At 40.5% G+C, this 288,358-nt stretch overlaps 4 protein-coding genes across 13 annotated transcripts; 2 read left to right on the forward strand and 2 right to left on the reverse strand.

The window, feature by feature from the left end:
• Positions 1 to 19,424: 19,424 nt before the first annotated feature.
• Positions 19,425 to 63,492, reverse strand: TMTC3 (transmembrane O-mannosyltransferase targeting cadherins 3). Its single transcript, XM_074941934.1, has 15 exons — positions 63,336 to 63,492; positions 56,168 to 56,304; positions 54,365 to 54,581; positions 51,731 to 51,949; positions 48,051 to 48,150; positions 47,114 to 47,229; positions 42,705 to 42,877; positions 40,695 to 40,947; positions 34,452 to 34,600; positions 29,992 to 30,112; positions 28,272 to 28,383; positions 25,369 to 25,472; positions 24,367 to 24,536; positions 23,527 to 23,753; positions 19,425 to 21,583 (listed from the first exon to the last, which is right to left on the reverse strand). Exons 3-15 carry the CDS (start codon positions 54,551 to 54,553, stop codon positions 20,766 to 20,768), a joined length of 2,751 nt encoding a protein of 916 aa, XP_074798035.1. The 5' UTR covers positions 54,554 to 54,581; positions 56,168 to 56,304; positions 63,336 to 63,492; the 3' UTR covers positions 19,425 to 20,765.
• Positions 63,493 to 63,700: 208 nt separating this feature from the next.
• On the forward strand, positions 63,701 to 175,124 carry CEP290 (centrosomal protein 290). 8 transcript variants are annotated; one of them, XM_074941925.1, is made up of 55 exons: positions 63,701 to 63,858; positions 72,810 to 72,933; positions 73,074 to 73,151; positions 77,572 to 77,641; positions 77,933 to 77,979; positions 79,113 to 79,256; positions 89,595 to 89,648; positions 91,532 to 91,684; positions 91,930 to 92,112; positions 92,550 to 92,639; positions 92,727 to 92,849; positions 93,951 to 94,074; positions 95,753 to 95,925; positions 97,545 to 97,707; positions 98,443 to 98,543; positions 98,625 to 98,712; positions 99,284 to 99,396; positions 110,029 to 110,121; positions 110,442 to 110,526; positions 111,566 to 111,708; positions 112,477 to 112,641; positions 113,859 to 114,008; positions 115,828 to 115,943; positions 119,346 to 119,448; positions 130,774 to 131,004; positions 132,137 to 132,310; positions 135,166 to 135,277; positions 137,293 to 137,498; positions 139,036 to 139,187; positions 140,645 to 140,756; positions 141,150 to 141,605; positions 143,726 to 143,890; positions 144,200 to 144,307; positions 144,399 to 144,533; positions 144,776 to 145,042; positions 146,315 to 146,422; positions 147,493 to 147,692; positions 148,656 to 148,869; positions 149,474 to 149,611; positions 150,324 to 150,545; positions 152,208 to 152,321; positions 154,857 to 155,002; positions 157,912 to 158,067; positions 158,563 to 158,686; positions 160,536 to 161,192; positions 162,695 to 162,829; positions 163,920 to 164,006; positions 165,499 to 165,663; positions 166,202 to 166,324; positions 166,790 to 166,962; positions 168,054 to 168,195; positions 171,559 to 171,632; positions 171,769 to 171,872; positions 173,192 to 173,280; positions 174,208 to 175,119. In XM_074941925.1, exons 2-55 carry the CDS (start codon positions 72,832 to 72,834, stop codon positions 174,394 to 174,396), a joined length of 8,139 nt encoding a protein of 2,712 aa, XP_074798026.1. In that variant the 5' UTR covers positions 63,701 to 63,858; positions 72,810 to 72,831; the 3' UTR covers positions 174,397 to 175,119. The 8 variants fall into 8 exon arrangements, with proteins under 8 accessions (XP_074798026.1, XP_074798028.1, XP_074798027.1 ...); XM_074941927.1 differs by lacking the exon at positions 152,208 to 152,321 and having other exon boundaries at positions 174,208 to 175,124; XM_074941926.1 differs by lacking the exon at positions 110,029 to 110,121 and having other exon boundaries at positions 174,208 to 175,117.
• On the reverse strand, positions 173,774 to 191,509 carry RLIG1 (RNA 5'-phosphate and 3'-OH ligase 1). Its single transcript, XM_074941938.1, has 7 exons — positions 191,282 to 191,509; positions 187,594 to 187,711; positions 186,727 to 186,822; positions 183,018 to 183,134; positions 181,713 to 181,910; positions 177,454 to 177,623; positions 173,774 to 175,951 (listed from the first exon to the last, which is right to left on the reverse strand). The coding sequence occupies exons 1-7, from the start codon at positions 191,369 to 191,371 to the stop codon at positions 175,763 to 175,765; spliced, it is 978 nt and encodes a 325-aa protein (XP_074798039.1). The 5' UTR covers positions 191,372 to 191,509; the 3' UTR covers positions 173,774 to 175,762.
• On the forward strand, positions 191,321 to 219,253 carry C1H12orf50 (chromosome 1 C12orf50 homolog). 3 transcript variants are annotated; one of them, XM_074941935.1, is made up of 13 exons: positions 191,321 to 191,534; positions 195,866 to 196,029; positions 198,288 to 198,407; positions 199,457 to 199,580; positions 205,512 to 205,670; positions 208,913 to 208,990; positions 209,080 to 209,193; positions 211,872 to 211,982; positions 213,630 to 213,737; positions 215,350 to 215,457; positions 215,746 to 215,949; positions 217,611 to 217,703; positions 217,781 to 218,279. In XM_074941935.1, the coding sequence occupies exons 3-13, from the start codon at positions 198,396 to 198,398 to the stop codon at positions 217,819 to 217,821; spliced, it is 1,152 nt and encodes a 383-aa protein (XP_074798036.1). In that variant the 5' UTR covers positions 191,321 to 191,534; positions 195,866 to 196,029; positions 198,288 to 198,395; the 3' UTR covers positions 217,822 to 218,279. The 3 variants fall into 3 exon arrangements, with proteins under 3 accessions (XP_074798036.1, XP_074798038.1, XP_074798037.1); XM_074941937.1 differs by having other exon boundaries at positions 215,842 to 215,949; XM_074941936.1 differs by lacking the exon at positions 217,781 to 218,279 and adding an exon at positions 219,040 to 219,253 and having other exon boundaries at positions 191,322 to 191,534.
• Positions 219,254 to 288,358: the final 69,105 nt, after the last annotated feature.

Here is a 288,358-nt window from a genome sequence, read left to right on the forward strand (position 1 = left end):
GTGGGACCTTGGCAAAGGCTTTCTGAAAGTCCATGTACACTATAACCACTGGATTACCCTTCTCCATGTGTTGTTTTTTTTTTGACTCCCCTCAATGAATTCTAATAGATTGGTGAGACATGATTTCCATTTACAAAAGCCATGTTGGCTCTTTCCCAACATATTATGTTCATCTGTGCATCTGATAATTCTGTTCTTTACTATAGTTTCAATCAATTTGCCTGGTATTGAAGTTAGGCTTACTGTCCTGTAATTGCCAGGATCACCTCTGGAGCTTTTTTAAAAAAACACTGATGTTACATTAGCTATCTGCCAGTCACCTGATACAGAAGCTAATTTAAGTGATAAGTTACATACTACAGTTAGTAGTTCTGCAATTTCATATTTGAGTTCGTTCCGAACACTTGGGTGAATATTATCTTGCCCTGGTTACTTATGACCGTTTATCAGTTTGTTCCAAAACTTCCTCTACTGACACCTCAATATAGGACAGTTCCTCAGATTTGTCTCCTAAAAAGAATGGCTCAGGTAGGGGAATCTCCCTCACACACTCTGCAGCAAAGACAGAGGCAAATAATTCATTAGCTTCTCCCCAATAGCCTTGTGTTCCTTTAGTACTGTGAACATCCAGTGACCAGACTGATTGTTTGGCAGGTGGAATGCATCTGATGTACTTTAAAAAAATTTCTGTTAGTTGTGTGTCTTTTGCTAGTTGCTCTTCAAATTCTTTGTTGGCCTGTCTAATTATATATTTATACTTGAATTTCCAGAGTTTATGCTCCTTTCTATCTTCCTCAGCACCTCCAAAGCCCAGATACAGTGGGGTTGAAGCAGCAGTGGCAGCAAGGCAGGAGCCACAGACTACCTGGGCTGCAGGGCCTACAAGGGCCAGGTGCAGAGCAGTAAGGGCAGGTGGGGTGCTGACATGGAGCCAGATGGGTTGCTGCACTTGTGCACAAAGCCCCAGCAGTGCTCCCAATGCCACTAGGAGCAGCCTTGAGGCACTCAGCCCATGAGTTGTAGCTGCGATCTTACCCACACCGGAGCAAGGAGTGGCTGTGGGGCAGGAGCAGTTCTCTGGCAGCACAACTAAGGGGTCACTTTCTGCTCCTCGGAGTCCTGGCTAACAGCCTCCCTCTCCCTCACGCAGCCTCATCAGCCTCATCCCCTGCTGCTGCTAACCACTCTGACTCTCACAATGAGAGACTGTTTTAGAGCCAATTTTTTGAGGAGTAATAAAACACAGATTGAAGTCTCTTGGTGCCTAAAACATACCACCTACAATTATTTTAGACAGATATATAATAGGATATGAGAAGGTCACAGGGAAGAAGGACAGGACTAGATGAAATCTGTGTGTTTTCTTGTTATAGCAAACTTGAATTGATTGCTAGAAATGTCAATCTTGGCTCTGTATACCTGGAAAAAAAAGCAGTGAAAGGCTTTTGCATAAAGACTTCAAACATACTTGTTTACCAATTGCTATGTTGCTTATATGCCAACATGTTATATATGAACTGCTGTATGGTAAGACAAGGTGGCCCATTCAAAATGACACAGGCAATTCAGAGGTTCAGGGGGTTGGAATTGTGTTTTACCAAACTAGACTACTTTTAAGCTTTGTCAGACACCTCCATATTATTTCTTCTATCATGCAGCTATCACTGAGATATTCATTAATCACACTGGTCCCATGGTGCTTGACAGATCCTCTTTATTCAATAAAACAGTTCCCAACTATCTCTTCTTCTGCAGAGCCCACCCCCAGCCTTCCTGTCTATGAAGCTAAACAACCTATAGGTAAGTTCCCAATACCTCCATCACCACCATAATGAAACAATGCATCAGGAAATTATGTTGCAGAAACAGACATTTCAGGGGGAAAGAGGGCAGCGCTAAGGTTGCAGTCCATGGTCTGTTATATAGTATTGGTAACTGGAAGGTGTATGCTTGTGAATGGAAAAATAAAGCATATGTACTGTTAGGTGGCTTAACTTTTCATTTCCTTGCTTTTGTGAATTTGTATCAGGTATCTTTATGTAATTATCCTAACTGTCTTCAAATGAAGATTTTTGCATATGAGTTTGAATAGCCGCCAATCTTTAGAAAGAAACAAATTAGTATGTATTTCCAAATATCCTGCAAACTTAATGAAACTGCTGCTTATGAGGAAAATTATAGGCAAGAAGGGAAAACTATTGTCTGCATATTATCAGGATACTTATGCTATGTATCAAAGTGGTAGTCATGTAAGGACTCCTCATTTATGCTATCGATATACAATTTTTAATATTACAGTAGTACCTAGAGGCCTCAATCAGGTTTTGGGCACCATTCTGCTGGATGCTATTGTGACAGAACATATCCTGTGTTCATATGCTATGCATTATTTTAATAATCTTTGAACAAAGTATGGCTTGTAAGGTATCATTTGAAAACTCATCCTTTGCTGATCAGTATCATCCTGATAAAATGTGTGTGGCAACATTGTATGTGAAGTTATAAGATCCCACTGTATGTTGTTACTAGCACATGTTCCAAACTGAGGTTGAAAAACAGGTCTGTCTTAAACAAAGGAATATGTGCTCTGCTTAATTTACATTTAAGTAATAAACAGAGTTATCAAGCAGGAAGGGGGAAAAAAAGGAAAGAAACAGCTGAGAAAAAAGCTGCAGGGAACATCCTTCTACATAGCCTTTTACCACCTGCTACCTAGCTGGAAATATTATTCAAGAGGAGGACTAAAACTATAAAAAGGAGGGACAAACACCCCAAGGCTCCCTCCACCCACACACTGCCTATCATGTTCACTGTGCCTGAAGCAACAAAGGAAGCATTTGTTGACTCTGGGAGAAGCTTGGCCAGTAAGGCTGCTGAAAGCATGTGGGGAGAAAACAAATTATATTAAATTCAAAGCAAAGTTAAGTTAGGCATCAGTTGTATTTTATTTTAATTTTTCTTGTGCCTCTCTGACTTTTATGCTTCATTACTTGTACTCAATTAAAATCTCTTTGTAATTATTAAATGTGTTTTATCTAATCCAGCAAGTTTAAATTCAAGTGTCTGAGAAACTCTATTTGGAGTGAGAAGTTGTATGCATAGCATATTATTTCTATTAAAGAAATAATGGACTTAATATAACTTGTATTGCCCAGGAGAGAGCTGGGCAATACAGGACATACATTTTGGGGGAAAAATAAAACTAAGACAGGGGTATGTATAACCCAGGCTGGTGAGAGCCAGAATAAAACCCAAGTGTGGCTGGCAGGCTGCCGTTGTACACAGACACTTAGGCCTGGTCTACAGCACGTGGTTATTTTGGAATTAGCTGAGTTACCTCAAAATAAAACTGGTTCTGTCCACACGACCAAACCAGTTTTTTCGATTTAAAGGGCTCTTTACTCAGATTTCTGTACTCCACCTCAGCAAGTGGAGTAGCGCTAAAATTGAGATTGTAGTTTTGGGTTACAGGTACTATGGACACAATTCGACGATATTGGCCTCCGGGAGCTATCCCAGAATGCTCCCTTGTGACTGCTCTGGACAACACTCTGAACTCTGATGCACTAGTCAGGTAGGCAGTAAAAGCCCTGGGAACTTTTGAATTTCCTGTTTGCATGGTCACCTGTGCTGATGGTGACCAGAGTCCACCATCTCAAGAGACCACGCAGTCCCAGATTCGCAGACAAACTCCAGCATGGTCCGAACGGGAGGTGCTGGATCTCATTGCATGTTGGGGAGATGAATCTCTTATGGCAGAACTACATTCCAAAAAAAGGAACACAAATACGTACGCTAAAGTCTCCAGGGCCATGACGGAAAGAGGCTACTCCAGGGACACAGAACAGTGTCGTACAAAAATCAAGGAGCTCAGGCAAGCGTACCAGAAAGCCAGGGAGGCGAACGGGTGCTCTGGGTCACAGCCCCATATATGCCACTTCTATCGTGAGCTGTATGCAATTATGGGGGGTTGATGACACCACTACCCCACCACTGTCCGTGGACACCTGCAAGGGGGGAGTAGCACGGAGCGAGGAGGATGAGTTTTTGGAGGATGAAGAGGAGGACAGTGCACAGGCGGCAAGTGGGGAATCTGTTTCCCCCCCCCCCCCCCAGCCAGGAACTATTCTTAATGCTGGAGCCAATAGCCTCCTCCTACTCCCAAGGCATGCTCCCAGACCATGACCCTAGAGAAGGCACCTCTGGTGAGTGAGAGCTTGATTGGAGCCATGCGGTGGGGGGAAACCCCAGCCACGCTGGGCTGTTCACATTTAGTTTAAAGGGCTCATCCCTGCTCAGAGCCTCATTGGAGCCCTGCTGTGGGTGGGGGGAGGGTGTTGTGTGAAGCGATCATCCCAGAGAGCCAGCAGGCTGCCTGCAAGCTGAATTCTGTTGCCTGGCCGCGTGTGATGGCTTACTCACACCAAAGTGGCAGGCACTTCAGTATAAGAGGCAAAATGAGACCTTGTACAGAAAGAACATGTGCTGTGTACTAAGAATTGCCTGTTTCACTGAGAGAGTGTCCCCTTTGTTCTCTAAAATGTATCTTTTAAAATACTACCCTCCTTTTTTTTCTCCTCCTGCAGCAGGTGCAAATGTTTCAATGCGGCCCCTATCTACTCCGTCCCAGAGGCTGGTCCAGATTAGAAGGCAGAAAAAACGAACTTAGGTCGACATGTTTGCCGAGCTCATGTAGTCCTCCCGCACTGATAGGGCCCAGTTGAATGCGTGGAGGCAAACAATTGCGGAGTTGCATAAAGTGTTACATGAATACGAAGAGAGGAGGGACATGCGCGATGAGAGCAGGCAGGATGCTATGGTCAAGCTCATGGGGGAACAAACTGACATGCTCTGCTGTACAGTGGATCTAATGTGGGAAAGGCAGCAAGACCATAGACTGCCGCTGCAGCCCCTAAATAACTGCTCTCCCTCCTCCCCAAGTTCCATAGCCTCCTCACCCAGATGCCCAAGAACACATGTGGGGGGGGGGGGAAGAAAGAGGGCTACGGGGACCTACACAGTCAACCCCAGAGGACTGCACAAGCAGCAGAAAGCTGGCATATCCTAAATTTTGATTTTGTTTCTGGACTTGTCCTTCCCTCCTCCTCCACCCCCCTAACCAAATACCCCCACTCCCCAGTCTAGGGTCTGATTTCTCTCAATGTTTTGTGCAACAAATAATAAAGAATGGTTTTTAAACAATTGTGACTTTATTTCCTTTCATATATATAGGGGGTGGGTAACTTTAAGAGAAACAAATAACTCTCACACCGTACCCTGGCCAGTCATGAAACTGGCTTTCAAAGCTTCTCTGATGTGCGGCACACCCTGCTGCGCTCTTCTAATTGCCCTGTTGTCTGGCTGTGCGAAACTGGCTGCCAGGTGACTTGCCTCAACCTCCCACCCCACCATAAAGGTCTCTCTTCCCCCCCCCCCCCCCTTACTCTCACAGATGTTGTGGAGCACACAACAAGCATCAATTACAATTGGAATATTGGTTGTGCTGAGATCTGAGTCAGTAAACTGCACCAGTGTGCTTTCAAACGTCCAAACGCACATTCTACCACCATCCTGCACTTGCTCAGCCTATAGTTAAACTGCTCCTTACTACTGTCCAGGGTGCCTGTGTACGGCTTCATGAGCCATGGCATTAAGGGATAGGCTGGGTCCCCGAGGATAACAGTAATTTTCTGGTCTAGGAAGTAAATTCCTTCCTGCAGCTCTTCAAAACAGACCAGAGTTGCTGAAGATGCGAGCGTCATGCACCTTTCCCGGCCATCCCACGTTGATGTCGATGAAACGTCCCTTGTGATCCACCAGTGCTTGCAGCACCATGGAAAAGTACCCCTTGCAGTTTATGTACTGGCCGCGCTGGTGTTCCAGGGCCAAGATAGGGATATGCGTTCTATTGCCCTGCCACAGTTAGGGAACCCCAGCGCATTAAAGCCATCCACAATGGTCTGCACATTTCCCAGAGTCACTACCCTTGATAGCAGCTGGTCAAGGATTGTGTTGGCTACTTGCAGCACAGCAGCCCCCACAGTAGATTTCCCCACTCCAAGCTGATTCCCGACTGACCGGTAGCTGTCGGGCGTTGCAAGCTTCCACAGGGCTATGGCCACTTGCTTCTCAACTGTGAGGGCTGCTCTCATTTTGGTGTTTTTGTGCTTCAGGGCAGGGGACAGCAAGTCACAAAGTTCCATGAAAGTGGCCCTACGCATACGAAAGTTTCTCAGCCACTGGGAATAATCCCATACCTGCAACACTATGTGGTCCCACCAGTCTGTGCTTGTTTCCAGGGCCCAGAATCAGAATTCCACAGCATGAACCTGGCCCAGCAGCACCGTGATCTCCCAATCGCCACATGCCATGCTGTCTGTGTCCATGTCCTCATCACTATAGTAATCGTGCTGTCGTCGCTTCCTCGCCCGGTTTTGCAGGTACTGCACATACTGCTGGATAATGCCCAAGGTATTTACAATGGTCAAAACTGCAGTGGCGCCTGCACGGGTAATCCTGGAAAAAGGGCACGAAATGTAGGAGAGCAAAGTGGCAGCGGAAGCTGTGCTGTTTGGTTCACGGTAGCCAAACAAAGGCTGAAAATGGTTGTCTTCTGTGGCTTTCACGGAGGTGGGAGCCCAGGACAGACAAACATGGGGAAGCTCGGAAGCGTGGCAATAGCGGGAGAGCAGAGTTCGTGGCGGAAGCGGTGCTGTTCAGTTCAAGATGGCCAAGCAGAGTTGAGTTGGAGAGGTGGATTCATAGTAGCAGGAGAGCAGCAGTGCACCGTCTGCTGAAAGCAGTATGGCATCTGCACGCCAAAAAGGCGTGAAATGATTGTCTGCCATAGCTTTCTGACAACACACACCCAGAAAACACCCGCAAGAATGTTTTTGCCCCACCATGCACTGGGAGCTTAACCCAGAATTCCAGTGGGTGATGGGGACTACAGGAACTGTGGGATAGCTACCCACAGTGCACTGCTCCGACATTCGATGCTAGCCTTGGTACTGTGGACACTATCTGCTGAATTCACGTGCTTTAGTGGGGACACAGAAGACCGAATGTATAAAATAGCTTCTTAAAATTTGAATAGAATAATTTCAAAATAATTTTGTACTGTAGACATACCCTGAGCGTGTGGTTTGCAGGCTGGAAAGCTGTTTGTGAATGGTCCAAGTGAGAGCTACTTCAGTAAGGCATGGTAAGACACCCCAGGTTGCAGGGCAGGAGTGACACAGCTATTCTTTAGTCTGGATGGTATCCTGGTATGTCACAGCCATACATACATTGAAGCATTATTTTGATTTCCTTCTAATTTAGAATGTCTTCTGCACTGTCTTGCTGTCTGAGCATACTGTCAGAACTTTAATAAAAATTAAATATAACAACTTGTTTTAGCATGAACATAACATGTTGATATGCCAGTCTGGTACTAAAAATTTAGAAGTTGAATCACACCTGACATTTCAAATACAAGGAGTACTTGTGGAACCTTAGAGACTAACAAATTTATTTGAGCATAAGCTTTCATGAGCTACAGCTCGCTTCATCGGATGCATACAGTGGAAAATACAGTGGGGAGATTTATATACACAGAGAACGTGAAACAATGGATGTTACCATACACACTGTAATGAGAGTGATCAGGTAAGGCTGAGCTATTACTAGCAGGAGAGCCGGGGTGGGGAGCGAGGGGCGATGGACTTTTTGTAGTGATAATCAAGGTGGGCCATTTCCAGCAGTTGACAAGAACGTTTGAGGAACAGTGGGGGGTGGGGTGGGAAATAGACCTGGGGAAATAGTTTTACTTTGTGTAATGACCCATCCACTCCCAGTCTCTATTCAAGCCTAAGTTAATTGTATCCAGTTTGCAAATTAATTCCAATTCAGCAGTCTCTCGTTGGAGTCTGTTTTTGAAGTCTTTTTGTTTTCATATTGCGACCTTTAGGTCTGAGATCGAGTGACCAGAGAGATTGAAGTGTTCTCCGACTGGTTTATGAATGTTATAATTCTTGACGTCTGATTTGTGTCCATTTGGACAGTCTCTATGTAAAAGAATAAATGGACACAAATCAGACATCAAGAATGTTCTTGGTGTATATAAAGCTCCCCACTGTATTTTCCACTGAATGCATCTGATGAAGTGAGCTATAGCTCACGAAAGCCTATGCTCAAATAAATTTGTTGGTCTAAGGTGCCACAAGTCCTCCTTTTCTTTTTGTGAATACAGACTAACACGGCTGCTACTCTGAAACATTTCAAATACAGTGAATTTTGTTTGCAGGAAAAATTCAACATATGAGAAAAAATGATAAATTATAATTAGTTTTACATATGGTCCTTTTTACAATCCACTTGATTAAAATTAACGATAAAAATGGATTGTGCAAGTTACATTCCCCAGATCAACAATAAAATGTGTTCAGAATCAAGAAGAGAAATGGTCATTAGGGGAAAACAAAATTTGGAGACGTATTAGTGTGAGCCTTCCAAAAATGTGCTCGCTAAATATAAGAAAGAAGCCTTGGAATCTCTCTAGAGAACCTTATTTTATTTTTATCTGTACACTCTCTAATTTCAATGCTACAGCTATTGCTCTATCTCGGAACTGGTTTCACTCGATTTTACCAATGATGGCAACATCTGATACATTCAGATGGAGATAATTAAAATAAACTATTTCAATAAAAAAGTGCCAACATTTAATATATTCTAGCATGGCGACAACCCACAGATTGTGATTTACCACATGGGAAACATTATATTCTTTGAGTGGTGTTTGCATATCATTACACTCTACTTGGATGGCTCTATACAAGTAATAGATTTGTTTGACACCAAAGTGTATTTTTATTTTACAGGTGAGTCAAGGTTCCTTCCCCACTCTGAACTCTAGGGTACAGATGTGGTGACCTGCATGAAAATCCCCTAAGCTTATTTTTACCAGCTTAGGTTAAAACTTCCCCAAGGTACAAAACTATTTTACCTTTTGTCCTTGGACTTCATTGCTGCCACCACCAAGCATCTAACAGATATATAAACAGGGAAAGAGCCCGCTTGGAAATGTCTTTCCCCCCAAAATCTACACACAAGCTGGGGAAGGCTTGATAAAAATCCTCACCAATTTGCATAGGTGACCACAGACCCAAACCTTGGATCTTAAGAACAATGAAAAAAGCAATCAGGTTCTTAAAAGAAGAATTTTAATAGAAGTAAAAGAATCACCTCTGTAAAATGAGGATGGTAAATACCTTACAGGGTAATCAGATTCAAAAAATAGAGAATCCCTCTAGGCAAAACCTTAAGTTACAAAAAGACACAAAAACAGGAATCTCCATTCCATTCAGCACAGCTATTTTATCAGCCATTTAAACAAAACAGAATCTAACGCATATCTAGCTAGATTACTCACTAAGTTCTAAGACTCCGTTCCTTTTCTGTTCCCGGCAAAAGCGTCACACAGACAGAGAGAGCCTTTGTTTCTCCCCCCCCTCCAGCTTTGAAAGTATCTTGTCTCCCCATTGGTCATTTTGGTCAGGTGCCAGCGAGGTTATCCTAGCTTCTTAACCCTTCACAGGTGAAAGGGTTTTTCCTCTGGCCAGGAGGGATTTTAAAGGTGTTTACCCTTCCCTTTATATTTATGACAAGGTGTGTGTGGGGGGGAGACAGGCTCCTGGGATCCCCCTGGGGTCCCACTGTCCTTTGTGTACCCCCTCCTATGCCCCAGTCATCAGTTTTTTTCAGGGGGAGGAGCTCTCTGCAGGCCGCTGCCCATAGGCTAGGGTTTCGCTCTTCTTTCTCTCCTTCCTTTGCAAGATGGGGGAAGATCTAGCTTCACAATGAGTATCCTGGTAGCTTTTATTATATAACAAAATTTACACTTTGTTGTGAATCAGTGGATATAATGAAACAGAAGCATCAGACACTGAAATCATCAAGGCACAGGCACAACTTCTGGGGGTTGACATTTCCCTTATCCACTTTCAATCAGGAGGAATACTTCTCCACACTCTAACTTTAAGACTGCGATGGAGAGGCAGGAAAGGCATTGTCAGTTTAAGCTAGCAGGTGGAGACAGAGGGAAGAGCCTAGCTTTCCTCCTGATGGCTACCCTCCTAGGAAGTCAGAAAAAAGTACCCTCCACCACAGGCCTAAAACATATGGGAGGAAGCAGAGAACACCCACCCACTGCTCCTTACCTTCCTCCCAGACTCCCAATGGAGGTGTGGAGCGAGGAAGGTACTGTTGGAAGGGGGATGGGCACCCTTTTGGGGGAGACTGCACTCAAGGGGAGCGGAGTCACAGAACATGGAAGGGAGGACAGTGGAGGGATTTGAGGGGGGGTGTCACAGAACAGTAGGGAAGACAGAATACTCAGGGACAAGTAGGTGCATAAAACATGGGAGTGTAGCACATGGAGGGCACCATGGTTACAAAGAGAAGGAGGAGATGAGGACACATCAGTGTTGACTGGGGGAGACACTGGCAAAACACAGGACTATACGCATACACATATGCACTGCAGGCCAATATAGGCATAGTCATACACACACCCACACCCCTGATATTAATATAGAACATGATACCATTTGGAGCTTTGCTGGATCATATTAAAGAAGTTCTGTATTAAAATCACAAATGAGTTTGATTCCCCATAGTTTAAATTCCAGGGTATTACTATTTAAGAGGTCTCTTGGTTTTTCGTACTGTTTCTCTCCCTCTCTGTGTGAAACTTGCAAGCTGCTAATTGTGTTAGTACGTTCTAAGACAGAATCTGTTCTCAAAGCAATTCTTTGTAACAACAACTACTCACACAGAGAGAGACTCAAAGCAATACTCTATAACAGAAACAGCACCCAGAGACTCACCACCCTTTTGTTGTATTTATCTTGCTTTGTTAACAATTGTGATTAAAATAGAGATAGAGGATGTACGTGGATGGATGCTTGGTGTGGCTAACAACTGAATGATCAGGGAGGTGCCAGCCTAAGAATCCAGTGTCCATCGGCTGAAGAAGGCGTCAAGTGGAAACAATCAGAGGACCCCCGGAGAGCAGACCGGAATCTACCCAACAGCCTCAAGGATGGGAGAACCAAAGGACAAGATAACATCTGGCAGCATGGAGCCGTCAGAAATGTGCTATCTGATTGATTCAACAACAGCATGATGAAGCAATTCCCATAGACTGGCCTAGGAAGAAATTCCTATAAAAAATTGACTCTAGAAAGTGAGAACTTTGGGGGGTCTGATTCTGCAAACCAATTTCCAGGAGCATCAGATGAGCATCTGACAAGGCCCTGCTCCCTCCTCATGTCCAGGCCACCTGGCCAGTGGCTTGGCATGAGCAACTCTAAGGCTGGTAACTATGATCACAACCTTGCAGAACCTGTGTGTGTGTGTGTGTGTGAATAAATATGAAATTGAATGGAATGTTATAGCTATAACTAACTGCTTACTATGATTCTTTCTGTATTCACAATAAATGTGGCATTTTGCCTTTTCCCCTTTAATAAGATCCTGCAGGTTTTTATTTTATTGGTATAACAGCTTTTGGGAAGAGGAGATTGAGCTCATGTGTGAAACCATCTCCTTGTTCTCCCCTCAATTTCTGAACCAAGATGTACTCCACTGACCGCTTCCTACCCCCATCCCCCACAATTTTTTAACTTGATTGCTTCTGTACACCTACGGGCTTAAGTATGCAAATGCATAACTAAGTGCAGTTGTGCACATAGTTATGTATTTGCATACATGCGAGTATTCGTTGATGATGGTCTTGCCTAAGGCCCCACTCATCCATTCATGCTGATGTGATTGCAGGATTAAGGTTTAAATGTGTTACTGCTCTGCAGAGAAAACTATCCTGAGTTCCTGCAAAAGAGAAATTTGCCCTATCGATTGCAGTACATGGAACAGTATGGCAACCCTGCTGATTTTGACTCTAGTGATTTTGGGGTGCTTTTTAACCTGTGTCATGATAACAAATTTTCCCTTATTCAAAATGGCCTCCATCTCCTATTACTGTCAATTACATTGAAGCCAGCAAGATGGCTGCCGTTTCCCTTCAGTCTAAGCTCCCCCAGCCTAGTGAGATAGTAGGGGATGGTGCTTAAAAAACCTTTAGCTGCCCAGAGGCAATACTGATTGTGAGTCACAGGATATTGGTGTCTGCGGAAGGAGCTGTCACCCCCACCCCCATCTCAACAAATAGGAGACTATATATTACAAAAAGCTTTTAAACACTGTCATTTACTTTCTTCCTTCTCCTTTTTCCATGTCCCCCTTATTTCCCTACTGGTTCACTGTCCTCCTTAGAATAACCTTGATGTGAAAATGTGCTACTACCATAGAAACAAGAGAAAGGAAAAACCAGGGAAAACAAAACAGGGGCTAAACATACTTAATAGACCATAACACTCAGGTACAGTATGGCCAGGGCTGCAGCTGCTTGCCCCTCCCAAAGTTAAAGGGCCACAAATGAGCATGCTGGGGAGAACCTCATATAAGTGGTTCAACCCAGAGGAGTTTAATAGTAATCAGGCACTTCTTGAGTAAATGGGGTTTAAAGTTTAATTACTTTCCTAATGACAGTAGAGCTGGGTGGAAAGCATCCAAAGGATTTTAGAGCTGATGCCCAGTATATTTGAGAAAGCTGTATTCTCTTTTTCCCCTTGTTATTAGGTAACTCAAACAAAACAGCTGTTTTCTGCACTTTAAGTGTGTTCCTCATTGCATAGATGGGAGTGGTTTACATTGTTCCTAGTAGAAAGATCACAGTCCGGCTCTGCCAATATTATGCTCACAATGTCAACAAGCAAGCTATTTTAATTCAAGGGAAAAGAGGCTGCAAGGAGGGAAGAGGGTGAGGTGGCAAACATACATAAGAAAAATAAGGGGATTGAGAAGAGAACATGGGAGGAACTAGAAAACTGATGGAAAGAACAAATGGTCTTTAAACCTTCAATAGAATAAAAAAAATTGGTCAGTAGTTAGCCTGTTCTGTGGTTTGTAGAATTTTATTTTTTAATTTAAAAAGGAGTATTTAGGGAAAATGTGCAATGCATCACTAGAAATGAGGAAAAATTGAACATAATGCAAGACATGGGAATGTGTCAATTTGTCAATAAAATAAAATGAAGCAGAGAAAATGAAGCAAAAATGCTTTTGCATTTGTTTCAGATTAATTCACTCCAGTGTTTTTTATGCCTGTTTAGCATTTATGTTCCATGAATATTACACCAAATTGATTTATCAGGAGCGTTCATGGAAACAGCAAATGCTAAGAAATTATAAGAAATATCCATGGGGGAAAAGGTGTGGGTGCTCTGAGAGAAAGCTCCCCTCCGCCCCTACTCTCACTCCTCCTCCTCCCCTGAGCATGCTGCATCCTCGCTCCTCCGCTTACTTCCCTGCACTTCCCGTCACCAAACAGCTGTTTGGTGGCGTAGCAACTACAGGAGGGAGAGGGAGGAGTAGGAAAGTGGTGCGCTCAGGGGAGGAGGCAGGGAAGAGACGGGGACGGGGCGGGAATTTGGGGAAGGAATCAGAATAGGGGCAGGGACTTTGGGGAAGAGGTTGGAATGGGGACAGGGCAGAGGCGGCACAGGGTTGGAGGGGTGTCAGGCACCCACTGGCGGAAGCAGAAGTCAGCACCTATGATGGACAGTGAATCTAACATTTAAAAATGTGAATAGTTGCACAGGAACCCTGATTTTAAGTACTATGTTAGGGAACAGAAATGCATTGTGTAATATGTATCCCATTAAAGCTCACTAATAGGTCTCATCTTTCAAGTCTGAATACCTACAACAAAGTACCTACTATTAGGATAATGACTCTCAATAATCCATTCTGCCTCTCATGTGCTTTTGCATGGCATCTGCATTTCCTACCCTTTTATTTTTACATGGCAGCTTTCTTCTTCTCCATTTCATTTGTGTATTTAAAAAAAAGTTATTCTGTGAACATGCTAAATGTTTGAACAGTGTACTGAACAAAAATCATTGCATGCTTGCTTTAGAAAAAATAGAAAAGGGCTGTATTCAATGTCTTCTTTTGTACTTGTTTTTTTATCAATTGTTTACTTTTGTAGAATAATTGAGATTTTTTTCTGTTTTATATCACGTTTAAACAAAGCAGTAATTGTGTGCCTTTCATTTCCCTGGAATTCAATAATGCTTGGCAGTTTATTTCTTATACTTTTGCTTCCTTCATTCCCTCAATCCCCAACTCTTTCCTTCATTATCTGCAAATGAGAGGGTAAACACTTAAACAATTCCAGGGAAGTCTTTAAAAGCCACCAGAACTGGCACAGGCAGATGTGTCTTTTGATATTCTTAGCCCTGATAAACAGAAATGCACCCACGCACTAAAAACGGGAAGTATGCAAATAAAGAAAAGGAGTTGGCATAAAACCACTAAACATACAACTCCTCCCCCCTATTTATTACCCCTGAATTTGGTTTGGGCTGGGGAAAAATGACAAAGACAAGTAGCAGTCAATAGTCAACATGCAAAGAAACTCCCTTTCAGTAAACATAGTCAACTGTCACAGTAGACCTCCTAATTCTTCGGAAGCTGTGCATTTTCTCCTCTTCAAATTTTTTTGATGAGAATAATCTTGTGCAACAAAATTATAGGACTCTGCTTACAATTGCAATTCAAATAAAGGTGAGAATGTATTTCAAAATCAAAATTGTTACTACTCTTTTTGTATAAAGTATCCTGTAATTCTTGCACTTACTTCCCCACCTACCCCTATTGTTTGTGGATGAATGAACATATAATTAAAAGTACACAGCTAACATAATTTAAAAAGGTAACACCCTAGAACTGAACATACTGGCACATAGGAACCAAAAATGCATGTTGAGTAACTGTGGCTAATATGATCAGCTTGCATTATTTTAATACTCAGATAAATTGATTTTAGCTGATATTTTTCTAACTCAGTACAAAAATGCGAATTCTGGGTAGATAACAGAGGCCATTATCTATAATGCGGAAAATTACAAAAGCTTTCCACAACTGTTTGGAGAGAACACCAGTATACATGAGACTGGTGACATTTCACCACTGTAAGGGTCTGTCTATTGTGACAAGATAGACAATGTTAGTGTGGTGGGTCCTGCACTTTTCTTGGAAGGGGGTTAAGATGCCACCCCTTGCCCCTGCTCTTGAGGCATGGAGGGTCCCACTAGTAGCCTAGGAAGGTGGTAGAGGAGGGAAGCGGGGGAGGGGTCTGGGCTTGGATTTGCTCCTCACTCTGAGCCCCAGCCCCTCTCAACCCCTGGGGTTCTTACCCTTTTTCCCCCTGGGTGGGGTACCTTCAGTCCTTCAAGGCTGAGGAAGGAAGTCTCCCTCCACTGCTGGGGCAGGGTCTCCCTGGTTTTTCAAAACACACCTCCAAGCTCCAGTCCTCTCTCCTTCCTCTTCCTCCCTGACCATCTGACGCAGGGGGGTTTATTAGGTTCCTGACAGGGCCTTAATTTACTACAGGTGCTCCAATTAACCTGTGGCCACCCTCCCTAGTCTCCAGAAAACCATGCCTTAGCCTAGGGCTTATATATTTCCCCTCTAACACTCTCCCACTGCTCCCTGGCCCTCCTGTATCACACTAAGCATAAAAAATGTACCACTCTAACTATGCTGGTATAATTAAAGCAGTGCAATTCATCTAGTGTAGATGCAGTTACATAAAGGTGCTTATATCACACCTTTATACAGGTATGACTGCATAAACACTAGAGTTTTACCAGTGTAACTATATTGGTAAGAAAAAATTACACCCCTAGTTATAACTGTACACAATCTCTGTGCAGACCTGCCCTTAGTTAAGCCTTCTTTTCAACAGGTTGAGCTAACATTATGGTAAAATCCGGTCTGGTTGAAGGAGCCTTGTCTACACTAGGGCTTGCACTGATTCTAACATTGGTTTCAGATAACTGGTGGGAATGTTTTTGTAAATTTCTTCAGCGTAGATAAGGGTAGCTATGCTGCTCTAGAATAATTACAAAACACCCAGGGCACAACTTATTAATAACTATGTAATCCTTGAAGGATAGGGTAAAAAAAGGCATCCTCTGGAAGAAATCTTTAAGGGCTGCAGCCCAGGAGCTCGGGCTAAGGGGGGGATCCGCAGGCCTGCATATGGCCCTCTGATTCTTTTCATCCAGCCCGTGGCAAGTCTCCACACTGTGGGCTGGACACTGGTCCACGAGCCTCAGCGCCTCCCCACCAGGGCTGGAGCCGCGAGTGCTGGCTCACTGTTGTGCCCCTACAGCCCCTAGGCGAGGGGCATTCAGGGAATCTCAGCACTCTGCCCCCGTCCCCACCCCCAGCTCCCATTGGCCAGGTGCTGCGGCCAATGGGAGCTGCGGGGGTGGTGCCTGCAGTCATGGGCTGCGTGCACTGCACAGAGTGGCCTGGCACCTCTGTCTGGGGACCAGACATGCCGGCCACCTCGGGGAGCAGAGCAATATGGAGCCGGAACAGGCAGGTATCCTGCCGCAGCCCTGCTGCGTTGCCAAGCAGGAGCCAACTGAGGTAAGCACCTCCCGACCGGAGCCCTCTCCTGCACCTAAACTCCCGCCCAGATCCTGCACCTCAACCCTCTGTCCCAGCCGAGCCCCTTCCTGCACTCCAAACCTCCTGATGTACCCCAGCCTCATCCTCACCCCCTGCCCCAGCCCTAAGCCCACTCCAAACTCCCCGGGGCCCCACCAAATCTAATAGTCCCGGGCCTGCAGGAGAATTATTTTAGCCCTGCCCCTGGGGTGTCTGAACTCTGATTGTCATGGACGGTCAGGCAGAATTACTTTTCTGATGTGCCTATGAGTGATGTTGGGCAGATAGAACATATCCTAACTTTGGGTTTAATGAAAGGAGTACCTGTGGCACCTTAGAGACTAACCAATTTATTTGAGAATAAGCTTTCGTGAGCTATAGCTCACTTCATTGGATGCATTCAGTGGATGCTTTTGTCGGCAACAGAAAAGGAATGGAGTCTTAGAACTTAGTAAGTAATCTAGCTAGATATGCGTTAAATTCTGATTTCTTTAAATGGCTGAGAAAATAAGCTGTGCTGAATGGAATGGAGATTCCTGTCTTTGTGTCTTTTTGTAACGTAAGGTTTTGCCTAGAGGGATTCTCTATGTTTTGAATCTGATTACCCTGTAAGGTATTTACCATCCTGATTTTACAGAGGTGATTCTTTTACTTTTTCTTCAATTAAAATTCTTCTTTTAAGAAACTGAATGCTTTTTCATTGTTCTTAAGATCCAAGGGTTTGGATCTGTGGTCACCTATGCGAATTGGTGAGGATTTTTATCAAACCTTCCCCAGGAATGGGGGTGTAAGATTTGGGAGGATTTTGGGGGGGGGGGGGGGAAGACGTTTCCAAACAGGCTCTTTCCAAATTATATCCCTGTTAGACATTTGGTGGTGGCAGCGATAAGTCCAAGGGCAAAAGGTAAAATAGTTTTTACCTTGGGGAATTTTTAACCTAAGCTGGTAAAAGCAAGCTTAGGAGGTTTTCATGTAGGTCCCCACATCTGTAACCTAGAGTTCAGAGTGGGGAAGGAATCTTGACAGTGAGCTGTAGCTCACGAAAGCTTATGCTCAAATAAATTTGTTAGTCTCTAAGGTGCCACAAGTACTCCTTTTCTTTTTGCGAATACAGACTAACACGGCTGCTACTCTGAAACCTTTGGGTTTAATGTTTCTTTGTCTCAGGCTTGTATTGGCTGAGCTGTTTGTAAAGTGAATAGGGAAAGGGCAGACAACCCTCAAGTCAGTACCCACAAGAAGTTCCATATCACCAGCCAGTTCCCATAACTGTGTCAGTTAGAAAGAGAATAAAACAGTGATTCTCAAACTAAGATCAGCAGACTATTTGTGATCCACAGAGCACTTGATAGTGGTGTGCAGAGGGCTGGCTGTTCACATGGTGCTGCTTTCCTTGTCTCTAAGCTTGTTAAATCACATTTAAAAAACAAATATGACTACTTTCCAGATTATTACTTTTCCAAGTAAACAATTGCTGTAGCACCAAAGAGGCATCTGAGACCCACCCAAAAACATTTGAGAGCCCTCCAGGAGAGGATGAATGAGTATGCCAGACTAATTTTGAGATTAACACATAATTGTCCTGATACAGCAAAATTTCTGCTTCTGTTGTTTGAGGCAGAAGTCAGCCCAGTAACAGAAAGGATCTTGACTGTGCAGGTGACTTACTAAGATCCTAACCAGAAGCTAAAGAACCTGATCTGAAGACTAACTAAAATGCCAGGAAGCAGACCGGCTACTGATAGGTTCACACTAAAATTCCTCTCCTCCTAAAAGGCTTTAGTGAAAAAGTTTCTCATGTAGCGAATATATACATAACATTAAATTTTATACATCAACTGGCCTATAAAAGTTATTTTCCTGCTGCAAATGTGGTGCAATATAGTTACACTGGATAAGGCAGTCATGGCCCAGATCATCTCCTCCCATGGAAAATCCCATGAGAACAGGGAGAAAGCATAAGGGAAGAAGGCTGAGGTTTCCACACCCCTCTCTCCCAAGCCTGGAAAATCCCTGAGGACCCATGGAAAGCCTGGGTGAGCTGCAGAGGAGCCCTGTATTTGTATACCCGCCGTGGCTTGGTTAGAGCTGTGATCCTTTCCTTAGCTGTGGGATTACAAGGAGGAGGGAGATAAAACCATTTGTGGAAAAGATAATGCAACCCATAGTATCTTTTTCACCAAATTTCCATGGAGCCAGATGGAAGATATGTATACTTTGACCCCTCCCCACACTGATCTCTCTCATCTCCCTATAGCATCAACCCTGGACTTCAAGGAGAAGCCTCCACAAGGTCTTTTTTGGGTGAGGAAGGAGAATATAGTGGTATAGACAGTGCAGTGGAGGCACCAGAGTGCCTTTAACTATGTACAGAAGGAGGACGTTCAGGGTCGCCTTTGTGATCTTATCTAGAGTCCACCATCTAAATGTGAATATTAATTTCTTCCTGAATTGTTTTCCTTCCTTGTTTGAAATGAAAGGCTAAAATAACATGTTAATAAAATAAGAGATGATTTGCCAAACTAAATATTTAGGATATATATATTTTTTAATTCAGCCTGTAAAATTACTGATTTTGCTTTCACTGATTTAGTTTTAATTAAGTCAGACATGTTAGATCTATGCTACTTGAAACTAAGCTAATAGGAGGACTCCTAATCAGATTTTTTAAAAGCTATTTTTGTTGGTTATTGTTGAGCTCACTCTAATGTGAATATAATTTGAAATAAATAAGGAGACTCTGCATAAGAAACAAGACTTCAGTATCAATTAAAATGTTATTGAATTAAACTGTGATTCTCATGATTCTTTTCATGTTTCATATCTACAGTAAAGCAAGACAAATAGGCAATTTTAGGTAATCAACGGTATATTTAAACAAAAACATATGCATAACCACAAGGATAAAAACAATGTTGAAATTATCAAACAAAATGTTTCATGTGAGAAATTACATTTGTGCATTGTGACAGACATGTTAGCGGAAACTTTTTAGAAATTCAGTAGTCAAAATAAATATTTAATAAAAAAAATCATGCTTACTCGGTGACAAAATATCAAACAATAAAGGAGTTTGGTGCTTGGAAGTAAATCAGAAGGTACATTTCCTTATGTTAAACAGTGCTGAAATTAGTGGCTTAATTATTATAACTGCCATAAAGAGTAGGTAAATCATTTTTATAATTAGTTTAATGTTGACAGTCACAAGACTAAAATACTGTTCGATGAATGCAAATAATAAAGCCAGTTTACTATACATAATGAATAATTTATTACACCATGGAATCAATTGATAAAAATGCTCCATGGACCACTGCACAGCATACTAGTTACTGAGATGCATTTGTCAGTGTCCAGTGAAATTAGGAGCAAATGAACCAACCCCCCCCAAAGGTTTGATGTACAATGATTTTTTACAACTTGGTGACTGGTAGTAAAGAAAGATGCATATGCATTTTTTTCAAAAGGAAAAACCACAGTAAAATGTCATGAGAGCACCACAGGATTTCTATTTATCAGTTAGATAAAACAGTACAAATTATTTTTATAGTAAATGAAGAACAATTAAAACATTATTGTGTCATCCCATATTTAGAAAACAGTTGCATTTATTATTTTAGAGTGTTGTTGCATCAGTGTATATTGTTTGAAAAAAATTACCTTAAAAATACCACTGGTGACAGTGCGTGTTGTTTATTCTTTGTTAAGCTCTGGAACACTAGTAATGCAAATAAAAGTTTACTGCATAGTGAAGATCTAGAAAGATTTCAATGGCTGACATACTGAAATTTAGAAAAAGTTAATAAAAATAGAATCATACAGAATCAAGCTGCAATGTATCTGGGTTACCCCATTAACTCTCCATTCAGATTTTTTTATGCTTCCTTGAGAATACTGTTACAGGGTCTCTCTGGCCACCAGTATTTTAGTGTTAGAGTGCCATTCTTCACCATTAGAAGATCCATGTTTTCTTCTCATACTCAACCCCCAACTCAAAAAAACACTTGATTAAATGTTACAGGTTTCTCGACAGATTATACTCTGTGTTGTAAAGCAGCCCTCTTCTGCTTGTTAAATGATATGCTGTCAATATTCTTTCCACTTTCAAAGCACCAGTCTAATTTCCAGTTTGATCAAACATTATGCAATAATTAAAAGTTGAGTCCTCCTCCTGCTCTATTGTGACATGATAAAGGCTATTCACCATTTAAAATCCGTTCGATCTCTTCTAGTCTTTTCAAAGCAGCAACTCTTTTTTTTTCAATGTCTTTGATTTCTTTTGTAGATTTTTTTTTAGTCTCTTTGTCTGTGTTATTTTTGCCTGTTCGTTTCTTGCTATTTGACTGTCCTTTGTTAATGTTACTATTCAATGTCTGGGTGGTTTTCTGTTCATTTTTTACTTCTTTCAAGTTTTCAAATGGAATTTTTTTTTCCCCCACAGCTGCAGTCCCATCTGCTGGAAATGTTGACTGTTCTGCAGCACCGAGCAATGAAATTTTACTTCTGACTATATTTAAATGCCGTTGAATATATTCCTCATGCGGTGCTAATGCTAATGTCTCAACAAGACATTTTTCTGCTTTTATTAAGTCTCGTTCCTCAAAATAAACTACACAAAGATTATGTTTTCCTTGTACATTGTTAGGATCCATTTCCAGGATTTTTTCAAAACACTTTTTAGCTCCACTTATATCTTTCTTTTGGTTCATTAAGATGTCTCCCTTTAAAATCAGACCTTTGGTATGATCAGGATAATATCTCAGTAACTCTTCCAGGACTGGCAAAGCCATCAGCTCTTTTGCAGTCTGAGAATAAAGCAGTGCCAAATTAAACAAAGCGCTTCGGAAGCCTGGTTGTAACCTTATGGCTTTCTTCATCCAAGACTCTGCTTCAGCATCTCTTTTGTCATCCATCGCCAGCATACCCAAGTTGAAGTAGCCATTTGCATCTTGTGCTTCCTCTTTCACATAACTTAACAGCCTTTTCTTGGCTTCAGGTCTAAGTGTAGGGTCACCTAAAGTGACAGAAAATATATTACACATATTTTTGCAAACATTTTCAGAATAGCCCTGAAAAATGTTAACATAACCCCTAAACTAAAAAGTAACATTCTTTAATATCATATATGCTTAGCATTAAATAAAGTTGCAGAAATGGCGGGGTCTCAAATGCTACTTTATATCTTTGAAGGCTATAAAAGATATAAACATATCATAGTGCTCTTCCCTGTTGAAGAAGAAGATTTAGTTTTGATATGATAGATCCAAATAATGGGATCTCTAGAAGTCTGAGAAGATGTGAGCAAACAGAATGAGGAGAAAAGGTCAATTCAGACAAATAGCTCTTGCAAAGGCAATCAGAGTGAAAGGACCTCATTTTACTGTTAAAGAATAGATTTTAAGGCTGGGAGGGACAATTAGATCATCATGTCTGACCTCAAAGCCAAGCTAAAATATCTTCCAACAGCATATCAAATCCAAGATCATAGAATCTTCCACAATTACAGACAGCCCATGTAATCTATTTTACACCTTTTAAAGTTCTTGTGTTTCAAATTTTGTCAGGTATGATTTTTGCTTAAATACTGGAGCACACACTGCAAAGAGGTTGCCGTCTGATCAGGTTATGGTGAAAACTAACTAACAGCTCATTGCACCGTTTTACGACACTCCACTACATATATTTTAGCATGGGATTTTGCTCAACTTTATGTAGAATACACACTATGCCTATTAAGAGGCAGTTCACTCTTCTTTTCTCCGCAGTAAAAAGTAAATTTGTAACTAGTTACTTTTGCCACATAATCTTAGTAACTGCCAATGTGCATATACAGGGTTTATGTAACCATACTTTTCAAAAACTTCTACTAGAAATTAAGCAAAATAAGTGAACACTGATGTAGATTTACATTAGCCACTGACATTACAAGGCAACATATAGAAAGAGGCAGGTATTCTTTAACATCAGCTTTAAAGCCCAATGAAGTCAATGGAAACTTTTAGTCAGTGAAGAATAGATAAATGTATGTGAAATAGTTGTCAACATTTACAAGCATTTTGGGAAACTGGTTAGAGACAAGGATTTTATGTATGCTCTATACCAGGGGTGGCCAAACTGTGGCTAGTGAGCCACATGCAGCTCTTTTACAGTCAAAGTGCAGCTCCCGGAGCTCACCACGTCCCCCACATGCCTAATAGACTGGCAGGGAGGGGAGCTCGTGGCTTCTGGGAGGCCCATGGGGAAGAAGCCTCAAGCCACACCACCCTGCTGCAGGCAGAAGCCAAAAGCCCCAGCAGGTGAGTCCTACAGGGGCTGAAGCCCTGAGCCCTGGCAGGTGCGCTTGCCTCTTGAGGTTATGAAAATCATCATATGTGGCTCAGAGGGTCAATAAACTTGGCCACCCCTGCTCTATATGCATAAGAAGGTACCTTAAAAATAAGAAAAATAATGCAGACTTAAAAACAAGCACAAACATCAGATGGGTTACATGCAGAAGTAAAACCCTGGTAAAACTAAAGAAGTTTCATAGGGTCTAGAAAAGCCTAGAGGGGCAATGATGAGAGGAAATTGCAGTTCTTGAGAAAAACAGAATGTGACTGTTTTCTAAAGATGACAAGTCAGACATCATTAGAAGCTTAATCAGTGTGTGTGTAAATCATAGAATCATAGAATATCAGGGTTGGAAGGGACCTCAGGAGGTCATCTAGTCCAACCTCCTGCTCAAAGCAGGACCAATCCCCAATTTTTGCCACAGATCCCTAAATGGCCCCCTCAAGGATTAAACTCACAACCCTGGGTTTAGCAGGCCAATGCTCAAACCACTGATCTATCCCTCCCCCAAGGAAGGGTTAAATGGTGTCTGGGACCCTTAAACAACACCCACACCACCAAGTACCTGCCCCCACCTTCTCTCCCAAATACAAATATAGAGTAGATATTTTAGGCAAACCAACATACCAGATTCTTGCATGAGTAGCGCAGAATTGAACAATGCCAGTTTATGTTTAGGATTAAGTTCTAACGCCCGGTTGAAGTTCTTCAGGGCTTCTGTTGGATCTTTTAGTTCAATGTAAACAATTGCCAAGTTGTACCACAGGTCTGCATTGGTTCTGTCCAATTCCAGGGCTCTAAGATAAGCTTCCTTCGCTTTCACAGGCTTATTCATTTTTAAAAGTAATTCACCCCTGTCGAGGAACCAAATTTCTGTTTAACTTTCATGCCAAAGAAACATACACATATATTTTACAATAAAAAGTTATTAACAGTTTGTTTCCCTAAATTTGAGGGCTGTGGTGCAGAAGTAAAGAAAACTTTAAATAATCAGATCATTTTATATGAAATCCTATTAAGACCTAGTCAGGCGGCTTTAAAAAGGCCGCACTGCAGACACAGGAATTTAGGGCAGAGCTTGCTGTACTGTCCATTTGAACAGGCCGTAGTTTGGAGCCCCAACCCCAGAGGATATGAAAAGAAGGTTGTGAGTAAGCATTCTTTAAAGCAGGATGGTTTATACTGACATATGAAATTACAACGTAGAACAAGCTTGGAGGCAAATTACCAGTAGTAGAAGTTCATAAACTGGGAACGAATTATGATATTTGACTACAACCAACAAAACTGTATCTTGTTTTCAAATGTAAACTGACAGATTTTTTCCCCCTATTCTTAAATAAACAGTTCAAAACTAATTCCCTTATAGAGTAAATAAATTAAGTTGTTTATTGGCGTTCTGTAATATTAAACAAAACTTTAGTATATTTTGAAGAATAAACAATCTCCCCAAATCAACAAAAATACCTGCTAATGTAAGCCTGTTTGAAATCTGGCCTCATACTAATTGCTTGTCGATACAACTGATCTGCTTCTTCAAGACGAGATTCGTTTGCCCGAATCAAGTTTGCAAGATTTATATAAACATTTAGATGGTTAGGAGCAACTCGTGCTGCGTATTTTTTACCTGGGATAATCTGGCCAAAAAAAAATAAAATAAATAAATAAAAAATAAACCAGTGGAAAGCTAAAAACAAAAATCAGAAAGAACGCATATAGTTAAATGCATGAAGCTGCTTTCCAAACTTCTTTTATCATCGTCAAGATAACATAGGATATATAACAACTTGAACTTACAATGCCATGTTAGCACTGATAATATACATTCTAAAACATCATAAATCCCTTCCCTTCAAAAAAAACAGGAGAGTGCAATTTGATATGGCAAGAAGCTTATTTAAAAAAAAAAAAAAAGCCATACCTCGGGACTCCTACCATGGCGCTGGGCACCGAGCTCGGGGCTTCTTCCGCCAGTGGCTCCTGGGGTTGGGGGCTTCCGCTCCTGCCGGCTGCAGTCAGGGTAGCCCAGGCTCAGGGCCTCTCCCCTACCCCAGTCAAGGCAGCCCGGGACTGGGACTTCCAGCCCCCAGCCGGGGCTCAGGGCAGTCTGGGCTTGAGGCTTCAGCCCTGCAGCTGAAGTCGGGGCTCAGCGCACCCAGGCTCGGGGCTTCTTCCCCTAGGGCTCCTGCTGGGGCTCGGGGTGACCCAGTTAGGGCTTCTTCCCTGGGGCTTCTTCTGAGTTTGAGACCCCCCACAGTTACAACACCCTGAAATTTCAGATGTAAACATCTGAAATTGGCCAATTTTAAATCCCTCTGGTTGTGAAATTGACCAGAATAGGCCGTGAATTTGGTAGGGCCCTACTCACGCTAGCTGGGTATGCAGCATCAGTACTCTACAGACCATCATAACTGTAGACATACCTAGAAAGATTTGAAAGGATGGTAGTTAAAAAACATTACTACTTACCTGTGGCATCAGTGATTTAGCAATCATGTATGATTCTTCCGCTTCTTTGGTTTTGTTTAAATTTTTATAAGTTCTTCCTACATTCATGTGGGCACCAATATCATCTTAAAAAAAAATTTGATATACCATGTCTCATATAAGTAAGTGTCTTTAAAAATCTATGCCTCATGAATATTAAATATTAATGCCCCCATTATAAACGTAAGCCAAAGGAATATTAAGGAGTCATTGATGCCTGCTGGAAAAGTGATAAAATATTCTAAATGAATTGGATTTTGGTTACACTTCTTGTGGATCTTCCCCTTTCTCCTTTTATTAAAGAAGGAATTTTTTATTGAAATACATCTGATGGCTGAAGAGTTCTAACTTTTCCTGACACTTCTCACCTGAAATCACAGTTCTGTTTGTGACAATAAAAGAAAAGTCTTCACAATAATTAACTGTGGGTGAACCAAAATGGTGTACAAGCCTCTGCACAGGGACAAGTTACACTGCATAAGAATTATATAAAAATTATGACTTTAGGTTAAGAGTAAGCAGGAGATAAAAATTAAGAGGTTCTCTTTTATAAAGACATGGATATTGTGACAAAACGGCTGATGTTGGTACGGTAGGTCCCGTGCTTTTCTTGGCAGAGGGGCTAGGACGCCACCCCTTGACCCTGTTCTTGGGGTACCCAGGAGCCCACTAGTTGTCTGGACAGGTGGTAGAGGAGGGAAGTGGGGGAGAGGTCTGGGTTTGCTCCTCACTCTGAGCCTCAGCCCCTCTCAACCCCTGTGGGTTTCTTACCCTCTTCCACCTTGGGCAGGGTTACCCTCAGTCCTTGATGCTGGGGAAGGGTTTCCCTTCCTCCAGTTCTCTGGTCTTTCAATTCTCAGCAACACACCTCCAAACTCCAGTCCTCTCTCCGTCCTCGCTACACACTGTCTGCCTGAAGCAGGGGTTTTTTATTAGGTTCCTAACAGGGCCTTAAATTGGCTACAGGTGCTCCAATGAACCTGTAGTAATCTTCCCTAGAGTACAGAGAACCATGCCTTAATTAGCCTAGAGTTTATATATCTCCCCTCTCCCACTGTTCCTTTGCCCTGCTGTATCACAATATACAAAAGAAAAAGTAACACAGGAAAACATTATAAGCAGAATTGTGTCAAGGTTATTTATTCATAAGAACTCAGTAGATCCCTTTTAGGGTTTTCAAACTCGGTAAAAATCGATTCTTGGCTAAAGCACTCAATGTTCAGAAGCTGATGTTAGAACACTGAACAAGATTGTTCTAAGCATACTTTCTACATCATCCCATACATTTTGATTCCATATGTGAGAACATTATCTAGGAAAGAATCTGAGGTGAACGACTGCAGTACTTTCTACGTGGCTATCCAGCAGATCAGTTCAAGTAGAATTGACAAGAGGATGACAAATCGGCTCACATGGATCGATGTTTTTATATGACTTTCTAGTGAGAGACTTTTCAAAGACCAGATTATAAGCATTTTTACAAAGTTCTTTTACAGACGAAGGCAGACCTTACGTGCTCGTCTTGAATCAAACAAAATACCCTTTGGGCTTAAAGCACTGACATCCCAAAACAGAACCCAATGGAGCTTTTTATGTCTTCTTTACAGAATAAGGCAGAGGAAGTAATCAAATAAACCCTACATGATGGAGAAGACAAAGTCTGATTCTGATAAGAGCAGCAAATGGATCTGAATACTAACCACCTCACTAAAATACAAAACCACTCTTCAAAGTTACCTTTCAAGAAGCCAGGAATGACTTCCAATTCTCTTTAGAAAATTTCTGTTTTCCTTTCTTTTGGCTAAATTTACACAGTTATTTGAACATATTAATCTCAGATATCTTTATTGACAAAGGAAGTGAGTGCAATCTATAACAGTTTTGTGACCCCATAGTTTAATACACAGCACTTAAAAGGTTAATTCATAATTGAGTAATGGCAAGATGAAACATCAAAGCAAAACAATTATTTCTAAAGCTTTTTGAAAACAGTAATAGTACTAGCGGTTTGAAGTCATTTTGAGACTACAAAACCACAAACAAACCACTAAAACAGAAAGAGTGTGGCATACAAAAGCTAAATGATCATAAGGGTTTTTGGTTAGCAATTTTTCTCTCACCATGGCAGCTTAAGTGCAAAGAACCTTGGGTGACAATAATCCTTTTTCACTCTCTCCCCTTTGTTTTTAAACAGCTAATACCCTGTTAACAGCTGTAACTGCATCGAAAAAAAATAATCAAAACACCCAACCATACAATTAATTATAATGCACTCCAAAACCACAACTCCTACATAATAAAACATGTACTGTGCATTGTATAGAATGTCAAAAAGCACACCAAATTTTGTGTGTAGTGCTCCACAAATATGACATGCATGTTAAACTGTAAGTTATTTACTTTTTCCTTTCAGATAGGTTTGAAAACTAAAAAAATATAACTGTATTACCTGCATCCTTTGTGTCAATACAGTATTAACAATACATAAAGTATAAGGAATATTTATTTAGTATTAATATTGCATATGTACTTGAAGCTTCATTAACCTCTGTTACAACTTAGACTGTATTCCTTTTAAGAGATTAAAAACCCTGCATTTCTGTAGATCCACAAAACTTCACTCAGAAAAGTTTACAATAAGATAATATTTTGTCCACATTTCTTACAGAGAATAATCTCGCTATAGTCAACCCACTAAATATATTACATGATTTAAAGTTCACTTACGGAAACAAACATAATTAATGCAGAAGTAATTTCTTGAAAGAGTGCACTTAGAATAGACTACAAAAAGAGAGATTCCCTTAAAGTATCAAATTATTAAGAAGAAATCATCAACACCACTGAAGGCACCTGAGTAAATGCAACTCATCGATAACTTTTACCTGGTTGCACTTGTGTGGCCTGTATGAAGAATTTCAAAGCTCTTTCAAAGTTCTTTTCATTTTCTAGAGCATGACCCACATTATTCCACAGTTTGGCATTGTTCTTATTTACCTGAATATGGAAGGCATACAGATATTAAATTTCAAGTATATATCACTTAGAGTGCTTTTAACTATTAGAGTGCTTTTAACTATACTGAATACATTTAAAGAAGCAAAGCAAATAATTTAGAAAGTTACATAAATTCCATGAAACTACTATGTAAAAAGAATATCAAATCACAGATTGGGAGAATTACAGCAAGTAAAGTAAACTTGTTGCCCAGGAATCTGTTTTATTTACCAGGCTCTGTCAAATTCAATCCTTATAAAAGTCCCAAACCCATCCAATCTGTATTACAATTCTTAAAGGGAAATGGGCATCCAAGAGTAAACAGACTCCTCCATCTCACCTTTAATTCAAAGATGGCTTATTTTTGGGGCTCACATTTTTCAGAGATTTGGTCCTCAATAGAATAAATGCATCTGTGGGTTCATCCAAATGATCAACCATGCTCTACAACACCTTCAAATGTGTGCTTATTGTGCTTACTCACAATCAAGAAAAAGCCCCAATACCTTATTTTTTTTTGCACATTAATTCCAATGTGAGATGACACACTGGTTTTAAAACATTCTCAGAAGCAATTATTTGGGCATAAGGATTGCCATGATGTAACATAACTTGTAAACCAAACACTGCAATTCTCCAATATTATCTTGCTCAGCTGCACTTAGAATTTTGAAGAAACTGGCTAAAAGGTCTCACTGCACAGTAAGTAGTGGGGGGCCATTGTCTGGCTTGCTGGAAAATGGTGTGTGACCTTTTAAGGACTAGAGAGCCAGGGAATGATTTTCTGCTGCAGCTGCACACCAGGCCAGTGTTGGGACACTGACCCATCCTAACTCCAGGTGACCGAAAGAGAGGGGGAATTACATAGGTCCATGCCAGGGCAGGAAAAGCCCTGTTTTACCTGGACCAGGCAGAGCAGCGCCCACCCTTGCTCCAACATAAGTGGTGAAATATGGGGGTTTGTCACAATCCACTGTGGGCACTGCACTAGTTGTTACTTTATTTAAGGGTTGGGAAGGAATTTTTCACTCACCACCAGATTGGCCAAAGAGAACGGTTTTTTATTTCCACCTCCCCCACAGCAGGTTCATGGGAGCTTAATTGGGGCAAACATGAAATGAGAGTTAGGCTATGATATTGCAACTAATTATGTAAATGTGGGGTGGATGTCCAGTGCAGGTACTCCATATGGAATGGATAGTGATCAGAAATGGCAAAGGATTTAAACATAGTCATCTTTAAAGGAGCAGAAATACGGGGGGAGGGTTGTGGCTCCTATGACTGGAATGGCAGGGACCCAATCCCCTCTTCTTTATAGCCCTCCCCCCTTAAACCTCATTTGAGGTGGGGGATGGCAAGGTCCGATCAGCAGGTTGGCTGAGGACCAGGATGGGTAAGGGGGAGGGCTGATGGAAGCCCACCGGGTATATTTATTGAAACAATTATGGAATTACCAGAACTGAACATTTTTATCTGCCGGGTACTCCCAGACATTTAAGCATAAAACTGCGGCTTAATTAAACCACATCTAGCGTCTCCTGTCCTTCCAGTGCAGCCAATGATCCATTATCTACTTGCCCTACGCCACTTTGAAACATAATACTGTACCTTTAAAGCTGACATAAATAAGGTGTATTCTGATTCCCAATCCCAGTTTCTGTGCAGTGTTTTTAAGGCATGAGTGAATAGCACTACAGACAGACAAACCAAGGACAGCTTTCTCAGCACACTGTTAAACAAAAAAACCAAAACCAAATTAAAACCAGAGGTGTAAAAATACTGGACCACTACACTATTTCAATATTATGCTAAGGGGGATATTTTACCTCCTTCCAGAGAGTAGGTATAATTGTTACTCATTGGTGAGTTAAAGCAAGAAAAGGGAACATTTTGCAATTGATATTGTAATTTATTCCAACTGAACACTAGCAACTAATTTAAACTCTGAACTTTGAGGAACAGAATATTTAGCCTCAAACTTTTGTTATTTACTGTATCAATTATAATGTCACAATGTCCATTTGATAAATAAGTTTATTACAATAATCCACAACACTTTTCTAAAACTAAAATAAGAACGTGGGAGGTCCTTACATATGACAAACTCAAAAGTCCAATTCAAAATTAAGGCAATGAATGGGATCCTGAAGTCAAATGAAAAAGTTATTTAAGTATTTTAAAAAGCAGATATTGAGAATGCCTACTAGGTGATCTATTCAATCATCTTTGTCTAATACAGGACCATCCTATACAAGCTTTTTACTGCACAATTTCTCTAACTTTTACATAGTTTGGACATCATCTTAGTGGAGAGGTTGTCTCCTGGACCAACTTATCTATTCACAATCCCATAACAGCCTGTGGCCACTACAATTTCTTAAACGGAAGGAAGTTTTAATGTATTTTTAGCTCTTTTTAAATCAGTTTTAAAAACTGAAAATAATGAGGAAAATTCAGCATTAGGTGACCAGCCTGTTCCTCAATACAACTTCATCAACAAGGATGTATTTTGACGTTCTAAGGCCCGTGTCATACAGGACGCCAGATTAGATGACCACAGTGGTCACTTTTGGCCTGAAATGATGAAACTTCTTTTTCTAGAGTTTATTTTCTATCCAGACTGGGTGTTTTGGGGGGTGCTACTTGATTTATCTGAGACAGATATAGAAAATATGGTAGCAGCCTGATCATTTGGACCCCAAATCCTAATCCATCCACTGGGAAAAAACTAGTAAGGACACAGTAACCTTCTGGTAAATACATTTAAAAATTGTTTGGTTTTAAGAAAGCTTTAAAATGCTTCTCTTATGCAACTGTGTAAATGTAAACAACTTGCAGTGGCTCGTTGTCAATTGTTTCTTATATTGTATGTTCTATAATAATTGTTCCCTGTGTGCTGTATTTTTGGAATAAGAGTGAGGGACTACTGCTTCCCTAGGGGGCATCATGAAAACAAACGTCTCTTTTATACTACAGTAGCATTTAAAATGTTTTAGATATTGTGCAGACCTATGAGGAAGACAGGCCAGAAAAACTATGGCAATTGGCACATGCCTTATTTATATAATCAATCCTTGCCCCTTTACCAAGACATCATTAGTTCTCTTTTCAAAAAGAGAACTAATGCTATTCCCACACCTTTCTGAGACAATGGGGCCTCTCTCTTTACGCAAGACCCTCTAGGTGCCTGTGCGAATGGTCCAGGGACACCTGAGACCTTCCTATGAACATAGTGTCCAGGGGGCAGGGGAAAGGCTCTGCAGATGGCAGGTATCAGACAGCAGGAAATCTCATGTCCATTTATAGGGCATTTGCTCTCATATCACTGTAGTCCTAGGGCTGTGAAAGTGAGACTGGGAGTTTGTGCAATGTCTCCTATAGGGTGGCCCTGTACACAGAAGCTGCCACTGTCCATCCTTAGCTCTGCATCTCATAAAACTAAATCAGTAATCAACATTTTTAAATATACAGCAAACAAATATATTTTATATGTACATTATATAAACTATGCAGTTCAATATACACAGGTGACAATATTTGTCCTTTAAATAAAGTATAAGTCAAGTTTGAACATATTCTCCTTAGAACAAATTCTTAATTTACATTGCTTTGTGCGTAATCTTTAGAAAGTGTATAGCAATGCTAAGGAAAACAAAATTAAACATTTGTGTTTCTTTGATCTAAAAACAGATGGGACTAATTATTAGGCTTAGAAAGGCTAGGTCTACTTAGCAGCAACATTAGCATGTAACTTGAAATAAAGAATTTTGCACTGCAATAGAAAATATTTGGTTTCAAAGAAACTTTTTATTTTTTAAAAAATTTTATTAAAGAAAAAGACAATTATTGACACTAACACCCTTTGGAAAAAGGTAAATCACAGAGAATATAAAAATCATGAAGAAATGCTCAGTAGTGAACCATACACTCAGTTGAAAGCACCCCTCAGGTTACAAGATGAAAGCCTACCTGCACTGTAAATTCTGCTATCACCTGAAAGACACTCCCAATTTGCTTTTTACCAATACATTATAGAAACTTAATTACACAAGTCAAATCCTTCGAGCTTACAATTTGTGGATCAGGAGAAAGAGGGAGGTAAGGACTACCTTCCTTTCTTAACATTTGATTCAGTTTCCAAATTCAATCTCAAAACAAATTTTAACCCAATTATTCTACACTTAAACAACTGTAAAATATCTTTTCAATTCATATGTGCAAAGGCACAAAGAATTAGAAATATTAAAAGCTAATAAAGTGCTCAGGATAAAGGATTGTGAATTAATCAGGGAAATATCAAAGAAACCCAAATACTCTTCTGTGAAGGTGGTGATATGAATTCCACGATTGCTTCACAATATTTGAACCTGTAATTAAGTGATGCAATGGGATTAAGTACATTAGCCTTTCATATTAGCATATGTACAGTGCAGACACTTTAAAAGCAAGACACTACCACAAGGCAGAACAACATTTTGAAAGCACCTGTGATAATGGTATGGGATCTATGTTCATCCTACACATAAACCAACAAAAGTAGCTTCTTTTACCTCCAAGTTTTAGTTCAAGAAGTATATTTAAAACAAAAGTAATTTTAAAATTACATACAGGCCCTTAATCTGAGACAGTTTTCAAGATGTCATTGGTTCCTCTGACTGGTGATCATTTTTTAATAGAAAAAAAAGACAGATTTCAACATAAGCAGGTGAGTAAATATGTTTCTCCCTATTCAAAATTTGTTTTCAAACAAAAGACTCATTACCACCTAAAAATAGCAGAAAGGTTGAATTTCACGGCTCTCTCATTGCAAGAATCTACAAGAGCCAAATGAACACCACATTTTAAAGCAATGACATTATAGGTCCAAATAACATTTTGAATACTAGTTAAAATTACTGCACCGCATCTTAAGCGGGGAGGGCCGGGGTACATGGTCTGGCTTGGTGGGGAAGTGGCAAGGATGTTGCTGTAGCTGCAGAGCAGATCAGTGTGAGGATCCTAACTTGTCTCTGCCCCCGGTGACCAGAAGATGGGGGAGAGTACATAGGCAGAAGCTGGGTGGGGGAAGCCCTCTGGACCAACCGAAGCAGCACCCACCCTTGAAAGTGGTGAAATACTAGGTTTGGTCATGATCCACTGTGAGTTCCCACGATAGGTGCTGCTTTCTCAGGGGGCTGGGAAGGAATTTCCTCCTCACTGCCAGACTGACTGAGGCAAAGTAATGGGTTCGGGGGGGGGGGGGGGGGGGAAGAGGAAAGGGAAGCTTATTTGGGGTAAGCAAGGAACAGGCATTAGTCTATGAGGTTGCAACTCAATTCTGTGGGGTGGATGTCCAGTGCAGATACTCCATAGGCAAAGGATACAGTGATCAGATAGTTTGGTAAAGGATTTAAAAAAGGCATTTGTTAAAAGGCTAGAAATAGGGAGGGTTTGGGCTCCTATAACTGGTACAGCAGGGCACCAAACCCCCCATTATAGCCCCACCTAAACCCTTGTTCCAGGGAATAGGGGGATGGCTGGCTGGGGACCAGGATGGAAAAGGTGGGGAGACTGACAGAAGCCCCCTGGTAGATACTGAAATGATCATGGAGTTACCTACGCTGTACACTTTTATCTGCCAGGTACTCCCAGACAGTTAATAATGAAGTTGTGGCCTAATTAAACCACTCCTGTCCTTCTAGTACAGCCTGACAATATATTTGAGGACCTCCTCCCAAGTCCCTTGTGGACATCTGTTCGCATCACGAAACTGCCAAAAATTAATCCTCACTGGCAGTCCTTGTTCAAGAGGCAACCTGGACTAGAATAACTGATATAACATACAAAGACAGAAACACAGCTGGTTAGAGCTCTTTAGGAGAAACTTGCAGAGCCACTTATCTACCTTTATTTTATAATGAACAAAGAGATTAATATGCAGTAATACTTAACATTTATATAGCACTTACATCAGACAATCTCAAAGCACTTTACAGATATTAATTAATTGTGCCTGGTTTCTGTCTACTATCTTTATTCATAGAATTACATACACCCTCCCCCCCAAAACCCTCTATTTTTTGACCTACCTTTTGTTTGATAATCTTTTCCACCCATGTGCTACTAAAATGCAGAATCCCATGCTAGGGACATACAACACTCGTTCTGCTACTACAAACCCAACAGGAAAAAAGAGGTTCGATGCAGGAATGAATGGCAACACTATTAAACAGAGTGCCTAGAAAACAAAAGCAAACATGAACTAGTAATCAAAACTAGAGTTACAAATTGTGCCTGCCACCTGAACAAATAGAAAAATAATAAAAAAAATTAAACAATCCTTATGAAAGACTAAGACGACTAAGTACACTTAACAAATCAAGTGTAATTTCTACATTACACTAAGAATGGATCTTTTTCACATGGGAGGTAATTTTTAGTCTACAAAGAGAAAGAACCCATTTTTGCTTAGTTACCTATGAAGCTTTACCAATTAACTTATTTGGTTGCCTACAAGCTGGAAGTGGGAAAAAAGATCCACCTGCTAACATTTCTTTAAAACAACGGTTCTCATAATGCATTAAAAACAATAGGAAAACAGCAAGAACAACTTTATACCATCATGTTAAAGAACTTCCCACTGATTTCAATGAGGAATTCTGCATACAAAAAGTGACATGAGATGGTCCTAGGTTCTAAATCACCATGTTTCAGTAACATGAAAGTCAGAATTTTCAACATTATGACTCTTACAACTATTCTTTTTTGCCCCTTATCCATGTAGATTACTTGTGTGCTGTTAAACTTGTGCATTAGTACAACATACGAACATCAGAACCACAAATGAATTTCTTAATTTGCCTTGAACTTATTTGCCAATGGTTTGAAATAAGATTTAATTTTATCTTTCTTATACATTACACAAAACTGAATTGTATAATGTAACAGCTCTATCAGAGAAGTTCTAGAATCCAGTTCCATCGGTTTCTGAACCATAATATGGCCCTTTGAATCCATCCCAGACGCTTTTGTCATATTTAAAGGAAGAGAATGAAACTCTTCCAAAGACACTTTAATGGTACTTTCAAACTTGATTTAGATCCAGTTATGTTTGGATTCATATTCAAACATGTGGCTAGTTGAATTCCTATCATCAATAGGAATGTGAAATTATTGTGAACATTTCTTGTCCATTTTAAAATATTTCCCTCACAACTCTTACCCACATGTTGTTCACTCCAAAACTATCAGTACAAAATGTATGTGTTGGTTTTAAAAGTATTTTTAATCCAGTATATTTAAGAAGACATTTGACATTCTAATAAAAAGGCAAGTTTTGGAAATTGCAATTTGATTTAAAAGCATTTTAACCAATGTACATCTTTTACAATTACACATGGAGTGTATGCATGCCAAATATCTCCAAAATAGTGCATGTTCATTCCATAAAAATGGTTTTGTTATTGAAACAAAGACCAATTGCATTTGTATTTGCTACAGCTCACAACTATATAGTGGACCCAAAACCAGAAACTGGCAAAGTCATCATTCAGACTATGAAGGAGTTTAGACAAGCCTGCTCATAGTCCTGAGCCACCCTAGGGCTGTTTCTGCACTAAATTTTTTTTTTGGTCAATTTTTCCCACTGCACAGTGGTAGCTCTACAAATGAGAACATAAGTGTAGACTGGCTGCTGGTATTTTTGCCTTTGAATCATACTCCTCCTCCCAGAGAAGTGATAGTATAAAAAGCCCTCAACCAAGCTACACTAGCACTCCCTGCATTGCTAATGCTGGTGGAGCTACTTTGCAGTAACTTATCAGAAAGCTCAATGTAGACAAGGCCTAAATTAACTTTATGTTGATTACACTGTTAGGGACACTCAAGAGCTAAATCCATTAAATGATTTCATGAAGCACTGAAAAAAATTGATTTAACTAAATTTGCTTACATTTTCCCATTTTTCTTGGGGCTTTTTGGATGTATAAATCTCTCAAGTGAAGCCAACTGGCTGGAAATCTTCAATAATCTACTTATGTGACAGTTCAGTAAATTTACAAGCCCATATTGAAAAAGAGAGGTATTTTATAAACCTGACCGAACATGAATACTGAATTTCAAATACTCTGACATTTGCAGTAAGATGAAGAAATATAGCTTCATATAGGAAATAAGTTATGCTGCCATAGATATATATTTAACTCTCATACTGTAATAGATATATCTTTAACAAACAGCCATATAACCTGAATTTCCCTTTTATGCTATAAAATAAACGTTGCCATATTTATGGCCACTTAACCACTAGCAGCTAGTAGTTTTATTGCAGTAACCTATATCTGAACTTAAAAAATTGTTTTGCTCTAAAATTATAATTCCTAATATTAAGCCTAACTGACTTTTTCATGTTTATTTTTGTAATCTGTTGAAAAAATTTTAGAAGTATAAAATAAATATATAAGTAAAGCATTGGGGTAAAGTAAAGTAATTCCAAGTAAAGCAATTTATTTGGAAAAAGGCAAGAGAGTTACTTGTGTATAGAGTTTAGTAAGAGATACATAATGTTATTAATACACTTTTCTTTGCAAGTCTATTATGGCACAGTCCTGGTCCCTTTTTCAAGTAATTCCCTTACTAGAAGAGTGAACCAACTCTCCAAAGATGTGGTGGTAGGAAATAATATTGTCAGATATTACTACTCATTGGGAACTGAGAGGAGAAAGTGGACAATTTCCTTTAAAAAAGGTGTGTACTCTTTTTTGAAGATAGTTTAGGTACCAATTCATAGTCATGGGCAACGTGAAGTTGGGAACCGTTGCTTTAGTGGTGCTGGACATGAGAACTGTCACTGGTCCCCTGTATAACAGTGACTTTTTGGTAATGGCCCTGGATGGAATTGTGTAGTAGTTTTTTTTAATGTAAAGAGTCTAGGGAAAAAATGATGCTCAGAGTTAACGTGGTCAGAAATTACTACAAGAACTGCACTAACAAGGAGAACAGGGTAAGAATACAAGGCGGGGATGCAATCACTAATTATCAAGTCTCATTGATATTAAGAGCTATTTAAATGCCCTAACTGTTCACCAATTGTGTTCAATAGCAGTATAAATTGAACTGTGTTCAGTTTTCTTAAATACTTGTAATATTTGGGATCTGTTTAAGGAGATCTTTCATACTGAGTTAATAAAAAGCTGTGACACCAACTTTACTGTGTGTTTTCTATAGTATACTAATTAAATCTGTTTAAGGCAGCTGGAATTGGATGTACATACTGCCGCACCTTCTATAATTGCTGTCAGGCACTTCAGAAAGAAGGATTTTGAACAACAGTCTGCTACCTGAAGTCAACAGCTTGAGTTACTAGTTAAAAGTCAAAAGGAAATTTGGAACAAGAAAAACCAAAATGACTTGAAAGGTGCTAAGCTTTATTACAGAGATAACACCCAGTTGTACGTACTGACATGGACTCTGGAGAGCTATTTCCAAGAACAAGATTTTCAGACTGCTTATGTCAAGCAAAAATGGCAGCTTTCTTTTAAGATGTTGTTCTATTCTGAAAATGGTCTGTAAAATGGCATTGCGGGATTCCACATTTAATATGGTATATGTAAAATGAGCACAGTTAATGTCTGTTTAGAATTCGCCACCCAACTGCCAGACTTGCAAACTCCACCTGAGATCCAACTGATAAGGTGGGTTCTTTTCTTATCATCATCATCTGTAGACCAAAATATGCCCTCAGTGCCAGCAGTGACACCTCACTCCCTGCAGCGTGCTTGCTCAAGTGTAACTCATTGAGTGTTAGTAAATAAATCTCATCAGGATTTTCAAAGGTGCCTAAAGGAGGTAGGAACCCAAATTTCAGTGGGATCTGGACACCTAATTTCTTTAGGTTCCTCTGTTGGTGATGTACAAGAAGGAAAAAAAAATCTAGCCTGCTCTCTCAACTGCTGTAGTTCTGAAGTGCTGACAGGAGTAACAAGCAGTAAACTTATTTTTGTCACTAAACCAAATGGATATTAGTGAACACACATGGAGCTAATCCATTAAGTAATTAGGTGTCACATTCACAGGGACTTATGGAGCAGAACTGCATTTTAAAATAATCAATCTAATACCAAGTTGTGGGATGAAGAAAAAATTGTTGCTTAACCATATACTGTAACCTGTTTTTCCAGTCCATATCAATTTCACAGGGAAAGTACATTAAAATCAGATATAATCATTTAATTAAAATCTGTTAGTAGATACAGCAGTGATGAACACATGGAAACACCTAAGATGAATATATCAGCATAAGCTTTTTAGAGCATAAAGTGCCACCTTAACTACAGCTCTCTTTGGTTACTGAGAGATGTAACTAAACTAAAGGTGAGAAAAAAAGTTCTGTCAAAAAACTAAGAGGGGAAAAGCTCACCTAATTCAATGGAAGTTGCTATAGCCATTCGCTTACTACTACAAAGTACTCATCTTGGAAAATTTAACGCTAAATCATAAATTAAAAATATCTCTGTCATCAGAATATCTTGAATTACAGATTATAAATACTTTGGTTTAATTAGGAGATCAAAACAGATAAGGAGGGAAATAGAAACCCAGCTAAACTTGAACCAGAGTCAATAGGGTTTTCTGGCAGTTTTCAATACCAGGAGCTGTGATAGCATTTTCTGTCTTGATGCAGGGAACAATAATATCTGCAGTTAGGCCTGATGGCTTAACTACTTATTCTACACCAAAGCACGCAGTATACCCAATTAGAAAGTGGCTTTGGGACCCTATTTTAACTCCTATCTTGTGGATGGTAGATTAACAAACACTATATAAGCAACGTGTTGTAAAAATGGAGAGGTAAAAAATTAGTTAAAAATAAAGAGGTACACAAAAAGTCATAACACCAAATTTTCTTCATAGACAATAGATGGGGCCCCATCGATGGACAATGAGGACACAGTCTACACTTTTTACCAGAACAAGTATGTGAGTCAAAGGCATGATTTTTTGCCGATACACTTATGCTGGTAAAAGACCAAGTGTGGGCACGCTTCTACAGGTATAAGATACTATATAGCTTATTTTGCATTGCGGAATCAGAAAGAGCTATATAGGTATCAACACTTTTATACCAGTATAAAACTGTGTTCAAAACTGGTGTGTAAGTGAAAGACGGTGTCTGCCATTTTAACTATGCTGGATAAATTAAAGCAACAAAACTTTTAATTGCAGAAAACACCTTATATCCATTGGCTAAGAACAGGTATCACTTGGAAGTCACTGAGTTTTTATTTCAAAATGAGCCAATTAGTGAAAAGAATTTCAGTTTTTGTGGATTACTTTAGAAAAAGATTTCTAATCACAATTAAGATATCTCAACAGCAACTGTCTTATACCTTTATCAGGCAGCATTTATAGCTTACCTAGTTTATTTAGATAATAAGTACTACCAGATGGTGAAAAAAGATTTCACCTACAAAATTAGCTGTGATACAGATGCATAATTATACTGTATAGATTTTTATACATCAGTACAAAGTAGATGTACATTGCAAATAGTCTCACTGGACAAAGAGTGGGTTTACCCATTTTACTTACTGACTGTTGTGTGATGTTTCTTAATAGGGTAAAGATCTAGGAGGAAAAGAAAGTTGCATGGTAGCAGCTATTTTGATCAAGGTTTGAAAATGGAATATTCTAGAAGACATAAGTCAATGTTTCTTCATGTTTGCCGGACCACCTACATCGCGCCTACAAGGAATTCACTGTACTAATATCCCTAAAGACAGCAGATTAGAAGCAGTTTTCTGACCTACAGTGTTGTTTACATGTTACAGTACTTGAGAGGATAATTGTATCTAATTTATATAGTAATGCATCCCCATTTTCTGGTAAACTAGGTTCCAGACACTTAGATTTCATGCCAAAGAATCAGTATCAAACAGCTAAAAGGATTTTAAAAAACATGTGTATGCAGCTGTGCTACATGAGGAGATTTGCAGTGAACATTCTATTATAAAAAGAGATGTTTCAATCAGTGAAGCAGACATTTTAAACACTCGAAATAAAAAGGCCTCTTTAAAATAAGCTAGTACTATTTAACTGACTATTTGTGGTGAAAATTCTATTAATCCTTTTTCTCTCTGAACTTGATTATTTTCTCTGGCACTATGGAGTCTCAATGTTCAAGATTCCTTATCAGGAAAAGCCCTTTTATTGCTTAAAAATGATGCTGAAGTTGATGTAAGGAAGAGCTAAGGGAATCTCAGGAGTTTTTCACTACTTTCAGCATAGACCACTTCATTGTAACCAAAAGGACTAAAAACATGCATCATTCCTACCATCAATACAGTCTTGGAGGAATCCCCAGGGTATCGGAGACTGAAGACAATCAAAGATCCCAAAAAGCAAAAAAATGTAATGGTGGCAATATTTCTTATATCTAGGAAAGACTCCACAAGTGGAATAGTTCCCATTGTCCAATCACAGCATAGCTCTGAGGGATTTAGAAGAAGCCAAGCATTTACAGGGAGGAGGTAGTTGAAAGTCAGCTGCCTTGCAGGAGATGGACTTACAGCAGCTGGGTTATCAAACCTAAGTAAGAAGAGAAGAAAAAGAAAAGGACCTTTTAGTTGAAAAAAAGTTACAGCTTAGACCCCACACTGCAACGCAGTCACTTTGCACCACACCACAGCCAGATGCTGGACCTAAACCATCGCTTATGTAGGGGAGTCCTGCAGCAGGATAAAGATGGATTAGGAACTCCCAAGCCATCTTATCTTTGTTGCATTTATAATGTGCATGGCTAGGGAAAGGAGAATTGGCTGGGGCTTCCGTAATCACTTGCCATATCAGCTCCTTACGACCACTGGCAGATGGCATAAGTTAGAGTAGGCCAGAGTATGCTCTAAGTTTCTTCAGAGGGCTGGGATGTGACACAACTAGCTTAGCACACAGACTACTTTTAAAACCCTTGTTGTGAGCAGTCTTTGGCCATAATTAAGTATTTAGGCCTAATTTCTTAGGGGAAATGCTCGTAGACTACATTTACATATCACTCACAAGAATGACACAAAATTCCAAATTTATGAATAGTAAGAGCAATGAAATTAATAGTAAAGGGTATGTGTCTTCCAAAGCCTGGCCACAATAAAGAACCAATATCTTGAAGAATGGAGTCTACAGAATGAGAGACAAGTATCTCAAGTTTCACTAAACAGCATAGTCTTTCATTATTTTACTCCATTATTTTGTTTTGACTGCAGCAGTACATGTAGTTTTGAATTATATTTCTATTCAAACTGAAATGTTAGTACATAGACGAACATGTTTACAAGAGAAAAACTCAAGTTTGCAGTCTAAAATACAGGCAAATTAGTGTAAAATAAAAAAGTGGAGGCTGATATGTTTGAAGCAGTGATAGCTGGCTAGATTTATAAATATGTACTTACACAATATTATATATCTAGACTAAAACACAACCAGCTAACACTGCGTCAAATGTGTTAGCTTTCATCCTAATGGGACTTTTCAGTCACATTATGATAACGCACCCTTTTTGTCCATCAAGATGGGACCAACGTGCTTAACTCTGAACATGTGAGTAATCCTATTGAGGTTAAAGTTAAGCATGTGGGCTAAGCACTTGGAGGATCGGGTCTGATCCGATATACAAAGATGCAGCCTAAACAGTGAAAATTAGATTTTAAATATTTTAGCTTCAATCATTTAATTTTTCAGATTACTTCATATTGAGTTCTCAAACGAAATCACAGCTTCCATTACCTTATTCTTTTAATAAATGTATTACTAAAAATAGTTTCTCATCTAAACATGAAATAATTTATCTTTTTCTAGCTATTTTAGATGATACAGGAGGCTTTATACATTCCAAGTATTGATGCTTGATAATCAGAAATGCAGCTGAAGAGTGGTATTAGAATTGAAGGACTGCAGTTTTACTTACTGTAAAAACTAAATTATTCGTGTGCGAGGTTTATTATACACACATTGCTACTATATATAGTGAAAATGCTTCATTAATGAAGGCTTTCACCTTCTGCCTACAAGTTTGAATATACTAGTGCCCAAATGTTCTTACCATTCAATGAGTGCTCACTGGCCACTGCTATTATACTGGTGCTTAACAACTGCAGTTATTGCTGTAACATAACAGGTTGATTTATCACATATATATAAGACTGTATGAGAATTCTAAGATAATAATAAAGTAAGTTAAATCTAAAGTATTTTCTAGCCTTTTTAATTGTGACTTAATGAGGCCAGTTTGATTTATTACTATCTTTTAAAATAAAACAAACTTTCCTATTAAATCAGTTTTTGTTTTTTACCTTGTAAACACTGGAAGCTGAGACTGAATGACCTGGACTCTGACTACAACAAGGAGCAGTGTACTGAACATCAGAACAATAAGCTTTAACAGTGTTTGGAGCATAGAATAAGGAATACTGCATTTCCCTCGGAGAATCTGCATGGCGGCATCGAACAGCATAGGCAAAGTATACTAGAAAACAGAACATGATTTATGTTATCAGACAGTGCAGTCTTGTTTAATCACCATTCACTATACTTTACCAATATGAACTTTATTCTAGTGGGACTGTCAGTGCCTGCTAAAGTTAAGGTTGCCTACCTGGGTCCAGTAACTAACAACTTTTTAAAGCTTTAATATTTTTAACAAAAGCATCCAAGTGTTTTTCACACGGTTTGTCTTTGCCCAAAGTAATTTTTTGTTTTTTTTTTAAATAAACAAGAGCAAAAATATTTCATATGTTTTTTGTATACAAAACTGTGTATGGGGGGAGGAGGGGAAGGGAGAAACACTTTCCTCCATTATGAAAAAAGTCTTGCACATTTTCTGAACAGCACTAAAGCCAAACGGCTTGTAATATGACACAGAACTAGCCCTCATAGAGGCTAACTTAACTAGGCCTCACTGAGGCTAACAACTAACTGTACTGAAGACGCATGGAACAGGACATTCCACAGGTGTCTAGTCAGTTTCAGATTATGGAGTTAAAAAAACAACAACACTTACTAGTTTTTGTCAAGACAGAAAAGCTTTTAAGTTCTAAAGGAATGAAATTCCTTTTTGTTTTCTCTTAAAAAAAATCAATCCCCAAAGTCAAAAAAATATCAAAGTTAAGGTATCATGTGCAACCTTAAATCTGCATGGCATACATATGCATGAAGACAGCCATATTACATGATCACACCATTTTCAAACACAATTTTTATGACAATTGTAGATACATCTTATTTTTTTGTTCTTTTACATTAACACTATTTTCACTGTCATAATGGTCCCATACATTTTTATTGAAAAACTTTTTAAATAAGGAGTTTTCCTCTCTTTATGGAATTTATTTTATTAATTTTACCAGTAGCTATGCACTATGACTATACATTTTCTTTTCAAACAGCAGCTAGCTTTCTTTAGCTGCAATTCAAGGGCTTAGGCAATTAACTATTGTGACAAAGTTCCTCCTCTGCCTTGGTGGGTCCTGCGCTTACTGGCGGATTTGCTCGCCTCAGAGATTCACAGCAGCCCTCAGTTTGGCCACTTTTGCTAGTGGCTCAAACATGCCGTTCACTCAGCTAACCTCATCACTGGCCAGCATGTGGAAAGGGAGGAGAACAATCCCCGCAGTCTCTGCTGACCCACCTAGTGGGTGAGGGGACAGGCCAGGGACCTTCCCCTCTGGTGGGACCCACAGTCTAGGTCATCTCCTCTTTTATCCAATAGGGAGTTGGTGGGATGGGGAAACCCGGGCCCGCCCTCTACTCCGGGTTCCAACCCAGAGCCCTATGGATCACAGCTGTCTATGGCGTTTCCTGTAACAGCTGCGTGACAGCTACAATTCCCTGGGCTACTTCCCCATGGCCTCTTCCCAACATCTTCTTTATCCTCACCGCAGGACCTTCCTCCTGATGATGCTTATACTCCCTAGTCCTCCAACAGTATGCCTTCTCATTCTCAACTCCTTGTGCGCCTTTTGCTCCCAGCTCCTCACACGCACCTCACTAAGTTAAGGACTGAAGTGAGGTCCTTTTTAAACCAGATGCCCTGATTAGCCTGCCTGTCCTAATTGATTCTAGTAGCTTCTTAACTGGCTCCAGGTGTCCTAATTAGCCTGCCTACCATAATTGGTTCCAGCAACTTCCTGATTGTTCTGGAACAGCCCATTATCTTACTCAGGGGAAAGGGACCTGCTTAATCTGGGGCTAATGTATCTACCTTTGATCACCCTTCTGTAGCCATCTGGCCTGACCCTGTCACACTATACAACTTAGCAATGTATTCAGATGGCCCACATATGTCAATAAATTCTCACTAATATACTGTTGCATAAACAGATACAAAGTAAACTCTGTTTATTGTATATTTTTCATATAAATAATTTCAATGAACTCAGGCATAAAATAGTATGCTCCAAGATGCTTCATTAAGGTACACGATTATAGAAAAAAAATCAGTATATTCAATTTTATTATTTAAAAGGACTATTATTGTTATAATCTGGATTATAACTAGACTATTGTAACACATGTGCAAGTGGACAGAATTAAGGCTCTGTGAGCATTCCCTTACTTTGAGTGTAAGATTTTTGTACTGGGTTTCAATAAAAACTTATAGACTGTGAAAAAATATACTGCTTCTTTAAGGGACAGTCGTAGACAGCTTGATATATAATTAAGAAGGCCCTGCCCCTACGGCTAGGCTGTTTAAACAGGAACAGAAAATTGAATAGGACAGAAGGCAGTAGAAGCCAGGCTGAGTTCAGTTTCTCTCTCAGGATCTAGGAGATCAGCCCAACCAAACTCAACCAATCTTTGTTTTGTGGATTTTAATATAGGGAGCTAGCTCTGATCCAGGCCCTGAGGTGATGACCTTATGAACTGTGTAATGTAATTGCTTCTGTCCTCAAACCTTATTAAAAGGGGACGTGCTGTTTCGTTATGGTGTTTGCGTGTCCTGGCCCTGGGCTGTTAAAGTGAATCTACTGCTGTCCCAGATGGGGAAATTAAGCTGGAGCACATCTGCAGCGCCACACTGGGCTCCAACAGGACATATGAGGATGACCCATGACTTTGCAATGACAAAATAATGAAAATACAATAGATTCTGCTTATTAACAACCCCTTGGTTGCCAACAAAAAGTTGCAATTATCTAGCAGTTACCAATAAATGAAGGCAGGTTTGTGGAGATCTGCCCAGTAATGAAGCACTGCAAGGTGCCTTCCCTAGCTGGAGCCCTGCAAACCTGTCTGGGGCAAGGCAGCAGCAGGAAGGGGGTCTGCAGCCTGGCACTTTCCACAAGGAGGGGAGGCTATGGGCCAGCTAGTGCAGGATAGCAGTGGGGAGAGGTACCATACAGCTCTGAGCCTCAAGTGCCCTGTAAAAGCCCTGGCATCCAGGTTGCAGGCCCACCTTCCCTGCTCCCGCCTTGCCCACTGCCTCCTCACCCAGTCAGCAACCCCAGGACCCTGGCAGGGCTTCTGCTTTGGGCAGGGATGTGGGTGCCCCAGCCTATTACCTCCTGTGTGATCCCTGCGGGCAAGCAAGTTGGCAGGGTTGCAGCCAAGGAAGGAAGTGCTAGGATGTACGTTCCCTGGCTGCAACCCCACAAACCTGCCTGAGGGCAGGGACTTTCTTTCAAATAGAGTTTTCAAAAAGCATGCCATTGCCAATATCTGAAACCCATTAACCTATATTAACATTAATGTCAATGGCATGAGATGGGTTCCTGGAAAAATGCCATTAAAGAAGAAGTTGTTAATATCAGGTTTGCTATTAAGTGTCATCCACTGTATAAAGAAATGCTACTGAATTAGTTTAGAAATTCCAGACCAAAATTTCAAAGGCAGGGGCAAGTCAAAAGACACATGCATAAACTGCACATACAAAATGCACATGCAAATTTTTGCAGACACAAAGTTGAAAACGTAGCCTTGAATGCATGTGAGTGACAATTTATTTTTATTTTGGCTAAATATTGTTGCAGTTTTGGCGCATAACTTCTAAAAATAAAATTTCTTAAAATGCGTAATTATACATATTTAAACTATACAAAGTATACTACTGAAAGATACGTTAAGAAAAACACATTTTAATTGCTAGGAATATCACTCTCTCTTGACAAAGGAAAGTTAATATTAAATTACGGACACGTCAAATTTTAACTCTCAGAGGGTAAAATGAAACCCTACCTTTTAATATATATTTTATTTAGAAACTGACTTTAGAGAGTCTTTACAGAATGATGAGATTTCACAAAAATCTAAATGCTAATTGATTCAAATGTGATACTCCAGAACACTTGGCAGTTCATTAACATCTGATGGAAAGCACCTTCTCTAATTTCATGTAAAGAAATTAAAAGGAAAATTAATTTTTATGTACCCTACACTTTAACCACATTATATACATAATTCTGGCCTTTGCAAGCGTCAGTCTGTACTCAAATTAAAGAGACGTCAAATTTTAATTTATTTCCATTTTTGCTAATATCTTTGTCTGCATATCTATTAACAAAAGTTCTTTTGTATTTACATGATACAGTGAGGGGGTACATATGAATTTTTTTTTTCCAGTTCACAAAAGTACAGTTTGCTTCAGCAGACAAAATACTCAGCACACAAGTATGTGATGGTTATTTAAAACTCTGTTACAAAAATACTGCAGATCTGCTTGACAAAGGAAATAGTTAAAATGGAAATTTTTACAACAATAACTTACACCTTGAGCTATAAATACTTCATAGACACAGCATATCCCCACCACTGTTATTCCTTGTTCTTTGCACAATGTTGCAACGGCTACTAGACACACTGTCACTGCAATTGGAGTCCACACTGCAACGTAAAAAGACAGACATTATAAAAACACACTATTTTACAGGACACCCATGTGAACAACATAATTTGACTAATTAAAGTTAACTATCTACAGTTTTCACTTGCCAGTATTTCAACAAGATCCCTATTAGGTTGCAGTTTACCTACACATTTACCACCTGTTCTGTCTTTGCCTCACTTTACATTAAAGTACCTTATCAGTTTCTCTGTCATCTCTTTGAAGCTGAAATGTGTGAAAAAGAAAAGAGGTGTGAAGACTTATATAAATATTCCAAATAGGAAAAAGAAAAGAAAATAATTACCAGCTTTTCAAAATTTCTTTTCATATCTGTATATCTAAGCCAATCGTTTTCAACTTGTGATCTGTGAACCCCCCTGCCTAAGATTTCCAAAAGGGTCTGCACCTCCATTTGAAATTTTTTTAGGGGACCACAAATGAAAAAAGGTTGAAAATCATTGATTCTTAACTCCTAAGTTCTACTTCCAAATCTGTTACTGATTTCAGAGAGTCAATTAGCCTATGTACTCCAGTACACTCTCCTCTATAAAAATGAATGTAATAGTAACCCTTTTTACTAGAGAGTTGTATGGTTTAGTTAATGACTGTAAAGCACTCAGAAGTCCTTAGATGAAAGGCATTTTATAGTACAAAGTATTATTTATGTTATTACCAAGGCATCATCAGTCTGAATTAAGGATGACTTATTTTAAGACTAACTGGTTAACCGGAATATTTATGTTTATATTTTACTTCCTGAAACCAATATAGTAAAATAAAAAAAAAAAAAAGTTATGTATATATGATGTTAGATATTTACCTATGGTATTGTCTGGCCCTTTAGATTTGGTGTATGACAAAAAAGCAGCTAGAAAAAATATAGATGATAAAAGCTCTGCTCTGCCAACCACTCCAGTTACCTGATGGGGGCAAAAAAGTTAACACTGTTAACCTCTGAACAGAATTAGGTCTTGAAAATTGCTCATATTACAGAAATTAGAAGCCAGAGACAGAACTAAACAAGAAAAAAAAAAATAGGGCCTGAATCTTCGTCAGGTATATAAGTGCAACTCCTGTTGAGTTCACTAAGAACTGCACCCATATATCTGAGATCAGACTGCGGCTTAACTACTTCCACCATTTCTGATAATTACATATACAGTCCTCAAGTGCCCTCATGTGGTAAATGTCTGGAATTACTCATGTACCATCTAATTAAATTACTTCAATATTTACCATGAATAACCCTCGCAAAGAACATACAATATGATTTCAGCGGGAGTTAATTGTGCCGCATGAGGGTAGCATGACCTTACCCTAAATTTATTGGTACTGTAATTTTATAGTATAACTTTAAAACAACAGGGTACAGACATCTCCTCTGTACATTGCAGAAGGGTATGTAAATAGGCAAGATAAAGGAACAATGTATCACATCAGCAACGAAATAAAGTGATAAAATGATAGAGTGACTTGGTCAAGTCATGAACCACTAATAGAAACTATTAGCTAAACAGAACTAACATAAGTAGCTGCTTCTGTAAAGATGAGAGGTAAGTCAATCCTTACATTAATTAATAAAAGGACGGAGAAAAGAAAATGAACTACTTACTGGTAATTCTTTTTCTCAAAGATATGTCTCTCTGAATTGCCACTCTTTGGTTTGTGCTTGTGTGATGAAGCGGGAATTTTTCTTAACATTCTGTATGCATTTCGTGTGTGCCTCAGTTTTCCTTAAGTGCTAAATGGTTAACTAGGTGGTGGTAAAAGGTGGTTTATTCTTTGTACCAACCCAGGTGGGATTGACACCTGGCTGTCTGGGGTTCCATGCCCATGATGAACCCAAAAGATAATGGCCCAGACATTGGCCTAGAACAAAAGACCTGAGATTGTTGATCCCCTCTCTGCAGGAAGCCAGTCAGTTCTGGCCAGCGGGAGAACAAAGAGCTAAGAAGGATAACCAGGTTACCTGTTTTTGTCCGGGAATGAGAACAAAGAACGGAGGAGGTGCCCTTGAGTATAGTGTGGACTACTGGAAGCAGGAGACACGCTTCTGGACTGGGGCAAGGAGGCGGCTCTGGAAGGTCAGGACTGAGCCAGACGGACTGTGTTGTAACTTTCTATCTATCTTCGATGCTACCTAAGAACTTTCTACGCTGTGTTCCAGACATCTAATAAACTCTTCTGCTTTGATAATGCTGTCTGAGAGTCATTCCAGTCTAAGGAAGTTGGGGGATACATTGCTCCCTTTGGGTGTGCAGAAGGCTCCAGGGTTTGATCCCAGGAGGTGATGAAGCCAAGGGGCTTACCCCAGTGAGTGTGTGACCCTGTAGGGGGTTAACATTCTAAATGAGTCCTCTCAAGGACTGTTCCAGAGCCGTGCGAGATCCATGTGGATCCATGACAGCTTGGAAGCACAAGACCGGACAAGAACTCCCAGGACTTTAAATTTTTGGAAGTTTGAGATACTTAAGATTGCATGTTTTCAAAGGAAAGTATGTTGACTCAAAAAACAATTAAAAATAAGGTAAAAATATTCTAAATATTTTCTTCAAATTCTGAGGGGGAAAGTTGTGTGGTGATGCAGAGATATCTGTATGTTTAGAGAACAAGAATTATAAATGGGTATTATTTTCCCCAAACGTATGCTTCCCACCCTTGGGCACTAAAGCTAAAGATACATCTCTAAAATAAGAAATAAAGATTAACAAGAGAAAAATCAAATCTAACCATGCCTTAAAAGGTAAAAAACAGGAATATCTTTCATATATACCAAAAAGAGAAACTAACTCCTTTACAATGCAAAAAGTTGTGGAGGACTAAGATATATTCAGAAAATTTTCAAAAGTGGGCAATTTAAAGAGAATTCCTGACACAAATACAATTCTTCGGATTAGGAGTGTGTGGGGAGCAGGTCTGTGAACAATGTCATCCTGGATGGAAACCCAATCTATGCAAAGATGCACTTGGAAATATGTACAGAAAATACCATGTAGCTGCTTTACAAATCTCTGGGATAGAAACAGATCTGATGCTAGCTAACCAGAGCTGCTCCGTTCCAAAAAGAATTGAGTTGTGACATTACCAAGCTACCAGCCTGGCTGGCTCAAGCAGTAAAAATACAATCAAAAAGCCCTGTAGACAATGTATTCTTGGCAATAACGAAGTTTATTGTTTTGGTGTCAAACAAGACAGATAGATTGTGAGTCTGAAAGACACTCAATGTCAGAAACAGAAGTAGTCCAATGATGGACAATGAATGTGGCAGGGAAAATACTTCCATAATGATTAAAAGAAGACACGATGGAGATATAAGAAAATAATGAACAGTATAAAGTGACTCCACTGGATACACCAAATTAGAGAACAATGGAGCAACCAATGAAATCGAAAGCAATCATTCAAATCTGAAACGAGGAAATAGTTTTTATAAAACGCATAAATAACCTGTGAAACTCTCTGCCACAAGATATCCCAGAAATCAAGAGATCAGTAGGAGGCAAAAAGAGGATAATAAATTGATTCTGATAACATCCACAGATTACACGAGAGAACGCAAATAACAAGGAGGTATAAATCCTTAACCTTCCAGGCATAACCAACCTCAGTCTGAGGTTAGGAAAAATATCTTGTATGGCCAGGGTATACCATGTCTACTATGGAAATTCTTGCATCTCTCTCAAGTTTCCAGTACTGGACACTGTCAAAGACAGGACACTGGACTAGATGGACCACAAGTCTAATCTAGTATGACAGCCACCATGTTCCTAAGGGCTTTACTGTATGTTCCAGATATAAAACAGATATTTTCACATCAAACTTGTAGAAAAAGGCCTTATTCTGATGGCTGTACAGTAATGAAAAAAGGTTGGCAGGATGATTGGTGTAATTGGAGTGGAACTCCATTACCACTTTCAGAAGGGACTTAAAGTGTGACCACAGCAATACCTAAATCCTTGTAGAACTTAGTGTAAAATGAATTATTAGCTAGAGCCAGAAGTTCACTCATTACGTGAGCTAAGTTAACTGCCTCCAGGAAAAGCTTCCACAACTTTGTTTAAAAATAAAAATAAAAACAAAACAAAAAAAAAACAAACAACCAGGATCTGGATCATCCTTGACTTTTGTGCTATGATTGACAATTATTTCTAATTGTGTTGAATTATTAGTTTTGCAATGCAGCTACTTGTCCACTATGAATTGGATTGAGATCACAAAAGCAATTGAACGTGAAACAGAAAATTGTGGCTTTACTGAATTGGGATAGATTTAAACTGTGGAACTTTTTTTGCACAATAGCAAAAGCCTTATCAAATCCTCACTGTTAAAATGCGTTTTACTTTATGATAGTTTTTCTTACACCTCAGCAGTATAAATACTTTTAGAAGCTACAATATACTAACACACACACACACACACACACCATATACACATATGAAATTAAACGGAGCCAAACATTTTAATAAATGAATGAAAAATGCCCTTCTCAGGTTTACCTACCGCTTCAGTGTGTATTGGGTGCACTGCAAATAGCAAGGATGCAATTACACTGCTCCTGTTGTCCAGAAAAAGCTTACAGACCTTGAGGAAGACTATGCAAACCACCGCATGAAAAACCAGATTTAGGAGGTGATAAGAAACGGCATTTAACTCACTGAACAGGTAGTTTAAACGAAATGTGAGGACAGTAAGAGGTCGATATGACTTATGACTCCTCTCCTACAGGGAAATAAATAAACAATAATAATCATCAGCTTACACTTATACAGGGCCTTTAACCCCAAAACAATTTCAACTATACACAAGTATTTTTTCCATTACTGCAGTGCATCTACCTAAGATGAACACACCAGTTGGTTAACAGTGCAGAGCAGCACTACACAGCAGTTAAGAACAGAAAGTAGAGACTGACATCCATTTAAAATTCCAGGGAGAATTAAGGAGAACAGGAAAAATGGTAAGATAGGAAAAATGTAAAGAGTTAATTGTGACCATTTCCCCAGCTTCCAAATGGGTTTTGTATGTTTTCAAGTATACTGTCTGATACACTACTTACTGTAGCTGCTGCTCTACTAGATAAAGCACTAATAAAAATGGCCAAAAATATAAAAATAAAATTCAACTACTTTAAATAGATGTATTAGTTTGATATATGAGCAAAGTTTGTATCTATCTACGTTCTTATCTGGCCCTCATGAGCACACTTCTGAATTATATAATGTGTACTCAAAGCTAGTTTAACCAGAAAAATGAGAACAAAATGTGTATCGTATTACGCATTATCATCCACGCTATTTATACCATTCCAGTCTGGCATGTCTTAAAAATACAAATTTTTTTAAATAAGAAGTATTTGAGATTAAACGAGTAGGATAGTTTCACAAAGATTATTAATCTGTTTAATTGATAACTAAATTTTATAATTTAGACATTCTGAACATAAAGTTTGGTGAGAACTCTCTCTAGATTACTGGGAGTTAGTAGTGTTGCCACATGTCATTATAAAGATAATTTTTCTTAGATATGAAATGAGTTTGTGCATTGACATAAGACTGTGAAGTCACAATAAGTAGGATATTAATATAACTCTTCCTTGAAAGGTACCTCAATTGCTATTAATATAGGCACTAGAAATTATAAATGCATCTACAGTATTATATACTAACACTGCCAGCTAGTAAGAAAGTCCCAAATCCTATCTCATGGCTATATAGTCAGAGGACCGTTTCTTAAAACGATAAAATATCACAGCCACAAAAAGATATTTTAAAATATATGGAAGTGTTTCCAAACTACTTTTATGGCATTTTATTTTATTTTTGTGATACTAAACCTTAGGAAGTTATCAAACTGAGAAAAATAAATAATATTCATCAACAAATACATGGATTGTACTGACATTTCTTAAATTGTTGGGTGATCTGTAAAACTAAACAACATAGGTAAACATTTGATGTATCTGAAATTTTGTTTTACTTCAGGGTACAGTCATTATGAACTGTAAAATAATGAGACTGTATCAGAGGTAATTAAACCAATAATGAGAGTAGATTTGTTTACTAGTAAAGCACATTCCTAATGGTTGAAGTGTTGTAATAGTTCTTTGGGTTTCTTTCAAACTGAAAAAAATTCAATATTCAACTGTTAGTCTTTAATTGTAATGTAAACCTAAAAAATTTATTTGCGCATAAGCTTTCGTGAGCTACAGCTCACTTCATCGCATGCATCCGATGAAGTGAGCTGTAGTTCACGAAAGCTTATGCTCATATAAATTTGTTAGTCTCTAAGGTGCCACAAATACTCCTTTTCTTTTTGCAAATACAGACCAACACGGCTGCTACCCTGAAACATTACAATTAAATAGAGCTTGGCAGTTTTGTATATGTGAGACCATTTACTTTTCAGCAGTTGGATTATAGCTGTGAATATATACATGCATATTTTATTTAATCTCTGTATTTCTACTAAGGTCTCAGAATGTCTAACATCAGACCTGAGGATATAACAGACCGTGTACAGAGGCTTTCCTAGGTACTTATATGCCCCCCCAACCCCACCCCGCCCATTGTAGTAGCTGAGTGCCTCCAAAACATTAATGAATTTCTTATGTAAGATAGGGAAATATTTGGAAGTGAGGCACAGAGGGTGAAATGCTGGCCCCAACGAAGTCAAAAGGAATTTTGCCAGGATTTCACCTAGGGAGATGAAGCGATTTGCCCAAGGTAAAGCTGATAGCAGAGCTGAGAACTCATCTCTCCCAAGTACCAGGCAACTGCATGAACTACAAGACCATCTTTTCTTCCAGTTTCTATAGAATGGTCTACTATTAGGGTTTTTTGTTGTTATTGTTTTTAATTCTTCAGTAGTGTTCAGATACTACAAGTTCTAATATAAAAATAAGACTGGATGGACAAAAGCATGGTATGTGATACAGGACTAGTTTATATTTTGTAGCAATACACTGTTGATTAACCGAACGAGTTTATAAAACAAACAGGTTAGAAATGGGTATTATTTACCAACTATGAAACAAACTATTCTGTAAAAATGAAATGATAAAGGAGAACATAAGAAGTGGAACTTTGAAGAACTTACAGTATTTCTGAGACTAAATATATCTTATGGCCAATTTACCTCAGACATAGGAGTCCCCCAGAAGTCATTCTGAAACAGATTTTTTAAAGGAGTAGAAGGATGCAAGTCTTTATTGTCCAGAATTGCTGAAACATCATCAAAAACAAAGCCACAGAAGAGACTGTTCCAGTAACAGGCTGCCACCACACCTATTATTAGTGCTATTTCCTTCAGGCTAACATCAGCCATCTTCTCCGCAAGCTTTCATGGATTAAATCTGGAAAAATGGACAGAACCATGAACACACATTTTATTGATTTCAATTTTAGTTTATTTCAACTTCAGTTGTTGAACGTAGATTTAGAACAATCCATATTAGAAAGGTATAAGCACTAAAAAACTAAATTCATTCAAAACTAAATTTATACACACGAGTTCACAGTAATAAATTTAAGCTTAAAACTGAGGTTTTCAAAACAAATTTTACAAAACCTAACATTAAGAATAATGTTGTGACTAAACTTTCTCCCCTTAATGAAGGCTTACATCCAAACAAACCTCTCTCCTGCTGTGTTTCATTTACTTATTTCAATTTATAAAAAACTCAGAAGTGGCCATCACATACCATAAGCCTTGCTGCCAGAGACACTTGTAGTCAGAGCACTGCCCTATGAATGGTATAGATTAGGGCTATCAATTAATCACAGTTAATGCATTCAATTAATACGGAGTTACCCTAATAGCAAAATAAATTAAATTTTAAAAAAATCATGATTAATCGCAATATTAATTGCACTGTTAAACAACAAGACTACCAATTTAAATTTATTATAACTATTTTTAGATGTTTTTCTACTTTTTCGAATATATTGATTTCAATTACAAAGTGTACAGTGCTCATTTTATATTATTTTTATTACAAATATTTGCACAGTAAAAAAAAGATAAAATAAATAGTACTCTTCAATTCACCTCAAACAGTCCTACTTCTTGTTCAGCCAATTGCTAAGACAATCAAGTTTGTTTACATTTCCGGGAGATAATGCTGCCTGTTTTTTTATTTACGTCACCTGAAAGTGAGAACAGGTATTCGCATGGCACTGTTGTAGCCAGCATTGCAAGGTATTTATGTGCCAGATATGCTAAACATTCATATGCCCCTTCATGCTTCGACTTGTAGACTCTAAAGTTTTACACTGTTTTGTTTTTGAGTGCAGTTATGTACAAAATATATAATAATTTGACATTTGTAAGTTGAACTTTCATAATAAAGAGAATGCATTACAGTACCTGTATGAGGTGAACTGAAAAATACTATTTATTTTATCTTGTTTACAGTGCAAATATTTGTAATTTAAAAATAGTAATATAAAGTGAGCACTGTACACTTTGTACTGTGTTGTAACTGAAATCTATATATTTCAAAATGTAAAAAACATCCAAAATATATATAAATGATAATAGAATACCAATTTAAATGTAACAGTGTGATTCAAACTGTGATTAATCAGGATTTTTTTATCTCATGATTGAGATTTCTTTTAATTATTTGACAGCTCTAGTATAAATAACAGAACCATAAAACTCCAGTGCTCTCAAATCCTAATCACAAATAAGAGGACACTCGCAGCATACAGCGTTACCCTAAATGGCACAGACTGTACTGTTAATGTTTTTGCAGAATTTTAAAACTGCATTTTTAATATAATTTTTTGTGGAAAACAGCTACTAAAAAGAAAACTAAATCATATAAACCCAACCTTCTGGAATATACAGAAAACATTCTATAGAAAACTTAAGTGCTTCAGTTAAGTACCTTAGATGCTCAACAACAAGAAAGTAATGATAAGAAGTTTAACTTACTGTTGAAGTGAACGCTTTGTCTATCTGCATTCTCAGTAGAAAGTTCATGAAGAGGTGAACTTAATATTTTTTTCTAATTATGCAAACTGTGTTGGCGTTACTCCTGATCACACTTACAGCATGCTTATGGGAATTTTCTATAAAGATGAAAAACGATATTCAGAGAAAATACTAAAACTGAACCCCCTCTTTCATTTTTATCTTCCAAAGTTGTCTGGTAAACTCATCAAGCACTAGAAACAGTCATTAAATTGCTATGCAATAGTCTAAGAATACTGTGAAATAATTATTTTATTAACATTGATGTGACCTGTAAGTTGGAGAAAGAAATGGCTCGTGAATTAGGGAACAGACAATGGCAGCCAGACCCTAGGGGTCTTGGAGAGTAAATAGGAAGCTTAGACCTACCATAATCCTAATGTGGAACATGGTGTGACCCTAGGAACACCTCAGTGCCAACTGGCAAAGGGTCCACTGTTCTCTAGCAGCAACTCCTTTCAGGCCTGATAAACTCATTTCACCTAACACATTGCTTTCATAGTATTTATGCAAAAAAGGTCATGTGTGGTCTCTAATAAAATCTCATGTTGTACTGGTCATCATAATCATTTCAAGATGTATGTTCAATTGACATTTAAGGAGCTGTTTATACGTACTGAAAATGTGTGTATCCCAGAGCCTGTATCCCAGACAGGGCTGACAAACAGATTTTGGCCAGACAAGGGATGTATATTCACTCATCTGCCTTGGTCGACATGGAAAATAAATGTTATCAGCCAACACAATGGAAGACTCTCTCTCTCTCCCCCCTTGCTGGACGGAGAGGACAAAAGCAGGGGGGCATAATAAGGTGACTCTCAAGCCACAGAACTCCAAGCAAGTGTGTCAGATGGTTAGACACCTGGTAAACTAGACATGTGCATAGTCTGTTTTAGTGTTTTAATATTTGAGTTATCTTAAAAGGTTTTTTCCTAAATAAATAATACTTTGTTTTAAAGAGGTTGTTTGGTCCCTGGTTACCACTAACCGTTACTCCTGGAAGGAGCAAAACTTCAAGTACTGAAGATAAGTCAGGTGTGATCAAATCATTACGATTCATCACAGGGGACTGAAGCCCAGGTCTGGTCTGAGGGCAAGAGAATTCCATGATTCCACTGCTAGATAGAGGTGATGGCTGGGGGCCCAGGGCCTAAGGGAGTATGCATTTGAAGAGACCATGAGATATAAGATGTGCTATTAGCCCGGTAGCTTTGAGAAGAATCAGTCAGAAGAAACTGAAATCAAGAAAGTGAGAGTTGGAAGGGGTTTTCTTTACAAATAGCACAGAAGACTTTTTCAGTACTCCAAGTGTAGAGTAATAGAGCAATTCAACTATCGCAGGGATCCTCTCCTCAAATTTAAAAATACCTTTGTAATTAAAAAAAGAGAATAAGTCACTGAATTTTAAAAAATAAATGTGTCAAATATAATTGAACATCACTTACAGAAAGTTCTTTTAAGGAGAAGTTAAGGCTGGTGCAGAAGAGGGGTCTTCTGCTTCCCAGTACCCTTTTGGAATATTGCACTTCACAATCCCAAACTCAAATGTCAGAAAACCAGGAAAGGCTCAGTTAAGGTGGCCAAGATTGTTATTGTTAGGGTTGTGGAGGAACATGAACCATAAGCTTCAAAAACCAAAACCAAAAAACCCCCAGGAAATGCTCGTTGCATGCTCGTTGCTATGAGTGAGCAGAGCCTAGAGGGGTTTTACTGTTCACTAGCAAAACTGTGTAGAAGGCATCCCAGGCTGGAGAACTAAGGAGACACAGCAGTTCAGGTTGCACATTGGGGAATGTCACACAAACATAGCACTTGAGCGAGTGCCTGCACTCGGCCAAGTTCACTGGGGATAGTTCTTTACACAGAAGGCTTTGCCCAACATTGATCCCTGGCTCCCCATCTCACTCTATGTTTCCTTGAGCCTTGCCCTCCTTCCCTTACACAGCAAAAATCCAAAGTGGCCATCCCACTTACCCCAACCCAGTTCCAATCCTCCCAATGTTACTGGAACTCCTAATATACCTTTGAGTCCTGATCCCTCTTACCATTCATTTCTCCTTGCACAGCTCCTGGTTGTTTTGTACCTTTACTATTACCATAGTTATCTGCATATTACCTCTGTGAGGGAGGAAAATATCATGGTGTCCATTTTAGAGAAGGGAGATTATGGCCAAATTTAGAGGTCACCTCTGAAAATCCTGATTTATGTGATTTGCCCACCATCACATAGGATGTCTGTTGCAGCGCACAGGAGAAAACCGATTTCTAAGCTCCAGTCCATCTCCTCAACTTCAGTATCATCCCTTTTCCCTGCAGTTCCTTCTCTCATTCACAATACAGAAATATCATTATGTACAATTATTTGTTAGGCAAACATGTGTGTGTCTCACAGATCTTTGTAAAGGCAATGTAACTAAGGGTATGTCTACACTGAAATAAAAGACCCACAGCACAGCTGTGGCTGGCCCAGGTCAGCTAACTCAGGCTTGCGGGGCTCCAGCAATGGGGGTAAAAACTACCATGTCGACGTTCCCTTAGTGGATGAGTAGGTTCTGCTATCTGAAGAACCTGGATTATGTTTCTGGCTCTGTGAGAAGTTACCCTGTAAAACCTTTGTCAGGCCAAAGCCATTTGACTTTTTTGGTGAATTAAGGAGAGCATGCGAAGATTTATAAACTGAAAACTGGCTGCAACTTTACATGGGCAAGACAGAAATTACAATACGCTGAATTATACTGACTCACCTCAGCATTAGGGACCTTTAAATCCACACCACAATCTTCTACCCCTGGAGCTAACACACCTTCCAAATACGTTGCAAAACTTTTTGCAAGACATCATTAGAACGCTGGGAATCAGGATCCCCGGGTTCTATTCCTAATTCGGTAAAGGAACTGTAGTCTAGTGCCGGGGTTCTCAAACTTCATTGCTCCGCGATCCCTTTCTGACAAGAAACATTGCTACAGGACCCCAGGAAGGGGGGACCAAGGGGAGAAAGAGAGCCAAAGCCACAATATCCCAGGCTGGGAGGCCAAAGCAGAAGCCCTCGGGCTTGGGCCCCAGACCCCAGCAAGTCTAAGCCAGCCCTGATGATCCCATTAAAATGGGGTCATGACCCACACAGTTTGAGAATCGCTGATCTAGTCGTTAGGGAAGCTGTTACTGACAGACTAAGTAAGCACTGAGATTTGATACAGTCATTTCAAAAGCCAGGGTGGCTGAATGCGGAAGACTTGAGTCTTATACCTTAAAGACCTAGGGTCTATTCACTGCATGAGCCACAGAAAGCTGACGCAATCTCAGTTATCTTACTGGTAAGACAGGTGGGATATGATAGTTGTCTATCCGAAGCAGAGAATATGGGGTATTAACCAATAATAAGAATCATGAGAAGCACCGAAATATTGCCCGTTAAAGAGGAGACTTTAGTTCATGGCCTTCTGGCTCTCACCCAGGTTACTTTCCCCTAATTAGTGGGAATTTTGTGTGCAAGGGATCTCAATTACCTCCATGTACAGTGCTGGCATTTTATGCTAGAACAACGTTCTGGCATATTACTCTAGAAACAGAAATAAAGTTGAACAACATTTTTATTTATAAGGTTTCACAAATTGTTTGTAGTGAACACCAGATCTCAGTGGGGCAAGCCAGTGATACAATTTCATGTGGTTGTTGCCCACAGATTTTTTTTCCCCTCATACCAACAAAAATGGTTAAGAAAATTGAATTTAGAAAAACAGGCCATAAGGGGAATAAGGAGTAGACTTTTGAGAGTAACCAGGAACCCCTAGACCAAGCAGCCCTAAATATAAAACCATAAACTCTAGCCTGAATTTGCATGTCAGTTTTCAAGATGATCTGACTACCTGTGTGGAGAAGTTAGAAAATTCATGTTTAGACAGAAATGCTGTTGTAACTTGAAGTATGGTACAGCTATTCACTGTTCCATAATTAGCAATCCTGTGGGAAGCAAGCTCTCTGCAACATCATTCCTATCATGGAATCTTGCAGGAAAAAAAGAATTGGGCTTATATTGATCAGACAGACCTCTCATTAATTGAGAGTCAATTTTATACAACTGGAAGTGGACTGAATTTTCCTCTTCTACTAGTTGTGTAACATTTACTACTTTTTTCACACAATAACTATTTTACACATGTATATTATACACCTTTGGTTATTCCATATTCAAATAGTAGAAGGGAAATACGTTTACATTGTGTAAGTCTTGTATACAGTGTATAAGTCTTGTATAGCATGTATTTTATATTATTCCCAGAATACTGCTCTAATAAATCTTTTCAAGTTCTGTGTAAAGATGGTAAAGTAATTCCAACACAGAAGAAGTGCATTAAGAACAGTTCATGATGCAACACCACATGCACTTTTACATAGATGAATTACAGTTTGATTCACTTAGCTTTTTTCAAAACTGTGTGGAAACCTGACAAGAATAGGTTTCCATTGAAATTCCTCAGACACTAGGACTGTGAAGTAAGCTGTAGCAAGTTTTTGTGCTACAGTTCTAACTCCTGAAAAATATTACATATAATTTACATCTACTCAATATTTCTGAGGGTTCAGATATATTCCAATTTTCTTTCTCTCTTTCTTTCAGAAGCTCTCAACTGAAAACATTAATAACAAACAGTTAGTAACTTTAATTCTTTTCAAAAGAAGCAGAGCTCTTGTAAGCCTTTGGCTTCAACAGCCTGTGGCTACAAGTTCCACAAGTTTAATTATATCTTGTGTTTACTGGTTTTAAATTTGGCATTTTTAATTTCATTGACTGTCCCACTTTTCATTGTATTATGAGACATGGAGAACAGAAGCTTCCAGTCCAACTTCTTTGTACCATTCATTATTTTGTATACTTTATCTTATTCCTTCTTGTTTAGCTCCTTTCTAAGGTAATCAGTCCCAGTCTTTTCAATCTCTTGTGAAAGTTTTTTCCATCCTTCTGATAGTTTCTTTGCCTTTCTTCAAACCCTCAATCTACAACATTCTTTTTGAAACTGGGGGACCAGTAATGCAGTTTACTAGATGAGGCCACATATAGATTTACGTAATGGGATATTTGCTGTAGTATTCTCCATTCTGTTCCTTATATAATAAAAGCTGTGTTATCAGGCCCCATACCAACCAGAAAGTGCTATAAACCAGAATTTCTAATCTTCATTGAAAGTCGGTTTATAGTTCGGTTCGCGGCGGGGGAGGAAGGGGGGTGTTTAAATTTTTGTTCAGAATTTTTAGGCACAGAATTCCCACAGGAGTAGATAGTTGACTCAGAACACTCTAGGGCATATGAACAGTTTAATATTTCTTTTCAATATGCATTATTTTGCATTTACCTATATACAATGTCATTTGCAATCATCATGCCAACTCACTTAGCTTGGTTAAGTCACTGTGAAGTTTGTTACAGTCTTCTCTGGATTTCTGTATAGTCACTCCTGCTTTCCCAACCCTGCTAAATAAGACTGAGTATACATCTAAAAATTAGATTTACATAGCTATATCCCTTGAGTTTGTGAAAAATTGTGCACTACAGTGGCACAGCTGCCGTGCTGTAGCTGTGCTGCCATAGCGGTGGTACTGTAGACATGGCCTAAGCATTGCTTTTATTTAAACTGGGATTAGTTACCTGCAACTGGATGCCTAGAAAAAAGTTAAAGTGACCCCTGAGAAAGCTATATTAGAATTTGAGCACTCCCTCAAGGATGAAAGGGGTTACAATAGGGCTGAGGCATGTATGCACATAGGGAGAGTCAAATATCCTAAAACGTGCCAGGCTTGGTTGAGCATCAAAATGCAACAGTACATACAAAGAAGAACATGGAAAAACGAACAGCCACTTCCAAAGAAGAACACATGGCAGGAACAGTAATGAGAAAAAACAAGCTCAGCTTTCAGAGCTGTATGCTACTGGGTTTTTTGTTGTTGCTGAATCACAGAATATCAGGGTTGGAAGGGACCTCAGGAGGTCATCTAGTCCAACCCACTGCTCAAAGCAGGACCAATCCCCAACTAAATCATCCCAGCCAGGGCTTTGTCAAGCCTGACCTTAAAAACTTCTAAGGAAGGAGATTCTACCACCTCCCTAGGTAACGCATTCCAGTGTTTCCCCACCCTCCTACTGAAAAAGTGTTTTCAAATATCCAACCTAAACCTCCCGCACTGCAACTTGAGACCATTACTCCTCATTCTGTCATCTGCTACCACTGAGAACAGTCTAGATCCATCCTCTTTGGAAGCCCCTTTCAGACAGTTGAAAGCAGCTATCAAATCCCCCCTCATTCTTCTCTTCCGCAGACTAAACAATCCCAGTTCGCTCAGTTCCCAGAATATCCTCAAATTTTCTATACCTTACTTGGATTGAGTTAGGGGAGCCCCGCTGTGCCAGGCACTGCACAAACACAAGACAAAAAGAAAAGGAGTACTTGTGGCACCTTAGAGACTAACCAATTTATTTGAGCATAAGCTTTCGTGAGCTACAGCTCACTTCATCGAATGCATCCGATGAAGTGAGCTGTAGCTCACGAAAGCTTATGCCTAAATAAATTGGTTAGTCTCTAAGGTGCCACAAGTACTCCTTTTCTTTTTGCGAATACAGACTAACACGGCTGCTACTCTGAAACCAAACACAAGACACTGGTCCCTGCCCCAAGGAGCCCCCAGTCACAGCAGGCCAGCTATATGCCGACAGTAACACTGCAATGCAGCCTCTCCCGGGGGCAGAGCAGCGGAGAGAGATCGTTAGGGGGCCGGGGCAAACCCCTGCTCTGCAGGCTGGGAGGGGTGTACGGCTGAAGCAGGCCTGAAAGGACCCGCCCCCGTGGTGGTCCAGGGGCCTCGCAGCCGACGCTGAGGCAAGACTCAGGGAAGGGGCAGCTCCGAGGCTGGGCCCGCCCCGCTGCCCATCGCGAGGCGGCAAGGGGCGCGCAGGAGCCGGGACAGGGCAGCGGGATCACGTCGCGGCTCGGAGGGGGGAGGGCAGCGGAGTAGCCCCGCCCCGGCGGAGGAGCGCGGGCGGCATCACCCACCCCGTCGTGTCCCCTCCGCCCCACTCGCCTGGGGGAGGCCCCAGCCCGGCCGCCCGCATCGCCCCACCCTTCCAGCGCTCCCCTACCTGGCGCCCGGGGGTAACGCTCTCTCCCTGCTGCAAACGCCCATAACTCGTTCCGCGGCTATCGAGCCCCTGCTGGGGATACCCGGGACGCTCCCTTCTGCGCTACGCAAGCGTAGAGCCACCGCCGGCCCGAAGGATGCCGGGAGCTGTCCCTCCAGACTACAGGTCCCAGCGTGCCGGCTGGCTTGAGGTAGCCTAGGGCACTAGGACCTGAAGTCTCGGCGAGGCCGGAAGGCATGCTGGGAAATGTAGTCTTGGATTTAGGCTTGGCGGATTCCCCTTGCACAAAGAGCGATCTTCTGTGCCATGGAGAGCCGTCCTTGTTTTTTGTGGCGTGTTGCATGGCGGGAGTGATAGTCTCCGCTGTGCACGCTGGGGCTTGTAGGCTCGCGGGAGTTTTGGTTCGACAAACGTCGACGCTTATCCGAGTCCCGCCCTGCGCAGGCTGAGCGCAGCCGCGGAGCGATGTTTGATGGTGTCGCCTAGCAGCAGCCGTTGCCTCCGGTAGCTTCAACGGAGACGGGTGAGGGCAGGAGGGCGCGGCGGTGGGGGAGGAGGGGAGCTGCCGGGCAGGGGGGAGGCCGTCGGTGGGCCTGGAGGGCAGTTGGGGTGGTAGCGGCGGCCCCCGTCTTCTCCCCACGTCCCGCCTCCACGGGGCCCATGCTCGGGGCGCGTTATCCGGGCACTTGCGAGGGGGCCGCGCCGCAGCCTCCCGCTGGCAGCGCCTTGCGCGCCTGAGGAGCCTGGCTGTGGCCCGGTGGGAGAGCGCAGCTGCCTCCCTGCAGAGCGCGGCCACGCGCCGTGGGGGGGCCTGGGCCCGCGTGGGCAGGAGCACGGCTCTTGCTGGTGGAGGCCGTGTGCGAGCGGAGACTGCGGTGCGCGCCCGGCACACGCTGATGGGGAAGATCCACAGCCATGGTCGCGGGGCCGGTGGCGTGTGAGGGAACCATGGGGTGCGTGTCAAGCCTTTAAAAACGTTCCTGGCAAAGAGAAAGGATGTGAAGCCATCGTGTCGCTAATTGCGATGGTGTGATGCTCCCCTGGGTACCCAGGGTCACCGCCACCTGTCCTGAGCATGAGGAAGCCTTGACTGTGCCAGCTCCTCTCTTAGCCTAGTGCAGACCCTATGCTTTGCTTTCCACAGGTTAGAGATAGGCACACTCCAGCCCCGGAGCCCTCTGAGCATCTCCTAGAGTGTCCAGCCCCAGGTCCACTGGGCACTTGCATTATTTGCAGATTCACTGCTTGCAAAGAAGCAGTACATTTCAGTTTACTGGTTACTTTACATCACTCCACTTAACGCTCATCACTTATAGTTATGTTTAGAGTGAAAACAAAAGTTGATTTATCTAAGTATAGAGAATCCAGGGATAGCAAGTTAAAGTATCAGAAACAAAGGGTTACATATAAAATAAAATCATAACACACATTCTAGGGTTTAGTTTTAATTAACGAGATACTCTCATGCCTAATAAAATATTGTTCACCGGCACTTTCCAGCCAGGTGGGCTGTGATCCCTTTTTCATGAGAGATGACACACTGTCTGCTTGGTGTGAAGGTATGCTTCACTCTCGGCTGTGCCCCCACAATCCACTGTCTTTACTTGAAAACGGGATCCCTTCCTGCTGTTTGTTTATTTGTGAAATCTACAAGAATAAATTTTCAGAATTTTTCCACTGGTATCACCGTCACTATGCAAATAAACCACCGCCATTATAAAGTGGACAGTATACAATAGTGGTTCTCAGCCCGTGGGCCGCTTGTGGCCCAATCAGCACACATCTACGGCCCATGTGACATCCTCAGGGCCGTATAGATAGCATACATATTTTGTGGATGTGGCCCACATAACACATAGAGAGCTGTATATTCAGCCCACAAAGGTACATAGGTTGAGAACCACTGGTATACAATGACCAGACAGCGACGTAAGCATCTGTTATCCCTGCCTGCAAAGAACCTGTCTGTGGCGTGTCACCTTCTGGTGATCTGCCTTACCTTAAGAACATAATTTACAATATAGATGGATAATTTTTGAAATATTAGCCAGATATACATTTGGCAAGGATTATGATGACTAGTGTGATACTGGCTGTTGGTAGAGAGCTCACATGCCACCCTTTGGTGAACTATTATGCATATATCTAACCCAGCAAATCCCTGTAAAAGTATCTGCACCCCCTGTGCCCTCTGCCAGTTGGCACCCAGAGGTTCCTAGGTCACAGATGGTGCCATTAATAGAACTTGCTTATCCATTCGTCACACTTCACTTAAAGTATTGGACTATATAAACTATAATGTGTTATATTCAAGTCATATTGGATTGAACTACATCTCAACCATGCTCCAATTTCAGACAGCTACAAGGTAATGTAGTTCATCACTCTGGCTGGCTGAGATGAAAAAAATTAAGAGTTGTGTGTCATCAGCATACTGATGGCATCACAAGCCATATCTCCTAATATACCCGCTCAATGATCCTATACATATTGTACACTGAAGAAGAGGGGTAACTAAATGGAGCCCTGTATGAGATGACTTTTAGGGAAGAGGAGCCATTTGAGAACCCCAAGTCATGTAAAATCAGCCCCATCTACTGCCGCATAGGTCCGCAGGCAAGTTGGTCAACAACAGCTCACAATCATTAGTATACAAAGCGGCAGATAAATCTAATAATATCAGCATGGACCCACGAGCTTCATCCATTGTGATAAAGAGATCATCTACAAATACAACCAGCACAGCATGTTCTAGAAAGTGGAGGAAGCAAGTGTTGGTTTTTTTGACTGTGCCATCGTCAATAAACTGATACTTTATAGCATTATTTGGTTTACTGCACCCAAAAGTGTCCTTTGCATTTTCAGAACATATAGAAGACCCAGTCAGTGCTCCTAAGAATTTACAGTTTAAAGTCCCAATCCTATAATTGGATTAATAGAGTCATTCATGCAAACACAGAGGTCTTTCCACTTGACCAATTGCAAGATTGATGCCTATATAAAAGACAGGAGTTAACAAGTGGTTATAAGAAAAACAAAACAGTTGGGAAGGTAAAAGTAGGATAAGAGTTACAACAAGATCATGTAGTTGCTTGAATAATTTTGTTTCGGAGTAGCAGCCGTGTTAGTCTGTATTCGCAAAAAGAAAAGGAGTACTTGTGGCACCTTAGAGACTAACAAATTTATTTGAGCATAAGCTTACGTGGGCTACAGCTCACTTCATCGGATGCATTCAGTGGAAAATACAGTGGGGAGATTTATATACATAGAGAACATGAAACAATGGGTGTTATCATACACACTGTAACAAGAAAAAAGAAAAGGAGTACTTGTGGCACCTTAGAGACTAACCAGTTTATTTGAGCATGAGCTTTCGTGAGCTACAGCTCACTTCATCGGATGCATAGCATATCGTGGAAACTGCAGAAGACATTATATACACACAGAGACCATGAAACAAAACTTCCTCCCACCCCACTCGCCTGCTGGTAACAGCTTATCTAAAGTGACCATCAAGTAGGGCCATTTCCAGCACAAATCCAGGTTTTCTCACCCTTCCCCCCCCCCCCCACACACACACATACAAACTCACTCTCCTGCTGGTAATAGCCCATCCCTCTTTGAAACCTCTCTTTATAATGTGCATGATAATCAAGGTGGGTCATTTCCAGCACTAATCCAGGTTTTCTCACCCCCCCCCCCGCATTATAAAGAGAGGTTTCAAAGAGGGATGGGCTATTACCAGCAGGAGAGTGAGTTTGTATGTGTGTGTGTGTGTGCGGGGGGGGGGGGAAGGGTGAGAAAACCTGGATTTGTGCTGGAAATGGCCCTACTTGATGGTCACTTTAGATAAGCTGTTACCAGCAGGCGAGTGGGGTGGGAGGAAGTTTTGTTTCATGGTCTCTGTGTGTATATAATGTCTTCTGCAGTTTCCACGATATGCTATGCATCCGATGAAGTGAGCTGTAGCTCACAAAAGCTCATGCTCAAATAAACTGGTTAGTCTCTAAGGTGCCACAAGTACTCCTTTTCTTTTTTCTTTTTACGAATACAGACTAACACGGCTGTTACTCTGAAAACTGTAACAAGAGTGATAACTTAAGGTGAGCTATTACCAGCAGGAGAGTGGGGGGTGGGGGTGGGGGGGGAACCTTTTGTAGTGATAATCAAGGTGGGCCATTTCCAGCAGTTGACAAGAACGTCTGAGGAACGGGTGGGTGGGTGGGGGGGGGGGGGGGGAATAAACATGGGGAAATAGTTTTACTTTGTGTAATGACCCATCCACTCCCAGTCTCTATTCAAGCCTAAGTTAATTGTATCCAGTTTGCAAATTAATTCCAATTCAGCAGTCTCTCAGTGGAGTCTGTTTTTGAAGTTTTTTTGTTGAAGAATTGCAACTTTTAGGTCTGTATTCGAGTGACCAAAGAGATTGAAGTGTTCTCCAACTGGTTTATGAATGTTATAATTCTTGACGTCTGATTTGTGTCCATTTATTCTTTTACGTAGAGACTGTCCAGTTTGACCAATGTACATGGCAGAGCGGCATTGCTGGCACATGATGTCATATATCACATTGGTGGATGTGCTGGTGAAGGAGCCTGCTGGAAATGGCCCACCTTGATTATCACTACAAAAGGTTTCCCCCCCCCCCCCCCCCCCCGCTCTCCTGCTGGTAATAGGTCACCTGAAGTGATCACTCTCTTTTTACAGTGTATATGGTAACACCCATTGTTTCATGTTCTCTATGTATATAAATGTCCCCACTGTACTTTCCACTGAATGCATCCGATGAAGTGAGCTGTAGCTCACGAAAGCTTATGCTCACATAAATTTGTTAGTCTCTAAGATGCCACAAATACTCCTTTTCTTTTTGAAGAATTTTGAGTCTCAATACATTATTTAGGGTATTATTGCTTAATAAATATATTCATGTGTCTCATTGCTTATAAAATATATTCATTGTTTTAACAAAGCTTTTAATAACAATTGTAACCATTCCGCCATGCGGAGTTGGCAGTGACAAGGCCGGGTTCAACATCTAGGTGTTCCTTTTTCACAATACCACAAGAACCAGAGCCCCGACCCCAGTAACCTGGGACAAATTATATACCACTCGCTGGATGCCTCAGAGAGGCAATACTTCCCCTCTTGCAAGCACTGAGTCTGGCACAGAAAATAATTTTTATAATAAAAAGGGGAAAAGTAACCTAGCTTTACCTTGGGAAAATGTTGCAGGCAGGTGTGACAGGTTTGGTCACAGAGATCCCCTTGGGACTGTCACCTGATGTGCTGAAATTACCTCTGAGCCTGTTTTCCCTGCCAGCTTGGGACTCCAGAACCCTGTCTTGTTGAGCCAGACCCGCCAGCCTGCTGCAACACAGACCCAGGGTCTGGACCACGCCCCCAGAGCTACAGGCTTTAAGTGAAAACAGCTCAGCAGGTTACCTGTCCCAGCACCCAGACACCCAGTTCCCAGTTGGATCCAACCCCCAAATAAATCCGTTTTACTCTGTATAAAGCTTATACAGGGTAAATTTGTAAATTGTTCACCCTCTGTATCACTGATAGAGATGCACAGCTGTTTACTCCCCCAGGTATTAATCACTTACTCTGGGTTTATTAATAAACAAAAGTGATTTTATTAAGTATAAAAAAGTAGGATTTAAATGGTTTCAAGTAATAACAGCCAGAACAAAGTAAGTCACAAAGCAAAATAAAGCAAAAACACGCAAGTCTAAGCCTAATACATTAAGAAACTGATTACAGGTAATATCTCAGAGATGTTCCAATAAACTTCTTTCACAGACTAGAATTCTTCCTAGTCTGGGCCCAATCCTTTCCCCGGTACAGTCCTTGTTAGTTCCAGCAGACATCTCAGGTGGTAAGCAGGGGTTTTCTCATAACTGGCATCCCCTTGTGTCCTGCTCCACCCCCTTTTATAGCTTTGGCACAAGGCAGGAATCTTTTGTCTGTGCTTGTCCCTACCCCTACCTCATCAATGGAAAAATACAAGGGTTAAGATGGATTCCAGGGTCATGTGACATGGTTACATGTCACTGTAAAACCCCTAGTCTCCATTCTTCCTGGGTTGGCCCACATGTACACAGGAAGGTTTGCATGTAAATAAACCATTTACAACCAATTGACTAGGTCAGTGGGAGCCATCAAGATTCTAAACTACCATTAATGGCCCACACTTTGCATAATTATAATAGGGCCTCAGAGTTATACTTCATATTTTTAGCTTCAGATACAAGAATGATACATGCATACAAATAGGAGGAATATATTCAGTAGGTTATAACCTTTGTTATGATACTTTACAAGAGACCTTTTGGTTAAAGAATATTCCAGCTACATCATATTTACACTCATAAGCATATTTCCATAAAAGATATGGAGTGCAACGTCACAGCAGAATTCATAGCATCATGACCAACACACTCATCCCAGAGTCTGTTGGGCAGTGTTTTTGCCTCAGGTTCTTAAGTCCAACAATCAAAAGTTCCTTTAACATACTCCTCCTTTCTCCCTCCACCATATCCCACTCTCAGTTGTTCTCCTTGCTCCTACCCCTCGCTTAGCGAGCACAGTTCAGCTGAGGGTGAAACCCTCAATCAGGGCATGCCAAGCACAGTTCTGCTCCCACAAACCAAGGATAACAACACTTTATTAGCCCTGCACCCAATTACAAAGTGACTTGCAATCCAACACCCACCAAAAGTGATCATTTGGGCAAAGCAGCTCCATCATGCTGTGCACCTAGGCCAAATGGGAATGTCTACGCAAACAAGGTCAGTTGCGGAAATCTTCTTCTCTAGTTCATCACTAGATGTCAGGGTAGAATTCAGACTCTGCTTACAGGGTCAAACATAAAATTGGTATCGTGAAATGAAGTAGCCTATAGGTTTGTATAAATGGGATTTGAGATGCCGAAGTCATTGGCTAACTAAGGATGAGGAAGAACAAGAGGTGTGTGGAAGAATAGTGAAGGACTGGTTGCACGGCAGAATTCTAGAGTGGGGCTGTTGGAAGATAATTCTGTGCTTATATTCTTGGATGTGTCCTTGCTGTGGAAGGGATAGTAAAACCCTCATTCATTTGTCTGTCTGTGGAAGTGGGCCTGTGGTTCCATTTCAGTACTACTTATTGATGTCTCATGGCCCATGTTTTCATGATGCCAATAGCCTATTTGCCTAATCTGCAGTCTCAGCCTCTTCTTCTCCTTGGTCATCTGCTACTCTGACACATCATCTTCTCCTTCTGTTTAGAATATATTTTCCCTCTTTTCGCCTAATTAACTGGACAGGACTAGCATTTCAAAAGATCACTGAATTTCTTCTGCATGGCATACTGCAGCTGTGTCTCCCTGTCATCCAGGAGAAGCAGAAGATCAGAAATATATGCATAATGCATGTGTAGTGTCATCCCTGGAAAATGATTGATTGCATAGAATATATATTTTCCAGAACACTTAGAAACAGAGAAACTGACTCTATAACAGTGGTGCGCAACCCGCGGCCCATATTTGTTTACATTGACTGTCTGCAGGCATGACTGCCCGTAGCTCTCAGTGGCCGCGGTTCGCTGTTCCCGGCCAATGGGAGCTGTGGGACGTGGCGCGGGCCACAAGGATGTGGTGGCCGCCGCTTCTCGCAGCTCCCATTGGTCGGGAATGGTGAACTGCAGCTACTGGGAGCTGCGGACGGGGTGCCTGCAGACGGTCAATGTAAACAAACTGTTGCATGGCCCGCCAGCATATTACCCTAACGGGCTGCGTGTGGGCCGCAGGTTGTCCACCACTGCTGTAGAATGTTATGGTAAATATATTTTCCCACAATTCCTACATTTTTCTTTTTTATGACATATTATGCATTTGGGCTATTAAAGACTTTTTAATACTGGCCAATATACAAAATCAAGTAATGTAGAGCAGTAATTAATATATCTCTTTTTCCTCTCTTCAGGTACTTTTGCTCAGTGTCTAAGGATTCCCCAATAAAACTGGATTTAGACTTGTAAAAATGATATAACTGAGATAATAGATGTGAAGTACAGAGAGCTGGCAGGTCACTTACATTTTCACTGGAGGCTAGGAAAGGATGATTTGCCTCATAACTTAATTGCACAACTGGAGGAGAAAAGTTTTCATGTAGTCATCACAGACAATTCTAGGAATGCTTTGAGGAAGACAGTGGCAGCTGAGGTTGTGTGGCTGTGGAGTATAAAAAGGGAGGTTAAGTTGGTGAAACTCTAGACTGGGCTGAGGTAATGCAGAGCAAGTTGTGCCAGTTCCCAGAAGTATGCATGAGATTCTGACAGGCTCAGGTGTGGGGAGTATGAGAGCTAAAAAGACATCACAAGTCCTCTCTTTTTGAAGGCTGGGGCACATAGGAGAAGTTGGATGTTGGAGGGCAGGTCTACACTACAGGGCGAAGTTGACCTAAGTTATGCAACTCTGGCTATGTGAATAAAGTAACTGGAGTTCACATATCTTAGGTTGACTTATTGCGGTGTCTGCACCATGCTAGGTTGACAGAAGACACTCTCCTGTTGACTTACCTTATGCTTTTTGTTCCGGTGGAGTATCAGAGTTGATGGGAGAGCGAATGGTGGTCGATTTAGCTGGTCTTCACTAGACCTGGTGAAATGACCCCTGGGGGATCGACAGCCACATGTCAATCCCCTGTAAGTGGAGATCAGCCCTGAGAGGGTGATTGTCATGCACAAAATATCTGTCCCAATTCCGTATGTTAGTTCACAGCAATGGACTAAATATACTGACAGTTCTGGGGGTTTTTTTGTTTTGTTTTTTACTGCATTGTTGCCATCCTTCTAACTTAGGGCAATAAATAGATTTAAAAAAAATGCTTGTTCTGTGTTTAAATTTATCAGGGCCTAACTGCTGTTTTGGGGCTATTGTCAGCGCATGGTAGGAACAGCCACGGTGAATGTAGTAATCCACAAACTCAGACCCCCTTATGGAGATAGTACAGACATTTCTCACCATGTCCAATACAATGGCAAGCCACTGTGACACATAGTTATAGACAGGAGAGAAGCTCCATATAGATGGACTTACTGTTTCACATTCTTATTACCCTCACAATAGACTGGCCAGCTTTCAGATTAACTACTGGATTTTATGGATACAGGCACAGTAAGCGAAAAGATGAGGGTCGTAGCCAGCACAAGAATTTTGCTGCCTTACAGAAATGGATGCTGGATAATCAGATGTTCGCAGTACAGTTGTTGGGTGTTATATAAGAGATTTTCTGTTGCCACAGGCAGATTTACCTTCTGGAATATCTGCTTCAAAGATCGCAGTGTGTTCACTGAGAAACACAATGTACTGCATTATGAGATTGGTGGATGGTTCTTAGCATCAGTCTCTGCCATTCACATGGTTGCTTTTGACAATCATAGCTACAAGTTCATAAATAGTACTGATGTTTGATTATTTTGTTGTTACAGGAAAAACTATTTTAAATTCAAGATGCCACCCAATTTAGATTGGAAGAAGCTTATGAGAATTGATGCTGACGATCTGCCTCGTCAAGAAGAACTGGCAGATAGTTTGCTGGTGACTGTATCCAAGGTACTTTAAGTGAACTTTAACAGTTTTATTATTCATCTTTAATTAACCTGAACTGGTATAGTACGTGGTATAATAATAATTAAGTGTGTTTATTTAATTTTCTTGATGTTTAACTAAACCATATTCTCGTCTGTATTTAGGTTGAAGGAAATGACTTAAAAGATGAAAATCTTGAACATGTGGTACATCTTTTTAAAATTACACAGTCACTAATGAAGGTTTGTATTAATCTTATTTTTTAAAACAACATGACTTTTTAAAATGCATTCATGTATTTATTTTTAGATAAAAGTATTTGTTTCCATTTTCAAGTGGAAGCTCAGGGCTTAGTTCTTTTTTCATACATCTTCACACATGTAACTCCCAGGTGTACTGGAAGACACACATACTTTGTTGCTTTACATAAGTGCTTCTGGGAGTTATATGTGTGTATGATGAATGTAAAAACAGATTGCGTAATTAAAAGAGCCTGCTTTTCCAGATAGAGAAATACAAACACAAATCTCAAACAATTTTTAGGTGCTGTAAAATATCTTAAAAATTGTTTTTCTGTAACATTTGTGGCACATAAAAATACATGATGATGTGGTGCCAGTTTGATTGGTACTAGTTTGGAATAACCTTCAAAACTTGAGTGTCAGCACTACTCATTAGGAAGGTGGTGTGAGGTTGAAAGGGATAGTTTTAAATTGTTGGATGCCAGGTAATTTTGTTTGAAAAATTACTAACAATATTTAGTTTAGAGAAACAAGGAATTGTAGGCGAGCTCTTACTAATTGTTTCTCTTATTGTCAGTTCCGGGGTCTGGCTCCCCCTTATGTAGTCACAGAGGTTCTTTTTCATACCTTACAGGACACCATGATCAAGACCAAGCAAAATAATCACAATTGTTAATCATGGCTATTTTACTATTAAAGAAAGATTTAAAAAAATGAACCAAACTGCACAAATGACTGAACACAAATGATAAACTGGTTACTTCTGTTACAATCTTTTTTGCATGTCTCTCTGTGGAAAGCTATTAACACCCTTGAGTGTGAGCCATCTCAGGGGGCAGGGGCGCTTTTCTCTTGGTAAGCTAAGACCAAAGTATATTATTTCCCAAATTATTGTGAATTAAGTTTTAGCATCTTATTAGATACTTAAAACAGTTCACCTGAACAAAATAATTTGTTAAAGGAAGTGAAGCCTGTTAATTATTAATAACCTAAACAGTTTGTAGTTGGGTAAAGTAAGCAATCTTAGCTAAATCCTATGAAATTGAAGAAGATATTTAAATTAGTTACTCAGAAGAAGCCATTTAAGGATCTGTCTTAAAACAGGCCACTTATGAAAATTAAGAATTTTAGATCCAGTTGCATCCCACTATTTCTCCGTTTATCCTCTCCAGAAATACAGAGTCTAACCACTTGGTGATTAACTTGGTGTTAGCACTGGTTTACACTATGAACTTATGTTGGTATAGCTACATCTCTCAGGGATGGAAAATTCACGCCCCTGAGCAATGCAGATGTACAGACTGAACTCCCGGTGTAGAAAGTGCTATGTCGATGGGACAGTTTCTCTCATCAACATAGCTACTGCCTCTCGGGGAGGTGGAGTATGTAAGACGACAGGAGAAGCTCTCCTGTCGATGTAGTTAACATCTTCATTAAGCTGTACGTATAGACAACCCCTATGTTTTCTAAGTTACAACAGTATTTCAACAAAATCAGTACAAAAGTTTTAAATCTAATCACTTACCAGTGTATTTAGTGAACTTGCTCTCACCAATCCATGTTGAAGTCTTCGGGAGATCTTCCTTGAGTTGGTTTCTTCTTGAGTCGTCTTTGTTTTTCTTATCTGTCTGTAGCAACTTACTTATGGAGAGCTGTGTCTGAACAGGGTGACAGAGGGGGTGTGAGATGGAGGCTCACTTCAGAGTTTCTATACCCTTCTTCCTATTTTCGTGAAATTATAGAGAACATACCTCTTTCAGGTTTGTTTAGTTTCAGAGTTGGCTGCTTACCCTTTCATTGACTTCATTCCCTCAGGACTGGCTTAGGTGACACTCTTCAACTCCTGACAGTGCAGTCTGTTTAATGTCCTTTAATTGTCTTGTGGCAGGAAAGCATCAGATAATTTTTCAAAGCTAGTTTCTTTTTATTCGTCCATTCTCTGAGATAGTCTTTCAGTTTTATGAAAGTTTGACAGGAAATGAAAGTCTGTTTTCAAAAAGTCCAAATATTCTTGTTTCTTATATGAGAGTTTTGGGTTCTTAAAAGTCTTTTAAAATTAAATAACTTTGAGAAAGTCTTTAGCTTAAGTTGTTGATTCTATGTGACAGTTTTTATAATGATGGATTTTCTTGTCTTCCTGAGTTGGTTGAGGGTTTGCTTGTGCACTGCCAGTAATTAATTTATTATCCATTAGTATAAACATTGTTTACATAAATGGCTTCTTACTCTAGTTTGCAAGATCATTTGATTCCATGTTGGGACATAAAACATTTTATCATTTACATAGTGTGACCGAGGTCCCGGGGGGCCGAGCTGAGGTTACTCAATTAGGGCAAACTGCAAAGAATGGGGCAGACAATCCCCAAAGCTGGTGGTTATTCCAATACTTAGATCCACCAAGCTAGCCACAAAACAGCTTCTATAATATCTTGCTGGTTACGCAGAAGCCAAAATGCTAGCTCCCTTAAAAGCAACCCAGTCTTCGGGCTCTCTCCCAGACAGTCAAGTTCTACCAATCCCAAAGGATCGGACACGTTACCTCTCAGGTTAATGAATATTCCAGAATTTACCCAAATACATGCTTACAGCTAATTCTTATTAACTAAACTAAAATGTATTAATAAAGAAAAGAGAGTGTTGGTTAAAAGGACATTATATATACAGACGTGAGTACAGTTCTGAGATCAGTTTCATAGTAGAGATTGGTTTCAGAGTAGCAGCCGTGTTAGTCTGTATCCGCAAAAAGAACAGGAGTACTTGTGTCTCTAAGGTGCCACAAGTACTCCTGTTCTTTTTATAGTAGAGATTGGGAGCTTTGGAGCTGCAAAGAGTTCTTTCCGAGTTAGTCCATAGGTTATAATCCAATGTTCATATCCAGGATGATCCAGGTGGGACTGGAGATCTCAGTCTTACGACTCAAGCTTCCCCTGAATAAAGCTTAAGGAGATCTGAGATAAAAAGGATCAGGACCCAAGAGTCCTGTATACAGTTCCAGGCCTTCTTTTGACAGCACGGAGTCCTCAGGTGACCAATAGGCAATCATCACAACTTTGAAATAGACCTATTTCCTAAGCATCACCTGTAATTAGATACACGGATTAACATAAGGCAATTGCCTGTCTTCCACCATTCACAGGTGATCTGCTATATACTTAAAAGAGAAATCGATACAGTGATATTACTATATTCACAGTTCATTTAAATGTTAAGATCTCCTTTTGATCTCTCAATTCACAGAATACAACATAGACAGGAACCGTCTGATTACATTGTTAACTTCTAACAAGATATAGGTAAACATAGACTACTACAATTACTGTCTTCCAGTTCTTTAACAATAGAAGTTTACATTTCAAAGCTGTAGTCTATCTAACATTGCTTTGTTAGCTACGTGTAAGGAATAGCCGTAATTACCACTTACATACTTTCCTAATATGTCTTTAAAGGTAGAATTTACCCTGATAGTTACTTAACCCTTTCTGGCCCAGCGTCACACATTGCACATGACATTAGGAGCTGTATTAGGCGCTTTGCATTTACCTGACATATTTGCAACTATCCATTTCACAAAGGTGTTTTTCATTTCAACATTTTAAGAAATAAACAAAAGTTTAAAACATCTCCAGCTGCACATGTTATTCTATAAAGTTTTTAAGAACACAGGTAGGTTTTCTTGCAAGAGGGTGGGGGTTATTAGAGCTCACTGTACGTAGATTTATTGCTCTGATAATATACCCTACATTCGTTTTTACAGTTAGCCCTCTACTTAAAACATTATTTTACGTGGTCTGTGCTCTTGAGGTACGATTGATGTTGGGAGAGAGAAACACAAATCTTATGGAATTTCTTAGAGTAGTTTTAACATTTTGAAACATAACTAACTAAACATATGTATTCTTATATTTTCAAGCACCCTGGGTATAACATTCTTGTAGCTATATCTTAATATTCAGTAATGGTGCAGACAAGTTTGTAACAACTTTAAAATTATTTTATAATTTATTATTGTCATTTTTTGCATCAATATTGAGGTATCTCCCTCCATCCCAAAACCATGCTTATGAAATCTTTATATCACACTATTTATATTCTATCATAGATGTATTGAAAATGGCAGTGCCAACCAGGTTACAAAGTCTGTTTTTTGTAGGGACCTTTTCTATAGTTTTCAGGGTGTGTGCTTTTGAGTACGTAAGGTTTCTTTATTGTTAGTATAATTCCTGTGAAAAAATACCTAGTGTGGCCTAGTGGACAGAGCACCTGCCGGTGCTTGGAGGGTATCTGGTTCTATACCTGACTCGACCACTGGTTTGAATGATATTCCATTAGTTCTAGAATGAGATTTTGTGGAGATTATCACCATCTCATAAATTCGTCTAAAGGTAAATCTTTTTTCTTACTATGTATATTTTTTTGCTAGATGAAAGCCCAAGAGGTAGAACTGGCTTTAGAAGAAGTTGAAAAAGCTGGGGAGGAGCAAGCCAAATTTGGTGAGTAACTCTTCTGAATAAACATTTAAAAAAAAATAGCTATGCACAAAGTGACTTATTACCTGCGGGTCTATAACTAATAAAACATTAGGCTTAAATAATAACTATGGGTGGAATCCTGTCCACATTGAAAGCAATGGCAAAATTTCCATTTATTTCAATGGGGACAGGATTTCATCCCGATATTGGTAAATGGGAATAAAGATTGCTGCTGTTACTGTAGTTCTCATAAGTATTTCCTTTGCTTAGAGGTTTTGGATAACCCAGTATGTCCTATTTTTATTTCAACAGAAAATCAATTAAAAGCAAAGGTTCTGAAACTAGAAAATGAATTAGAGGTATGTTTGTTTTTAAACTAAATTAGTTTCTAGAGCTCCAATGGTATTTATTCTCTGTGGACTTGGGAAGCGGCATGGGCCTGCTCTAACCTATAATCCTGTAGACCCTTCAGTCTACTCCCTGGATTCAGCTCATGTCTGAGTTCTTTAGTCGATGTGGGATAGAGAGTACCAAGGGGAAGCCTCTGTTGGAAAGAATTCAGGCCTCCTCTTCTGTGTACAGGCAGAAGCAAAGCTAGCAAAAATCATGGGTCTCATATACCTCCTGGAAGCTGGCTCTATTAACCTTTATCCACACTGGAGACTGACTGCAGGTTGTGACAAATGACACATTTTTATATTATCTCTTAGTATCAGACTTCCAAATCCTATTATTTCTTACCCCAACTGTGCCTCCATGATACATTGAGGAAATAAAGCTCCCTATCCACCCTACAGGGAGGGTGGGCAGGACAGCCGAAGAAGCAAGAGACTTTTGTAGACGGAAAAAATTTAAATTTTTAAGAGAGGGGAGTATGAGAGCCAACTGGATACCAATCCTCCTCCCAACTGGCCAGTGGGATGGAACAAACCCAAAGAGGGAGAGGGGCCTGACTCCAACCTGTGCTTTCCTCTCTCCTATCCCCCTGGGAGTGGCAAATCCCCTGTTTAGGTTCAACTACACACACACACACACACAGACACACACACTCACTCTCTCTCTCTCATTGCCGATTCTTTAGGCTTTGGCTCAGACACTTAGGCCTCAGTGAGGGTAAATGCCTTTGACATGCCTGAAGAAATTTGTTTCACAAATAAAAACAGTGCCCACTGCTGAAAGAGATGTATTTGACATGTATGGATGTTAATTTCAGTATTAATTTGGAATATGCACCAAGTACATGTCGGCAGAGCCCTGTGTACGTATGGAGATCTCTAGGGAGATCTTTATTTTAATAACTCTGAAGATTTGTGCTCAAGTAATTTTTGTTGTTACTAAAACATTAGATGGAAACATCACCCATTATCTTACTTTTTTTAAACTGTTTGCAAACATTGTTACTTCCATGCAAATAAATCTGTCTAACTAGCTGTCCTACATTTTTAATTTGAAGAAAAAATGTACATTTGTTAGCTTTTAACATTCTTATAAGATGGCGCAGCGAGCTGTTGGTGGTCGTGATACTCGGTTTTTGCGTGATGAGATCCGTCGGCTGGAAAAGCAATTGGAACAAAAAGACAGAGAATTAACAGATATGGAAAAGGAGCTAGAAAAAGAGAAGAAAGTTAATGAACAGGTAAGAAATATTTCTTAATAAAGAAAATCTTATTTCTTAATAAAGAAATAAGAAGGTTACACAGCTTCTCCCTGAATTCATTACTCACGGGCTAATGAATCCCCCCACCTGGAATTCGGAACGGGTCCAATGTTGTTGCTGGAATTTCCAGGCCTAAGCTCCATCCTTCAGCTCCGGCCACCAGATTTTTGCCTCCACAATTTGGCAGTTCAGTTTATTCCAACCATTTGTGTAGAAATCTTTACTTTTTAAGAGGATAAATTATGCCCTGCCTGTTCTCAGCCAGCCAACCCTGGCACTACTAGGATATGGGGCTCAGTCAAACCGGCATGTCTGGTACCCACCTTGTGACTCTAACACAGAAAAGCCCAATCAGGAGCATTTTGGGTGAGAGTCTAAGGACAAGAAAAAGCTACCCAGCCAGCTCAGGGGCTGAGTCCCTCAAGAGACCTGGACTGAAGGGGGAAAAATCCTGAAAAGATAGAGTGCACCTCCCTCAGATACAGAAGTGGGTCTTCAACCCCCGGGGAAAGAAGCAGGCTCTTATTCAGTTCCCTTTTCTCCCACTATGAATTGAGAGAATTTCAACAATACTCAGAGTAGGTCCTGCAAACTGCAGAGACTCCAGATGCAAAAAGGCAAAAGCAATTGTGTCCTTCCCAAGGCAGTGATTCATATTTTTCATGAACAAGTGTGGTGAAAATCAGGGGTTGAACCTCTTCTCCTTTGCCTTCCTCTGCGAGAGTGTTTGCGAGGCTTTTCACATACACAGAGGCTCTCACAGTGCTCTGTATCTTGTCACTGCTCCTCTCTCACCCTGCAGCATGTCTGGGCCTGCAGGGAAGCTTGTTCCTGTGCAGCCCTACCACAGGCTGCAGCCTAATGAGAATTGTGGGTGTCTGGCTTTCAGCCCAAGGACCATTGCAGAGCCAGGAAAAGGAGCACAGATTTCAGGCAGTTTAGGAATGGGAATTGTGCCTTCTGATCATCCACCATAAACCCTTGCTCTGCCCAGGAAAGGGGCACAGACTCTGAGCGGCAGAGATGGGCCTGCCTTTCTCTTCCCACCCCTCACCTGCTCCAGAGACTGGCTCCATATTAGGAGCACTTCAGACAGTCAGACTAGAACAGAGGCACAGGAGGATTGCATTCACCATGAACTGCAACTTCGTGGGATTACAGAAGGATAAGTGAGAAATGCCTCCCACTGTTCAAAACTATCCTGATTTAGTGAGTAAAGCCCTGATTCGTATAGAGTCGCTCTTAGAATACTTACTTGACTGCGAGCCAGCATGGGGGGAGTAATCAGGCAGCTTTTCAGGTATGTCTATGGAGCCTGTAGCAGCAAGCCTCCCAACCTGGGTCCACAGCCTTAGGCTTGCGCTACTACACTAGAATAGGTGTCTAGACAGCGCTTTATAGTTGTGACTCGGGCTATAGCTTGGGCTCCCTAGGCTTCAGAGCCCAGGCTTCAGCCCAAGCTGCAACATCTCTACAGCTATTTTTAGTGTGGTAGTGCAAGCCTGAGTCTGGGAGGCTCGCTACTGCGGGTTGTGTAGACTTGCCCTGAGGCTCCTGGGACATCCAGCAAGCTACTTCCACATTCAAGTTATGTGTACAGTACCATTCCTCGGTTGTGTGGTCCCTGTGCCAGGATGAATAGTGAACTACCTTCCCCCGGTAAATGGCTAGGGAATTAAGTACCACAAGTACATCACAGACAAACTAAACAAAATCTGCAGGACTTTTTCGGACTTATGTCAGTGGCTTTCAAATAACTCATTAATATTAATAAAATATTTCCCTTTCAACCATTATTAGATATATATTTTCCCATCGATGCCTCCTTTGAAGGCATCATAAAATCCAAATGAGGACACCTGATTAAACCAAATGTGAAACTAAAATATTTATATAAAACATAGAAATTTCATAAATTTGCGGAGCCTAAGGTTGGTGCAACCATAGCTTTGCTAGTCAACAACCTAGTCAGAAGGGGACTTCTTCCAAAAGACCCCATAGACCAGGGGATTTTCAAACTGGGGGTTGTGACCCCTCATGGGGTTACGAGGTTATTACATGCGGGTTTTGAGCTCTCAGATCCGTGAGTGGTGTGGCTCAGGCTGTCAGCCCTGCCATTTGCAGGGCTGACAGCCCAAGCCCTGTCATGCACAGGGCTCACAGCCCAGCTCCACCGCCTGCCCCACTTTGCCTCCAGCCCTGCTCTGCCTCCAAAGAAAGGACACCAAAATAGAAGTTCGCTCAGGGCGCCATTTTCCCCAAGGCTGGCCCTGGGATTGAGACAACATTAGAGGGCTTAATTATTCAGTGGCTGAAAAGCTGCATTAAACCACAGACGAATCAGAACACTGAGATAGGCACCAAAAAAAAAAAAATTATAATTTAAGTCAGACACACAGACACACATTTTCTCCTGAAAATAATAGCCACGTCTACTGCTAAAACAAGTATGTTCAGCCTCAACTTGATGAAATTACTGATGTTACTAACTGCGTTCCTACGATATGTTAATGCTTTGGATGTTAAAGATGAATTCTTATTCTGTGAACAACTTGAAACAACCACACCAGCACAGGGCATTTTCAATAAGGTGAATGCCTTTTTCGAAAGCAGTGGCAATAAGTAGAAAAATCTTTCGTTAGTCTATGTACTGATGCTGCTCTAGCCATGGTGGGTGTGTGGTCTGGCTTTCAGCAGAAGGTAAAGTGCGTGTCACCTAATGTGATTGTCACTCGTGGAATCCATTGTCAAGTCCTAGCTGCAAAGACATTGCTAATGTGCTTTAATGCTATGGTGGATGTTGTATGCTTTGAATAGTCATCTTTTTCAAGAGCTTTGCAAGGAAATGGGTGGTGAATACGAAGTTCTGCTTTTCCACACTCAAGTCGGGTGGCTTTCTAGAGGACGAGCATTAAAGCACACTTTTATACTTCATGAAGAGATGGAGGAGTTTTTCCTGCAAAAAGAGAAACAAGAGCTGAACAAAATGTTCAGTGACAAGAAATGGCTTCTCTGCTTAGCATACCTAGTCAATATCTTCGGTAGTCTTAATGACCCTCAATCTGTCACCTCAGGGAAAATGTTCAATGTTAATAGACCTGACTAATAAAATCAGAGCCTTCCAGATAAAGTTGGATCTGTGGCGCAGTAATTTGGACACAGACAGATATGGCATGTTTCTCACACTTTCCTCATTCAGCGAGGAGGAGGAAGTCAATGTTGATAGCGCTCTCAAGTCAGTTATTACTGAACATCTGAAAGCCCTTCACGAAGAGTTCTCACACTACTTCCCAGTGCTACCAGAAGCACTTCATTCCCTGGTGAAGAACCCTTTCAGTGTGATGGCTGAGCAGTTATTTACTGAGGATATTCATGCACAGGAACAGTTTATCGACATGATCAATTATGACGAAATGAAACCAAAATTCACAGCTGCCTCCAAACCAGTTCTGATGTTCAGTTGCAAGTGAATACTCACTGGTGTCTGAAATGGTCTGGAGAGCCCTTCTGCCATTTCCCACTATCTATGAATGCGAGAGTGGATTCTGCAGCCTTCTCACAATAAAGACAAAATCCCGAAACCAATCTGATATAAAGGACAACATCAGATGTGCCTTTTCTAACACAACGCCAAGAATAAAACTTCTTGTGTCAAATAAACAGCATCCTCCATCTCACTGATTTTCTTTCTGCTTATGATGATGCTTATGCTTAAGGTGATTAATTGCTGTTAAGTATTAAAATGAAATTCTACTTAATAGTAACTTAAAAATAACTTCAGTTCTTCTAACAATAATTCAGTAAAAATGGGTTTTAGTCTTAATTTAAAAGCAGTGAGAAACGATTTCAATATTCATTTAAAACAATGGGGTTATAAATTTAGAATTCAAGATAGTGTTAAATCTATTAAGTGTTTTTAATTTAAGGGGGAGGGCCGCACTCAGAGGCTCTCTGTGTTAAAGGGGTCTCCAATACAAAAAGTTTGAGAACCAGTGCTATAAACCATAAGAGTGATGACACAGTGCACATCAATTTCAAAACCCTCAGCTATCGCCTTTCAGACCAAAGGTTTTTCATATACTTTGCAAGGAAAGTCTACTCTATGGCAAATGAATGGCCCATGGACTTGGGGTATGATTCTTGCTTGGAGTGAGACGTCTTGGTTCTGTCTTGATCAAGCCCTTGATATGATTTGTGTCAAGCAATGGGTTTTAACTTGGTGATCAAAAGGAAGCCATGTTACATCCACAAATCGCCATCATTTATCCTAACTGGCTATCTTATGAATGCAAACTTACAGGTGAGGAGCTAGTGGCGGGAAACAGAGAAATTATCAGATGAGGTTGCAAAGAGACCTCAACACTCACTGTCAAAGCCAGCATAGCAATCTGTTGTTTGCTACCAACCCAAAGGGCATCCAAGAAGGGGCTATTACCATGGAAGAGAGAAAAATACAGAGCAGAAGTTTCCAAGGAAACTGACGGGATCCATGGGGTGCAGCCTGGGACTGTGGGACCACTGTGACCCCTTAACTCTCCAGCCTGAGCGGTCTCTCACAATGGTTTGCTAGTGACAAGCAGAAAACCCTTCCAGATGCTGTTATCACTCAGCATAATCGCACGTGGAGCCCCACATCCAGCTAGATTGCATGAATGCTCCCAGAGCCACTCATGAATCACACAGAGAAAGGTACCAGCCAAATCCTCTGAGCTCCCAGCTTTGTACCTCAGGAGTATACTGTCTTGCACTGCTCAAGGCCCTTTATAGAGCAATGCAAATTTATTAATTGATTCACCTCTTCATCAATAGAAAGTGGATATACACCAGTCTCTGTGACCTAAGCAGATTTGCTAAGCACTTCAGGCAAACTCACTGGTAAAGATAAACAGTAAAACAAGTTTATTGATTACAAAAGATAGATTTTAAGCATCTGAGTTGAGAGTCCTGTCCAGAGCGGTCACAGTGGAGCACTCTGGGATAGCTCCTGGAGGCCAATACTGTCTAATTGCATCCACAGTACCCCAAATTCGACCCAGCAAAGCCGATTTCAGCGCTAATCCCCTTGTCGGGGGTGGAGGAAGGAAATCAATTTTAAGAGCCCTTTAAGTCGAAAAAAAGGGCTTCGTCGTGTGGACGGGTGCAGGGTTAAACCGATTTAATGCTGCTAAATTCGACCTCAACTCCTAGTGTAGACCAGGGCTAAGTCCATGTGCTTGGAGAAAACCAGACATGCCTGGACTTATGGGCATTGCTGAGTCACCAGTCAAGGTTGAGCAATTCCCCTGGTGTGGCCTTGTGCAAGTGAGTCATTGAATTGTAACCCTTGCAGGACAATGGCTATTGATGGTTGTTTGACACCCGCCTGGGCGTTGGTTAGCTCCCTTGTCCTTGTCTCTGGGGATCTAATATCTGGACGATTCCCCAACTCTCAGCATATTTTAGTGAGAATCATACAACACATTCTCCTAACTTCATATGCATTAATGATGTACATATTTAGATGGAACAGTGGGTTTTAGCAGATCATAACCTTTCCCCTGATACCTCACATGGCCTGGTTTATATGCAATATCACAATTATATACAGATGAGGAATATGGTGGTTACAGGGTGCTCCCCCGAGGTATAGAGTGTCACAGAAACCTAGAGAAGTTTTCCTCCAAAGCAACAAAATTTTCAGCATGACTGTAATAGAGTCCTTGGTGGGTTAGGTGGCCTAGCGGTTAGAGCACATGGTGCCCCCTCCCTCCCAGTCTTTCAGTCCTGGTCCTCCTTTACTCAGAGGTGCAGTGAGGGGTACACGTGACTCGGAGTTCTTCCTGTAGTGGGGGGCAGTGCTAGGGGGGCTCTGACCCAGGGCTGTAGAAGGGTCAACAGTATCTGGGCCCCAAAGTTGCCCCCTGAGTTTACTCTCCCTTGGTTGCTTCCTAGTGCTGCTTTTCTCTCACAGCTTTCAGTCCCAGATAACCGAATTGTCAGTGCCAACCGGCTCAGCATATAGTCTCACTTCCCTCAGGGAGGCTTCTCTGGTGACCTTGACAGGAGCCTTCAGGATAGGTGTGTCCTTCTCCCCTCTTCTGAGCTGGGTTGCTCCCTTTTCAACCTTTTCTGCAGTTGGAGCATGCTCTGCAGGGTTGGAAGGGCGGGGCTACCTGGGCCCAATGCTGTCCTTTAACCCCTTCCGACCCAGTATGGGGTTTGTATACGCCATCACAATGACAAAGACATAAAGTGTTTGTTTACAAGAGATAACAATTCCTGTGCAAGACTCTTCTTTCTGAGCTGTCCTCTGTACCCAGAATCTTAAGTGGTGAAAGTAGTCACAGCAAGGCACAGATGACATGTTACACACCTGTACCCATGCATAGATAACATGCCAATCAGTACCCTGTCCAGAGAAATGGACCCTTTCATAAATGAACAGCTGCTGAAAAGGATTCATAGCCACCAGTTCTTCATAATCAAGATCTTTTGATCCCAATGCAGAGAATTTGTCACCAAGGTGTCAAAAAGAGACGTCTTTGGCTGTAATTTTACCATAATGGTAAAGACTTGCAAAGATCTAAAACTTCATTGCATCAATCACTTCTTGAGAGATCATGAATAGCCATATATCTCTAATGGCTAGGATTGCTGGTGCCATGCACTAGCTTCATCCCATGAGTGGGTTTTCTCAAAATATACCTGCTAAAAATCCTTCTGAGGACATAGAATGATGCACTTGATGCAATGTAAATTAGGTGTCATTCTCAGATGATATCCAAATACTCCTTTGTGGGCAGCTAAGTGTGACAGATATAGAAATTTCCTGCAATATCCTTGAAAGACGTTATGGTATTAGATGTATGTATTATTGTGGGCAAGAGACTGTATATAATTTCATGGGGTAGGGTAACCACAGCTTCTCCAGGAACTGAGAACAGGGTGGAGTGGTTGGGCAAATTCACTCAGATTGCGACATTTCCAGAGAAGTACCACCACCTAGCGAAGCTTGCATGTACTAGTTCAAACTGGATTCTCCAGAGACCAACAGACAAAAAAGGACTTCTGAAAAAATAACCTGAGTTTAAACTGACTTAGCGCTTTCTTTCTGATTAATCAAATGGATAGGACCTTTTGCTCAAGGGCCCCCAATCCTTTCTGGGAAGAGTTAGAAGGACTGTGGCTTACTGAGGCCCCAAAAGACTGATGAGTGACTGCTTGTAAGTTTTTAGCATGCATAGATGAACTTTTAATATTTTTAATATCTCTAATGCTTTCACCTTAAGAATAAATGTGCTTGCTTATAAAAGGCTGTGTTGTAACTTATGACTCCTGGCAATCACATGTTCCATAAGCCTTCAGAGAGATAGAAAAGCACAGACACTGGCCTGTTTAGGCAGCCTACCTTGCTGGGGATATCACAGTGTAGGCAGGAAACTGTGTCCTGGACAAAATCCTGCCCACGATGGAGAGAGACATGAGTCTCCAACCAAGAGAGGTGACAGCTGAGAAGCCAAGAGCCTAGAGTGGGTGCCCTCGAGCAACCATGGGGGAGAGAATAGAGGTGCAGTTTTCCTGAACTGTGACAGTAAGTGCAAATAACATGTGGAAAGCCAACCCAGTTTTCAATCTAGATCTTCGCATATTTACTATGGAAGCAAGCATAAAAGATTTCCAAAATCTAATAGTACACAACCTTTTAGTTCATTTCGACACCTCTGTCCGGGTGTATCTTAAAAAATACATCACATACATGGCCCTAGGAGTTTGTACCAGCCGTCCATCAAGTCCCCTGTACTGTCTATGGTGCAACCAGTACCAGCTGCATTAGTAGAAGATGCAAGAAACTACATAGTGGGCAATTATGGTACTCTCGGAAGTCTCCTCCTACTTTCCGTAAGGGGTTTGCTTATGTTTGAGGCATGAGTGTTTATATCACTTCCAAAACTAGGCGTAACAAAAGGTCAAAGCTTCTCTATGGTAATGGAAATAATATCCTGGGTAGAGAAGAATCTGCTACCTTTCCAGAGAGTTCACCTAAAAGATACAGAAAAGAAGAAAAGGGAGAGTTTTGGTCCTCCTTCTAGTGCTCCAGCTCTAGTGCTCTAGTGGCCCAGAAGAAACTTTAGACATGCCAGACAGCCAACAACCCCATATTGTACCTGCAGAAAACACCAGACCTCTTGAAGCAGGGACTCCTCCTTTAAGATTGGGAACATCTGCATTTAACAGCCTGGGTATCAGAAGAGAAGTGTAGTTCAGCATGGATTTTCCATTCATTCTAATACAGTTTGGTATCCAGACAGAACTCAATCACAATAATTAATTGATCTGGTCAAATTTAAGTTTCTGGTGTGAGGGGAAACAGAAAGCTCTTTGGGGTAGTGTTTGCACTGTGCTCAGCGCAGTGGGGCCCTTACCACTAGATGTGATGCAAATAATAATCCCAAAGTTCTGGTGATTTTAGCTTTACTAGAGTTTCTCCAGGAGGTTTGGTTGGAGTCCTACTTAGAGACGTGGATACCAGCCATACCAGCATTTTGTAAACTCCATCTTAGCATCAGGTGCCAAGTTTAATCACAGTGACAAATTAGACATACCTTGCCTGGTCTTTCTTATCACCATTGCCTCTGAAGGCAACTTTTGGAATTAGTTCCCATATCCATACAAGAACTTTGTCATAAGGAAAAGGTTATTTTTATAGCTCCAGAAACTTTTCTGTTCAAGGTAAGTTCCTCTTGCCATGATTCCTGGGAAATAGTTCTTCCATCATTTTGTATGAACCCTTGGAAGCTTGTGGAACAAATGGGCGTTCCTGGAGCTCTAAAGGTATAGCTCCAGCATATGGAGTACGTATACCAACTGTAGTTGGTTCATCTTATTCTATCCAAAATGCCAAGACCCTTGAGGTTGCTGCAGGCAAGATGTAAAAATCCTGCATCAGTTGTTAGGCATATGGGAAACTGTTCGTAGAAGTCCCTAAAGGCACTGGGGGAAAGTGTATGAGCCTCATCTCAGGAAGATTTACAAAGTAAGTTTTCTTTCCTCTGCAGCCTTTGGTAGGAAGATGCGACTGCTTTGGTTCCCACACAGCTCCTTAGTTTATAAAGCTCTTGCTTTGTGTGTGGGGGTTCTTCCTTTCCTGCATATTATTCTACTATAATAATTAAACTGCTTCTCCTTTCCCTCTCTACTACTGGGATTCACTGCTTGCTACTTCCCATGAGTAATAAATGAGGAGAGAAGCTGTGCAACAGAATGAGAAATTTCTTACCTGATAATTTTCTTTCAGTTAGCAGCTTCTCTCTGAATTTCATCCAATTTAGTAGTCTGGTAATTCACCAGAATATAACTGAAAATTTTCTCTAAAGGAAGATTTAGACATATATTGTCTTAAGGGTATAGTTGCCTTAAAGCTAATAATTGTTTGCTGGAATGTTTCTGTGACGGTGCAAGAACTCTTCTGGTGGCCTGAGCTGAAGGGTGAAGCTTAGCCCTCAAGTCTCCTGCAACAACATTGGACCACCTGTGAATTCCCCAGGTGGCAGAATTAATTAGTCCATGAGTGATTAATTTGGAGAGAAGCTGCTAATAGAAAGAAAATGATCAGGTAAGAAATTTCTCAATTCAACATCTCTAAAACTATCATAAGATTCTAATGCATACTTTACTAGAAGAGCATTCTGAGAATGGTCTTTGAAGTGAAATGTGTGGACCACAGCACACATTGTTCTTGTTTATTTGTGTGTATGAAGTTTTATTTTTTGTAATAGATGGTGACAACAGATGAACTGGAGTGGAATCACTTGCATTATCTCTTGGTTTTCCGATTGTCATACACTTTTATATTGTTATCTTAACAAAGCTTTATTTGAGAGCCTGCATGAAGTAGGGGAACATGAATGGTGTGGGGTTTGAGAACTCCTCAGTTCTAATATTAGTTTTGTCACTGATTCACTTTGTGACCTTTAATCTGTGTGTCTGTTTCTCCATATCTAAAATGGAATAATAGTATCACCTATCTTACAGGGCTGCTGTGATGGTTAAAGTATTTATGGTGCTTTAAAACTGTAAAAGCACTATATATATGATACATTTAATTGTAGAAAATCAAATTGAGTTTTAGATGGCCTTTAGTCCTTATGTATGTAGTTGACTGGTTTGTGCCAGCACTACTTATTCTCCTGAGGAATTCTAAACTTAAGACCAAATGAAGTACCTCCCATTGTCTTCTCCAGTATGTACCCAAGGGTAGAACTTGGCTCTGAGATTCCATAACATATGACAGTTAAGCTATTTAAAATATATATAAAGACATTATTCTTGTCATTCTAGCTTGCTCTTCGAAATGAGGATGCAGAAAATGAAAACAGCAAGTTAAGAAGAGAGGTTAGTACAAAAGTGTTTCATACAATACCTATGGAATTAATGGACTGACTTAGTTTATTTCATATATGTTTCTCTTTAATTTTTGACGCAACAGTCTAATTTTATTTTGGCACATTTATCAAGTACTGGAACTAGGGAAACGTTAAGTTCTAAGTAACCAGATTTTAAGACTCTCCTTTAAAAGAAGTACATGTTTGGTGAAACTTGGCTCTTCGAGGGTAGGAATTGCACCTGTCTTTGAATTTGCATAGCCCATAACACAATGGGGCCATTATTTTGACTGAGCCTCTGAGGTCTACTGTAATAAAAATATGAAATAATAAAAACCTTTTTTTAGAGTCATAATATAAAATAATTTAAATTTAAATATACTGCATTACTTTAGATGTGTTACGAATTATACTTGATAGGACACGCACACAACTGCTGCGAATTATACCTGGTAGGACACGCGCACAAATGCTACGAATTGCACCTGGTAGGACACGCACACAAATGCTACGGATTACAACTGGTAGGTCACGCACAGTTCGAATCTAGGCTGAGGCACATAAACAAAGTCCACAACTGCAGAGTTCCCAAAAAATACTAAGTTTATTACGCTCGAGCGTGGTGCCCCCCTGCTAGCCAGGAGGGGACCCCGAATACAGATTATACAAAGGTTATATACTTTTTAGCAAAGCATGTTGCCCTCGTGCATTGGAAACCTTAGCCAATAAACAAACCCTTTTTTTATTTACCACCTATTTCTGCTTGGTGCATTCCTTGTGCTAAACCAGTATATTAATTACATAGCATGGTCTTAAAGCCATGCATTAGTAACTTTTATTATCAGGATGGGAGGCCTCACATCAAAGGCCAGGAGATAGGGAGTTAGGGACCGACAAAAAAACAGATACTGGGAGTCAAGGCAGGCTGGAGACAAGGAAGAGGATTTTCACAGGAATGCAGAAGACACACTCCTCATGGTGCATGATGTGCTTGCTTTTAGATAATGGTGGGCCCCAAACCAAAATGGAGCCACATGTGCTAACTTTTCCTTAACAGATGCCAAAATGAAGTAAAATAATGGTTAGGCTGATCTCTCAGGATGGATTATTTAGTGATACTCGTAAGGTATTTTAGGCAACTGGACACTTTTGTTTTCTTGTTTGTGGGAACTTTTGCAGTTTTTCCCTTCTCTTTTTCTAACATTCATCCATCAGTTAGGTTCTCTTTCAGGCCACAGCTACCAAGATGCACTTCTTCCAACACTGCCATTGCTGCACTGCTCCTTTCTCATGTCATTGGTTGTAGTATTCTATATTCCTGTTGACTGGCTGTGTGAAATGTCACTTGGCTGCCTTTTAGAGCAAGTTTTAAAGGACATTCAAAAGAATCTTACAAACCTTTTTAGTTTCTTCTATTTTTTCTATCTGCTGAGAAATTTCCAGATCGTGAACTTTCAGTGAGTTTGAAACTTTGAAAACTAATTTTTCCCTACCTTGTCAAAACTGATGAGTTTCACCTATTTAAGTTTAGAAGCTATGTGCTTGGTAGTCTCTTAATTTCTAATATATAGTTCCATTATTCTTTGTTAATGTATATAAGAGATGCATTTTTAAAAATTTTCTCTTTTTGCTTAAGTCTTATTTTTTTTAAATGTGTTATTTCTAATTCTGTGTTGCTTTTCATCTCCTTTCTTCTTACTTTGTTCTGTCCTTTTTAATTTGGAGAAAAAACGAATAAAGAAAAAGGTGAGGATCTAAGGTATTCAAAAGCATACTGTAGGAATTTGAATGAGCTTTTACTGTCCTAAATGTGTGTGGTAGCTTTCTGGAAAAATAGGATTTTCAACCTCTAATTTTTACTAATTCTTTATTGTGGGGCTTCTTTGTATGCAGAATGAACAACTTCGCCAGGATGTAATTGACTACCAGAGACAAATAGATTCACAAAAGGAAATGCATATGTCACGTAGAGGAGATGAGTCTGATTACAGATCTCAATTATCCAAAAAGAACTTTGAGCTTGTCCAATATCTGGATGAAATTCAGGTAGTGTTTATGGATGCTTAATCAATTTAGTACAATGATAATGATATCAATTTATTGTCATTTGGCATAACCTTTCAGTGCCTAACAGACTGGGCTGGATTTCAAGTGGTCATCTAGAGTGTATCCCATTACTAATCCCCTAAACCTTCCAGACCTTACATTTAGTACAACAGTTATATAGTGATACAAGATTTGAAGTACCAAACCGTATATTTTTAAAAGTAACTTTTTCTTTAACTTTGTAGAGTTTGACTGAAACTAATGAGAAATTAGAAGCTCAAAACCAGGAAATGAGGAAGAACTTGGAAGAATCAGTGCAGGAAATGGAGAAGATGACTGATGAGTATAACAAAATGAAACTTATTGTGCAGCAGTCTGATATTGTTATGGACCAATTAAGAAAGGAAAATGAACAGTATAAGTTTCAGGTAATAAATGGCTTGTCCATTATTGAAGGGTATGTAATTTTCTGGACAATGCTGCATAGTGGCGATTTGCCTTAAACCTAAGACACAATATTTTTAATGTTTTAAAAATGCAGCTTTCCTTCTAGCAGAGAAAAAATGTTCAGCTTATTTTATTCAACTCCAAATAAGAAAAAATGCTACTTTCTTTAATAAAACAAAACAAAAAAATGGTTCTTGACTAGAGAGCCTACTTGAAACCCAGCACAAATGTTGAGAACTTGATTATAAATCATAGAAAAAAAGCTTCATATAAAATGTTAACATTCCTCTAACTGTATTACAAGTTTGTATCACTGCTATAGCATTAATGTAATAAGTGTATTTACAGGGGTGTGTGTGAGTGTATAATATAATATAATGTGTAAATTTTTATGGAATTAATCAATGTCAATTTACAGACCCAGGAACTAACAGACCAACTTAAAGCAAAAAATGAAGAAGATGATCCCCTCATAGCAGCTGTAAATGCAAAAGTTGAAGAATGGAAGGTACTTTATAGTAGTTTCTGATTGCATGTTACGTTTAGGAATTATTGTAGGTGTCTCTCCTTATTATGTTGCTTATGTTCCTTGCAGAGAATCTTGGCTTCTAAAGATGATGAAATCATAGAATATCAGCAAATGTTGTTTAACTTGAGAGAGAAACTGAAAATGGCCCAACTTGATGCAGACAAAAACAACGTTATGGCACTCCAGCAGGTACAGTCTATGCAAAAGTGCATGTGTCATAACCTCTGTTTTAAATAACTGCCTGTACAGTCCATGTGTCAAACACTATGTCATTGGGCAGTTGAGCGTCTGTTTCAGATCTATGCAAAGTTTTACCTCCTTTCAAGTGTCCCTCATTTTAGTCCCAACATTATTCATGTTCCACACAAATTTGGTGTCCTTTCACTTTTGCTGTAGAAAATTATTGACATTAGAAATAAGGAATTGTAAAACCATATGCAACTGTGTCAATCTCTTACCTTTCAGCTGAAATATGGCTGGTTTGATTTCTGCCAAAGACTGAACTTTTGTTTCTGCAAAGTTTTTATCAAATCAGTTCAGCTGTTGTTTTTGAGACTTTCCTGTTATACAATCTTTCTGTGACTTCTTTTGAACTGTTCTCCTTTCACTCAGCATAGAGAAATACATTATACTCTGTATGCAGTTTCCGAAGCTGCACATGCATGCACAGAATCTGTAGAATAGTGGCATGCTTTTAAGAGCTCACATTGCACATATACAACTAGATGGTACAAAGTACATTTTTATTTTTTAAACCTCTAACTTTGAGAAATCCCAACCAAATTTTCACTAAACCTCTGAAACACACATGCAACCAGGAACAGAGGAATTGCCCTACAGGCCAGCGGTCTGTCTAGTCCAGAATCCTGTCTCTGTCAGTAGCCAGGACCAGATGCTTATGAGGAATTTGCAAGAAAGACCTCAATCTTGCCAACATGCAGATGCTTAACTTTGGTTGGTCCACTGAAGTTGATATATATCTCAAAACAGCTTAATAAATATGTATTTAAAAGGTATTGCTTTAAGTACTATTTTTACAAGCTTGTATTCATTGTATATTTTACTTTTGACTATTTTTCTTTTATTTTTACTGCTTTGCGTTTATATACCCAACTACTAGATAATATCTGAACTTTATGTTGTAAGTATTACTGTTTCTTTCTCTCAGATTTTTTTTGTATTAATTGTTCTACATCTCTTCATTTTCTTTCTGTTCAAAGTAGTAAGTTACTCTGTGTTAGTAGTTTGTTAAATGTTAATTACTTTTCTAACATAATTGCATTTTTGTAGGGAGTGGAAGAACGAGACAGTCAGATCAGGTTGCTCACTGAGCAAGTTGAACAATATACAAAAGAAATGGAAAAAAATGCATTGATTATTGAGGATTTGAAAAATGAACTCCAAAAAGATAAAGGTAAGTTGGAATTTTTATTTAAAGATATATGTTGTCAACTTGTAATGAGCATTTTTTAAAACTTTACATTGTTTTTGGTATTTTTAAAGATTATGAATGAAATTTATTCTCTTACTGATTCACTATTTCCATTTGACAAACATTGGGGACTGACTTTCAGTGTGTGGGTGTGATCAAATTAATTGTTTATAGTTATTGAAGTATCTAGTATTAACGTCTGTTTTATAAATACTTGTCATATTTCTTCAAGTTCTATAGACTTATGTAAGTTTTACTCAGAAATATACAGTTACATCTTCTCTTGCATAGTTATATATACAAACAGTAATACATTGCCTATATACCAATTTTAAAAGTAGATCATTTCACTGTGACTCTGTGAAAAATTACCTTTAAAAAGAGTAAGTTAAATTCAAATACAAACTGGAGTAAGAGAACATTTATTAGACCTCCAGAAGCAAAGAAATGAAGCTGGGCTCTGATTCTGCATAGATTTAGGCCTTATTTATCTTCATAGGGAAGTTATAAGGGTATAAGGCAGGGGTGGCCAACCTGAGAAGGAGCCAGAACTTACCAATGTACATTGCCAAAGAGCCACAGTAATACATCAGCAGCCCCCCATCAGCTCTTCCCCCTGCTCCCAGCACCTCCCACCGACCGGCAGCCCCACTGATCAGTGCCTACGCCTCCCTCCTCACACTTTCCGATCAGCTGTTTCGTGGCATGCAGGAGGTTCTGGGACGGGGCGGGGGAAAGGGGAGGAGCAAGGGCACGGCAGGCTCAGGGGATGGGCCGGGAAGGGGTGGAGTGGGGGCAGGGCCTGTGGCAGGGCCAGGGGTTGAGCAGTGAGTACCCCCTGGCACATTGGAAAGTTGGTACCTGTAGCTCCAGCACCGGAGTCGGTGCCTATACAAGGAGCCGCATATTAACTTCTGAAGAGCTCACCCCTGGTATAAGGTGTGAATTTAAACTGCTATAACTTTACTGGTATAATACCCCTTGTGGACAGTTATTCTGGTATAAAATGCCTCTTTCTGGTTTAATTTATGTCTCTTTGGAATCAGTTTAAGAAGAGATGGGGAAAAAAATTATTTTTCTGGAATAAGAGTTTTTATGTAGAGGAGTTATACCAGTATAAATGTAATAGTTTTACTACATTAGTATAATTATACCACTATAATTAGATACATTTCCCATGTAGTCAAGCCCTTACATGTATGCTTATCTTAATTTACTGTGAGCACTTCCTTTGGCTTCAATGGAAGTAATCCGAATGCATAAGATTAAACAGATACATAAGTCTTTGCAGGATCAGGTCCTTAGTATATAAAGTCTTGATACTGTAAAGTCTTACACATCTGAAATGAGTGTTGTGCCATTGAACTCAAATGGAATGCTGTTTTCCATTATATGAACTAACTTCACATAAGTTGCCGTAGTGGTTGCTTGCAAAAATAAAAAGGCCATAATATAAACTAGTGTAAAACTATTTATTTCAGAATGAAGTTAAAAGATTTGTGAAAACCAAAACTCAAATACAAAATAATAATTTACTTGAGGCAACTTTTCTAGATTTCAATCCAAGCAAAGTGAAAGCACTCAGTTACCTCATATCAGAAATAGCTTAATGTTCTTAATCATTCAAAATATAACAGCAAAATTTTGCTTTTCTTTCAAGGTTTCTCATCTCTTGCTCAGCAGAATCGTATTAGAGAAATACAGGAAAAATTACAACTGCTGGAACATAGAACTAAAGAGGCTGAGAGAGTGGCAGAATTAGCAGAGTCTGATGCTAGGGAAAAGGACAAAGAACTCATTGAGGCTCTGAAGCAAATGAGAGTCTATGAAACGGTACACAGTTTGTTTGATAAAGTGGAAAGAGCAGTTTTTGACTATATCTTCAACAGATTGTTTTGTTTGTTTGTTTGTTTGCAGTTTTTCCATTTACTATGTCCTAGCTGAAAAATAAAACAAAAACAAATGTCAAATGAACAACTTCCCATGTTGTTTTTTCTCTCATTCTTATGCATTCCTTGATCTTGTTGTAAATGGTAGGTGAGCGAATTGAGTCTTGAGTTAGCCATATTTGGCAAGGTAAATGAAGCATCTATTTGAGCATCCAGAATAGTTGTCTTGAGACGACAGAAGTTGGGTAGCCAAGATGACGAACTTCTGAAGGGTCAACACTTAAGCTAGTAACAGAACTCCATCTTGCAGATGGTGGGAAAACCATTTCTGAGAATCACTGGCAGCACCAAGTAAAAAAATTTTTGTCAGAGAAGTAAGATGAATGAAAAGATGCCATTTTTAGATAATCACTTTCCTGATCCTAATTGTGCTTTAAATTTTTACATTCGTAAAATACTCTGCAAATTTGGGCCCTGATTCTTTGTAGAGTTCTGTGTGTGTGGCGCTCATTGCAGGATCAGGGACTTAGCGTGTGCATGTTACACATGTACATCTCAGGGTAAAGAAAAAGATGCAGTTCCTTTCCATTGCATGAATTATGTTGTTTGTTAAATAGTAAATGTCGCATTGCCAGATGATGTCTGATTATCAGTGATAAGCTTTAAGTTTTTTGGGTTTTTTAGAGCTATACTTGTGAAAGGGTCACGTGACAATTCTGTTTGACAATGCAATGGAAGGTTTTTGTTTACCATATTTTCAAAATAAAAAACCAGAACCTTTTTATGGCAACATTTTTTAGGGTTGCAGAATATTCATGCAAAAGTACTTTTTAAAAATGTGCACTAGTATCGCTACTTCAGACTCAGCAGAGAGGCATGTGTATTTCTCAAAGGTAGAGGATTTTTTAAAATAACTCAGTGTTCTGAATAAGTTTATTATGAAACATTGAACAAGTATGGTTAGCATTTACTTTGAGCAAAAAACACCTTTGTGTTCATACTCATTCAGCTTTTCACTGCAAAAGCTGTTTGGAATAGCAATATGTCTTAAGCAAACTTTTTTAATTATTAAAGAACCCTGTATATTTTGATTGATAAAATAAAAAAATAGGACACTTCAGAGTTCTAAAAGAAGATCTCTGGACCCGGGGACGTTATGTAAAATCTGTATGTATGGCCTTTGACAAAGGTATGCTGGAATTCAGTAAAACTGCATGCATTGTCATGGTGACACTACTTACAAACACTTATAGTCATATGCAAATTTTGATCAAAAATTTAAAAAAGGAAAGAGACGTAAAGTATTGTAAATTAAGACTTCCATTCTGATTACAAAGTGCTATTTTCCATGATCAGAAAAATGATTATACTTGCTCTTCAATGGACTTTCGATCAGGCCTTTCAAGGGGGTGGATTACTTCAACTTAATCCTATAATGTTCTTTCAAAAGAATCCCTCCACTTACTCATAACCTTCTTCTTACCTGTCATGAGTCTTTCATTTTAGTATAATGTTTGGACAATTGACGAAGTCCTTTTAAATTCACTTTTGGGACTGTTTCAGGGAATATATGGTTTGGAAGATGCTATTGCTGAAATAAAGGATTTAAAAAAGCAGATTAAAATAAGAGATCGTGAGACTGAAGGATTGATTAAGGAAGTGAACAAACTTGAACTTAAAATCAATGATTTTCTTGATGAAAATGAAGACCTCAGGGAACGCTTAGGTATGTCATTTATGAAATTTTACAAAGATTTCACTGTGTCATAGAGTTCAAATAACATTATATTAATGCAAATATCTTACCTTATTGTAATTCAGTGTGTGTAAATTATTTTATTTTTCTTACTAAAAATGAAGTGATTAATTTATTTCTTTATTTATTAGGAAGAAATGATTAGCTGTAGGATTGTTCATGAACAAATGTGGTCAGTAAGCTGCTCTTGACTGAGCTACATTTCTCTCCTCCCTCCTCCTCCAGAAGAACAAGAGGAAGTAGTGTTTGCAACCTTCATTTTTATTTCCATGATGCTGTCTAACTTTTCCTGATTCCAGAATGTCTCATGCAGCATAGTACATTCTAACACTATGATATATGTGAAGAAAATATTATAGTGTTGTCTGTCATAATATTGATGGAAAAATGCAGAAAGAAAAAAACATGAGTTAGTCTGTGTAGGCTTTTATAGCAAAAGATAAATTACTACTTGAAGTTAAGTATATTACTTTTACTTATGGGTAAGTCAACTAATATTGTCCTTTTTCCAGATTATATTAGGCATGGAAGAACTGTTATTTATGAAGAAAATAAGTGCCCTTATTGGTTTTCTGTATAATTATTTGTAACCCTACTTGAATATTAAAGTATTCTTATTTAAATGGGTTATGTGTTAATGCTTTGTAAAGTTAGAATTATTTTATCTAACTAATGAATAATTACACAGCATGGATTGTGTTTCAGGTCTTGATCCAAAGACAATGATAGATTTAACTGAATTTAAAAACAGCAAGGCACTAAAACAGCAGCAGTACAGAGCTGAAAACCAGATCCTTTTAAAAGAGGCAAGTGATAAACTATGTTTAGGCATATTTTGTAAAATGAAACTGAACAGAAATAAATATTAATATTTGATTAATGTGCAGATTGAAAGACTGGAAGAAGAAAGAGTTGCCCTGAAACAACAGATTCGTAAACTGGCTCAGGAGAAAGGAAAAAGAGCGGCAATGTTAGGTAGGACAGAATCATGGCAGTTTATTTAGATTTTGTCAGTTTTCAGACCAGCCACTGAAAGTGGTTCTGTGTAGCTATATTTGGGATAACTTGACAATGTGCCGCATTTGCTAATGTATCTAAATGTTATGAAGTGAGTATAGATAGTGGCCCAGATCTTCAGCTGCACCAGAGTTCTACTTGGTGTATCTGAAGGAAAGGGATGGATTGGCTTTTTATTTCACTAATCATCCAGCCTCTTGTGTGTTCTAACTTGTGCTGGCTTGTAATGGCTTCTGAAGAGTTATCAGAGTGCAGAATGCTCCAGCCGCACCCTCCCTCTCTCCTCAGGCAAATGTTTGTAACAGAGACATTGCAAAGAGCTGGCTATGCCAATTCTACACCAGCCAGAAGTATATCCACCCCAGGGGAATCATCAGCTGCCTACCAGGAGCAACTTTATGACTCCTTTGCATCACAGAACAGGACCAGAAATCTAGCCCATTGTTTGGAACATTTCATTTTGTTGTCAGGAGACAGATAAATTCATTCATAATAATTTGTTGTTATTCATATATGTATTGGTAATTAGGATTGGATGCAGATGACCTGCAGCTGATTGATAGCTTTACTGAGGATCTGAAGATAAAAAAGGGGAAATCAGACTTCATGAGCACAGTTAATGTTGATGAAGTTAAAGCAAAGGTAGGGTCATGATATGTGAATGTGTATTGTATTTTTTTCTGTAGGAGTTGGGCCCCAAAATAGGAACTGTTAGTGTCTGAGTATATAGTTTTTAGACTTACACTAATAATTAATAACTATATGGAACTATCTAAAGAAACAATCCTAGATGAATTGTCTTTAGCTACTGATGTAACAATAATAAGCATTGTTTACTTTTCTATGAATACAGGATAACAATTCATATAACATGGAAATGAAAAACATACTTTCAATTAGACGAGCATCATTTAATGTGTTAAAATCTGAGAAGGATATATCTGAAAATACCATGGCTTTGGGAAATCTATCAAGAAGAATTTCTAGTGTACTTCATAATCTAAATCGGTCAGAAAAAAGTGGAAATATTTTTGTCCAGTTAGATTCTAGACACCTGGCACAGATGCAGCCAAAAGATGATGGCCATAGTTCAGAAACTTTTACTATAAAAGAACTTTACAGATCATCAGGATTACAATCTACAGAGACACTAGGGACAACAGGCTATGCAACTAATAGACAGCTATCAAAAGGCTTAAAATCAGACCATCCATGTTCATTTTCTGCTGCACAAATAATTCAAAAGGATTCCAAAAGCCAGCAGATACAAGGACAGAACGGCCAAAATTATGGGGAAAAAGCATCTTTTCAGAAACAAACAGCAGTATGCTCTGGTTCAGACCAAACATTTTCTGAAGATTTCCAGGGAGGGCTGTCTCTTAGTCAAAAATCTGCCATTTTTTGTCAGTCTGTTCTTGGAAAGCCAGTAACACCATATAAATCACAAGCAGTGAAGCTGAAAGATGAACAGGACTGTTCTCAAATAAAGTATTCTGATTTCTTAACTAATTTTCATGATGTCAGCAAAGAACAGATAGCCTTTCCAGAACCATTGCAGGCAGAAATTTTGAAAAGTGGACTTGAAGGTGGACCATCAGAATACGTATGTCAGGTAGATCCAGTCGAAAATCTCATAGGGCAATTGAGGAGTGAACTATTTTTTCTTAGATCACAGGTGAGGCTTCTCCACTATACCTGTAAGTTTACCTTTTGTAGTTATTAAAGAAAATATATTCAGTAACAGATAACAGACAATGTACATTTTTTATTTTCTGTGTTTCAACTTGATTAAAGTATATAAGACAGTTCCATTCCAGCACATTTAAGGTTTCGGTAATAAAACATAGAAAGTTCTTTAAATGTAAAGCCACCAGAATCACAACTGCTTCTTAGTCAATATGTAGACAGCAAAAGTGTAAAAGAGGTTTTTTTTTGTTTTTGTTTTTTTTAATGAAAACAAGATTAGAGAGCTTTTTAGTTCTGTGGTCAGTTTTGTTTTTTGCAGAAGTTTAACTTTTGAGAAGTTTAACTTCTCCCCCTTCCAATCTTATCTTTCAGACTCCCTCATGACTGTAGTGTTCCCTCCATTCTTATATTTTAGTTTCAGTTAAGCAACAAGCCACAGTAGCATGAGGCATAGGTGCCAACTCTATGGGTGCTCCCAGGGTTGGAGCACCCACAGAAAAAAATTAGTGGGTGCTTAGCACCCATCAGTAGCCAGCTCCCTGCCTCCTCCCTAGCACCTCCTGTCCACTTGTGGCCTCACCAATCAACTCCGTCCCAGCGCCTCCCGCCCTTTGCGATCAGCTGCTCTGTGGTGTGCAGGAGGCGCTGGGAGTGAGGGGGAGGAGCGGGGATAGGGTGTACTCAGGGGAGGGGGCAGAACTGGGGCAAAAGAGGGTGAGGTGGAGGTGTAGCGGGGTTGGGAAGAGGTAAGGTGGGGGTGGAGGTTTGCGGGAGAGCAGATAGGGTTGGAGTTGGGGAGGGGGGAAGGGCTGAGCACCTGGGGCCTGGAGGAAGGGTCTGTGGCATGAGGTGAGTCACTTGTTAATTAGAAAAGGCGGACTTGAGGCACCTTAGAGACTAACAAATTTATTTGAGCATAAGCTTTTGTGAGCTACAGCTCACTTCATCGGATGCATTAGGTGGAAAATAGAGTGGGGAGATTTATATACACAGAGAACATAAAACAATGGGTGTTACCATACACACTGTAATGAGAGTGATCACTTAAGGTGAGCTATTACGAGCAGGAGAGCAGGGGGGAAGAAAACCTTTTGTAGTGATAATCAAGGTGGGCCATTTCCAGCAGTTGACAAGAATGGCTGAGGAACAGCTGGGGGAGGGGAGAGGAATAAACATGGGGAAATAGTTTTACTTTGTGTAATGATCCATCCACTCCCAGTCTTTATTCAAGCCTAAGTTAATTGTATCCAGTTTGCAAATTAATTCCAATTCAGCAGTCTCTCGTTGGAGTCTGTTTTTGAAGTTTTTTTGTTGAAGAATTGCCACTCTTAGGTCTGTAATCGAGTGACCAAAGAGATTGAAGTGTTCTCCGATTGGTTACCTACTACAGGACAGGCCCAACAAAGAAAATAACAGAACATCACTAGCCATCACCTTCAGCCCTCAATTAAAACCTCTCCAATGCATCGTCAAGGATCTACAACCTATCCTGAAGGACGACCCATCACTCTCACAGATCTTGGGAGACAGGCCAGTCCTTGCTTACAGACAGCCCCCCAACCTGAAGCAAATACTCACCAGCAACCACACAACAGAACCACTAACCCAGAAACCTATCCTTGCAACAAAGCCCGTTGCCAACTGTGTCCACATATCTATTCAGGGGACACCATCATAGGGCCTATTCACATCACCCACACTATCAGAGGCTCGATCACCTGCACATCTACCAATGTGATATATGTCATCATGTGCCAACAATGCCCCTCTGCCATGTACATTGGCCAAACTGGACAGTCTCTACGTAAAAGAATAAGTGGACACAAATCAGACATCAAGAATTATAACATTCAAAAACCAGTCGGAGAACACTTCAATCTCTCTGGTCACTCAATTACAGACCTAAGAGTGGCAATTCTTCAACAAAAAAACTTCAAAAACAGACTCCAACGAGAGACTGCTGAATTGGAATTAATTTGCAAACTGGATACAATTAACTTAGGCTTGAATAAAGACTGGGAGTGGATGGATCATTACACAAAGTAAAACTATTTCCCCATGTTTATTCTCTCCCCTCTTCCCCCCACTGTTCCTCAGACGTTCTTGTCAACTGCTGGAAATGGCCCACCTTGATTATCACTACAAAAGGTTTTTCCCGCCCCCGCTCTCATGCTGGTAATAGCTCACCTTAAGTGATCACTCTTGTTACAGTGTGTATGGTAACACCCATTGTTTCATGTTCTCTGTGTATATAAGTCTCCCCACTGTATTTTCCACTGAATGCATCTGATGAAGTGAGCTGTAGCTCACAAAAGCTTATGCTCAAATAAATATGTTAGTCTCTAAAGTGCCACAGGTCCTCCTTTTCTTTTTGCGGATACAGACTAACACGGCTGCTACTCTGAAACTTGTTAATTAGTTTACATTTAGATAAAGTCCAGTAATTTACAGCTCTTGTCTGGATGAGGTGGGGGCTGAGACAGTGCTGCTCTTTGATATTAGTGGAAACATTAATGAATTGCTAAGGGGGAGTACAAAACTATAGCACAAGCATATAGGAACAAAATCAGAAAGGCTAAGGCACAGAATGTGTTACACCTAGCAAGGGACATAAAAGGCCATAAGAAGAGGCTCTTTAAATACATAAGGAGCAAAAGAAAGACAAAGGAAAGTGTAGGTTCTCTACTTAGCAGGGAAGGAGAGGTAATAACTCATGACATCAGGAAAGTTGGGGTGTTTAATTCTTATTTTGCTTCAGTCTTCACTAAAAAAGGTTATTGGTGACCAGATACTCAACACAATTAATGTTAACAACATGGAGGAAGGAACACAAGCCAAAATAGGGAACATAAGAATGGCCCTACTGGGTCAGACCAAAGGTCCATCTAGCCTAGTATCCTGTCTTCTGACAGTGGCCAGTGCCAGGTGCCCCAGAGGGAATGAACAGAACAGGTAATCATCAAGTGACCCATCCCCTGTCACTCATTCCCAGCTTCTGGCAAACAGAGGCTAGGGACACCATTCCTACCCACCCTGGCTAATAGTCATTGATGGACCTATCCTCCATTTTTTGAACCCTGTTATGGCCTTGGCCTTCACAACATCCTCTGGCACAGGTTGACTGTGAGTTGTGTGAAGAAATACTTCCTTTTATTTGTTTTAAACCTGCTGCTTATTAATTTCATTTGGTGACCCCCTAGTTCTTGTGTTATGAGAAGTAGTAAACAACACTTCCTTATCTACTTTCTCTACACCAGTCATGATTTTATAGACCTCATATCTCCCCTTAGCCATCTCTTTTCCAAGCTTAAAAGTCCCAGTCTTATTAATCTCTCCTCATACGGAAGTCATTCCATACCCCTAATAATTTTTGTTTCTCTTTTCTGAACCTTTTCCTATTCCAGTTTTTTGAGATGGGGAGACCACATCTGCACACATTTTTCAAGATGTGGGCATACCATAGATTTATATAGAGGTAACATGATATTTTCTGTCCTATTATCTATCCCTTTCTTAATTATTCCCAGCATTCTGTTTACTTTTTTGACTGCCGCTGCACATTGAGTGGATGTTTTCAGAAAACTATCCACAAAGACTCCAAGATTTCTTTCTTGAGTGGTAACAGCTAATTTAGACCCTATCATTGTATATGTGTAGTTGGGATTATGCTTGCCAATGTGCATTACTTTGCATTTATCAACATTAAATTTCATCTGCCATTTTGTTGCCCGGTTTTGAGGCAACAAAACCCAGTTTTGAGGTATCCTTTTGTAGCTCTTCACAATCTTCCTGGGTCTTAACTATCTTAAGTAATTTTTTATCATCTGCAGATTTTGCCACCTCACTGTTTACCCCTTTTTCCAGATCATTTATGAATATGTTGAACAGGACTAGTCCCAGAATAGACCCCTGGGGGACATTACTATTTACTTCTCTCCATTCTGAAACTGACCATATATACCTACCCTTTGTTTCCTATCTTTTAACCAGTTACCAGTCCATGAGAGCACCTTCCCTCTTATCCCATGGCAGCTTATTTTGCATAAGAACCTTTGGTGAGGGACCTTGTCAAAGGCTTTCTGAAAATCTAAGTATGCTATATCCACTGGATCCCCTTGATTCACATACAGAAGCTCCCCAACTTACGCAATTGTTCCTTTCCAGAAAGCCTTGCGTAACTCGAATGTTGCATAAGTCGGAAATGTATACCCGAACGTTACGCAAACACACCCCCCTCCCCGAAAAAGAAAAAAACAACTCCTATTTCTAGCTTACGGATCTTTTTCTGTAAGTGAGAATTTGTGTAAGTCGGGTCTGGCGTAACCCAGGGAGTGTCTGTACTTGTTGACCCCCTCAGAAAATTCTAGTAGATTGATGAGGCATGATTTCCCTTTACTAAAACCACGTTGACTCTTCCCCAACAAATATGTTCATCTGTATGTCTGACAATATTGTTCTTTATTATAGTTTCAATATAGTTTCAACAGTTTGCCCAGTACTGAAGTCAGGCTTACAGGCCTGTAATTGTTGGGATCACCTCTAGAGCCCCTTTTAAAAATTAGCGTCACATTAGCTATCCTGCAGTCATCTGGTACAGAAGCTGATTTAAATGATAGGTTACAGACTACAGGTAGTAGTTCTGCAATTTCACATTTGAGTTCCTTCAGAACTCTTGGGTGAATACCATCTGGTCCTGGTGACTTTTTGCTGTTTAATTTATCAATTTGTTCCAAACCACCTCTACTGATACCTCAATCTGGGACAGTTCCTCAGATTTGTCACCTAAAAAGAATGGCTCAGGTTTGGGAATCTCCCTCACATCCTCAGCCGTGAAGACGGATGCAAATAATTCATTTAGTTTCTCTGCAATGGCCTTATCGTCCTTGAGTGCTCCTTTAGCACCTTGATCATCCAGTGGCCTCACTGGTTGTTTAGCAGGCTTCCTGCTTCTGATGTGCTTAAAAAAAATTTGCTATTACTTTTTGAGTCTTTGGCTAACTGTTCCTCAAAGTCTGTTTTGGCCTTCCTAATTGTATTTTTACACTTCATTTGCCAGTGTTTATGCTCCTTTCTATTTTCCTCACTAGGATTTATCTTCCACTTTTTAAAGAATGCCTTTTTACCTCTCACTGCTTCTTTTACTTTTTTGTTTAGCCACGGTGGCTCTTTTTGGTTCTCTTACTATGTTTTTTAATTTGGGGTATACATTTAAGTTGAGCCTCTATTATAGTGTCTTTAAAAAGTTTCCACGCAGCTTGCAGAGATTTCACTTTTGTCACTGTACCCTTTAATTTCTGTTTAACTAACCTCATTTTTGTGTAGTTCCCCTTTCTGAAATTAATTGGTACAGTGTTGTGCTGCTGTGGTGTTTTTCCTGCCACAGGGATATTAAATTTAATTTTGTTATGGTCACTATTACCAAGTGGTCCAGCTATATTCACCTCTTGGACCAGATCCTGTGCTCCACTTAGGACTAAATCAAGAATTGCCTCTCCTCTGGTGGGTTCCAGGACCAGCTGTTCCAAGAAGCAGTCATTTAAGGTGTCAAGAAACTTTATCTCTGCATCCCGTCCTCAGGTGACATGTACCCCGTCAATTGAACAGGAAATAACAGGTTAAAGAATATTTAGATAAGTTAGGAGTATACAAGTTATTAGGGCCTGATGAATTTCATTCCTGGGTTCCTAAGGAACTAGCTGAAGCACCCTTGGAACCATCAGCAATTACCTTTGAGAACTCATGGAGGATGTGTGAGGTCCCAGAGGACTAGAGAAGGGCTAGCATAGTGCCTATTTTTAAAAATGGAAACAGAAGAGGACCTGGGGAATTATAGACCAGTCAACCTAAATACCTGGAAAGATTATTAAACAATCACTTTGTAAGCACCTAGAGAGTAACAGAGAGGCAAGGTGGATGAGGTAATATCTTTTATTGGACCAACTTCTGTTGATGAGAGACAAGCTTTTGAGCTACACAGAGCTTTTCCTCAGGTCTGGGAAAGGTACTAAGGGTATGTCTTCACTAGCAACATTAAAGCGCTTCTGCAGCAGCGCTTTAATGTGGCTGTGTAGTTGTAGCACCGGTGCTGGGAGCTGAGGCGAGTAGCGAACAGCGCCGGGAGCACAGTTCCTAGTGTTGGTGCACTGTCTACACTGCCACTTTACAGCACTGAAACCTGCAGCGCCAGGGGTGTGTTTTTTTCACAACCCTGAGCGAGAAAGTTTCAGCGCTGTAAAGTGGCAGTGTAGACAAGGCCTAAGAGTGTCCCAGCTAAATACAAGATTGAACAGATAGTTTAGCATAAGTAATTAGCACATATTCTAATGAACCATTCAAGGTGAAGTGGCCCGTTAACACCCTTGTAGTCATAGGACAAACGGACTGGGGGTTAGTGGGTTACTGAATGCCATAAATCCAGTGTCTTTATTAAGACCATGATTTTTAGTGTCTATCAGAGTTATGAATTAAGCTCCCAGGCTTGTTTTTTTGAAAGTGCTGTGCAGTTTCCTTTGAGGATGAGGTCACGTAGGTCAGCAATAGAGTGATTGCTTTGTGAAAAGTGTTCACACATAGGTGATATGGTGTTTTTGTCTTTTTATTATTTTCCTGTTTGAGTTCATTCGAGAGTATAGTGATTGTCTAGTTTCACCCACATAATTGTTATTGGGACATTTAGTGCACGGGATGAGGTACGCCACATGTTGTGATAGGCATGTGTAGGGTCCATGGGTCTGGAAGGATGTGTTGTGGAGAGTGTTAATCATTATAGCAATGGAGATATGTCTGCAAGTTTTGCATCTGTTGTTTTGGCAGGGTGTGGTGCTACTTTGAGTTGGTGTGTCCTGGTCTCTGGGGAGCTTGTTTCTGATGATGAGCTTGGAGAGGCTGTGGGGCTGTTTGAAGGCCAGGAAAGATTTTTTTCAGGGTGGGGTCCCCATTGAGTATGACTTGCAGTTGTTTGATGATGCCCTGTATCGGTTTCAGTGTGGCGTGGTAGGTAACACCCAAGGGTGTGCAGTCAGAGGGGGATTTATTTCTGTATTGATGCAGATTCCATGATGCGATCCACTTCTCTGGTGGAATATCCTTGTTTGGTGAAGGCAATTTTGAGTGTGTTAAGGTGTATGTCAAGACCACTGACTACTTATTCTATAAACTATCTGTTCAGTCTTGTATTTACCTGTGATGTTTTGAGTGTCTTTCCCAGACTTGAAGACAAGCTCTGTGTAGACCAAAAGCTTGTATCTCTCAGCAACAGAACCTGGTTCATTAAAAGATATTACCTCACTCACCTTGTCTCTCTAATATTCTGGGACTAACATGGCTACAACAACACTCCACAGAGGATAATATGCTTGTAAAGAATTGCCAGCATGGATATGTCACGAACAAAAACCAACCTAATTTCCTTCTTTGACAGAGTTACTTGTTTACTGCTATATCTTGATTTTACCAAGTATTTTGACGCAATCCCATTTGATAGTCTCATAAGCAAGCTAGAGAAATGTGGTCTATATGAAATTACTATAAGGTGGGTTCATAACTGGTTGAAAGACCATATTCAAATAGTTATCAATGGTTCACTGTCAAACTGTGCGGATGTATCTTGTGGGGTCCGATAAGGGTCAGTCCTGTGAGAGACACTATTCAATATTTTCATTACTGACTTGGATAATGGAGAGAAGAATATTCGTATAAAATTTCCAGATGAAACCAAGTTGGGAGGGGTTGCAAGCCCTTTGGAGGACAAGATTAGAATTCAAAAGGATCTTGACTGATTGGAGAATTGATCTGAAATCAACAATATGAAATTCAGTAAAGACAAGTGCAACGTACTTCACTTAGGAAGGAAAAATTCAAATGCAGAACTACAAAACGGGGAATAACTGGCTAAGTGGTAGTACTGTTGAAAAGGACCAGAGGGTTATAGAGGATCACAAACTGAATGTAAGTCAACAATGTGATGCAGCTGCTAACAAGGCTAATATCATTTTGGGGTGTATTAACAGTGGTATTTTATGTAAGACATGGGAGGTAATTGTCCTGCTCTACTCAGCACTTATAAGGCTTCAGCTAAAGTACTGTGTCCAATTCTGGGTACCACAGTTTAGGAAAGATGTGAACAAATTGGAGAGAGTCCAGAGGAGAGCAACCAAAGTGATACAAGGTTTAGAAAACCTGACCTATGAGGAAAGGTTAAAAAACTAGGCGTGTTTAGTCAAGAAAGGAAGACTAAATATGTGAAGGACTGTTGATAAAGAGGACTGTAATCAGTTGTTCTCCATGTGCACTGAAGGTAGGACAAGAAGTAATCAACTTAATCTGCAGTAAGGGAGATTTAGATGAGATATTAGGAAACATTTTTTACCTATATAAGTAGTTAAGTACTGGAATAGGCTTCTGAGTGAGGTTGTGGAATCCCCATCATGGGAAGTTTTTAAGGACAGGTTGGACAGATATCTGTCAGGGATAGTCTAGGTTTACTTGGTCTTGCCTAAGTGCAGAAAGCTGGAGTTGATAACCTCTTGAAGTCCCTTCCAGTCCTACATTTCTATGAGTCTGTGATTGGCGGAATATCAGAGCAGTGTCCTCTGTGAAAGGATGCCGCAGCTTTAGCCAATGTAAGGCATAGGGGAGAAGTAGCTTCTGAAGCTTCTGCTACCAATGGGGATAGGCAAGGAAAAGAACCAAGGTATTAAGGAAATGAAAGATTCCTTTCTTTCAGTCATCCTTCAGCTAGTGAGAAGTTTCTGAGCTGGCTTTCAATTACTTTCCTCTCCCATCTCTCCATCTAGTGGCAAAGAAACTGTAGATTTAATATTGGGAAAAGATTTCAAGTGGTGAAATCTGTTAGATTAGTGGTTCCTAGATGGTGGTATATGGAACGCTTTCCAGTGATTCAGAAAGGAGACTGTTGGTCACATATGCAAAATTATATTTATTTTTCTATGCACTAAATAGTTTCCTAACATTAATTGTCTGTGTAAGCAACTGCTGTACTTCCCAAAGGGATTTTATTGGATTTCCAGTGGAAGGGGAGGTGGCCCACTTGATCATGAATCGGATGGGAGGTGTTCATGACATGAAGTCTACAATATGAAAAATGTGGGGAACTGTACATTAGACTGCTGAAATAATCTTCCAAAGGAAGTAGTGGAGTCTCTATTGCATGAATCTTTTAAAATTGGACTGAAAGAAGCCCTGGAGAATATGGAGTAAGGAAAATCATTAGCACAGGAATGGACAAGTTAATTAAAGAGTTCTTTCCCATCACTAACTTCAATGAGTAACAACTATGAGAGGTATTTTCTAGATTTATTAAGCTATTCTTTTTGATACTCATAATTGATAAATGGGACTCATGTCTGTATAAGTCAGTCTTTTAAACTATTGTCTCTTATGCTTTGCTCCAACAGGGCATTTTTAACTAATGTGTTAACAAAATTATAAAACAAATAATATAACTCATTTAATTTACTGCTAAAATGTAATAGTTGTTTCTTTATTCATATCACAGAAAAGGTCTTGGAAAGATAACATACATAAATGGAAATCAAATCACTTGCTAATTATTGATTGTTCCTCTAGAATGAGCAGATATCCAGGGATTTGTTGGCCAAGAACACATTATATAGAAATGCAGAACTTGCGCTTGAGAGATACAGAAGCCAAGCAGTGCAGGTAGTGCAAGGCTTTCAAAGGATGTTTATGAAGAGAGGAAACTTTAAATGCTTGCAAACATTATTTCTTTTTATTTTAATAAAATACTCTTACTGGATTTGTTGTTGTGCAGATGACACTATTTCTTTTACTGTCCTCTTACCATAATATAATTGTACTGTCAAATATGTATGATTTAATAATATTTCTTCAGGCATCTAATTTTATTTAACAGCCATCACTCAATGGTATGCTCTTAAGTATTCTAGCACTAAAAGACTCTAAATCTTATGTATTGAAAATCCAGTTTTTAAGATTGTTTCTTTCTTTTTTGCTGGTAGAATGAATACCTTGCAAAAGAATTAAATGAGAGAGAGAAAGATTTGGAATGGAACAGGACTGCGATAGCCAAATTTCAATCTAAATGTAAGCTGTAATTCTTTGTTAGTATAGGCCATGATTAAATTTATAAATAGCTGCTGATAGATCTTTATGTATAATTTTTAGAGGGCTAATATTCTCCTGCTTTATTTTGTTGCACTTGGAAATCTAATTTTTCCTTTAATATTTTAAGGTACAGTTTATTTGGTGTTTTTCAGAATGCATGTATGTGTGTATATATATTTGGATGGCTATATATATGGAAGGCTTTTATGACCTAATACCTTTAAACTCTGAAATGTAGATTGAGGGTTGGTCCTGTTAAGCTACAAAATAATGACAATGAAACTTAATTTACCAAGTATCAGAGGGGTAGCCGTGTTAGTCTGGATCTGTAAAAGTGGCAAAGAGTCCTGTGGCACCTTATAGACTAACAGACGTATTGGAGCATAAGCTTTCGTGGGTGAATACCCACTTCGTCAGATGCATGCATCTGACGAAGTGGGTATTCACCCACGAAAGCTTATGCTCCAATATGTCTGTTAATTTACCAAGGTCTCTTATTTCTTTAGAACTTCAATAAATACTTTAAACTTTCATATATCTTCTATAAAAGAGTTTCTATTGTGTGGTACCTATTCCTGATTTTAAACTTAAAGGTTAACATCAGTGGCACTATATGGAACACATTTTATTTATTTTAATATATGGTTGGTATTTAAAAAAACAAATTGCTTAGATCCAATCCAGCACAGCACTTAAGCACATGCCTAATTTTAAACCCATGAATGTCCCATTGAAGTCAGTGGTACAACTCACTTGCTTAAAGTTAGGAATGTGCTTATGTGCTTTGCTGGATCAGATCATTAGTAAACAAGGGGTTGGGGAGTCAGAATGACACATTTACTACTTGTGCACAGAAATCTGAAGTCTCTGAACTCTGTAGGTGGGTGTGTATTTCTTTGAATAAGATAAGCCATTTTTATTATATGTCAGACTAACAGAAACTGAGATGGACTTGTATTTTTCCAGAGTATTTTAAAATATTTTAGTAATTTTAGCAATATACATTATTGTATTGCAGTAAAAGAATTATCAGAAGAAAACAAGCAGCTTGAGCAAGGAATGAAAGAGATATTACAAGCTGTCAAGGAGATGCAGAAGGATCCTAGTGTGAAAGGAGGAGAAACAGCCTTAATGATTCCTAGTCTGGAGCGATTAGTAAATGTAAGCCTTCTTTCATTTGAATTATTTGGCTTGGTAGAAGTTACTTATAGAGTTCTCTTTGTTTTGACTGCTCCAGTGTTGCACATTAGCTGTTATATGTTCAAAATACCTCCTAAAATCTTAAAAACACAAATCAAATTGACAAATGAGAGTAAAATTCATCTTGACTGAATAGTCAATCTTTAAAGCATTGCAGAATACTTTAAACATGGATGTAGTATTTTACATAAAAGCAGCTTATAATGTATTAAATATATGACTTTTTAAAAGTAATCTACTTTGAGTTGTCATGGTAGAGAATCAGATCCCTGAAATATTAGCTTGAGACATGATGATTTTCATGCATGAAAGTGTTTGTACTGTTAGATTTAGTTTTCTTAATCACTTAGCGGCTAGATCTGCGCCCAGCTCACAGTCATGGCTACGTAAAGCAGAATGCTTCCCAGTGCTCCCTAGCTTTCCTGGTGGGATTGCACTGACACACTTATTTTGGGTTGTCAGAACTCCCCTCAGCACAGACAGCCAGCTCTGCGAGCTGACATGAGGATGGGGTTGGGTTATGGCTTTGCCTACTTTTGTCTCTCACTTCCCCTTTATGGTGGTTGGATGGTATTAGTCCCTGTACTCCCTCTGTCACAGCAGCTGCAATTTTGAGCCCCACTTATGCACACTGGAAAGCTCCAGTTTATTGGGAAATATGGAAAAGTATTTGCTTTCTTTTGCTTGTTTCTTGTTTTTCTGTTTACTAATTAATTCTTATTGTGATAGGCAATCGAATCAAAGAATGCAGAAGGAATATTTGATGCCAGTTTGCATTTGAAAGCTCAAGTTGACCAGCTTACGGGGCGAAATGAAGAATTGAGGCAGGAGCTGAAAGGATCTCGAAAAGAGGCAACAAATTTCTCTAACCAATTAGCAAATGCTAATGTAAAGGTATATATTCTAATTTGTTTTACAGTGCTAATAGAGAATAATTTGCTGTCTCCATGGATAACATAGAACAAAATACACTTAATATTTTGTGTTAAAATCCTTTTAAATACTAGATATTGCTGTCAGCTTTTTTAATGTAGCTCACACATATTATTTTACTTACACATTTTGAAAATATGTAAAACCTCAGATATAATTGACAAGAGATACAGTCATACATACTTGTTACTATATTTATAGATTATAATCTATGTACTTGTTCTGACTGAGTTAAAATCCAAATAATCCAAATGTTATTCCATACTTACAAAAACCCTAATACCCAAGGCCCCATCATAGAATTGTGTCTACCAGGCGAGTTGTTGGGGAGAGCTGTGCTAAATGTGTGTTGCAAAAAGATTTTTGTTTCTTTTTTCTTAAAATGAGCAATAATCATCTCACACTTCTTACATATGTGAGAGGCTCAAATAGCAAGGCTAATGGGGATTCAACAAACAAATTGATTTTAAAATATTTTCCCTTTTGGCCACTGAAATAATAGCTGGTGATTTTAGCTCAACTGTGAATGTTTCCAGATGTTTATATTATATGTCCCAAAGGCTATAACATATTGATATTAAACATATCTTCAAAGTGACATCTTTATAAAAAGGCAGACTCTCTATATGAACCCTTTAAGACAGCTGTGTGATCCAGTATGACTTCCTAGTATCTGTAGCATTACAGAACAGTATTTTCTGGGGCATTGTCGTTAGAGATTGTAGTCAACCAAAGCTCTTTGAAGGGTTTAAAAAAGAAAGACTTGGTAAATTTAGAGTAAATGTGCTGGATAGCCATCTGAGCCTTGCAGTTTTGGCACTGAGGCTTAGCTCTGTCTCCATATGAATGTTTGTGCGTAAAAAGAAAGAAAATAACCTACAAATTATATGCTTGAGCAGCTAAAGTAAAATTGAGATGGATCTCCAGCTGTGTGAGCCTGCTCTGGATGCTTGATCATTTTTAGCCATTTGACTCAAAGTATTGTGTTTTAATCTTTTTGTGGAATTGTAATTTTAAAAATAGAAAACTTTACTTTAAAACATATAAAAAATAATTGGGAATGTTTATAACTCAAAACAGTGTGAGACTGGACATCCCTACATTTTGTATCCATATTTTTGGCTGAATAATAGAAGTTTGTTCTTACTGCTTCTATTCTCTTTATTTATTTTCTTTAGATTGCACAACTTAAAGATGAAGTTTGTTTGTTACGTCAATTGGAAGGCGCCAATATAGTATTCAGAGGAGTAAACCGTCCAGAAGGGATTACTCCTTCAAGTGCTAATATAGTTAATTCTCAGAACGAATATTTAATACATCTTTTACAGGTAACTGATTTAACCTGCATACTGGGGTATTTGTAACATGTATTGACTCCTTCCAAATCTGTTGTTATATCATATGTGGAAACTGGGGAGGCTCCTAAAAACTGTAATGTGTATTGTTATAATAGAATACAGTTGCCTGAACCTTCCTTGTATCACATCTCTGGGCTAGAGATTATTTAATTTCTAATCCCACCAAAGCAATCTGCAAGGAAGGGCCAATCCCTTTTTCCTCTCCTGTACCCAACAAGACAAAGAAGACTTCTTGCCTAGAATTGCATTGTTTCATATGCAGCATAGTCATCAAATGCAATTTAAAGATCCCAAAAATCAGGAATATTTCAGTATGTCTGGAAGAAAACTCAGTATGTATTGGCTCCTCCTGGACAGCTTGAGGTACTCAGTTTTTTCATTTTTGGGCTCCTAAACTTGATGTGCTTTGTGAGTTATGTTAAAGAGTTTATTAAACAACTATACATTCCCAGCATCACAAATAGACTTTTTTACAACACACTTGAGAGAAAAGTATGTATGGAAAGGAGTGGACCGTTTTTACATTTTTACATAAAGTCTAATGTTTGTAAAGCCAGAGGACAATCAACAAAAAATGTCTGTTCTATTGTTCTTCTCATCTAAATGCCCATGCCTGTTTTATATAGAGAATTTTAGTACAGAAGGTTAGGAGACCATATTCAAGCATAAAATAAATGGTGAGGGATGTAATCTTCCTAGTTTGGCCAGTGGGAAGTTGGGCTTTTCTGTGAATTTATAAAAAAAAAGCCATTTGCTTGCTGTGGGTCAATTTCTTCATTACCAGAATGCCATAAATATAGTTTTACCAAGATTATATTAGAAGATTTTTTCCCCCAGAAAGTTGCCAGAGTGAATCTAGCTGGAATAAATATATAAGTACTGAAAATATTTGTATGTCCTGTCATGAAAAAGTGTTTATAGCCTTTGTAGCTTTTGCATTTTTTTTAGAAACCTGCAATTATTATTTTTCTAGATTAGGCATTTATCAAGAAATACACAAAAGTTAATATGTAAGGGTTATGTTGTTTAAAAGAATTCTGTTGCTTTTTTTTTTTTTTTTTAAACTGAATACTGGTCGGAAAATCCATGCATCCTCATTGAATTCTCTACTTCTTCTGCCACACACTTCTTCTGTGCAAAGCTCCTTGTAGTCTTCTGTTTACTTATTTTATTTCTCATGTGAGTTAGTTGCTCATTTGTGTGGGGGGAATGATCTGAATGTTGAGAAGAAGGGCATAAATATGCTTGAATTAAAACTGTTGATTGCTGGGATGAAGGGAAAGATAAGGTGATAAATGGGGGGGATGGGGACTTAAAAAACAAGCACACTAAACATAACTAACAAGATGTGTGCCTATCATCACCCCGATCAGCTTGCTTGTATCAGAAAAGATTTGTTTATATTGTATAGTTATGAAATATGAATGCATTTGGCAGTGGGAGAAATGCTTAACATTTTCCAGGTGTGCAGTTTCATTAGTAGTCTGTATGGACAACTCCCAAAATGTCAATTCTCAACTCCTTTTGGTCTGTGATCTGTAAAATTAATTATTATTAATTTATTACTTACAAATATTTAAACATTACTTTTATTTAGACTGTTTTTGATATGTTGTTTTAGCATAAAGATGCAGGCTCTGTTTCTTCAATGCATTGATCTCATTGGCGCAAAGGTCTACGCGAGAGAGTACCATTGGATGGCCATTGGATGACTTTGATGAATATTTTCAGATTTGAAGCGTACATTGTTAATTATATCATTATTTTTTATTTTGAAAATGATCATTAGGAACTAGAAAATAAAGAACTATTACTTAAGAAATTAGAAGAAGCAGTAGAAGAATATAAACGAAAATTTGCAGTAATTCGCCATCAACAAGGCTTGCTATATAAGGAATATCAAAGGTACGAATCCTTTGGGGTCTTCCTTTTGAGATGGTCAGGGTGATAAAACCTTAAACTTTCAAAGTGTTTTAAATATTTTAAATAAGAGAAAATATTAATAATTTCCCCACTGTGTTCAAGTTGTTATTTCTATTAGCATCATGGAGACTTGTGTGAAATAATCATTCTTCTTTTAGGTGGCCTCTGTATATTCCCCTTGCTGCTGCTATGCTTCAAAAACCTTTTAGAAAAGCAGTGTCTGTTGCGCTCACATTTTGTTGCCTGCTTTGTGGCAAGAACTAGCCTGTACAATTTTCACAGTGACAGAGATCATTTTTAGCACCAGGGAAATCTGCAAACTGCGACCCTGTCAAGCTTCCCTTGAATCTGCATCCAGAAACTCATTTGTACCTGAATGCATCCGATGAAGTGAGCTGTAGCTCACAAAAGCTTATGCTCAAATAAATTTGTTAGTCTCTAAGGTGCCACAAGTACTCCTTTTCTTTTTGCGAATACAGACTAACACGGCTGCTACTCTGAAACCTGTCATTTGTACCTGACATTTGTGGAAGCCTCACTTCCAGTCTTCTCTGCTTTCAGGCATAAGAGTAGGAAAAGTTGGAGCTCAGAGGAAATCTTGTTCTGAGGGACCCAGTGTTATTACAAAGGAGGAAGAGGAAACATTGCTCTGGATCCAGGGATCACAAGTGCAGACTGGAGATGTCAGTTCCAGGGGTGTCTCTGGACCTTCATGTAAAGCCAGTTCCTAAGCCAATTCCTCTCCTTTCCCACCAGAGGGTTAAGGCAGAAATTATTTAGATCGGAGAATGTACGCGAGTCAGGGCTGGCTCCAGGCACCAGCTTTCCAAGCAGGTGCTTGGGCGGCATTCAGAATGGGGCAGCAGTCAGTGTCCCACGGCGGCAATTTGGCGACAGCTCCGCCACTCTTCCAGCTGCAGTGGCTTTTGGGCGGCAGCTCCGCCACTCTTCCAGGCGTGGCGGCAATTCGGCGGAAGCTCTGCCGCTGCTTGGGGTGGCAAAATTGGTAGAGCCACCCCTGATGCGAGTCTCTTAATTTGGATTCTAGGTTCTGGGGGCTGCCCAGATTGATATTTCACTATTGAATTAGGCCTGGAGGCTCACTTGGGCAGCTTCTGAGACAAAAGAGCTTCCTTTGTTTTCTGGGGATTTATGTTTGTTGACTAACTTCACTAGCAGTTTGTGGATCCTGTTTTTGTGTCAGTCTGTGACATTCGGGTTGCACCTCTATTCCTGCAAGTACAAGAGGCAGATAGTCTTATGCATGGGGCCTTGGGGTTTGGCCACACCCCTTCTGCCTATGTACTAGAGTCTCTGCCTCCAGCCAGGCAAAAAAATAGTGATTGAGTGCTCCCACCTTCCCTGATGCATTCAAGTACAGCTGGTCAAAACTTGGAATTTCTGTTCCATTGAACATTCTGAAATTTTGAAAGTGTTTTTTCTATTTTGGAACAAAAATTGGAAATTTCTAAATTTTCATGGAAAGGAAATTATAAGTTTTTGTTTCAAGAAAAAAATTAACCATTTCATTTAGATTTTCCTGAAACAAAACAGAGCAGCTGGCTCCCCGGCTTGCAAGGCACTACCTGGACTTCCCCTACATCCGCCAGAAGGAATTGGAGGAAGCCTCAGGACTTCGTCATGGTTGGGAAGTCACCTGCCATGAAGCAGGCAGCCTAGAAGCCCTGAGAGCCCCGGTTCAAGCTGGGGCTCCACAGCTTCCAAAGTTTCCAGGTACTCTGCTGTGTAGCAGAGACCTGGGAAATCCTGAGAGCCCTGGTTTGAGCTAGTGCCCTCAGGGCTGCCCTGCTTCATGAGCCTCCCAAATCTTTAAGGTTCCTAGGACTACAGCAGGCACTTTGGAGCCACAGATACTAGAAGTCAGAGGTCTCTAGTCCTGGGGCAGTCTGCATGGTGGAGCCAAGGACCCTTGCCTTCTAGGGTCTGTGACTCTGAGGCAGCCCCACTATTACAGAGCTTCCAATTTGTATGGCAGAGCTTCCCTGGATATGTGAACCCAGGAAGGCGTGGTAACCTCAGCCTTTGGGCACTCTTTATGGCACAGCTGCCGCAGATCCTGAAAGCCTGAGCTACCCAGGAGCTTGCCAGGAAACCTGACTGTGATTCAATGAAAGTTTGCTGAATACACGATATTTCCACAAAATGTTTTGCGGTCGATAAATTGGCATCTTCCAACTAAACTCTGTATCATTACAAAATTACTGACAAGATCATTCCATCTGTAAAAGCTTTTTTGAAGTAGCAGTGAGCAGAATCTTGCCACCCCCTTAAGAGAGCAAAGATTCCAGGCCTCTGCATCTCAGATAGAACCACTGTCAAATTTCTTCTCTCCTTTTTCTTCCTTCTCCCCATCATGATGGAAGTGAAGATGTAGATGTAGTCTGTCTGCAAGGAGAGCCTCTTGGGAGCCAAAGAAGAGAAGCTCTCCCACAACTGCTCCCAGCCCGCAGAACCTCATTGTGACCAGGGAAACATTTTAGAGTCTGGACTGCTTATAGGAGCCTCCTCATCTCCCCAAACCAGTTGAAACTTGTATGAGAGAACTTCCCCAAGGATAGGCCAGTCTCTTCAGTTCTTGAGTACCAACAGGCCACACTTTCCTCACTGATATGGGGGCTTGGCCCCACAGTGCAGACTGCAGGGCCCACTAAAGTGTTGCTCGGTAACAGCCCTAAGTGAATCCTGCTAGCGTGAACAGATAGCTTTCAAATGGGATCGTGTTAATGTGAACCTGGTACCTTTTAGTTTGCTCTAGCAGGGTCTACATGGGATACTTACAGAGCGAAACTTTAGTGTGCGCTGCAGTTCACGCTCTGGTAGTCCACACTGCAGGGCCCTGTAGACAAGCCTTGGAATCTTTTGGAGTCACTTCAAATATCTTTTCAAATCTCCTGATCTAATAGACTTCAGAAGGAAAACACACTAGGATTCCCTTACCTGATCATAACAGAGTAACAGTCTGGTAAGAAGGCTGGCACCCTTTTTGCATCTCCTTTTTCACAAGAGGAAGATCTGGGCTTTCTGCAAGAAGTATTTCATACTTCATATGTTCACGTTTAATGGAATGTTTCTCTTAATAACATATTTTCAAATTTAGACAAGTATGCATTCTTCACCACAGACTACAAAACACAGTTATAACTTTTAATAGTGAAGTTAATTTTGAGTTTTCCAAACTCATTTAAAAAAAATTGAAAAATGTTTTAATGTTAAAATATCATATTTCAGTTAATAAGATTATAATGGCAACATGATTTACAAACAGTTTTGAAAAATCTTTACAGTATTTCATATTTCTGAATGAAAACATTGAACTATTTTTATTTAAACATATATATATATATATATATATATATATTTTAGTGAAAAAGAAAGTTGGCAAACAGAATCTGAAAAAATGAAAGAAGAAAAGAAGAAGCTAGAAGATCAAAAGCAACAGGATGCTATGAAAATAAAGGAATACAATGTAAGTAGGGATATTTTTGTTGTTGTTTTTTTAATTGTTTAACTTTGCTTGAAAATGTGTTAGATTTTTCACAATTTTAGAGTTTTTAATGCAGGAGTAAAAAAATATCCAAAGTTTACTTGGCACACGGGGAGAGAGAAATTAGAGTGTGGTATGACTTACAACTACACTATCTTGAATTATAATATTACTCACATGTTCATCTTATTTATGCACATTGTGTTTTATTAATTTAATGTATTTAAACTGTTGGCACGGATAGTATAATAATAGACCAAATTCAGCCCATAAGAGGCTGCAAGTTCTTGTTGCTTAATTAGCGATGTCATACTTGCTTATATCATGGCTAAATTTGACCCAGTGTATTATGTTAGGAGCAAGTGTTTAATTTGTAGTGAAAGAGGTGCCGGGCCTCAAGCAATTTTTGACTTTCATAACTGACGTGGTAAGCCCAGAGGTGCCAGGGCTATGAACTGCCAAGCCTAGTGGGGCTTAGCCTTGGCAATTCCTGGCACAAATTAAGCACTATATCAGACTATGAAATTCAGAAGACTGCTTGTCTCCCACTGTATCACTTGCAATCATTTTTGTAGATCCTTGACTGATTTTTTTAAGTTATTTTTTGAAGCAACTATGACCTAAATGTATATCCAAAAGCTAGAACATTCATTCTCCGAACATTTTCACTTGCGTCATAAAAACCCCCCCAAAAGACAAAATCCTCTGTCCTTTGTAGCACAAGCAAAAGCCTGAATTTTAGGTCTCTTTCTTGGGGGTAATAGGGAAAAGGTAAAAATTCTTTAAAAGAACGTACAGCATAATTAAATTATTAAAGTATCCCACTCTGAGTCTCTAGAATTTCTGGAGTACACAGCAGTGAAATTAGGATATTTTGAATTTTTCTCTTGGAAAATCTTTAAATACATATTTAAGCACCTGATACATTTATAGTGCTATCCAAAAATTACTTGTTTCTTTTGAAGAATCTGTTTTTCCAGATATCTTTCATTTCCAGAGTCACTAGCACATAAATCTGTTCGAAGAGGAGGTACCATATATACTAGTTCATAAGCCGAATATTTTTGGTAAAAAGTGACGCATCAAAGAGCAGGGCTCGGCTTATAAAAGGGGTTACACCAAAATTTGATGATTTTAAACTCTATGAAATCATTGAATTGAATATCTAATATATTGTCGTTTTGTTTACCTGGAGCGTCTGCAAGCATGGAGCCCCCTCAGTTCCCTGTGGCCGCGGTTTGCCGTTCCTGCAGCTTCCATTGGCTGGGAATGGCGAACCACGGCCACAGGGAGCTGAGGGCCTCCATGCCTATGAACATTCCAGGTAAACAAAACATCCCGACCCACCAGCGGCTTACCCTGAAGGGGCCAGGAGTCAAAGTTTGCCAACCCCTGAAATATAGGATCATACAGTTTTTACTGTTTTTACCTATCCATCTTGGGGTGTCAGCTTATAAACAAATGGGCTAATGAACAAGTATATACGGTATGTTAATGTATTTTAAAATATTCGTGTTTATACATATGAAGTTTTGACTAGAAGTGGTCAGAAGTTTTCCAACAAAATGTTCTCCTTCGAGTGATGGTTCCTATTGTATTCTATTGTGGATTACGCATGCACCCGGAGCCCGTGAATTTGAAAGTGGTATCCATTGGTCCGCACGTGCACCCTGTCTCACCTCATGCCTTCAACTAAGGGGATATAAGGAGGGGTGGACTGACCACCTCTCCAGTTCCTTCTCACCGCTGCATCATATGGACCGGCACCTCTCTGTGTCCTAGCTTCAGCTTGATCCCTTAAGATAAGATTTAACTTTATAAATAGTTTTTAGCATCTTGTACAGTTAATAGTTGAAGTGTTTTCTCAGTTCTTAGGGCTAGATTAAACTTTGGGGGAACACTTCCCCCTCCCCCCCAGTACCCTCACAGGGTACTGGACTATGCCTAGGACTCTGGGCCTCAGACTCTACACTTCCTGCCTGCGATCCTTCTTAGTCAAAGACAACCACCAGCTCTGCCTATACTGCCTCTAGGAAACTTACACTGCAGTGAGGTGCAGTATCTGCCACTCGTTCCCCAGCCATACCTGAAAAGGACAAGAACTGTGCCTTCGAAAACACCTCATGGAAAAGGTTAGGAGTCCTCAATCAGACCCACGCTGGGGAATTCCTCCCGCCCCCACATATCAGCCTGACTCAGCAAGGAGTGAGCTTCCTCCTGCTGATTCTGACACTGGTGGCAGAAAATTACCCCTATAGGCTCCCTGGCAGGATCTTCTCGGGAGCCCAGGAAGCACTCTCCTAAGCATGAGGCTAAATCTTCCTCGGATTCAGCTCTGAGCAAGCCCAGTACCTCAGCCCAATTGCATTTAGTATGTCCGCAGCCCAGAGGCTTGGCAAGAAATCCCATAAAAATTGGGCTCCATTGGTACGAGAACGTGATCTGTCTTTACCGTCATCCTTGGCACCTCCCAAATGTCATGATCCATTGGCATTGACAAGGACCATTCACCAGCTAACCGTGGCACCATCTTCTACGGCACTGTCTGTGACGGGTTGGATCACAGAAACCCCTTTGGGAGTGCCATCTGATGTTCCTAGACGACCTGTGAGCGCGTTTTCCCTGCCACCTTGGGACTTCAGTACCTTGCCTTGTTTGAGCCAGACACGCTCACCTGCTGCAAACATAGATCCAAGTCTGAACCACGTCCCCCACGAGTTGCAAGCTTAACTAAAAACTGCTTAAGAAGTGCTCCTGTCTCAAGCACTCCGATACCCAGCTCCCAATGGAGTCCAAACCCCAAGTAAATCAATTTTACACTGTATAAAGCTTATACAGGGTAAACTCATAAATTGTTCGCCCTCTATAACACTGATAGACGGATATGCACAGCTGTCCCCCCCCCCACCCCGGTATTAATACTTATTCTGGGTTAATTAATAAGTAAAGAGTAAAAAGAAAAGGAGTACTTGTGGCACCTTAGAGACTAACCAGTTTATTTGAGCATAAGCTTTCGTGAGCTACAGCTCACTTCATCGGATGCATACTGTGGAAAGTGTAGAAGATCTTTTTATACACACAAAGCATGAAAAAATACCTCCCCCCACCCCACTCTCCTGCTGGTAATAGCTTATCTAAAGTGATCACTCTCCTTACAATGTGTATGATAATCAAGGTGGACCATTTCCAGCACAAATCCAGGGTTTAACAATGGAAGTTGTCGGGACCCACGTTATTGGTCTAGTTGATTTGGGCTGTGGGCAGACCCTTGTCCGCCAGCGCTCCTCCCAGACACCGAGCGGACCATTGGGGAGGTATGGATTTAGTGCATACATGGAGACATGAAACCATACCCCACAGTTCAGGTCCCTATCACGGTGAATGGAGCAACTCAGTTAATGAATGTGCCAGTGGCGTCATCCCTTGCCTACCCGGTTATTCTGGGCCGCAACTGGCCAGACTTCATTGAGGTGCTCCGATCCCTACCCACAGAAGAGGCATTCAAGGGAGCTCCACCTGAGATGGAGACAGGCCACGACGCGAGGTCTGACCCTGGAGTTGTCCCAGTTCCCACACCCAGGCAAGATGGCCTCGAAACGGCTGGCCCCCCTCCTGACCTTTTGGACTTTAGCCGAGATCAAAGGGAGGACCCTACTCTCCGATTTGCCTATGAGCAGCTGGCCTGGGTGGATGGTGAGGTCGTGGATGCCCAGCACGCCACCCAGTGGCCTAGGTTTGAACTCAATCACGAGCAGCTCTACCGCATTGATCGAGACCCCCAGACCCAAGAGGTCCGGACCCAACTTGTGGTTCCCCGCATTCATCATCGGGCTGTACTGAAGCTTGCACATGACATCCTGGCTGCAGGCCATTTAAGGCAGGAAAAAACTGCGGCTAGGGTCCTGGCCAGGTTCTTCTGGCCCAGTGTCCACCGTGAGGTGAAGGATTACTGTGTGTCGTGCCCGGACTGCCAACGCGTAGCGCCGGCAGGGGTTCGGAAGGCCCCCCTCGTCCCTTTACCAGTCGTAGGTTTACCATTTGAGCGGGTAGCGATGGACCTGGTGGGGTCTTTTCCAAAAAGTAAGGCGGGCCATCAATACATCCTTGTCCTGATGGACTATGCCACCCGCTTCCCCGAGGCTGTCCCCTTAAGAAGTATCACCGCCTACACCATTGCTGCGGAACTCGTGAAGATCTTTGCCAGGGTGGGCCTCCCACGGGAGATACTCACTGATCAAGGGACCAACTTCACCTCTAAGCTGTTCCGTCAGGTATGTGCCCTGTTAGGGATTAAGAAACTGCAGACCTCGGTCTACCATCCCCAGACTGACAGGTTTGTCGAACGTTTTAACCGGACCCTGAAGGGAATGTTGTGATGCTTTCCCATCCAGGACCTCTGCCAGTGGGACCAACTGCTCCCTCCTTTACTACTGGCAATTCGAGAAGTCCCACAGGCGTCCACGAAGTTCTCCCCGTTTGAGCTCCGCTGTGGGCGGCGACCCCACAGGGTGTTGGACCTCTTGAGAGAGACTTGGGAACACACCCCGTCTGCAACGCAGGGTCTCTTACAGTACATCTTACGGCTGCTGGGGCGGCTGGCACGGGCGGGCGGGTGAGCTCGCGAAGGAGAACTTAAACACAACCCAAAGAGCCCAGGAGCAGCACTGTAATCGGGGCGCCAATGCCCGATCATTTGCACTAGGGGACCGAGTACTCCTCCTGCTCCCTTCGGAGGAATCAAAACTTTTTGCCCGCTGGCAGGGCCCGTATGAGGTCCTCCGCCGGGTGGGACCTGTCACCTATGATATCCAGCAACCTGGTCACCATAAGGAAAAACAGATATATCATGTAAATCTCTTAAAACCCTGAAGGGAGTGGGAAGGACTGCTAATTGCCCCATACCCCCCCGAACCGGACCTTGGGCCACAACCTCGAGAGGAGTCAGATAATGGTGAGCCCCCACTAGCAGAGATGCTCACATTTGAGCAGCAAGAACAGACCCTCTGCTTAGTGAGGGCGTTCCCCAAGGCATTCACCACTAAACCCAGGCGGACTACGCTCACCTACCATGTGATCCAGAATGAACCTGAGTTGGTGTTCTGAGAGGTAACCCGGCCATTGCCCAGGCGAATGCAGGAGGCCATAGAGGAGGAAGTCCAGGCAATGTTGGAGCTGGGTGTTACTGAGCGCTCCCAGAGCAAATGGTGGAGCCCCATCATCCTCGTACCAAAGCCGGATGGGAGCCAGCGGTCTTGCATTGACTTCTGAAGGGTCAATTTCAAAGTTTGACACCTATCTGATGCCCTGCGTCGATGAGCTCCTCGACCGGCTCGGAGAGGCCTGTTATATCACCATGCTAGATCTCACAAAGGGGTACTGGCAGATACCCTTGGATCCCAGGTCCAAGGAGAAGAACGTGTTTGCCACCCCTTCAGGGTCTGTACCATTTCACCCGGATGCCTTTTGGCCTCTATGGGGCCAGGGCAACCTTCCAGCGCTTGATGGATCGGATTTTGGAACCACACACCAAGAACGCTGTGGCCTACTTGAACAATGTGGTCATCTATGGCAGCAGCTGGGAAGAACATCTCAACCAAGTAGCGCCTGTCCTCAGGGACCTCCACGCAGCCCGGCTTAAGGCCAATCCAAAAAAATGCTGAATTAGGTGGGAGAAAACCGCCTACCTGGGGTACACCTTGGGCCAGGGACAAGTACGTCCTGTCATCGGGAAAGTCCAAGCACTCCAGGAATATTGGGCGCCGACCACGAAGAGGCAGGTGCATCAATTCTTGGGCTTAGCTGGTTATTACCGGCGGTTTGTACCCCACTTCGCAAGCATTACTGCTCCTCTGACGGAGCTTCTGACCAAAGACAGCCCCCGCCGAGTGTGTTGGTCTTACGAATGTGAGAAGTATCAAACTATCAAAGAACGGCTGTGTAAGCAAGCGAGTTCTCTTCAGCCCTGACTTTTGTCGTGACTTCATCGTTCAGACCGATGCCTCAGGAGTAGGGCTTGGGGCAGTCCTCTCACAGGAGGTGGATGGGGAGGAACACCCTATTGTTTACCTCAGTCGGAAGCTGTTCCCCAGAGAATGGAACTACTCTGTCGTGGAGAAAGAGGCCCTAGCAGTTAAGTGGATGGTCGACGCCCTCCGCTGCTACCTCCTCGGGGCCCCCTTTATACTGGTTACGGACTGTGCACCCCTGAAGTGGCTGAATAAGATGACGGACACTAATGCCAGGCTTATGCAGTGGTATCTAGCTGTGCAGCCCTATGCCTTCATGATTCACCATCGGGCGGGAAGGGACAGCCCCAATGTGGACTTTCTATCCCGCCTCGGGAAGGGTGAGGATGCCAGCTCCCATGGTCGGGAGCTGGATTTGAGCGGTGGAGTATGTAGGGAGTCAGGGTGGCTTCCCTCCGAACTAGAGGGTAAAGAGTGACTCTCTCAGCCTGAGTGGGCGGGGCAAGACCAAGCTTACTCCAACCCCCAGAAGGGGAGGGGTGAAACAAGAAGTACAAAGGGTGGGGCCCTTAGCTCAGTCAGGGCAGCACCAGGGAGGGAGACAGAGACAGACTGCTGGCTGTTCCCTTCAGACCTTGCTGCCGAGCCAGGGGAGGCCCTGGACCAGGAGAAACCTGACCTGAAGGAAGGACTGGGGCTACCAGGACTGCCAGCCGCCGAGTACCCGGAGGAACTGGAGGAGCCAGGCAGTAACCCAGGCCAGCATGAGCCTGACGTGGAGGGGGAGCTGGAGCTGCCAGCAGCTGAATACCCTGACGAGCTGGAGAGGCCAGAGGGACCCGCTCGAGAGACTGGGTAAGAAGTAGCCCAGGGGCAGAACTGCACAGTGCGGTGGGTCTGTTTGGTCAGCGTGTTGCAGATGGCTCCGCGCTGACCCAGTGGCGGGATGCTGGGCTGGAACGCAGTGGAGTTGGGTGGGCTTGCGTTCCCCTACCCCGGCCAACTCGCCTTGGGTAGCAGAATCCCGACAACGCCACTGACTCTTGCAAGCATTCCCCTGATTAAGGAGTGCGCTACAGACTCTTGCCAGCTCTCCCCCTGCCTGAGGGGCACACCACTGACTCTGGCCGGCGCACATCCCTCCGCTAATTCCCTAGTGACAGAAAGGTGTGACCAACGCCTGCCAGTGAGGCAGTAGCTCCCCACCGCCCCCCAGCGGCTTGGTGGACCAATTGAAACCTGTCACAATGTGCTGTCACCATGTCCTTATGCTGTGAGGCAACGTTACGACTGTCTTCCACATCAAGAAGCAGGAAGGAGCAAGATCCATCTCCCTGTGTGCAGAAACGGTCAGCTTGTGGAACTGGTGCATCAGCAACCAAATCACCCCATCAGCAGCCTACCTTCCCAGAAATCAAAATATGCTCACGGATTCCCTCAGCAGAAATTTTGCAGTTGACCACAAGTGGGAATCTCATGACTCAGTACTGTGCAGTATCTTTGATCTATGGGGAATCCCAACCAGGGATCTGTTCATCTTCATAACAAATAGCAAATGCATCACATACTGCTCAAGAGCCTTGGTTGCCACTTCCCAGGTGATGCTCTACTTCTCCCTTAGTCAGATCACCTGAACTACACATTTCCTCTGCTACTGCGCCTGCCACAACTTCTACACAAAATCCGGCAGGACAGGGCTTGGATTATCCTGATCACCCTACTGGCCCAGACAGTTTTGGTTCCCAGATCTCCAGCGCATGTCATCCACCGTTCTGATCATTCTCCCAGCGTTTCCCAAGCTCCCGACCCAGCAGAATGGTAAGATCAAGCACCCCAATCTGCATTTGCTTCACATCAAGGCTTGGTTTTTGGATGAGCATTGACCTTAAAATGCTCATGTTCTGCAGCCATATGAGACATACTTTTAATAGTAGGAAGGATTCCACTAGATGAAGTTACCTGGCTAAATGGAGTTGTTTTTCTTCTGGGGCACAGAAAAAGCAGAAATCCCTCTCATTTTAGACTATATCCTTTCTCTAAAGGCCTGTCCAGCTGGCAGAGATTAGTGTGTACCATCCTTCTTCTCAGGGTTACTCGGTCTTCACTCACCTACTGACCACCAGAGTTTGGAAGGGCCTAATCAGAACCTTTCTGCCTATTCATAAGCCTGCCCCTCTATGCGGTTTGCATCTTGCTCTCTCAGCACTCACATGGCCACCCTTTGAAACCCTAGCTTCCTGCTCCGTATCCCTTCTCTCTGTGACGGTCGCATTCCTTGTACCCATCACCTAAGCCAGAAGGGCTGGCGAGCTTGGAGTAATGATGTTGGATCTTCCTTGCATTGTATTCCATAACAGTAAGGTTTTGTTACATTTACACTCCAAACTCACCCCCATAGTTCAGAATTTCTCTTGAACCAGTTGATCCACTTACCTGTGTTCTTACATAAACCACATACTTCCTCAGAGGATCAGAGACTCCACATCCTTGATGTCCAGCAGGCCCTGGCGGTCTTTAATTTGTAATGAAAGAGGTGCCGGGGCTCAAGCAGTTTTTTTACATTCATAACTGATGCAGCAAGCCTAGAGGTGCGGTTCTATAAACTGCCAAGCTTAGAGGTGCCAGGGTTAACCCTGGCAAAAATTAAGCACTGGGCCTTGCTTGGCCTTTCACCTACACAGAACAAGACCAATCAGGAACTCCCCAAGACTATTTGTCACTATAACAGAAAGACTCGGGACAAGCAGTCTCCATCCAGAGGAGTGCCAAATGGCTCTCTTGCTGCATTCTACTTTATTCTCAACTATTGAACCTTCCCTTCCATCCCATGAGGTAACACCTCGTTCCACGGGAGCACAAGCAGGGACTATGGTGTCACTTCAGGAGGTATCTTGCTTGATATCTGCAAAGTAGCCAAGTAGGGCTCCATTCATGCCTTTGCGAGACATTGTGGCCTAGTCCAGGACTCCTCTGCTAATGCCTCCTTTGGAACAGCTGTCCTTCTCTCAGCCCTACCATCTTCATGCTCACACCCTCCTCCTACTTAAGTTACCTACAGAGGAATACAATAGGGACCATCACTCGAAGAAGAAGAAGAAGTTGTTACTTACTTACCTGTAACTGTAGATTCTTCAAGATGTGTGGTCCCTATCTGTATTCCACTACCTGCCCTCCTTCCCCATTGCTTTGAATCTCTGATTCATGGTGGAGAAGGAACTGGAGAGATGGTCAGTCTGCTCTGCCCTTTATCCCCTTGGTTGGAGGCACAGAGATGAGCCAGGGTGCACGTTGGACCAAAAAGACAATACTTCCAAATTCTCCAGCTCTGTGCACATAGTGTGCATGCATAACCCATAGCGGAATACAAATAGGGGCCACGCATCTCGAAGAACGTAGTTACAGGTAAATAACTTCCTCTTTTTTTTTTTTTTTTTTTTTGTTGGAAAATGTGCTCACTACAACTGAATGCAGTGGGTCAGCTGAAAGAAAAGAGGTTACTGCTTCTTTAAGAGCCCCCTCTGCAATTGGGGTGGGGTGGAAATGTACCTGGACAGAGCTGGGAGGAACCAGGAGAGGCAGGACCAGATCAGGGACACTGCCCCTCCAGGTGCCTGAGGGAGTTCGAGGTATTTATACCCGAGGCAATTCCAGAGAAGCCCGCTCACGCTCTCTCTCCCTCCCTCCCTCCCCAAACATGAGCTAGCAACACCTCTGGGACTAGAGTAGGACCACATTTTTCATGATCTGCTGTGGATGTTATGGTAGTAGCCATTTTGCTTTCAGGTCTGGGAAGGAACTTTTTCCCACACTGCCAAATTTGCTGAGACGGGACAGTTTTATTATCTTTTTGTCTTCCCCACAGTAGGTCAGGGACCCAGTGGGGTAAGGAGTTTCAGACAACGTGTTGCCACTTAGTCAGTAACATGTGGCAGGTGTCCAGTGCAAGTACTTAGTAGAGAGGGGATGTAGTTCTCTGATGAAGTAGATTTAATGGAAAGCATCCTCTGAGGAAGCTAGGAAAGGGAGGGTTAGGTTTCCTAAAGTCTGGTACAGTGAGAAGACAACCCTCTTGCTTTTTCCAGCCCTCCGTTAAACCTCATCTGAGGGGTAGGTGCTGAGGCCTCAGCAGCAAGCTGGTTGGGACCAAATTGGGAAAGGGGAGGTCCGATGGCAGCCTCCCAAGTAGGTGGAAACAATTAAGGAAATAATGGTAACCTTCACTGTACAATTTATTGCCAGGTATTCCCAGATATGTTAAGTGAATAACATTGCGGCTTAATTAAACCATATTCATTGCCTCTTGTCTGTCTTCCAGCATGGTCAGGACAATGACAATGCATCAAAATCAACACATTCCTGTGGAATAAGGCAGTTTTCTGAAGGAAACTTGCCTAGTTTTCTGCCAGCTCGCTTGGCAGCCTGCCTGGAGGGCTGCAGTAGAGCTGGGGTTCCCAGGGCTTCCAGTCTTTTGACCCGCAGGGAGTCAGGAGCCTGGAAACTATGACAGACCCACTTCCCAAGCTCCTCCAGCTCCCAGGCTTCTATCTCCTCAGCAGCCACCATGTGAGTTGCCATGGAGCTGGGATTCTCAGGGCTTCTGGAGCACTGACTCCTTTATTTTTTGAGAAATGTGAAATTTTCCATGAGTGGGAAATTCCAGTCCCCATGCAGCGCTAGTATTATTGACCTTTCAAACTGGAAAATTCCTTGTAAAAGAGTTTCTGTAGAGGCAAGTGTCACTGGGAAATTTTTTTGATTTAGAAAACAATCAAACAGAAAAATGTTTTGATTCAGAAAGTAAAAGCCACATCATAGACCCTTTTGACAGGTTAAGTGAGGGGGTAGAAAAACAATAATTCTTCCACCCAGCCTTTGATGACGAGAAATGAGTTGAGAAATATCCATGTCCTTCTAGCCTTAGAAAATGCCTGCCTTAAACAAAATTCCTGTCAATTAATTATCCAAATGTTGTAAAGTAGCAGCCGTGTTAGTCTGTATTCGCAAAAAGAAAAGGAGTACTTGTGGCACCTTAGAGACTAACCAATTTATTTGAGCATAAGCTTTCGTGAGCTACAGCTCACTTCATCCGATGAAGTGAGCTGTAGCTCACGAAAGTTTATGCTCAGATAAATTGGTTAGTCTCTAAGGTGCCACAAGTACTCCTTTTCTTTTTCCAAATGTTGTAGAATGTTTTTTGCTAGTGGAACTAAGTAGCAAAAAATATTTCAACAAGGAAAGTTTGAGCAGAACTGAGCTCTGATTAGTTTATTTACTGGCATGTATTTCCATAAGCTATAAAAGTTTTGAACACAACAGTGGTAATATGTTATTGATTTTATAGAATTTACTGGATGCACTTCAGCTGGGTACGGATGAAACCAAAAAACTGCTTGCAGAAAACAGTAGAAAAATGACAGTCTTGAGAGTGAACGAACGGTCACTGACAAGGCAGTATACAACTTTACTTGAAATGGAGCGGCACCTTAGAAAAGAAAATGAGAAACAAAAGGCTGAACTAACAGCAGTGGAGACTGCAGTTGGAGAAAAGATTGGACACTTGCAGCGATTCAAGGTATGGCTTGTGTGGTATACCTTTTGTCTTAAAATTTCATTCATTTTGCATTGTACGGCATTCTGAAAGGTGAACACCGAGTTGGAAACATTTGTGAATTGCATATATTTATTTAAGTTAAAATTGGCATTTTGGAGTCTCCTATTGCTAGTTTGATTGGAAAAAAGACATGATTGTGATTTTGGAAGAAGAGAAGCACAATATCAGAGATTATTAAACAGATTACACTTTGCCATAATACTGGTTGACCAATCAGAAGAACTTTGCTATTTAGATGTTAAATATTTTAACATGTAAATAGCATGTTAATATGTATACAAGAAGATCTGTAATACAGCTTTCTCAGTATTCAAATTGGTATCAAAAAGGAAAACAGGTTTACAATGTCTAACTTTGAATATCCTGCTCTGTTTCAGCCTGTGTCACTGTTCAGGCTCAGAAGTGCTTATTTCAGCTAATTATTTTAATTTTAAATACAATTTAAACATCATAAACTGTAAGAAGTGATTCTCAGCATTAAATCTTTAAAGATATGTTTGAGAGTACCAAAAATGATAAACTGGAGCTGACAAATGCAACTGAACCAGGAATAAGCAATCGTGGTTATAAGAAAAATAAACACAGCACTGGGTATTGATTTGTTACACCAACAGGTGATATATAAAATTAAGAATCAATGCTGGGATTTTAAAAAGGGAGAAATACAACATAACCCCTGTTCTGTCAGGCATAGTATTCAGCATCCTAGGCAAACTGCTAGATTTGCAATGACATAACTGATATTGTTATAGTTCCATATTTAATTTATGTCTGTTCTCTGTGAGACAGTTTTCTGTTCTCTTTCGTTACAATAAATTGTTACTGAATTATTTTGAAATTTATCTCTTAAATAGAAAAAAAGGGTGGGGGCAGACCAGGTTCTAAAAGTAATAGTGAAATAATTGTCCTTACAAAACGATTTTTATATTAGTATTGGATGTATTTGGAAAAGAAGCAAGCATTGCTTTCGGGGGGGGTGTGTGTGTGTGTGTGTGTGTGTGTGTGTGTGTGTGTGTGTGTGTTTTAGGAGAATGGTAGCAATTTAAAAGCTTCAAGTATACAGTAAACCAATATAATATAATTATTTTAATAGGAACTGGCAAGCTTTAAGATTGCAGCTTTGCAAAAAGCTTTGGATGACAGTGTGCCTCTGTCTGAGCTAGAACTGGCTAATAAGCAGTATAATGAGTTAACTGCTAAATACAGGGATATGCTACAAAACGATAACTTGCTTGTCCAGAGAACAACTGACTTGGAGCACATGGAGGTAATGTTACTTGATGCTCTTGACCCTTATGGAAATAACTGCATTTTGTTATGTTGAAGAAAGATATAAATATATAGGGCCAGATTGTCCCCCTTGGGTCCACTTAGGGTATGTCTGCAACTGCACTGCTGTAGCGCTTCTGTGTAGACACTCATTACAGCAATGGGAGGGGTTTTCCTGTTGCTGTAGTAAATCCACCTCCCCAGAATTCTTCCTTCAACCTGACACTGTCTATACCGGGGCTTAGGTCAGCATAGCTACGTCACTAAGAGGTGTGGATTTTTCATGCCCCTGAGAGATATAGCTATGCTGATGTAAGTTGCCACTGTAGACCTGCCCTAAGAAGAGGAGGGCACTGTAGCAGCTGTAACACCATGCCTTCTTCCCTTATCTCACTCCTATGGAAGTCCCATTGCTGGAGCTCCTCACAGTAAGAAATTCATATACATGGAAATATGTAATACAGCTTTTCTCAGTATTCAAATTGGTATCCAAGAAGAAAACAGGTTTACAATATGTGACATTGAATCTCCTGCTCTGTTTCAGCCTGTGTCACTGTTCAAGCTCAGAAGTGCTGATTTCAGCTAACAATTTTAATTTTAAGTACACTTTAAACTTCATAAACTGTAAGAAGTGGTTCTCAGCATTAAACCTTTAAAAATTAGAAGGAATTTAGTTATGCATTTTTATAAGATATGTTTGTGAATACCAAAAATGATAAACTGGAGGTGACAAATGAAACTGCAACAGCAATAAGCAATCATGTGGCTATGAGAAAAGTATATGAGCTGGAGGGAGTGAAGTAAAAGAGCTGTCATATTCTGCTTAAGCACCAAAGTGATAAGCAATTTTAGAAAGACCTGAGAGAGACAGTGATTGAGTGAGTGAGTTAGGGCAGCGGTGGCCAGTCTGTGGCTCCGGAGCCACATGCGGCTCTTCAGAAGTTAATATGCGGCTCCTTGTATAGGCACCGACTCTGGAGCTGGAGCTACAGGCGCCCACTTTCCAATATGTCAGGGGGTGCTCACTGCTCAACCGCTGGCTCTGCCACAGGCCCTCCCCCCACTCCACCTCTTCCTGTGCCCTCCCCTGAGCCTGCCATGCCCTCACTCTTCTCCCTCCCTCCCCAGAGCCTCCTGCACACCACAAAACAGCTGATCGGGAAGTGCGGGGAGGGAGGGGGAGTCGCTGATTGGCGGGGCTGCCGATGGGTGGGAGGCGCTGGGAGCAGGGTCGGGGAGCTGATGGGGGACTGATGATGTATTACTGTGGCTCTCTGGCAATGTACATTGGTAAATTCTGGCTTCTTCTCAGGCTCAGGTTGGCCACCCCTGGTTCAGGGACTCAGAGCAAAATCTAGACAGGAAAGCAACGAATTGTAAAGCTTTCCTTTCTGTAATTGTTATTGAGCAATCAAAGGGAACCCAGCCACTGTCCGTCTTGTTGGTAAAGAGATGATTTTAACTGGTATAGTCCCTGTTTTTCAAATGAAGCTCCTGGTGTCCTTCAAACTTTTTTTTTTTTTTGAAAAACACCTGAAATGTCCTGTTTTTTCATTTTACCAATCAAAACATTTGGGTTTTTAGTAACTGTAAATTGTTTTAAATCATGCTGGTATACAAAATATAACTAAATCTTTGTTTACCAGGAACACTCCAGTGGTAATATAGTTTAGTGTGATCAGTAGTGTTTGGGGACATGAGAAAAGTGGAACGTATATAGGCAACCAAAGCCATGCTTTTTCCCAAAGGAATGTTAATGACTCTTATCCAATGTTTCATAATAAATTCAAACACTGAGTTATTGGAAACAATCTTCTCCTGCTCCATGGAACAAGAACAACAACACATGCCTGAATCAGAAGCTGGCAGTAGTGATACCAGCATATATAGTTTTCAAATGTACTTTTGAGAAATAACCATTCAAAACGATAACGCTGTAAAAATGTTACAGCAAAAATGACCTACGTTTGATTTAGAAAATATGGTCACAGTGGGATATAGGGATCAATGAAACTGCCGCTATTCCTGCAGGGGGGCTCTCTTCAAAAATCCATGCTCTCTCCTTCCATTTAATCCCACCAGAGGGGCTAGTTCAAGGAGATCCTCATGAGGTAAAACTCTTTGTAATGACCCTGTCCACAGATTTTTCTGAGGGTGATGACAATTTAGCCCACAAGTGCTAGGTAGCCAGTTACTCCAGACTTTGTTTTCAAGCTGTTGGATGTATAATTGGTAACTGCAGAATGTGTGTTTCCCTAAGATGTGTTGGGGGGTTTTTTACTGAGAGAAAAGTTTACTTATTTTGCTTATCCCAGTAATTTGAAAGGTCTGAAACTAAGAAGCAGTTCTCAGCATGAACAGATTGTGTGAAATGTGTTTGAAAACTAAGCCAATTAAAATAAGAGTATTTTAAAACAAAACAGTTGACAATCCTTTCCTCCTTTTTTGTTTCTTTTGGAATTAATTATGAACATTTAAAGCAACATAAAGATCCTATTTGTTGTACTGGTTTAAAGTATTCGTTTCAGCCATCATTTGGTCTGGGGGAGAGGGAACATTTTAAAATACCAGTAAAGGGTTTTGGTTTTGGTTTTTAAGTCTTGAGCATCGTGTACCTAGTATTCTATAACAAAAAAGGTTAATCTTTGAGTTTAACGTTTTATTGATAAAAATGCATGGTAAATAGAAGCATACAACATACACGGGCCAAAGACAAACATTTTGATTATTTTATAAGAACTGGATACCATAGGCTGTTCTATTATGGGTTAATAGTTTATGCCAAACCATAATATTTTAACCATCAACCACATTACTCTTGTATTGCTCTATTATTTTGTCTCTGCCATATAGAGTGAGAATACATCCTTGAAGGAACAGATAAATTCATTAAATAAAGAACTTGAAATCACAAAAGAAAAACTTCACACTGTAGAACAAGCTTGGGACCAAACAACTAAGTTGGGCAAGTATAAAAGCTATTTCATATCAGTAAAAAACATACAGTATTTCCTTTGAAAAACTAATTTTTTATAAAGGTTGAAAACAAAATACCTTTAGGAAACTTTATATTAAATTATAATGTATAATTATACATTTCCTCATTTCCTCTTCATTCAGAGGTTAAGAAAATTTTAATGCAAAAACCTTACTCAGGTTTAGGATATTTTAGTCTTTTAGAGAACCTGTTGGTTGGCATTTACCAAATAGAATAGACTTTTTACTGTTTAGTTAGGTTAGCTATACTATTATTTTGTTAAAGCTTGAAACCCAGAAAACATTTTTAACAATGCTTTTTCACTGCCTTGATGGCAAGTGGACTTGGTGAGGTGGCCAGTTCTGGCTTTTCTTCCCCTTTGGTAGTACACTCCCAGGGCAGATACATTCTGACCCAGCAGCTGCTGAACCACCTGGTTCTCTCACAGGGGAATTGCTGGCCTCCAGTGGTGTCAACAGCTTTTAGTCACCCTCCCTTCAAGTGGGCTAAAGGTTGGGATTAAGGATTGGGACTTTTTAGGTGACCTCTGTTGAATCTGATTCAGAGGCCCTGGGTCCTGATTGGAACATCAGTCAAGTAACCAGACAAGTGGTTTGCAGGACAGTGGTTTCTTCTGCCTGGATTTATAAATTACAACATTCTACTTTCATGTTCTCAATAACTGTAACATTGTGTGGGTCAAACTTACTTCCCAGATTTCTCTCTTATGTAGTCATCTTTTCTACCCTTGTTTGTTCACTTAGCATTTTGTTCATTTTCTGCCAGTTATTTGCTAGTTGAGTAACTAAAAATGAGAGGTTACACTGAAAATGGTTATACAGTCTAATTGATGATGGTTGCTGTTGTGCCTGTTATGTTAATTACAAAGTGAAATCCCATGCTTTCATATGGATGTAATTCATAATGTGTAAAAATGCTGAAAATGGCTGAGAACTTAAAAATTGGACAGTAGCAGATAGCAAATCCCAGTGATGATTGAACCTGTGGTACGCCTACACCTTGAATACTGCGTAAAGTTCCGGTCACCCTATTTCAAAAAAGATATATTAGAATTGGAAAAGGTACAGAGAAGGGCAACAAAATGACTGAGGGTATGGAACAGCTTCCAGATGAGGAGGAATTAAAAAGAATGGGACTGGTCATCTTGGAAAAGAGGTGACTAAAGGGGAATATGACAGAGGTCTATAAAATCATGAATGGTGTGGAGAAAGTAAATAAGGAAGTGTCATTTACACCTTCACATAACACAAGAACCAGAGGTTACCCAATGAAATTAATAGACAGCAATTTAAAATAAACAAAAGGAAGTACTTCTTCACACATGTAGAACTCGTTGCCAGGGGATGTTGTGAAGGCCAAAAGTATAATTGGGTTCAAAAAAGAATTAGAAAAGTTCCTGAAGGATAGGTCCATCAATGGCTATTAGGCAAGATGGTTAGGGATGCAATCCTGTGCTCTGGGTGTCCCTAGCCTCTGATAGTCAGAAGTTGGGACCTGATGGGTCTCTCAATAATTACCCTGTTCTAGTCATTCCCTCTGAGGCACCTGGCATTGGCAGCTGTTGGAAGACATGATACTGGGCTAGATGGACCATTGGTCTGACCCAGTATGGCTATTTTTAGATTCTTTTGTTCTAGTCTAAACAAAAAGAGCTCTCAACCATGCTTGTAGCTCTTTCCATCATTTTACACGGACTCAACAAATATTCTAGACTTCCGAGTAACACAGACTGTGTGATAATCCTGGAATCTTCTTACATAGCTAATGTTTTCTTAAAAATGGATAAGATTTTTTTAGATTTCTGATGTGTGATGAGGGAGGACTAGTTAAATGCCTAGCTCTTCCAATTCCAAAAATTGTTTCGGTGTTCTGGTTCCTTATAGACATAAATCAAAAGTACCTGTGCTACTTTAAGAAGTTGCATTGTTGTTTTTCTAATTTGAAAACTTTGTTAAGCCTAATTAAAATATTATTGAACATAGGGGGTGACAATGCCATGGACAAGGCCACAAAAGCAGTTACCAACAGTGAGATTGTTTCTATTTCTAAGAAAATCACTGTGCTGGAAATGAAGGAACTAAATGAAAGACAGAGAGCTGAACACTCGCAACGAATGTATGAACACTTAAGAAATACTTTAAAGCAAGTGGAAGAACGTAACTTTGAACTGGAAACAAAGTTTGCTGAGGTATAAAGAGATGTAATTATATAATTTGTCAATTACATCCTAGAAATGCACTTTGAGCTTTTTGTGTGTTGCTCTATTAGATACCTGCCTTTGGTGCCATTTTTGATAGATAGGTTTACTTATCGAAATGTAGCTGCTTGTGAATAGATTTTTGCTTGAAGAGATATATTTAATATGCAATATATTAATTTGTCAGTAATTTATTTCTGAACTTAGTTATTCACTATAAAATTAATGCTGGTATACTATGACTCTCACAGAGTGGGCATATTGCAAAACCTTGTTAGTTCCTTGGCAACCAGATTTTTGCAAAGATTACAGTTCTTGATCTTTCTGTTCCCAAGTTCTAACTGATATAAACTGTTTTCTGCTATTTTTTCCATGATCATCAGTGACTGTCATGGTCTTGCATACATTTCGGACCTTGTTGGCTTTTGCATCCTCCTCCACCCTTTCTTCCCCACAAAATAATGCTATCTTGACTCTCTCACAAGCCTTCTGTGTCCTTTTCTATGTTGTGTCTTATGCTTGAAATGTTGTCTGCAGGGCTTTCTGCTGTGCCACTTCAGGCCCTGCAGAAATCTGTCTTGGCCCAAAGCTTATTTGATTTCCAAAAGTGGCTAGTGACCTTGGGTGCTTCAATTTTTGGTGCCCAATTTGAGACTTCTTCAAGGGGCCTGATTTTCAGAAAATGTTGAGCACTAACTCTCCTAAGTTCTGGCCCTTTTGAGAAGGGGGGGTTCCAAAGAGGATGGAGCTCGGCTGTTCTCAGTGGTGGCAGATGACAGAACAAGGAGCAATGGTCTCAAGTTGAAGTGTGGGAGGTCTAGGTTGGATATTAGAAAAAAATACTTCACTAGGAGGGTGGTGAAGCTCTGGAATGGGTTACCTAGGGAGGTGGTAGAATCTCCATCCTTAGAGGTTTTTAAGGCCTGGCTTGACAAAGCCCTGGCTGAGATGATTTAGTTGGGGTTGGTCCTGCTTTGAGCAGAGGGTTGGACTAGATGATCTCCTGAGGTCTCTTCCAACCCTATTATTTTATGATTTTATGTCTCGAATTGAGCGACAAAAATGACTAGTCACATTATTGTGAAAATGCTGGCTAGTAATGATAATATAAATACACTGCTCCGTGAGTCTTATTATTTTGTAGTACCAGCCCCTTTGTTCTAGGGATTGTGCAAACATATAACAAAGCTAATCCCTGTCTTGAAGAGTTTATAGTCCAAGTGTTGTTCCATTTTTCTACCCCATTTTATAGTTAGTTTTTTGCTTTCATTGTTTCAAGAAACTGAAAACATTGGTTTTCATTTAGAATACTTTGTTGTATGGATGCCTACAGAGCTACTCTGACGTGCATGCAATGTTGTAAGGAAGAAGTTGGATGTTTCAGAGTAGAACAAAAGAAAACCAAAGGAAGAAACTGAAAGGAAACAGTTTCACTAAATACAAGTTCACAACATTTTGTGCTGACTAAAAATATCTTGTATGCCTATTCCAAATACGTTTAGCAAATATGCTTGGTTTTTTTTTTTAGCTTACTAAAATCAACCTCGAGGCACAAAAGGTGGAACAGACATTAAGAGATGAACTGACAAACAGTGTGAGTAAAGCAATAAGTGGTGCGGATAGACGAAAAATCATGGAGCTAGAGAAGAGTGAAATGGAGCTGAAGATTGAGGTATCAAAGTAAGTGCAGAAGTACCAAATTTAGTATTACAGTATGTTTGGAAGTATTCCATAATTTGACTTATACAGATATATGTTACTTCTACATTAACAGTAAAACAATTTTCATCTGTCTTTATATATTCTAAACCTGGAATTTCAGATGAAGCATTACATAAAGGATCTGATTTAGAAGAACACTGATTCTGATGGCACTTAAGCAAATCTTCTGTGCTGTCCTGAATAGGTATGAATGTGAGCAGGTGCTTAAATGCTTTCGTGCATAAGGTTCTTAATTAGATACAACTTTTTGTGTTTATTAAAATATTTCAGACAAATTAGCAAAACAATATTTTGTTCCATTTGTTGAATCCTTATCAAGTATATAGAAAACTGGTGAAAATACTGCGGGAAAACAAAAATATTAATTTTTGGAAGATCCATTGATATTTCATTGAGAAATTTTTTTTAAAAGTATTTTGAAAGAATCCTGCTTATACAAAGTATTTAAAATATCATTTACCTAAGTGTTGTTATATTTGCCCCAAAACAAGATCTTTGAATTGATCTTCTGCCATTTGTGCCCTTCTGAAAGTTGTCATCTGACATAACAAATAGCTTTTTTTCATAAGAATGTCTGCAGTAGAAAATAGCAGAGGAAGTGACATGAAAACAAATATGATATACTCTGTAAAATGAATAGTTTCTAAATACATTTTTCTTACGTAATATTAGGCTTTTGTTTTTGCAGGAAAAGAAAATTATTGTTTTTGTTGTGGAAGATACACTTAAGACTTTTGTGTAGCAAAATCTCCAAAAGTTAAAAGCAAATCTGCAATGCCATATAATTGCAGAGGTTATAAAGATGCTACAAGATATTTATAGTTCATCTTTCTGACTTCACAAGATTATGAATTGAAATACTAACCTTTGTGGCCTAGAAATATAATTGTGACTGTGAACAGTGGTCTCTCTGTGTAAACAGTATATACCCCTTCCAGTACACCTCTCTACTGGGCTTTTTTTTTTTTTTTCTGTTCTGTATAGAGCAACTATAAACTTTTGTAAAGACATTTTTAATAAGATGCTTGTAACGGGTCTGCTCCTGTACTCTTGAAGTCAATTGGATTGTTTACCATTGACGTAAGCAGTGAAACTGAAGAATCAGATCAATAAACCTCAGTCTTATTTCCAAAATAGGCATGAGAAGAGATTAGCAGGAGCTTTAATAACGGGGACAGTATCCAAATTATTGATCCATACTTGTATATGGGAGGGGGAAAGATCTGGAAATGGTGAAAAATATGTTAACTTTAAATCTCCTAATATGAGGGAGAGATGCCTTTAACACCTCTCTTCAGGACCTTTTGTGTAGTAGAGCTTAACATTTTATTGGTAAAGGAACTTGGACACCATTTTAGCTTGAAGAATTATTTAATATTTTAAATTGGGATAGTATTCTTGTTTCCCTCCATTAGGTTAAGGGAGCTTTCTGATATTGCCAAAATGCAAGTTGCAGCTCTGGAGGCACGGCAGCAATCCAGAGAGAAGGAAGTGGAATCCCTTCGAATGCAAGTTTTAGACTATCAGGTATGGTCAGTACTGCCCTGCTTTGTTAAGACTTTTTATAGTTAACTGATGTGTTTTGGGAGGGAGGGTTAGGGATAGAATATTTTAATATTAGGTTATGAAAGTACTTGCATGATATTTTGGAGAAATATTTTTTTTAAAATCTGTATTTGAAAAGACAATTTTTTTTTATTATTATTTTGGCTATAGAAGTAATACTGAACAAAACATGAATTGATATGAGGCCAGATGCTGCTCCCATTTATGCCCAAAGGAGTTTTGCCATTAACTTCATTGGGAGTATGATAGGTGTTGTAATGTGGTAATAACTTACAGTTCGTGTAAATATGTTTAATTTTCAACAAATGATTTTATATTTTAAAACATGTCTGTGTTATATATTTTGGTGCTTAGGCACAGTCAGATGAAAAGGCACTTATTGCAAAATTACACCAGCATATCGTAGCTCTTCAGATTAGTGAGACCACTGCTGTGGGCAAGCTAGAAGCACTTACAATGAAACTGCAAAAGATGGAGATTTATAATCTACGCCTAGAACAGAAGCTTGACGACAAAGAGCAGGGATTATACTACGCCCGACTAGAAGGGAGAAATAGAGCCAAACATCTACGCCAGACTGTGCAATCTCTGCGACGACAGTTTAGTGGTGCTCTGCCATTGACACAACAGGAGAAATTCTCTAAAACCATGATTCAGCTACAGAACAACAAACTAAAAGTCATGGAAGAAGTCCAGCATGCCCAGGAAGAGCGTCGAAACATAGAGAACAGAGCAATGGAGATGGAATTAAAAGTAAAAGGTTTAGAAGAGTTAATAGGCACATTGAAAGATACAAGAGGAGCCCAAAAGGTCAGACATTTTATAGCTTTTAGTAATCATTAATTTTACATATGTTTAATTTAAAACTTTAATCTACTGTATACTCAAAATTTCTGCTTTAATATGTGCCTTCATGATTTCAGAATATGCAGTATTGTAACATCAATTTGTTTTGTTTTTTAAAGAAAGGATAATGGCCAGCTTTACTACTTGATATATAAGACCATGTCAACACTTACTGGTAGATTGGCACTGTTGCGATCGATGCAGCGGTGTCAGTTTAGCAGGTCTGGGGAATACCTGCTAAATCGATTGCAGAGCACTCTCTGGTTGACTCCCATACTCCATCTCTCCAAGGAGAGTAAGGGAAGTCAGTGCCAGAGCGTCTCCTGTAGACCCAATGTGGTGTAGACACCTCAGTAAGTTTACCTAAGCTACATCGACCTCAGTTACGTTATTCTTGTAATTTAAGTAGCATAACTTGAGTCGACTTGACGTGGTAGTGGAGCCCAGCCCATAATCTAAGCAGAGTCAGACTTGGTTTTTCTTTTGATTGAAGGCCTCTAAAGCAAATTTAAATGCTGTAGGAAGCGGTATTAGAGATTCAATACAGTATGAAATAGGAAGCACTGTGCTACCCGCTTTTGGCACAAGTCCCAACTACTTTTGGCCATTAAAAAGCCCATGTCACTTTTTTTTTTTTGGGGGGGGGGGGTAAGAGTAGGGATGTTAAGTCAGGCATCCTGGACAAATTGTTATTTGGGTAATTATATTTTTCCTTTTCTAGATAGTTACCTTTGAACTGGATAAGACAGTCTCATTTTCTGTCCTAACTATTGTATAGTATTGCATTCTCTATTTAAAGACATTTGTATTACAATGGTGGGTAAAGTGGCCTTGGTATATTTAGTTTTCAATCAGTCTGTAAAGTTTTTTGAGCATTTTGGGATCTATGTTGTTATACCAATGAAATAAAAACCAGCAGGATCTTATTAAAGGGGATAAGACAAAATGTCACATTTATTGTGAATACAAAAAGAATCATAGTAGGCAGTCAGTTATAGCTGTGTTATTTCATTCAGTTTCACATTCATTCACACGTTTGTTCATACACACACACAGGTTCTGCAGATGCTGTATAATTATCCGTCCTGAATGTAGCTTGAGTTCATGGCTTGGGTTCATAGCTTGTGGCGGCTAACTGGCCAGGAAAGCCGGGCACAAGGAAGAGCTGGGTCTCTGTTGGGCAAGCACCGATGCCCTTCCATGTTGGCAGCAGAATGTTACCCTTCAAAGTCTTCCATCTCACCCATCCTTTTTGTAGGCTTTAGTTTAAATCCAGAGTCTATAGGTCTTGCTGTGTCAGGCTGGCTCTGGGTTTGGTGTCATTGATCACCCGTCAATTGCAGACATGACTTTCAGCCTAGGACCTGGCTTTGATGTTTCTTCAATTGTACTTTTGTTCTTTTCTTTTGGGGGTGGACTCCTCTTACTTTGTCAGGGCTGTTGTCTGCATCTTCGGCCGTTGGGTGTTTACACTTTATTTCGTCAGGACAGGCTGGGGCTGGAGATTGATTCCATCATTCATTCATACCTCATTCACACATCTAAACTAAGCTAATAAGATTACAGCAGGGTTTTGCAAAAATGAAGGTTGCAGCAAGCTTTTACAAAATGAAGCGAGCATTTTAAAATGGAGTTTGGGACAAGTTAAAATGGAATTTGAGTTACAATATGGACAAGTGTAAGGAATGGCAAACAGTGAACAGAAGTTACAATGTTGAAACAGTGTAAGTTTCAGCAATTTAAGCAGCAGTTGGATTGACAGTGAAACTCAATTAGCCAGTTATTGGGGTAACTGGTTTTATAAATGAATGTTGTTTCATTCATAAACTTTGCTTATGAAGTTATATTAATAAAGTGAAAAATTAAAAACAATTTCATTGATCAGTTCTACAATGCAAGTGATAGATATTGCTACTATTAGTATATATATAGTTGAATGTTATAGTTCGTTATATGCAACTTTTCTGGGTTGTTTTGCAAACTTAGTTTCACTTTGGAAAAGACATCCAAATTCCCTAAATGCTATTTTTATCTGATTAAGATGATATTGATAATGAACTGTACGAACTGTTGTTATTTATCAGGTAATTGAGTGGCATATGAAAATGGAAGAACTTCGTCTCCAGGACCTTAAAGTGAATCGAGAGTTAGTCAAACAAAAAGAAGAGATGAAATATTTGAATAATATCATTTCTGAATATGAGCGTACAATAAGCAGTCTGGAAGAAGAAATTGTACAGCAGAGCAAGGTATAAAATTCTACATGATGTAAAAATAACAATATATTTTCTGTTTTATTTAATGATTTTTAAAATTCTTTTGTTACATTTAAAAAACTCATAACTTACATGTACAAGATGTATGATATTTAGATGTCTGTTTTCCCAGGCTGTTACAGGTAAAGATGTATTGCCGTCACTGGCACATTGGAATTGCTTTCAAATTCTCTAAAGTAGGGCTGAAATCCTTGTCCTGTTGAAGTGAATATTCATGTTCTCATTGACATCAGTGGGTCAGGATTTCAATGTAGATCTCTTTAATCAAAGTTTTTTTTATAGTTTTTTGAAGAGCGGCAGATGGCGTGGGATCAGAGAGAAGTAGAGTTAGAACGTCAACTAGACATATATGACCGTCAGCAAAATGAAATACTTAGTACTGCTCGAAAGGTACCTATACTGATTTATTTTAAATAAATTAATAAGTGTGCTGATTAGAGCTGTCAGAGAAATAATGTTCATATCTGTCTTTTCTGTGCAGCTTGAAGAGGCTACAGGTTCGGTTCCAGATCCTAGTTTGCCCCTTGCACAGCAGCTTGAGCTAGCTTTGAGGAAAATTAGGGAGCACGTTCGAACAATCCTAGAAACTCGGGCAACTTGCAACTTATTAGAAGAGGTAATTGGATGAATATACACTGTATTAATAAATTTGGTATGTAAATACATTGTGCTGTGAAAATTCCACACAGTGATATACAAATTATAATTGTATTGGTGTGTAGTGTGTCTAATAATCCCAAGTAGGGAAAATAGAATACAAAGCCATTTTTTGATTTATAATTCGATTTAGACATATTCTGACACATTTTTTTAAGCATAATATTTCTATAAGATTAGTAATAATTTCCTTTGTTGTAGAAACTCAAAGAGAAAGAAACTGCTCTGTGGAAAGCAGAACAAAATGTTTTATCAAGGGACAGAGTTATAAATGAACTAAGGCTTCGATTACCTGCAACCGCAGAAAGAGAGAAGATAATAGCTGAGCTAGGTCGAAAAGAAGATGATCCAGAATACCACTGTGCCCTGAAAGTTGCCCACCAAACCATTACAAATATGCAAGCAAGACTAAATCAAAAGGAGGAAGTGTTGAAGAAGTATCAGCATCTCCTTGCAAAAGCTAGAGAGGTATATACACTTTTTGTGTTATCTTGTATTATATATATTTTTTTTAAGAGTTTGAGTTAATTTTGTGCCCAGTCCTTCTTTCAGTGAAGGCATGGCAAAATTCCCATTGACTTCAGTAGGAGCAGAACAGGGCCTTTATTATGAATTTGTCATTCCACAAAGTTCAGGTTTTCTTAACCTCTTGTATTTAAAAATTTATTTATGTAAAAAATTTCTGATTGTTCTCCTTTGGAATTTCTTTAATATGGGAGGGCTAGGAAGCAAAGTCTGCAGTGATAGATGCATGAAATTAACCAATAGTATAATTCTACATTTTGGTTGTTTTTCATGCACTTTCCTTGAAAAAAATACAGAATTCTGTGCTGTAGGGGATCATTATGGCCCAGATCATGCAGCAAGCTTGGCATGGGTAGACTGTTGCACAGGTCTCATTGTAGGATTGTGACCTGTGGCTGCAGTCATGAAAACATTTTATTCATTAGCTATATAAGAACTTAAAAAAAATTATTTAAGATGAATTTAAAGTTTGTTAAAGATGCCAGTTTGATGAGGAAATGAGGTGAATAAATAGAGGAGGGAAAAGACCAGAAACGGTGAAGAGAATGACAGTATTAAAGGAGATGGTAGAGAGAACAATCAGGAAAGGCAGGAATAGATTCTTTGGGGAGTATAATAGCATTGAAAACAGTATAAAAAAAAGGCAGAGAGGCAAACATGCTCAAAGCCTTCCTTGAGATTCCATGAGTCTTGTTCCTTAGTCAGACCCACAATCAGTGACTCCTGCATGACCATATCAATTTGTTAAATACTCCTTGGTCTGCCTGACTGAATAAGGAGTGTCCTATGATTGATGTGCTGCCTATGTACACAACACTAGTGAGAGTACAGAATGTTACAAACTCCAAGCTTTGTCTTGCCATTTGAGAATTAAAGAAGGGAAAATTGTCTCTTTCTGGGTATTTGCACACTTCCAGAAAAATGTAATACTATGACTTAAATCTGAACATACTGAGAGGCTTAATTTAACATTGCATTCATGTAGTTTTGGGCAGTTACTTTTTTTTTTCTCTCCTAGAAAAATTTGCCAGGATAATGAAATTACTTTAACTCCTTAGTGCTTATATTTGCTTGCCAGTGATGGGATTTCCTCAACTCAGATTCTATTTCAAAGAGTCAAGTAATTAGCATGGAAAGTACAGCAGTTCCATGGATTTCTGGAGTATCATGCATGTATACATGAAATAAGAAAATATGTTCATTTTGTGCTAATAGGAGCAAGAGGAAATCGCAAAGAAACATGAAGACCACCTCCAGGTTCTACATCAGAAGCTAGATTTGCAAGCTGATAATTCACTTAATAAATTCAAACAAACTGCTTTGGTAGGTTTGTTGGTTTGTTTGGGATGGGGGATTGTTTTGTTCAGTATTGTATATTTGTTTGTATGTTTTGTTTTTTGTAAATTTTGAAAATGATGTTAATCCTCCATACCAGAGGAGCAGTTTTTCAGTTCAAGATAGTATAAACAGGAAGATAAACGAGTAAGACTATCATTACACTATTATTGTATGAAGATGAACTTGAAAGAATTTGAGAAAGATGAGTGAGGAAATAAGGGTCAATCAACACATTTGGTACTTGTGTATATAAGTGCATAATTCAACGTGTCCTATTCTATAGAGAGCTCATGGGGAGGTTGATGTCTTCCATTTTCTCTCTCCTTTTTTAATATTCTACAGCAGCGTTTCTGAAGCTGGGGTCCACGGACCCCTGGGGGTCCACAAGGGTATTCCAGGGCATCTGCGGGCCCCACTACTCAACTCCTCCCCCTCCCTCCCTCCCTCCCTCAACTGCTCCTCTCCCCTCCCCCCCCCCCAGCAGCTCCTGCATGCTGGGGAACAGCTATTCAGCGACGTGCAGGAGGCTCTGGAAAGGAGGAGCGGGGATGGAGCACACTCGGGGGAGGGGAAAGAAAGAGGCAGGGAAGAGGAGGGGCAAGGATGGAGCTGGGGGAGGGAAGAGGTGGGGTGGGGCATTGGGGGAAGGGGTGGGGTGGGGGCAGGGCCTAGGGTGGGGAGCTTGGGGGTCTGTGAAAAGTTTTAAATCAAAATGGGGGCCCTTGGGTTGCTAAAGTTTGAGAACCGCTGTCCTACAGTAAATAAAATAAGCTCCATCCTAATTAAAGGTTTGCTTTTGACACTGTGTCTCAAAGACTGACCACCTATATTTAACCAGCTATATAACTACTCTTCAGATACAGAGACCATTTACCAACGTTCAGTGTGGCTAACATATGAGTACAGTGATGAGTCACATCACTGGTTATAAAATATAGTGTAAATGTTGCTGCTTGGTTATGTTTGGGATCAAATTTAACATAATGAAATAATTGCAGCACTTTGCTGTATAAGATGTAGAATATTTAATATGAATGATTTTTCTGTTTTTATAGGAGTTAATGAAAAAACCTTCTTTATCAGTTCCCACCAACAAACATTTCATTCGTCTGGCTGAGATGGAACAAACAATAGCAGAACAGGACAACTCTATTGCTTTACTTCTAGGCAGATTAAAGAAAACATCATTTGATTTGGAGAAACAAAAACAACTTAGTTTATTAAAAATCAGAGAGTTTGAAAACATCAAGGCTCAGTAAGTGTTTAGATATACAATTATTACAATTCAGATATTAATTAGATTAGACCAATCAGCTACGAGTCTAAAATTTATTCCTGTGTCATTAAGACCATTTATTGAATTAGAATCACAGAAGATTAGAGTTGGAAGAGACCTCAGGAGATCATCTAGTCCAGCGCTTCTCAACCAGGGATCCGTGAGCCCTTTCAGGGGGACTGCGGAGCCCCGGGGCTGAAGCTGGCAGCCCCCCAGCCCCAGCTGGGAGCAGTATGGGGTTGAAGCCAGCAAACCTCTTCCCCCACACCCCCAAGCCAGGAGCAGCGGGGGACTGAAGCTGGGAGCCCCAGCGCACCCACCCCACCCTCCACAAGTGTAACTTGAAAATATTTATTTTGTGGGTTGTCATCAAGGCTATCGTATGAAAATTGTTGTTTAGAATATGTAGTGGTCCATTATAAATGTTGCATTTGTCCCCTTATTGAACACTTCCTTTTTAATTGAATTTTTGGTGCACTGAACATAGTTTTTTGAACTGTCAAAAATATTTTCTTGTATATCTTAAACAACGTATTGAGCTTGCTGTGCAACAGAGATGAAAGTCATGAAAATTTAGCCCAAATGATACGTTTAAGAAAAGGAAATTATCTAATCTTGCGTGCTTTACTCATGTGAGTAGTCCCACTGGTGCTGTGCATTCGATCACTGTTTGGTATTAATTCAGGAAGTGGAACCACAATAATTCTCTAATTTCACTTTTAGTTGATTTTTTTTTTTTATTGGATTATGTAGACACACTTTGTAGAAGGTTTTTGTGATTTCCAGATTTGTGTGTGCTTTTGCCTTTGTAGGCCATTGTATAAGAAAAACTTAGCTGAAATTATCAAAAACATGTAATATTTTTCAGCCTTTTCTATTCCACCTTGAGCTTACTAAATAAAGTACTTCTTGACACTGCTATTTATTACTTCGTTGTACTAGGCTTGAAGAAAAGCATGTGGCTGAAGTGAAAAAAATGAAAGATGAAGCAAATGAATTGAGGAACCTGTTATCTCAGATAGAGAAGGAATTGCTGCAAGTAAAAACTGAATTAGAGGCCCAAAAAGAAGCAAATAATAGAGCGCCAACAACTACAATGAAAAACCTAGTGGAAAGGTTGAAGAACCAGTTAGCCTTAAAAGAGAAACAACAGAAAGTAAGTAATTTTAAAATTATTTTATTATTTAGCATCTATCATGAAGACAAGAAGTTGATGTAAAACCAAATAACTATGAAAATTATGTATAGCAAACATTTCCACAACTTTTTTTCAGAAGTGCCACTGTTGGGTTTAACAGATGGACAAAGAATACCTGAAAGATGCCCTTTTATGGAGATTCATTAGGGCTGTGTAGCCTGCTGTAGAAAAAGGACCAGAAAATGACTGAAATTTGGTATAGAATTTAACTTCTCTGTAATTTGTGGAGCCAGATTCACTGATATACTTAAGCTGCTTTGTGCTACTCTGACGATGCAAAACAGCCTTAAACTTAGTTTAACTAGCCAACTAAGCTGCATTTATAGTGATTTTTGTGTTGCCAGAGTATTGTAAAGCAGTCAGAGCATACCAGTGAATCTGGCTTATCATTGTAAATCATATGGAGACAGACCAAAAGATGATATGAATTGTGCTGTTAGTATGGAATACAGATGGGTAATTTAACATAAAAGGTAGTAAAATTTAATTCCCTTTAGCAATTTTTTAACATTCATTTTCAGCAACTTGCTTACTTACCAAACGAATTTGTTGATATTTTCAGGCTTTGAGTAAAGCACTTCTGGAGCTCCGAGCAGAAATGACTGCTAATGCTGAACAGCAGATTATTTCTGTAGCATCACAAAAAGAGGCATACATGAATGTTCAGCAGATTGTTGACAAACAAACAAAGGAGCTCACGGTAAGCACTAATTAACCTCTTTATACTGTGTTCTACATTGTATTCTTATTTAAAAAGAGAACACAATGTTTATAATTTCATTTTGAGCATTATAATAATGAATGTTGGAATGTTATGAGGTTTGACACAACTCGCAGTGAAGTCAATGACAGTCTTTCTGTTGACTTTTTTGGGAGTTGGGTCTGGCCCACTGTGTACATTTGTTTTTAAATATTAAAACAAATAATCAAATGAAATGTATAAGTACATGCAGTACCGCTATTTAGCCTACATTTTTTCTTCAGAATTTTAGAATTTACGCACGGAACACTTGCACCAGGCTTAAACATGATATATAAAGGTTCAACCTAAGGCAGCTTTTTTTTTTAACACAGAAAATAAATTTGGTTTTGCCATTTAAAAAAAAAAACACCCCAAAAGTTAATTATTTTTGTTTTGTTTTATTTAAATTTAAACTTAAAAATGTTTTTCAGACTGACTTTTTGCTACTTAAACATATCAACAGATTTATAGGAATTTACAAATTATCTTCTAAGTGATTATTTAAACATATTTTACTTTACTTTACAGATGACTTAAATATAGTTGACAATATATGAAATAACTGATTTGAGAAATGTCTGTGGAATCCAGGAAATGTACCTGCTTAACCTCAATATGTTTTAATTAGTTGGCAACCCTGAATAACACTTTTTAAAATTTATTTTTATAGATTCATATAGAGGAATTAAATGAGCAACTTACAAAATTCAAAGATGCCCTTAAAGTAAGTAAAACTAGAGAGCGCTCTTTATTAGATGAGATGGATGATTTAAATCAAGAACTTCAAAAAAAGCAAAAAGCCATTACTAAAGGGCTAAGAGAAAAAGAAGAAATGGAAAATGAAAATGAAGAACTGAAAAAGCGTATAAAAAGACTGACTAACAGCATTCAGGTGAGCTTAGTTTTTATTAGTGTAAAAATCTAGGGATTCAGTCAAATATTCTCTAATGGCTGTAATGTTTTTGGAAGACTGAATATGATTATCAAGCAGAGGGACCAATACATGGTGAGGAGAATTTTGAGATTGGAGGCAGCAGATACCAGACAGTGTAGTGGGGGTGCCACCAAGCTATTGGCTGGCATCCTCTGTTGCAGATGTCAAATGTGGGTAAGAGGCTGAAAGAGACCAGCTCCCTGAGGTAAAGATGAATGAAAGACCCAGGAGATGGCTTGTAGAACTCGCAGCCTGTAAGAAGAAGGGGAAACCTTAAGTTATTGCAAACTGAGGGGACTCTCCTTTCTTCTCACTGTAGGAGGTCAAGAAGATTCAAAGGTGAGCTAAAACCGAGGTGTATAGGCTTAAAAGGTCCAACCCTAGATATTAGTTATATGGTAATGAAATCATTTAATACCATACTAGACCCAAGTAAATGCTTTGTGGTTTTCTGAGAGGGTTTAGCTTCAACCTCCAGTTACAGTTAATTAAAAATTAACAAAGTTGCAGTCCGCTTTAAATATTTCCCTTTGTCTTTGTTTTGTTTTTGTACGTGCCCTGGTCAATCCACAACTTCAATTACGTATTCCCTCCATGGACATACTGTTTTTCTAGGACGTGCCATTTTATTTACTCTCTTCTATTCTCCTCTTCTCAATACAAGCTATATGTAGTAGATAATTTTTTGCTAATGGTAATGCAGTTCCCAGCGGTCTCCAGTTGGATTCCTCTCATAAATTTAAGCAGAAAGTACTAGTACTAGTTTATTTTTGTCAAATGACCATGGTCTTAAAATGTTTAAAAAGTCTGTATATTGTCTGTACTCTGTAGAAAAATAGTTCTAAGTAACAGTTTTTCTGTCTAAGTATCCATTCGTTTTTCATTTCTAAATTTGCAAATAGAGATTTCACATACTATTAAATTCTCAGGTATGTGTCCTTTAATCCAGTGGTTCTCAAAGCCGGTCTACCACTTGTTAAGGGAAAGCCCCTGGCGCGCCGGACCGGTTTGTTTACCTGCCACATCCTCAGGTTCAGCCGATCGCGGCTCCCACTGGCCGCGGTTCGCAGCTCCAGGCCAATCGGGGCTGCAGGAAGGGTGGCCAGCACATCCCTTGGCCCACGCCGCTTGCCACAGCCCCCATTGGCCTGTAGCAGTGAACCGTGGCCAGCGGGAGCCGTGATCGGCCGAACCTGCGGACACGGCAGGTAAACAAACCAGTCTGGCGCGCCAGGGGCTTTTCCTGAACAAGCGGCGGACCAGCTTTGAGAACCACTGCTTTAAACCAAGTTGTGTGAACTTATCTGTTTCGAAAGAGTCATAGTAATTTACAGCAATTTAATACCTAACCCTTATTAAGTTTAAAACAGCAATAGTTAAACACTTTTTTGAGTCCATTACTCATGACAGAATACAAAGTAACAATCTAACACTTAAATAGTAGTTGTAATCTTTAAAGAGACACTTTATAACCTAAATTGTACCATTTGTTCGAAGCACTTCTGTTAAAATGAATAAATTAGTCAATATTTAGTTTCTGTATTTATCTCAGTGGAGAAAAAAGTAGGAAAGTATCTAAATGGTGATCATTAAGCTGTAAAGATAATCATAATTTTTCAGAGCAAAGCTGATGAACAAAAATTTATTGATGAACTTCAGAAAAAGATTAAAAAGCTTGAAAGTGAAGTTGAAAAGAGTGAGGAGGTAGAAAAGAAAAGTTTAAAAGAAGACAAGGTATGTGACAAAGGATCATTTAATTTGTGGTATTGAAAGGGACACCATCAACTTGAAATCTACCCAGTTTAAGAAAAACAACAAATCAGAAGTGGCTTCAGAAATTTCACCTGCTCCTGATTCCCCTTACCAATTTTCCTGATGTTATAATCACATATTCCTATATTTTATTAATATTTTCCCTTCCCTTCTTGCTGAATACAAAATCTGTACAAAAAATTTAGGAAACTGACTCGACTGTACAAGATAACAGTGACTGACTACGTATAAAGTATTGTCAAATTCATAAAGTAAAGAAACTGAAAAACAATTTCTTTCAATGGTAGCAGCCTATGGTGTTGCTTGTAACTATAGCAGTTTAAAAGCATTTTGAGACAAAAAATTGATTTTTTTTTTTAAATGGATGGTGTCCCTTCAAAAAGATACATTTCCTAATGGATATCTCTGCAGATGATAGATTCTGACTGGCGAAGGATGAGTTTGTTCAGTCTCTTGTTTGTTTTCTGCTGTTATGGTAGCAGATTAGTGTCTTGTCTTGGTACCTAGTAAAGCAGACTGGAGCAAAATACATGTTTTGTTCTCAAACTGCATTCAGTGTCATTTTAAATATTCAAGATGATTTTAAGCAAGAGCTTACAATTCCCATTGGATAAGTTTGAGGCACTGTACATAAATTGCTAGTGTTTGAGATGTATTTTTGTCTTGTACTATGGATGTGTGTGTGTGTGTGTGTGTGTATATATATATATATATATATAAAATAAAACAAGTGTGTGTGTGTGTGTGTGTGTGTATATATATATATATATAAATTTGTTTTATTTTAATTTCCATAGCATTAATGTATTTGTAAATGTTTTACATATCTATGTATGAAATTAAAAATAACAAATACACTTAGACCCTGGTCCTGCAACTAAGTCCATGCAGCTAGATCCCTACTCTCAAATGGAATTCCATTGAATTCAGTGAGACTGTCTGTGTATAAGTTTCAGGGTGGTAACCTTGTTAGTCTGTATCAGCAAAAACAAGTACTCCTCATTGTTTTTTGTCTGTATGTAGTTCCTTGTATCCATGCGGTGGCCCATTGACTTCAGTGGGAGTTTCTTAAGGAGTAAGGGTGTGCCTATGCAGAGCAGATATTTATGTATGTTATGTATTGGTTCTGCAGACTGAATCTTGGATATAAAACCACTTTGAGTTCTTACAATTATTTCTCTTTTGCCAGCCTCATGGTAAAGACTGTTTTTAGTTCTTGAAATTACTTATACATGTTTGTAGTGAGAGGATTATTAATCAGTGGAAGAATAAATTTCCAACAAGTAATTGAAGTGGTTGATCCAAACTAATGCAAATTATACCTAACTTTTCTAGACATTTTATGCTGTTTGATATTATTCAACATCACTTTCCGATTCAGTCTTGGTGGCCAATTCTGCAATGACATATGCACATCACATGCACACGTTTCCGCAGAATTGGAACATTGGTCATAACTTTGAATTTTGCAGGGGTTAGGGGCTTTATCATAGGGGATCACTGTTTCAGTTGCTAAATAACCACTTACACTCCTGACTCCACAGTTAAGGTTTCAGGATTTTGTTTCTCACTATGAAATCTGATTCACTGAATTCAGTTCACTGATTTTCAAAAGACATGCTCCAGGTAATCACTTTGATCTTTTTTGTGCTAGGACAGCTATCCACCAACTCTCAACATTGCCCAGGTGGGATCTCATGACCGAAATAAAATACTAAATTCTATTAAATGCTAGGAAAAATAATCTACCCCCACCTCCCCTGTTTTCTTCTGAATCAGATCCTAGTTTGTTTTTGTAGGTAACACTAAAAGTTTAAAGTGGATGTGGAAAAGAAAGGAGAGAGGATCACCTAAGGGAGGCGAGGGACTCCAGGACAAAAAACTTCATTGCCACCTGTAAAAAAAAACTTTAGCTTAGCTTTTTCAATAACCATTTGTCATAAAATCTTACCTTGTTTTCTGTTATAAAAACTGAATTGGGACTATTAAATAGAAATTCATTTTTCTATGACAAAAAGAGAGTTTAAAATCACCACTGGACCAGCAACTATGTTACTGCAGGGGTGTCTGAGCTCTTGGTGAGCTGGAGGAGGAAAGAGAGGTCTGCTGTAGATATTATAATTAGCACAGAATAACATCATGATCTTTTCTCCTGTCTTCCATTAACTTGTTTCAAAGTGGGAGAATATATTGTGTAAGCATCCCTAACTTTGGATTTCATAAAAATGTTTCAGTCCTTCCTTGTAAAGTGAATGTTTAATTTTACAGAACGATTCTCTGGTAACATTCAGATGTATCAGGTTGTGCATCAGATTTCATAACACGCAGTATATGCACCAATCACCTCGTAATAATTGCTATATTTAAACATCTATTTTTGTTTAAAATTTTGAAACAGGAACTTTGAATCAAATAGTGCTGGTCTAACTTGTTTCTTGTTCTGTGGTGTTAAACTAGACCAAAAGGAAATGTTACTTCTTTTTGAATGTTTTACAGAGCTCTAGAGAAGAAATAGCTAGGTGGGAAGAGGGTAAAAAATGGCAAGCCAGAATGGAAGGGATGCGGAACAAACTAAAAGAAAAGGAGAAGGAAATGGACGCTTTAACAAAACAGCTCAGTACATTAAAGGAACTTTATTCCAAGTGAGTTGATTTTAATTAGACATATTTCTAAACTGATAATATAAAATAAAGGAAACTTGGTTTGTTGGTTACAAAAATATTGTAACAGTTTTATTATATTAAAAAAACATAATTTACAATTTACATTCCTGTTGAGACTACAAGGGGTAGCTTATTTTCAAGCAGCAAGCTGCCTTTATGTTTCTAGCTATTCTAGTATTCTGTTTTCTGTAGGAGCTGACATTATTTTACTAATTAAATTAGTTTTGCTCAAAGACTGTTTCTAAGTTCTCTATTAATAATTAGGGCTGTCAAGCAATTTAAAAAATTAATCGCAATTAATTACACTGTTAATAGAATACCATTTATTTAAATATTTTTGGATGTTTTCCACATTTTCAAATATATTGATTTCAATTACAATACGGAATACGAAGTATACAGTGCTCACTTTGTATTTATTTTTGATTACAAGTATTTGCACTATATAAAAACAAAAGAAATAGTATTCTTTAGTTCACCTAATACAAGTACTGTAGTGCAGTCTCTTTATCGTGAAATTTGAATTTACAAATGTAGAATTATGTTAAAAAAAAAAAAACCTGTATTCAAAAATAAAACAATGTAAAATTTTAGAGCTTGCAAGTTCTTGTTCAGTCAATCGCTCAGACAAGTTTGTTTACATTTGCAGGACATAATGCTGCCCGCTTCTTGTTTACGATGTCACCTGAAAGTGAGAACAGGCATTTTCATGGCACTGTTGTAGCCGGCGTCGCAAGATATTTACATGGCAGGTGCACTAAAGATTCATATGTCCCTCATGCTTCAACCGCCATTCCAGGGGACATGTATCCATGCTGGTGACTGGTTCTGCTTGATAACAATCCAAAGCAGTTGTCATAAATATAAAGGGAAGGGTAAACACCTTACTTTTAATTGAAGAAAAAGTAAAAGAATCACCTCTGTAAAATCAGGATGGTAAATACTTTACAGGGTAATCAGATTCAAAACATAGAGAATCCCTCTAGGCAAAACCTTAAGTTACAAAAAGACACAAAAACAGTAATATACATTCCATTCAGCACAACTTATTTTATCAGCCATTTAAACAAAAAACACCACACAGACAGAGAGAACCTTTGTTTCCCCCCCTCCCCCCCCAACTTTGAAAGTATCTTGTCTCCTCATTGGTCATTTTGGTCAGGTGCCAGCGAGGTTATCCTAGCTTCTTAACCATTTACAGGTGAAAGGGTTTTTCCTCTGGCCAGGAGGGATTTTAAAGGTGTTTACCCTTCCCTTTATATTTATGACAGCAGTGCAGACAGATACCTGTTCATTTTCATTATCTGAGTCAGATGCCACCAGCAGAAGGTTGATTTTCTTTTTTGGTGGTTTGGGTTCTGTAGTTTCCTCATCGGAGTGTTGCTCTTTTAAGACTTCTGAAAGCATGCTCCATGCCTTGTCCCTCTCAGATTTTGGAAGTCACTTCAGATTCTTAAACCTTGGGTCAAGTGCTGTAGCTATCTTTAGAAATCTCACGTTGGTAACTTCTTTGCATTTTGTGAAATCTGCAGTGAAAGTGTGCTTAAAATAAACAACATGTGCTGGGTCATCATCCGAGACTGCTATAATATGAAATATATGGCAGAATGCAGGTAAAACAAAGCAGGGAACATACAAGTCTCCCCCAAGGAGTTCAGTCACAAATGCAATAATTTTTTAACTAGTGTCATCAGCATGGAAGCATTTCCTCCGGAATGGTGGCCGAAGCATGAAGGGGGAATGTTTAGCATATCTGGCACGTAAATACCTTGCAGTGCTGGATGCAGCAGTGCCATGCAAATGCCTGTTCTCACTTTCTGGTGACATTGTAATAAGAAGAGGACAGCATTATCTCCTATGTTTGTCTTAGTGATTGGTGGAATAAGAAGTAGGACTGAGTGGACTTGTAGGCCCTGAAGTTTTACATTGTTTTGTTTTTGAGTGCAGTTATGTAACAAAAAAAATCTACATTTGTAAGTTGCACTTTCACAACAAAGAGATTGCACTGCAGTACTTGTATGAGGTGAAATGAAAAATACTATTTCTTTTATCATTTTTACAGTGAAAATATTTGTAATAAAAATAGTATACACTTTGATTTCAATTACAACACAGAATACAATATATATGAAAATGTAGAAAAACATCCAAGATATTTAATAAATTTCAGTGGTTATTCTATTGTTTAATAGCGCAATTAAAACTGTGATTAATCACTATTAATTTTTTTAATTGTGATGAATGTTTTTGAGTTAATCATGTGAGTTAACTGTGATTAATTGACAGCCCTATTAATAATTTGTTTTTAGCACAGTCAAAGAAGCACCAGCTGCAGGTGAGGACAGACTTTTCTTACGTTTAGTTTCATCAGACTGCTAGAATTAGCAGCTGTGTTAATCTACAGTGTTCTGACACCTCCAGCATTGTGATGACCAAGACTTTTTCAGCAAAACTCCAGAAAAGATGTGTTTATTTCATTTAACCATGTTTTCAATGTAGTCACAGAAAAATTTTCACTGACCTAGAATTCAAGAGGTTAAAAGTAACAAAAGAATAACAAGAATTATATAAATTTGTAAATTCCTTTCACTAGCTGTGCTTTACTTAGGCTTTCTGTTTTTGTAAAGGGTTACATAAATATAAAATATTAATGAATGCTTAAGCAAAACCTGCAAGTGATTTGTGAAATGTACAATATTCATTCAATATTCTTTTATGAGAAACTAGAAAAATGTCCATTTTTAAGGTCATTTATATCAAGAAACGTTCAATGAGCAATTGGATTGCAGGTCTCGAATCTTTCAAATGAAATACTGTTCACTTTCAGATGAAGCAGATTGGTAAACAAATGTACCAAGATTTTAGTAAAAACAAATTGAATGTTGCAGATCTGATAAAGAGAAAATTGCTTTACAAAAGAAACTCAAGACCAGCAGTATTACTGTTGACCATGTTGTGGGAGTGCGGGCGTCAGAGTCAGAGAAAGAGCTGGAAGAACTAAGAAAACGGAATATAGACTTACAAAATGAAATTGCTCATATGAGGTAAGAGTTGTTTCAAAAGGAGAGACCCCATTTGGAAAGCTTACAATTTTTCCCCTTAAATACATTTTGGGTTTATTCTTCAAGGAATTAATTCACAGAAGCTGGCTCCCTGTGCATAAAAGTGAAAACACAGTTGTCGTTAGTTCAACTATAACACCTTAGCTCTAGTTTTTTTTTCTCTCAAGTTTTGGAAACTTGTTACATTTTCAGTGTATATGCATAATGCACCATTATTGGTAACAGAAATTTCACATAAACATCAAGAGAAAATAGACTCTTAGGATTTCTTAAGGCTGAATACTATGCCAAATTCCTGGATTATGGTGTTTATTTAATTCAGTTTATATAAATAAAATTGATTTAGTATAGCTACATTTATCTAACACAAGATAGTAAAATCTTCAGTCTAGGAAAGCAGAAGTCCATACTTGATTTACATTAAAGGATGCTTTCCTGCATTAATAACAAACATTCACTTCTTTATTTTTGATACAGAACACAACAAGCTCTCCCACGAGATTCTGTGGTAGAAGAGTTACATTTAAAAAATCAATATTTGCAGGAAAAGCTTCATGCATTGGAGAGACAGTTTTCAAGAGACACATTTTCAAGACCTTCGGTAAGCAACCAACTTTGTTATTACCCAAATTGAAAATTGAATGCATCTCCTACTCAAAGACATATTTATCATCCATCTATTATTCTGTAGTATTTGGTCCATTTTGTTTCAGGTTGCAATCATCCAATACAGCATCTGAAAAAATTAACTTTTTTCTCCTTTATTAACCTTATGGCAATAATGTTTAGCATTTTTTAAAAAAAATTCTAAGAACTAAAATGTGTTACTGTTTTTCATAAACATTATGTGGTTAGAAGGAAGAAAGATGTGCTTAGTGCTATAAGCAGAGAGGACAGATACTCCATACCTCAAAGGTCTTACAGTCTAAAAGACATATAAAGGCAAGACACACTGGGAGACTCAGAAGAAGGTCTTGGCTTAGTGCAGGGTTTGGTTTTTTTTTCCCCTTTCATTATTTATTACCTAGCATTGGCTAGTGTTTGGAGCCTCACAGAAATGCTTGTTTAGGAGGGATTTGCTTTTGAACAGAACAGGGAACTGGCACAATAAGATGGAGGACAGTTTAGGGCACAGCATGGAAGAACATACAAAGCTGGCTGTGGCTGTAGGAAATAAATGATTCTTCTTTGAATGTGTATCAGTGTGGATCCCACTGTTCGTGTGCATGCACCTCATGCGCAAGATCAGATTTTTTTTTTTTTAATAGCAATGTCTGCCAGGGCTGTACACGTGCCCTGTGCTTCCTTGTAAGGGCATAAAGGGCGGAGTGGCTGCAGCCCTCCCTCTGTTGGGTTTGCACCTGAAGAGGAGCACCCCTACGGACACGTCTTGAAGAATTCCAGCTATTGCACAAGATGAGTAACCTCTCCTTACAGGTAAAATTAAAAACAAAAACCACAATCTGTAGTCTGTACTTATTAACAAGTTACTTTCCTGTCTAAATAAGGTATTTCACATCCAATGGTCAGTCTTTCAGTCTTGTCCAGCCCATAAAGCTGGGATTCACCGTTCATAAGACCTCTGCTTCCTGATGTCAGTTTTCTCCTATAATGGATAACCACCAGGGCCATTTCTCCCGTTCTTTTACAGTAGGCGGTTGTCTCTTAACCAAGAGGGCCCCCTCTTCTCAGAACTCTCTCGGGGTTCATTTGTCTTTACAAACCTCCAGCCTGCATCTAGTCCTGACAGTAACCATAGGCTGTCTCCATGAATGTTCATTTTTCTTATATTGCTTGAGTCTGCTGTCAGACTCCCACTCCTCAGGTGATAGGTTTCACTCACAACAGATTTGGAACACAATATCCTACAGGTTATATCACTCTAAAATTGTTTACCATACAAACATCTTGTAATAAACATGACAGTCAGGTAGTTCTTTGCTTTCGGCAGAGACCACACAAGACTCCTGTCCGTGTAATATCAAGAAAATGGTTGGACACAGATGTAATGCACCTGACAGCGCATGCTTGGGCATGTCTGTAACACACTGACCAGGCATAAACAAGAGTATTTTTAGTCTTTAGGATAGAGAAGAAGCTCCAGCTCTTTTAAATGTTCTGCAAATAGAAACAGCACTATTGTTAACACCCGAAATGTGTAGGGAGAAGACAAGGAGTCAACGATTATCCAGCTTTGTGAGACTAAGAGACTGGGAAGATGCTGTGTTGTCCACAGCATGGAAAATTGGGGAGGAGATAATGAGCTTGGTTTTGGCTACACGGTCTCTTACACACATGGTTCTCTGTATTCCTAATGTCAAATTATCTGATTCTTATTAAACCTGCCACAAGTGGACATGATGTTATATATAGGTGTGCTGTCTTATTGCTTTTACTGTCTACCTCTTTTCTTTTCATGCTTTATTACTCTTTTCTTCTGCTTCAAACAGAGTGCTGCATGTGACACAGCTGCATTGATTAATTCCTCTTTTGCTAACAATGTCAGTAAATACAAGCATTTGAAATATCCATGGAAGAAAACTGCTTCAAGTAAGGGCAAAGTAAAACGCCAACCCACTATTAGTATTACAGATGGCAATGGAATAGATGAAGGTGCAAACATTACTGATCAATGCCATCAGGCTGCTGGAGATGCAATTACTGAATTAACTCCAGAACAGGAATCTGAACATTATGAAAAACATGAGAATTCAAATAATTCGAGGGTAGGATCAAAAGGCAAAAGGAGTAGCTCTCTGAAAACTGAAGCGGATGACGAGGGTATCAGTGATGACCAAGAAAATGTAACAGGCCCTGAAGAGGGTGAAGTTAATGAAGAACATGATGGAGAGAAAGAAGGGAAGCAAAAAGTATGCAAGCAGTCAACTAATAACAATGAAGGAAGTAGAGCAGAATCTTGTGCTGATGCAATGAGCTGCAATCAGTCTGATTCAGAGGAGCCTTCTAATCAACCTAATGGTTATGAGCCAGAAAATTTAAAAATTAATAATGGAGTGGATAAACACACTGAAGAAGATACAAGTGGAAATCACCAACCTGATACAGAGGGGACTGAGCAAACCCCAGGAATTTGTGAAATGCCCCAGGTTTGGCACTATAGCAGTCCTTTAATCCTTGACTTCCCTATTAGCTGCATTGTTTGTATGTATAAATTATATAGACTAAAATATTTATTGTAGAATAGTTTGTTTCCTGATACGTATTTAGTTTTTTTATTATCTTCCTGCTTTGTGCTTCTTTAGCAGTGTGTGTTGTGACAATATCTTTTATATTTATTAGAGAGAATATATTTTACTAGTGAGGCAGTTACTTTATTCCCCCATGTTTTTATTGGTGATACTTAATTCTAATTATTTGTGGAATTATCAGAGTTTCTTTATTTTATTTTTGCAGGTTTCTATTTTGATTTTATATTTATTGCAAGAGAGACCATCCTTAGTTTTTACTGCCTTATCTCTACTCATGTTGTAATCTTGTGAGAGTAAGTTTCTTGCACATATTTGCAGAAGTGGGCCAAATGTGGAGTTTTTTGATTCCTTGTTCAGATTTTTTTAGGGTGGTTTTTTTTTTTTTAATCCAAGCAGTTTGATCCTCTTGAAAAAGAGAAAAGGTTCTTGGGATTTTTCTTTTTCTTCTGAGACTAACTTCACATAAATTATACTAACAAAGCCTCTTGGCTAGTGACAATTTATAGCTGTTTCAAAGTTGAGTCTCTGTAAAACTATACAAGAAATAATTACATGTATCTTTTATTAATTATTGCATTTGTTCATCTTACTCAGTGCTCAGATTCTGTGGTAATGAATTTGATACAAAATACCTAGATGGATAGTTGCAGTATGGTCTAGTAGTCACAGCAGTGGACTGGTACTCAGAGGACCTGGCTTCTATTCCTGGCTCTGCCACGGATGCTCTGGGTGACCTTGGGCAAATCACTTCACCTCCGTGTCTGTTTCCCCTTTGTGAAAATATGGATAATAATGCTTGCCTTCTTTATTAAGATCTATAGATGAAAAGTGATGTATAAAAGCTAGGTATTACTAGGGACCAGATTCAGATACCCCTTTCCTGTTGAGATACACTTGAGTCTGAATGATCTGACTTCAGTGGGGGACTGATTATAGTGTGAAGTGCTATTAGTGTGACTAAATGTATCAGAAGGTGGCTCTAAAATAGATGCTATTCACAAGTACAGTAACCCTGTTTAGAACCCTGGAATTTTTTCACTTAGTAGATTTTGAGATTTCAAAAATCAGTGTTTATTTTTGCCGAACAGAAGTTTATACTGTTTTATACTTTCACTTCACTTAATTAAAGCAGATTTTTAAAATGTTCATAAAGGAATTAAAGGAAGAAGTTGCGTCAGAGGTCCACATTAGCTTTCTCTATCTGCTTTTTTAACTTAATGTGGTAAAAAAATACTGAAAGGTGAACTCTATAAGAAGGTATCTTGCTGTATAAACACTTTGTTTCAATATGGAATGTAATGTTATTGCCCAGATTATTGATTTTTATCCAGTGTAACTAATGTAAGGATTAATACCTCAACATTTAATAATATTTTATTCTGCTCTTTCCCTTTCTTAAGACGTCAGGAATAGGATCAGATGATCAGTGTCAAAGACAACAGGAGCTTCAGAAAGAAAATTTGAGATTATCATCTGAAAATGTTGAACTAAGGTTCCAGCTAGAGCAGGCTAATAAAGATCTGCCAAGATTAAAGGTATTTTTTTTTAGCATATAACACATTTTAAAGGCTTATTGAGAATGTAAATGTACATTTAAAAAAAAACAAACTTCTGTGAACTCTGTTGTACTAATACATATTCCATACATACTATATACATTTGATGTAAATATATAGGAAACCAAATACACTGGGGGCAGATTTCAGAAGCCACCTGTAAGGCCTAGTCTTTCAAGTAAACATATCTAGTTATAGCTGAGGACTCTAAAGCCCCTGTCCTGCAATAAGTACCATAAGGGTAGAACCCTGCAGCCTCAGAGAGGCACTTGAAAGTCAATGGAGTTGTGCATGTGCAGAGTCCTGCCCATTGTAGGGACCTAAATATGTACCTGCAGTTTATCGTACATAAATGTTTGAAAATTTTAAAAATTAATAATTAAATGTGCCTGGGTAAGAGGTCCCTTTTAAATTTGTCCCTTTATATTATAAATTATGGAGTGGTGTAGTCGCTGTTCCATAGTGTAGTTGAAGCCAACTTCCATTACAGTCCCTGTTTTCAAACTGGCCCTTTCCCAACTTCTGACCCACCCTCTGTCGCCCAAAAAAACCAATCCAATTTCAGACTGACAGCTCTCCTACTAGGGTAGAGTTTTCCTGGGAAATTTGGGAAAAAATCAACAAAGGTGTGTGTATTTGTTTGTTTTTTTTTAATTATTCCTAGGTTATAAAATATGAGTTGAAGCTAGATTGTGCTGTACCCTAAGAATTTAGATTATGAGAAAACATGCAGAACTCACATACTCTCTAATAATTTTTTTGTTTGGGTTTTTTTTATGATCTTTGCAATGCACTTAATATGGAAAATCAGCAGCATACCAACATTATTTAATGTTTCGATTAAAGAATAAAATATGGGGGCAAATTTAGAGGGCATGGGTTTTGTAACCTGGGTGGTTAGTAGCAAGTGATGAATTATATGGCAAGGAGGAACTTATTTTTTGGTTTTGTTTAATGTTTTTCAAAGTAAACTAACGGAAGATGGAATTTTTTGTAATTTAAAAAAGTTTAAATTCACCTGTTAATTGAGTGAAGCTTAAATAAAATGGTTATTATTTGTATTCTTTAGGACCAAGTAGGTGACTTGAAAGAAATGTGTGAGCTTCTCAAAAAAGAGAAAGCAGAAGTCGAGCGCAAGCTAGGCAGTGTTAGAGGGGTGAGTAATGCTACTGTGTTTTTCAGAATAATTAAATGATTGAAATACACAAGATTACTAGTAAGGTTTAATTACAACTGAAATGTTTATCATCAAGCAAAAGAAGATGGGAAATGTTAGTTTTTACACTTAGTTACCTCTCCTTATTTTATTATCTTGGTACTTTAATCAAAGAACCAAGATACTAGTCAATTGGCTATTACTATTAGTAAAGTTTCTTACATACTTAAATCTTTGCAGGATCAGGTCCTTAGTCTGCCACCTGGATTAATAACAGTTACCTGCAAAACTATCTCTTCACCAATATGAGAATATAGCCATAAGTGTATGCAAAATGATATTTCTTTCTGTATTTGAAAATCTTTTGGTAGAGCTAACCAAATGGGATTAGGTTGTTAGAAAGTGGAACCTGTAGTTAGAGAAATATTTTGTTTTTTAATATACAAGAGGATTATATAAGTGGACCTTCAGTTTACCTCAAGCCTATGTTAGTGATTGATGTAGTCTTCAATTCCCTTCTCATCAGTACAAGTACACTGCAAGTGTAATGGTGTGAAGTAAACCCTTCTTCATTCCTCAGAAGACCAGAAAACAAATGCTGCAGCAGAAACATTACTCCTCCATTGCCAACATCTCATGAAACCACAAGTGAGACGCTTACAAGATGCAAACACTGTAAGAGCCACACTTGTGCCTCTTACACTGTACAGGGAGTGAAGTGTGCTGCCTCCACAATTGTTGCTCCCTGGGCTTCCCAAGAAGTAAAGAGGAGTCAGCATAGTGCTGCAGGGAGCCATAACTGGATTCCCCACATTCCTTTGACCTCCTACACTATGCCACTGTTTCTTCACTTCTTGACTTCAGCAGCAGCAAGGTCTGCCTCCTCCTTTACTGGATAAGAGGAAAGTAGCAGTGAAATTCTCTTAATTTACTGAAGTGATTGTACATTGGAGTTTATTGTATGTAGAGTCTTTTCCCCTTCCCTCTTTTTTCCTGCGTTAATAAAATACTAATAAAGTAGGAAGGGGAGTAGATAATCCACTGAAATGCAGTACTTCATATTTGCTTGGCCAAGTGTTGCATTCCAAAGGAATTAGCATAGTGGAACTGTGCTAATATGTATGTATAAATGCAGAATTTTCATAGCACAATGTATTTACATACCAAATGTATAAATGTTGTGTCAGTTCTTTTAATAACACAAAAATTTAGATCCCCAATCCTGCAATTTGTTGTGCATGGACAGACTTCATGTGTGCCTGTTGACTTCAGTGGGGCTCCTTTGTGTCCTCCACCTGCAGGTAACCAATTTCAGATTCAGAACTATAATCCCAAACTATAGTTACCATATTTTGTGTGTTTACAACAAAGTGATTAAAAAAAAAACAAGACTTCAGACACATTTGATATCTCACTTAAAATTTCAAGCATTTACTTCATTATGCTTTTTTTTTCTTTTCTTTTCTTTTTTTCCCTTGTCTTTTCTGTGTAGTCTGGTAGAAGTGGAAAGACCGTTCCAGAATTAGAAAAAACCATTGGTTTGATGAAAAAGGTTGTAGAGAAAGTGCAGAGAGAAAACGAAGATCTGAAAAAGGCCCCAGGAGTTGTCTCTAATGAGAAACTAGTTAGCCTTGAACTTGAAAATGAGAGGCTAAAGGTACTGATTTATCATTCGTTCTTGTTTTGTGTAGCAACTTATATATAAATTAATTAGGAAAACTGATGAATAATAGTGTTTCACCTAAAACATAAATATCTTCAGTAGTGTATATAATCAAACCTATTGACATTATTTGGCACAAAAATTTGCTTCAGTTAAAAAAAATCACAAATGTGAACTTTGTACTACACAGAAGCAAAGCTTTACATATGCACTTCCTCCACAAAGTACTAAACCCGCCCAACAAAATCGATGTTTTGTATTCTTTCATAATAATAACTGAATAGAGTAACTTCTAAAGCAAAATGTGAATTTTAATGTAATGCAAGTTATTGTGACAGAGATAAATTTCTAAGGGAAATTTTGATATTCAAAATATCTTTTAATGTATTTGAGATATAGACATAAACGTGCTAAAGTGCTTTGCTGAATTGGGACCTGCATGTGCTAGATAACTGTAACATTCAAAATGAGAACTCGAAAGATTCTAAGTTGTGTAAATACATATTTGTTTTGTTTTTTGTTTAATATTTAGTCTGAAATGGAAAAAATGAAACTTCATCTGGGTGGCCAGCTGAGTATGCGTTATGAATCAAAAACCAGAGGCATGGAAAAAATCATTGCTGAAAATGAGAGACTACGTAAAGAGCTGAAAAAAGTACGATTATAGGATAGCATCCAGCCATTTGAGGAAATTCTTGGTTATATTAAGCATCTTTTCTTTTAATTTGGCTGGAAGTATACATATTGAATATTGAATTTACAGTTCTGTACACGCTCAGATACTATTTTGATGGGATTCCTAAATACATAACAGATAGTATTTATGATGATCTTGATACCATACCAATTTGTGCTGTAGTCCTATTAGATCACAAAGGCTAAGCAGAATTGACTAAGGTCAGTGTCTTGGATGGGAGACCTCCAAGAAATACCCAGATGCTATTGGAAATAGTGTTTATGATCTAGTATGTGGCGCTCTTCCTTCTGAATCAGTACAGATCCAATTTCTGAGTGTAATTTTATAGAGTTCAGTGCTGCGTGAGGTTCTGTATTTTGGATAAAAGAAGCATGAAGGCACTTCGCCACAATGTATATAATTTTGTGCCTCATTGGACAACAGGAGGCTGACACTGCAGAGAAGCTACGAATAGCAAAGAATAACATAGAGATAATAAATGAGAAGTTGACTGTGGAACTGGAGGACACTGTTAAGAGGTTAAACTTTGCTGAAAGCAGAGGTCCACAACTCGAAGGAGCTGACAGCAAAAGCTGGAAATCAATTGTTGTAACAAGGTAGGAACTGAGAATGAAACAGGCAAAATGATTTGTTTTCTTTAAGTATTTTTAAAGAATGATATTTTCATGATCATAGTTCTCAGTTCCTTTTCTAAAGCATTTCTTACTGACCTCATAGCAATCATTGACGAATTTACTATATTACAGATGTTCAATATACAAACTTCTAACCCAGATCCAGCAGACATGTAGTGTCCTCAGTCATGTGTCCAAAAACCCTGTTAGTCTCTGCTGCTCCAGAAACTGTTTTTCCTGTTCTGAGAATGACCCTCCCTTGCAGCTTCAAAATGCTGGATTGTTAAACTGAGGGGACTACCTTCCAGATTCTGCCCTGTACTATTACAGAATATCGTAACTGGGCTTTGAAGAATAATTTTGTGGTATTTGCTGAGCATGATAAGCAAGCTCCTTAGCATCCTACCATGAAGGCAAATTCCTCCATAATTGATCAAACAGCAGTCACCCAGAGAAGTGTTGAAAGGTCTATGACCTGAATTTCTCAGACTTTGCCTTGTTAATAGCACTCTGGTGGTGATGGTGAATGGGAAGAGGTATAAAGAGAGGGGTTATGCTGCTTCAAAATTACACCATCACAAAATAACAAAACAATAGTCTGAGAGGAGGGAGGAGCCCCTTCCCCACACCAGGAGTATGATGGTAGATGAACCCCATGCATCCTACAAAGTATTGGAGTGGATAGAAGGTAATATACACAGACCCTTCTGCCTACCTTTCCCAGATAATGTTTTCAGTAAACAGTTGGGCCTGGAGCCAGTCAATTCTTTTACCTGTAGTGGATGGGAAAGTGGAATTGCGGAGGCACAGACAGGGTGATGGGTACACCTAAGTACCCGTTGGAGACCCTACGTACATACTCAGTGTGACTAGCCTGTCCTGCTGCTTGGCTACATTCTGTTTTTAGCACACACGCACGCCTTCTACTAGGGTCACCATCTTTGTTTTACAAAGGGTTAGTTTTTGCGATAGTTCTTTGGACTGTGTGTCGGGTTTGCAGGATGGGGAAAAAATATTTTCTGGACTAGGCATAGTATTTGCAGAATGGCCTTAATTTTCTTTCCTGTTTTCAGGATGTATGAAACTAAAATGAAAGAACTGGAAACTGATGTTGCCAAAAAAAATCAAAGCATTACTGATCTTAAACAGCTACTGCAAAAGGCAACAGAGCGTGAACGCAACATTGAAAAACACACACAAGACTTGAAGGAACAGGTGAGTAAAACGTAGCCTATCTCTAATAATAAAAGGCAAATTTTTCTTCCCTTGTACATGTCTATAGGTTTGTTGTTATAGTGTGTTTCATTATTTGCGTACCCTAACTATACATTTCCATACTTAAGCATGTTTGGCTTTCTTTTAAATTTAACCTTAATGGTGAATTTCCTTGGTTAATAAAGCTTAATATTGGGATAATCCCTATAATGTAATTTACCCTAAATTTCTGATATGAACTCTCAACTTTGTTTCCCATTTACTTATGTTAAAATGGAGTTAATCAGAGGTAGATTTTCCTCCACTATACACGTCTAAACATTTATCACTGTAGTATTGTTCATAAGTGCTGAGCTGTAGGTATGGATGTTTTAATATGCCTTAAAATTTCCTTCTAACTCATTCAATAGAAGCTGTTTGTTGACTTTGAATTTCTGAGCATAGTGCAAGAACTGTCTCCTTATTCAGACTTTTGCTTTCATGGGTTGGTTCAGAGGGTGGACTCCCACACAGTATATGAGGAAGGCTTTCAGTTTGACATTTTATCATTTCACTTGTAACTGTTTAATGTTATATTCTGTATATGAAACACCTAAAGATGCTTATAAGTGTATTTAATACATTGAAAAAATATAAATTAATAAAAACTTGACAATCATATGTTTAAAAAAAAAAAAGTTGGGTCAAATTTTTGGCCCACAAGTCTTGACACAGAGTTCTTTTAAATGTCCCAGAGTAATTAGCCCCAGGACTGTATTTGCCAAGATTAGCCCCAGGCTTGTCTTGGTTTTAATGTGTATATGCCATTTCTCCAGCACTATGTGAGGAATCAAAAGTTTGTCAGAATGCATAGAGCTGTGACTTATTTTGAGTAATTTTTAAAGTTTAAGTGCTATTTTCTTCTTTGCTATAGTTTTTGAATACGTGTCAGTAATCTGAACACTGGGCTGGGGCAAAATCAGCAGAGATCTGTATGTAAACTTTGCAGTTTTTTATTATCAATCTGGAGCAAGACACTTTGCAATTTATTTGTGTGTTTCAAATAAAGTTTGCAGCTGTCCTTCATCAAGCATAACTCTATATCAGTAGAACAGAAATTGTGGACGTGATTAAGAATAAACACTTTGGCAAGGCAACAATAGATTAAAATACCCAGTACAAAAAGCAAAAGTATATGAGATCATTGACTATTACAATTCATTTGAGGAGCATGTTCATTAAAATGTCCTAACTGGGATAAAACTATTCTAATTGAAATATAAACCACTGTATTCATAACATATCTAGCACAGAAAGATAAAGGCTTTATTTAGGAAATACTGATTTGAAAGTTTTGCTTAATTAAAATACTACCTCTAAACTCTCTCCCTGTTGACGATTTCATCCTTGAAAGATACCATCTACGCAGAATTCTCGTTCTTGGGCCTTAGTTCATTGGGGAGAAACTGGCAAAATTCCCCAAGCTCTGCGTTGTTTTAACCTGATGGTAAGGTAGTGTGAGAGCTAGGCCCCACAGTGTACTAACTCACCACCTATTCCCATGTATAAATGCTTCCCTTTGAACATTCCATTCATACCCTGCCCCTGACAAAATGTTCCCGTGACTTAGGTCAAGAATACACTGTGATGCAAAGGATAGAACACAAGACGGAGGCTATGCCTACACTTACAGAAATATATAGTACAGGTACTATACATGTAGCTGTACATCTGTGACTTTCCCTCAGGGTAAAATCTGGAACTGTGGGACCCCGTACCCCCTTAACTCTTCAGAGAGGACTGTCTCTTCCAATGCTATGCTAGTGACAAGCAGCAAACCCATCCAGGTGCTATCACTCAGCCAAAAGCATGCAGAGACAGCTAAACTGCATGAGTGCTCACCAAGCCACTCATGAACTGTACACAGGGAAACATCAGCAAATTCCCCCCAGACGCAGCCTTGCACCCCAGAAATGTTACACTGCTCAAGACCCTCTTGAACAATGCAAGCTTATTAATTAGTTTGCCATTTTATCAAAGGATAGTGGACATGCACTAGCCTTTATAATCTCAGCAGACACCCCCAAGTGCTTAGGACAAACTCTCTGGTTAAGATTAAACATTAAAATAAGTTGATTCACTACAGAAAGATAGATTTTTAAATGATGGTAAGTGTTATGTAACCATCTCTGACCTTTATACCTAAGAAATAAAAAGTAAACACGCATTCTAAATCCTAAACTTTATCAGACTAAGCAAGGGTTGGTTGAATCAATCCGTTTCATCTCACCCACTAGGCACTATAAGCAGTTCACAGTTCTTAATACTGCTCAGCCTAGGACCAGTCTCCCCAGTTCAAAGTCTTTTTTTTCCCAACATTCTTGTTGCCTTCAGAGGTCGGGGAGGAGAGAGAGAGGTGATCTTATGATACCGCTGTACTCACCTAATCCATGCCTCCCCATCAATACTGCTATTTGTACCCATGCTAGTTGCATGTGCAGTGTCTGTACTCTACATGATGCTGTAAATGTACTTATCTTGAATCCAGAGAACTGAGTTCACGTCCTGTCTTTACCACTTACCTGCTGTGAGATTTTGAGCAAGTCACTTTCTATCTCCAAACTTCAGTTTGCCCCTCTGTAAAATTCGGATAATACAACTTGCCTTGCTTTGTAAAGCACCTTGAGATCTACAGACGAACAGCACTTTGAGAGTAAAGAATTGTTATTTATCCTGTCTGAAGGATCTCAAGAAAAGGAGAAACTCTTTGATGTATCTGTCTCTTTGGATCAGTGTGTGTATCCAGCACTCCTACTCTCTTGCAGGCTTCCCATGCCAAGAGAATCTTCGGGCTCACTCAAATAGTATAGTAGTCACCTCACTGAGCCTACTTCCCTCTGACCTGCCACCAGCAGCGAGCCATGCCACACAGCCAGAGCTCTTGCTAGGGCCATATTGTGTCTATCTGCATCTTTATGCATACAAATACCTTAGTATATCTGGCCCTTGATCTTTATCTAGACTACTCTGTATTTTCTGTTCCTTCCTACAAGGCAGTTGAAGCACTAATTCATATTTACTACAGTAGGCTTATAGATAACTTTAGATGCTTTATAGGAATTACCAGCATCTACAAAGGCGCATCTGAAAGGTTTTATATTGCAATTTATTTGTTTGTTTGTCCATTTAAAAGTTCAGTTTACCTTTTCTCTAAGATTAATACTACAGTTCTCTCTGCTACTAGGCTTCTGTTTTTCCTTTCTCTGTATTACTTTAGCTATGGTATTCTCAAGTTGAGTTGCTCTGAGTTAATAAATGTAACTATAGGTATTGTTTTCAAATGTAAAGTGTCCTCATTTTCCTTATACTTTTTTTAAACCTAAGATTGAGCTTCTCAAACACTTTCCTGAAGGTGCTAGCACGGAGCAAGGCCTTGCCAGAGAGCTTCAGCTTCTCAGGTAAAGTACCAAGAATTATATCTAAAATATGAACCCCCGCTCCACTATGTACAGAAATGAGAATAAGACGTTCTTAGATATGAATACCCAGAACAATTTTTACTCTTCACAATATTTCAAATTAATTGTCTTACAGATTAACCAGTAATCGACTGGAGAAGGAAAAAGCAGAACTAGCTCAGCAGGTGGAGGCTTACCGACATCAAACAGGCACCAATGCAAGCGAAGGCTCTGCAGCCGGTAGCCATTTTCAGTATCCAAAGTATAAGGATTTTTCAGTAATTTGGGCTGGAGCTGCTCTCATTTACTACACTAGTGAGAGTCGGGAGTAATTCCGTAACAGTAAATTAAATTACACCAGTGTAAAACTAGTGTAAGAAAGAACACAATAAGGCCTTCAATATTTGAGCACCTATGTAAAGCTGCAGGTACTCTGTTGTAAAAGAAATGCTTGCGAAAAGCTAGATCCTTTACAAATATATTTGTATCTTCAGAAAAGGATATTTTATGGTAATTTTGTGATTATGTTAACAGCAGTTGCTGAAGAGAATACCCTTCCTTTTTGAAAACATGTACATAGTTTTCTGATGCACACATCAGGATTCTGTGCACACTAGAAGCAGATAACTGGTTTTGCATGTTTTCAGTGGCATATGTATTATACAACTGCTACCAGAAATCATATTTTAGGCTATCCACTAGCAAGTTTACAGCTACTTAGTACTACTTGTAACCACTAACAAGTGTCAGGACAGAGACTAAGAATGGGCACGTAACAGTGGAACTATGCTATTAAATTAATTTTAAAAAGCACCTTTGATCTAAAGAACATTTACCATAGCTCCCCCTTCCTTACAGCTGCTGCCCTTCCTTCGTGATTGACTCTGAGCCCTGTGGTATAATTAGAAATAGCTGGATTAAATTTTAAAACAATTAGATATAGAAACTAAATAATGGTAAAATCTATTTAGTTTTGGAATAGTCTCTCAAGAGAAGTGGTAGGAGCACTGTGGATTGAATCATTTAAAACTGGATTGGAAAAATACAGTGGAGTAAATGACATAATTGCTTTTTTCTGTATTTAACAGTCTAGCACTGCTAGCCACACTGGATTAAAAAAAAAAAAAAACTTTCAGCAGAAACATTCAGCTGTCAGAGTGAAATTAACAACATTGGTCTTTAAACTTACCAGGAACGAAGGTTAATAAGACTTAATTTTTAAAAAATGGGGCATATCAAACCTCTCAGAGCTGTTTCAGGCAGACTCATTAGGATAGCAGTGCACTCAGTCAATCAAAACATTTACTTCACAACAAAGACTAACCACTTAATATTTTTCATTGAGAGCTTATGTTGTGAAGTAGATGGAGCTACCAGAATAGTGTTGGGGATGACTTTTTGACATTGCAAGATTGGGTAACTGGGTTTAATGTTCTCCACTATGTATTGCTTATTAAATATAATAGTTATGAATAGGTTAAACATTTTAATTGATTTGCAGTATCTTGAATTTAGTAATCTAGCTTGTCCTTTTCATAACATATGATTATTTTTTTTAGAGAAAGGCAGAATTGACAAGTTAATGGTAGATGTAGTAGATCTCCAGACACAGCTGCAAGCCTCAGATCTGGAAAAACAGCAACTTACAGTGAGTAGTGTATGGATACCACCACGGTGATATTGTTCACTTATCTTATGAACTAATGGGTAGCTAGGAAACAAGATTACATCCACCCATTAGTTGAGGTCTTATATAATGGCCAGACTTATGACTTTTAAAGTACAAACTCTCCAAAAACAAGTTTATAGTACATCCCTACTTTATGGATTCATGCATGTAGTGCACGACAGATGGAAATTGGCATTGTTAAAAATACTGAACCACTCTACCAGCTTGTTGCACCCCGCCTCCCCCACACACTCCCCAAATGTTTCAGTAGCCAGTAACTGCCATTCCTTTGCCCCATCCACTTTTACAAAATGACTCAAACTGCAACCAGAATCTTCTTACATCTGCATGTTTAGTTCACAACTTTGATGGGGCCATCAAGAGGATCAAATAAAAAGGGAGGAAGGGAAGTTCTGCTCTCTTTAAACTATTAAGGAGAAATCCAGAACAGAATGTACTGGGACCTTGAGACTCAGGCCCTAAAGCTAGGGTCAGAAGAATATGTTGTTTAGAAGCACAGCACTGTGTTTCCCCAGGATCTCTTTCCTCTTATGACAGTATGTAATTATGCTGTACTGACTGTGTGATTAATTTAACAAAGCATTCCAGTCTCACTGTAAACATTTGTTTTGACATATAGTAGGTACTAAACTTTTAACCTCGCTTCCTTTTTCATATACCAAAGCACCTGACTTGCAGGTGCAATTAGGTACTAAGGTATATAAATGATAACCTGTACCTTTACATTCAGAGTGCACAAATCAAAGCGAGGTTTTAAAATTTCCCATGAAGGAAAAGGCACACAATTAATGTTGTCATTTAGTCCTTTTATATACACCTTGACACAAAAACAGAAAGTAGAATCTTGAATTGTAGTAAGTTGGTAATATTCAATTCTTTTATTAGGAAGAAATCAAACAACTGAAAAGAGAACTGGATAACTTTGACCCTTCCTTTTTTGAAGAAATTGAGGATCTGAAATACAACTACAATGAAGAAGTGAAAAAAAATATTATCTTGGAGGAGAAATTAAAGAAGCTTTCTGAACAGTTTGGTGTTAAAGTGGATATTCCAGCCAATGTGTCTATTGATTAAATCCATGTTAAGTATTTTAAGAACTAACACACAAATTGAGTCAGTAGGCTGTTATATGTAATACCACTTATATGCAAGCCTGATTCTAATTTCTCACCATTGTGAATTAGGACCAGCTTCATTGACGTTACAATAGTTTGACACCAGAGAGAGAGAAGCAGCAGACTTTTCAAAAAAGTTACTAAAATCTTGTCATTAGTGCTTCAGATCCAATAGATCTAGCAATCAATGTGAAAACTTGTCTTACCACCTCCCCACTTGTTTTGCATATTTTATGCTTTAGTTCAGAAATGACAGCAGGGGAGATCAAAGGATTTCAGCAATCCTGGGGTGAGGAAGCCCTTGACTTCTAAGCCAGACCTGCTGCATAACAGAAAGAGTTGTAATACTTCAGCAAGGCAATGAACTTTTTTTGTACTTAGATGTAAAGCTAATTTAATTTAATTGAAAACTGTCAATATTTGTATAGATCTAGTGTTGGTGGATGTTTGGTACATGCAGAGCACAGATGTAAATAGAACCAAATTCTGAGAATACACAATTTGTATTGTCTATTTTTCTAAGTTAAGTTTTTGAAACATTACTTTACATGCTGCTCTTGATAAAGTTATTTTCTAAACGGTTATGGACTATTTTTTTAATAATTAAAACGAGTTTACATTTTACTATTTATGCTAATTTATTAACAAAAAGAACAGTGTGTCCCAAGACACTGGATAATGTAAACAATTTCACTACTTGGTTTTCAAGCCCTAGTACACTACTGCAGCATGGCGGGGGGGGGATACAAATAGTGTGGAATGTTTAAATTAAAAAAATTGTCACAATTTTAAACATTTTTTTAAAACGTAGGGCCTGATTATGGTCTCAGTTACTGATTTAAATCTGTGTTACTTCACTGATATAATAGAAAGCATTGGGCCCTAAGTCTGGAGCCTAAACCTGAGAATGTCTGAGTTGCAGTCTGACTTCAGAATAAACTGCAGGCTGTAAAAATTCAGAAACTCTAAAAGTTAGCTGACTTTTCTGTTTGTTTTTAAAACCATCACTAACTGCTTCGCTATACAAGCCCCTGGAAGCAGCTACCATTAAACACTGTCCTCCTCTTAGCCCTAACGTCTTCAACATTTAAGGGTCTTTCAAAACCAAAACAGCAAATGTGTTGAAATCTAAGAGAGGGAGATCCATTTTGGATTTGCCTTTACTGCTCTTTTGCTTCATATTATTGATAATATTTATCCCAATCATGTGCATTGTAGCTACAGAGCTACCTATGCCACAATTATTTGCAAAAATATCCACTTATATTGTAGGCAAAGCAGAAGAAGGTACAATCGTACATATGTGACAAGATTCTTTTTTCTCTTTAAACATCAAACTTTATATCTTTGAGTCTACTGAACCTTTGCCCATCCAGCTTTGAAAAATGGTTAAACAAACATTTTGGTTCAAAGTCACAGTCATATTTGGTCCCATTAACAGCAATGACAACTGGTTGAGAATTCAGATACGTCTCTGGAATTGGCCAGCACATACCAAGATGATGTCGATGGAGCTAAGAAGAGAGAAACAGGAGATCAGTGTAAACATCCTCATACATTCGACCACTTATGACAAATATCCATCACTGGTATCTCAACAGCTAGCTGCTTTGGTCACTGATGTCACTGTTTTGGCATATCACTTACAAAGCTCATAGTTCTTGTACACGGTGTGTGAAACTTATGTCAAATTGCTTCTGGAAGTTTGCCATATACCACTTCAAACTACTAACTTTCCTACAGCTGAAGTAAAACAACTTGTTTTAGATAGCAGCAGGAATTCAGACCAAGTGAAGAAAAGTAGGCGGAGGGGGATCTCAAAAAAAAAAAAATAGATAGCAACAATTGCAACTGCTGTGATGAAAACTAGGACAGTGTTGTATTTTTTTAGCAGTCATTTTAATGTGATTTAGCAGGTGAATGTGAAAAGCAGACCACATCGCTACATAGTCCTCCACAAACCACAGTTTGAAGACCATTCTTACAGAAACAATGCCAGCTCATTTTGATTATTATAAAGTGATCCCTTGTTTTATAAGGAACTGTTCTTCTTTGAGTACTTACATATGTCCATTCCAATACAGGTGTGCATGGCTTCAAGCCACTGACCCACAGAAAAAAATCAATTATGGGCCACACACAAATAAAAAGCAAATTAATTTAGGGTTGTTGGGGTTGTTTTTTGAGAGAGAATTTTTTTTTTAAAAAAAGCACGCCTTAATTGTTAGGTGCTATCTCCACAGGACAAGATAATACCGTGGTCATCCATTATTTTGTCTGTTTTCAATTAACTGTTCAAACTACTGGCATAATTTATTTAGGGTGGAGGCAGGAGTTTTATACACTATTACTGAATATTTGCTATAATGCTAAGACATTTGTGTGCTCTTATTGGCATCCACCTTAGAGACATTGAAGGGGGGTGGAACCTTTATTGAAAGTACAATGGAAAGCAATGCATAGGATAATAGCAGGTGGATTTACCTTTATCAGCATAAATGACTATAGCAGTTTTGAGGTTAATTTGTCTTTATAACAGTTAATAAATACCGTAACTATTGTAAGGAGTCCAATATAGTTTGAAAAACTACATCACACAGCAGTTACAAAAAGGTACAGCTGCTGGGCAAGAGAGCTATGTGTTCTGGCTACAACGAGAAGTGGTATGTGGAGTGCTGGAGCCCTCCTGCCCCTTGAAAGAAACTGGGTAAGAAGCTGTACTGGGAACAAAGATAGGTGACTAGTGCCTAACTCACAGTTTATGTTGAAAATTATCACAAACTGGGCTTGTGAGGAGCTGATCAAAGCTGTCAAGTGCTAATTTGAAACATGTCTCACAAAGTAGCTAAACTGATTCTCACCCAATTAGAAGCAGCAGTGCATATTGTGTTTTAATGCATTGTGCCTTTTACACTAGAAGTTTTGTCCTTGAAGTGTTTCTTCTGCACAAGTGCGGGGTTTTTTTGTTTTATGTTTTGGGGAGTGCAGATTCACTCATGACATTCTAAATAGTTACCTTGATTAAATGTCCATCATTACAATGCCATACAATTCCTTCAATTTTACCCTCTGTGCAGCTTTCAAACCAAGATAATATATCACTGTGCTTCAGCATAGGTGGATTCTTTATTTCAAATGCTCCATGTGGTACAAGAAGATGGAGAGGGTGCTTCTTACTTCCTAATCCTTTATATATATAAAAAAAAATTAACCGTTAAATCATGTAGTCACTCAAGTCAAAATTTCCCTTATTTTTATTACTTATTACAGCCACATTAAGAATGCTGTCACAGAAGATTTCTGTCAGATATACAGGGGGGCTGGCCTATAAAACACGTTGGGTGAAATCCAGACTCAGCTGAAATAAATGGAAATTTTTCCACTGGACTTCTACAGAGACAGGATTTCATCCCTTCTTTTCAGCAACAGAAGTAGATTTCCTGTCCTGGGTGAAGTGGGATATTAATTTTTATTTTCATATTAGGGAGACATAACAAGTCTTCACAATCTTCTGATTCCACTGTAACTTCTTGCCCCATGCAATATTATGACATTACAAATGTAAGCCAACAGAAGTATAGTAGTATATATAGGCCATATCTCAGTTTAAAAAGTACAGCTTCTAGGAAATTAAATAATCACCTCTCCAGTTTGCATGGCAAGGTGCATCTAAAAAACAAAGGTTTTTTGTTTTTTAAGAAAACTTGTGTGTAAATAGATATCTTTGATTTTTGACATGACTCCAAATAGGTCCCATGACAGCACTACTACAAACACCTTATTAGAATCCAAAGGAACACCACCTTGACATGCTTACCACAGAAAAAAACTCTCTCAATTTCGCATCTAGTTCTTAAACTGTGATTTACCATTAATATACTATTGTGGTGAGATAGGCAAACAACAAGCTTTATATATTTAAGATCTAGTTACCAAATGAATACTAAATTTAATTACAACATACGAAGTGTCTCTTGCAAGCTAAGAGATTTCTGCTTCAATATGCTCCAAAGAGCCACAAGTTAAGACTACTTGACACAATACTCCTGGGAGAATTCTGCACCACTGCGCACATGCAGAATTCATGTCCCCCACAGATTCCCCCCTCCTACCTGCCCCGACAGAATATGCACATCTCCTGCAGAATGTTTCAATTACACCTTTCATCCACCAGGGAATGCTATGGTACCAGAAGAGAGGGCAGCTAGCTCACAAGCTGGAACAGGGAGAGGTCAGAGGCTGCCTTCCTCACAACATCCTGCCTGCAGGGCCACAGAATATGGTGGGGGATGGATAGAGTGGGGCACACAGGGCTGCTGGGGGGGGATGTCACAGGAACTAGAGGGGTGATAGCATTGAGCCAGGGGCTCAATGGGGGGGGGGCGCTACAGGCCACATGGGGACATGTGCAGATATGCCTCGCTGAATGGGAGAGGTGCAGGGAACACTGGGATGGGCATATTTGCCTGACTTAATGGGAGAGGTTAGGGTTAGCCGGGGTCTGCATGGGGGAGGCTCCCCAACATTCCTCCCCTCTCAGAAAGACAACCCTGTTCCATATTTCTCCCACCCACACCCAGCGACTCTCCAGGTTCACTTGAATCATAGACTTTAAGGTCAGAAGGGACTATTATGATAGTCTACTCTGACCTCCTGCACAATGCAGGCCACAGAATCTCACCCACCCACTCTTCTAACAAACCCCTAACCTATGTCTGAGCTGCTGAAGTCCTCAAATGGTGGTTTAAAGACTTCAAAGTGCAGAGAATCCTCCAGCAAGTGACCCGTGCCCCACGTTGCAGAGGAAGGCGAAAACCCCCCAGGGCCTCTGCCAATCTGCCCTGGAGGAGAATTCCTTCCCAACCCCAAATGTGGCGATCAGTTAAACCCTGAGCATGTGGGCAAGACTCACCAGCCAGACACCCAAGAAAGACTCCTCCTCTCTCCCTCAGCTGCTCCGTTACCCCTGAGTCCCGCAAGCCTTTCCACTGCTTCTGAGGAGTATGGGAAATATGTCTCTGTATTGTAGTTTAAATGAATTATTATTCAAAGTTCTGTATTAATATGCTTAGCCAGGAATCTGTCAAAAAAACATTTGCTGAATCTTTTTTGTTGTCTGTATGGTTACAGACATAATTACTGGCAGGTATTTTGAAATAAATTACCAAAATAATTGAGACTAGCGGGATTATATTGTTATTTTGACAAATAAAATATGCAGAATTTTGCAGAACTTCAAAATATTGTGCGCAGAATGTTTAATTCTTTGCTGCTGAATTCCCCCAGGAATATAACAAACTTCATGTGTCGTTACTGAAGTGATAATAGGGATGGTGTAGTAGAACTATAGCATACTCTTCCTGCCATGCGAAGACAAAAGCTGTTATGCTGGGAATAAACTGTTACAAGTAAGCACATGTAACACTCCAAAGCCTATTTAACCTGCTCATTTTTAAACTGCGTTATAAAAGATTCAAGAATGATTTGAAGGATCAAAAGGAAATAAGTTCCACTGTGCATGAGCCTGGTCTTTTTGCCTGTCAGTAAACTATCGCACAGTGATGTTTTAAAATATTGATTTTATTAAAAGAATGTCATAACCCTGTTGTAGCTGAGATCAAAAATATTTCCAAGATATTTTATAATATGAAGTCCTCCTTGGCATACATAAATAATGTTAGGAGCTCATAAAAATGCTACTGAAGAATAAAGTTTTGCTTTTGGAACATAAAAAATTGCACCAAATAGCAGGTGTTTAAAAAAAAAAAAGTCTTCAAAGAAGAGCACCAACCTCTCCCCCCAAAGCCCTTCAGCACATAATTATAAATCGGAGGCAATCTATTTTGTTCTATGTATATACCAGTGTATTTTTTAAAACAAAGTATTTCCAATGAAGTGCAATTTAATGTTTGTTTCCCAAGTGGTGTTGCACCACTCTTTGGTTCTGAGAAAAGAGGTCCGTTTAAATGGAAAACAAATGCATATGCCCCAGTCATTCATCCAACTTCACTGCAGCAGCAGTTTGCCTCAACCCAAAGGGAAATTTTTTTGTGGATGCCTCATATTAAAAGTTAGCAGCACATCACTGACTGGCTTTGGAAAGTGGAGCAAACATTGTCCCTGCTAGTTCAAGGTTATGTCTTCACTAAAAAAAAAAAAGTAGTGTTTTTGCATTATGATAGCTATCTTGATGTAAAATCATAGTGAACACATAGCCCGGGTAGTTTTTACCTGAATATAACTAATTAAGGTCAACCCATGTGGAAGGCACAGAGATTTAGCTATGCAGAGGTAACAAACTACAGTACTGTCTCAACTTAGCTAACTTGTAAAAATGCAGCTATTGTTTGCAGTGAAGACATAGCTGTAGTCTTGCATGGAGGAGAAGAAAAGTATCTTAGCCCTGATCTACACTAGGCGGGGGGATCGATCTAAGTTACGCAACTTCAGCTACACGAACAACATAGCTGAAGTCGACATACTTAAATCAACTGACTGCGGTGTCTTCACCGCAGTGAGTCTACTGCTGGCACTCCCCTGTTGACTCTGCCTGTGCCTCTCGCAGTGCTAGAGTACAAGAGAGCACTCAGGGGTCGATTTATCGCATCTAGACTAGACACAATAAATCGATCCCCACTGGATCGATCGCAGCCCACCGATCTGGTGGGTTGTGAAGACATACCCTTAGTGGCAACCCTTTGGAATTACATGCAGCAGGTTGGGAGGGGAGAAGGAGATAGTTAAAAAGACTGTATGCATTATGTGGAAACTGCCAATCACCGAAGTATCTAAAAATATCTCTAAACTCCACCCTTTGGGCACTACTGTAGCTATCCCCTCATTTTCTTTTTTAAAGAGAGTTATACCGGGGTTCTCAAACTGGGGATCATGACCCCTCAGGGGATCACGAGGTTATTACATAGAGGGGTCACGAGCTGTCAGCCTCCACCCCAAACACTGCTTCACCTCCAGCATTTATAATAGGATTAAATATTTTTTAAAAGTGTTTCTAATTTATAGGGGGGGGAGAGGGTCGCACTCAGAAGCTTGCTGTGTGAAAAGAGTCACCAGTACAAAAGTTTGAGAACCACTGGGTTATAATATGTTAATAAGCCATTTTGGCAATGTACAAGTTGCTTTTAATTCATGGAGCTTAGTGAAGTAATTCCAATCTCTTATTTTGCAAGTAAGAAATGCCATACCTTTCACACTCAACACACATTAAAATATTTAAGGTATTAATGAGTGTTAAACAACAACACATGCTATGCTTACCATATGGATTTGCATTAATATTAGTTCCAATAAGCTCCAGGGTTTGTTCCAAAAGGTCTGATAATGGCACGGAACTGATTTCCAAACGTCCAGGATCATCAGCATGGCACTTCAATATAAGGGCTATTTCTGCCTCATAATTAACAACAGATGAGTGCCAGCGATATTGTTTGCTATTTTTCTCCACTGGCACCCAACCTATGAGAAAACATTCCATTTTACTTCTTGTCAAGGCACATTAAAAGCTGTACATGCATTAGAAAGTAGCTATAAACTATAGCATTCTACTAATATGAAGAGCAACATACCTAATTATATTTTTACATGGAAAATAAACTTATCCCAAGGACAAAGTTACATTGTACCTCAAAGAAATGTGTCAAAGGAATTTAACAGGAACAACTGTGTCTTTTGGCTCAAAGCTTTGCAAATCAGTGTGGCCAAATGCCACAGGAAAAAAATGTTTCTATGACAGCAGAACAAAGCACGACTGAACAGTGAGTAAATGACATGTTAGAAAGGAACTTTCTGAATATGGTGCTATGCAGTGTAGTTGTAGCCATATCGGTCCCAGGATATTAGAGAGGCAAGGTCGGTGAGGTAATATCTTTTATTGGACCAACTTCTGTTGGTGAGAGAGACAAGCTTTTGAGCCACACAGAGCTTTTTTCAGGTCTGGGAAAGGTACTCCCAGTGTCACAGCAATATTCAAGGTGGAACAGATTGTTTAGCATAAGCAGTTTGCACAAATTGTAAGGGATCACTCAAGGCAGGGTGGCCCGTTAACACCTCTGCGGTCATAGGACAAAGAGAGGGGGTTAGTGTTCTAATAAGCCATAAATCCAGCATCTCTGTTCCGTCCACATTTTTAGTGTCTAGCAGAGTAATGAATTTAAGCTCCCAGACTTGTCTTTTGAAAGTGTTGTGCAGGTTTCCTTTGAGGATGAGGGACGGATAAGGTCAGATATAGAGTGATCACTTCGTGAAAAGGGTTAATCCACAGGTGTGAGATCATTAGAGCACGCAGTGATTGGTTTCACCCACACAGTTGTTATTCAAGCAGTTAGTGCTCTGGATGAGGTACACCATATCTTGGGATAGGCATGTGTAGGATCAATGAATCTTGAAAGGTGTGGTGTGGGTTGTGTTGATCATTGTAGCAGTGGAGATGCGTCTTCAGGTTTTGCATCTGTTGTTCTGGCAGGGTCTGGTGCCACTGTGTCCTGTTCTGTGGGTATTTAACTCTGGGCCTAATGAAGTAGAGAAAAATCCCCTTTTCTTTAAGGCAGACTGTATGGTATATACCTGGAATGTGTCCGTTTTCATCGGGCAAAGGGTTTCCACTCGATTGCCGGATTTCCTTTGCTGGAATCCAGCATTCTGGGACAGGTCTGAAGTCTTCTTCAATATTCCAAATAAATTCTAAAAAACAAAAATGTTAAATATTTATTTTGTGACAAAATTTTAGCTAATTCTATTATCTGACCTTCTTTCAAAGTAAACATTCAAATAATCTGACATAGGAAGAGTACCAGCATGAGGTCTAATCTTTTGTTGTTGTTTTTTGTTCAATTTTTGTTTTTTTAACTAATTTGGTCTACTAAGATATTTAGGCAAAGAATTTCCATTCCATTCCCACAATCCTGGACTTCTGGGGCTGCTCTCCTCTCTGCAGCTCACGGAGGCAGAGCAGCCTTTTAGCGCTGAACAGTCTGGCCAGAACACCTCTGTTCCTGCTTGCTGCCAGATTCTCTGCCACTGCAGCAGCAGACAGTAGCAGGTTCTTTTGCTCCTGCCCTTTCTACCTCTATTTTAACTTCTTTGCTCAGAATTCCTCCCCCTCCCTGAGTCAGTTAACCCTTTGGGAGTGAAACCCTCCCTGAACCACCACTGCATTGTCTCCCTGCTTGTTCCTCCAACTAGTGCTCTATACCTGAGGCAGCCTCCTGAGAAACAGGCAGTGACTTGTGCCCCGCTTACACTCAGCCTTCCATCTCTAACTCTGTTAGGTCCTGGTGCTACAAGCTAGATAGGGAGGTGGGGTCCCTACCGACCAAGGCAACCATGACTCCAGCGAGGAAAAAATAGGCAAGGAACCTCAGTGCAGAACAGCAAGTGGGTCCAAAAGCAAGGTGGACCCTGACCACTCGACTCATGGGTTAAGTCCCAGGGGCCAGCCACAGATGTCTAACTGCAGTGTAGACATATCCGCTGACAATGAGTTCCTCCTCCGAGTGGGAAGGATTGTGAGACAGATCTTTCGAGAGGGTCTTCAGGTCTTAAGGAAGGCAAGCCGCAAAAGACCTCACCAAAGCCACAGCAGAGTTTCTGCACTCCCAAAGCGCATTCAAAAGGCTTAAAAAAAAAAAAAAAATCTAAAAAAGCAAAAAAGGGAAAGAAAAAGCAATAAAAAAAATCCAGAAGTTATGAGTCCTCTGATTCCTCTTCCTCCCCCACTGAGGAAGATGAGCTTTCTGACTCTGAAACCTAAGCATGCTCCTGTGAGTAAGCTTCAGAGTAAATTTCTCCCCGCAAAATCCTCATATATGGCTGCAATACCCTTTCGCTCCTCCCTTCGAGGAAGTGATTAGGGATGAACAGAACAAGCCTGATAAAGGTAAGCATATTCACAACATCGACCTCAGACTCTACAACATTCAAGAACCCAAGGGCTCTATTACTGATACACCAGAAGTTCATGCTAGTGTAGCGTCCCTCACCAAGGATATGATTATTTCCTCAGAAGTGGAGTTCAAGCCTAAGGAACCCACGGATAGAAAAATCAAGGCCACCCTTAAAATGGACTTTGAAGCTTCCTCCACCACTCTTCAAGTGCCCCTGGCGGCCACCTGCTCTGCAAGAGCATCTTTTTCCTGGTTGTAAGATCTCAAGGCCTTTAAGGACAGAGATAACCCTGACTTTTACTCCACTTTAAAGAACTCTTCCTAGAAACAGTGTTTGTAACTGATGCTTCAGTGGATGCAATGATGTCCTCAAGCCCAAGCTGTGACTTCCAGCTTAGTAGCCAGGTGCCACCTATGGCTCCAACCGTAAGCATGTCCTACGCTGAAGCCAAGTTTACAGGCTCCCTCCTTTTTTGAGAAAAGCTGGATACCATGGTTGCTGACAATGTGGCTAAATCCAAATATTCTCCCCCTTCCCCACTAAGTGCCCACAGAAAAGAACAGAGACTGGCATTCAGAAAGAGGTGCAACTTTCTCTCCTCTTCCTCACAGAGAGTCAACAGATTCCCCAAAGGAAACAGTGTAACTGGGGACCGGGGAGTGTAGGAGCAGGATTTTATATTTGTACTATGAGAATTAATGTATGTCTTGATTTCATCCTGCTAGCCCTCCCCATTTGAATAGCAGAAAGGAACAGTCAACATGGATTCACCAAGGGCAAGTCATGCCTGACCAACCTGATTGCCTTCTATGATGAGGTAACTGGCTCTGTGGATATGGGGAAAGCAGTGGACATGATATATCTTGACTTTAGCAAAGCTTTTGATACAGTCTCCCACAGTATTCTTGCCAGCAAATTAAAAAAGTATGGATTGGATGGATGGATGGACTATAAGGTGGACAGAAAAATGGCCATCTTGTTGGGCTCAACGGGTAGAGATCAACGGCTCTGTGTCTAGTTGGCAGCCAGTATCAAGCAGAGTGCTCCAGGGGTTGATCCTGGGACCGGTTTTGTTCAACATTTTATTAATGATCTGGATGATGGGATGGATTGTACCCTCAGCAAGTTCACAGATGACACTAAGCTGGGGCGAGAGGTAGATATGCTGGATGGTAGGGATAGGGTCCAGAGCGACCTAGACAAATTGGAGGATTGGGCCAAAAGAAATCTGATGAGGGTCAACAAGGACAAGTGCAGAGTCCTGCACTTAGGACGGAAGAATCCCACGCACCGCTGCAGGCTGGGGACCGACTGGCTAAGCAGCAGTTCTGCAGAAAAGGACCTGGGGATTACAGTGGATGAGAAGCTGGATATGAATCAGCAGTGTGCCCTTGTTGTCAAGAAGGCTACTAGCATATTGGGCTGCATTAGTAGGAGCATTGCTAGCAGATTGAGGGAAGTGATTATTCCCCTCTATTCAGCACTGGTGAGGCCACATCTGGAGTATTGCGTCCAGCTTTGGGCTCCCCATACAGAAAGGATGTGCACAAATTGGAGAGAGTCTATCGGAGAGCAACAAAAATTATTAGGGGGCTGGGGCACATGACTTACGAGGAGAGGCTGAGGGAACTGGGCTTGTTTAGTCTGCAGTAGAGTGAGGGGGGATTTGAAAGCCGCTTTCAACTACCTGCAGGGGGGTTCCAAAGAGGATGGAGATTGGCTGTTCTGTTCTCAGTGCTGGCAGATGACAGAACAAGGAGCAATGGTCTCAAGTTGCAGTGGGGGAGGTCTAGGTTGGATATTAGGAAACACTATTTCACTAGGAGGGTGGTTGAAGCACTGGAATGGGTTACCTAGGAGGTGGTGGAATCTCCATCCTTAGAGGTTTTTAAGGCCTGGCTTGACAAAGGTGGATGGGCTTGATTTAGTTGGTGCTGGTCCCACTTTAAGCAGGGAGCTGGACAAGATGACCTCCTGAGGTCTCTTCCAATCCTAATCTTCTATGATTCTAGACATCCAGAATTGTGGGAGATGCAGCTAGCAGAAAGGAAATTTTTGATAAGAAATTTTCTGTTCTAGCCATGAATTTCCATTCTAGCAAAAGAAATACCATGGAGCAATGAAGGAAACATACACTCGGAAAAAGTTTTAGTATTTAATACTAGCCCAGAGTGAGGAACAAGTGACCAATTAGCCAAAATTATAACGATAGCACACGGAGATAAGTAAAGTCATAATAGCATTTAAAATGAAATACAGAAGTTTTGAGCCGGATCACTACTATTTCAACATAATACTAGTTTTGTTTAACCAAAGGTCTTTCTCTCTTAAAGAAATGCTTCAATTACCAAGAGAAAAAAAAAAAAAAGAGAAAAAAACCCTCACTGACCTTTTGAGTCTTCCATTGAATACAGGAATCTTTTAAACCTTTTCTCAGACAGTTTGTTGGGTTTTCTATCCAACCTGGCCCAAAGATACGGCTGCCCTACAGGTTTCAGAATTAGGAAAACAACAGCTTGTTTAGATAATAGCATGCAGGACAGGATTTCTCCCATTGAAATGGACAGTTTAACATGAGAAGTAAAATATCCAGCAGTAAATATTCTATTCCCTCCTGCCTTCAAAAAAAAAAAAAAAAAAAAAAAGAGTCATATAAAAAGAGGACATATTTAAATTGAGGTTAATTTGCTCACTTGTCAGAAAACCTAAGAGCACTATGAACAGTACCTTGCTTACTTAATATGATGCACAAACTGCTTGAAATATATATTTAAAAAACCACAAAACAGATATATGAATATTCAAAATATACTTTCAGTAGGAAGCGAGAACAGGAGGAATTTTCAAGGGTTCATCAGGTATTCACTGAACCACACTTTTTCCTCACACCTCTGCAAATAAAATACCGTTTATCGGACTTTCTGAGAAAAAAAAATTCTAATCATAAAATGCCAACCTGACTAGCCAGGTAGAATAGTTTTCTTTGACTACCAGGTTAATTTAAACTGGATCATTTTCACCTGGACTTTAGTTTCACAAACTATACGAAAATCCAGAACAATTTTACAGATAGGTGTATCTTCTATAAAATTACAGTAAACTCACATTATCAGGTAATGCATATTTTATAGTAAAGCCATATTTTTTTTAATGAATCTGAATTTCCCGGATACAAGAATGCAATAAAATGACAATTATGTACAACTTATGGGTACAAATCAACATGAGAAGTCTGCATACAAATCTTCCGTATTACCTTTATAGGTTGTTACGTAACAGCAGGTTCCATCCACCTTCTCAGTTGGAATTGCATTGTATATATCTGCATCTAACGCCTTTCGATTTATGGTTTCAGTTGCCAAAACTTTAAATGACTGAAAAGACAACAATTATTTAAACCTCACTCCATAACTTCCTATATGGACTCTAATATATTATAATTGACATCCACAAACCCAGAATAATTTTTTTTATTCCTAGTTTCTAATATTGCCTAAGAATGCAACTATTTCACAATATATTACAAATCTGAAAATGCATCAAGGCAAAGGAATAAAACTTTCACACCTGTTGTCTTATAAAGAATAATTTAATGAGGCTGCTTCCCTCCTTTCCATTCGGGGTTTATCTTTAGGAACAACCTGCTCCCACACTTTGAAGTAATGTGTGTAATGCAGAAGAGTTCCAGCCTAGTGCTACAGAATTTCAATAGATGCCTTTATGACATTACTATGGCAACAAAAGTTCCATGCATCATTTGAGGGACTAACTGTTCCTAAGCTTCAGTTTAGAGATGGAAGCCCTACTAGTACTAAATGATGGTGATAATAATAAACATATCAGAGTGATGGAAGCTGGTTAAAGCAAACACATTTTGAACAACATAATAAAGATTGTAGTCTTCAGCTAAACCTTTCTTCCTTAAAGAATAAAGAGGTGAGTGTTCCAAGGAGTCTGAACAGACACCCAGTGGACATCATGAAGTTGATCTTGTTTTCTGAGAGATGGTGTTGGTAAGACTTCTCAAAATAGGTTTAGATGAAGAAAAATCATTTCTGGTAAAGATTACTTTTAAAATATTCTCCTGTAGAATAATATCCTTTCCCCTACTCTTCTTTAGACTGTCAGCTCTTTGGCGTAAGAGCTGTCTCTTTCACTGTGTGGTAAAGCACCTAGCATGATGGTGCCCCAATGTTGGTTGAAGCCTTTAAGTACTACTGTTATTGAAATACATAAGAAGAAAGAGCCTGATTATTTCCCTGTTTTGCACCTTCTACAGCAATCTACACCTGTGCATTATGGGTGTGAAATGCTACCTGCTCAGATTAGTACACCCACAAAACACTGGTGTAGATGAATACAGAAGGTGCAAGATAGAAAAAAGTGTGAACTTGATTCTGTCTTTTCTGTTTCAGTACACATATACTTAATCTTTTGTATTTCCACATAATACTTGACTAATTTTTTATAGTTATGCATGTAACAAGTTCTTACTTTACCCTAACCTTCTGTCTGCTTCTTATAACAGTAAGAAACACTAATTTAAGGAAGAAAGCACACTAACATAACCACAGTCAAAACAACGTTAGCCCCAAGAACTTCAAACAAACAAAATGTGAAACACCAAATACCCATATCATCACCATCTTTCGGGTCTGCAGGAGATAACTCCTTGAAACAGAGGAAGGACTGAATCCTGCAAGAGCAGGGATTTCACAATACTTGCTTGCTGCGTTATAAACTCCTAAATCCTTTTAACTGGAGACTAAGAGAACCCATCACAAGTGTTATGTGAACAATTATTTCCATCAGAGTTAAGGAAGAGTGATGTCAGCAGGCCACCCCTGAAGTCACTGGGGTATATCAACCAACCAAAGCCTCAAGCAAAGACCTCCCCAGAAAGACGCCGAAAAATGGGCTGAACGGGGATAAAGAAAAGCAAATTACCCCAATTACTTCTGAAAAAGGAATCATCATTCCGATAAGGTTTTAGTCATCAGTACTATTCCACCTGGCTTACCCGCAACCTGGTATGTGGGCAGTTCCCTGTTGCTGCCTTACACAATGAAAACATGCATGGAGCCACCAAGAATCTCAAAGATGCACCAGGCACTGTTAGAGCTGGATGTGGCTGCAAGTCTCAAATGCCCTTGTCCCCAACCAGCCCTCTGCATCCCCTCCTCCACAGCACCCTGAGTCCCCCTCCAGCCAGTCCCAACATCACCCGGATACCCACCATGCCCCCTCCTCCTCCCCAGCACCCTGAGCCCCCCCAGGCAGTCCCAACATCACCCGGATAACCACCATGCCCTCTCCTCCCCCCCAGCACCCTGAGTCCCCCACGGCAGTCCCAACATCACCCGGACACTCACCATGCCCCCTCCTCCCCCGCAGCACCCTGAGCCCCCCAGCCAATCCCAACATCACCCGGATACCCACCATGCCCCCTCCTCGTCCCCAACACCCTGAGCCCCCGAGCCAGTCCCAACATCACCCAGATACCCACCATGCCCCCTCCTCCCCCGCAGCACCCTGAGCCCCCCAGCCAATCCCAACATCACCCGGGTACCCACCATGCCCCCTCCTCGTCCCCAACACCCTGAGCCCCCCCAGCCAGTCCCAACATCACCCGGATACCCACCATGCCTCCTCCTCCTCAGCACCCTGAGCCCCCCAGTCAATCCCAACAGCACCTGGATACCCACCATGCCCCCTCCTCTTCCCCAACACCCTGAGCCCCCCAGTCAATCCCAACAGCACCCAGATACCCACCATGCCCCCTCCTCTTCCCCAGCACCCTGAGCCCCCCAGTCAATCCCAACAGCACCCGGACACCCACCATGCCCCCTCCTCTTCCCCAGCACCCTGAGTCCCCCAGCCAGTCCCAACATCACCCGGGTACCCAGCATGCCCCCTCCTCCTCCCAAGCACCCTGAGGCCCCCCAGCCAGTCCCAACATCACCCGGGTACCCACCATGCCCCCTCTTCTTTCCCAGCACCCTGAGCCCCCCCAGCCAGTCCTAACATCACCCGGATACCCACCATGCCCCCTCCTCTTCCCCAACACCCTGAGCCCTCCCAGCCAGTCCCAACATCACCCGGGTACCCACCATGCCCCCTCCTCGTCCCCAACACCCTGAGCCCCCCCAGCCAGTCCCAACATCACCCGGGTACCCACCATGCCCCCTCCTCCCCCCCACCACCCTGAGCCCCTCCAGCCAGTCCCAACATCACCCGGATACCCACCATGCCCCCTCCTCCCCCCCAGCACCCTGAGCCCCCCCAGCCAGTCCCAACATCACCCGGATACCCACCATGCCCCCTCCTCCTCCCCAGCACCCTGAGCCCCCCCAGCCAGTCCCAACATCACCCGGATACCCACCATGCCCCCTCCTCCCCCCCACCACCCTGAGCCCCTCCAGCCAGTCCCAACATCACCCGGATACCCACCATGCCCCCTCCTCCCCCCCAGCACCCTGAGCCCCCCCAGCCAGTCCCAACATCACCCGGATACCCACCATGCCCCCTCCTCCTCCCCAACACCCTGAGCCCCCCCAGCCAGTCCCAACATCACCCGGGTACCCACCATGCCCCCTCCTCCTCCCCAACACCCTGAGCCCCTCCAGCCAGTCCCAACATCACCCGGATACCCACCATGCCCCCTCCTCCCCCCCAGCACCCTGAGCCCCCCCAGCCAGTCCCAACATCACCCGGATACCCACCATGCCCCCTCCTCCTCCCCAGCACCCTGAGCCCCCCCAGCCAGTCCCAACATCACCCGGGTACCCACCACGCCCGAGCAGCTTCCTTTCCTCCCCCATGGCCAGTGGCTCCAGCACGACCCCTGAGCTCGCCCCTCATGGGCGGCAGGTCCCCTCTGCCCCCGCGGCCCCTGCCCCACTGCGCCCGGCCCAGGACGCCGTGCCCAGGCGCTGCCCCGGTACCTGGCGCTCCCGCTTGGCCGACGGCTCCTCTTTCACCTGCGTCACAAACAGGCAGGGCACCTTCCGCTGCACCGAGCCCAGGCGGCTCATGGCCCCGGCTCCCCTCACGCGCAACCGGACCGAGAGCGGAGCCGGAGCCGCCTCCCGCCAGCAGGGCCGGGACCGCAGGGCGCGCGCGCGCGCTGGGAAATGGTGTCCGAGGGGCGGCAGCCGGCAAACGGCCTCGCGGCCTGCAGCGGCGCCCTGCGTGTGTGTGAGTGTCCCGCCCCCCCGGGGCCCGGCGGGTGTTTTCTGTGCGAGAGTTACAGCCTCCCCGCTGCACAGGGACGGGTCATTGCCTGGGGTGGCCCTCTGGGCGTTACAGCCCCACACCCCCTGCCCTGGGAATGATGGGGGGGTGGTAGCTGTGTGGGTGTTACAGCCCCACAATCACCTGTCCTAGGGGTGGTTGGAGGGTAGCTATGTGGATGTTACAGCCCCACAGTCCCCTGTTGTGCGGGGCGGGCGCTAGCGTTCCGCTTTTGTGTCGCAGTCGGAGACCTTCACAGTCTCCCTCGGCCTTGGTTCAGCTCAGAAGCAACCTCAATGTTGTAAGCTGCCTCTGTTGCAGTAGCTCAGCTGCATTTTCTACATCTGTGTTGTCCGTAGCTTTCATTATTCTCTCCATGCAGTAATGTAAACACATCTTTACTTGCTGACTTTCCAGGCATGGAAGGGCGGATGAAACTCAGTGAAACCCTGGTTATGGGAAAAGATAGAAATGAGACACTGGGCAAATGGACAGGACTGGACTGACAGCAGTGACGGCTGTCTTCTCAGAAAGAACATAAACTAAATATCCGTCACTGGAAAATGTTGCTGGTTCCAACTTAATGTATTGTGAGGGTCCTATCCTATTTCATGTAAGAATTTCTCAGGGACTAGCATGTGCTGTCTGGTACTTCTTTGTGGAGTGCCAATTTCCTAAACTGTTCTCAACAAGGCCTATCCAAGTACCAGAACATTTTATTATTTATTTTATGTATTTATTTTTATTGTTAACAATACCATTTTTAATATGGAGTACTGCGTGGAGTCAAGACTTCTGTGTTCTATTCCTAGCTCTCCCACAGACTTGCTGTATGACCTTATGGAAGTAACTGGTCTGTACCTCAGTTTCCACATCTATAAGAAGTGGAATAGTGCTCAATGTTTCTAGAGTGATTTGAAATCACAGAGAGAAAGCAGAATCATCTCAGGTCACAAACATCACAAACTAATTTGATTTATTAAAACTAATTTGGTTCTGGAGTTGGCCTCTGCATATTTCTTATTATGAAATGAACCCACTGGCACTGTTGAGCTTCAGAAATCTGCTGGAAAGCAGCACCCACTGAGATTCCTCAAACACCTTTTCACAGTTCTGAATATTTTGATCTGAGGTTATAAAAGGGCTATGCAGAGCTAACTACTTCAGTTCTTTTCTTATCACAGCCAGCCAATAAAAAGTTCCTCATACATGTAAATAAAAAGAAAACAAGGGAAGAAGAATTGGGACAGCTAAGCAGTAAAGATGGTGTGGAGATCAATCTAGGAATGGTCCAACACCTAAATAAATACTTAACCTCAGTTTTTAATAAGGGTACCGAGGAGCTTAGCGATAGTGGCAGAGTAGTTAATGGAAATTACTATATCAGAGGGGGAGGTCAAACAGAAACTGATTAATGGGACTAAATCAGAGGGCCTGGATAATTTCCATCAAGAATATTAAAGGAACTGGCACATGAAATTGCAAGCCCAATAGCAAGGATTTTTTAATGAATTTGTAAACTTCGATGTTGTACCCTCTGACTTTAGGATTGCTAATATAGGACCTATTTTTAGGAAAGGGGGGAAAAGTGATCTGGGAAACTACAGGCCTGTTAGTTTGACCTCAATTGCATGCAAGGTCTTAGTACAAATTTTGAAAGAGAAAGTAGTTAAGGACATAGAGATAAACGGGAATAGGGATAAAATACAACATGATTTTTACAAAAGGTAGAGTGTGTCAGACCAACTGGATCTTTTTCTTTGAGGAGATAACTGATTTTTTAGACAAAAGGAATACAGTAGATCTAATCTACCTGGATTTCAGTAAGGCACTTAATACAGTTCCAAATGGGAAATTATTAGTTAAATTGGAGAAGGTGGGGATTAATATGAGAACTGAAAGGTAGATAAGGAATTGGTTAAAGGGGCGAGGATGACTATAACAGTTTATACTGAAAGGTGAACTGTCAGAGTGGAGGGAGGTTACTAGTGAAGTTCCTCAGGGATCTGTCTTGGGCCCAGTCTTACTTAACATTTTTGTTAATGACTTTGGCACGAAAAGTGGGAGTATGCTAATAAAATCTGTGGATGACACAAAGTTGTGAGGTATTGCCAATACAGAGGAGGACTGGAATATCAAACAAGAAGATCTGGACAACCTTGAAAACTGTAGTAATAGAAATGGGATGAAATTTAATAGCACAAAGAGCAAGGTCATGCTCTTAAGGACTAAAAAGATTTTTTGCTATAAACTGGGGATTTATCTGTTGGAAGCAACAGAGGAGGCGAAAGACCTGGGTGTATTAGTTGATCACAAGATGACTGAGCTGCCAATGTGATGTGGCCATGAAAAAGTGTAATGCAGTCCCTAGGATTCATCAGGTGAAGTATTTCCAGGAGAGATAGGGAAGTGTTTGTATAATTATACAAGACACTGGTGAGACTTCATCTGGAATAACATGTGCAATTCTGGTCTTCCAAGTTTAAGAAAGAAGAATTCAGAGTGAAACAGGTGCAAAGAAGGGCTATTAGGATGATCCGAGGAATGGAAAACCTACCTAATGAGAGGAGACTCAAAGAACTTGGCTTGTTTAGCTTAACCAAATGAAGGCTGAGGGGAGATATGATTGCTTTCTGTAAATATCAGGGAGGGAGAGGAGTTATTTAAATTAAGCACCAGTGTTGACTCAAGAACAAATGGATATAAACTGACCACCTACAAGTTTACGCTTGAAATTAGACGAAGGTTTCAAGCCATCAGAGGAGTGAAATTCTGCAACAGCCTTCCAAAGGGAGCAGTGGGGGCAAAAAACCTAACTGGCTTCAAGACTGAACTTGATATGTTTATGGAGGGGATGGTATGATGACTGCCAATAATGGCATGTAGCCAATTTACGACTGCTAGTAGCAAATATCCCCAGTAGCTGGTAATGGGACACTAGATGGGTAGGGCACTGAGATACTACAGAAAATTCTTTCCTAGGCGTCAGGTTGGGTTTGCAGGGTCCTAGAGCCTGTGCTCCACCCCGAGCGCAAGCGTCTACACTGTAATTCAACAGCCCCTTAGTCTGAGCCTTGCAAGCTCAAGTCTGCTGGCACAGGCCAGCCGCAGGTTTTTAATTGCAGTGTAGACATACCCTAGGAGACTGACATTGGGAGTGTTGAAAACAGGTTTAACGCTAAAATTACTGTTCCGGCAACAGAGAGACAAGATGGATGAGGTGATATTTTTTATTGGACTGACTTCTCTTGGTGAGAGAGACAAGTTTTTAGCCATACAGAGCTCTTCTTCGGGTCTGGGAAAGGAATGCTCAGGCTCTGTCTGCACTACAGCGGCACAGCTGCACCAATGAAGCTGCGCCACAGCCACTGTTGTGCTTCTGGTGAAGACACGCTAAACCGACAGGAGAGAACTCTCCCATCGGCTTAATAACGCCTGCCTCCACAAGAGGTGGTAGCTATGGTGGTGGGAGAAGCCCCCCAGCTGACATAGTACTGTCCACACTAGTGCTTAGGTTGGTATAATTCACGTCATTCAGGGATGTGGATTATTCACACCCCTGAGCAATGTACATTATATTGAAGTAATCTGTAGTGTAGACACAGCCTCAGTGTTGCAGCAAAATGCAAGGTGGGACAGATTTTTTAGCATAAGTAGTTAGCACAGATTGTAAGGGACCAATCAAGGTAGCGTGGTCTGTTAGCACCCCTGCAGTCATTGGACAAACAACAATCTGTAACCCACTAACTCCCTCTTTTTGTTCTATGTTCTATAACACTGCAGAGGTGTTAATGGGCTACTCTGCCTTCAATGGTCCCTTACAATAACTACTTATGCTAAATACTCTGTTCCATCTTGCATTTTGCTGTGACCTGAGAGTTCCTTCCCCAGACCTGAAGAAGAGTTCTGTGTGGCTCAAAAGCTTGTCTTTCTTAGGGTGACCAGATGTCCTGATTTTATAGGGACAGTCCCGATTTTTGGGTCGTTTTCTTATATAGGCTCCTATTACCCCCCACCCCCTGTCGCGATTTTTCATGCTTGCTGTCTGGTCACCCTAGTCTCTCTCACCAACAGAAGTTGGTCCCATAAAAGATATTACCTCACCCACCTTGTCTCTCTAATATCCTGGGATCGATACGGCTACAAACTAAACATGTTCCTGCATCAAACAGTTAAGTGAATGTTCTATATTCTCTAACTCATGAGAATTATGTTTCAATCAGTTTTGAATCAGAGAAACACTAGGATAACAGACTACTGGGAACAACTTCATTTTTTTCTATTTTATTCAACAGCAATGAAAATAAGTGAGCAGTCCCAGTCTAAACGGTCATGTGATGTCATTTGTGATGATGTCATAAGAACTAAAGTAACAATGAGAGAAATTCTGGAAGTTTGAATTTGTGCACTGGCTAGCAACCACTTTCAATGTTTCATCACTTCGGCAAACCTGGAGAAGGTACCGTCTGATTTGTAATTAGTTTAAATATAATTTTGAGATATACTATAATTGGAGGTCTGTTTTTAAAAGGAAATAGAGCTTAGATCCTGAAAACCACTGTCTTCAGAAAAAGGAGTTTTGTTTCCATACACATTGGTAGTTCTTACCTGTACGTTTATACCCTTCTTGTATAAAGACAGTGGAGTAGAAGTACAAGAGGTGACAATGGCAGAAGTTGGGAATGACTGCTATTTCTATTTTTATTCCACCTGCATAAAGGTAAATATTGTAGAATTTACAGTGGTTTGCATCTTTGATTTTCCTGCTGTAAGGAGGAGTTTATAGTTTGAACTTATGTCTCTTCTTTATATATGGATGTATATGTCACTCTCTATGTGTCTCCATACATGTGTATTTGACACACACATAGGTCTTGATTTTGAGAGGTGATGAGGACCTGCAGTTTCCATTCACTTCAGATTGATTTGTGGGTGTTCATTAGTTCTGAAAATCAAGCTCACACTCTAAAGGGTTTTAATTAATTAAAAATGTGCACTGTGCAAAGTGGACTTTTGCAAATACTACATAAAGATCACTCAGCACATTTCTCCTGTTTTGTTTAAACAACATTTTTATAACTTGTGATAAACAGCATTTATAAATTTGTTAGACAACAGGAACTTTGCCTGGTATTGATAGTTTGACTGCCTGACTTTCCTTCATACTGTTTTTTTGAAATCACATCATTCCTGATGTTATCACCCTTTGAAGAAGTGCTTGTGAGAATGGGCCCAGCAGGCAAAGTCAATGGGGTGATGCAGAAGTCTATGTTAGTACATCCAATTGCAGGATCAGGACCTCAGTGATTAGGTATTACTTTCAGTACAAATCCCTAGCATATGTTACCAGTCTGGCCAGTTGCAATGATTTTATTTAATAAAGTAGTGCATTTTACAGACAGTAGTCCTTGTCCCTATTATAATTAATGTCTTTTATGATGCTCTGGAAAGAGGAGTAAATGGCATTAAAATTCACAGATGTTACTAAATTAGGAGGTGTTGCAAACTCCAAAAATGGTAGAGAAATAACAGAAGGAAAATAAATTTAACCTGGACAAATGCTAGCTAACACAAGAGAGCATTTAAGTAGTATGCATCATACCACTCCATGCTCCCTGGTGGACTTCAAGAGTGATGAAACTACATCTATAAAGCTGCATGTAGTGGTAGGCACTGCAGAACCAGAAAGATATTGACCAGCTGGATGGAATCAAAGGAAGAGAACAAAATGATTAAGTAGCTGGAATGTTTGATTTATGAGAAAAGATTAAGGGTCAATCTCTCAATCTGCGAAATTTACTTTGTGCTGCATAATACCAGCTGCCCCACATAACACCCTGCTATAAGGGTGAGGAAAGAGTTGTGTCAGTTGGTGACTGGGGCTGGCATTGGGGATGTGTTTGAGCTGCGCTTCTCTAAGCCTGATCTCTTGCTTTCTTAAACCCCATTATAGGCTTTACACCAGCTGCAGATGTTAGAAAATGCCCCCTAACATCTGCTGGGGCTGAGCATCAGCCAGCTTCCTGTGACTGCCCCTGCCCACTACCTCTGAGCATAGCTCTTATGTAGTGGAGAATAGGGTACTGAAAGAACAAAATCTATATAGTTTGCTTAGTGATTACTATGGAAGAGTTATGTTAACATTTGCTAGTATCTGAGAGCAGTATAAACAACAAGGAGGGTGAGTAATTGCTTAGGCTAATCCAGTGGGATATAAATAGAAGTAAAGGGATAGAGCTGGGCAAGAGAAATTTAGTCCAAATATCAGGAAAATAGTAATACCCAGTAGACTGAGTCTCCCAAGTTCGTAAGTAATGGGAGCCCCATATCTTCAGGTATTTAAACTATACTGGACAAAGCAATTATGGCATAATTCATGTGACATTAACAGGACCTGATTTCCCCCCATTTACACTGGCATAAATCAGTAGCAGTTCCACTGGGGCAAATGGCCTCTTCTGCCCTCAACCGCACACGTGTAACTCCCATTGGCTTGGGATTTTCACCTGTGCAGCAGAATTGGGCATAATGGAGCTAAACTAGCATCAGCAAATCAGGTCCTACATTTTTTCCATTGCTTGCAGGTATGTTGTCACAACAATAATACTGTACTATACAGACTAGTGTATTGTCCACTTCCTCATTAATAAAGAAGATGTAAGCCAACTACTGACATCTAACATCATACAACTTTGACTTGCCTTTTTTCTGTGTTAGGGTTCCAAGTGCCGATTCCGTCACTGTGAAAAAGCCCTTGGCAGTGAGATTGTGTGCTCATTATGGAGAGAGGGAAGATGTTCACATCAGCTTTGCCAATTTAGACATATGGAAATACAGGTAGATAAGTTTCTTTAAGTACACTCATTCTTAAAGCAAAACTGACCCTCACTTCTGTTAAACTTCACATCTGACACCCAAGTTCACATTCAAATATGAAGACATTGTGGCACCCAGATACAAGCTTCCCCACCCCTCACCCCAATCCATGGCTAGCATGCACTGCAAGCTTGAAAACTTGTATTGATTCAGAGTCAGTCACCGGGTGTTAATTCCTTTTCTGATTTTCCTTTAATAATAATAATAATAATAATTAATAATATCCTTTTTATAATAAAAGAATAAAAATGTAATACTTTGCACTTATACAGCAGATTTCATCCAAGGATCTCAAAGCACATTACAAACATGAGTGTATTTAGCTTCACAACATGCCTGTGAGGTAGATATTATTATCCCTATTTTACAGATAAGGAAACCAAGCGCCTGTCTAGATGAACAGTTAGTGGGCAGTAAGTGCGGAAATAATGCTACCCCACATTAGTGTGATGCACGCTAACTGTCCATGTGGACCTGCTACCACAAACTAAAAGTTCTCTAATTCACTTTATTCTGTTCCCATTTCAAAGCAGAGTAGATCGAAGCACATTATGGAACTTTTAATGTGTGGCAGCAGGGTCCACATGTACAGTTAGTGTGCGGCACACTAATGTGAGGTAGATTTACACCCCAGTTTGCTGCGCATTAACTGTTCAAATAGACAAGCCCTGAGACACAAAAATTAAGTGAATTTGGGGTATTAGAAAATTAATGTTTTTTTCTAAGCATCTCAGAAAGTCTGTAGCTGTGCCAGGAGTAGAATCTATTACCTTGATTCTGATCTGACACCATTATAACTCCATTGATCTCAGTGAAGAAATTCCTAATTTACACTGTTGTAAAAGATCAGAATCAGGCCCCATGTATCCTCGTCCTATGCCTTCACAACAATACCATATTTCTTCTTTTTTCACTGATATATTGTACTAATCACTGTTCTGTCCATTATTTTTTGTTGTTTGTTATAATCATTATATCTGAAAACTGTCCCTTTTTTATTTTTCCTATAGCAAAAATACAACAGAATCTCATGTTTCTGGGAAACACAGCCTTTAGGCTGTGTGAGGATCAGTTGTGTCTTCCATCATAGCAAACCTCGTAATATAAATGGACTTTTTTTGCCACCTAGTAGCAGTGAGTAAAAATATTTTCTCAATAATTTGAACATTGAAATAGATAAAAATGTATTGTCCACTTCTAGTGTTGATATAATACCTTTGTAGGAGAAGAAAGACAGCATTGCAGATTGGGTGGAATATGATCTCAAGTAAAGGTTAGTAAAGGACTTATGGTTATGTTTGACTAGGGTTCCCATAGGAATTTCTTTGGCCATTGTGTGAGGAATTTCTGTAGGTAACAGTTACATCAAAGGTGATGTACTGAATAGCAATTCAAATTTTAATCCATTTGTCTCACAAGTGAAAAATTATACACTGTAATATTTTACATGCTGTGTGTATCCTTGATGTGCTGAATGACAGTCACGTGAGGCAGTGATTTGTGTATAAGCAGTCAAATCTAGTTTGAAGAGTTTGTGTTTTAGGAAATCCCTGTACTTTTTACTACCTCTGTAAAGCTTTGGGCCTTCCTGACACCCACTCATCCACTTCCAACTACATAGTGGCCTCTACACTCACAGTGAGGTCTCTTCAGGGTTTCACTCAAACATAGGAGCTGAGTGTCAAAGCAGTACAGTACTTTCTTCACAGCATATAGTATTCATTTGAGGTCATTTATGCAGTCACAATTTTGGAAGAATGTATACTGTACATTACTGCATGGCCATGATTCACTGGTTAACCATATATGACTAGTGGATTGCAACTGTGTGGGCAGCAGTTATACCTTCTCTCGCTATCCTTTTCAATTTCCCCCCATTCCCTCGCATACATACAAATCAAATGTGCCTTCTAAAACAACATCTGAAATAATCCATTCCATCTGTGGGAATTATCTACCCATCTTAATATAGAAAGAAATAATCAATTTTTTTCTCCTTCTCTCCTGTCAACTGTTGGCCGTTCTGCTCACATTCCTGATACAAATGATCTAATTTATACATCTAAAGAGGGTGAGGGTATGTAAAAAATTCTCACTTATAAGTTCAAAGCAAGTAACCAGCCGAATGTCAATAGAAAAAATAAGAACTCATCCCCCTGCACCTGTTTTACAGGCTCTCTTGGCATTTGGGAGACCACTGTGTTTTCAAAGTGGGGTTCTGGCTGAGTTGAAAACTTTTTATTTTAAGATTCCATTCAGTAATGGAGCAAGTGATTAGATGTTGATTAAATAGTTAGCTTTGCCAAATGGGAATATTTTTGAGACAACTGCCTCATAGTTACATTGAACCAGAGAGTTAGAATCTATGTAAACCTTTTCCTGGTGTAAAACACAGTATTCACAGTGGCCACAACATGGTGTATGCTACTCCAGAAATTAAAATACAATGAACAAATGAAATAGGAGAGAACTGATTTCTGCCCTTGCAAATACAGGCTAGCTAAGTAAAGATAAATTTTAGATTCCATCAATTGCCTTCAATTATTAAACAGTCTGACGAGGGGAAGAGAGTTAGTGCATAGAAACTGTGGTGATGAAAATAGAAAATCTCAAAATGAAGGACAGATTAGATTTAGCAGATAGGAATAGCACTAAAATGTTCACCAAAACCAACACCTCCAAACGTTTACTATTTCATATTTTGGTTCACTCAGAATGTTTACTATTTTTTATTATTTTTACTATTCATAAAATAATGAAAAAGTTTAGAAACCCAGGCAATATTTTAAAAGAAAAAGGTTCTTTGCTGGGTATGATGTCACCAGCAGTCTATGATGGGACATCACACCAAGTCAGGGTCCACAATACATGCAAATTTTAAATTAGATATGTATGAAATGGCCCTCATTTGGAGACAGTTAAAAAAATAATTTCTAATGCTGCATCACTTATGCAAGTCACTTTAAAGTGTTTTTCCCCCCTTAATTGACTTCAGTTAAGCCTTTCAGGCTGGGCACGTGGGGATGGGGGTAGGGAGAGAATATGTGAAGCAAATACTTCTTAATTATGATTTCTCTTTTACTCTCTGATTTCCAGAAATCCAGACTATTTCTGGAAAAATGGCTAGTTCTTTTTCAACCCTTCCTAAAGCAAAACTCCTATCGACTTTAATGAAGTTTTGCCTGAGTTAGGTCTTCAGGATTGGGATCACCATGTGTACACATCCAGACTCTGGAGCCAAAGCTATTGCATATGATATTCTTAAAGAATACAAGGTTGTATTTTGTGGAGTAGATTGTATCATGTAAAGGTAGACCTCAGTGTCCCGCTTATGGATCTGTAAACCAAGAAAAGTGACTGTAGCCTTAAGGCAAAATATTAAAGACCAACTCAACTTCATAGAATGGGATGGTGTTAGTGAATATGTCACAGACCCTACTGATTGAGGTCAACATTTGGATGAATATGGACGCTAAAGGTATCGGGCTCATACTGAAGTCAGTGAAATAATAACTACAGTGGGTGTGTTATGTAGTCCTTAAACAATACATATGTGATGAATCTTCAATTCATATTTGACTTATGTATGACTCTAGACTTCTATAAAGTACTTTAATATGTATATTAAACACATTAATGTATACTAATTTGCAAAAAAAAATTGAATTACAACTTACACAATACTTTCTCAATAATTTAGATCACTACTGCTCATTATAGTGGTGTCACATTCACATGGACTATCACGTGGCATATTTCCAAGCATAGTTATTGGACAGGCATTGGCAAAAGGCTTCAGTTTTGTTCCAGAATAATAGGAACAAAGAAAATGTAGCTTAATGAGGGAGTTCTTTTCTATCCATGAGAAAAATCTAACCAAAGCTGAATGCAGACTTTGCCAAAGCTATTTCATGGGAGTGTGTCCAATGCATACTGTACATGATGACACGTGTCCAAGCCAACCACATTTTGGTGCACTGAGCAACCCATGAAAGACTTAACAGAGGAAGCTCTGTTTTTAAAATTACAATTGAAAAAGCATTCCAAATTATGAATGAGAGTGCGGCTTGGAAGAGCTATTAGCAAGTATATTTTCTAAACTCACAGGTGATCCACAGCTGTATGTACATGATGGTATTAAATAGGGAGCTTTATTCAGTGGTGGAGTAGGGCTTCCTCTCACCAACAGTAGTTCCGGATATCTGTGGGAGAGCAGGTCATTACATATTACAAACAAGTCCAGGGCTTGGCATCCACACTGCATATTGACCCTAGCTTTAGAATTTTTTGACCTGGGCTACAAACCTGGGGCTCCAATGTCCACACTGCAATACTCAGTCCCAAGTCAAACCACTATTTCTCAGGCATCCTAGCACCCTCCCCAGCTGTAGCCACTCCAGCCTCTGGTTAGTGTTGCAGTGCGGGAAAACTTGATTGTCCACCCCACACGTTACAGGAAGTTGTCACAGTCTGCCAAGTTAGCAATAGATCCTGCCAAGCCTGTTTCAGCAAACAGGCAAAGCACCCATGAGACACTGGTGGATGTTCTGTTGGTGATTTCTGACCTACTAAAGGTGCCTGATGAAAGAGGAGGATGATACAGACATGGAAGAATCAAACTGGCTGATGCTGCTTGCACCTCTTGCTGTAGCTGGTGATTCCCCCCATGTAAACCAGAGCTTCTGGAGCAGGGGCCCAAGCACAGACTGGTGGGATTACATCGTCATGCAGACCTGGGATGACCAGTAGTGGGTCCAGAACTTTTGCATGAAGAAAGCTACATTTCTGGAACTTTGTGAGCAGGTCGCACCTACGCTCCAGAGTAAAGACACTCATGAGGGCAGCCATACTGGTCCAGAAGTGGGCTGCTATAATTGTCTGGAACCTGATTACCCCAGACTGCTACAAGTCTGTTGCTAACCAGTTCAGCATTGAAAAGTCAACCATGCGTAAAGTGGTCAGAGAGGTTTCAGACGCAATCAGGCATATGATTTACCCAAAGGTGGTGAGCGTAAACAATATCCCTTAAGTAATTGCTGGGTTTGAGAGAATGGGGTTTCCAAACATGCCAGGACCATTGATGGGACTCATATGGCCACAGTTTGACCTCTTCAAGAAGTACATGAGTGCATAAACTGCAAAGGGTACTACTCCATTGTTATGCAGGCCCTTGTGGACCACAGAGGCTAATTTATGGACACCAGTGTGGGCTGCACTGGAAAGTTCATGATGCCAGGGTTTTCTGCTGATCAGGAGTCTACATTCATGGACAAGCTGGGACACTATTCCCACCAAATGACATTGTCATAAATGGAGTTACTATCCCCACTGTTATTTTAGCGTACCCAGTGTACCCCCTTTTTCTTTCGCTTATGAAACCATATCCTGATAAAAGTCTCTAGTAAAAGAAGGTTTAGTTATACTCTGAGTATGTGTGGAATGGTGGTTGAATGTGCATTTAGCAGACTGAAATCCCACTGGTGCTATTTACAGACATGTTAGGATTCCAGTGTCATCATCAATGCTGTCTGTATTATTGTGGCTTGCTGTGTTCTTCACAATCTTTGTGCAATCCCCCATTAGCAGATACATGCTGCTGCCTGGAGCTTGCAATAAATTTTGCATTGGGTAATAAACAGGAAATCCATTCCATAAACTGGAAATCATTCCCATCCCTATATTAATAACAACAAACATGGATCCAGAAACTTACCAGGCTCAGGGGCTATTTCTGCCCCTTGTGTTTCTGATGCCAGTTCTGTGGTGGACAGCTCTTCCAGAGAGGCATCAAAAAGTTCTTTGGAGTAGGGACCCAGAATGTGCTACAGCTGCTCTAGGGAATTGGTCTGGGTACAAGAGTCACTTGGGCAGCCTCGGCCAGCACTTGCTGACTCCCTTTTGGTCCTATACTGTATTCAGGGGTGAGAAGGTTGCCCTCCTAACTGACCATAAAGCACTGGTGGCTCAATGCTCGGCACAGTACCAGCACCTGGTCAAACTCCTTGTAAGAGTGGCAGGATGACAGTGAGTTCCCAGAGATCCAGTTCTCATCCCTAGCTTTCCAGGAGTTGGTCTTGAACTGCTTAATCTGCTCCCTGCACTTGTTACTGGTCCAGTGAATCCCCAGCACCAGCTTCTGCACTATTAGCTGGTATGCATGCTCATTCTTGGAATTCTTGAGAAAGTTGAACTGTTTGCTCACCTTGCACCAGAAATTAAGCAAAATGTGGCGGTGCTCCCATGACCAGCTAGCAGCACGCTTGGCAAAAGACTTCTTGATGGCGATGACCATTACAAATGCAGAAGATGGGTCACTCTGCTTGCAGCTCAGTGGTCAGAATAAAATGGAAGGGTTAAATGCTGAGCAGTTGCATTTGAACCAGGAGAGATGCTTCTGTTTCGTGGGAGTCAATTGGCCAGTCTTGGGATAGGAAAGACAAAGGACACTGTTCCATGGGGTTGTGAGATGGGGTTGGTGGACTCTTAGGACTCGAATCTGGGGACCCCAGGCCTGAGCTGCATCTACAGTGCAAAACAATGGAGTTTGGGCCCACGCCTCTGTTAGACTCAGGCTTGAACCCTCAATTCCTGTGGGATCCTGGGGTTTGGCCTCAAGTTAGACAGAATTGTGTGTAGGTGAAGGGGGATTTGGGCCTGAACCAGAGACCAGGCAGTGTAGACATGCCCCTAAAAAGGGGCAGGAGTAGACAAGGTTATTTATACCTTCCCATACACACACCAGCCAGAAGAGATGGCCAACCACTGGAAGGACTGCATGCTATTTACTACTCAAGGCTGGTGCAATGATGTGTTATCCTTGCATGCTAAAAATCTCTGGGAGGCATTGTGTGTCCCTGAGTCACCATGTCTCCCCATGTTCCTTCTGCCTTGGAGACACATTTCTGCCAAGCTCCTTCTCAGTAGAGCACCTAAAAGACACAATTTGGCAATTTGTGACTTTGTCAAATACAATTATGATTTCAAATGTATAACAAACTGATTAGAACCTGATTTTGGTGTTCTAATGCCTTATTAACAGACTGAACTTCATGTACTTTCCTATAGATGCCACACTCCAAAAGGAAGTTCAAGAAGGAACTCTGCATCCTGCCCACACTCAAGAACCCGTAAAAGGTCAAGAAAGCATTTTAAGACCCATTCATCCTCCACTGATCATAAACATCAGCCTGGAGGAGGAAGAGGAAGAGGAAGAAGAGGAGAACTGTAAATATGACTTTTTTCTGAACTCTGAAACTAAAGTGGATTTTCTCAAATACTTTGCAAAATGGTTGCCAACAGATTTTTGGCTGTTTTCAACAATCATGCCATTTTTGAGGAAAGAGGTCAAATATTTGGGAATATTTTATAATTATCTTTATTTTATTGTATAAAACACATAGTAAATGTAGACGCTCATTAATAAACTTTCAAAAGATCTAATATCTATTTTTTCTTACTGATATAATTCAAATACTCTTTTTTCCTTAATTAGAAATGAATGCAAGTGCCACAATTCACATGGCATTGAAATACAACAATTCAGATACAGATCCAAACTTTTTCAGAGTTCAGGGATGTTCAGACTTATTTGGCTCCATCTGTAATTTAAATGATCATTTTACTCATTGAAAAGGTTCTCCCAAGGCTCTTAGATTTATCACTGTATAGGTTTGACCAGGATGCTAATTTCATTTTGTGCTTTAGCTTTAACAAGAAACACGTTAGCTGTTGCTAGGTGGCATTTAGTTGAGAATTTAAAGCATCTGCGGCAATTCAGAGATGAAGTAATTTTTATGCCAAACAAGACGACTTAGAGTTCTATCCAGCCTAAAATCATTTCCATGCTTGCTGTTCTACAGAGGTTGTACAAACCTCATGGACTACACCTGCCCATGAAATTACCCCTATTCTTAGGGCTCACATTTGTTCTGTAATAAATAACTGGTGGCTATACATAGTATTGCCAACCTCAAGAGATCAAAAACATGAGTCAGACCCTCAAAATCATGCGATTAGCCCAAAAATCATGAGTTTTTTTTTTTTAAATTAAATTGGTTTTTAGTCTGTCTTATGACTATTTAACTCCCTCTTTCTCTGTCCATGTGCATGTGAGATAATTTCCGGTTGAAAAGTCAGCCTTTAATGAACACAGAAATGTGTGCCTCTCCCTGGGCTGCTGAGCTGGAGACTTCACTTATCTTCTCCTTATCCCATCCCTCCACTCACATCGGTGGTAGAGTTTTACACCCATTTGGCATGTGTATGAATGCCTCCACAAGGTGTAAGGGAGAGGAAGGACTGTGTTAATGTGAAGGGGTACCTTTTAGAGCATGCCAGCAGGGTCTATATGGGGCAGTCAGAGCGCATCAAGTTAGTTTTACAAATAACATCCCTCTGGCCTGTTTTGCCATGCTGTGTATACTATGGTCTGTATACTGCTTGTACTCGAGAAAGGTGGTATCATAGGCCCTGTATTGATAGTTTTGCATGAGAAGCAGGAAAAGAATATCTAGTAATCAAGGAACTGGGGAGAAATATGAAGCTCATAATTCTTTATCATTCTAGTAAATACAATCCATACTATCACTCAAAATATCTAACCCAAAAGTCTAGTTTGTGACTGCGCCCTTGGGCAGTCCAGCTTCTAAAGATGTGTGCAGCTTCCTCTTGAACTAATTCATTTGACTTGCTTCTGTTTTTGCCTTTGCCATCTTTTTGTGCCAAATTGATTTTAAAGGTCTATAACAGGGACATTTAAGGAGAGAAAATGGGGTGTGTGGGCTGTATTTCCCCCATTTAAAGTTGAACTGGATTAATTCTTTGAGTGGTAATGGCAATATTTGCTTGAAGAGATAGGAACTGCCCATCTGGACAGGATTTTACTCTACATTCGTTTCTGTAAAAGAAATTCTGTGTAAATTCCATACCCTTTCTCACTTTACTCCCTGACCTGCTGCTTTTGAATTAGTTGCTGTCTCAGGGCTTGGCTCACTTGCAAGTTACAGCGCAATAAAGAAGCCCCGGGCGCACTAGCTCACTACCCGTCCTCACTGGCAAGGCAGTAGAGCGCTCTGACTCTGCGGCTACAGTGCTGCTGGTACTCCACCTCGGCGAGTGGAATAACGTTTGCTGCACCCCAGCTGGAGCACCGCAGCGCCACTTTGAACGAGGTGTTGCTTTACTGCGCTCTAATCAGCCTCCGGAAACATCCCATAATCCCCTTAAGTCAAGTGGCCACTCTTGTCATTGTTTGGAATCAGCTGTAGGAATGCAGAAATGCCCGTTGAAAGCTCCATTTCTGACAGCCAGCTGCTTATCTCCTCCGAGACAAAGCAGCCATTACTGTGGAATGCTGTGTGTGAGAGAGGAGGGGGAGGGGAGGGGGGTCTGCTGCTGTCTGAACTTACAAGACAGCATGCTGACATGCTCTCAGCCCCCCAAAAAGCCACTCTCTCTCCCCCCACATACACACAACACACTCCCTGTCACACTCCACCCCATCCCCCACCTCCCCATTTGAAAAGCACGTTGCAGCCACTTGCATGTTGGGATAGCTGCCCATAATGCACCACTCCCAAAGCCGCTGCAAGTGCCACAGATGTGGCCACGCCAATGCACTTGAAGCTGTCAGTGTGGACAGACTGCAGCGCTTTCCCAACTGCGCTCTACGAAGGCTGGTTTAACTCAAAGCGCTCTACATCTGCAAGTGTAGCCATGCCTTTAGTGTGTACTTACCTTTTTGAAGAGGCTGCTTGCATTTGCTTGCGTACAACTATTCAACCTAGGGCCAGGGTCATAGCCACAGGGCTTGTCTACGTAAGAAAGTTCCACCACTTTATTTTAAATCAGTTTCTCACCCCTACGTAGACAGTCTTATTTTGGTTGAGCTACTGAACTAAGTCACTCTTAAACTGAAATAAGAGTGTCCAAACATGGGTTTGCACTGAATTGACTAAATCGGTTAAAAAACAAATTGTTAATTATTATCTGTGCAGCTTCCTTACGTAGACAAAGTGTTAGCCAAGTGTCTTATGAATGTGCAAAATATGCTCAGTGCATCCCCAGATAGCTTATCAGAGAATAGGTCATTCAGCTCAAGTATTTATTTGCCCACTCAGGATCACTTCCTTTTATGTGTGATTGTATGGTTGTTTTGAGAGGACTGAAGAAAGGCTTTTGAATTATTTTTAATTTAATCACCATCTAAAATAAACATCAATAATGGTCAACCTTTTGACTTTCACTGTAACTTAGACAATATTGGTCATGAAAATATCTGTCAGTAAGCAATAGTTTTTCTGCCCAGAAAGCAGAGGGCTTGGATAAACTAGCAACAGGAAAGGGGGGCGGGGGGGAAGTTCCTTCATTTTATAATGAAATTGTTTATATTTATGAATAGTGTATTAACAAATTCTGAAGTGTCTGTACTCAGGTATAGTTCTCTCTTTTAAAAATATTTCCTATAGATGCCTCTTATTTATTGACAAAAACTCCGGCAGACATTGAGGAAGAAAAAGCAATAAAGGAGATGTGTTATAAATCTGGTAAATATCTAATTATTGATAATTTAAAAAATATTAATATAATCAGTGAGTAAAGACATTTTTTTCTTTCTTTTGGGGGGCATGAGTAGGAGAATATTACAGAATTCAGATTCCTCAGGAGAACCAGTCAGCAAAAATCATGTCTTCAACACTGAATAATGAGCTATTGAAACCCATGGAAACTGGCAGAGACTTACAAGAAGGTAAGTACTTGAGTGGCAATGCTTTTCACTTTAAGAATAATGTTTATATATATGTAATTACATAGAAAGACACTATCAGGTAGTTTAGATCCAAATATTAGGTTTTGCAAATTTAGAAAAAAAGAATTATACAAAATAAAATCAATAGAAATATTTTTGTGACTTTTTTAATTAAATGGAAACAGCATAGACATGGTGATGAGGATGTGACACCTGCATTGACTACAGCATGATGGAATAAGGCCAGGTCAATTGAGTAGAGCCAAGGTTAACATCTGGTACTTTCCTGAATTCCATGGCATGCATCTCTGCTACAATTTGTTTTCTAGTATCTTTTGAAATAAGGTTACAGTCTCTTTTTTTATTGGGCCTGCTACAACACATCTGAGCTCCAAGGGACATGAATTAATGAACATTTATCCCACTCAAGATTTTAGAGTTTTTCTTTTTTCCCGTTAGCCAGGTGGTATGTATGCCTGCAAAAATCAATGTCAGCTTTTATTATTATAATAGGTGATAGTATTGCTGCTTCTTAACAGAGTAATTTATGCTCTGAACATTCCTAGACATTAGTGTAATTAGTGTGTTGGTCATTAAAGTGTTTGAGAAAGAAGTGAGATGTTAGTATATAAGTGAGAGTAGCACATTTATCATTGCCATAAAGTTGTTTACAACATAATGGAAAACTTCATGGATAACCATCTGGATCTACAATTACATGTAAAGAAAATTGAAGCAGGAAGATAGTGAACAATAATGAAGAACTGCAAAGTGAAAGAGAGTATATTATTTTGCAAAAAGAACAGGAGTACTTGTGGCACCTTAGAGACTAAAAATTTTATTTGAGCATAAGTTTTCGTGAGCTACAGCTCACTTCATCCGATGAAGTGAGCTGTAGCTCACGAAAGCTTATGCTCAAATAAATTTGTTAGTCTCTAAGGTGCCACAAAATGCATCTGATGAAGTGAGCTGTAGCTCACGAAAGCTTATGCTCAAATAAAATTGTTAGTCTCTAAGGTGCCACAAGTACTCCTTTTCTTTTTGCGGATACAGAGTAACACAACTGCTACTCTGAAACCTATATTATTTTGGTTCAGATAGAGATAATCTGAGATAATATTGGCTGGTAAAGGTATGATATTTTTGGACCTCTGGTTTTTACCAATTTAACCTTTTTAATAGGAGTGAAGAGAGAGAAAAATAGTTTCTCTGCACAATATCCTCTGAATTCTGTCTTGGGAGTAGAGGTATTTCCATTAAAGTACTTTTGAGGTGGTATTTCTAATGGGTATTCAAGGGCTTAGATATCACAGTGATAGACCCTTAGAAATACCATAGATTATATTCATAAACATTAATCATGTGAACTGAGTAGCTATAATGTTAACCTCTTTGCAGCCCTCCTATAGCCTGCGTGTGGTGGCACTTCACAGGAATCGTGTAATGTGTATTTCATGTGCATTAGTTACATTACAGGGCACCCAGATGTCTAATAAAAGTGGAAAGGGGAACATTTAAGGAGAGGTTAGCGGAAATGTACTCTAAACCAATGATTAAGTCATGGAGAATGGTGTGGGAGGAGAGTGACATTATCTTCAAAAAGGAAGGTTTATAATGGCACAAAGCAGTCAGTTATGAATATCACGTCTCACTGTACTTCTTGGGACGCAGTCAGGTTCTGTTCACTTTTATGATATTCATTAGCAAAAGCAGCACTAACTTGGACCCGTAATCTAACCTCACTGGGTATGTCTACACTGCATCTGGGAGTGAGCCTCCCAGCCTGAGTCCACAGACTTGCGTTAGTGGGGGCTTGTGCTAGCATTCTAAAAATAGCTGTGTAGACAGCGCTTCAGAGCCCAAGCTCCAGCATTAGTTACAATGTATACACAGCTATTTTTAAAGCTCTCACGCGAGCCCATCTACCACATGTCTGTGGACCAGGACTGGGATTGCTCCCAGAGGCAGTGTAGAAATGCCCGCTGAGGCCCCAGAAGCCTTAGGCAGATCTTTCCTGTTAAGACCAGGTATGATATGTGCAAGACAGAAGTCAGGGAATTTATTAAAACATACTGCCCACATTCCTCACCATAGGATCCCACCTCCCTGGGTCTGGCTGTGGAGTGTCTGTGGAATATGAACTCTGTGGATTTGCCAGGAGACTGGAGCAGTTGCATTCTGTGAGGATGCTTCCTTTCGTCGGTCTGAATTTTGACCAGATCTGCTGACGAATAAAAATGTGCTCATGATCTGTCATTGTTTACAGAAAGAAATAATACAAGTAGAATTAAATTAATTATGCTGAAGTGAAGTGGCTAACAATTGGCAGTACAATTAAATATGTTTGATATATGTGCAATAAACATGGTTTGCTCACCAAAACAATTCAAAAGTTTTAGTACGTTGTATTTTTTTAAAACCTCTGTCAGAGATAGGGGTTTACCCTCAACTTTATACTGTGAGATTTAATTCTATTAAGCCTTTAAGCATTCATGCAAGTTTTGCTCATAATTCAGAAATGCTCGTAGATGTGTCTATCCATAAAATCAGTGTGCAAAAAATGTCCATGTTGCAAAATGCTATCCATAACTTCCTTTACTCTCCCAAGCTCATTTATCTACCACAGATGCACTGACTCCACATAACTAAGCCAAAAAATCCCTCTGCTTCCTTTCTAGGTGATGGTGTTACAGTTCCAACAAAGTTTAATATCATAGAAAGACAAGGAGAGGTAACAGCATCATTAGATGGTAACACCAGGACTGATCCTGGTGCCTTTGAAAATGGAGGTAATTACTTTAAAATATCGAGGAGTCCTTGTGGCACCTTAGAGACTAACAAATTTATTTGGGCGTGAGCTTTCATGGGCTAGAACCCACTGGGAGGGTTGAGTCATTACAAAACCTAAACCTAATTTCCCCCATACTAATTTCCCCCTACTGTTACACCTTCTTGTCAACTGTTTGAAATGGGCCACTCTCATTACCACTACAAAAGTTATTTTTCCTCCCTTGGTATCCTGCTGTTAATTGAATTGTCTCGTTAGACTGACCTCACACTTGGTAAGGCAACTCCCATCTTTTCATGTATTCATACCTGCTCCTGTATTTTCCACTCCATGCATCTTATGAAGTGGGTTCTAGCCCATGAAAGCTTATGCCCAACTAAATTTGTTAGTCTCTAAGGTGCCACAAGGACTCCTCGTGGTTTTTGCTGATACAGACTAACACGGCTACCACTCTGAAACTTTAAAATATGTGTTCTCATTATCTAATATCCTTTGGTAGATAAAATAATTTCCAAATATACCTTTCATGGAATTTATTTCTGTATTTTCTGTAAAGTCTTTTTCTTTCAATGCTGTTAATAATAATAAAAAATATTACTGTTGTATTTGGATTCCACCCATCTCAGTAACATAGTGAAAAAATATTTTCAGTTTGGTGACTACACTCAATTGGATTTTAATTTAATCTTGAAAAAAAAATTGTTTCTTAGATTTGTTTTCTTACTCTGGCTGCAAAGAAGCTCACACAGCTTCAACATAAACAAGCATGACAGTCAGATATAACAGATATACTAAACTTTCAGAAATTGCTATGTTTGAGAGAATATCTTTGGTAAAGCTGAACTGACTTGTTTTTGGCAGTCACATGGGAAAGTACTAAGGCCCCAGTCCTGCAAGCTGTTCCATGTGGGCAAATCCTTGTGCCCATTTTCATAGGCGTCTGCTTAGAGATCTCAGTACAGGATCCGGATTTCAGTCATTAAGGATGAACTTGGACACCACACGCATTTATATTTACCTATCATTGGTTATCTCCTTTTGTTTTGAAACCCCATCCTCTCCAGTTTAATAATTTCCCATGTGGTACTGTGTCAAATGCTTTACTGAAGTCCAGATAGATTAGTTTTACTGCATTTTTCTTGCAAAAAAAATCATTGATCATATCAAATGTAAGTAACAGCAGAAATAATAGGGTTTTTGGTAGCATTTTATAAATTGTATCACTTTCCTGAGCCCTGTATGTATTATAAGCAATGTATGTGTTTGTTTTTATGTTTAATATCTTATTGCCTGTTGTCCTGGTGCTTTGTATTTGGTTAATCAAGAGTTAATTCAGAGAGAGAATTAATTATGGAAATGTACATTCATATTGAGAGGTATGAATTAAAAGAATATTAAATATATTTTTAATTTATCTGACTTTTATATACACATTTTTACATAACTGCTTTCTATTTGTTTTTCATGTTTATGTTCTTACTATTCTATATGAATCTAACCAAAAACTAACACAAATTAAATGATAAAAAAGAATAAAGTGAAAAGGTTGGATTCTGCATTTTAAACACAGTACAATTAAGTTCATCTTAAAATGAGAACATACCATGTCTCTATTTATAATTTGATGATGCATCATAATTTTTTGCAGGAGGTGATTGTTATATACCACAAAGGAGTATATTTGTTGGAGGGAAGCAAAGTGAAACATTAACTGGAGAAAAAGAATTAATTACGTCCAGACGTTCAGATGTGAAATGTATGAATCATTATTTTTGCGTTTCGTAATTTTGGAAAACATTTTTTGCTTTCTTTGTAATTTCACTGGACACTTGAGGCAGGACCTAAATGACATCTGTTATATTCCACACACTTTGAGTGAATTGGTGAAGTCCCATCAACAGTGTGGTTTCTTTCATCATACTAAATGATGAAAGCACTTTTATTGGGTTAGGGCAATCTTGCTCCCAATGACTTCAATATAAACAGTATCAGCTTGCTAATTATCTTTATCTTCCTAAAGCCCAAAGATCTAATCCTGGGAGCAGGTGATCACTCTCAATTCCAGTGAAAGTCGATGAGAATTGAGGGTACATAGCATCTCAGAGAATCAGGACCCTAATGAATACCAATGTAAGGCCCTGATGCAGCTAAGCACTTGAGCACATGATTAAATCTACCTAAGAACTACTCTCGTATTTCAGATTAGGCACATGGTAAAGTACCTTGCTAAATTGGGACCATAATTTGCACTACAGGATTCCAGAATATGTTTGGAAGAACACAAAATTTCCTTATCTGAATATACTTTTTTTTACGTATATGATTATTGTGGGCAAATTATTTCTTGCATATTATTCTTCTGTTGTTGAAGTAAAAGATAAGATGACAAATTCTGGCTATAAATCACAAGTAGGTTAAAAAGTAATGAAACTGTCTACATACATTGAAGTGGAAGTAAAGAATTTCTCCTATATTTTGGCCTGAACTGATAGGAGCAAAAGGTAGTGCTTATGCTGATCAGCTGGATGTGAAAGCAGACAAAGCCCTGGATTCCTGTAGTGGAGCAGGGGACATAGGGTCATAGAGTTTGATAGCTGCCATGCAATGCAGGATGTGAGATTCTGCCCTTCCCTTACTCAATCTCCTTACTCTTGGTGTAAGCACAGAGGGAAGACTTTTCTTTCATATGTTAAGCATCATAATTACCAGTGTCTCATCTAGACCAGCTGACTGACAAGGCCAAGGACATATGAGGGTCAGTTATATGTTGCACAATAGCTCATTCCATAGTTGCTATGCTGTGTTTTGGGTCAACATGCATAAAATTCTGCTGTGAGTCTAACACACTCACTTTTGTAAAAGACCTCCTGTTCAAACAAGCTTACATAAAATCCATGGGTTATAGTCAGGGAACATATGTGTGGATTACAGCAAATATCTGCCCTCCTTAAAATATATGTTGTATTGTCTCAGATTTTTTGGCTTGCATATATGGACACCTTTTGAGCCAGAATTTGGGCCAGAAATATCTGTTACGTACTCTAGTAACACCTAGTTTCCTAAAATAAGCTTGAGGTTTGATGCCCAAATTTTGAGAACTTTTTTTTCTAATAGAATCAACATAACTTTTTGGCACCATTATGATTTTACTCTTAGGGATGATATTTATTGATATTCTTACTATAATTACTGTTTTCAGAATCAGTTTTTTAGCACATAAAAGAAAGGTCTGTATCCAACAGAGAGTGTATGTAAAATGTGAGGAAGTTATTCTTGTTTTAATTCAACACTCTACTACTTTAATGAGGCAATTTTACTAAATAATGTGTTTTTTCAAAAAATAAATTTGTTTTATTTTTCTCCCTTAGCAATGAGCCACACTGAGCCAGTAAAGAAGCGTCACTTTAAAGGAGTGAAGAAAAAGAAATGGATTTCTGAAGAACCAAAAAACTCATTCAGCATGTTTGCAGGCAAAGGTATTTTGAGAAATCATTTGGTTAATTTGTTTTAAGTTAATACTCCCTGTCCGTAGAAGCTCACCCCCCTCGCTAGGCATCAGAGCCCAAGCTCCAGCCCAAGCTGGAACTTCAAAGCACTGTCTCCACAGCTGTTTTTAGAATGCTAGTGGGCCCCCCTTGGGGTTGGGAGGCTCGCTCCAAAACATGGTGTAGACATACTCTGTGTGCCCTTCTCTCTGACATAGTATGTCAAACATTGAATAGCATCTATCAAATTTAGCATAATATTGTTTTTCCCCTTTGCAGCAATGCATGCTTCGAATCCAAAAGGTAAAGCAAATTGCCAACAAAATGATCAAAGCAAAGATGCTGAAAATACTTCTTATGTTCCATCTCAAACAGCCATTGGGAGAAGCATTTCCTTGAATTCTCCAGAACCTGGAAGATCAACAAACATGACCTACAGTAATGTCAGTGTTACCAAAGAATCCAAGCCGAATCCATCTACAGGTGAGCTGATTACACAGGATTCCTTGCCTAGAAGAAGATCATCCATATAATTGGTCAAGTACCTCAGTTATGCCAGTGCAACTCCACCAGATTAGTATAACCAGTCTGACAAAGCTCTGTCCTTGCCTCCGTGGGTCCCGCATTTCCTGGCTGATTTCACTAGCCTCAGAGGCTCACTGTGACCCTCCACGTAACCCTTCTCTCTCTAGAGACAAGGGTCACAGTCTATTGAGCCATTTTCATCATAAGCCAGCGAGGGAGATGAGGAGAAGTTATCCTTCCTTGCACAGTCTCTGTTGTCTCCCAGTCTCAGTGATTAATCAGGTGGCAAAGGGGGGGGAGCCCGGGCCCACCCGCTACTCAGGGCTCCAGCCCAGGGACCCTAATAGTATCAGCTATGGTAGCTGACCTTTTAGAAACATAACGTGTACAATTCCCTGGGCTACTTCCCCCACAGCAGCCCTCACTTCCTCAAGCTCCACTTCACCCTTACCTCAGGGCCTCATATGGTGTGTACTACTCAGCCTCTCCAATAGCGTAACTTCCTCCCACAGCTCCTGACATCCACACCCACCTGTGTAATTGGGAGACTTTTAACTAGTTTCAGCCAGCCCCGATTGGCTTCAGGTGTCCCAATCAACCTAGCCTTCTCCCTGCCTTCTGGAAAGTTCTTAATTGGCCCCAGGTGTCTTAATTGACCTGGAGCAGCTGCCATTTCACTTATCCTGGTACCAGGGATTTGTTTAGCCTGGAGCTAATATATCTATCTCCCACTAGTTTTCCATAGCCATCTGGCCTTGCCCCGTCACACCAGCTAGACAAATTAAGACTGGAAATACAGCATTGATTTTTAACAGTGAAAGTAAATAACCGCTGGAACAACTTACCAAGCATCATGGTGGCTTCTCCATCACCTAGAAACAGTGAGAGTAGTTAACCATTGGAACAGTTTACCCAGGGTCATGGTGGATTCTTCATCATGGACAATTTTAAGATTGGATTTTTTTCTAAACGATCTGCTCTAGGAATTGTTTTGAGGAAGTTCTATAGCCTGTGTTACACAGGAGGTCAGACTAGATGATCACAATGTTCCCTTCTGCCTTGGAGTCTGTGAAAAACCAAGAGCAGAGTTTGACCCAATATAATTGTAATAAGCAGGTCTCATTGCAATATTTACAGGTAAAAATGAAAATTTTCATGCACTTCTGTGGAAGTTGCCAATTAAAGTCAGACAACATTCTCTTGAGCAGTAGTTCTCCCATCTGTAGCGGGTGCAGCACAAATCCACCTCCATGTCCAGTCCAGCTGGCGCACACCAAAAGTTCCCTAGTGCATATTAATGTAGTACTGTTTGAAATGGTATTAATATAACGTGCTATTGGGAATTTTTAGTGCATGCCAACAGGGGCCACCGAAGCCAGTTACTGCACAATGTGCTGGTGCACTTTAGAATTTACATGCCAGCTGGTGTGAACCAAGGCACTGTGTAGACAAGCCCTCAGTCTCTGTTTAAAGTTTAAATTATTTTATATTTTGGAGATGGCTTTTGTTGTGTCAGTTGATATTATAGCTAATATTTTTGTAACATGAGTAGCAGAATAAGAAGCAGTTTACTGTAATTGTAAGTGAAAATGTAAATCAAGAATTATATTTCTTTACAGACAAATGGACTGCAGCATCCTATAATTCACCAGCGTGGAGAAAAAGAAGCCCACATACAAAAGCATACTCTAAATCTGAAAAAATCCATTCAGGTACTTATTTGACAGCATTACTTTCAGTGCAATGTAATATAGTAAAGATGACACATCTGTTTTAATTCTCTCTCCAGCTAGAATCTGGAAGAAGCTTTTACCTAGGCACCTACCTTAAGACGACTGTTTTCTAAGGGGAGCTGAAAAATCCGAGAGAGTTGTCTGCCCTTTTGTTTTGAGACCACGTCCTTTTACCCAATATCTCATGGTTTCCCACTTTTGGCAAGATACATGACTTCCTCTAAAGTCAGGAGCTACTATGCTGTTGTTACTGTATGGAGTAGCTGTTGGCTTGCAGTGCTGGACAAAGTACTATGGTTATGCAATCCACATTACTACAGTGTGGGTCTTTATCCCCCTTTAGTGGTTTCTCCAAAGAAGACCTTAATGAGAATGCAACAGCTGCAAGCTAGGTGACTAAGTCCTGTAGCTCAAGCAGTAGAGCTGATGCATTGAATGCAGGATGTCTCAGTCCCCTCTGACAATCCATGGCAGGTTGTCATCACAATCGGCACCCTTCCTCACCCTCCCTTTGCTTTCTAAGACTTCTGTTCACCAAGATATTTAAGCACGTGCCTAACTGCTTAAGCGCGTAAGTTGTGTGGCTATTTAGGCTTAAAATTAGGCATATGCTCAAGTACCTTGCTGAACTGAAACCTAAGTCCATACATCTTCACTACAGTGTCTATATCGGACCCGGAGCCCTTCCCAATCCAAAAGTGGCAATACAGCGCTGGAGCTTGTGGAATCTCTGTGATCCTCCCATGGTCCCCAGCCATGGAAATTGCTAGGTGATGCAGGGCAGGTTCTTCTTCCTCTGTGGCATACAGTCTTATGTGGTCCTCAAGATTGCTAGTTTCAGAAGATATCTTTTAAATAGTCTGCGAACACCCACAGACATGGTGAACTGAATTGCTCTTAAATGCTGGAAATGATGTCCCTGAGTGAATCAATGTTTCCAGTGAAGGATCAGGCTTCAGTGGTGGTCTGACTGTAATTACTAAATAATCTCTGCCCTTCAGGTTTTCCCATTTACAAAGCTGCCCACATTTTCCCGAATGTTATTGCATAAATTCTATGTGTGATATGCATTTTTAATGCGCTCGCACACACACGCATTCAGACAGTGCTTAAAAGATCTATTTGCAAAGATGTTGGAGAAAAAATTCTGTGTGGCATTTTGAAAATGCGTCAGTTATATTGAGTGAATATTTTCTCTTTATTGTAATAAACTGTTATAAGTGCTAAATGCTCCAACGCTTAATAAGTCTTTAAAAGGACATGGAGATTTATAACAATAAATTATACAAAAATATGCTGTGTATTTTGGCTACAGATCCAAGAAGAAATGGAAGCAAGTGAAAAAGAGAAAGAAAGAGACTTTGAGAAAATAAAGAAGTGAAGTACAATCCATCATACAATTTACAATAAAAAATGATAAAAATGCAAATTCAAGAAATGAGATTATCACATGCTTCACACTGGAGATCCAAAGATGATAAAATGCAATTTCTAAAAATAAGATGCAGGAAGTGTACACTGTATGGTTTCAAAACTGATAAAAATGCAAATTAAAAAAAACGTACATACTGCTTGTATATTTATGAGGTCTGCAGTCTATTCAGTATAGTGTTGAAGTTTAACCTAGTTTGAAAGTTGGACTATTCAAGTCATTTTTAACTGTGATCCTGGCTGTAAAGTACAGATTGATTCTAAACCAGATCTTTGATCTCTACAGAGAAAAGATCCTTGAATGCAGCCTCCTTCCATTTTGTTTGCCCAAATGCTGTAGGACATAATAATGAGAATGGATGTGGCTAGCTGGATTTAGTGAAGCAGAGCAGCAGTTCAGAGACAGTCTTGATCTGTAAGATAGACAGTCTTGATAAACAGGCAAAGACAGTCTTGATCTGTATGATAGGGTCTGTGAACAACTTCAAACTAGGGGACTTAGGGTGGGATCCACAAAGGTTCTTAAGCACCTAAACCCCTGGTTTAGGCCTCTAAATTTTGGGTTTAGGTCCCTAATTCCCAGTTTTGGCTCCACTGTGATCCACATATCTCTGAAAAACAACGAGGAGTCCTTGTGGCCATGAGGACTCCTCGTTGTTTTTGCTGATACAGACTAACATGGCTACCACTCTGAAACATATCTCTGAAATGCTCTTACTCTCTTATTTACATCAGTGAGCTTTGGATCAGGCCCTTAATGCCCTTTGCATTCCAAAATCTATTTTATTTTTACTACAGCCTGATATGCACCTAAAAGTTAGTTCAATTTAGCTACATGATTCAGGGTTGTGAAAAACTTTCATTCCCAGTGCAACATAGTTAAGTCATCCTAACTCCTATTTAGACACAGCTGGCTCGATGGACAGATTCTTCCATTGATCTAGCTACTGCCTCTTGGAAAGGAGATTTTACTACAGCGATGGAAAAACGCCTCCTGTCTCTGCAGTAAGTGTCCGCACTACAGCGCGAGAGCAACGGTGCTGCTGTAGCACTTGTAGTGTAGACATAGCCTAGCTGAGAACTAGGGTTTTTAAAAATGTTATCAACTATAAAACTCTATCTGTAGTTACTTGGGGCTAGTCTACCCTAGAATTGCTACGGCGGCGCAGCTGTACTGATGTAGCTGCGTCACTGTAGCGCTGCTAGTGCGGACAGTCTATACTGATGGGAGAGAGCTCTCCCATCGGCATCATTACTCCACCTCCCCAAGCGGCAGTAGTTATGTCGGCAGGAGAACTTCTCCCACCGACGTAGCACTGTCCACACTGGCGCTTTGGTCAGTGTAACGTACGTCGCTCAGAGGGGTGACTTTTCCACACCTCTGAGTGACTTAAGTTATACCGAAGTAAGTGCTAGTGTGTACAAGCCCCTTGGTAAATGTTAACCTAAAGGAAGACGTTACAAACATGATCCCCATGTTCATTACCATGTTAAGTCTCAGTTAGTGACAAAAACACAATCTTTAAAGAATAAATATAGAGCTTGATATTTAGGTACTGAACACTTCTGGTGAGGTGCTAAGTGCCTTTAACTACCACTAAAGTCAGTCGGAATTGAGAGTATTCAGCACTTTGCAGGATCAGATCCCTAGCTAAGGTCTTTGTCACAGCTGGAAAATAGTCTTAGGATTCATTAAAAAACAAGCAAACAAAGAAACAAAAATGGAACAATGTCTGGTATTGTTATTTCCAAATCACCAGGGCCTCTCCTACTGTATTACTTAACCCTCTTATAGCTGATTGGCTTTGTCTTCAGTATCCCATTAAGCACTTCAGTGGGAATTGAGGAGAATCAGCACTTCACGCAAACAGGCCCATACTTTGCATTGTTTTCCAGATCATATTTCTCAAAGCAGAATTATATTATTAATAAAATAGGTTAGGCATTTTAGGCACCTGAAATAGTTAGTAGTCTAAAAAATGCCATCACCTGTGTTTTATAAAAACTGTAAAAACTCCCTCCTGAGACCCTACATTTCCGAGCAATAACTCCAGGGGTATAAACTCCAGGGGTATAAACAGCATTGTAACATGAAATAAGCTGTATATATAAGTAATACATCAAAATCTCTCTTTATTGGACACCCAAAGGACCAACACAAATTTGTTGCCTTATACAGCTGGTCTTTAAAGTTTGAACAAAATTGTACCGGAAACTTTGGTGATACGTTAGTACAGGGATTTAAGGCAGTGAGCTCCCAGTGGAGGTGATCATTAGTACAAATTTTACAGCATATAAATATTTGATTTAAAAAAATAAAAATTAAGAAAAATACAAATGGATTTGCCTGTGAAAAAGTCTAATCAGAACTGTAGTCACTAGGGGTCAGTATAGTCATAGGAATGGAATCAAATCACTAACAACATGATTTTACTAACTTTCTTCAACATATAGGGTCTGATGCTAATTTGTAGTAAAATCTCTTTTGTGCTGCTTTGGCATGAGTTTAAAGTGAGTGGAAAAGACCCATTACAAATCCACTTGTAGAGAGGGCCTCACTCCTTGATGTAGAGCTGTCATAATGCCTCTGCATCAGCCCCGGACCCATCGCCTCCTGGAGAGGGCTATGGGAAACAAAGTGCAAGTTGGAGCAGCTCCAAGGCTGCTTTAATGTATACAGGGGGACAGGCCAACCCCTGCATGGTCCCAGAGTATGGGGAGCACAAGAATGAGGAAACTGAGATTCAGACCCATATGAGTTTGACATTGTGATTTTTTGCAGATGAAAATATACATGGAAACTTACTGCTGTGAAGCACAAACTTTGAAACACTATGGTGTAACTATAATGCATTTTAGAGCAGAGTGATAGAGGGCACTTAAATATAGACAAGATATGTTTATAATATTTGCAAATAAAAAAGAAAAGACATCTGGAACAATGGGCACTCTGGGGCCTAATTCTAGCCTTGATGCTCTTGCCTAACTTGTATTAACAGAGGTGAGAATCACAATGGAGAACTAAAAGAAAAGGAGTACTTGTGGCACCTTAGAGACTAACCCAGTATCCGATGAACTGAGCTGTAGCTCACGAAAGCTTATGCTCAAATAAATTGGTTAGTCTCTAAGGTGCCACAAGTACTCCTTTTCTTTTTGCGAATACAGACTAACACAGCTCTTACTCTGAAACCTGTCACAATGGAGAACTGCCACTAAGGATAGCTTTCAATGGAGAAAATCCATTTGTTTCATTACAGTGGTAGTGTGTGTTCTAGAGGTTACCATATCTGAATGTGTTGCCTCCAAACGAAGTAAAATGTGAGGTCAAAATCTGCTTGGGTTTATTAAAGCTGTTTGGAGAGCAAGATATTTTGTTCCAGGTTACTGGAAGTTTCTTGAGACTTGATAATGAGGTACATAATATTAATCATTTTTGTACTGAATGCACAAAATGCTAAGTACATGCACAGGTCTGTTCTGGCATACACTGGGCAATATACAGATGGATTCTCTAGGATCAATCTAGAAAGCTGGAGGGAACCTACTCAGAACAATACATCCTTTCTTTTGCTAACTGTAAAAACAGGCTTCTGTTCATGTGTTATAGTTGCCAAAACCAATCAGTAGCCTGTGGTCTGTTTATTGAAGCTCAGGCAACTCACTGGGCATGGCACAGAGCAGCTCAGCTCAGGTGGAAGTGCTGTCAGGAAAAAGGTCTGATAGGGGGAATGTAATGATATCACCATTTTCCAGAACTGGGTCAAGATGCAGGGGTCAGTAGTAAAGGTATTTAGGCACCTAAAGGTGTAGATAAGCACCTAGTGGGATTTTTCAAAAGCTCCTAAACAGGTTAGATGCCTATCTCTCATTGAAAGTCTTGGCTGTGATCATGGCTTAAGTGCACTTGTACTCTGAAAAGGGACTTTGTCAATGCGGGACATTTTTTCACTCAACAGATCTGCTTCCTAAAATTTACACTTGGTAGCAAAAGCAACACAGACAAGAGGTAGTGAGCCTGATTCTATTGGTGCTTGCACATTAGTAATTAAGGATTGTTAACTACATTCCAAATGGAAGGCCAAACTCTGCCACCCCACTGAGGGCAAAGAGGGTGTAGAGTTGTAACGAAGGGCAGAATCTGAAGACAGTAGTGTTTCCTAGGAGTAAGGGCTTATCCTACAAGATGCTGTGCGCTCCCATTGACCTCAATAGAACTATTCACATGCCTAAAGTTAAGCATGTGATTATGTGTTTTGCTGGCTTAGGTCAGAGTGTTTAGCAACTAGCCAGATTGCTCCCTGAGTGCAGCATTTGGCCTGCATTATTCTTGATATTTGAGAAGGAAAAAACCCTGCTTGACTTTCAGATCTCAAGATGAGTTACAACAGAGCAAATCTGCTAAATAAATCATGAGAAACAATTAAAATGGAACTCCCTTATGTAGCCTTTACGGAGCCAATTTTTTGTGTAGAAATGCATTTTAACAAGGTAGATATAGCAAATCACCTCATATCTACTTCTTCTGTTGGTTAACATCCTTTTATTTTGATGGCCAAAGTGAGAGTCAGTGTGATAGAGGGTGGATAGTTTGTTGTGTAGTTATGTATTCTTGAGGAGCACCACATCACCAGTGTTTAGAAGTGGAATCTTCTGGATTGCTTCTGCATATTCTTTTATTTTTACATCTGCTGGTGTGATGCATACCCTTATGGACTCATCAGAGGTGGTTGTTTTTACCTTGGGCAATCTGGTTCTGTGTTGCAGGCCAAACGGAATGGTAGACAATAGCACTAATCAAACGGTGAGGGTAACCTGAGGAGCTAATAAGAAATGGATACAACTTCTTACATCAGTGCCAGCTTTCATGGAGATACACTGAATGTTCTTGAGTGTCCTAATGAAGTGTTCAGTTTTATCCTTGGTTTGTGGCCAATGTGGCAAGATTTTCTAAATGATGGAAACCAAGATACACAGCAAATTGTGTTAAACTGGGTACTTTGGAATGGTGGGCCATTGTGTGTTTTGATGACTGCTGACACTTCATATACTGAATAGACTTGTCTAGCCTGGACATCACTGTTTTTCTGAACGTGGTGTTGAGTAGTTCATAGTTACTTATCAAGGGTAAGCAACTTGACAAAATCAGTAGGATTTTTTGTATGGAATTCAGTTTCGTGGTTTAATCTTGGGAATTAGACTTTTTCTCTCAGGAACACTTTGGATTGCAATGTACTTTGTTGGCCTTCAGGAGTTAAGTCAATTGTGTGATACCACAGGAAATGAGACAAAAGCAGCATTGTGTCACAGAGGTGTACATTATGGTCTGAGGCTTAGAGCTTTGAGTGTAAGTTCATCTTTTCTGTGATGTTTCAAGATCACATTTCTCTTGTACTTCTGGCATCTGATGCCATCAACATGCAGATAAACATTTGCATTACTGGTCTGGCATCATTTCAATGATAGTTTATGTAACCCTTCTGCCCGTCAGAGTTGGCAGCAACAAGGGCCGGGTTCAATATCTAGGGGATTCATTCCAATAACACAATGCAAACCGGCTCGAGCCCCCACCCAGTGACCTGGGACAAATATATACCACCCTCGCTGGGCGCCTCCAAGAGGCAATACTTCCCCTCTCGCAAGCACATAGTCTGAGTGTAGCAAAAAGCCTTTTAATAACAGAGAGAAACAATGTGGCATTATGTTGGGGAAACACCACCAACAGGATTCGTAACACAACCCATGAGCAAAAAAAACCCACCCCAAGCAAATTGGGGCATGCCCTTTTCCCTTTGGTTCTTGAGTCCAGCAACCCCAAATCACCCAAAGACCCAAAAGTCCAATGACCCAAAAGTCTCTGTCCCTGGTCAGGGCAGCCCCAGAGTTCGAAAGTTTATCTGCAGAGCTTTACCTCCCAACCTGGATGGAGATGCGGGGGGGAGAGAGGTAAGGGGCACCTTTCATGATCTGAAGCTGTCCACCCCACAGCTCCATAGGCCTTCGCTCCGCCAGCCGCCCCACGAACTGCTTTGCTCGGCTCCGCTCCGCTGCTCCACCAGCTGGTCCACAACTGCTCCACTCCACGTCCCACAAGCAGGTCCCGCCATCCAATGAACTGCTCCACCAGCCTGTCCACAAGGCACTCCAGCCGTCCCACAAACTGCTCTACAATATATCTTCAGGCTCCCCCACTACTTAACACAATGCTCAGTGATTTCAGCTCTTAGTCAGTTCAGCTCTTTGGTGAATTCAGCTTGTAGTAGGGGAGCTTCAGTCCTGGTGCACCATTAGCCCAAAGTGAGCTCAGCAGCCTGTAACTAGACTCCTAATGGAATCAAAATTAGCTCTGATATTCCACAGTGGAGTGAGGAGGAAGTGCAATTAGCATGTAAGGCCCTCACCCAGGAGCCCATACCACCAAGTATTAATACTTGTCCCCAGCCTCTCTCAATTCATAGAGAATTGGAACCCATAACCCTTGCTTAGCGAGTGCTACTTAGTTGATGGTGAGTCCCTCCATCATAACAAAAGGCCAAGTACAGTTCCAAGCACAGTTCCCATAATCAGGGTAATAACAATTTATTCTTCCTTCCCCAATAACAGAGACACTGGGGATCCCACAGCAGCCAAAGTGACCATTTGGGCAGCTATGGCCTCATTCTAGGTGGGGTGGGTGTGCCTATGTAAATGAGATCGGCCCCTGAAGTTCTTTTCCACAACTTGCCACACCTCACCACCAGATGTCAGGGTGGAGCTCATCCTGACACTGCTTACATCTATAACCAGGTGTCCAACAGAATGGCAGTTCTTATGTGTCAGATGATATCATTCATTGCTTTAGGAACAATGTTGTTTGCAGTGTTGTTGTGGCCCTGTTGATCCCAGGATATTAGAGAAACAAGGCAGATGAGATAATAGCTTTTGTTGGATCAACTTCTGGTGGTGAAAGAGACAAGTTTTCAAGCTACATAGCATAGCTGCTGACTCTGTGGGTATTCTGTGGGCTGGAGTATCCACAGAAAAAAAAACAGTGGGTGTCCAGCACCCACCAGCCAAAGCTGTTGGGCGGTGCCACTGATCAGCTGTTTGTCGGCTTGGGGAGGGATTTCAGGGAGGGCAGAGAGCAGCAAGCAGCTGGTGGGCGGGGCCTTGGGGAGGGGGCAGAGCAGTGACCAGAAGAGGCGGAGCAAGGGCAAGGCCTTGGGGTAGGGGTAGAGTGGGGGCAGAGCCTCGGGGCAGAGCACCCCTGGGGAAAAGTGAAACTCAGCGCCTATGCTACACAGAGCTCTTCTTCCGGTCTGGGAAAAGTACTCAGAATGATACCACTAAATGCCCCATAACAACTACGTGTGTGAAACCAGATAATCAGTACACTCTCAAATGAACTCACATTGAAAATGAGAAAAGACAAAAACACCATATTACTCATGCGTGAACACTTTTCACAAAATGAGCACTCCATATCTGACCTCTCAGTTTTCGTCCTCAAAGGAAACGTGCTCAACATCTTCAGAATACAAGCCTGGGAGCTTAAATTCATAACTTTGTAGACACTAAAAACCATGGTCTTAATAAAGACACTGGATTTATGGCTTATTACAACCATCTGTAACCCACTAACCCCACTTTTTTGTCCTATGACAGCAGAGCTGTTCACTTTGAACTTCACCTTGAATGGGTTCTGAGAATATGTGTTAGCTACTTTTGCAAAACTATCTGTTCCAATTTGTATTTAGCTGTGACACGCTAAGTACTTTTCCCAGACCGGAAGAATAGCTCCATGTATCTCAAAAGCTTGGCTCTTTCACCTGCAGAAGGTAGTAAAATAAAAGCTATTACCTCACCCACCTTGTCTCTCTTAGAAAAACAAGAATGTTGAAAAAATTTACATGAGCAACTGCTGTTTCTGTGTGGAGGGTTTTTCGGCTGCTAAAAGGTGTCAGAACAAGTGGTCTACAATAGATCTTTCCCAAGTGATAAATTACATTATTGTTATGGATATGAATTTTGAACATTCAATTTGATCAGCAAACTGGTGGCTGAAAACTTTGGTTGTTGAACATGAGTTTCAGTTGTTTGTGATTGGTCACTATCACAAAGTGACAGCCATATGTGCATAGGTGAAAATGTCTGCAACCCCAGATGACAGCAAGACAGAGCTTCCCAGAGGAGCACTACTAAGAATTCCCCTCAGACAAGACGACTGCAATGTTTCAAGTCTAAAAACTGGCAGATGTTTAATATATTTTCCTTAAGGCCACAGATACCTGCTGTTTGATTTAAGGCATTAGAAAAGCCATCAGCATGGCTTGTGCTGAAATTGCTGCAGAATAAACAGCCTCAAAATTTGAACTCTTTTGTGTTTTTATTATTTTATTTGCTCTTCCCTGTGTTGCACTATATTAAAGCAATGCTCCTCCGTGATTCATACCAGATTCTCCTACGTGTATTCCAGCATGAATGAACCCACTGTGGGTACACTGGAGACAGCTGTTTAAAAAGCCTTTATTTAAAAGATGCTGGCATGAAGCATACTAACATAATTTAAAAGCTATTTGAATAGCAGCATAGAACACTTGTATTATTGGACTAGAATTCTGGTTTGTTTTTTGTTTTGTTTTGCATGATAGATACGTAGGTTTTGTCATATTAGAGCAGACTATTCATCTCTCTAGTTTGGTATTAAAAATCTGATCTGATGAGCGGTGGGAGTGGCATCGGTAGAACATGACATCTTACCCCCAGCAAGACACTGTAATTCTTACTGTCCCCTGTTGCAAACAGCTGATGCCCTGAAATAGGAGATTTGATTATAATTTCTCTTTGAATGTACACTTATGCTATGGTTGGCCATAAAATTACGCAGCTGTTTTTAACAATTGTCCACATTATTTGACTCAGTGATCTCCTCAGGCTGTGAATTGCATATGTTTGGCCAGATTCACCTTCTTGGGCTCAAGGGACTACAGTTTGCAATCTCTGCATGCTGTGCTAGAGTAGGGATTCACAGGAACATGGGAACTGCCATACTGGATGAGACCAGTGGTCCATCCAGTCCAGTATCCACTCTCTGACAGTGTTCAGTGTAGGATACTTCAGAGAAAGATGCAAGCAACTCCAGAGAAGACAGATATGGAATAGTTTGTCCAATGGGGAAGTTTCTTCCAGATCCTTTCAGCTCATGGCTGGCTTGTGCCCTGATGCAGAGGGTTTTGTACTCTTTCTAAATATTTTTCTCATCCTATCTAGTGGAACTGTGAATGTTTCTATAATTCATATAAATGTCCAATGCTTTTTTTGAATATTATTAAATTTAGTCTCAATGATCTATTGTGGCAATTAGTTCCACAGGTTAATAGTTTATTTTGTAAAAGTATTTATTTTATTTTCATCAGTTTTAAATTTGCTGCCTTTCACTTTAATTGAATGTCCCCTTTTTCTGTCTGGTATTATACAAAAGGGTAACTATGAGCTCCTGATTTATTTTCTCTTTATAAATCATTATTTTGTATACCTCTGTCATGGCTGTTGAATATGACAGACAATATAGCACAAATACTTGATTAGAAACACAGACATGCACACAATTGAAGGACTGATTCTGTCTTTTAATATGGAAGAAGAAAGAAACAGTGAGTATTATAAAACAACAGATTCAACATAAAAAACTGCTTAAAGAATTATAACAGGAAATTCACATAAGCAGATTCATCACTCTGCTCAATATGTTCAGGTGTATAACATCTATCTTGTCCACCAAAATGAAATAGGCAAAACACCCTTAGAAGTACTTGTGGGGGAACAGCCAAATGTCCAGTTGCACATCAAGCCTTGCAGGCAGCTTGCGTTCTCTTTCTGGAGAGTGTCTGCCAACATTATGAACATTTCCTTGAGGAAGGACCGTGTCTGCAGCAATGTCTGACTCAGATGTTCCCTCAGATGACGCTGGTTGCTCAGCACAGCTGCTTTCCATTATAATGTTATTGGTTGTTGCTTCAAGCTGGGGCACTGATGTGGGAACAACTGTCGACTCCCCAGATTTTGCTTCTTTTGTCAGCCACAGCGTTTTGCAATTGGTCAACGTGGTGGCACCAAAACATAGATGTTTTGTGCTGTATAGGTCAAAGGGGACCCGTTTGTAACAGTTACCATAAACCATATAGTGGGTCCCTGATAGTCACACGTCAACACTACTTGACCCACTTGTAGCTGACAAGGTGCACTGGCCCTCTCACCATAGCTTGACTTATTTGATGATTTGTGACTTGTAGACAAGCTCTGGCTTTAATATGTACAAGAATGACCTGAGATTTTGGCCCACAAGCAGCATTGCCCATGTTTGATTTGACGTGGCATGTATCGTGTTTCAATATGCTAGTAAGAAGTATGCCAGCTTCTGCTGCACTGACCCCTTCTCATCTGTCATGGATCACAGGACTCATTTAAAAGTTTGTACAAACCTTTCAACCAAGCCATTTGTGGCTGGGCGTTTTGGTGCCGAGGTGATACGGCTAATACCATTTTTCTTCATGAACCACCGAAGCTCTTCTCAACTAAACTGGAAAACATTGTCAGTTGCAGTTTGTTCTTGCAGTCCAGTTCTTGCAAGCAAACTTCCAAGTTTTTCTACTGTCTGTTCAGTTGTTTTTATGTGAAAATCTTCTGCCCATTTGGAATGGGCATCCATCACTACTAGATACATCATTTCCAAAAATGGTCCTTCAAAATCAATATGCAGATGTTGCCCAGGAGGTGATGGCCATTCCAAGGGCTGTAATTGCACTGGTTTAGGCATGTTCTGTGCCTTTTGGCATCCCAAACATTGATTAGCAAGCGTCTCTATTTGTTGGTCAATACCTGGCCGCTGTATGACGCTTCTGGTGAGCGCCTTAATTTTAACTATCCCTAGACCTATGTGGCAGTCTTCTAAGACTCTTGTATTCAGTTTACTAGGTATAATAACACAAATTCCCCACATGACACATCCTTGATGTATAGTAACTCACCTTTGCATGTGTAAAAGGGTGCCAGATTAGGGCTGTCAGTATATTTCCAGTCCTTGAGAGGTTTCATAAACCTGATTGAGTGTGGGTTCCCTCTTGGTTTCTTGCTTGATCAAACGACAAGTCACTGGGGCGTGCTCAATCTGAAAACAAGTTGACAAATGTGATTGCTTCTGTCTCTATTATAGGTTGAAGTCACAGGCAATCAGAAAAGGCTGTCTCCATTAGCATGCACTTCTGCTCTTTTGAATTCAATGTCATAGACGTAACTGCTAAGTACAGAGGCCAGAGTTGCAGATGTGCTGTATTTGTCACAAAAACTACCTTCCTCGGATGAAGGATTGCTGCTAGAGGTTGATGGTCCATGACAAGGATTGAGTTTCCTTCCATATAGTAGATACTGGTTTAATTTCTTCACACCTCAGACCTTCGTCTATTTATGCATAGTTACTGTCACACCTCATACCCCATGCCTTTTTGTCTATCTGTGCATAGTTACTGTGACAGAGTGCAGGGAGAAAGTAGGTGAATCTACACTCTGATCATTTAGACGCTAATTAGTGACCCAGGAGAACCTGACTGGGATAATTATCTGATCAGGCTGGTGGGCTGGGTGAGGTAAGAACTCAATTGGCCCCCATCAGTCTAGCACGGATAAAAGAGGCACAGAAAGGGAGTGCAAAGGGTGAGAGGGAGAAACAGGGCTTGCTGAGTCTAGTCATACAGAGACCTCAGAGTAGGGAGACCTCTGATTCCGATCAAGTCCTGCTGGAAGGGCCTAAAGCTCAGTAAATATTGTAAATAGGTGGGAGCATGGGGGACTGTGGTGATATTGGTGAAGGGGATTTGAAGGAAAGTTCCACTGAAAGCACACCAAGTGGAGTCCATGTGGTTTCAGCAGGGAAGAGGACAGGCCAGTGTTACAGTTACATTCTGCTGCTGTGAGAGCTCTGAAGGCAAATGCTATGGATCTCTCACTGCCATCTGGCATGGAGTGCAATATAACGCCCCCACACTATGTGAGTAACAATCACATGTTAACGTGTGTAAGATGTGGCCAATTGTTTTGTTTCCAGGAAACCATTTTGACACTCACAAGACTGTACCCACTTTTGACCAGTCTGCAACAAACAGTTCAGCGGATGCACTACAGTTGCTAGGTTTGGTACAAATGTCTATAGCAGTTAATAAATCCGAGAAATGATCCAAGTTGTGTCACATCCTTCGACAGTGGAGTTCCAGGACTGCTTTAATCTTCTGCTGAGATTTATGTGGACCTTGCGCATCAATAACGGGCCCACAATAAGCTAATGAGTCCTTGAAAAATTCACATTTTATGCGATTGGCTCATAACCCATATTCTTCTAGACATTTCAATACCCTTTTCAGAGATTCTAAAAATTCTTTGTTATATCCACCAGTCACAGTAATGTCATCTAAATCAGTGGTTCTCAACCCAGGGTACATGTACCCTTGGGGTACATAGAGGTCTTCCACGGGGTACATCAAAGCATTTAGATATTTGCCTACATTTACAACAGGCTACATAAAAAGCACTAGCGAAGTCACTACAAGCTAAAGTTTCATAGTTTATACTGGTCTGTGTACTATACACTGAAATGTAAGGAAATATATTCCAAATGATTTATTTATATTTTATATTCCAATTGATTTATTTTATAATTATATGGTAAACATTAGAAAGTAAGCAATTTTTCAGTAATAGTGTGCTGTGACACTTGTTTTTTCATGTGATCTTGAAAGGGGTGCAGTAGTCTAGAAAGGTTGAGAGCCACTGAACTAAATAACACTGTATCCTTGGAATATCTTGCAAATCATGGTCCATTGCCATATAGCAGGAGCTGAAGCAACACCAAACACTAGCCTTGTTTGTTGATTATAAGGTATGCCTTAGACTCTTCCGCAACATGTAGGTAGACCTGGGACAAATCAGTGTTGCTGAATCATTGTCCCCCTACCTGTGTAGCAAAAGTGTCTTCAATTTGAGATAGGGGTATTTTTCAACTTTTAGTACAGGGTTTATGGTGACCTTAAAATCTCCACACATCCTTACTAGACCACATTTTTTTTACAATTGGAATGATAGGAGTTCCCCACTCACTCCAGGTCACTTTTCAAAGTATGCCCTCTCTTTCCAGATGTTCCAATTCAGCATCTACTTTTGAGTGATGCCTGTAAGGAACAGGTTAAGCTTTGTGAAACTTGGGCTGCACTTTCACATCTTGGATTATTTTAGCCTTCATGTGCTTTAGAGTTCCTGTGCCCTCTTTGAATACACCTGGTGCCTGACTTAGTATCCCTTCCAGCTGCTGTTTAACTGTTTCAGTGGGGTCTGCTGAAAGTGACTGCAGTATCATTATAGATATCCAATCCAGAGGAACCTTATGTAACCATTCACAACCCCAAAGGGTCAGTTTCCCCTTCTCAATGACATATAAGTCTAATAAACATTGCTTAATTTTATACATTCACTTGCATTACTCCAGTTAGCACTGCCTTTTTTCCTATACGTTTATGTAACATTGGTGTCTCCCTCCCTTTGATATTTTTAAAAGTTTTCTCATATGCTGAATGTGAGATAACGGATGCTGTGCAGTCTGTGGCCAATTCCATTTTGAGCATTTTTCCCAGCAGGAGTGTCAACCAGGTTGCTGACTTGTCATTTTTGTTCACACTGTACATATCGAGGTTGACTACTCCACTCCTGCAGTCTGTGTCACTGCTGCCTGTGTCTACAGAACAAACATTGATATTATTTTTTCTGTACCCTCTGTCAGGGCTCCCACACCCTCCCTTTGTTCTTGTTCCACAGACAGATTGCAGAAGGTCAGAGTTCAAAGTGAAGGCAATGCAATGTTTATTGGGGTTAACAAGCAAACATAACCACAGCTCTTTACACCAGTAAAGCTTCCTTCTCTCCTTCCTCCTTCTTAGTAGGTTTAATTGTATCTGTAGTGCTTGGCCCTAGTACCAACCCATACAATTTATGGTCATGTTCCGTTTTGGAGGGTCTTGAGTCTAGGGGCTTCGGGACCACTTCTTTTGTACCCCATTGGAGGGGTAAGGAGTGAGGTTGTGTTCTGACCAGGGTCACCTTTTCTTTGTCTTTTAGTGTTTCTCATACTTCTCCCCCATCCCCCTTGCCCCTCCCAACTGGTTGCTTGACCTTGTCTTGGAAGAGGAGTCGGGGCAGAACTGTCCTTCAATTGTACATTCGTATATTAAACTCCCACCATATCCAGCAACACTTGAACTCTATTTCTTATCTTTTCTCACTGTACTAAAAACCCCATCTGGCTGTAGGCAGAAGCAACACACATTGTCTTTGTTCCTTGTTCACATATGTCAATAAGAATATAAGACACAAACAACTGCATTTTAAAAACCCCAAAATTCTATCTCCGGCAAGTAAACAGGCCTAAATACTATATTATCATCATTAACACCCTGATTTGGTTTCTTCCACATTTCTCTTAGTGCAACAAACTGCTTGGATGTGCCCTTTTTTATTACAGCTTCTGCAATATGCATCTTTAATTTGGCAATCAGAAGGTGCATGGAATCCTTTTCCCCACCTATAACATGTGTCTGTCTGCTGGGTGGACTGGCTTTTGCCTTGAGTTACAAATAGTTTATGCATTCCTACTTTTGGTTTAACTCTGGCGTGCAATTCTATTGCATCCCTTACTGAAGTTTCCATCACTACACAAATTTCTACTGTGCGTTTAAAGGTTAGATTTTTCCTTGGTTAAGAGCCTTTTCTGTGTGCTTTCATTAAGCAGTCCACACACAAATCTATCTCTTTGGGCCTTATTAAGCCCATCCTTAGAAGCACAGTCTTCTGACAATCTTTTTAACTCTATTGTAAAGGAGGAAATAGATTCACCTTCAAGTTTATTCCTCTTATGAAACCTGAACCTAATCAGGGGCTTGGGTGCCAAGTGCTCTTGAACAATTTGCACTCTCTCTTTAGAGGTTTTGCCTGCTGGCTTCTCTGGGGTGATCAGTTTGCGAATTAAACTGTATGTTTTTCCACCCATCACGCTCAGTAATGCTGCTACATGTTTTTCTGAGGGAATCTCATTTACTTCAAAGTACTGTTCCAGCCTCTCTCTGTACATGAGCCAGTGCTCCATGGCACTGTCAAAGGCCTCCATTTTTCCAATATAGCCTACCCTTCCACCTTACTGCTATTAGTTCAGTAGTTTGGAGTACACACAGTGGTAGCAGATGCCTCTCGCCCTGGTCTGCAAGCAATGTCATAGATTGTTTTGCTACTGTGATGCATAGAAGATTCTTGAAATCCTTGCCACCAACTATTGTGTATGGCAGATATAGCACTGTAGCGGGGTGGTCACCCACTCCGGGCCTGGAAGGGTTACAGCCAGCCCTGGGAGAGGGCTGGGGCGGTGAGCCAAAGGCTAGGCTGATGGGGAAGGCAGCCACAGCTGGGGCCACACCCCAATCAGGCCGCAGCTGGCCCTATAAAAGGGCTGCTAGCTAGGTGTTCAGGCTGTACTCTCCCTCCAGCTTCAGAGGGAGAAGAACCTAGGTACCTGAGGGTGCAGGCAACCGAGCAGGGCTGGGGAGCTCCTGCCTGGCAACTCCCCAGGCTACAGGCCTTATCAAAGCCCAAACCAGGTACTGGGGTTGCAGAGGCTGTAGCCCAGGAGTTAGGCAAAGGCAGTAGGTCCAAACCCCACTTTGCCAGTGATGAATGGCTTGTACACTGCAGTCTGCCCCAGTGTGCGGGGGCTAGATGGTGACTGGCAGTAGCCATAGACTTAGGTGAGGTGGGGATAGAGGGTTGGGGGTTCCCCTGGATAGGGAGATGGAGAGAGAGTGTGTACTGCCAGGGGGCAGCACCCCAAGATAAAGGGGCACCGGGGTCTGGGAGGGACACAGGGGCAAGTGGGACACCACCTGCAGAGGGTGCTCTGGGCGGCAAGAGCTAATTCCCTGGACAACCAGCAGGAGGTGCCAAGCCGGTGAGTCCTGCCTCACTACAAGCACAAATCCCTGATTAGAAACACAGACAGGTGCACAAGGTTGGAGCCCTGACAGCTGATTCTCTCTTGTGATATAGAAGAAAGAAACATAGTAACCACTATATAATAACAGATTCAACATAAGCAACTACTTAAAGAACTATAATTGTGAATTCACATAAGCAGATTCAATACATTCAAATATATCACAAAGACCCTCCCTAAATTATCTGCTCTTTAAACTAAATGGCCCCAGTCTTTTCACTTCCTCCATATATGGACATTTTCCAGGGACCCAGACATTCTTGTTCTGTCTCTGAACCCTTTTTGATATGAACTGACCAGAGCAGAACACAGTGGTCCAGGTGAAGATGTACCATTGATTTATATAATGGCATTACATCTGTAGTATTGTTTTCCATCCCCTTCCTTTTGCATCCTATCACTCTGTTTGCTTTTTTGATCAATGCTGCATATCGAGCAGAGTTGTTCGCAATGATGCCCAGGTCCGTTTCTTGTGTGGTTACAGGTAAATTAGAATCCATTAACGTGTATTAGCAGTAGATCAGATTATCTTTTCCAGTGTGTTATGATGTTGTATTCTTAACCATGTGAGGAAAGAAGGCAGTAGTACTACCAGCAGGCTTCTGTTGCAGGAGTGCAGCTTGAAATTTGGTCTAGGGCTCCATGAGAGGACCACTACAGAGACTGTCCAGTAGAGGTGCTGAGCTAATGCCTTTCCTGCAGAGACACGCCCGGCACTGCTCTTTCCCAATCTAACCCCACCCACTTTTATGACCCCACCATCCATCTAGGTCCCCAGTGGGACAAGAGATTGTGAATGGGTCCTGTGTCTCCACCGGTTCCCAGATTTCTGCCCTGGATCTTGGATTCCACGGGACAGTTGACTATACACAGTGTGAAGGAGTATTTATGTTTCCTTTTGTTTATTGTAAAAATTAATATTTTTCTCATATAGCTGCTCTGAATGACATATAATTAGTCAACAGTGTAGATCAATAGGAAGCATTGAGAGAGAGCATCCTTGATTTAATTTACTAATTTGGCTTCTATGAAACTGCCAGTAGGTTTTATTTAAGTGTTCCCATTTTTATTGGGCTTGGAAATGTCTTTAAGAGATTAGGCGTTCAGGCAATGTGGAACTGCTGAACATTTTTGGCTCTTGCAGTATTTTTATTATTTGCATGTTCTATTGGCTTGTCTATCCCATGTGTACCAACTGTGCTCTGAGTTCAGCATGTTAAACAGTGACTGGCTGCCATCAGGCAACCCCAGTGCTGTGAGTGGATGGCAAATTAAAAGAAAATATGATATATAGAAAAACATAGTAATATAACAGCTAATTAAGAGCTGAAAATGGTAAAGATTGTGACAAAAAGATAGTAGACAGGTCTGCAGTGAAAGATTGGATATATAATTAAGTGTATTAAAAATCCAGGTTTCAGGAGTGAGGAGATTGGTAGTGTATCTCAGTTTTTGCAACATCACATTTCATTGCTTTTAGAATAAATTACATGCATTAAACTGGCTTCATTTTCCTGGTGGATTAAGCCACCATGTTCAATCAGGTTCCTTGCTCAATCCCTTTTTCCCAGTACTTGTTTATAATGAAGAGGAATGTATCAATAAATAAAACATCAACGCAAGAGTGATGTTTTTATAGCTTTATGTTTTTATACTTATGAAAATTAAGCTTTCATCATATCTTTAAATTATTTCCTCATGAGGCATTACACAGAAAAGGCTAATCTCTAATTCAGAACCCCTCTATTTTTTACATAGCATTTCTGCCCTAAAGAATAGGAAACATTATTAAAAAGCATTTGTAAGGGGAAACCTGTCTACAAAGGATCCCATGGCATATCTTACACATGTTAGAAGATTGTATAAATGCAGTTCTACTGTTGAAAAGAGACTGTAAACAAGGCATAGTTGGATCCCATGTTTTTTATCTGGCCAATATCTGTAAAAACTGGTCTTTTTTTCTAGTTGCCAGCTCTGCAAACTCAGCTTGAGCTTTGAGAGTCAAGCCAAGGTTTTTTTGTTTTTTTTTCTTCATGAATCATCATCAGTAATGAAGGTCAAATTAGGCCCACTGTGACACCTGCACAACCTCTCTCCCTCCACCCCCCCCCATCTTTAGATTAATCTCCTAGTGACACCTGTGCAAACCCCATTGCCTTCAATAGGGTGTGCATTGGTGTACTAGTAGAAATTAGTAAACAACCATGTTCATGATGCACAAGGAACAGAATCTCACTTAATCTCTTTGCTGTGTTGGTTCTGAAGTAGTAAAATGAATAGAAAGTAGTGAATTATTTTTTGTCACTCAGGTGAACTGACTTTAATTACATGCAGGGAGCAGACCTACTGAGTAAGAAGGAGCCATTTTACACAGTCACTTTAATTGTAGAATCCCACTTTAATTAGATAGATGAGGCAGCATTTTTCAGAGATTTTTACGAAGGAAAACGTGCAGCCATCTCTAAAACAGTCAATGCTCCAGTCAGTATCAGGTATTACTATTGTTCTGGGATTGGCTTTAGGGGAGGGGAGATTTCTCTGTGCTGTAAACCTAAAAATGCAAAGAGAGAAAACACCCGCTAGCACAGGCAGCAGCAGGAAACAGTCACCTGGTTCCTCCCAGAAGCATGACCAGGGAGAAGAGCTTGGATGTACAGTGCAATACATTCAGGTTGAGCAGCAAGAGGGAAGTTCTTAGATATTTTGTTTTCTTAAGCAAGGTTAGGGAAACCTTTTGGATTTTTTAGTGAGGCGCATAGGCTTCAGGGCATGGAGGAGGAAAAGTAGGGAGATTGAAAAAATGGTAAAAGTTGGAAAATGTGGAATAAGATGGAGAGAAACGACTAATTACAATTGGTTGGTGATAAAGAAATGGTTGCAGAGACTGGAAAAACAGGAGGGGGGAAGGGAAATACTGGGAGATCAAACTCAAAAAAAAATAGGTAAGGAAAGAGAAGTTATGGGCTTCATGAAGACATTACTAGGTGAGGTTCTATGGTCTGTATTATGCAGATCAGACTAGTTTATCTTAATGATCTCTTCTGGCCTTAAAACCCATGGAAATAGGAAGATAGAATAATGGAAGTACCTGCTAGGAAAGCTGAGGGGGAAAGAGAAACTAGAACAACTAGAATATGTAAGGGAAAACAGATGGAAAATGAAAACTTGGTTAGCTTACAGTGTTGGTTCTGTTAATTAAAAAAAAATCCTCCTACTGTATTAATTTTTATTTAAGTTTCTAAGTACTGATCAAAGTAAGGTTCTTTCTTTCTAGCGTACGCCTTTGAAGCCCTGTTTTGGGGTAGAGGAGAGAACACTTCAACATCTTGCCATGGGCTCTGTAAACACTAGCTGTGGCCGTTGATTCACTAAATATATACAAATGATTTCACTTTTGTGGAGAGAGAGAATGATTCAACAGGAAAAGGAAATGTATTCTGTTTGTGGCCTATTTTCCCTGGGCTTGCTTGAACATCCCCTAAGAGAGGCTGCTACCTCTTTATGGAGGTTAGACACTCAGTCTGAGAGGCACTGCAAGGATTCCTTCAGTTTGACTCCCCATGGGCAATCTTTGTAATGGTATTACTGTATGTCTAAACTTCCATCTGAGAATGAGCAGACTGCTATTATACTATCACTACAGCTCTAGCCTCAGCCTTAAGAAGATTAAGAGTTGGATTTTCCCAGTATGATGTCCATTGCTGGCAAAAGATACACAAGAAGTGGAACTGTTAGTACCAGGGAACTACAGGGTCAGGAAAAATGAGACTTGTATTTCAGCTCTTGCAAAATGCAGGTTACCTTTAAAATGTGCACACGAGGAAAGGACTGAAAGAGCAAATGTCTATAAAAGTAATGAAAACAAAAGGTAGCCAGCAAGGAGCTATTTAGCAGCTCAAACTTAATATATGCGCAGTACAAATAGTTACAAACATAGGACTTGTTTCACCCTGGTAGTTCCAGGGAGATTTAATTTGCACATGTCTGCAGCACAAGGGGCAGCTGTACCACTGAGAGAGCATTTTTCACCAGGAACGGGCTGCTTTGGTTTCTAGCTAAGGCTCCATGTGGAACTCCACTGGTGGAAGTTGTCTGGTAGACACTAGCTGGACCCTGTTCTCCCTGTGGTCAGAGTTGCTCGTTTTCTAGGCTGGGCCAGCCAGCTGTGGGACCTCTGTAAATGTGAGGGTGGAAGGCACTTGTGTCATTGCTGCAAGCCCTCTATCTCTAGGAGTAATTTCTGCCACCAAGAGACTGCCCTGGGACATTTTCAGCTTCTGCCAGGAAATCCAAAACTGAATCTAAACCAAGTACTGTGATAAATTGTAAACACTTTTAGAAGAACTCTTTGGTACGTGAACAGGGTGGAGTGAGGCATAATAAAGGACTAATGTTTGTAAGGCACCTTCAAATTCTCGGATGAAAGAACGTACATTAAGTGCAAAGTATTATTAGTGTAGAATTGCCATGCTTGCCATACAAAATGGAATGTAAAGGAGATAGATAACTCTGAATTCTCTAATGAGGAATTAGAAATACTGCACTGAACTAAAATAAATACCATATACCCCCTAAGAGATAGGAAAATGTCAGTAACAAAGAGGTTCAAGGGACTTTTTCAAGCGGGCCAATGGCAGAGCTAGGAATGAATTCCAGGAATCCTGAATCTCAGTTCCCTACTCCAACCACTGGGTCATATTCCCTTGCCGTTGAAAAACTGATCTTTAAGGCAGAGCCGTAACTAAGCATTTTAGCACCTGGGGCAATCAATCATATATGCACCCCCTAGAGGCGATACGTGGCGGGTGGGCATGCAGGGTCATGTGCCCCCCCAGATTTCTACCTCCCATTTATCACAGAGGTTTTCAAACCATGGGGTGTGCCTTCTTTGGGAGACGTGCCCCACAGTTTGAAAACCATTGCCTCCTCCCAGGAGCCAGCATATCGGAAGCTGGTGGGAGCCACCTGATCCGCTCAGCCCCTGGTTCTACACCTTTTGGGAGCTGTGGGGGGCCCTGCTCAGCAGCCCTCCCAGCCCTGCTCCCCAAGGCAGGCCACCTCTGCACAGTCAGGCACACCTCAATCAAGGCGGATGGCACAGCTCCGAGCTGCGCCCCGACATGCTCTTGCCTCTGTCCCGAAGTAGCTTGGCGCCAGCTGGTGACACCCCCTGGAGCTAGCCCCTGCCCATTCAGCCTGGCTGCCATGAGATGCTCCCCAAGGTGCTTGAAAAGAGATGACTAAGGGGGGGTGGATATGATAGAAGTCTATGAAATCACCACTCGTGTGGAGAAAGTAAATAAGGAAGTGTTATTTACTTTTTCTCATAACACAAGAACTATGGGCCACCATATGAAATTAATAGGCAGCAGGTTTAAAACAAACAAAACAAAGTATATTTTCACACAACTCACTGTCAACCTGTGGAACTCTTTGCCAGAGGATGTTGCGAAGGCCAAGACACTAACAGGGTTCAATAAAGAACTAGATAAATTCATGGAGGATAGGTCCATAGTGGCTATTAGCCAGGCTGGTCAGGAATGGTGTCCTTAGTCTCGGTTTGCCAGAAGCTGGGAATGGGTGACAGGGGATGGATCACTTGATGACTACCTGTTCTGTTCATTCCCTCTGGGGCACCTGGCATTGGCCACTGTTGGAAGACAGGATATTGGGGTAGATGGTCCTTTGGTCTGACCCAGTAGGGCCATTCTTATGTTCTCCCTAGAATACTCATTTCCACTGGCAGCAGGCAGCTGCTCACAGGGCAGACTCCGGAAACCAAGGCTATGAGAACGGAGCGACCCCTAGGGTTACCATATTTCAAGTTCCCAAATAGAGGACACTGTTGCAGGGAGGGGAGGAGTCTCTTCCCCATCCCATCCCCCTTCCTCATTGCCCCTCCCTCTATGCACCCCATCCCTTTTCCTCTCCCCACTGTCCCCTGCCCCATCCACCACTTCCACATCTCCCTGCCTCACCCCATTCCCTATCCCTTCTCTTCCTCTTGCCCAATCCCATCCCCCTTCCTTCCCCATGGCCTCTTCTCCCCACTTCACCCCCTTCCCAAACTTCCACTCCCTGCCCCCCCCTCCCCTGTCCTGCCTGATCCATCTCCCCCAGCAGGCACTCACCATTGTACAGAAAATAGGATGGTGGGCATATAGGGCACCCAGCACACGTAGCAGGTGCAGACGACCGCCACTATGACCCAGAGGCGGTGTACAGCTGCAGAGGCAATGAGCACCCAGCAGGAGAAGCAGCTCTGGACCAGCCCCTCTGCTCCCAGCCTGGGCCTCTGTTTGGGAGGGAATCCCCCCCTGCCAACTATGCCCATGGACTCTGGCCGACAATCCTGTAGGGGTGGGGGAGCTGATGCTGTTGGGCCCCATTCTGTGCTGCCCCATTTTTGTGCCCCCACTGGCTCTGTGCCCTAGGCGACTGGCCCTCTCACCTCACCCTAATTACAGCCCTGCTTTAAGGCCCAGATCTACAAAGATAGCTCAGCGTCTAAGTTCCAATTCTTCTTTGAGTGATTGTGCACATATACATTCCATTTTAGGGGTGTGTGTCTGTGTGTGCCAATCCACTCCAGTGAGAGACTTTTGCCAGCAGTACCATTAGGCAGCATGTGTTCCTGCTGTCCTCATGAGCCTAGCCGAAGGCATAAAAAGGATGTGTCCACCGCTCCTTCTCAGTTCTTTCTCACCACCCAGGTGAAAGTGAGTGCTCCCCATGGCTTTTGCTAATGGTTAGCCAGACTTTCAATCTTAAACTTGTAAATAGTTCTATATAGTTGTGTGTGTTTAGTTCTTCTCTCTCTCCCCTTCCTGAGCCTCTTTATCAAATTTAGGGTGATGGGCTAATTGGCGCTTTATCCCACCTACCCCACCAGCCTGCTTAACTTATTACCTCAACTGGCTTTCTCTGGGGAACTAATTGATATCTAAGTGATCAGATTGCGGGCTCACCTGTACACTCCATCACACCAATGGGCTTGTTCCAGTCGATACGCTCTCTGGCTGAAACCCTAAAATTCAACCCAATCATAGCCATACATTCCTGCCAAAAATTTCACAGGCATATGGCTTCATGCATACACATGATGCTACATGCCATATTTCAGCTATGTTGACTACAGCTCTGGCTCCATTTGGTCTATTGTCCCATGAAACACGCTCTGGAGATGAATATTTGTGACCTTCATGAATGCTTCAGTCACTGGATAAGTACTGAGAACCACAGAAAATTTGCAGGATTCCCTTCCAATCCCCGCAGCTGACCTTGACTTGAGTAATAGATGTATCAATGACAGGTTGGGGTGCCCATCTTGGCACTCTGAGTGCATAAGGTCTGTGGTTACTCCAAGAAGTCTCTCTCCACATACATGTGCCGGAGCTGGGGACCATTTGTTCAGCCTGAGAGACATTAATGCCCACTATCAAGAATCAGGTAGTGCAGGGCCTTCTAGATAACACCACTACTATGTTTTATCTCAACAGGCAAGGAGGTGAGAGATCCACTCAGTTATGTCAGGAGGCAATCCACGTATAGAACATATGCATCTGAAACCGAGTCTCCCTGAAAGTTTTCCATCTCCCAAGAGCGAGAGAGAAAAAACATTATGGACTCCCTCAACAGGGTTTTTGTAGACCATTGTGAGTGGTCCATCGGAAAGGACCTTCTCTTCCAGATTTTCCAGCAATGGAGGTAGCCAATAATAGATTTGTTTGCTACTGACCTGAACAACAAATACAGGAGTTTTGCTCCAGGAGAGGCTGCAGTCTGGATTCCACTACAGATGCTTTTCTCCTTCCATGGACCTGTCAGCTGCTATAGGCATTTCTTCCAGTCCCTCTACCTCCAGGGTGATTAGAAAGCTGAGACGAGACGAGACAAGGCTGACCTTGAGTAATGGAGCTTGGCTGAGGCCATGTTGGTTTACAGGCCTGCATCAACTTTCCATCAGGCCACCAATAAGGCTTCCTCTGCTCAAGGTTCTCAGACTCGGGGTCAGTATCTGCACCCCACCTTCAGTCTTTCCACTTCACTGCATGGCTGATCTCTGGTTTAACACTCATGAAAAACTGTGCGTCAGAGATGTCCAGGTTATCCTGGTAAAAAGCAGGAAGATGCCACTAAAACCACTTATGCAGCAAAGTGGAGGACATTTTCTGTCTGGGTGCAATCACAACACCTGGACATTATTCATATATCGGATTACTTCTTGTATTGAAGTTATTGGGCCTTTCAGTCAGCTCTGTGACAATTCACCTGACATCTGTATCACAAGTTTATTCACCAAAGGAGTGGTTCTCTGTTTTTTCTCACCATCTGGTGTCCAGAATTTTGAAAGGTCTAATCAATGTCTACCCTCCAGTCTCTGACCCGGTACTGACATGGAATCTTAACTTAGTTCCATCCAGGTTAATGGCCCTCCTTGCTGAACCGCTGGGGATGATGTCACCACCACTGCTATCCATGAAAACTGCATTTCTGGTGGCAATTACTTCAACAAGAAGAGTTAACAAAGCTTGTAGTTCAAAGACACCTCCCTCCCCTGCCCTATACATTTTTTTTAATAAGGATAAGTCCTCTCTTAGAGCACATCCTAAGTTAATGTAAAAGGTGCTATCAGCTTTTTACCCAAACCAGTCTAAACCTCATTCTTCTAAAGCTGAATAAAGACTTCATCCTTTAGATGTTTGTAGAGCTTTAGTGTTCTATCTTAACTGCATTACATTTCTCAGAGCCTCTACTAAGCTTTTCTTAGAGTAGGCCAAGAGAATCAACCAATGTCATCTCAGCATAAGTAAGACTGTAGCAAACTTTGCTATGATCTTGCAGAAGTCTCTCCTCCACTGAGATTAACAAGATCACTCCACCAGAGCTCGGTCCACTTCTTCAACTTTTCTGAGCAATGTTCCCATAGGAGTTCATCTGTGCATATCTTTTCCAGACATCATGCCATCACTCAGGGTTCTTGTGATGATGCCAGCGTCAACATATCCATGTTGAAATCTCTGTTCAGATGATACCAAATCCCACCACCTGAAAGGGAACTGCTACAGAGTCACCTATAGTAGAATGTGTATGAGAAAAAATGGTCACTTACCTCCAGTAACTGATGTTCGTTGACATGTGTTGTGCATATACATTCCATGACCCTCCCACCTTCCCTGCCACTTTGGTTAAGTTAAGAAACTTTTACAAGCAGTGAAAAGGAATGGAGAGAGAGGTGGTAGAAACACCTCTGTTATTCCCTCAACTGGGCACATGAGGATACGCCACCCACTGGTATTGCTAGCAAAAAAATCAAATTAAAGTGCATTGGGCGTGCATACACACACACCCCTCTGAAGTGGAATCTCTATGTGCACAACACGTCATGAAGAACAACAATTACTATAGATAAGTAGCTGTTGTATGGTGTTATGTTATCTTTAGGCACCACGGCAATCCACAAAACCCTGCTCCAAAAACCTTATAGGTCCCTAAACTTACTTAGTGCCTACATTTTTCAGGGTAAATATTCCCTAGGTCCCTAAGTTTCTGCCTCTGGGCAAGTGTACTGCTGCCTATCTGCTGCCTAAGACCCAGTGTGATCCACAAACTGGAGGAAGATAGGCAAAAGGCTGTCGTGGAGCATGATCCAGTAGGTGTGCTCAGAAGCCACCTATGAGATCAGATCCTGTTCAAAATCAGGCAAGAGGAGGAGGTGGTGACCTTATATTTAGCCCAGTGGTTAAAGCACTCACCCTGGATGTGACCTGGGTTCAATTCCCCCCTGTGCCTGATTGGCAGAAAGGATTTGAACTGGGATCTGCCACCTCTCCAGGAGAGTGCACTAACTGCTGCCCAATGGGAAACTCTGATTTGGGGCTCCTTCAGGTTCTCCTGTTGAAGCTGTTTCACTTTAGATAAATATTTAATTAGTCATTGGGCCACAGCGAGCGAATGACTCTGTAGTTCAGTGGGCAGAGCACCCACCTGGGAGGTGGGAGACCCAGGGTCCAGTCACCTTGCTCCAAGCACTCTTTCATTATTTATCAACAGTGGAACAGCTTCATCAAGAGAGGCTGAGGGAGCCCCCACCTCAGAATATCCCATAGCTCAGTGCTTAGAGTACAGTCGTGAGAGGTTTGGGAGACCCCTGTTTAAATCTTTTCTCTCCCTCATGCAGTGGGGGGAACTGAACCCCGGTCACACACATCTTAGGTGAGGGCTCTAACCTCCTCCAGCTGTTTTGCGTAGAGTGAGGCAGGCACCTCACTCATTCTCACAAGAAATGATGTAGCCGCCTAATCTGCCTGAGTCCAGAAGAGTGGTAGAGATAGACACCTCCGTGCAGCCTAGATTTAGGCACCTAATTCTGTAAGGGGATGGATCTTAGGATACTTAGGACTCCTTTCATCTATCTCCCATTGGTTAGCTTAGGTAGTTCCCTGCCTAGCGTGATGGCTTTTGTGGATTGCATTCCTGGGCAACTGTCTCTCCCCATTTGTTGTATAGGGAACCTAGGCACCTAGCTCACATTTTGTGGATTGCATTGTTGCTCATGTGATTGTCTAGGTGCCTACACGTTAGGTGTTGCAATGCTCAGCATCTGAATTCCCTGAGTGTTTTTGTGGATCCAGGCCTAAAAACAAATCCTCTTAGCTCCTGATGGTTTTCTGACCTGTTACTGGCCAACAAAATGGGTATTGCCCCCAAGGCAGTAAAGATATTTTAAAATGAAAATAGACACACCAGAGTTGGGCCAACAATGAAGGAAAATATAATTTAAGTAACTCCATAAATAACCATTGTTTTACCATCTGGAAAATGAGTCATGTCAGAAAATTTAAAAAGCAAATGCACTTAAGCATATAAACAATCTGGCTGAAGTCAAGGGCCAACAACATGCAGTTTGATGCTCTTTAATTAAGACTACAAATATAGCACTGGCAATGAAGACAGATTTGTTAGTGAGGAAACTCTTGGATTCAGTGAGATTACAGGTGACTAGCAAAGATGAAGTGAATGGGACCTGGCTAAATTTGAATGCTGCTGCTGGAGTCTTTGTGGGCAATGCAAGATTTATGAGGTGGAATGGGTACAGATAGATGCAAAGGTGCAGTGGGTTTATTTTTCTCCCCAAAACTCTTCATACTTTCTTTCTCTCCCTTAAATTTAAAACAGTCTCTTCCTGCTGGCCCTGCTGAAATGCCTCCATTTTTAACCACATAGAGGTAAAATTCCAGTCCTCTGGCTTCCTACACTTGTATGCCAAGTACATTGTTAACATCTGTTGCCAATGAAACAGGGAGAAAATGCTTTTTTTGGCATCTTTTCTTTTAAATAGACTCCTAAAGCTGTTCTTTAACAAAAGAAAATCCCTGCTAAAAACCTCTCCTCTATTATCCCATATAGAGTGTCAGGTGCCTCTAAATTTGGCTTTGTTTTCAGATTCAAAATGAAAGCGCGTAACTCTAGGATTATTTGCATGCCCAGGATTACTGAAGCTCTTAATAAGTAGTGTCCATTCAATTGATAAACTGGTAAAGTATGCACAGTATAGAAAAAGGGAGGGCAGCGGGTTGTGCCAGCTTGATAAAATGGTGGAAATATGAAAATGAATTCAACACATGTGACTGAATATAAAGAAGCTGCAGGAATTATTGCCATGCCTTTTTAATAAATCTGAATGGAAAATCCTCATGATCACTCCTCCTGGTCAAACCACACATTTCTGAGGGAAGACAAACATCCACACAGAAATGGAAAGACTCCATTTAATTAAATTACATTGTCTTCTATGATCACTACTCCGTAGAAATAGTGCCTTATGTATACATTAGGTTAGAAGGCCACTAGACTTTCAATGATAACTCCTTTTGGAGTCCTCTGATCTTTCCCAGTAGCTCCTCCTTGTCTTAGTTCTTCAGCTTCTCTTCTTTCTCCTTGTCCTATTTCTCTTCAGGGGCCTGCTGGCACAATGTAGAAAGAGAAAAACACTGAGGAGCTTCCCAGTCCTGCAGCCTCTTGGGAAGTTTCTTGGTAGCTTTGGGGGCCAGTATGTAAATGGACACATCTCTCATACTATTATTATACTCCACCCCACTGTGTGAAACAAAGAGGAAATTAGATGGAAACCACAGATCACAAGATTGGCTATTTGAGCCCAGATAGTTTCAACAAGGCATAACTAATCAAATGTATAAGCATGCATCAACTGAAAACATTTTTACTATACTTAAATTATTCACAGAATATTGTTCTTAGATAAACTCAGGAACAGTAATAATAATAAAAAGAATCAAATGCTTCATAGGGAGTAGCTCTGGCTCTCATTGTTAATGACCTGCCCAGTCTTTCTAAGATAATGAATATTCTCCAATATTAACTAGATCTTGAACAAAATTGTACTTAATACTGGTTAGCCAGGTTATTGAAGAATTCTATTATGTATTTCTAATAGTGGAAGAGAATCCAGATAAGATTAGTTACAAAAAGTAAGGGGAAGTTCTAACAGAATAGTTTAACAAAATGTAGGCTTCATCACAGAAACTCAGACCTTAAAATGAAGAGGGAAGCTTTACAGACGATAAAGTCATCTAGAAAATTCAATAATGTTTGTTCCTTTTTACTTTAAAATGCATATTTAAATACATTTTATTACCACATGTCAGTTTAGTATGATAGGAAGTTCATTTCAAAACTGATGGAGATCTTTTAGAGTGTGTGAGACAAACAGATTTTATGACTTCCCTACACGTTTGTGGCTGTTTGATGCAAAGCGCCTGTGCTAAAGGTCATTTGCCTATTGACCAATTATTGTGTAAGCAGTGTTTAGGAATATATATATTCATCCTTCTCAACTGAAAGTAAAAGTGGTTTGAGTGCAAAAGGGCAGCTCTAATTTACATTGCGAATCTTTTAGTGTTTGCTGTGTTTTTTAGATAAGAAAAACTTATTGAAGTTGCTTGTTTAGGATATTTTTAGACATTATTGGATCATTCACCATTGTTTTTATAATGTACACTCTTTTTGTAAAGGTAAAGTAGTCCACCCTATATGTCTTAGATGAAATAACAATCTGTGAACTCAAATCAGAAATCTGCAGCATATGCTTCTCATGTAAATTATATGAAAATCCAAATTATACTCCGTAGAAGAGTGGACCCAGCAACATTATTGCTGTCATCTTCTGTCTGATACAATCGTCAACTCATCTCTTTGCTTTTATATTTTATTACATCTGCATTGACTGAAGACAGGTGGCTTTTCTGGTCCTTCCAAAGGCAGGTATTGAGAGATGGGATACAGCTCATTGTCTTTTAGACTGAACAATGGAAAACCATGAAAAAATATGAATCCTAACCAAATTCAGGGGCAGGTATAGTCCATGTGAAACAGTGGATCAGCTGTGTGAAACAGCTTGTATCTATCCAAGCTACAAGACTTGGCAGGCCTGTAGCAGGGAGCAGATATTCTAAATGTATTCAAATGGCTTTCAATGTCTGCAATGTGGACTTCTGTGTTTCATGTTCTAATTATTTCTTTCTTTCTCCCTTTTTAAACAAATGTTAATGGCTCCAGTTAGGGCTTTTATCCAGGGAGGCCTCATCTTGAAACTGGGTCTCTGGATCAGAAATTGTCATGATGCAGGAGATCACAGGTAATCTCTAGAGTCAATAGCAATGCTCTGCATTTGCCTCTAGCAGTCATGCATGATACACACCAATTGTGAGAGAAAAGGTTACGAACTTTTGGAGTGAATGAACCATACTTGTCATCCAGATTGACACCTAATGTCTAATTACAATTTAGAGACAGAAAGGAAACTACCTGTGCAGATAGATACTGTGGACTGTATTAATTTCATTATGCACTGTTCTTGCTTTAATGTATAATACATATCAACAGTATTTGAATACAAGTACCTTATTATTCTTCAAGTGTATCTTCAACTTTGGTAAGGGTTCACAGAAAACTTAATTGATGGATCACCTTTTACTTAGTTTGATGGGAATAATAACTTATTCAGAAGACGCTCTTGAGAATTAATGCTAAGATCCTGAAATGTCAGTGACTGGCTGTTATACTTCTATTCTTCCAAGAGCTGTTCATACGTTTTTCTTATTCACTCTATTTTTTCCCTGTTAATATACTTGACACAGAACAATTATTTTTTAAGGGAGCCATTTGCAGCTCTCTAATCCTGAGTTGTCCAGGTTTACAGCTGCAAGTGGAGGACTGGCTGTAACGGTGCTTTACACCACGCCACCTTATGCCGGGGTGGATGCGTGGCTGGCTCCGAAGGCAGTGGTACTTTACTTTTACTTACCAAATTAGATGAACAATATGTAAAAGTTTGATTAGTTTTTGTTAACTGCTGGGTGAATTTTAAAATGAGAGAGGCCCAGCCCAGGATACTTAATAATCTGGTGCTAAGGGTATTCACCAGGGAAGGGGAAACCTGAGTTTATCTCCCTGCTCCTACATGGGGAGTTGAACCTAGGTTTCCTACATGCCAGGTGAGTGCCTGAACCAATTTGGTATTAGGCCGCTGCCACTTCTTGTGCTGCTGCATTTGTAAAAGGCACCTAAGTTCCCTTGTGACTCTAGCTCCCCCCACCCCCAATTTTCTTTGAAATCATTTGGTGAATTTGTGTCAAATTTGTGAATAGTTTCAGTTGACCTGAAACTTTTTTTTCTTTTTTTTTTTTTTAATTCACTCAGCTGTACTCGGGCAACAGCCATGAACTTCATGATATTTTGCTTCCTCTCCTCCTCTTTCAGGAACAGGAAAAGGAAGGTTCAATGATAAATTCCTGGCTTCAATTTTTAAAATTTTTCTTTCCACCCCAAATTACTGGGCAAATTGGACTTGGATTTGTGACTAGCTTTGGTGCTCTCCAAAGTTCAATTTTTGGGATGGTTTTACTATTCACTGAAAAAATTTCACCCAGCTCTAATGGTGATAAGCTTAGGCCGTTAGTCTTTATCCTTTCCATACCTAGTACTGTATTCTATGAGCACAGGCACTAAAGAAGCTTACTTCTAGTTAATAAGAGCACATTACAAGTTTCTAAAGGGGAAATTGCCATTGCATTTGTCCTGAACTGATATTACCAATACTTGGGTTGCATATCATTCACAGCAGCAACCATTGTATGGCTCTGATCCTGAACCATTGTGAGTTTAGCCATTGGCCTCAGTGAGCAAAGGATCAAGCCCTGTTACAACCATGTTACGCAGTGTCACAATATTGCAGTTCCTTTGCCCTGTAGCAGCATTCAAAGTAATGTTTCTAATTTAGTTTTATGGGTTCTACAGCACCTTACTTCTCAACTTGTCTCTACCTCCCACAATATTTAAAGCCTCCATGGTATGTGCTAATTTGAATTTGTAAAATAATTATTTAAAGTTTGTAATATTTATAATGGATCTGAAACCTTCCTAGTAGTCAATTATTGATTCCCCAAATGATTTAGCCCAATCACCTGTCATAAATATTTAAGATTTTTCTTGAAATAAAGAGAGGTGTTTCTTGTAGATTTTTATTATGCTTTATTTTGCCTTAGTGTTTTTAAGGTTTGAAGTGTACCGGCTCTTAATTAGACTCACCTTACTTCTATTTACTTGGGATATTTTTTATCCCGTTAATGGATTGTTCTTTTAGTTAAAGCAATGATACAAAGTCATCTATTTCATCTGAGATTGTATAGAAGTGGTTATGTAACCTAAGGTCCCAATCCTGCAAAGATCTACATGCATGCTTAACTTTACGCACCACAAATATGCCCATAACTACATACAGTGTGTAAAATTAAGTATGTGTCTAGGTCTTTGTAGTACTGAGGCCTAAGAGTTTGTCTACAGTAATGCATTCTAGGGGGTGTGATTTCTAAAGCACATGAATATGTTGTGCACGAATTGGTCTGTGTAGACCCTGCTGATGGGCACTAAATGTTCCTGGGTACACTTTAATGTAATACTGTTTCAAACAGCAGTATGTTAAAACGCTTAAAGATAGGCATGCTTGAGTACCTTTCTGAGTCAGTCCCATTGAAGTCAAGAGGACCATAATGCATTTTAGTCCAGGCAATTTGCAAGGTACTACATCTAGAAACAAGACACGTAGGTCACACTTCCAGGATGGGGGACTGTGTCCTGAAAAGCAAGTTACTCTGAAAAGGACTTGGGGGTCATGGTAGATAATTAGCTGAACATGAGCTGATTGTGTCAGCCTTGTTAGCCTCAGCGTCGCACTATCATTGGAAGTAGAAACAGGAAAATATTCAGTGGGAGTAGGGAGGTGGTAGTGCCTCTGTATATTGCTTTCGTGAAACCATTACAGGAACGCTATGTCCAGTTTTGCTGCCTGCACTTAAAACGGGATGTTGAAAAATTGGAAGGGGTTCAGAAACAAGCCACAAGAATAACCTGAGATCTGGAAAGCTGACTGTATAGTGGGAGTCTGAAGATGCTCAATCCATTTAGCTTAACAAAGAGAAGGTGAAGAGATGACTTGATTATGTTTTAGAAGTACCCACACATAATTTTCTGATAGCACAGGGCTCTATAACATAGCAGACAAAGACATAACAAGATTCAGACGCTGGAAATTGATGCTAGATAAGTTCAAATTAGAAATAAGATAAAAATGTTAAACACTGAGGGTAATTAACACTTGGAACAGGTTACCAAGGGAAGTGGTGGATTCGCTAAATCAAGACCGGATGTCTTTCTGAAAGAGATTCTTTCGTTCAACCAAAAGTTGTTGGGCTTGACACAGGAATTACTGTATAAAATTCTATGGGCTGTGTTATGCAAGTAATCAGACTACATGATCATAACGGTCCCTTCTGGCTATGAAATCTATGTAGCGAGGCCTTTGTTGTATTAGCACCTAAACTACTGTCAACTGATCAGAACCACGTGTCAGATATTTAAGGGAAGCATAGTACACGTGTGTATCAAAGGTTGTAGAAAAAAAGTATAATGTTATACTGTATTTTAAAAAAAGTGACCACGTAGTAAAAGGTTGTACCATAATGCATAAAAAGCTAGAGGCAGTGTTAAGATTGTGTGTGTGTGTACCTTTAACTGTGGCATTTCCTGACATCTCCGTGCTTAACCATTTACTTAGGGGTTACTATATCTTAAAAGCAGATTAATTTAAAACTAAAGTCAGCCCCTAATTTTTTATCTGGAAGTAAATGTTAATTGCTGAATCAAAACCTTCAAAAATATCAGTTTACAGTGATAGCATTCATAGACATGAGCTACTAGTCATTGCCTCTGTATAACTGGAGACAGAGTTATACTTTGTCATGAATCTCAAGGATGCAGATTGATCTTGTGTTCCTGTTTAATTCCAAATAATTGGAGTAATAAACAAAACCAAAGTCTCTGGGTCTTTTGGTCTTGGTTTTCTCTGTTAAACACAGCTGAAAAATTTGTTTCCATATCTCAAACCTCCTTCCACAGCCACTAGTTCAGAAGTTCAAGGATGTTTCAGATTTGAGCTTCTGTAGGGGGCTCATCTCTGTATATAAAGACACTTCTTGGCTGATTCAAAGTATCTCAGTGAGCAAGCCTTTTGCCAGTCTCTGAAACACTTTGCCCTCAGATCAAGGAGTATATGGCTGTTAGAGCCCATCGTCATGCTATCATCGTCGTGGGCTTACCTTTATGGCACACCCTTTCTATTTCAGGACGGTCTCAAAACTGTCATCTTTTAAGATGGGTTTAAAAGCCCTTTTTATTTAAAGGGCTAATGCTATACAGTATCTTAACTCTCCTTTCATCCTGAACACTGTCAAATAGAATCCTGTGTGATGTACAAGAATAGCTTGTGAGTAGCTGGTATCCCGCATGTGCGGATTCTTGCCTGCCTAGGTGCTGGTGTCAAATGTATTTACTATGATTGTACACTTTAAAAATGTAGAATGTTTTTCTTTTTTGTGATATTGGGAGACACAAAGTGTTATAACATAACTTACATTTTTTCTGGGTTAGGATTGAATATATTTAACGAGTATGAATACATACTTATCTGTGTATGCATTCCTGTGATCCATACTTTCCTACAAGCACATCAATAATTAATGTAACGTATCAATAGTTATCCCCATAGATTAAGGTACTGTTAGATCCTGGGGTTTGTTTAGATTTGCAGGGGAAGAGTGACTCTGACCTAAATAAACCACTCTAGAAAAAGATTTTATACTAAAGGATGATTCAATAAACTACTGCTTGAATATGTACCAAATAAACACATTTTAACAACAAAATTAATCACATTCAGGTAGCCCACCTGTACAAAGAATCAATAAAATATACCAATAAAAATTCATTGTTGTAACACTGTACATAAAAAAACTCAACAGAAATGCAATCACCAAATATAATACTGTAATAAAACATATCAAAACACATCGCAAGCTCAGTCACCAAGGTATTGGCTTCACACAGAGTCATAATTAATTCATATTCTGCCTCTACTGTGGACAGGGGAAATATATAAACAATGAATTTTTTCCCTTCATGGCTCTTTTCTGCCAAATTCCAAATGAAATGAAACCAAAGCAGGCGCTCTACAAAATTTGATTCAGAGGAAACTTCAACCACTAAAGCCATTAGGCATACGTTTCCTAACTAAAAATGGCTTGTCTGCAAGCTGTCTTGACATGGTCTGCATAGTCTAGTACCTAAAACAGCGGCTCAGTGAATTGTCAGAAAGCTACTGAGATAACTAAAAACAAAACCAGCCTTCTCTGCCCTCTCTTCCTCACCCCCACACAATGCTTATGTGGATAAAATACATAGCTGGGATCCTGAGTATAGAAGCAGAGCAGCTTTTTATGATCAAGTCACTGCAATCGTTCTCAGGAATATGCTTTACAAAAATGAGATGTAATCATTTACTGTTTAGAAAAATTGTAACCTCTAACCACCCTGCAACCCCACCCCCCCACTTATTTACATCCACCAACTGAAAAATTGTTTCTTTCCTGGTGCATGTCAGCCATAGTTATACCAAACTCTGGGCTAAATCCTGTCTCCAGTGCATATCCTGAATAACCTGACTGTGCTCTGCTAAAATGCATGGGGACTGTGTGGTCAGAAGTCTCCCATTCAGACAGAAGCAGTGTTCATTCCCAGTGAATCTGTCAGTAGGTTTGCAACTACAAATATTATAGAATGGTGAGATGCACATCCTAATTATACCTTCACTATGCCTATAATGTGCCACAGTCACGGGCAATGGTGTGTGAGCAGAAAGAACACCACTCCACTTGCAGATCCCAGGGTATTCAATGAGAAATGATAAACATGGCCTAATCTGCAAAGTCTTAATCACATGCTTAAGTTAACTCTGTTACCATTTGTAGCCCCACTGCAACCAGTTGGGGACCACGTCTCCATTTGTCAGCTGCCGAGAGCTATTAAATAGCTAATAAAGAATTTTAATCAAATAAATGGTAAGTAATAAAACTTTCCTCTTTGAAAAAGCCTTTGTGCAATAGAAAGAATGACACTTGCGATAGTGACATCTCCCATCTATCCCAAAATAAAATCAGATAACACACACAACTCAACAACAACAACAAAAATCACAAGCAGTTTTCATACTCTAAAAGAGAGGACATCCACAGCCTCCTTAAATTCCACGAAGGACTTGCTATTCCTATTAACATTACATGGAAGGAGCTCTGACTACGGTGATGGGCAGCAATATAAAACCCTATGAGAGAGAGATAATATTAATGGAAATCTAAGTGTTGATTCTATTTTTCCATGACCATGCTGGCCCATTAAAACAAGTCATTCCTACAGAGTCATGTAGTAATAATAGTTCGCTAGTGTTTAGAGAAGCCCTTGAAATGCAACTTTTATAAGTTGGATCCTTTTTGGAAATGTGTTAATAAACTAAATGAGAAACTTTCAACTTTGGTCCTGTACATAAAATGCTTATCTCACTTTTATTTCCATTCATTCCCCATGATATGCATTAGGTGTAAGGGTATTTCTCACAAGGATTTTGCACGTCAGTCCTTTTAGAATAAAATGGGAGTTACACGTGTAAGTGCAAATAGATCCTAAGATAGCACAAGTCTTTATTCCTCTTTTTTATTGTCCTTTTTCAGTTACATATTCTGCTACACACTTATATGCCAGGTGCTATATCTCATCTGAAAGTTCTGAGAACAAACATAAAAATGGGAAATGAGACTAAAGTGACCATGGAAAGTTTTATATGTCATTAGCAAAACTCTGGTTATCAATCCTTTCACTAATGGGTAAGTTGGAGTGATAAAAAGTAAACTGGAATAATGTGCCTGTAACTCTTAGCATGAGTGACAAGACACACTGGAGTATTTTGCACTGACTGTAGTTTTGTAGAGCTGGGGAGCCTTGCCAAAAGTGCATTAAAGAGGGCAAGCTGGGATATTAATAAAGCATTAATTTTATTTTTTTCAGAAGCCTTCAGAATGATGATTTAGCTAAACTTTTCATCTAGGCTAGTCTCCACTGGTGATTAAATGCACTTTAACGGGTATACCTGACGTGTATCTGAAAGGATAACAAATAACCTAACTTTCTTAAGTGCTTGTTTTGCTGTGATAAAAGTATATTCAAGAAATGACATATATTTTATAGGTAAAGAATTAGAAGGCCACATCTTATCAGCATGAGGCACAATGATTTTTAGACTTCTGAGTTAATGTATTTAAAACATTGCTATGTTACTGATAGGGTAGCGAAGTGGTAGTTCTAGATCATCATCGATATTTAAGAAATGATCTTATGTTTGGCAGCTGGTTCTCAGATACCCACAAAGAATTCCAGCATGGGTCATGTAGAAGATGCAATGTAGAACCAAGGCTTAACCACAACCAGAAATGGAAGAGATCAACATCTGAGACAGGCAGCAAAATTAAAAGTAGGAGTTAGGAGAACAGTTTTTTTCACCCTCAGTACATAATCTGCTGGGGAACTATATGCTGCATATGTAGGTGGGGGTTAGACTTAAAGATTTGCAATACCAATCTACCTTACAGGGGTATTTTGAAGATGAATAAACTTATTTAAAGCTGTGATCCCACAACCGTTTATGCATATGAATAGTCCCATTGAACTCAATAGGACTACTCACGTATAAAATTAAGCATGTGCATAAGTATTTGCAGGGTAGAAGCAAAGGCTTGTAAACAGAGCTAGTCAAAACATTTTAATGATGAAATATGGCTTATTGAAGCAAATGAAAATTTTCCTGAAAAAAATTTGAAAATTTCCGGTTTTTTTAATGAAAAATTGAAAACTGAAAAACTTTTAGATTTCTGTAAAAATTCTTGGGGTTTAGTAAAAATGCTAAGTTTTGGAAAACTGAACATTTCTTTGCTGAAAATTAAAACTTTTAATTCATTGAAAAAACAATTCTCCCCCTACCCTCCACGAAATTTCCAGTAAAAATCAGTTGGCCTTTTCCAATCAGCTCTTCTTGTAAGGCTTTTTAATATGAATATAATTATGTAGTTCTGCATTTTATTATTAACATAACATCTAGGACCAGTCTGTTTTCTTCAGTTCTACAGGTAATAAAATTTAGTTCAGCCCCCCTCACCCCCCAGAGTGTTTTGGATGGATGACATTGATCACAGTCCTGAAAACTCTTATGCATGTGCTTAACTTTACTACTTTGAGCAGCCCATTTCCTTCAGTGGGACTTTACATGGCAACAAAGTGAAGTATTTGCAGGTGTGAGGTTATAGAGGTCAACATCTTACCCCTGCTTGAAGCTGATCTGCCCCATCGTATCCCAAGCCTGCATTGTCTTCAGTGTGCTGCAGGTCTTAGTGGACAGTCATGCTCAGAGGAAGTTCTGATGCTCATTTTATGCACTTTTTGCTCTGAAAAGCTTTCAGATAATTTCTAGTTGAAGCAACAAATTTTCTTCTGTCCTCATTTTTAGTCCAGTAAATCTCCCTTTGGGGATGTAATTCTCCCACAAAAGCAGCCTAAAACCACCAAAAGTTTGAAAAAGAGCAGGAGTCGTAAGGATAACAGCTCCAAAAAGCTCCATCCACTGTGCTTTTATTTTCCACCTTTCTCCAGGCATGATCACACCCTTCTGGTTTACCGTCCATCTGTGATCCTCTCCTAATCTTTAATCTGTGTCCCCTCTACCTCCCTCACCTGGACCACTTTCTCAAGACAATATTCCTTGCCTAGCCCATCCCCTCATCCCTTCCTTCTTCATAAGTATTCTTCCAGCTTATACTATGAACTCTACTCCCTTCAGCAACTCCTCTGCTTCTGCACTCCCAACACATTTCAGACAACCTGGCCTTTCTGAGTTTATATCCCTAGTTCTTCCCCTGATTAGCACTTTTTAATCTTTTTCTCTAGACAGCAACTACTAATTATACCCAGAAGTGGCAGTGGGAAAGCCTGCAGTAGTGATGGTAGAAGGCAGAGACTGGAAAATGAAAAAGACCTATTATCTCTGTTGGCTTTGTAGGGATGTAGGAGCAGACAAGGAAGTGTGAGGAGGCATACAAATCCCACAATGGACAACAAGGAATTAAGGAACTGCTCTGAACTAAGGGTGCTTCACCTCGCCACACCTGCAAGGCATGCACAGACTGAAGGAGGAGCTTAAAAGGTGAGCTGAGCCACTCATTTATTGGAAGATTAGGGAAGAGAACAGGCCTCCAGCTCCTAAGGAAAGCGCTTTCTGAAGGTAGGAGCTTCCCTGATGGCCCCTCCCTGAGGGAGGGGAGGGCCACATTCTAGTGCATCTTGAAGGGGAATCCTTCTCCTCTGTCCCTATGAACTCAGTTTATTTGTGTTAATTCCCCTTGCTTTTTTGTTCAGGGACTACCCGGGAAGGGGAGAGACTTTAAAGTGAGTTGGCTGGAGAGTAAAGTCATAGGAAGAGGCAGACCACTATAGAGGTGGAGCAACCATTGGCTGGAGGTACCTGATGGGAAGAGAGATGCTATGCTATATCTAGCCACAAAGAGGTGCTAGTGGTGAGCCAACCCATTTACAGAAGGGTTAAAGGGTGTAGTGTACAGACAAATAGGATCCATAACCTACCAGACCCAAATACTGGGCATAAAAATTGGTTATCTGATAGAGGAGACATCATGTTAAGGAAAGATGAAACCGATTGACCATACTGGGGTGTGTGTGTGTGTTCAAACTCTTCTTTTAAAAGACTTTGAATAAACTGTGCAGATGGAAGGATATTCATCTGAACTGGTAACATCCTGGCAAAGGGAAAGTTGTTTATTTGTTGGATTATTAATTTTCCCTCCTGCAATGGGAGATTTTGTGTTTGTTTGGGTACAGGCTGCTCATAACTATTATTTTAACTATAAAAATGTTAATTACCTTATAAATGACAAAATAGTAAAGTTTTTTTTTTATGGCAACCACTCTAAGTCAGACAAATGATAGCTTGAGTGACACTTTCCTGCCTGTGAGCTGTGGAACCTGACCAGGGGAGTAGTTTTGACTCTTTAAGCTCCTGGCCAATTTCTTAGGGTAACAACTAAGACACATGTTCATGAGGGACACCAGTAAGTTTCAATAGCTGTGACAAGCCCTCTTCTGGCATGACCACCAGAAAGCATGTCTGTGTACGTGAATAATAAACAATCTCCCATAACTTTCTAATCCTAATGACAAATCTTATCAAGCTTTTCCCTCATGCAGCATTACCTCATGCCCTGGCCCTGGTAATTCAAGAAGGGATGGCATTATGTCATTTGATGGAGGTAATTGACATGTACTATATGAATATTTAAAGTCAACTGTACCTTTTATAAACAAAAAAAAAGGAGGACTTGTGGCACCTTAGAGACTAACAAATTTATTTGAGCATAAGCTTTCGTGAGCTACAGCATCCGATGAAGTGAGCTGTAGCTCACGAAAGCTTATGCTCAAATAAATTTGTTAGTCTTTAAGGTGCCACAAGTCCTCCTTTTCTTTTTGCGGATACAGACTAACACGGCTGCTACTCTGTACCTTTTATAACATTATTACTATACTGTGCTGCAATAAGAGAGCACTACTTGTTAATGATACATAGTTTAAAAGAAAAAGAGATCCAGAAAAGGACAAGGATAGATTAAGAGTCAGCAATGGTAGAAACTTCTTTCATGATATCAGAAAGGAGCCCTGGGGCTAAATTTATCTCTCTGGTACTACATCATCAGGTTTTTGCAAGTTTTGTACATCATCTCTTTTGCACTTCATGCATTTCCTACAGGTTCATATTTGGAGCATAGCTATCTTGTTTTTTTTAATTGATGCCACTGTGGAGGATTTCCATCTCTTGTGCATTTGAGCTAGAAAAAAGAAAAGGAGTACTTGTGGCACCTTAGAGACTAACCAATTTATTTGAGCATAAGCTTTCGTGAGCTACAGCTCACTTCATCGGATACATACTGTGGAAAGTGTAGAAGATCTTTTTATACACACAAAGCATGAAAAAATACCTCCCCCCACCCCACTCTCCTGCTGGTAATACTTATCTAAAGTGATCACTCTCCTTACAATGTGTATGATAATCAAGTTGGGCCATTTCCAGCACAAATCCAGGTTCTCCCCCCACTCCGGCCCAAACTCAAACCCACTCTCCTGTTGATAATAGCTTATCTAAAGTGATCACTCTCCTTACAATGTGTATGATAATCAAGGTGGGCCATTTCCAGCACAAATCCAGGGTTTAACAAGAACGTCGGGGGGGGGGGGTAGGAAAAAACAAGGGGAAATAGGTTGCCTTGCATAATGACTTAGCCACTCCCAGTCTCTATTCAAGCCTAAGTTAATTGTATCCAATTTGCAAATGAATTCCAATTCAACAGTCAAGAACACTATCCCCGATAATGTCACGGCTAACCTGGTGGCTGAACTTTGTGACTTTGTCCTTACCCATAACTATTTTACATTTGGGGACAATGTATACCTTCAAATCAGCGGCACTGCTTTGGGTACTCGCATGGCCCCACAGTATGCCAACATTTTTATGGCTGACTTAGAACAACGCTTCCTCAGCTCTCGTCCCCTAACGCCCCTACTCTACTTGTGCTATATTGATGACATCTTCATCATCTGGACCCATGGAAAGGAAGCCCTTGAGGAATTCCACCATGATTTCAACAATTTCCATCCCACCATCAACCTCAGCCTGGTCCAGTCCACACAGGAGATCCACTTCCTGGACACTACAGTGCTAATAAACGATGGTCACATAAACACCACCCTATACCGGAAACCTACTGACCACTATTCCTACCTACATGCCTCCAGCTTTCACCCTGACCACACCACACGATCCATTGTCTGCAGCCAAGCTCTGCAATACAACCGCATTTGCTCCAACCCCTCAGACAGAGACAAACACCTACAAGATCTCTATCAAGCATTCTTACAACTACAATACCCACCTGCGGAAGTGAAGAAACAGATTGATGGAGCCAGAAGAGTTCCCAGAAGTCACCTACTACAGACAGGCCTAACAAAGAAAATAACAGAATGCCACTAGCCGTCACCTTCAGCCCCCAACTAAAACCCCTCCAACACATTATTAAGGCTCTACAACCTATCCTGAAGGATGACCCACCACTCTTACAAATCTTGGGAGACAGGCCAGTCCTTGCCTACAGACAGCCCCCCAACCTGAAGCAAATACTCACCAGCATCCACATACCACACAACAGAACCACTAATCCAGGAACCTATCCTTGCAACAAAGCCCGTTGCCAACTGTGCCCACATATCTATTCAGGGGACACCATCACAGGGCCTAATAACATCAGCCACACTATCAGAGGCTCATTCACCTGCACATCCACCAATGTGATATATGCCATCATGTGCCAGCAATGCCCCTCTGCCATGTACATTGGTCAAACTGGACAGTCTCTACGTAAAAGAATAAATGGACACAAATCAGATGTCAAGAATTATAACATTCATAAACCAGTCGGAGAACACTTCAATCTCTCTGGTCACACGATTACAGACATGAAAGTTGCGATATTACAACAAAAAAACTTCAAAACCAGACTCCAGCGAGAGACTGTTGAATTGGAATTCATTTGCAAATTGGATACAATTAACTTAGGCTTGAATAGAGACTGGGAGTGGCTAAGTCATTATGCAAGGTAACCTATTTCCCCTTGTTTTTTCCTACCCCCCTCCCCCTCCTCAGACGTTCTTGTTAAACCCTGGATTTGTGCTGGAAATGGCCCACCTTGATTATCATACACATTGTAAGGAGAGTGATCACTTTAGATAAGCTATTACCAGCAGGAGAGTGGGGTGGGGGGAGGTATTTTTTCATGCTTTGTGTGTATAAAAAGATCTTCTACACTTTCCACAGTATGCATCCGATGAAGTGAGCTGTAGCTCACGAAAGCTTATGCTCAAATAAATTGGTTAGTCTCTAAGGTGCCACAAGTACTCCTTTTCTTTTTGCGAATACAGACTAACACAGCTGTTACTCTGAAACCTGAGCTAGAAAAGACTTATGTATTAGCATTAATCAGCACTTTTCAGGTCACTTTTGACATGTCGTTGGTTGACAAACTTACAATACTGCCATTGCAGTATCTTAAATTCCAGAATAAAGGAGTGCTAAATTCCTACAGAAGGGGTCATCTCTACATCTGGCAAAACCAGAGTAGAATGCTTACACCATATTTGTACTCTGCATTTCAGGATGTGTCTGCCTGCTGGTATATATCATACATAACCAATTCATTCATGGGGAAAATGAGTCCCACAGCTGTATAAGCAGTAGACATCATGTTGGCTAATAGACTAATCACTGACTAATCCTTCCCTGTGTTTGTATATGCTAATATGTTGACTCAGCTGTGGCCATACCAGGGCTGTAAAATTCCACACAGGCTTGAGCCTGGTCTGTACTTCGGATGGGAGAGTTTCATCTGAAATTGCAGGTACCATATGAAGTAGTATTGATTCAATGGGTGGTGTATTTTCCTCTGTCTCTTCTGAACTAATGCCCTAGTATGATGCAGAGAAATGTTGATGATTAAGTATGATTTAGTTTGGTTCCATGATTTCTGATGGATTAAAAAAAACCCAGTATTGTTGGTGCTTTAAGGGGGATGCTTCCTTGACTAAGTGGGTTTCAGGAGACACGTGAAGATGGGTGCAGTTTCATAGGTAGACATCATTTATTCACACACCTTTATGAAGAGTTGGGTAGAGTTAGGTTCCACCACATATGTGGATAAGTGATTCCTGTGTATTGTTCATAACACATTTTGGGCTCTCTCTGAATGACTGGTGATGAGATATAATGGAAAAATGATAAATCAGCTGAGCAGTGATGGGTCAGCAGAAGACAGTGCGGTGAATGTTCTGCCTCTTCTTAATTTCCTCTTGCTCAGAACGGGGCAGCAGGTGACAAGGACAGGAAGATTCTGTGGTAGTTGGAGGGGAAGTGAGTGGGGTATAGAGGCAGCGTGTCTGGGGCTCTGGGAGGAATATAGAGGTTGCAGCAGTTGTAGTGCTGTTCACTAGAGCCTTAGCAGCTGAAGTACCTACAGGACTTCCCTAAGCTTTTGTTCCCAGAGCATGCAACCAGAGACCAAGGTTATTACCACAGCGCATGAGAGACCCCATGTGGGGATGAGTAGAGCATAATGCACCCAGAGCATCCACAGAGTTGGCATCTATGACTGAGGCGCTTAGCATAGACAGTGTAGTTCATGTCTCTTCTTTTATGCATTTAACACGCATTTCACACTTTTCTTACCAGCTAAGTAGCAGTGGCCATTTAAATGGCTCTATCAGAGGACTTCGCTAAGAAAAATACTTATTAACTTGCAAATCAACATGCTTGTGCTTGTTTGAGATTTTCTTAAACAAACCTTTGCAACAGATTGCAGCAAAGGGGAGAACTTTCATTGTTTCGCATGAGAATATTGCCTCAAAATAAAAGAAATGACTTGTCAAGAATCAGAGCCTGCAGCAGAGCCAGTCTCTAGGCAATTTAATGAGCACAGTTGGCCAGTAGTAGGCTGCCTGCTTGATATACTGCCTGATTGGTGGGAAGGGTCAGTAGATCGGCTCTTAAGCCCAGAAGCAGTAGCAAAGCATTCTGCCATGGCTGTGATAGTTTCTGCTCCTGGCTTATTCCTAGTCCTCCATTCTGTGTAATCCAGCTCTGACCCTTAGCTAAGATTCCTGATTTAGGCTCTGACTCCTGGCAAGCAGCTCCTGCTCTGTCCACTAGGCATGACCACCCACATTCTGGTCTTTGATGCTACTCTTATGGTCAGTACAGCTTTCTTTAGAAGGATACTGACCACAATTTGTTTGTCTGTGTATAACATGAGATTATTCCTGTTTAATGTGGAAGAGTTATTGTTAGAGTTCAGAACTGCAAATTGTCTTTCCTGAAGAATCTGAATTGGCTACATAAAAAGTATTTAATATAAACTACTGAAGCCCTGGGACTAGTTTAAAATAATTCATGTATATCAAATGTATTAATCCTGTGGAAAAGACAAAAGAGGTAAATTCTTTCTAGTTGTTTAAAGGACTGAGAACACTTTCACATAGTGGTTTTGTGTAAATAATTGCATGTTTGGTTTAGAGAAATAACTCTTCATGGTAATAAGTATTGTAAACTGGGGGTTTTTTGGTTAAAAGAATAAGTATGGGCTAAAGTAGTCAGTCACATAGGACCAGCTAAAATTGTGCGTGTAGCTTTACTTCAAAATAATAAAAACTAAACAAGATGATCTGTAAATCAGAATAAAAAGTTGGGAGCAAGGAGAATTAGTTATTTTGGTCATAGGAGGTGGTGATACTATAATTTTGATATTGCATATTTCCTAGTAACAAGCATCTAGCAACTTTGGTAAAGTTGGTAATTACTTAGATTGTACACTTTGGGGGGCAGGGTCTATTTTTTTGTTCTTTGTCTGAACAGTGCTTAGGTCCATGACTAGGGCTTGTACATGTAACAGCAATATCAATCATTTTATAGGATATTATTTACCTGGCAATTAAACTGGCAACCAATTACCCTCTGCAGGTGACTGTTGGCTTCGGAATAGTTGGAGTAAGGGGAGAGGGAATTTTTCCAGCAAAATCTTTCATTTTATGCCTGATGAAGGGGAAAAAAGAAATCTTTGTATGTCACAGGGAAGAATGACTCCCCATGATGAATTCCTCTGTGTGTGTGTGTGATTGATTTATTCTTAACCAGCAGACTCAAAACGTCATAAGTTTGGAAAGCAGGAATATCACATAACCCATAACCGTGTTGGGAGATAACTTTGAGACTACTGTAGTATTTTGGCTGAAGATGAGTACTGTTCCAGACATCATGTAACTTTAAAATTCCTATTAAGTGATTTGTGGTTCACTGCAATGTTCACCTTTTAGTGTTCTCTCTACATTTGTAAGGAATTTTTTGTAACTGTGGGACACTGCAGAATCTATATCACACTTAACCGTTAGCTACACTGAGATTTTTGTCTTCATTAATGAAATGAAGAATGTAGGCATAGCTCAATGAGAAGAGAGTCGTCTTATTTCTCCTTGTCTCCCTCCACCCTTCACTGGCTTTGTGTTCTTTACCCTATCAAGCTCAAGCTTTGTGTGATCACTTTCAAAACCCTACATAACTGCCCGTCCCCATCTTGCATCCCCTATGCTTTGCCAATGATGTGCCAGCATTGATATTGCATTTGTTCACTTTTCTTACATTCCCCTCCATGCCTTCTGCCATTCTACTTTCTATTCCCTGAATTTCTGAATATGTTCAGAAAGCAGATGATTTAGAAAAAATCCCTTTTTCTTTCCCTTGTAAAATGGGATGCTTGGGTATTACAGAGGATTGCCTATACTGATATTTCAAAACACTGCCATCATCTGGGTGGTCAGCAGTCATCAAGGAATTTTGCCAGTTTGTCTTGCTGAGGAACATGGCACTGGTTTCCAGCAGCAGAAAATACAGGGCGTTGACAGCACAAGGAATCCACAATATACCCTGTGCTGGGGGGTGACCTGTAAGCTTCGAGTGCAGCCTCAACAGTGGCTAGTACTGCGTGGAGAGTGTCTGACTAGGGGACTTTTGTATAAGTCTTCTCTGAATTCTCCACCAAAGAGGAGCCTATGGAGCTGAAAGTTGCTTTTTTGTGACAGATACTCTAAAGGAGGGCTGGGTGAGTGCTTTCTATGGAGTGAACCCCTTGTGAGGTGCAGTGGGCCTGGGAGTGTATACATTTTGGCTCAGAAGCTTCAGGGGTGTGAATATGTGTAAGTTTAAACTGAAAAATTGAGTACATCAGCCATTTATTGGTAATTGCTATGGAAACCTGCTATAGCCTCTAGTAGTAATAGGAAGGAAAGGACAAATTTATTTAAGTTGGTGAGCTGGATTCTCTGAACCTTGCGTTGTGTAAAGTGGACTTGACATGACCAGCAAAGAATTCCCTTACTGTAGAGGAACACTCTGTCAGAGTAGGCCACTCATCTACCAGAAAGCCTTAGCCCTTGATGTAGGCCCTGGGAGGGGGCCTTCCAGTGGCAGGAGGCAAGTATGGGAATGCAGAACTCCATCTTCACTGGTGAGAGTTAGAACTGCAAGGGAGCAGCTCTAACATGTTGAGACAGGGCAGATCAGGATCAGGGAGACATAAATGGCTCCTAAGTAATTCCTCACTTCTTGCTGCCTTTGTCCACAGCTTGGACATATCAAGAATCTGATCCTGTGTGTCTGTTCCAACAGAGGATGGGAGATAAGGGAAGAGAGCAATAAAAAAGTACGCAAAAGGAGAAATATATTTTGGAAAGTCTATTTCTTCTATCATATGGGCAAAATATGCCAATTTGAGGGCAGCAACAGAATTGCCAACTTCCTTTCCTTAAAGGCTGTTTTCATGAAAATATTACGGTGCAAATCTTAAGATTCCCCCTCATATAGCCAAGTGTTTGATACAACAGTAAAGTAATGCAGCACTGGAAACTTGTCTGAAAGAGAGAACAATATTTTCATTAAATGATAATTGATGATCAGTTATTTCATATACCATTATATATTGCGTACCACTAGGTGCCGCCATAGAAATATTCATTTGAACATCAATACTATTGATTGTGTGTGTGTAGAAGAAGAAAGACTTCTCACTTTCTGCTCTGACTAATCTTATTTTTCTGATAGCTCATATTGAATGCCCAACAAAATTCTAGATTCATTTGATGTTTGGTTTTTTACATAACTTTAATGTATTTTCTAAAGTTCGTGGTTTGACTAGGTGTTCAATGATTTTGAACCCTTCAGCTACTCCATTATAAGAAAAGACTGTTAATCAATAGAAATATGGGTTAGTAACGTGTTTTAGGTTCATGAGTTAGTCACAGCTATGTACAGAATCTATTATCAAAATGATTGTTCCTCCAAAAAGGAAACAAATTGAATTTTAGTTGTAGATAATCTTGATTGGATAGCTCAGGGAGCTGGTTGTGGGATATGGAAAAGCCTTTTACCTCTAAGTGACCAGTTGGTCATCATGGCAATTCAATTCTGTTCAAGTAACTGCTAGAGCTAGCTGGGATTTTTTTTGACAGAACAGTTTTTTGTTGGAAAATACCAATTAATCAAATGCAAAACTCTTCTTGGGAAAGGGGTAGTTTTAATGAAACTTTAAATGGGCAGGTTTTGCAGGTCCAGGGTGGAATTTGTGCTCTGAAGAGAGTACTCTCCATTATAGCCAATGGTTATGGCACTTACCTGCATTGCAGGTAACATGGAAAGATTTAAAGCTCAAGTCTCTGCTCTGAATCAGGCAGAGCATGGTGTTTCCCACAGACCCCTGGATGCCAATTGGCAGAGTACCCAGAGGGTGCATAGGGTTGTACAGGGATCTCCTTGGTTAGATAGGTGCATAATAGTTCACCAATGGGTAGCATGTGAGGTTTTTACTGAGGGTTAGTAGCCCACTGGTCATCACAATCATTATGAAATGTATGTACGGATAATATTTAAGGAGTTATGTAACTATCCTGCAAATTATGCTTTTAAGGTCTTGGAGTTAAGACAAGTCCCCAGGAGGTGACATACCTCGGAGATGTTCCTTTCAGGCAGGAGGTAACTAACATCTGTCTCTCTCTCTCCACCCATTAGTGCATTGTGTATTGTATGCCAACTTGCATATTGAACCAGTTGTGAATTGAGAGATTGTGAAATCTAGAAGATGAAACAATTAGCGCAGGGGGCGGGGAGTTGTGTGTTCCTGTTTTTGAATAAAGACATGGGATTGATTTAATATATCTTGTAGTGCAAAGTCACTGAATCCTTCACCTAGGAGGCAAACTGATCCTGTGCATGTCTCATGAAAGAAGGCTTAAGCCCGCCTGGCTGTAAAGTACTGTAGGGATTTTGAGTGAGCAATACTTTATTAGATATGAGAGTATCTTGTTAGTTAAGCTCTACAATACATGTTATGATTTTATTTGATATGTAACCATTTGTTTCCAATACTTGTAATTGCTACTACTTGATTCTCTGTGCTTTGTTAAATAAACTTGTACTTGATTTCACTACAAACAAATCTAAGTTTGCAACCCAATGCTCTGAGTGTCCCTAGCCTCTATTGCCAGAAGCTGGGAATGGATGACAGGGGATAGATCACTCGATGATTGCCTGTTCTGTTCTTTCCCTCTGAAGCACCTGGTATTGGCCACTGTTGGAAGACAGGATATTTGGCTAAACGGACCATTGGTCTGACCCAGGATGGCCATTCTTATGTTCTAAGTGCTGTGAATAAAGCAGAGCAATGATCTTAGGTGGAACTGGTAAACTGGGGGATTCTGTTTCTCTGGAAGAAGTGTATCAGTGAATACTGTGGGGGTCCAGTGGACCAGGGGCTGGACAGTCCAGGGAGTCACTCAGATGTCTGAAGTGTCCTTACTGACAACTTCCAGAATGACAGTTGGGCCTGCAAGGCCTTGAGGGGAGTGCATGTGTTGTTACCAGTGGTCAGTGGGATTGGGGAGCTGAGCCATGGCAGGCACAGACCAGGCTTCTTCATGCAAAGGGCGGGTGGTAGCTAGGTGTGTCACAATCCTGGGTATACCTGGGAAGTGTCGGACAGGGGCTTAAAACTGGTTCTCCCAAGGCATTTCATCTCAAGTCCCTGCTGTTTCTGATTCACAGCAGAGACTTGAACCCTCATCCTCACATGTTTCCTGCATCCCAGCTGAGTGTCATAATCACTAAGGAATAGCGACAGTTTCTCTCTGGCCCAGTTACAGTTTAATTATGTACACAAAGTGGAGCAACTCCAACACCAGAGACTGAAAGAGGCACCTGCCAGAACAGTCAATATCCTCATGGTTGGGGCACTCATGTGGGATGGAAAAGACCAGGGTTCAAGTTCCTGCTCTGAATCAGACATAGCAAAGACTTGAACCTTCCTTTCCTGTGGCTCCTGCATTTCACAGGAGTGCCATGGTTACTGGCTGTAATAGGATGGCCTCTTACTCCCCAAATCTTTTTCCATTTTTTTGCAAGGTTTCAGTTTTGTCCCAAAGTGGAGTGGGGAGTTTTCAAAATCATAAAATTCTCATGGGATAATAAACAGTTTCCTGCTCAGTCCTAGTTGCTATTGACATTTTTTTTTCAGTGTCTTAGGTATTTAGATACTTGAGTGATAGGTGCCTTATAAAAAAGTGTATTGATAAGTGGATATTTTAATGTTAAAGCATAGAGGAAGAGGATTAGTTGGAGAGGAAGAACAGTGTTATGTAATATGTGTCAGTCTCAGTCTGTTCAGGCTTTTGAAAGCAACTCTATACATCTATCGTACTTAGAAGCTTAACAGGATTATTAGAGGGCACTCCTATGCTAGTAACATGATGCTTGCTCTTTGAGCCAAGTTAGTTGAATTCTACAGGTCTGGCAATGCTCCCCAAAATAGTAGACATACTTTGTCTTATCATAGTTGGCACTAGTGCAAAATTACTGAAATGTTACTAGTTGCTGAAGATGTAATGGTATTTTTGTAGTAAATTCTTGCACTTATTTGTGCATGGTATGTAATTTATTTTCCGAGAACTGTCACATAGTATTTCCTCAACACTATATGTATGCATTGAAGAGCTGTATCATGAGATGAATCTGCAACAAGTATTGACAAATTCTACAGAGATGTTTGCCCCAAATGTTCAGAATTCAACAGATCATTAATCTTCTATCCCAAGCTTCAATAGGCTGGCCCATGGCAAAGTTGTCTGCTGCATCTCCAGGGTTCGAAAATAGACTGTTATTCCACCTGATCCCCCATCAAGAATAGCAGCAGTTCAATAAAATAGCCACTTAGCTATTCTTTGGGATGCAGGTGAGGCACTACAATGGTGAATATGCGAAGAGTTTCTGTGTGGGGAGAAAAAAAATCTGTAACCTTTTCAATGCCTGATGCAAGACCAAAAAACCAGTAGCCGTGCGGTCCTTTGAATGATATCTTCATGTTTCCTTGTGGTAGATATCACTGCAAACATTGTGGTCCTGTTATAGAAACCAATGTGTGCTGTTTAAGGATTTAAATGCACCCCAAAGCACCTGTTGTTGGAGGGTTTTCAACATTTTTTCCCTCTGGTGTATACCTGCCCCATCTGCCTTCAAAAGAGAAGTTCTCCGTATCATTTCCCTCCCCATGTCACTGATCATCAGTTTTTTTCCTTTAATGAAGAATTTTAATTGTCCTTTAGAAACAAATAGGTTTTTTTAAAATCCAAAGGAGAACTAGCAAGTATTACTGATTCAGGCCTATGTTCCATTACCCAGTGTGTGTAAAAGTTCTTCCCCACATGTATCAAGCCTTCTTCACTTCCCCGCATCTACCCATCCCCCAAATAAACTGCAATAGGAGCTATCAGATTTAAAATTAAAATAATTCTTTAGCTCTACAGTCCATATCAGATAGATAGTTTAAACTTGCTAATCAGGACCAGAAAGTGAAAACTCAAAGATCATTTCATAAAGGCATATCTTGAAAGATGAAGCAAAAGTAGAAATTATTCATATTCTAGAAGAAAGGTGCTATCTCCTTCATTGGGATCATGACCCTGTTATTCATTGGCTTCATAAACAAGATGAATAGAAATGCATTGGCACCACTGTAATTACCGCACTTGATATTTTCAGGGAATAATGCAGAAGGCGTAAGTCACCATTATGATCTCACTTACACAGACTTCATTGTCTTGACGGGAACTACTTGTTGTTTACAGTAGGGTGGAGGTTCTCCGCAACATAAAGAGGGTGGTGGGGGGGAGCAGATTCTGATACTTGATTGCAATGGGACTGCTTGTGAGGTAAAATATTACTCAATGTCAGGAAGGCTCCCTGCGTGCGAACCACTTCCTCTTCCGTTCATGATCACATAACATTGCTGTGGCAACTACAACACTTACTTATATGGAACAAGAAAAGTATCTGATGTAGAGTTAGATTTTTTTTTTAATGCAATTTGGCACCCAGGTGGTGCTGGGCTCTTATTTTTTCCGCTTAACTTGCCCCTTTCCACAGACCACTAGCAAGCATTCCAGGGATGACAGTTTAGGACCCTTCTGTATTAGGATAAGTGAGAGGAGAATCAATTTCAATAACTTTCTTCTTCAGTTTTGCCTAGATCTGGAGAGGGCAGGGAAAATGCAAATAGTTTTTTTATTCAAGAACTGTACATTCCCTTTCATTTTCCAGACCACGTTCACAGCATGCCCTCTGCCAAACAGCATTGCCAAAGTCAGTACTATGGTTCCAGCAGATGCAGAGGAGACTAAAGATCAACAGGATGTTTAATAAGATATGAAATATCTTCAGGATAGAAAGAGGAAATGTATATAGTCAAAGAATTCAGAGAATATCTTTTCAAATAATTCCTTCAAGAAATTCAGAAGTATTTAGTCATTAAATTATTTGATAATGTAAAAACTTCCACCCTTTCTAACTCTTAATGTACAGTATAAAGAATTAAGCTCAAATTTTATTTTGAGTCTTGATAACCTTATCCTCCTGCTTTTTTGCTTTAATTTCAACAATTAAAGTTTTTTGATCCAGACCCAAGATTCCAGATGACACTAAATCTATTTCTGACTCAAAAGAGGCAAAACTAGTCTCTGTATTGTACAGCAGAGTAAATTGTTTTCAGAGAAACATTAGTCATTATGTCAGAAACCATATATTTTATGGGTAGCTTGTTGATTTGCAGTCTAAATAGTTTTAAGAGCAGAAAGAGCTAGCAGAGACTGGAAAGGATTTGGAAGACAGAAACAGTTTGCCTCTCCTGTAGGTGTCATTGTAATGTCAGTAAAGACCAATATTGTCACCTTTACCACTCTGTTTCTTTAAGGCTTAACTATTTTAACTGTTTTAAGTGTTTGTTTTATAGTAGTGTCTAAAGGCCTTAAAAGAGATCAAGGCTCCACTGTGCTAGCCACTGTACAAATACACAGTAAGCAACAATTCCCTGTCTCAAAGAGCTTAAAATCTATGTAGAAAAGGAAAGAAGTGACGAATTAAAGCTAACAGTGCATTCCTTCTACTTCTCTGCCCAAATACACAACTGCCACAGACCACAAATCACAACCTTTCCATATCCCACAAGGGGTGGGAATGGAAAGGGCAGTAGATTGGTGTGGACTTGCCTAGGGTCACAGCAGGTCAGTGGCTGATCTGGTAACAGAATTCACATCTCCTGACACCTGGTCCAGTGCTGTATACACTAGACTAGAGCATATTGCCTCCAAAATCTACCATGTTCAGACACAGTTTTGAGAGCTGGAATTAGCTGACATGATGCTCACCACAATCAATTAATCAGTGTAGATAAGGACAAATCATGTTCAGCATCATGTCAGCAAGTTGTGGTTAAACTTTTGGAATCAATGGAATGATTTTTTTTATGTCCATCATAACATCTGAGAATATGGCATAATTAAGATGTACTTTTATATTAAGTTACATTGCCGGCAATGAAAAATGCAAACAGCTATACCTTCCCAGGAATTATAATTGGCAATTGACCATAGCTAAGCAAATGTTTGGCCAGAAAAGTGTTTTAACATGTGCTCTGAACGTCAGCTTTGGTGAACCACCAGGGATGGAAAGATCCATAGCCTTGGTAAGGAAGTGAGGTGTGGGGAGAATTCTGGAAGCCAGGAATCCTCATTGAAGTGGAGTTAAGGTTGTGATTTGTAGTCTGTGGTGTGTGGTAGTTGTGTATTTGGATGGAGAAGTAGAGGGTATGCACAGTTAGCTTTCACTCCTCACTTCCTTGCTTTTCTTTTGTGTTAGATATGTTATGTATAGACCAACCTTAACTGATGCACGATGTTTCATTTTTGTGTATGACTATATTCTTCCTTAGCGTAAGCACGCTGAAGTGAACACCAGGGATGAATTTTTTGGCTCAGACTGGATGTTTCTAATGGTTAAGGAAAGAATATTTCACAGGCAAGATGAAAATCACAGAACTATTAGCTGACAATGACTCAATAATATTGCACAATTAAAAGCATTAGAGGGATTTTATGACGCTCTTTGAAATATGACACTGACTGTTGTAGGAGATAAATGAGAGGACTAAATTGCAATATTGGAACAGATTGTACTATCAGTATGTTCCTTGTGGATTTTACCTGTACCTTAGGTGTCTAAAGTATAGTGCAGCTCTGTGCAGTTTGTGATCTGTTACGACTTCTTATGTTTTCTTCCTCCATGTCTAATGAAGGATCTAGTGGTGATCAGCCTTGTTATCACAAGATCCTTCATTAGCCATGCTGGAAGAAAACATAAGAAGTCATAATAGATCACAATGTACAGTGCTTCATTTTATACCCTAAAAACATATCTCTTAGATTAAGAATTAATGAGCTGAGTGTTACATTTTAATTTTTCATGTTTGGATTGAGTGCATTCAGATATTATTTGAAATATTTAATCCTACTGTAGTACAGTCTGGAGTCTGAGATGGTAAAATGTATAGAATGGATTTTTGTTGCTGCAGGGGCAGAGAGTGTTTATACAGCTTCCATGACCCCTAAAATCACCTCTTCGAGAATAAAGGAAGGCGCTGCAGGGTAAGAATATCCAATTCTAGAGTATTTAAAAGTGTAGCTACTGCTGTTTACACTTTGTGTGTGCATTATATATTTGGATATCACTTTACACCTAGGACAAGATTTTGAAATCCTTACTCCTGTTGAATATTATATTACTCCACTAAAGAAGCAGGTTTTTAACAGCAACTAGAAGTGGTCTTATTTTTACGGTTTTGTGATGCAAGGTCTTGGGACATATCATAGAATCATAGAATCATAGAATATCAGGGTTGGAAGGGACCTCAGGAGGTCATCTAGTCCAACCCCCTGCTCAAAGCAGGACCAATCCCCAATTAAATCATCCCAGCCAGGGCTTTGTCAAGCCTGACCTTAAAAACTTCTAAGGAAGGAGATTCTACCACCTCCCTAGGTAACGCATTCCAGTGTTTCACCACCCTCCTAGTGAAAAAGTTTTTCCTAATATCCAACCTAAACCTCCCCCACTGCAACTTGAGACCATTACTCCTTGTCCTGTCATCTTCTACCACTGAGAATAGTCTAGAACCATCCTCTTTGGAACCACCTCTCAGGTAGTTGAAAGCAGCTATCAAATCCCCCCTCATTCTTCTCTTCTGCAGACTAAACAATCCCAGTTCCCTCAGCCTCTCCTCATAAGTCATGTGTTCCAGACCCCTAATCATTTTTGTTGCCCTTCGCTGGACTCTCTCCAATTTATCCACATCCTTCTTGTAGTGTGGGGCCCAAAACTGGACACAGTACTCCAGATGAGGCCTCACCAATGTCGAATAGAGGGGAACGATCACGTCCCTCGATCTGCTCGCTATACCCCTACTTATACATCCCAAAATGCCATTGGCCTTCTTGGCAACAAGGGCACACTGCTGACTCATATCCAGCTTCTCATCCACTGTAACCCCTAGGTCCTTTTCCGCAGAACTGCTGCCTAGCCATTCGGTCCCTAGTCTGTAGCTGTGCATTGGGTTCTTCCGTCCGAAGTGCAGGACCCTGCACTTATCCTTATTGAACCTCATCAGGTTTCTTTTGGCCCAATCCTCCAATTTGTCCAGGTCCCTCTGTATCCTATCTCTGCCCTCCAACGTATCTACCACTCCTCCCAGTTTAGTATCATCCGCAAATTTGCTAAGTGTGCAATCCACACCATCCTCCAGATCATTTATGAAGATATTGAACAAAACCGGCCCCAGGACCGACCCCTGGGGCACTCCACTTGACACTGGCTGCCAACTAGACATGGAGCCATTGATCACTACCCGTTGAGCCCGACAATCTAGCCAACTTTCTACCTACCTTATAGTACATTCATCTAGCCCATACTTCTTTAACTTGCTGACAAGAATACTGTGGGAGACAGTGTCAAAAGCTTTGCTAAAGTCAAGAAACAATACATCCACTGCTTTCCCTTCATCCACAGAATCAGTAATCTCATCATAGAAGGCGATTAGATTAGTCAGGCATGACCTTCCCTTGGTGAATCCATGCTGACTGTTCCTGATCACTTTACTCTCGTCTAAGTGCTTCAGGATTGATTCCTTGAGGACCTGCTCCATGATTTTTCCGGGGACTGAGGTGAGGCTGACCGGCCTGTAGTTCCCAGGATCCTCCTTCTTCCCTTTTTTAAAGATTGGCACTACATTAGCCTTTTTCCAGTCATCTGGGACTTCCCCCGTTCGCCATGAGTTTTCAAAGATAATGGCCAATGGCTCTGCAATCACATCCGCCAATTCCTTTAGCACTCTCGGATGCAACTCGTCCGGCCCCATGGACTTGTGCACGTCCAGCTTTTCTAAATAGTCCCTATCCACCTCTTTCTCCACAGAGGGCTGGCCATCTACTCCCCATGTTGCGATGCCCAGCGCAGCAGTCTGGGAGCTGTCCTTGTTCGTGAAGACAGAGGCAAAAAAAGCATTGAGCACATTAGCTTTTTCCACATCCTCTGTCACTAGGTTGCCTCCCTCATTCAGTAAGGGGCCCACACTTTCCTTGGCTTTCTTCTTGTTGCCAACATACCTGAAGAAACCCTTCTTGTTACTCTTGACATCTCTTGCTAGCTGCAGCTCCAGGTGCGATTTGGCCCTCCTGATTTCATTCCTACATGCCCGAGCAATATTTTTATACTCTTCCCTGGTCATATGTCCAACCTTCCACTTCTTGTAAGCTTCTTTTTTATGTTTAAGATCCGCTAGGATTTCACCATTAAGCCAAGCTGGTTGCCTGCCATATTTACTATTCTTTCGACTCATCGGGATGGTTTGTCCCTGTAACCTCAACGGGGATTCCTTGAAATACAGCCAGCTCTCCTGGACTCCTTTCCCCTTCATGTTAGTCCCCCAGGGGATCTTACCCATCTGCTCCCTGAGGGAGTCAAAGTCTGCTTTCCTGAAGTCCAGGGTCCGTATGCTGCTGTTTACCTTTCTTCCCTGTGCCAGGATCCTGAACTCGACCATCTCATGGTCACTGCCTCCCAGATTCCCGTCCACTTTTGCTTCCCCCACTAATTCTTCCCTGTTTGTGAGCAGGAGGTCAAGAAAAGCTCCCCCCCCAGTTGGCTCATCTAGCACTTGCACCAGGAAATTGTTCCCTACACTTTCCAAAAACTTCCTGGATTGTCTATGCACCGCTGTATTGCTCTCCCAGCAAATATCAGGAAAATTAAAGTCGCCCATAAGAACCAGGGCGTGCGATCTAGTAGCTTCTGCGAGTTGCCGGAAGAAAGCCTCATCTACCTCATCCCCCTGATCCGGTGGTCTATAGCAGACTCCCACCACTACATCACTCTTGTTGCTCACACTTCTAAACTTAATCCAGAGACACTCAGGTTTTTCTGCAGTTTCGTACCGGAGCTCTGAGCAGTCATACTGCTCCCTTACATACAGTGCTACTCCCCCACCTTTTCTGCCCTGCCTGTCCTTCCTGAACAGTTTATAACCATCCATGACAGTACTCCAGTCATGTGAGTTATCCCACCAAGTCTCTGTTATTCCAATCATGTCATAATTCCCTGACATCACCAGGACCTCCAGTTCTCCCTGCTTGTTTCCAATGACACACTGATCATACAATCTTGTTTTCCTCCAACCTTAACCTTCTCCCTCCTCAAGTGCTCCATGGGTTCCTTTAATTACATATTGCAATGCAGGCTCACTGTCTTATGGGAGGGGGACTTTCTTCAGGAAGATCTTATGTCCCCCTGGCCTCCCCAGGTCACAAAGAATCTTCAGGGGCAGAATTCAGAGACCACTATGATGGAACTAGGAAACTTTCTTTCAAAGGGGCTGTCTGGGCTTTAGACAGGTTAGATAGAGCGCTGGATTTAGGGGAATTGCCAACCAGCTATGGGAAAACCCTTCACAGGCTCATATAAGCTTTGAGAAAACCCTATATCTAGAATTGCCTCTGGGCTCAGTGAAAATCCTGGCATCCCAGAGAGCTTAAAAGGACCAGGATAGTGTTTCCAGTCCTGACGTTAAATGGGGAGGTGGGTTTTCTGTTCTTCCTCAGGGAAGCCAGCAGATAGAAGTGTAGGGTGTAACTATCTGTGGATCTTTCATTTAGTTTGGGAGTTGAGGACTGTCTCTGCAGAGATAGGAGTGTTTGTCCTTCTAGCTCAGAGTTCTACATCTTCAGTTGCAGCCCAGAACAGGCATTTTGTCACCTTTTAAGCCGGAAAGAAACATGCAACTATTTAAGTTCTGTTCCTAACTTGAAATCCACGGTGTTCAACTAGCTGCAAAATTAGACTACACCCCTGAGCTGTGTGGGAAAGATGAAGTGAATGAGCAGAAGCAGCACTGAGTACAGGTGACAGAGTGACCGTCAAGACTAAAAGAGGTATCACCATCAGTACCTCTTCTTTTCAGTACTGGAGTCTTTATGGACTGATGGTGGTAGATAAGTCACCTAGTAATACTACCACAAAAAATAGATGGTGGTGTTAGACCAGTGTGTTTTCCTGCAGTCACTCTTTCTGGCAGTATCACAACAACTAGTCCCCTCTTTTGTTGTCCAGCTGGGCAGAATGTTGCTCTGATCAGAATGCTGATCATTCACATAACGTCTTGGTACAAATAACGCTCAATAACCACCATCTGTTAAGGTGTCTCCTTAAGCATGTCTGCTGGATATACATTCACAGCTGGTACCTGTGGGTCTCAGATAGTCTCTTGCATTTGATATTGTAGCATGTCCTTTGAGCACAATGTTTTAGAGGCCCTTCTCAGACCTGCAAGCTATATGTAGCTAGCAGGAAATAATGCAATTTTTAGAGGGAGCATCACAGGTGACTGGCTGGCTTATCTAGTTGCATGTGGGACAAGGGAAGAGGATTGTTTTTTAATCCCCTAGCCACCAAAAGGCCTTTCACAATCTTGGGCCCTACTGCATTTGAGGCAGACCCTTAATGTGCACACAGTCTGATAGACAGCTGTTGCCTGCAATACATTACCATACTATACAGAAAGACCACCCAGTACTTAATATTATAAGCCCTATTATGTTTTAACAAATACAAATGCAAATTATGAACTTTTTTTTTAAAAAAAAAAAACAAGCATTGCAAGGGAATGCTTTGTTAGATAGTCCATTAAAAAAACCCAACACAACTTACAATTGAACAATGATTGGCTGAATATTTGTACTTGCTTTACAATGTCTATAACAGCTGCTGTGTTTGCTCCTTGTACAGGCATAGATTAAAAAACCCCCTCATGTGATGAGGCCTTTACCTCACGCAAGGAAGAGCAGATTAAATCAGGTCAAGTAACATCGTAGGCTGCACCTGGGAGGAGATTTAGCCTTGAAGGACAAGAACTAAGTGAAGATGGAGCTCAGCTGGGAAGGAGCAGGTTGAGCCTGTATAAAGGGAGGAAGTTGAGAAAAGAAAAAGATTGCAGGGGAAGTTGTCTGTAGCCACTCCTGGAAGAAGGGAGGGGTGTTTGGGGCTGCAGAGTTTGTCAAGAAGTCAAAGAGGGAAGCGGTCTATAGTTCCTTCCTGAGAGGAGGGAGTTTGGAGGTGGGTGGAGGATAGAGCAGGGAATTCAGGAGGAGTCCAGGGAAATAGCAATGGGATATGCGAGCAAGCACACTGTAATCGCTGGACAGAAGGTCTGTGGATTGGAACCTGGAATAGTGGGTGTGCCCAGGTTTCCCTACTAGCCACTGGGAAAGTGGTACAGAACCTGCCTCAAACTGCAAGGCTGTCTGGAATGGCGGATGGGCAGCTGACCCAATGGGACTTTGATACCTTGGAAGGAGAGAAACATAATGACCTGGATGGAGGGCTGAGTAGCACAGAGGGAGCACCCTGAGTCCTGCAAAAGAGGGGTCACCATTCAAAGAAGGGAGTGTGAGATCTGATTGGTGCTAATCCCCAGGCCTAGCCACAAGGAGGTACCCCAGAGGTGAGTGAACCCTGTCAGACCTTGTTCTTCCTGTGAGTGCCTGTGCAGATTGCTCAGAGGCAGGTTCTACCTTATATTGATGTAGGACTTCTCAACCTCTTGAGCTAATGATTTATTTCAAAGGGTTTCTTTTTCAGTTCTTATGACCGGGTTGTCTGTTGAAGCCAGAAGCCTGCCTGTCAGCTTCCTGGCCAGAAAACTGAGCTCTTTGACATCTATGAGCAATTCATAGTGTTTCTGGCATGGCTGGATCTCTTGACTGCCTGATTTGGAGCCAAGTATAGGTTTAAGTGCACTGCAGATGCCTTCAAAGAGGTTCTCACTAATAAAATCAATGTAGCATGGTTGTTTCTCTTGAAATGCAACAGACTTCTGTTGATGCTAATAGTGTGTTTGTCTATTAACGTATCTCTTATATTACAGTAGTGCCTAGGAGCCCCATCCAAGAGCGGAGCCCGACTGCACTAGGCACTGTGTACAGAGTAACAGGCTCTGCCCTGGAGCCCTTATAAATTAAATTGACAAGACAATGCGTTTGGGGGAGGGGCTATAATATGCATGCAGGATGAGCAGCTTGATGGTCTGCAAACATCATGTAATTTTCAATTCTTGTTTCTGAATTTCTTTTGTTTTTGGTGGTGGTGGGTGGATTGATGGGGGAGAGGACAGTGCATGGAGCCTGTTGCGTGTGCACACATTTCTGGGGGAACCTGAGTGGTCTCATTCTGTCCCTCTAGCTTCTTCCATCCCACAATAATGTTCCTAGCTTCTGTGCTTGCTTGTCTCTGCTCCTGCTTCTTGAATTTTAGTGAATACTAGTTATATCTGGTGACTTCAGTTCTTTCTATTGCTGCCAGTGAGAGGAATTTTCAGGGTGCCAATCAGCAGCCCATGGCCTGAATTAGATATAGATTAATATCTTACACTTATATAGCAATCTCTTATCCCAAAAGACCCCTAACTATTTTTTTCTGCATAGCTGATTTCCTTAACTGGTAATATGGCACACTATCAAATGTTGGAGCATTCGGAGAAGTATGATCTGAGGTACCTAAAGGATTCCTCACAGTTTTCGCAGCTCCTGTTAGCTCAGGCAATAATTATTTGGGACTGAGAATAGTAGCAATAAGGCTATCTAGCCAGGCTGCACTGTACCACCCTCCCAGCTATGTGGGCTGGGCAAAACAAAGCAGGACTCTTTGGGATGGAGGTATTACATGAGCAGCAAGGACTTTGTCAGCAACAGTTAGAAGGAGGAACACTGATGCAAAGAAAAGCCAGTTGAGTGCCCCCTTTATCTCCCACCAGACTTTCACAGCTGCAGCTGTGGATGCCACAGACGTTAGCACACAACTTTACAATTCAAACTCTGGACATGTTTGCCCCTTCCTCTCTGTCCTGTTGCCAGGCAAGTTCTCCCTGCCCTCCATCCTTCTTTTCATTGCTTCTTCTTTGGTTCTCACTCAATATACCTATTTCTCTCCTGACACACCACTACTGTGCTTCTATTTACTTCTCCTGGCTTGACACGCCCTCTTACCCCACATACCAGGCTCCATAAGAAGGAAGACATGTCCGTCATTACCTTTAATCTCTGCTTATATGTTGTGCCACCTTTCCTCTATCTCTTCATGTTAAGAGCAGGGATTGACATCTATTTAATGGGCCCTGATCTTCACTGATACCTTTGGGTACTAAAGCAATAATAATTTATAACCTTTAGATGAGTAGCATATTTCCTCCCTTTTTGTAGGGGAGGAAGTGAAGATATCATTTCATAAACATGATGGATGGAGAGGCTACTTCTTAGCTTTCATTGCATTGTATAACATTTCAGTTTTAGTAAAGCATTTTTGGTACTTTATCCAATAAGATGCATTTCCCACTTGCAGTGGGGGTGACACTACTTGAACTCTTGAAAAAATCCTCCAAAGTCAAACAAGATCTACAAATGGACTCTGAATACCCCTATTTTTTTTTTGTTGGAGGAACAGTGTATATTAACCATCCCATGAGACTAGTAACAAGAATAAAATTTGTCATAAAATAAATCCCAAAGATGAGGACAACAGCAAAGAGGATCATTTTAGGCTCTGAACATGCAAGGAATTTTTCCAGGGTACAAGGATCTACTCATGTTGAACTTGTAGATTTGGGGCTTAAGTTTTGTAGTTCTTCTACATTGTTATAGGGTAGATGAATGTTGCCACAGTTCAGGATAACTGCACCTGCTTAAGGCCAAGCTTCAAAAGGATGAATTCAGAGGTGGGTCATTTACATTCCTCTTACCCCAAGTGCTTTGCAGGAAATCCACTTCACATGCATTGTCCCTGAAAGTACTTTGAAGCTCATACATACAATCCCACAATAACAAACAAATGTTTGTATTTTCAATGCGATGAGCTCCTAAGCTGCTCAGCCCAGTTCCACAAAGTTTAATTTAGTTCCAAAAGGTTGGTCCAGGATATTGTCATAGCTGTCATAAATATCTTATAGAAGTGAAAAAAACTTTCATGTTGTTGGGTTTTTCCATGCTTTGTTCCTCTTCTCATTGCTGACTTACATGTCAGTGTTTCTAAAAAAACCCCAAAACTTAGATGGCATATATACATTATTTGAAATGAATTTATCTTAAAATGAAAAATAAGGTATTAATTGAGAACGGTGTTTGTTAAAATAGAGCAGCATGAGAAAGAATGTGAATGGTCTCTTATGTAACAGGTCTGTCCAACATCCTTAATCAATACAATGTAAATGGGACAACCGTAGTGACTATTCAGTCAAGAAAGAGTCCATCAGATCACATCACGTTTAACACTGAGCAGACCTAACATTGTTAGTGTGTACATGTTGAGAGCCCAAGAGCAATCTCCTGTCACTCAGACTTCATTCTCTCTCCACTCCCTCTAATTACATGTGGAGAGCTAAATGTAACATGCATCAATGGAAGGCCTGCTGGTAGCACAAAGTAATACTATGAGGAAGATAGGAGTTTGAGTTTTGTTTACTTGAGTTATTAGACTTGCAAGGGATTCAGAGTGCTGCGGGGGCAGCGTTCTTGGGAATAGAAAAAGATGGGAGAAGGGAGCAGGTAATTGTTTTATAGCAATTCTCTTGGCTGACTCAGTAAGACTAAGCATTTCAGACTTTGGAGGGAACTATGTGTGTCCAGCCCCACAGCAGGAGTTTTGATGTTACCTTGGGGGACCCTGTATACAGTCCATTTTCTTGCTCTCTTTTGGGTGACTTGCTTAAAAGCAACTGCATAATAGGCTGCTCCAGCAGGATTGCTGTGTTCTAAGTTTTTCCAAATGGGCTTGATTGTGTATACCACATCTACCTACAAGGAATGCAGGATCAATCCCTATCCGGAACAAAAGACTTTAGCTTCCTTAAAGACAATATCCATACGTAGAGGCAAGAATCGTCTATTCCAAATTATCACATTTATTGCAACTTATTGTTCACAGTACTATCCAACTGATGTCTGTCTGACTTCTCAGGCCTTGCCTTCAAGCATTTGTTTTTAAAAATTTGTTTTTAAATCCATGGGAGTCTTTCCATTGGATCAGGGCCTGAGTACAGACATACTGTTTGACAACCTTAGTTTATCTGGAGGTGGGACTCAAAAGGTGGAAGGCATTGTTCTTTGATACCTAAACTAAAGCACCCCAAAACCTTGCTTTAAAGTAATTAGTCATGTCCATCTTTGCTTTGTCTTTGATTCAGAGTATACACAATGGAATACTTAAACAGCAGTGATGGTATTTCTCTGGTAAAGCCAATATAAATCTTGGTCTGCAACGGGTTATCACCTTTAGCATAAAGAAAAGGAGGACTTGTGGCACCTTAGAGACTAACCAATTTTACAGCTCACGAAAGCTCATGCTCAAATAAATTGGTTAGTCTCTAAGGTGCCACAAGTACTCCTTTTCTTTTTGCGAATACAGACTAACACGGCTGTTACTCTGACACCTTTAGCATGTAAGCCTGGATTTCTTCCACCCACCTTCTGCATAAATATATATGCTATGAAGGCTAACATGATGACACTGATAAGAATCAATCTTAAGACATGGCAAACAGTGAGCACGCTTCAAAGATGATTAAATTTACAAAATGAGACAAAGTTTTAAAGGCAAGAAATTGATGCAACAAAAACTTCAATGGTTTTAGGTTTCAAAGTGGTAGCCATGTTAGTCTGTATCAGCAAAAATAACAAGGAGTCCTTGTGGCACCTTAGGGACTAACACATGTATTTGGGTGGGTTCTAGCGCACGAAAGCTTATGCCCAAATACATCTGTTAGTCTCTAAGGTGCCACAAGGACTCCTCGTTGTTTTTTCAATGGTTTTGTTAGAGCTTCCCGGCTTCATTGCATGTGAAAAGGGAAATAGCAGCTTTCATAAGACAGCAAAATAGCCAGAGAATGTTCTGCCTCTAGTGTCATTTCCTTCCAGGTTGGGAGACGTTAACTCTAGGAAGGGCTGAAGAATTTCTATTTAAAAAAGAGATAAATAACGTTACAAAGAATGACTTAACCACTTTCACTGCTGCATGTCCAGCTGTGCTGCTGCATTCTTTTGATGTTCCATTACAATTGATAGCTATCATCTGAGCTATTAGTCTTTGCCCCCAAGAAAGGATTGTCTAGTATGTCTTGCCCAGCTCTGAGCACATTGTTGTTGCTTAACAAATAATCCTATGAATCTGACCTTTCTAAGGCATCTAGCGCACGGGTAGCTGAATGCTATAGAAAGTTGTGACATACCTGTAGCGCTTCTGGTCATACCAGGTATGTCTTATTCAAGGTATCTGGCACGTTATGCAGTAAGAAAGTGGTAACATCTGAACCATTTACAGGCAATTCAGTTCCATTAGCAAACTTCTTTTTTGTAAAGTGTGTTTCTATCCCAGCCTGCCTAACAATACTAAAAAAATGGGAGTTATCATACTAGATCCAAGTATTGGCTGATCCAATGCAATATCCTTCATCAAGCATCAACCTATATATGAGTCAGAAAAAAAGGGGGGAAAAATTAGCATCACAATGCACCTGACCATTGCATAGGGAAGGCCAATTAGCAGAGGGTTAAAGGCACAAAACTGACCCCCCACCGTCCCCACGTACACAGACTGATAAACGAATAAGGTCTAAGAAAGAATAGTGCAAAGAAGTATTTGCCCTTGTAAAAGAAAAAAGCTATTTCACTGTATTATTCACAACACCTTTTTATTTTTCAAAAGTTTTATTCACAATAATGTTTATGATGCTTTGGTTTTTCACAGAAGTGTCCACAAATATAGATATTTATGGGTATTGTGACAGGCCAAGGCCAGACGGCTATAGAAGAGTAGTGGGAGATAGATATATTAGCTCCAGGCTAAACAAATCCCTGGTACCAGGATAAGTGAAATGGCAGCTGCTCCAGGTCAATTAAGACACCTGGGGCCAATTAAGAACTTTCCAGAAGGCAGGGAGAAGGCTAGGTTGATGGGACACCTGAAGCCAATCAGGGGCTGGCTGAAAGTAGTTAAAAGCCTCCCAATTAGTCAGGTGGGTGTACATGTCGGGAGCTGTGGGAGGAAGTTGTGCTGTTGGAGAGACTGAGTAGTACACACCATATCAGGCACAAGGAAGGAGGCCCTGAGGTAAGGGTGAAGTGGAGCTTGAGGAAATGAGGGCTACTGTGGGGTAAGTAGCCCAGAGAATTGTACATGTCATGTTTCTAAAAGGTCAGCTACCATAACTCATACTATTAGGGTCCCTAGGCTGGAGCCCCGAGTAGAGGGTGGGCCCGGGCTCCCCCCGCACCTTTACCCCCTGATTAATCACTGAGACTGGGAGACAACAGAGACTGTGCAAGGAAGGATAACTTCTCCTCACCTCCCTTGCTGGCTTATGATGAAAATGGCTCAGTAGACTGTGACCCTTGTCTTTAGGGAGAGAAGGGTTACGTGGAGGGTCACAGTGAGCCTCTGAGGCTAGCGAAATCCGCCAGGAAACGCGGGACCCATGGAGGCAAGGACAGAGCTTTGTCACAGTATATTCATACTGGAAGTGCTTGGGCCAACACATTGGGTGTTAGAGGAAGAAAGGAAAGTGGTTTTTTTTGCAGAAGCGTGAGAGAAGCAAATGTACACTAAAGAGTGGGAGCTGGTGACTTTGTTGATAGGTGAGGCACACATCTCAAAAATTTCACAATGCAGTGGGAGTAGTCTCCCACCTCTCCCCTCTTTGCCCCTGCAGGTATCTGGCATCATCAGCCCAGTAGCAGTGTAAGGAGCCCTCTGCATCCCTGATGGGACCTGCTCTCACTCACCAGCTGGGAGTGATGAGGGTCTCTGCTCTGCCCTGCCAGGACTGCTTCCTCGCTCCCATGACAGAGGGGCTGCAGAAGACTGGGCTCCCTGCACAGCTGCAGGGTTGCTGACAGCAAATCCCTATAGCTGCAAGGTGGGGGCGGCGGAATGCAAAGCAGAGATACCTGGCCAGTACTGTAAGGAGGAGGAGGACAAACAACTGGCAAGAGCCCTTCAGCAGTGCGTTGGTCTCCTTTGTGGCCAAGACCTTGTCCTCCTGGAAAGCACCCGAGAGAAGACACAGTACCAGGGTTGGGTCACACCACTGCCACCCAAGGAGCACTGGGCTGGGGAGAAGCCTTCCAGGAATAGTGAAGGGTAGCAGAGGTGGGGTGGGGAAGGCTGGGGTATTGCAGAGAGGAGCCTAAGTCATTTATTGGGGGGGTGTCAAACTGGGGGATCCCTTCGTCAGCTTGTATGTGGGAGCTTGTTTGATGTAGGGTTGCCAGGTGTCCCATCTTCAACCGAACACCTGGTCAAAATGGGACCCTCCCCAGCCCAGTGAAAATGAGCAAGTGAGTGAGTGTGAGGGGAAGATGGAGTGAATGGGGCAGGGCCTCAGCGACGGGGCAAGGCAAGGTGTTCAGTTTTGTTCGGTCAGAAGGTTGGCAACCCTAGTTTCATAGAATCATATAATATCAGGGTTGGAAGGGACCTCAGGAGGTCATCTAGTCCAACCCCATGCTCAAAGCAGGACCAATCCCCAACTAAATCATCCCAGCCAGGGCTTTGTCAAGCCTGACCTTGAAAAGCTCTAAGGAAGGAGATTCCACCACCTCCCTAGGTAACCCATTCCAGTGCTTCACCACCCTCTTAGTGAAAAAGTTTTTCCTAATATCTAACCTAAACCTCCCCCACTGCAACTTGAGACCATTACTCCTCGTTCTGTCATCTGCTACCACTGAGAACAGTCTAGATCCATCCTCTTTGGAACCTCCTTTCAGATAGTTGAAAGCAGCTATCAAATCCCCCCTCATTCTTCTCTTCTGCAGACTAAATAATCCCAGTTCCCTCAGCTTCTCCTCATAAGTCATGTGCTCCAGCCCCTTAATAATTTTTGTTGCCCTCCTCTGGACTCTTTCCAATTTTTCCACATCCTTCTTGTAGTGTGGGGCCCAAAACTGGACACAGTACTCCAGATGAGGCCTCACCAATGCAGAATAGAGGGGAATGATCACGCCCCTCGATCTGCTGGCAATGCTCCTACTTATACAGTCCAAAATGCTATTAGTCTTCTTGGCAATAAGGGCACACTGTTGACTCATATCCAGCTTCTTGTCAACTGTAACCGCTAGGCCCTTTTCTGCAGAACTGCTGCTTAGCGACTGGGTCCCTAGTCTGTAGCAGTGCATGGGATTCTTCCATCCTAAGTGCAGGACTCTGCACTTGTCCTTGTTGAACCTTATCAGATTTCTTTTGGCCCAATTCTCCAATTTGTCTAGGTGCCTCTGTATCATATCCCTACCTTCTGGTGTATCTACCACTCCTCCCAGTTTAGTGTCATCTGCAGTTTAATGGTATATATTGAACAATGAGCACTTCTCCAGAGCACAATGGGGGAGTGCTCCCCTCTCCTGGACAGGTTGGGCTGAGGCTCCCTCTGCTCCCAGGGAATTTCAGGGGGATCAGGCTCGGGTCCTTTCCCCAGGGCATTTTGTTGGGCTACTCTTCTGCTCCAGCACCTATTCCTGATCAGACTCCTGCTCTCCCCACCAGCATGAACTGTGCTTTCACTCACTCCCAGCCAGTGGTGGTGGCAGCCTCTGCCAGGCAAGAGGAACCAGGAGGTTGAGCCCCAGGGAGCAGCTCCTCCCAGGGATAGGGCATGCGTCATGGAAAGAAATGGCTGTAAAGTCCCCAGCTCTAGGCCAGTGCATTGGGGACCACCTACAAATGGAGTAGCCTCAGGGCTGGCCTTACCATGAGGCAAACTGAGGAGGCTCCTCAGGTGCCAGACTGTGGTGGGGGTGCCACTAGGACCCAGAGCATAGAAAATTGTGTCTGCTGCTGGTGCATATGTATTCTCTCTGCTCTAGATGCACAGAAATGGTGGAGTGCTGTGCTGGAGGAAAGAGGGCACAAGAGACATAACGGGCAGGCAGGAGAAAAGGTGAGAGGGAATAACAGAAAGCAGCAGGAGCTGCAGGGAGAGAGAGGAGGAGGAGTCTCTTATGTACCTCTCTAACACCCCCAGGAGCCTGGACTGATTAACACCAGCTTCTCAGGGAGCTTCCTGTTTCCTGCTGCTTCCCTGAACCCACTTGAGGAGAACAGGCAGTCAACTGAAGTAGTAGGAGCCAGTTAGGCCCTTAAGACGCTGATATCTTCCCTCACTCAGGCCCTGCTACCAGCCTGCTTATTTGTCCCCTTCAACTGAGTGTTGAGAGCCACTATAGCTGGGACAGAACAGCAGTCATGAGTGAAAGAAGAAAACACCCTTCTGGGGCAGCATTCAGAAAAAGAAAGAAAGCAAAGGAAGCTTTTCTATCTACGCAGGAAGGAGCTCTCCTGAGATACATAGACACAAATGTTCACGGTGAGTCTTCCAGCCCCAGTGAGGATGTGAGTGGTGACGAGATGCCTGATCTTCCAGTTAGTCAGAGTGCAGGTGTCCTGGCAGCTACTGCAGCATCCATATCTCCATCTTAAATGGATGTAACCTGAAGAAAAGTGCAGATCAGAGAAAAGTGTGGTGGTGGCGGCGCAAGAAACAGCTGTTACTGAGTTTAGTTCCTTAAGTCTAGATGATCCAGGACTGTGGACCCACTTGAGCAGTAGCCTGAGGGACTTCCTTGTACTGCATGGGCTAGAGCAAGTGAAAAACTTCATGTTCCCCAAAGATAATGAAAATAGAAGTTTCCATCTAACACATTACTGGCATGAAATCCCCAATGGTGATAAAGTGGAGAGGCCATGGCTTATGTACTCAAAAACCCAGAATGCTGCATACTGTTTTTGTTGCAAACTCTTCCAGTCTAATGTTCCAGCCACATTGGGTTCTACAGGAACAAAAGACTGTTAAAATCTGGCTAGAAATCTGGCATGCCATGAGAAGGCAGCAAATCACCAGAGAGCATTCCATAGGTGGAAAGAGCTTGAGATGAGACTAAGGTTAAAGGCCACCATAGATGATCAGCATCAAGAGAAGATTGCCTCAGAGTCTCTTTACTGGCAAAATGTTTTGAAAAGGCTCATTGCCATTGTGAGAATGCTTGCTACCCAAAACCTAGCACTGTGTGGCACTTCAGATCAGCT

This window comes from Natator depressus, chromosome 1, assembly GCF_965152275.1.
Source record: "Natator depressus isolate rNatDep1 chromosome 1, rNatDep2.hap1, whole genome shotgun sequence".
In the NCBI taxonomy this organism is placed as follows: domain Eukaryota; kingdom Metazoa; phylum Chordata; order Testudines; family Cheloniidae; genus Natator; species Natator depressus.

What these genes read in the sequence shown, in the direction of transcription:
- TMTC3 (XM_074941934.1), bottom strand. Translation starts at nt 54,553, where the DNA reads ATGGCTGATGTTAGCCTGAAGGAAATAGCACTAATAATAGGTGTGGTG. An exon ending in AAGTATTTATAGCTCAAGGT is followed by an intron (nt 42,878 to 47,113) that starts GTAAGTTATTGT and finishes TCTGTTTTCTAG; the next exon opens with TATACTTTGCCTATGCTGTT. An exon ending in CAGCTTCCAGTGTTTACAAG is followed by an intron (nt 40,948 to 42,704) that starts GTAAAAAACAAA and finishes CTTCTTACTTAG; the next exon opens with GTTTGATAACCCAGCTGCTG.
- CEP290 (XM_074941925.1), top strand. Translation starts at nt 72,832, where the DNA reads ATGCCACCCAATTTAGATTGGAAGAAGCTTATGAGAATTGATGCTGAC. An exon ending in CTTGCAACTTATTAGAAGAG is followed by an intron (nt 144,534 to 144,775) that starts GTAATTGGATGA and finishes CCTTTGTTGTAG; the next exon opens with AAACTCAAAGAGAAAGAAAC. An exon ending in GAATTTGTGAAATGCCCCAG is followed by an intron (nt 161,193 to 162,694) that starts GTTTGGCACTAT and finishes CCCTTTCTTAAG; the next exon opens with ACGTCAGGAATAGGATCAGA.
- RLIG1 (XM_074941938.1), bottom strand. Translation starts at nt 191,371, where the DNA reads ATGAGCCGCCTGGGCTCGGTGCAGCGGAAGGTGCCCTGCCTGTTTGTG. An exon ending in CGGCCAAGCGGGAGCGCCAG is followed by an intron (nt 187,712 to 191,281) that starts GTACCGGGGCAG and finishes TTGTCTTTTCAG; the next exon opens with TCATTTAAAGTTTTGGCAAC. An exon ending in ATGATGGACATTTAATCAAG is followed by an intron (nt 175,952 to 177,453) that starts GTAACTATTTAG and finishes CTCTCTTCTTAG; the next exon opens with CTCCATCGACATCATCTTGG.
- C1H12orf50 (XM_074941935.1), top strand. An exon ending in TGGTGCCTTTGAAAATGGAG is followed by an intron (nt 211,983 to 213,629) that starts GTAATTACTTTA and finishes AATTTTTTGCAG; the next exon opens with GAGGTGATTGTTATATACCA. An exon ending in CAAGCCGAATCCATCTACAG is followed by an intron (nt 215,950 to 217,610) that starts GTGAGCTGATTA and finishes ATTTCTTTACAG; the next exon opens with ACAAATGGACTGCAGCATCC.